General features: G+C 43.5%; 2 protein-coding genes across 5 annotated transcripts in view; both read right to left on the minus strand.

Moving 5' to 3' along the window:
- Positions 1–26,084: 26,084 nt before the first annotated feature.
- ARMC9 (armadillo repeat containing 9) lies at positions 26,085–219,795 on the minus strand. 4 transcript variants are annotated; one of them, XM_040349711.1, is made up of 26 exons: positions 219,728–219,795; positions 198,750–198,839; positions 196,332–196,457; positions 190,423–190,593; positions 175,511–175,666; positions 164,246–164,338; positions 162,654–162,678; positions 161,662–161,813; positions 149,567–149,665; positions 136,749–136,784; positions 121,674–121,708; positions 118,454–118,565; positions 115,910–116,002; positions 111,240–111,330; positions 110,814–110,937; positions 104,285–104,424; positions 100,357–100,433; positions 98,948–99,022; positions 97,545–97,635; positions 82,192–82,250; positions 44,620–44,724; positions 43,369–43,484; positions 41,259–41,395; positions 33,794–33,920; positions 31,503–31,648; positions 26,085–27,065 (listed from the first exon to the last, which is right to left on the minus strand). In XM_040349711.1, exons 2-26 carry the CDS (start codon positions 198,798–198,800, stop codon positions 27,043–27,045), a joined length of 2,460 nt encoding a protein of 819 aa, XP_040205645.1. In that variant the 5' UTR covers positions 198,801–198,839; positions 219,728–219,795; the 3' UTR covers positions 26,085–27,042. The 4 variants fall into 4 exon arrangements, with proteins under 4 accessions (XP_040205645.1, XP_040205644.1, XP_040205643.1 ...); XM_040349710.1 differs by lacking the exon at positions 219,728–219,795 and adding an exon at positions 219,435–219,703; XM_040349709.1 differs by lacking the exon at positions 219,728–219,795 and adding an exon at positions 219,383–219,702.
- Positions 219,796–262,994: 43,199 nt separating this feature from the next.
- The window catches only part of PSMD1 (proteasome 26S subunit, non-ATPase 1), a 102,546-nt gene continuing 77,182 nt past the window's right edge, over positions 262,995–288,358 (minus strand). The window contains exons 17-25 of the mRNA XM_040349713.1: positions 283,953–284,067; positions 283,739–283,855; positions 274,651–274,753; positions 274,090–274,259; positions 272,023–272,115; positions 268,352–268,438; positions 265,853–265,993; positions 263,638–263,786; positions 262,995–263,163 (exon numbers count right to left, since the gene is read on the minus strand). Coding sequence (XP_040205647.1) covers positions 263,640–263,786; positions 265,853–265,993; positions 268,352–268,438; positions 272,023–272,115; positions 274,090–274,259; positions 274,651–274,753; positions 283,739–283,855; positions 283,953–284,067 — 973 coding nt within the window. The 3' untranslated portion in view covers positions 262,995–263,163; positions 263,638–263,639. The remainder of the gene's footprint in view (positions 263,164–263,637; positions 263,787–265,852; positions 265,994–268,351; positions 268,439–272,022; positions 272,116–274,089; positions 274,260–274,650; positions 274,754–283,738; positions 283,856–283,952; positions 284,068–288,358) is intronic.

Genomic DNA, 288,358 nt, shown 5'->3' on the forward strand with positions numbered 1-288,358 from the left:
AAAAGCAGAGGCCCTGTAGAATAAAATGTTGGCTGTTGCAATTTTTATGTTCTACAGCAGGGTTAGACAGCCTCTGCCCACTAGCTGTTTTGAAACAGCAAGTCTCATGAGACATTGCAAGATCCTGACAATCGCAGGCAGGCATGATGGGATTTGTAGTTTCACCACAGCTGGAGGGCCGAAGGTTGCCTACCCCTGCTCTACAATATTAGCACAGCTGTTTATCAAATGCAAATTTTCAGGAAAAAATACACCAAAATGAATTTTAGTACATACAAACACAAAAATATTAACAATTTTTGGGTAGAATAGAAGAGACGATGTTGAGACGATGTTGAGTCAAGTAAATAAATACCAAATATGTTATAACTCTAAATTGCACATGCCTGTGAAATGGCAACAGACTATTGCAACACAAATTTTTCTTGGGTGAAGCTTAAAAGCCTTTATAGGTCATCAATGTAGAGTTAATCATAAATGATAGACCTAGAATTATTGCTCTCACTCACTCTAACCAATAGAGGTCTAGATGTCTGACCAACATATTGAAGTTTGAAGGAACACTCCAACATGTATACCAACACCTCTGAAAAGCAATTTATAAAATCTTTAATTTTATGTGTTCTTCCTGATGCTGTGGCTGTAAATTCACTTTTCTTCTTGACATTACTCCCTTTCGTGTTCCTACACGCCAGACATCTCCCACAAGCGTGAAAAAGCCTGTAAGAAAGGGAGTCAGGGTACCTGTTTGGTTGTTTTTGTTGGGGGGGTCTAACACTCCTGGCGCTAAAATGTCTCTCAGATTAGGTGCTTTTTTGTACACAAATGAAGGACATTAGTACATTCCAGTGTTTTTTAATTATATTCTCAATCTTATTCTTCTGAATATTATAACTTAACACCATCCTATATTCCTCTCCTTCTTTCCTTACTACCTTTTCTTTAGTTTTCAGCAACTCTTTTCTTTACCTCCTCTAGTTGTTTATTAACCCTCTGAGCATCATAGCCTTTTTGTATGAATTTTTCTTCAAACATTACTGCTTGTTCCTCAAATTCTTTATTCCTGGTACAGTTCCTCCTGAGTCGGATGAACTGTCCTTTGGGAATATTTAATAACCATGGCCTATGATGGCAACTGTCTATGGCTATATAGTTTCACCTAATTTGACCCACTCATCTACTGATGAAGGCCAATGAGGGGCCGACACACGTTTAGAAGGGAGGAGTCTTATCTGTGATGTCAAGCGAAGCACCGTGGGTCTAGATCTGCGGTGGATGAGCTGGTGATTTGATACATGCTGTTTTTATTGTTATTTCTTGTTAGTGTAACTTTTTAGGGGGGCTTTTTTAATAAATTCAAAAGCAGAGAACACTATGGTACTTGTGTTTTTTGTTTCATGTCCTTAACCCTTGGATAAGTGGAATTGATTATTAAAAAGCGAATGGAGGAAGGTGGTGTTTGGAGACAATTTATACGTTGATTACCCACACAGGAGGTGCAGTCTGGAGACTGTAGGAATTGCTACCATTGGTAAAGTGGACTGATCGTGGTGGACACGAGGAGTGATCTGTCTATGAGTTTTATACTCATCCTTGAGGTGAGCAGGCATTTCAGCAGGTGGTGGTGTGCACTGAATATTGGATCCATTTAAATAGGATTTTTCACAGCGGTGACAGCTTTGGAAACCTACACATGAACTGTTTTTTATAATTTATTTATTTTCTTTTTTCATAAATTGTTTTAAGGAATGTTTAATTATTTGTTTATATAAGATTTATAGATACGCAGCGCTGCACTATTTTCACAAAATTAATATTGTAGTAGGTGTGGTATATCACTATAAGTGTTCAGCAGCTGTGTAGACACTTAGACCCGGTTCACACTGGGGCGCAGCCGCCTGACAAGTCGCGTCCCATTCTAGGGAATAGAACCGTTCTAATAGGAGCGACGCAAGCATTTTTTTACGTTGTTTGCGTTCGGCTTTTTCCGGCGTATAGTTAAAGGGTCACTAAAGGAATTTTTTTTTTTAGCTAAATAGCTTCCTTTACCTTGCTGCAGTCCTGGTTTCATGTGCTCATTGTTCGTTTTTGCTTTGATGTTGCTGTAAATCCTCTCTGTTCTGGACACTTCCTGGTTGCCTTTTTCCTGATAACCACAGTACTGGGAGATTTCTCACGGTGGTCACTAATCAAGGAGCTGTGTGTAAAACGAAACTGGATTGGTGCTGAGGAGTTTTAGACAAAGTATCACTGCTCTCTATTGGCTGACTGCCCTCTAGTGGCTCTCTGTACATCAGAGAACCAGCAAACAACAGCAAAAACGAAACTACACTGCAGGCACATTATATGATTGTTTTTTTATCTATTTTTAATCATTTTTAAAAGGAATCAGTTAACTATTATGTCTCTATGCCCTGTAAACAGTCATTTCAGCTAAAAAAATGTTTTCCTTTAGTGACCCTTTAAAGCTACTGTTATGAGGCATACTTAATGTTAAGTATGGCCGGCGTTCCCACGTACAATTTTGAATTTTTTACGTCGTTTGCGTAAGTCAGTCGTGAATAGGGATTTGCGTAGAATGACGTCACTGTCGTGAGCATTGGCTTGTTCCGGGTTAATTTTGAGCATGCGCACTGGGATACCCCCACGGACGGCGCATGCGCAGTTAAAAAAAAACGTTGTTTACGTTGGCCCACAATTATCCTTGTTCAATGCAGACAGCAGCATAGATACTTTAATCTATTCTGTTTGTTTTTTTGACAGCAATGGGTTAGGTGCTTTGGCAAGGAACTTGTTAAAGAGGAGTTCCACCCAAAAATGGAACTTCCTCTTAACCCACTCCTCTCCCCCTTGCATGTAATTATTTTTGGGGGGGAGTGTGGGCTTCAGGAGAAGGGGACTTCCTGTCCCACTTCCTCCTTCCGCCGAGGGGCTGCAAAGGCGATAAAGCTTAATCGCCTTTTGGCAGCCCCTCCCTGTAGGTGATCGCCTGTCCAATCAAACAGCGCAGCACCGGGCCGCGCCGCTCGCGCATGCGCAGTGGGTGCCCGGCCGTGAACCCAAAAGCTGTCACGGCCGGGTGCCCACAGTGACAATGAAGACGCCGGCCGGGGAGGGGGGAGAGAAGCGGACCCCCGGCCGGCGCGTCGCTGGAACGCTGGAGCAGGTAAGTGTCAGTTTATTAAAAGCCAGCAGCTACACTTTTTGTAGCTGCTGACTTTTAGTAAACTTAAAAAATGGGTGGAAAACCCCTTTAAGTTGGAAAAAAAATATTTTCACTTGAATTGTATTGCTTTTTCAAAGGTTTAGGTACATTCTGAACATAAAATGTAGAAGTGTACATAGTGAGGTAGAAAGATCTTACAGTATACAAAATAGAAGTAACTAAAGCCTTAAAGTACATTGTTTACAAGTTTTTATATTGTGTATAAAGGCCGTAGGAAAAAAATAAAGTTAATGTTATACCAAGGGTAGGTAAAGTAGGACCAGGAAAGGGTGAAGGGTATCTTTAATCTTGGCTGTACTTGAGCAATATACTCTGAATGCTGATGACCTAGGTTTGAAAGGTTGACCTTGGTTGTGCTATTATGCATGCCACTAACTGTCATGTTTTCTCATTATCATCACCTAAGTGGTCAGAAATGGCCCAATAACCACATGCAGTTCTTGAATTGGGAAAGTTACATGAAATGATCACTATGTTTTGGGCCATCTTAGTAAGTGGTCATCTAGTTGTAAGCATAAATTCTTCTGCCCACATCACAAAAAAATGATTCCTCTTTTTCTTATTGCCGCGTACACACGAACGGATTTTCCATTGGAAAAAAATCTGATGGTTTTTCTGACGGAATTCCGCTCAAGCTTGGCTTGCATACACACGATCACACCAAATTCTGACCATCAAGAACGCGGTGACGTACAACACTACGATGAGCCGAGAAAAATTAAGTTCAATCCTTTGGAAGATGCGTCAAATTGTTTCCGAGCATGCATGTTTGTTTTCCCATCCGAATTCCATACAGACAAACAAATTTTCCGATAGGAATTTTTTCCATTGGAAAAATTGAGAACCTGCTCTCTATCTAAGTCCATCGAAAATTCCGAAGGAAAGAGTCAGATAGGGCATACACAAAATCTCCCATCTGACTTTTTCCATTGGAAATTCTGACCGTGTGTACTCCAAAGAGACAGAAAAGGCTAACAATAGCAACATACAATTCAAAGGTCCCCTAAGCAAGTCTAATGATGAAACGCGTGGGAAGGGAACTTGGAGACATCATCACGTTCACAATATTGCAGTATGTTGTCTCATTGTTATCCAGCCTGCATCTTAAATCTCACTCGAGGTCCCATTTTAAAGATCAGTTATATAACTATGTGTTGCATAATATGTGTGTTTTATATACTAAATAAACCTTTAAAATGATACTTCAGGATTGTAAACCACTTTCTATCTCTTTGGAATGTTATAGTAAATATATAGTAAATACATCAGATGGTGACATCTAACAAAGTAAATAAAAAAGAGAAATAATCCCTTGGTGAAGTGGAAGGGTAAATTCAGGTGCATAAAGTCATGTCTATAATTTGCGGGGTCAATATTATATAGTGAGCAATATTTTATTAGGTTGTGACACACTGGAAGGGGAATGCTCACTAATCAGTGTGGTATTGATTTGAATGAAAAGAAAATGAGTTCTGGACTAATGCCGCGTACACACGATCATTTTTCGGATTCTGAAAAACGTCCAAAAAAAAATTCGAACATGCTCTATTTTTTAACGGCGTTTTTAACGTTGTCGTTTTTCGGGTTTTAAAAAATGGTCGTGTGTGGGCTTTAACGACGTGAAAAATCCACGCATGCTCAGAAGCAAGTTGTGAGACGGGTGTGCTCGTTCTGGTAAAACTACCGTTCGTAATGGAGTAAGCACATTCATCACGCTGTAACAAACAGAAAAGCGTGAATCGTCTTTTACTAACACGAAATCAGCTAAAGCAGCCCAAAGGGTGGCGTCATCTGAATGGAACTTCCCCTTTATGATGCCGTTGTACGTGTTGTACGTCACCGCGCTTTTCTTGAGCATTTTTTTCACGATCGTGTGTAGGCAAGGCCGTTTTAATGATCAAGTTGAAAAAAACTTTGTTTTTTCTAGAGCCTGAAAAACTTTGTTTTTTACAACCCGAAAAATGATTGTGTTTACGCGGCATCAGACCCATGGTTTTAGGAGGATTCTTTTGTGGATACGATGGATTTGTAGAATTTGGAGATCTCTACTCATGCATGCTGGATGCTTATGTGGTCATTGTTACAGTTATGTTTTCACCTTTTATGGCATTTACCTGAACTCTTCCTATCTCCTTCTCAATGCTTGCTCTGGGATCACTGTGTTGGGCTCAGTTTCCACTAGTGCGACTTGTCACTGCAAAATCGCATTACAAGCCATACCCCATGATTTTCAATGATTAACGTTCATATCTGTGTCCATAGACCACAAGAATACACATGCATTGCTCCAAGTTGCATCAAAGTCAGGTCGCAATAGTGGAGACTTAGCGGTTTGCTGTTTTTCATTTCAGTCTGCTGCTTTGCTCTGTTTCTAGCGAAACACTGTCCAATCAGACCACCTATTGCTTTAGGTCTGGGGATTAGGTAAGTAGTGAAGATTTAGAAAAAGAGAGCCAATATCTATAGTCCTGTAAGGACCACAAGATAAAGGGAGCCTTCTGACGGTCAAGACAAGTAACCATCTAAGAACAGACATCCAGGCAATGTTGATTAAGCTCATCAACGCACCCCTCATTATCACTGCTCTTCGTTTACAAACATCACAAATTACCAGCCCTAATAGTTGCTGCATTTGTGGTGGAAAGTCATTGCCTGCCAAGCTACCACTATACAGTCCTGCAAGGATCTCAAGATAAAGAGTCTGCTAAAAGCCAGAACAGTCACCGTTCAAGAGCAGTCATACAGGCAATTGATCAATATCATCATCTCACCTCTGATTATGTTTGCTCCCCGCTTACAAACACCACAGGTTTCCAGCCCTAATAGTTGCTGCATTCGTGGTGGAAAGTTATTGCTTGACAAGCTACAGTGCATGAATTGCCTAGCGCTTCCAACCAGAGCCAGTAGGTGGTGTCCAAATTGGGAAGTTTGCCATGGGAAGAAAGCATTAAAGGGGCCACAAGCTTTGAAGCTTTTTCTGCAAGGGCAGTTAAGGACGCAATTACCTGGGGTGAAGAGGAGTAAACTCTCCACAAGGTTAGAACACTAATTTCCTTCACTGAACAACTGGAGGAGTTAATCCAGGAAGACTTGAAGGGATCAAAGTAAAATGCCCTTATAAACAGGCTGTCAAAACTGTATACCCTGAAAAGGCTAAAGGTCAACCTGCTACAGTCTCCTCCAATGGTGGATGCATTATTAATGTAGCTGGCAAGACATGCTACTTTACTGTCACATTCAAGGAGGCTCTAGTCCAAAGATTTGATCTGGATCTAAAGTGCTTCTACATACTGTAGCATCTGCAGGTGCCGGCACACCAGCAGTAACCAGCCCATGTGCTGAGTGAGTCTAATAGGAATGGTTCATAATTATGAACCAGCTGCTGCACCTGCAGGACTCTGGAAAGTGGCAGGGTCTGCATCCCTTTAGACATGATTCCCTTTTGGGAGTATCTTATCAAAAATAATAATTATCGCTGTATATGACAAAATCTGGCTTTTATCTTGGTGCAGACTTCTGGGAAAATCAGTGAGCCACTCATACAGGTGATGATTCATTATTTTTTGCAGGAAATTGCAGCTCTGCAAAAGTGGAGTAATCCTTTTAATAAGCCCGTCTGGAAGAAGTGAAGAGACAAGGTGGTAACAGCTTTGTAAGAGCTTAAGTTGGCAGCATACTTTGTGGTGGACATGTCAGACGTCAATCGATGTTTTTTTTCAAGAGTGGTGTTCCCCGCGGTCATGGCAAGGAGTGCATTATGGCTGAAGCCATGGTTGGTGGATCCTGTTAAAAAAAAAAAATGGTGCAAGACACCAGAACACCGATCCAATCTATTTGGGAGTAGACAGGATACAGCCATCTCAAGGGTGACCATTAGCAGGTCAGGGCAACTATCATTTGAAAAAAAAAATACTGGAAATTTCAGCATACAGGTGGCGACCCCCAAGTGGATACATGGATGCAAAATCCTACGGACTAGGGAAAAGATTAGTAATGAACTGGAGAAGTACCAAATCTTCATTATTGGTGTAACACTACGCTATGAAGAAGCACTAAGGCATAGTGCGAAACGTCAGCTTTTCTTTTGTTGTGCTGTTTTTTGCTGTGGCATGTATTTTGTGATTTTTAATTAAAGGAGGAGTTTTTTTGGAGTGCGGCTGTCCCACCTTTTTTCCTTCATCCTAACCTGCATTGGTGTAACACTGGTGGAAGTTTAAGGGAGGTTAACCTTTCTAGTACAATAATTTTTATTGGAAAAGTATAACATCATGACAAACTCACCCATGCAGGGGCATATTTCAATGAGCATAACAATCGTATAACTTTGAGAGATGGAAAGTTCACCTTTCAATCTCTTCCAGTCAGCCAGGCTACCAGCGTTGAAGGAAAAGTAAAACATTCTGGTCCAGTTTTAGCTGTTTAAAAAAAAAAACGAGTAATCGCAAAGGTTCTAGTTACCCAGAGGAGATGAGGATTTGGTTCCCATCTGTTCCTAGCAAATAAATGTAATAAATAAAAAAGGTAATCTGTGCCCAGTTTAAAAAAAAAAAAAAACTTGACAAGCAAAGGAAGTTGGAGTCGTGCAAGATGGAAAACCTCCAATCAATTACATTATTCATAAACCTGGGAGACTGGATGCTCTGTAGGTTTATCAGACACCTACTTGTCCCAATTCATCCTCAATTCCTCTACCAGTTTGAGTCCCTCCCTATCCTCTCCCCTCCCCGGGAGGTGATCCCTTCAGACGCCAGCAGGTAGGGCTGGGGAGCACACTACCAACACTTTGCAGTCCAAAGCCGTTGGCCATTCGAGACACAGGAGGTGGTGGTATCGAACATCCTAGAAAAGAAAGCAGCATTCCAAGTCCTCCTGGCCTTCAGTCTTCTTCTGAAGGGGAAAGAAGTCCTGTTGAAGATGGACAACGGGGTGGCAGTCGCCTATATCAACAGGCAAGGTGGCACCAGAAGTCGCTCCATGATGCAGGAAGTTCGCCCAGTCTTCGAGTGGGCGCAGTTGAACCTCTCGTGGCTAAGGGCGATGTATGTCCCAGGAGCCCAGAACCAGCTGGCCGAAATGCTAAGCAGAAGATTTGTTTTCCAACAATGAATGGACTCTGAGCCACCAAGCATTCTCCCTTATTAACCAAACTTGGGGCATGCCGGATCTAGATTTAGCAGCAACACCAGACAACGCGAAGTGCCAGAGGTATCTGACAATAACCCCTTGCCCATTAGCGGAGGGGACGGACTGCCTACAGCACGACTGGAACCTTTGTCTGGGTTTCATGTTTCCCCAGACACCTCTCATACCAAGATTTCTTCTCAGGCTCAAGAGGTCAGCATCTACAATTATAGCAGTCCTACTCTTCTTCAGCTGATTACAGCAATGCCATTACCGCTTCCACCAGCAGCGGATCTACTCTTTCAGGGGTAACTTCTTCATCCATCCCCGGAAAGAATGCACCTGACAGTCTGGAGATTGAAAGGGCTAGATTCCTAGACCAAGGTTGCTCTCAAAAAGTGGTAGAGACTCTTCTTCAAGCCAGAAGGTACACCACCAACAATACCTACAAGAGAATCTGGGAGAAGTTTCTTTCAGTCGCACAGCAACAAGCCTGGAACCTGTCATCTCCAACAGTTGCTCAAATCCTTGAGTTTCTCCAGTTATGCTTAGATAAAGGCCTTGGGTCAAGTACCCTGAAAGTCCACGTATCGGCCTTATCTGCCATGATAGGAGTCAAATGGGCGCAAGAGCCTCTCGTCATTCAGTTCCAGAGGGCCTGTCTAAAGATAAGACCCCCAGAAAGCCTTCCTTCCCGACCTGGGATCTTCTACCCAGACAAAGTAGTCTTAAGACCATCTGATCGCTTCATTCCGAAGGTTTCATCCTCCTTCCACTTCAATCAGGAGATTAACGTTCCTGCTCTCTCCACAGAACAAGAGAAACCACATCCGCTGGATGTGAGAACCAACATCCTGGCATACCTCTCGGCAACCAATGACCTTAGGAAGTCTGAAAACCTCCTGGTTATCCCACACAGCTTTAGGAGAGGGTAAGCAGCAACCTCTCGCACCATGGTTGGTGAAGACTATCAAAAGGCTTACTCACTGAGTCAAATAACCTCCTGGGCGGCCTACTGCAGGGTGTCCTCGGAAACTATTTGCCAAGCAGTGACTTGGTCATCTAGAAACACCTTTTATATCTCATTACAAGGTGGACTCTGCCCGACTGTCCACGCTAGAGTTTGGACAAGCAATTATTCAGTCCAATGCCTCTATTCCATGTAAAAAAAAAAAAAAAATTGACTTTATGTCCAGACCCACCCAGTTTGCGAGTTATTCCCCAAAGGTGTATGCTGCCATGATGCGACAGGAAAACGGAAAATTGTATACTCACCTTTCCGTAATTTTCCTTTCCTGTTGCATCTTCATGGCAGCATACAGATGCCCACCCATCTGAGGTGAGGAATATATATACTGAGAATACCTGGGCGGGGGCCCTCTCTGGGTTTAATAGCTATGCGGTCCTATCAGGTTGTGGAGGCAGAGCCACAACCCAAAGGTGTATGCTGCCATGAAGATGCAACAGGAAAGGAAAATTATGGAAAGGTGAGTATACAATTTTCCGTTATTTCGTTTTTTTTATGTAAAAGCTTATTTTTATTTATACTGTAGTGTTTTTTGCATTATAGTAAATAAGATCTGCCTACGCCAGTTGCTATGCCTGTAACCATTAATGAAATGCCTACATCATGGCAGATTGTGGCTGTATCCATTAGAACATGGGCAACCTCATGTAAATGAATATTTCATCATGACTGTCAAATATGAGCTTACTTCAGGTGACAATCTGGGAAACTCCACATTTCATAAATACTAAAGACACTTAACACCATTGGATGCTGTAAGGTTATTTTGCTCTGCCTGTAACCATTATTGAAATGCCTACATCGTGGTAGATTGTGGCTGTATCCATTAGAACATGGTTGACATCATGTAACCTAATATTTCATTATGAATAACAAAGATCAGCTTATCCTAGGTATCAACCTGGGAAACTCCACATTCCATAAATACTAAAGACACCTAACAGCATTGTATGCAATTCAGGGGTCTGCTCTCTGACCCACCCACACACTGAGCCGCCTGGCCCACCCGCTCTCCCTTTATATAATGCAGATGACATGGATGATTTTGAAAGAGATGACCAATTCAAAATCCTTTGACTACGCCTTCTTGATTTCAAAGAGGTCATTTTGTGGGTGTAACAATCCTGCCTGGATACGTGTGAATTGATTTATTGGATCTCAGCTGCGGAGGTTTCTCAGGTGTAAACCAAATAGTCACTCTAATATTTGATAAGAGTTAATGGTTTATATCATCACAACCTCAATCAAAGTACCAATGAACCAATAAGCTTATTACTCCATAAACTTGTATTCTGTAGTTTTGAGAACAAAGTAACATGTGAAAATGAGTCCTTATTTTATACGATGAGCGATGTTTAAGAAACAATACAAAGTCTCTGAAGTAAGCAGTAATTGTGAATCAGAAGTATGGCAATCTTAGGTATTACAGATACAGTTCAGTCAAGTTCAATCTGAGTAGTATATCTTTAAGAGATAAGCAAAGTTCCAAGTGACTACAACAGATAAATACTGCTATTATAAAGATACTTGCGGTACTGCTGAATTATCAGTTCAAGAAAGAAAGTAAGCCAGCCAGATCTCCTGTGTGTAAGGCTGAGGAATTCCTTCTTGTAATGAGTTGCTATGCTGGAAGTTTGAGGCTGTAAGGTTTGAGCTGGAGACAGGAGAGGTGTGGATGGGTCTTCAGGCTGAAAGGGCTGAGCCTCAGTGTAGTTGGTTCTCTGGGGTCTGTAGAACGGTTCCCGAGGGACGGCAGGGGTCCGACAAAATAGTGGAACACCCTGCCGTCATTTCTAACGGTTTAAATAGCCGCCAGGGCGCGGGAACAGCAGAGGACGCTGGGCGCGCTTCCGCGTTCCAGCATGGAACGCAAACACTGGCGCGGCGGAAGTGACGCGACCAGTGCAGAGAGCGGAGCGCAGCCGATGGAATAGGTAAGGCTGCGCTCGTTTTATATTGGATAACGCCAGTGGCGTTACAGTGGGTTTATCCGCCCCAGGACTACAGGTGAGGGTAAAAAACAATTTTTTTTTCCCCCCCAGGGGAAGCAGAGCATAAAAAGAGGAATCAAATTAAAAGAGGCACCCAAGGAGGGAAGAGGATTAGATATACAAAGAAGGCAAGTATTTTTTTTTATTTGAGCAAGGCAGTTCTTTCTAATGCCCTGTACACACGACCGGGATTCCCGACAGCTAAAGGTCCGTCGGAAATCCCGAGGGGAAAACCAAGAACCTGCTCTCTACTTTTTCCACTGGGAAAAAGTCAGCCGAGAATCCCAATGGGATTCCTGGCCAAATGCTCTCCTCACAGTTTTCCAGTAGAAAAACCCGGTCGTGTGTACGGGGCATAAAGAAGAAAAATGTATATTGAAACATGCCTCATCTCGGATACTTAAAAGTACATTCTTAAATTGAGTGTTAAAATAATAAAAAGTATTCAGCACTGGAAAAATAAATAAAATAACCTAATCTATGTATGCAAGCCAGCACTAAGGACAAATTCATAAAAAATTCCCAATAGAACTATATAAGTTAAACAGTGAAAACAAAAAATAAAATAAATAAATAAATGTATGATCACAAGTTCATAAAAGGACATGTGAAAAAATATAAGGTGGTAATATTGCTGGAAAGTGATCGGATTTGGATCCGTGGTGCTATCTTCAACCATTCGTTTCCTATGGAGGTTTTCAGCTGATCCCTGGTTTAACAGATATGCTTTGTGACCCGGCAGGGTCGAAGCTGTAAGGTGAGAGGCCATCTTGCACTGGTGGTGGATATTGTATGGTGTCATCTCTTCACTTACATTTTTGCATTCTTTTAAGTTGGATTGTTTTGGATATATTTATATATGGACTTTCACTCACATGGACACATTATCCATATTTTTTCACATGTCCTTTTATGAACTTGTGATCATACATTTATTTATTAATTTTATTTTTTGTTTTTACTGTTGTGCTGCACTGTTTATATTATATAAATTGAGTGTTAAACAGTATTTGATCTCTAATCCCACTAGGGGGAATAAGATTGCTATGAAAGGCATTAGGCATTAAAACTTGGCTAATGTCTACTTGTTCAATCCTCCTGAAAGTGTAGTTCCCTCGATCTAGAGGCTTGAAAAGTAAAGTAATAAAGAGACAGTAGTAGGATGTTTAGGAGGTTGAGACCCCTTAAAATTATTTTTAAGCCTTGTTTTTAAACTAAAACAACAAATATCATACTTACCTGCCCTGTGAAATAGTTTTGCACAGAGCAGCCCTGATCCTCCTCTTCTGGGGTCCCCCACAGGCGCTCCAGTCCCCTTCTCTCCCAAGCTGTTCAGTCTCCGTCTATTGTCTGGGCAACTCAGCCCTGCCCCCTCGTTACAGCATTTGAAACGTGTCAGCTTGCTGACATTGCCAGTTTGATCAGTTGTTGCCACACTGGTTGACCAGCGGATTTGTTGTCATGCCTGTTTTTTCTGACCTTTTTGTGAGTATTCATTTGGCTTTTTGGTTTCTTTGATTAATAAATCTCGGGGAATGCCCTAAGCGATTGTGCCCTTGTGTGTGTTTTTGCAGTTTAGGATTTCCCTGTCTGAGGAGGGCAGCAATATTGAAGCATTTTACCAGAGAAATTAGAGACTCCACACAGCAACTTGGTCTGGTGACTTTTGAGCGCTGGAGTAGTTGTTTGTTTGTCTACTGGGGATCTGGATTCCCTAAATGCTTTCATTCACGATTTGAGTGTTAATGATCATGGCATTGTATTGCAGCATGAGACCAGTCAGCATTTACTTGATTCAAGAATTATGATCAAAGAAGGTTCTATCCTTACTGCTACTTATTTTAAGGAAACAGACCATAATGGCTGTATTGGATTGGACAGCTGCCATCATCCACTGTGGCGAAAGTCAGTACCGATTTATTGGATTAAAACCAAAGTGTACCCCTCAAATCAACTACCTGGAGCAAGAGTATCACCTTAGGTCATGGTTTTTGGATAGGGGATATGATGCAGCTAGGTTAGATCAAAATATTGCTGATGTAGGTTCATATGATTTAAAATTCTTTATTTATAGAATAAAGTATCCATCAGAGCAGAACGATACAAACCCATTCACATATTGAGAGCGGTATCTCTCTAAATACAAAGATAACATTGCCTCAGTGAGAGATACAGAATATGCAAAACATCATGCACCCAGAGAAGACAAATGAAAACTCTCATTGAAAATCTGGTGCAAACCCTAACAAATGTTGTGGAAATCACTGATGGACACTCCCATTATCCACATTTTTTTGTTAAAGAAAGGAGGGGAAAAGAGATATGGGAAGGAGAAGGATGCCTAGAAGCACTAGAGAAGTAGGAAATAGATGAGGAAATAGAGTGGTAAATTAATAAAATAAAAAAACCACCCCCCACACCACTAAGACAGGGGAAGTAGGGTGGTGGGACACACATAATTGTCAGCAAGAATAGCGGTAAGACCTCAATCCCCAGAACACTCCTCCAGAAGGGCCCTGCCCTCATTCTAATATACGTACATTAGACATGTGCATTTGTTTTCGTCCGAATGCATTTACGCCCAAATTTCATGGATTTTTCGCGTTCGTTTTGACAAACGATAACGAAGGTGCAGAATCCGAAAGATTCCACATAAAACATGCTTTATTTTCGTTTCATTGCGACAACAGTTCGATATGAATAAAAGACTCGACATGACGATGACAATAGCGATCTGTGTCTATCAAACCTACGGTCGAATGTGCCAAACCTAACTCTTAGGCCGGGTACTAACGAGCAAACATGTACGATGAAACCGGTCTGTCGGACCGTTTTCACCGTACATGGCTGCCAGAGGGCTTCTGTACGATGGCTGTACTAACCATCGTACAGAAGTCCGCGCCTAAACAATACGCGGGGCGTGTCCGCGTCGTCGCCGCGACGATGACGCGGCGATGACGCAGCGACGTGGGCGGGCCTGCCATTTAAAGGCTTCCACGCATGCGTCAAAGTCATTCGACGCATGCGAGGGACGGCGGGCGCTCGGACATGTACGGTAGGTCTGTACTGACGACCGTACATGTCCGAGCGGGCAGGATTCCAGCGGACGGTTTTAAAAAACGTCCAGGAATATTTGTCTGCTGGGAAAAGGCCCGGCGGGCAAATGTTTGCTGGAATTCGGCCCGCTCGCGCCTACACACGACCGAACATGTATGCTGAAACTGGTCCGCGGACCAGTTTCAGCATACATGTTTGGTCGTGTGTACGGGGCCTTAGTCCAAGATTATTCGACATAGAGAGAAAAGATTAGACATTATAGAGACATGAAGATTCAACGAAGCGGCTAAAAACATATGATCGCCACAAACGGACATTTATGGTCAAATGCTCGGCCCATAGGCTATAGAAGAATTCTAATGTTGGTTGTCTAGTAATAATAATTCATAAATATAGTTTTTACTAGTCTTACAACAATAGAGTTCTACTATAGCTTGTGGGCAGAACATTCCACCGGAAATGTACAATTGCGTCATCTTACAGTTTAGCTGCTTCATCGAATCTTCTTAGAACATTTGACGGACACCATAAGCCTTCAATGTCAGATTCGACCTTAAATAATTCGGATTTTCGGACAAATGCATTTTTTAACAAAATGAAATCAATAACAAAATGTATTTTCCAGATGAAAACGAAATTCCAAAACTAAATATTTCAGTGTGGTCTAATGTACATATGACCATGTTTTCGTATAATCATTCTCTCCTGTTTAGGGTGGTAGGTACTAGGTCCTCCAAAGCATTAATACTCCTGACTTTGTTGAGCCATACTGCAATGGAAGGTGGGTTAGGGTCCTTTTTAGCACAATGAGATACAGGCTTTGGAGGCATTAAGCATGTGACAAAGTATTGATCTCTTATATGTCTTAAGGGGAATTTCAGAGCAATGGAGCAAGAAGAAAGCAGGATCCTCCGACATCAGGAAATCCATGCTGGGTGATCTTTTGCACCTCAGACAAATACAGGTTTATTTTGGGACATGTCCAGAATATGTGAAGTAGAGTCCCCTGTCGTGGGTTCATATGATATGAATACATTGTTAATGAGTTAATCTGAAAATACCTATGGTTGTTTTTTTTTTTTACCACTTTTTCAACTTAACGTTATGCCATCAAGAATATTTTTCATAAGCTTTGGGGTGTTATAAAGAATAGGGCCTCTTTTGCCAGATCTGTCTTCAATAATTTATAGAGGGGCTTCTCCTTTGACACACTTTACATTGCCCCTAATGTTAATAATTGTCCTTAGTAAGTCCATGTTCTACAGCAAGGAAAAAATCCTTTCATAGCCTAAACGATGTGCAATATAGAAGTTAAATAAATAAAAGGGTAGAAAGTTTACTATCTTTAAATCTCAAATCACATCTAAAATGTATGATGCTAAATCTTTTATCACTTGTTCATCCAAAAACATGGTATATATGTTACCGTGCGACCTACAATATGTTGTCCTGACTCCGAAATGAATGGAAGCAAGCAAACATTTATTGATGGGCGCTGGTGAGGATGCATTTGATGGGCACTGGTGAGGCTGCATTAAAGGGTACTGGTGAGGCTGCATTTGATGGGCACTTTATTAAAAAGGTGGGGGTATACATGGGCAGGGCAAAGGGAGTGGAGTCAGGGGTGGAGCCAATTAGGTTTCACCTAGGGTGTCAAAAATCGTTGCACCGGCCCTGTCCTGACCTCTACGCTCTCTGTGTTACTTGACCTCTGAGTGTTACTTACGTCTTACAACTGTAAACGGTGTGTTACTTTCTTCTGACCTGACCACAGTCCATTACTTAATCTTGAACCGTGCACTTTGTGCCTTACTTACTCCTTATCTCTGCACTTTAGATATTCCTGACCCCTGCACTCTATGCGTTACTTAATTCTGACCTCTATATTCTGTGCGTTACTTATACCTGACCTCTAGACTCAGTGTCTGCTGCTATGGGTAAAAAGTGCATAACACACAGGTTTCATTTAACCATAAGTCTTTCAGCCCCTTCCAATGTTACTGTAAATTAGCCACATCTACAATTCGCTGTAGCACACTGAGCTCACCACATCATTCCTCTGCTTATAGTGCCCAGGGCACTATGGCCCAGATTCTCGTAGATCGGCGCATCTTTATGCCGGTGTAGCGCATCTCAGATGCGTTATGCCGATGTAACTTAGAGAGGCAAGCTCCGTATTCTCTAATCAAAAGCGTGCATTTTTGCGCCAGCGTATCGTAAAATTGTCGGTGTAATTCAAAGTAGGAAGGAAGTGGGCGTGATCCATTTAAATGAACCGTGACCCCATGCAAATGAATGGCCGAAAGACCGGCGCATGCGCCGTCACGTGATCGTGTGTCCCGCGCCCCTCTGCGCATGCTCACAACTACGCCTGGCGTTAATCCTGAGTTATGCCGGCCCACTGTTTACGCCCAGGGCATAAATACGCCCAGACATGCGCCCGTCGAGTGCAAAAGTACACCTGTTTGGTTTGGTGAATATACTTTTGCGATCTTATTATGGACATGTCTGCCCGGCGTTCTGGGACCAGAAAAAAAGCCTTCTCCCCAGAGGAGAAGGGCATTATCCTTGCTGCCATGGAGAGGTACTACGATTGCCTCTATGGAGCACGTAGCAAGGACACCATTAAGGGCAGAAGGGACGAGATCCTTGAGGATCACCGACCAAGTCAATGCCGTGGGCAATGAGGTGAGGAGGCCCAAACACATCTCAAAGAAGATGAACGATCTTCGCAGGAGGGTGAAGGAGAAGATGGCCCTTATGACGAGGCATGCCAGGGACACTGGTGGTGGACCTGCCTCTAGGGTCCGTCTGACTCCTGACGAGCAGGTGGTTGCCCGCTGCCTTTTTTAGGGTGCAAGTAGAGGGAGTTGAGGGCTACGACTCAGTTGAGCCGCTCTTGAGGACAGCCTGGTAAGTGTGTTTTTTCTACTATCTGGTGTGTAGCATGTTGGGGGGGGGGGGGGAATATGTGCCAAGTGTGTGGGTCCACCAACATGTGAATGTTTTGTGTCATCCGCAGATGTCCAGGAGGGAGCGGGGCCATCTGGTGCCTCTGCCCGTCCCACACCATCCCCTGATGATTCTGCCCCTGACAAGCCAAGAGGCATTGGTGGAGGGGAGTGGTGGCCAGACCTCCAGTGATGAGGTCATTCAGGATGTTGCTGAACATTTGGGTGAGGAGGTGTCCCTCTATCTCGAGGAGTCGTCCATCTCGGCTGGTCCTTCCCGGACGTCAAGCCTCCAATCCTCTAGTCCCTCTGGCTCCATCCCCAACCCACCCACTCCCTCAAGTCCCTCTGGATCCATCCCCAACCCACCCACTCCCTCAAATCCCTCTGGCTCCATCCCCAACCCACCCACTCCCTCAAGTCCCTCCCCCTATGCCAGGCCTGAAGCCTCTCCTGGCCCCAGGAAGGCAACCAGGAAGACCAGGGGGGTTCCGGACTACCTGCCAGTGAACCTGACTACTGCCCAGGACTCACAGACCCGCCATATGGGTGAGATGGCCCAGGACATGAGAAGAGTGGCCGACAGCCTGGACTCCAGGGGACACATCAATGATGGTCTGCATGATGTGGCTGGCAATACAACGGCTACCCTCGTGGCAGAGGTGCGGACCCTGTCGGAGGCCGTCCAGGGCCACACAGCTGCCATTGAGGCGGAGGGGTTACGCTCACGGCAGATGCAGGCAGAGACCAACATCATTCTGACCTTCATAGCCGTGGCGTTAGAGGGTAGGCCTCCATCCATGGTGGATGCTCCTCCACCTGATGTCCCCCCCCCCCCACCGTCAACCAGGCAGTTGCGGAGCCGTGGTCGTGGCAGCAGCCAGGGCAACTAATTTAGTTTCTTTTTTATTTTAATGCTCTGGTTAAGAGTTTCTTTTTTATTTTATTGCTCTGGTTAAGAGTTTCTTTTTTATTTTATTGCTCTGGTTAAGAGTTTCTTTTTTATTTTATTGCTCTGGTTAAGTTTCTTTTTTATTTTATTGCTCTGGTTAAGAGTTTTTTTTTGTAATAATGCACACGGTGAGGCGTGCAAATTAGTGTGACTGGTGTGTGAATGTGGGGGGGGGGGTGACACTCCTTCCGGCAAAGGGGTGTCACCCTCGGCCGTGTGAATGTGGTATGAATGGTCAGCAACATAATTGGAGCCTTGCCGTGGCGTTGCTGCTCCCAAGTCCTGCTTGGTGGACTTGGGCTAATCCAATGTGATGAGGATGTGGGGTGTGTGCGCTAGGGACCACAGTGGTGTGCATGCGTGCATTCTCCTTGTGCCATGATGAATGTGTGTGTTTAACGTGCAAAGATACGTTCCACGAGACAACTTCTGACTGCTGTTCCCTCAGCAGACGGGGTATCCTCGGGCAGGGGGGGGGGAATGTCTGGTTGGGGGGGTCAGGTCATCACGTATGTTAATCTCCAGGCCCTTTCTCTCGGCAAAGTTGTGCAGAATGCAACATGCCCCGATGATCTGGCACACAAAGTTTGGGGAATACAACCGGGTCCCCCCGGACTTATCCAGGCATCGGAAACGGGACTTCAGGATGCCAAAGGTGCATTCCACCACTCCACGGGTACGTATGTGTGCAGCATTGTAGTTTTCCTCTCCTGTGGTTTGGGGATTCCGGAATGGAGTCATGAGATGAGGCCCAAATGCATATGCAGAGTCACCTGGAAGGGAAAAGACAGGAGGATGTTGGTCGTGCATGTGCCCCTCGTGATGTCTGCATCATGGGGTCGGACAGTCATGCCCGACTCCCATGTCACTCACCAACCAGCCAGCTGTTCCCGTACACGTTCTGTTCAAATTCTGTGGGGATGGTGCTTTGACGGTATTTGTAGCTGTCGTGGCTGGACCCTGGGTGTTTGGCACGGACGTGCCATATGATGCCTTGGGCATCGACTATCACCTGTACGTTGATGGAATGCCAATGCTTACAATTGCGGTATATGTGCTCTGTGTCACGGGGGGGCTGTAGTGCCACACGTGTGCAATCAATGGCCCCCACGGTGCGTGGGAATCCTGCAATTCTGACAAAATCCGCCATTGCCTTATTCCGCAGGTGCTCCTGGGTGGGTCTGATGATGTGGTGGGACATGCGTCTGAGGATTGCGGGGACAACCTGGTGCACACATCTGCTCATGCTGGTTTGTGACATCCCAGCCATGACTCCACTTGTACGCTGAAATGATCCACTGGCGAGGAAATGCAGTGTTGCCAGTACCTTGACCAGTGGCTGCACTGCATGTGAGCGGTGTGTCTGGCTGGTGATGTCATCATGCAGGGCTGTGGCTATTACCTGGATGGCATCAGTGTTGAATCTGAAGATGCGATACACCTCCGAATCCCCCATGCCAAAGATGTTTATGCACGTTCGGTATATCCTCTCCCGTGCCCTCCTCCTCCTACGTGCCTGGGCGCACACTAGTAGTGCTATGACCATGGATGCCCCTGGCATGTTGGCATACAGATGTCTTGTCCTGCAAGTGTGGTTGCTCAGCTCGTCCGTAACGGTGCTGCTGAAACTGCTCTCCAGCTGACCTGCACACGTCTGGTGCAAAGTTGCCCCTGCTTTATGAGGGGCAAGTTTAGGCCGGACGTACAGCTTACGCGTACCGCGCGTAGCCTGCGTCAGGTGGACGTACGTTCGGGAATTGGCACATTTCCCTCATTTGCATATTTAAATATGCGCCTACACTACGCCGGCGTAGAAAAGTTACGCCGGTCGGAAGAAGCCTATTTTCAGGCGTATCTGGTTCTGTGGGTACGGCGCATATTTACACTTAAGCCGCGCATCTCGAGATACGCCGGCGTAACTTCTTTGAGAATCTGGGCCTTTGTCTTTATATCTGGAATGCATGTTAATGCCTGGAACGTGTGTTAAAAATTGTAAACTTTTCCTTATACTTCTGCGTACCTAAGGCAGCAGGCCTACAGGTGGTATGTCATTTTAGACCTGAATCCAGTTCAAGGGACTTTTCTCACATACATTTATTGGAATGTCCTACTGGAGAATGATTATATTGCATTTGATAGGGAAACATATGCACAGATATATGGTACTGCTATGGGCAGCTCAGATGACCCCACTCATTAGCAAACTTGTTTGTAGACTTTCAGAAAAAAAACATGACGTTTATCCTTCCTGCTAGATGTGTTATATTGGTGATATCTTCTTGATCTGGGCAGGCAGTTAACTGGAATTCTTTGCTTTTGTTGATTTTCTTAAGAAGATTTTTCCCAAAATAGGGCCAGATTCTCAAAAGAGATACGCCGTCGTATCTCTGAGTCTGGCCGGTCGTATCTATGCACCCGATTCTTAGAATCAGTTACGCATAGATTTCTATTAGATCCGACCGGCGTAAGTCTCTTACGCCGTCGGATCGTAACTGCATATTTATGCTGGCCGCTAGGGGCGTGTACGTTGATTTACGCGTCAAAATATGTAAATCAGCTAGATATGCGACTTCACGAACGTACGCCCGGCTGACGCAGTACAGATACGCCGTTTAGGTTAGGCTTTTCCCGGCGTAAAGTTACCCCTGCTATATGGTGGCGTAAGTGCAGCGTACCAATGTTAAGTATGGCCATCGTTCCCGCGACAAAATTTGAAAATTTTACGTCGTTTGCGCAACTCGTCCGTGAATGGGGCTGGACACGTCACGTCAAAACCAATACGTTCTTGCGGCGTATTAGGAGCAATGCACACTGGGAGATTTCCACAGACGGCACATGCGCCGTTCGTGAAAAACGTCAATCACGTCGGGTCATGGTTATTTTACATAACACACGCTCACAATTTGAATTAGGCGGGCTTAGGCCGGCCTATTTACGCTACGCCGCCGCAACTTTCTTTTGAGAATACGGCACTTGCCTGTAAAAGTTGCGGAGGCGTAACGTAAATAGGATATGTTACGCCCACACAAAGTTACGCCGATCTACGAGAATCTGGCCCATAGTGTTTAATCCAGAAGTTCCACTAGTAGTATTGCTTTACTTGATGTAAAGATCCCCAACATGCAGGATACCTTACCATCAATTTACATTAAACTGACAGATCAGAACACACTGCTACATTATTGTAGTGGGCAAACAGTCTTACCATCTCACAGTCTGCCACAGTAATAAACATATGTTCTGATGAATGATAGATGTAAACAACTAGACAGCATGTAAAATACATTTTTACTTGTGCTGAAATGGTTATTGACCAAATGCTAAGAAACTTGGCCAGTGATATCTGATTCTCTGAGAGCATACCTTAGATGTTTGATAGACCCTTGTTTGTACATACATTTACTTAAGAATCTGAGAATATTAAACATGCTGCAATAGGCAATCTCAACATATTACAAGCGGAGCCTTTGTAACCAACCAATATGAAAGTAGCACTCCATGGGCCAGATTCACGTAGATCAGCGGATCTTTAGATCCGCTCGATCTACCTGATTTAAGATCCGCTCCCGCAAGTTTGTGAGGCAAGTGGGTAATTCACAAACCACTTACCTCCAAACTTGCGGCAGCGGATCGTAAATCCCCCGGCGGAATTCAAATTCCGTGGCTAGGGGGAGTGTACTATTTAAATCAGGCGCGTTCCCGCACCGCTTTAAATGAGCATGCGCGGAATTTCCCTGCGTGCATTGCTCCCACTGACGTCACTAGGACGTCAGTGGTTTCGACGTGAGCGTAACTTGCGACACGCGTCTTTCTGAATCGGCGTACGCAAACGACGTAAGAAATTTTAAAAGCGACGCGGGAACGACGGCTATACTTAACATTGGCTGCGCCTCATAGAAGCAGGGGTAAGTATTTTCCCCCGGGAAAGCCGCTACGGGAACGTCGTAAGAACACTGCGTCGGGTCCGCGTACGTTCGTGAATTTGCGTATCTCGCTGATTTACATATTATCCAACGTAAATCAGCTGGAACGCCCCGGCGCCATTTTTAAATTGAAAATAAGATCCGACGGTGTAACACAGTTACACCTGTCGGATCTTAGCCATATCTATGCGTAACTGATTCTATGAATCAGACGCATAGATAGGAGCAGTGTAAGCCCGAGATACACCGTCGTATCTCTTTGTGAATCTGGCCCCATGTGTATAGACACAATGGAACATGATTCCCTGGTATGGGCTGATCCTGGGCCAAAACACGCAAGGACACCATTAAGATTCTCACATAAAATAGGGTGTTACAAATACCACAGTTGCATTGTAATTAGAGGTCGACAGATATGGGTTTTCCTCTGGCCGATATTTAGAAATCAGGGCGGCCGATCGCCGATATATGATGCCAATTCTCAGGGCCGGTACAAGGCAGGGGTGGATGCCCTGGGCGGTAGCGTTTACTGCAGGGATGGGGGGCGCAGGTGAAGTGGGCTTATAAAAACTGTCTGGCTGTATGTGTGACTGTACACACTAGCCGCTAATAGCTGCAGTTGCAACAATGTGCAGAGTGTGCACCTGCACTTGGCACAAGCCAACATGCCAGTCATCACTTGCTTCTGTCAGTGGAGATATTCAGACTCCCCCCCCCAAACAGGCACTTTGTAGCTCCGGCTGCCCGATGTCACTCACCGAGAGGCCAGCGACGATGGGAGATGGGAGACGGGAGGACTCAGAGGAGCATCAAAGAGTGCTGCTGCAGGAGCTGTGACCAAGAGCAGCCGAGAAGGAGGAACTAAGCACTTCATGACTGCAGTGTGTATCGCACAAGTAAGCAGATGATTGCAGCTTAATTAACTCTTTGGGAGAGGTTGGAGGTGGCTGAGGGGAGGTCAATTACCAATGGTATTTAATTTCTGACTATACAGCATGGAGGGGTGTTAATGTATTGCAATTGGTCACTGAAGTAGTAGTGACCAGTGGCAGTTAATGAATCCCTTTGTGTTGCATTGGTGGCACCAGTGTTGGTGTTAATGCATGTGTGGCCAATGGCAATACATTAACCCCCCTCCCTCCATACTGTATATTACAAATTGGGACACCAGTGATACAAAAAAAAAAGTCCCAATGTGATAAAAAGGTTCTTTGGTAACATCCGCCACTTTATATTGCATGATCCTGTGACAGTCACCTCCACCATAGATAAAATGCTTGCTTACCAGATTGTATGGACCTCCTATCACATGTGATCACATTAGGATCAAAACAAGCCAGCTGGCTAATTGCAGCTACCTGTCGTTCCAGGATTTCGAAAAGAGCAGTGACGTCAGGTGATGGAACGACGTGCTGACGTCACTGCGCTTCTCAGATCCTGGAAGGACAGGTAGCTGCGATTAGCCAGCCTGCTTGTTTTGATCCCAAAGCGATTACACGTTTTTGCTATACCTTAAAGTTTTTAAAGATTTTTACAGTATGGCTAGCAAGCCTTAGTATTTTGGGGACTATCTGTGATATTGTTTCCTGGATGTTGGGTCCACTTACCATAAGGGATTCCTAGGACAGTTAAAGGCCCTGGCTGTGTTTAGAGCCACCGGTGTCACTGACCTTCCATGATAGGAGTTCTGTGCAATCTGGTAAGCAAGCACTTTATCTATGGTGGAGGTGACTGTCACAGGATCACTCAAGTGAAGGTGGCAGATGTTGCCAAAAAACGTTTTTATCACTGGTGCATGACTCAATATTAGTAAGCACAACTGAATTTATGCTTTGAAACTGTGTTTTATCTCCAAGTAGAGTTTGCGGCTGCTTTAGATGTTCATGTTTATTTTAGAATAATTAGCACAGTTTTCTGCTTTATTTGATGCTTATTACAAATACCATTGGTAATTAACCACTTGCCAACCCAATACAGTACATATACTGCTATGAGGTGGCAGCTACAGGCGTATGACGCTTCCTGTTTCAGGGTGTCGGGCGTATGCTCCCACCCACCTACTCACCTGTGGTTTGACAGAGCAGGAGACTGTCAGCAGATCCCAGCCAATGATTCATGGCTGGGACATGCTGACCTGGTGTGTCAAATCACAGCTCAGAGCTCTGTGTTGATAATCAATACAGGGCTCTTTACAGAGGGAATGACCACTTTTTTTCTTTTCCCTGCAAAGCAGACTCTTTGTTTACATGGGGGGGGGGGGGGGTGCGCAGTTTGCCATCTATTCGCCCTGGGCACCAAATGACCATGTCCCAGCACTTTCAATTCTTGCAGATTTTAGACCGTTTTTTTTTCACTGGTTGGCACCGATTACTTCCACACACTTTTTTTTGACACTGCCTTTACACATCCCTCTTCTAATTTTGCCCTTTGCATCCTATGTCCTCTCCAAGATGCTCAGAACCTTTCCTTTTACTTTATCCTGCCTCTGCAGCCTTTGTTTGTGTACAGTAACAGCTGGATCTCACTTTTGGCAATCCATGATCATTAATTACCATAGAGAGGGTGGTCAGGGTACATATGCGCATGCCACAAACCAGTTCTTTGAAGAAGAAAAAACATTTAGAAGGGAAATAGAAGGAAAAGGTACGTGAACCAACAATGCACTAGCTTAAAGGAACCTATTTAGAAAATAAAAAACAAACCTTTACAACCCCTTTTAAATGCTTTCCTCACATGCTTGTTAAGACCGGAGAAAAGACTGGACTGCCGCACTTCCACGAAATTCTTAAAAAGTTGCTTTTAATTGTAAAAAAAATGGAAACAGCACTACAAGTCACAGCAGACAGTGGGGTGGATAGCCGACGCGTTTCGCACTGGGTATCAGCGCTTAGTCATAGCTCATGCTTGTTGTAGGGGTTTTGCATGGCCTTGTGATTGTTGTAAATAAATGTTTGGACCATTAATGATGTGATAATGAAATTTCTCTTGATCTATGCGGATGCCGGTTAACCTGCTGGCAGCTGCTACAACATCCCCCTATTCCAGGTCTTGTCTAGGAAAGTATGCAATGGGAATATATTGAATAATCAGAACACGGATGGCTTTATGTACAATGATTTTAACTTACACAAGATTCTGGCTGGTTTAGAATTTACTGAAAGTTTTAATTAGGGTTGTCCCGATACCACTTTTTTAGGACCGAGTACAAGTACCGATACTTTTTTTTCATGTACTCGCCGATACCGATACTTTTTTTTAAAATGCAGCCTTGTGTCCCCAAATGCAGCCTTGTGTCCCCAAAGAGAAAGCCAAGCCCCCCACACTACCGTCTAGTTGATCAGCGCTCAGGGAACATAACGGCTTTCATTTGAATAGCTGTGTGTTCCCCGCCGTGTCTCTTCATATATAGACACTCCCCCTTGCCCAAGCACTTTGATAGACAGTTCACCCGACTGTCTATCAAAGTGCCCGGACAAGGGGGAGGGGCTATATATGACGACACGCGATAGGGAACACAGCTATTCAAATGAAAGCGGTTATGTTTCCCAAGCGCTAATCAACTAGACGGCAGCGGCCGGGGGGGCTTGGCTTTCTCTTTAGGGACTAGGCGGCGGCAGCAGCTCTCCTCCATACCCGAGGACTGCTCTGCTCCGCTCTCCGCCCCCTCTCCACCCGCTCTCGGGGGGGGGAAAGTATCGGGAGCATTTGCGCGAGTACAAGTACTCGCGCAAATGCTCAGTATCGGTATCGGGACAACCCTAGTTTTAATTGTGTCTTAATGTTATGCCCTTTTATCATTTTCTGAAACATATAGAATAAAGGTTTGGAAAAGATAGTGAAACAATAGATTACCCAAGATTTATTAGTATGAATATTTCTAAGCTGCTATTTAAAATGTATAGATTTTGTATAGTGCAAAGAATACTATAATACAATTTCTGTTGTAGAGCCCTTATAAATAGTCCATATATTTTAGCAATAAAATGAGCCTAGAGGGTCTATATGTCCTTACTGCAGCTAAGCTCGCTCCTGCAGCTGTGACCGAGGAATTTTGAAGCTGGGTGGGCTTTTTGAGATTGACAGCAGGCAGTGGTTGGATCTATAGTCACTACTGGATTTGTTTTTTTCATTGATTTAAAAAATGGTAAATACTGCATTTGGCTGCTAGATGGAGCGAACAATCGTATACCTACAATATATAGCGACATCTAGTGGCTGAATGCATTATTTTCCATTTAAATCAATGAAAAACATTCATCCAGCACAGGAAATGAACCTGCATAAAAAATTGATCAACATCCTCTCCTATTTTTAATCAAGGTGAAACACATCAAAGTACGTTTTAGTACAAAATACAAAGCTGGATTAGAATCAAGTCATTACGACTCAAACAGTTCATATACACAAATAAATAAATAATTAAACCAACAGAAAATCTACAGCAAAAGGCAAACATCCAGAGCATGATCCAACCAAAAGAACAAATGCGGTACTTGTTAAAGTCTGTTATTGGTTGCCACATATTGTTTCTAGTCATACCAAAACCTGCAAGCCTTTTAGGTAATGAATGATAATTGTCAGTCTTCTGTATACGTCACTGTACATCTCTGGGCTACAAAAAGGTTTCTTTCGCAATAAGCACCCAAATTTTGTGTTTATAGGTGTTCTCACTGGCACTCAGGTAGCAGATCCGAAGAGGTTCTTGCCAATAGGGCATAAAGTATGGATAAACATAGTTCTGCTGTCTTTATTACATTAGGGAATCCTTGTTGATAAGCACAATTTTGCCACTTCTCACTTTCTGTAGGACTGGCTGCCTGGAAAAAAAGAGATAAAATAAGTATTGAGGTTATATATTAAAATATACATCATTTATTTATTTTTTATGAAAAAATTTAAGTACTTCACATATTATAATAAAATCATATAAGTGCCTTTGCAGTAAGATATCTGTTATTTTAACCATGCCTGCACCCTTTTGGTGTTCACAAGAATGCATGGTAACAAAGTGCCATGTATTTTGGTGTGGCAAAAAAAAAAAAGAAAAAAAAAAAAGCTTATGGACTTTGGTTATGTAATGTGTATGTGTCGTGTTTTGCCCTAAACCACACACGAAAAAACGCGTGCACACCCTTTTACCTGTATAGATGTGAACAGAGCCTAAAAGTGGGGGATCGCCTTTCAGAGGGTGGTGAAAGGAGGTTAGCAGGCTGTTTTTTTTTAACATTTCTTTTTTTTATAGGTGAAGCAGACATTTTACATTGTGATACTGTGCTGAAACTACGATCCAGCAGTGCTGCCTGGCAGACATGCAAGTAGTGTTAAAATTGCCACACCACAAAGCATCTTGGCAATGTGTACTGCTCTGAGCAGCATCATGTTTGCTAGTAGGTGGGTGGTTGGGGTGGTAAAAACGAGCCTGTGTTTATCACTCCCTGACCACCTGTGTGAAAGGAACCTTAGTGAATACTCAGAATTTTACTGTGCATACTCCAAGCACAGGTTCATCACAGGTTTAAAAATGCACATTTGCCAAGACTATGGACTAGGGCTGCAACTAACGATTATTTTCATAATCGATTAGTTGGCCGATTATTGTTTCGATTAATCGGATAATAGCCTTGGGCCAATTTGTTGTTGGGCAGATTACAAAACACAAATTGCCGCAAAAACACATTACATGCTTTTCTGCAGCTTCTCCATTGAAGTATATTGAACAAAAAAAAATAAAAAATAGCACCGTTTTGCGTAAAAAAAAGCCCTTGCCCCTTCCAAATACGCAGCAGCTGAAAAAAAATCATGGATGTGAACGTGTCCCATAGGAAAACATGTAAATGAACTGTAGTGTGTTTCTGCAAAAAAGCACCAAAAAACAGGTGTGACCCAGGCCTGAGATGTTTAGTAACAGAATTAAAAAAACAAAAATAAGTACAAAAAGAGCAAATAATCGCTACTGTAAGGGGTTCATTTTTTTTTACTGTGGGACAGTGACTGTAATATTTACAGTAGCGATTTGCTTTTTTTGTACTATAAAGGGCTAATTTTAGTTTTTTTTTAACCCCATTATGTTACTGACCGATTAATCGATTATGAAAATTGTAATCGATTAATTTCATAATTGATTAGTTGTCGATTAATCGATTAGTTGTTTCGGCCCTACTATGGACATATTCTTAACAAGCAATAAAGGAGCTTTAGCAGTACAGTAAAGCATGCATTTTACTTTTACCCTACATTAGGTTGCACTTCCACAGAAGGAAAAGGAAAAAGGAGTGGTGACTCAATGTGCTTTTACTGCTTGCACAAAATATGTAAATACTTAAAGTGAACATGTACCCAGACTTTGCACACTTAGTTTTATTGCTACAGCCACATACCATATGCTGTCGGAACACACTTTCAGCTGCCAGAAATTTGTGTAAATCTGACAAGCTGACTGTCAAATATAAGCGATCAGGTAGCTGCTGTACAGCTGGCTGATCACTTCCACACACCTCTAGTACATTCACCCTCCACTCCCCTTGAGCGTCCCCGCCATGTTTCCCGGGGTATGAGCTCCCATCTGTGGACCTGGGTGCCTATGGATAGAGCGGAAGGAGACGAGCCAATGTGTGTTCGCTGATCTCCCCTAACTAGTAAGAACATGGAAGCATTACAACACATCTCAGTTTGTTTGCCACAGGGGCTATGGAAGATACTACTAATGAAGTGCAATATCCCACACATGCCAAAGTGACAGCAAAAAGTTAATTATTTAGGGTTAACTCTAAGTGGATGTTCTGTAAAGGCTTTTCAAGCACCGCCTATGAAAAGTGTAGGGTATCAAAGTTTGTCACCGTTTTATGAGTGCACACAATTTTAAAATTTGACATGTTGGGTATCTATTTACTCAGAGCAACCTCATCTTTTATATTTTGTGCCAACAAAGTTAGGCAATATATTGAGTTTGTGTGCTTTAAAATTATTTTAAAATATTTTTTTACGGGCATTTTGAGCTTTATAAATTGTGGCCCTATTATCAGGTGACATAAAAACTGGAACTACCACCATTTTTCCAGGGTCTCTTCTTTCAAAAAAAATATATAATCTTTTGTGAGTTTTAAGCAATCTTGAGGCTTAAAGTTATTTTGGGCAAAAAATGCAAAAACAGCTTTGGCAGCAAAAGAATTTGATCAGTTCTGCACACTGACATTGCTTTTGACATTATTCTGTGAAACATTTTGTCCATTTGTATTTATTGTTCCTTTTACTAATCTTACTCTTTTCAGATTCTTCCATGCAGTTCATATGAATGCATTTCAAACACATTCCAGATCGAATCATGAATGGATCTTAAAGTGGATGTAAACCCGATTCATGAAATTTGAGCTGGGCACATATCTGCAGTCTTTTCTTATCTCTCTTCAAAAGCCCCAAGTCTCCTGGCTTTCTCCTGCTCTGTTCTTCTGTTATCAGCATGATAACTTTGGACAAGTTCCCATGACAACTGTGATAAAACCAGCCTGAGTTTTGTGTCAGGGTGGGTGCTATGAATAGATTAGCAGAGAGCTGGCCTATTCACAGCACAGTTCTGCAAGTCTCTGCCTATGTGTGTGCCTTTCCTCCAATCAGCTGTCTCACAGTGTATAGCAAGAATCCACACCCACAGGTGAATCAGGAAGAGAAAATTCTAATCTGAATCTGAACAGAGGCTGACTTCTAAATGTTCAGCACCATGCTGAACATTAGATGTCAGCTTCTAAGCTGAATGCTCTCTAATGCCACGTACACACAGCCGTTTTTCACGACGAGAAAAATGCAATTTTTTTAAATTGGTCGTTAAAAACGATCGTGTGTAGGCTCCAGAGCATTTTTCTCAACGAGAAAAATGGGCATTAAAAATTTAGAACCTGCTCTATTTTTTCTCTAGGTTTTTCACATCGTGAAAAATGGTCGTGTGTAGGCTTTAATGACAGGTGAAAAAACATGCATGCTCAGAAGCAAGTTATGAGAATGAAAATTTGCATAATCCCGCCCAAAGGGTGGTGCCATTTGAATTGAACTTGCCCTTATAGTGCCGTCGTACGTCACCACGCTTTGCTCGAGCATTTTGTTTCATGATCGTGTGTATGCAAGGCAGGCTTGACAAGAATCACGTCGAGAAAAACGTTTTTTCCATGACATTAAAAACGGTCATGTGTATGCGGCATCATAAGCAGGTTGTCCAAGTACCCCACAATTGGGATACCTGGGTCCTCAACAATCCTAGAATCAGAGCCAACACGATGGTAAACACTCTGGACAGGCCCACAAACTGGTAGTGGCGATGCTCCATTGCGAATTGCATAATCTGTTGGTGAGCCTGGAACAATCAGAATATGTAGATATGCATTCTTGAGATCAATGCACACCAGGAAGTCCCCCTAATAAAGTAAAACAATCCTCGAACAGATGGATATCGTCCCGATTCTCTGCATAGGCCCATATTCTAATAATACCTTCATGGTTTATACCTGTTCTTTTATGCAGGAAAGCAAATTTTACAGTATCTAAAATGATTCTGCATTTCAAAAGGTTTTGTCTGGAGCTGGGCTTTAAATATCTTTGATGTCTTTGGCAGAATTTATAGTGATCAGCTAAATTGGCAGCTTACACAAAGTTTACAGATAGTAACAGATTGTAAAAGATGTATTACTGGTTTATGTGCTCGATTTGTTTGAGATCAAAGGTAAAAAGGAGATCTGAACTTGCAGTTTTACAATGGAAGAAAGTTTTAAATTACCAATTACTTGCTGGCACCTGCAGTTATTTGTGAACAAAGAACAATCAATTCTAAGAAACATTGTGCAAACTGTTCAATAGCACTTTCAATAACAAAACAAAAAAAAAAGAAAAAAGGATTTAAACATTGTTTGTTGCCACGTCATTGCTTCAGGTGACACCTCATTCCCCAGGGGAAACTTAAGCTTGCTCTGTGGCTACGAACATTGCTTCACCATGTGCAGATTACATCCTGTCTAGCACTGACATTAATATTGGTAACGTGTTCAGGACTTTCCCTATGTAATATCCTACTTATGATTTGCCAAGTGGTACATTCAGTCGGAAACGCGTGTATTAACATAACATCACAGATCAGGAAGCACATGTTACCCTGAAGCTCTGCAGTGCAGTGGATGTGAGCCAACGACAGTCACAACCACTGAACAGGTAAACCTGTCTGCTCACTGTATTGTCACAACAATAAAGCAGTCTCGTATCAGCTCATATCTTACTCTGTCTGCTGCGGGTGGAGGATCCAGCAGAGCTGGGCCGGCTGGTTTGTTGTGGTCCAGCCTGGGAAAACTGAGGAGCAATAGTAGGAGTCTTGGATTTTCGTGGGCTGACACTCTGAACTTCTGGACTGCGTGAGATCCAGGATCTGATTCAAAAGGACCCAAAAGCATAATCGTGTTAGTAGTCAGACAGTAAAGGTGGCCATACATAGTTTTTTTTGTTTGAAAAATACATTCCTCCACCCACACAATTGAGGCCAGGACATTGAATTCTGACAGCTGCACCCCAAGATCGAGAAAGAATTTCCAGCATGTGTTTGGTATTTTTTTTGCGGCAAAAAACACTACTGTCCTGATTGCCCCGGCTCTATATTTTTCCTGCCTGTATATGCCTCTGACTTAAAATGTATGGACACATAGGCCAACATGGTGGGGCATTTAGAGGCAGAAAAAAAACAAATTCAAATACCCTTAACCCCCTGAGCGGTAATCCTGAGTCTGGCTCGGGGTGGAATTTAAGGACCAAAAGTGGTAACCCCGAGCCAGACTCAGGATTGCCTCGCAGTATCCACAGGCATAAGTTACTTACCTTGTCCCTGGATCCTGCGATGCCTCCCCGCTGTGTGATCGAGCGGTGTCCTCCTCGCTCGATTCACAGTGCCGACGAGCTCCGTTCCCTGCGACTTTACGACGCACGGGGGCGGAGATCGCTGCCAAATTTAAAAAAGTAAATAAATACAGTATACTGTAATCTTATAGATTACAGTACTGTATGAAAAAAAACACACACCCCCTTTGTCCCTAGTGGTCTGCCCAGTGTCCTACATGCACTTTTATATAATAAAAACGTTTCTTTCTGCCCGGAAACTGGAGATTGTCTATAGCAACTAAAAAGTGTACCTTTATGTCAAAAGTGGTTTTAGAGCAGCTAAAAAACAGCGATAATAAATTAGAATCACTTGCAGAATTGAGCGATTTGTGGGGAAATTTGTCATCAAAAAATGAAAGGTAATAATTTGTATTATTATATTATTTGCTATATTTATATGTACTGTATTTATTGGCGTACAACACTCACTTTTTATCCTGAAAATAGAGGGTAAACTGTTCCTGCGTGTTATACGCAGGGGGCTGTGGAAATTTTTTTTCCTGAATCTTCCCTCTTAAAGCGGAGGATCACCCAAATAACATCTATATAAGACCAAATTCTTTATACTTCTAACATGTACATACCTTATTATCGCTATTTTCAATCTGGCTTCCGGGGTACTCACTCCCGCAGGAGTAGGCGTCTCTATCCTGAGCCGCAATGTAATCTGGGAGTTCGCCCAGATGAGTGATGTCCTTTAGAAGAAGTTCCCCCCGGCGGATAAGGCCCCCCCCTGTATTGCGTAGGTGCATCACGAGATTCACCGAGTTTCCGAAAGTAGCCGAACATGTACAGCTGCGAGTCAGCTCTATACGGCGCCTGCGCAGTCAACTCTACACAGCTCCTAGTCAATGCGCAGGCGCCGTGTAGAGCTAACTCGTGGCTCTACATGTTCGGCTACTTTCGGAAACTCCGTGACTCTCGTGACGCGCCTACGCAATAGTAAAAGACGATTCTGAAATAATTATACCGCCAGGGAGGTTAAAAGTGACATCCAGTGTGCACGAGGCCTTAAGCTGGCCATACATTATACAATTTTCTCACTCCATTTCCTATAGATTTACCTTCAACTATGTAGTACAAGGGCCTGCCCGATTGCATACAAATTTAAAGCGTCTAGGTCTGACCTCATATTATGTGGTTTCGGTAAATCTAAAAAAAAGAATGGTATAATGTATGGCCAGCCAAAGTCTCACTACAAATCTGACCTGTGCTGGCAAATAAAGCTGGCTTAGCATATGGAAGGTCTCATTAATTTCCATAGCCTGTCAGGTTGTAATTACGGTTTGGATTACTTTTTGTAATGGGTTGTAACAAGGTTTAAATTCATGGAAAATGTGGAATTCATGTTCATTTTCAGTAGACACCCTGGAATTTTCTTTCATTTTCACTTTTGATAATAATGGTCACTATGACAAATAGATTACATCTCCCTAACAGCAGCAGAGGCAGCAATAAAAACCTGACATGGACTCTAATCCCTCTCCCCTCTATCCAAAACAACAACACTTTTTCACCTTTAGTTCTACTTTAATAATACAGAGTACAGAAATGTTGTGCAGGAGCCTACAGCAACCATAGGGTTATTACACATTCAACGACTGCTGTGAAAATCACTATGTATCAGTTGTAAATAATTTACCTATTAATGTGTCCATTATTTTTCTCCATACCCAAATCCAGGATCTGAGGTGAAGGTGGAGATACAGGACCTCTTTGCTCAGACCGACTTGATGGTGAAAAGACCTGTGAGGACTCTATATCTACAGCTATAAGAGGAATATGAAGAAAAATGTGTGCCATTAAAACAATTCTGGAAAAAAATAGGATTTTTTGTACTCACCGTAAAATCCTTTTCTCTGAAGTCCATGGACGGACACAGCTCCTTAAATCTTGACAAGTGGGTTATGTTCCCTGTTTACAGGAGAGGACTAGGCAGAAACATGTTAAATAGTTAAATACATGTTACATTAACAGAGTTGAACAGCCCCGCCCAGGGGGCGGTCCCTCCAGACATAACCCTCCTCACTGCAGCTTGCAGCCTCAGTTCGTAACAAGCAGTACAAACCTAAAAAGGAGGGGTGGGAGCTGTGTCCGTCCATGGACTTCAGAGAAAAGGATTTTACGGTGAGTACAAAAAATCCTATTTTCTCTTATCGTCCATGGACGGACACAGCTCCTTAAATCTTGACAAGTGGGACGTCCCCAAGCAGTGTCAAAAAACGAGGGGTGGGAAATATATCAGTAAAAACAATTTTAACTTCACCCCAAAACAAGCAGAGCTCCTCAACGGAGGAGGTGCAACTTTAAACAGCCGCCGGCAAAAACTAGCGGCTGAAAAAAACATCATAAGATGCACTCACAGCAACCATGTAAATTCTGGAAAAAGCGTGAACGGACGAGCAAATCGCCGCCTCGCACACCTGTGAGACCGACGCATGATGTCGGGAAAAATAAAAAAAAAAACCCAGGAAGCACCAATTGCCCTGGTCGAAAGTGCCGTGACCGGAAAGGGGGGCCCGCCCTTAGGAGCATAGGCCTGTATGACGGCCTGCCCGATCCACCGAGAAATGGTGGTCGACGAGACCGCCAGGCCCTTTTGTGGACCAGACACCGACACAAAAGAGAGTCAGAAGCTCCGAAATGGAGCCGTAGTAGGCTGGTATACCCGCAAAGCGCGTACCACGCCTAAAGTATGAAAGGCCGAAACCTCCTTCGGAAGAAGGGAAGGTCGCGGGCGCACCATCACCTAATCCTTATGGGGGATCAAGCATGGCGGCTTGCAAGACAAGACCGCCAACTCAGAAACCCCTCTAACAGAGGTAAAGGCCACTAAAGGGGCCACCTTCTGAGATAGTGTCAAGAGAAAATCTCTCTGATGTTTCCAAAAGGAAGGTTCCTGAAGAACCGAGAGCACCAGAGTCAAAACTCATGGGGGAAGAGATGGGCCAAGAGGGGAAAGTATATGACAAACCCCTTGCACACAAAAAAAGGGGACCCACCAGGGAACGGGCCGCAAAAAGGCCACTAAAAGAACACAGCCAAGGCTGAAATCTGCCCCCAAACGGTGCTTTAAGCAATTTTTAGATCCAATCCAAGCTTTAAAAACAGCAGGACCCTGGACATTGAAAGTACGCCCGTGGACGTCACTCCATCCCTTCGCACCAAGAGAGGTGCGACGGTAGATCCTCCGGAAGAAGACTACGGTGCCCTGTTGAGATGACCGAGTCAGACAGACCCTGGTCACCTAAAGTCTGGCTTCCAATAACCATGTTAAGCAAGTCAGTGACTGTACAACAGGAGGAAGTATGGGACCTTGAGACAGGAACCTCCTGCCCTGGCAATCGCCAGGGTGCCTCCGCTACCAGGCGCCCGATATCAGCGTACCAAGGACGCCGAGAGTAATCTGGAGCGATTAGAATCATCGGGATCTCCTCAGCATCCACTCTGTGGAGCGGCCGAGGAAGCAACTACCATGGAGGAATGGCAAAAAATCACCGATACAGACCCCACAGGGCCACCAGCGCGACTGACGCGTCTGTACAAGATCACTAGACCTGGCCACTAACTGACACCCTTGCGGCGGAGACAAGCTGCCAGGAGATCCATGCCATGTGAGGCTCACCTCCTGCAAGGGAGCCGAAACACCCCAAGCACAAAGACCAGTCGCCCTGGTCCAGCATCTGGCGACTCCAGTAGTCTGCCTGCCGGCATACCTGATGGTAGACTGAAGCCACGGCCGTGGCGTTGTCCGGCTGAAACCAGATTGGTCGACCACAAGGAGAAGCATAGCCTGATCGCCTAAAATAGTAGGACAATGAACAGTAGACAGCACCTGGTATTCCCAGGCGGTCTTCCACCAGGCACTAGCCAGGCCCGACCCTGGGTAGCTACCGAGACCAGACACATTCAAGGAGGTGTGGTCATAGGTCCACGCAAGTCCAGCGACTCAGGGCCGACTGGACCTTTTTTTTTTTTTTTAAGAAGGGTATGGAAGGCATTGACACTACCACTGAGCTATAAGCTAAATGGATCCCCAGTTTTGTGAACCTCCAGGTTCACAACCCGTGAGCTGGCATTCGTCGTAAACACCGACCACTGGAAGGAAGGAACAACTTCCCGGACCGAAGAGTCGGGAATCTCTGTCACCAACTCAGAGAGACTCTGACTAGGTGGCGCACAGGAATCTAATGATTTCAGAGACAAGAGATTTTTACCACCTGGACAGTAGTTCCACTGGAAAACCAGGGTGTGGAACTGGGAATACTGTACCACCTTGAAGTAGGCTACCCACAGACAATAAAAACTCTGTGGGAATCACAGGTGCTAACACCTGCTGCCACCACCAGCATGTGGGGAAGGACCCAGATACTGACTCCAATATTTACATAGTGTGTATTATAATATGCACACCTGTCCATACAAATAGACAAAAGCTCCTAGAGCCCTATTCAGGGCCCCTCACCCACTTGCTGCGCTGACCAGGGGTAACCAGGGGACTCCCTCAGGAGGAGACTGCCCAGCGCTGCCTGTGAGGAAAAGAACCGTGAGGTAACTTTTGCAGGGACCTGTGTTTAAACAGGAAAAGCCTCCTAGGGCTGTTTTATTTAAGGACAAGTCACAGATACAGCATAAAAAGCAAAACCATTACAGGTGTCACCAATCAGTCAGCGTCTGCTGAAGTATAATCATAAACATCTGTGCTCATCACAAGGCTTTTTACCTCACAGGAAAGCCCAATACAAAAAAGGAAAACACAGGCCAGATAACACAGTCCCCTCAGGAAGGCCCCCTCCCCCCTGACAGCAGCAATGTTAGCAATGCAGCAAGGGAAAGGAGCAGGGAAGTAAGGGGAAGGGACCCCCGAACCCCAGGAATGCCCAGCTGTACCAACCCACCGAAGCAGGAGGGACTGTACTTACCCGTCCGAGCGAGGACTCGCTGACGCATTCCTGACAGACCTACAACCGCAATGGAGGTAGCTGTCGGCCCGGTCCACTGTGATTGAGACAACACCACAGCTCAGTCATATGTGGACCTCGGAGCAAAGCTCACCGGCCACCTCAGGAGTCATGAGGTATGGCGTGGCAGACCAAGCCTCTTTGCAAAGGTGTGCCCACGCTTGCTGGTCGGACTGAGTAGACTACAAGGATCTATAATATCCAGCCTGTCTCTCAGCCAACAGTTGAAAGAAGATTCTTCAAGAAAAAGTAAAGTAAAATAAAATAAAATTTCTCCTCAGGGCGCTGGGCCCAAAGGGAGCCATACGTCCTTCTCCTTTGCTAGGCAGAACGAAACTGAGGCTGCAAGCTGCAGTGAGGAGGGTTATGTCTGGAGGGACCGCCCCCTGGGCGGGGCTGTTCAACTCTGTTAATGTAACATGTATTTAACTATTTAACATGTTTCTGCCTAGTCCTCTCCTGTAAACAGGGAACATAACCCACTTGTCAAGATTTAAGGAGCTGTGTCCGTCCATGGACGATAAGAGAACTCTTGTTGCATTCAGGATGGAAGTTGGATATAGGTATCAAAACTGTAGGAACCCAAAGATGCCTAAGCATTCCTTTAGCAATTGCGCAGAGCAAACCAGGAGCCCTGAAACCCTGGGCAATCCAACAGGCAAGTACGGGATTCAGTTCTTGAAGTCAAAGCACTAGCTCACCCTTCTAGTGGTAAGTGACTTATTACAGTTCTACGCCAATAGGGAAAGATAACTCTAACTTCAGGAACGGAAGTCAGTGTTACATAATAGATGTTTTTTTTCAAGGTGTTCTGCAAGTCTATTGCTAAAATTGTCAGTAACCTATGGATGCCTGCTATCCTGTTGCATATCAGTTTCATAACTTTTGTATCACTACAATAGCAGCCTCATACAGTTGTGCTCATAAGTTTACATACCCTGAGGAGATCTCAAATGTGTAGTTCATGCAAGACCAACCAAGAATTTACAGGAACTGGAGGCTGTTTGCCAAGCGGAATGGGCAGATTTACCATATGAGAAGAGAAAGAGCCTCACCAAACAAATAACACAAAAGACTTCAAGCTGTCATTGATGGTAAAGGGGGCCATGCACGGTATTCAGAACTGGGGTGTGCAAACTTTTGATCGTGTAATTTAGGTAGTTTCTGTTATCATTATGATTTAAAAAGAGTATACACAATTGATTGACAATAAATGGCTTCAGTCAAACACTAACCATGAGTGAAAGAAAAGTTTTTGTGTTTATCGTTCGTATTCTCTGAAAAATGGCCAAGAAACCATAAATTCTGACAGAGTATGTAAACTTATGAGCACAACTATATATAGAATGAAGTATCAATCCTGAAGTGAATGCCCCATTGAAGGTTTGTAAAAAGGATTGGGAGCAGAGCCTCACCATATTGTCACACACACACACACCATTATTGCTTTACAATAAGGAAAACTGGGTACCGCGGTTTCTAATTCTTGAACTGGAAATGAGGTATCTACGTTGGAACAGAGTTTTATGAACTGCAGCTGAGGATGGGGCTGTAGCTCAGTACTGGTATAGTGAACCTAAGAGGTGTATAGCTCATGGAAACAGATCTTAAGGTGTTACTAAACCTAGGACCCTGCATTCACTATATCTGGTCTTCCATAGTACACCGAACATGGAAATGCAATCATTTTAGTAAATATAAACTGCCAAATACCCTTTCTCACCAGCAGTATTTAGCAGTCTTGTGACTTCCATCAGTGTTTGGTTAAAGATTGTAGGGGGAGTTTTCATACTGCACTGGCTGTCCTATCAGGAAGCAGGACCCTGACCCTCTGTTTGGACAGATCCGATTGGCCCTGTGCCAATCACATGCACTCTCCCAAAAAAAGCTCTAGCAATACACACCAAACTGAGCATGTGCAGCCTGACTTCACTAACTCTGTCTTATCCGGACAATACAAGTATAGGAGTATATGTGCTTGCAGTTCCCAACAGCCTTCATACACAATGCAGAGGACTAACCCAAACCTGTCCTTAATTTAGCTAATGCTATATATCAGGGGTCTCCAAACTGTGGCCCAGAGGTTGCCCTTTGCTAGCCTTTATCCAGCCCTTGGGGCACAATTCCTCCCACCGATATTAGGCACTATTCCTCCCACTGACACCAACAATAGGACACTATATCTTTCACCGATACCAATGATGGGATACTATTCCTCCTATTAATAGGGGGAATACGCCTCCAATTTCCCACCAACCCTGAGGCCATATTTATTCTCACTGATGCTTGGCCCGTGACATTTTCTGCCCCTGCTCTCCACAATCCGGCCCACCTAAAGTCTGAGGGACAATAAAGTGGCCCTTTGTTTGAACAGTTTGGAGACCCCAGCTATATATGCTCCAACTTGGAGACTCTTAAAAATATAGAGTTAGGCCCACAATATACAGATGAATCTTGACGTAGGCACTGTGGCGTCCACATATATTTGCAAATGTGTGCAACTAAAACTAAAATCTGTTTTTAATATGAATTGTTAGACAAGGTCAGCTAGCCAAGTGTGCTGGGAATTTTTTGTATGTTTGTGTAATGCATTGCCCTTCAATGTGCACCTTCCTGCGAAGGCTAGTCGGTGGTTGTCATCTCTATGTATAACATGCAGGAAGTACACTCCAGCACAGAATCTCAGGCCGAGTAAATGCATATCTGAGGCGGCTGGGCGCTAAGGCCTACTTTTCCTATAGAATATGTGCTACATAGTTGACAAGCGGTTAATAAAGACTGATGTGTTTTTGTAACTGAAATCACTACGAATTTCTATTCATCTTCTATGCTGGAGCCTCACTACCACCTCGAAAGTGTAGATGGGGGGGAAATGGGGTCAGTTTTGACTCATACCTTACAGTCTACTTTGGCAGCTCAACAGATCTAAATACCTAAAGAGAGCGGTTTCTTTTTGTTTTACAGCAATCTCAAAGAGAATGGGGATTATTTACAAAAGGCAAATACACTTTGCACTTCAAAAGTGCACTGCAGATGCACTTGGAAGTGCAGTCGCTGTAGATCTGAGGGGGACATGCAAGGAAAATAAACATAATTTTAGCTTGCACGTGATGTGATGATAAAATCAGCAGAGCTTCCCCCTCATTTCAGATCTTCCTCTCAGATCTACAGCGACTGCACTTCCAATTGTACCTGCAGTGGCTTTGCCTTTCGTAAATAACCCCCACTGTGTTCCAGGGGAAAAAGGGTGAAGTACCGTAAGTATGCACTGTGAATTTAAGTTTTTAAATCCATACGATGATGTATTATAAATAATATAATGTCCCTTTAGCCATAACAATATTTGGAAAATTCAGACATACTTATTTACTATTAAATCTAATTTCACCTCCATTTATAATATCTTTTTAGTTTATTAGAAATGATCTTGCATACTGTGCCGTCAGAAGATGCTGGTTGTTTGCAATAATAAAAACAGCAAAGTAGGGTATCTATGCACAGCTAGTTTCCTGTGAAAGATACAGGAAAATAGTCTGATTTCCTGGTTGGTCTACAAAAGATTTTGGTCAAAGTAAAGTTCTTTGAACATCTGCACATGTGCTCCACTGGTTCCAGGGTCACACAGCGGACACTGGCAGCGATGTCTGCAATAATGAACAACACAAAAAAGACAACAGGCCTCCAAACAGCTGTTTTACACCGGAATGGTTTTGTCCTTGGTGGAATGGTAAACAGTGACACTAAACATTCACATTTTACCAATTGCTTCTTCTTGCTATGGTGACCAAAGACTAGTGTCGTGTCATTATTGTATGTGGTGTTCCTTCCTCGAAAACATAAAGATGTTAGTGTTTCAGTGAGACTCAGAGTGCACCTGTACAAAGCAGATTTCATGAAATGCAGACTAATCAATACTAAAGAAAGATTAAGTTCCAATTTATTTTTAAAACAGGACAGACTAGTAATCTGATTGGAAACTATAGGCATTTACATTTCCAGTAGCTCTCTTTATAAATGAGCTATTCTTATGTTTTATCAATTCTAAGGGCACACTTGTATTTTGTTGCCTACCAGGGCTGAGTAAAACACAAAAAACTTTTTAGCTGAAGTTAAGTTTCAACATATTTTGTTATCAATTTTACTTACACACTGATGCCACACTGTAATCAGCAGTAGAAGGGCGGCTACCACATCGCGTAGGAGGTCTTACTGCTGAATTTAAAGATTCTTTCAGAATTCTAAAGTTGTTTGATGGAATCAAGGGTGAGGCCACATTCTCTGGCCTAAAAAATGTATAGGGGAAAATGAATGAATAAAAGCAGTAAACAGCTTTCATGAAGAGATGAAAACCCCAAACATAAGATCATAAAGCATTGACTATCATGCTCGCAGCAATGTCAAAGAGAAGACAACATGTCAAATCTGTGTACGTCTTCTAGGCCAGAACTCAGGAAGTTAGATCAGTATGATAGCAAAGCATCTAACAGTTTTACAAGAAGGTTTGCAATGGCAACCTGTACTGTTCTTTTGATAGTTACTTTAAATGAATGCAATACATTCAATATCCATAGTAGCCAACAAGATTAAATTGTCCCAGGAAATTAAACATGATTGTTTGCTACAGCCGTTCTCTCTACCTTTGTTCCCATTTTAGCACCAGAGTGGTTCTATTTGCTATTGTCAGTATTAACATTAGTCACAGGTGTGTTACACATTGCTTGTTGTCTGCAGTGAGTGGTATAGAAATACACTGCACATAATGTATAAGGATATAAAAGTAATATAAATAAAGCAGGACTATATTGGCAAAGTACACCAAATGAGGCTTTTCTAAGAAACAGGATACAGGAGAAAAGGGATGACACTGCTCAAACAAACCTACCATCTAAGACAGGGGTTTCAAACTCAAATTACCTGAGGGCCACAAGGCAAGTTTTCATATCCCATGGGCGGCCGCATGCAAACTTCAAAAACAGTAATGGTGTCAACGGACGCATTATTAACCCCCATCACTGGTGTCAGCGGACGCACTATTAACCCCCAGCACAGAGTGTCATCTCAGAGAGGGGGAGATCAGTTGAGTGCAGCTCGCCACTTCCATAGCCTGCTGAACCTCTCCTCCCTGCTCCGAGCACTGTAGAGGGGGTGTGGGCGGCGAAATCCCCCGCTGACAGCTGGGAGGAGAGTAGCAGGAGATCAGCTGATTGCAGAGTGGCGCTATGCCGGAAGTACTTGACAATTGTATCGCACAGAAACACACAGTCTACACTATACACTACTGCAACAGAGTAGTGAATACACTATACACACAAGCACTCTACACTAGGGCTTATTTTTGGGGTAGGGCTTATATTGCAGCCCTTCCCAAAAATCGCAGTAGGTCTTATTTTTGGGGAAACACAGTAGTATCCATGCCTTGATGGGCCAGGGTTGTTTTGGAGGCAAAAGGGGGACATACTCAATAATTAAGTGGGTAATCAAAGTTACAGCTGATTGTGTATAAAATGGGTGTCATCCCAATACACTATACTGTACATCTGTGTCCTAACTTTTTTTTTCGTTTTGGATTGAGAGGTGGGGAATAGTTTAAAGCATGAGTTCACCTTTACAAAAAAATAATAAATGCACTTTTTTGCAGGTAAAAAAATAAATATATGCATTTATTATTTTTATTTTTTGTTAGGAGTCTGCAAAACATTGCATCCACAATCAGCAGGTGCAATGCCATGGTCCTGCAGACTGTCTGTGTAGCTGTCTGCCTGTACCTCCAATATTGGCAGGCAGTTACTGAATGTCAGGAAGCTCAATGACAGGAGATCAATGCTATCACCCTAATCAAAGTTCCCACTACAGACTGCTGAGGTCTGAGGGCAGCATGACATATACCAAAAAGGACCGAATGTGGCCCTTGGGCTGGAGGTTGGGCTGTAGGGCTTTAAAGGAGAGACACTGCCATCTCACTTATTCAGGGCATGTGACTGTGCTGGGTTCTATCAGTCAATCACTAGGCACCAGAAGCGTCATATGACAAAGAGTGATATCACGACCCTAGCAGCAAACAATAGAGATTTTAGTGCTGGGGAGAGTCAGTAAGGTGAGAATCAATTGGTTGGGGGTTCCTTTGCAAAGTCACAGTCATTTTGATCTGAAAGGGCAAGGAGGCAGTGACTCTTTAATGAAAGTAGCTTACTCAGCAGAGACTGAGACTGATACAGGTAGAAAGGAAAATGATTACACAATGTGTAAGGGTACATACATTGTATACACAGCCCGATGACGGCTGGGGGTGACCGGTCTTTGTAATGGTTCATCAACACTCTGTAGTATACCAGAAAACATTCTCTTTTTTACTTTAAGAGTATGAGTCATGATCTGCAGAGATAAAATGAATTATGAATGCACTTCGATTTGAAAACATATTTACCAGAATATAAATGTCTATTATAACCATTAATAAAAAGTTTTAAATATTGCAAAAATCTGACCAGTTTCTGGAACTCGATATCCACCTTTATTGCCTCTCTCACAGGCAACTTGTTAAAACTATCACCTGCTATGGCCCTTTTAGGGATCAACCATGACACTTTCCCATTTCAATACAGAATATTAGTGGCGAATATTCTTCTAGCGGCTAGACCAGAACGAAAATGAGGAAATCAATTGAGGCCCCTAACCTGTGTGATGCCATTCTTGGCGTCAACACCCAGGCATACTACGAATTACTGTTAGCACTTAAAAATTATAACGTAATTCACTTTAAGAAGCACTGGCATGTATGGATCATGCATCCTAAAGCATCTACAGCACTAAAAGACTTGTACGCTCATTCTTAACTACCACCAGGTAGCCTGTTGGTATCACTTATTCCTTGCAGAGACTTATGCTGATTTCATTTCCTGATTGATTTGGTTTGACTCGCTAGAATACATGGATTTACTTGATGACATCTTATTCTCTCTTTTCTTTATTCATGTTAGAATAGACCTGTTCACAGTTTGCTCCCCTAGGGGTGAATAGGTTTATTCTTGGAGGTTTACTAGCTAGAAACTGAATTTAAAGAAATTAATTTGAAGGATTATTCATGATTATTATACTGACTTAATGTATTTATCAAAAAAGCATTTGCTATACTACTCAACTGTAATGGTGTGAATCCGGTTATACTTTTCTTAATGTCTTTACTTGTTATTTTATGTTCTGATAACTAAATAAAAAATGTAATGTTAAAAAAAAAAAAAGCTTTAAATGGCTGTAGGGCCTTTATGCATTACTTTGTATCTGCAATTTCTGCTTTATTTGCTCAGCTTGTAGTACAAGCAAATAAATAAAAAATAATCTGATGTATGAAAAACAAAACAAAAAAAAAAACACAAAAAGTTGCACATAGCAATCATTTAGGGCTTGTTTACATGCATCAAAGACTGCTGCTCCTCTGAAAATTGATCTGCACTCAGATCACTTTTCAGAGGCATCTGACAGACAGTGAAGAGGAAATATCTTGACTTACTCCCAGATATTCTGTGGTGAGTAGTTTTTCCCCAAACAATTCCCCAACTTGAGGCTGAATGGCTTCATCCTTGTCCAAATTTTCTTCCAGGACATCGTCCTCCTCCTGAACAGAAAGAAAAGAGTTTACAGTAAATTCTACACAGTCATAAATCCCAGGTGACTAATAGGTCAAATAAATGTAGTACTTGGCGTTCAACTGCGTTTTAAGACACTCGTACTCAGTTACAGCAACCAGGGACAACATAAGAATTGAAGAAAGTCCATATAGTGCACAAGTGAAAAATCCAAATAGTGCTCCAATGTAAAGTGATTGAGTGCAGTAAATCAGAAATTCTGTGATCCACAGGTAAAGAATCCTCCACCGATTAACTAAATAGATAGTTGGCCTCTCACCTCAGCCATTCGACCATGGCTAGGTCACAAAGCGTTTTACACCTCCCAGGAGGAGCTACGTGACGTCACCCGCGCTCGCCGTCTCACATGCTGGTGTGTGAACAGATCATAGAATCGGAAGCCTGCAGCTCTGATATACGCTATTGATGCTTCACACTCGGCTTTGAGTGCCACTAATTGTAAGTTGTTACCTGTTTTTCAATAAATATCTAGTTATATCAGACAGAGAGCACTAGTCTGTTTCCTCTCTCATTCACATATACCCTCCTGCTGACCTGGATATTGGCTGAGCTGAGTTGCTGGTAGCTGTCTGCCTATTGGGATTTAAAGGTTTCTTGCTCACACCTGGGAGGTGTAAAACGCTTTGTGACCTAGCCATGGTCGAATGGCTGAGGTGAGAGGCCAACTATCTATTTAGTTAATCGGTGGAGGATTCTTTACCTGTGGATCACAGAATTTCTGATTTACTGCACTCAATCACTTTACATTGGAGCACTATTTGGATTTTTCACTTGTGCACTATATGGACTTTCTTCAATATTTAAATTATTATTATATTGTCTTAGATTTTATTTGCGCTGCACTATTTTTTCACTATTTGACTCTGGGACTTTTTATTTGAATTTATCCTGAGTGCTGGCTTGCAATCTTTTGTTTTTTGTGTTTATTATTCCAGCGCTGAATTTTTCTTTATATCACAACATAAGAATTACCGGAAGTTTGCTTATTACACAGTAAGTGGTTTGATCTTTACTTGACAGTGAGTCAGAAAATTATAAACGTATACTGGCAAAGATCCTGGTCTAACAGAATTGTTTCTACAAATGCCTGTGACAAAGTAACCTGGTTCAGAGACAACCACAAAATAAACACATTTTCTTGTGGGTGGCATTTTCCTTACGATGATTTAATATGCTGCACAAATTAAAATAGACAGTGTTTATTTAGTGCACTGGTGCAAATGGTTACATACAAAATAAATTTTCATGAAGTGCTTTTTATTAACATTATATTGGCATCAATAAACGTCTTAAAATGTAGAAAAGGAGGCTCAGTTTTGCAGGTGTAGTTTTTATTTTGTTTTTTTTAATAGACAATTAGACTTTTTTTCCCCACAGTGTTTGTTTCTATGCACATTGTTTCTCCCTGCGTAGCACCACCTATGTCTTCACCTTATATTTATTATGTTTATCTCATGCCCATTGCATTCAACCACTGGAAAAAATTAAAAACAAAGTCAATCCATAAATAAACTGCATTGTCGGAACTCTTACCAATGCATGAAAGAGTAAAGATGTGCTTTTTCTGAGCTATTGGGTCATACTACCTTTTCAGCCCGATTTCTATCGCAAACAGGAGGAGATGAGGGTCTTTATGTGGCATGATCAGAACCAGCTTGCTCCACATCAAAGCTCCATTCCATACCTAGTGGCATCCAGAAAGTTCCTGTGGCCTCCAGAGAATGTACAGGTTTGAGACATGCAGCAGAGGTACTGTCTTCCCATCAGGCAACCGAACCTGGATACACCACATTATTCACTCTATGCCTACTGAAAGATCAAATCAGCAGGCATTCAACACTCGCCCTCCCTTTTACCCAAGCAAAGCTTGGATGAAAACCACCAGGAATACACACTGCTTTATTCGGGGGGGGGGGGGGGGGGGTTTGCCTTCCTCTGGATCAAATGTGGGTATTGGATAATGTACTGTATAAGGGTGTTTTCTATTTGAGTTTTTTTTTTTTTTTGTTGGTTGAACTAGATGGACGTTTTTTCAACCAAATTAACGATGTAACCATGCTCAGTCCAGAGAAAGGCAGAGTGCCCAGCGCCCCCACAGAATGCAGAGATGACGACTCTCTATCCTATATCTCAATGGCAGCCCTACACTGTTGGGGGACCCACCAGACCAAGTGAACAAGATATGTGCGTTTCTCTAAACCACCTTCTATAAAAGGCAGACTCAAAGTGTAAACTGCCCTTCACACAAAGACAGCTAAATAATATGAAACAAGATAACAATGGTCTAAACAAATTATTTCCCACACTAGAAAGAAAAGGCTGCGCTTGAAAAGTGGAATTGTTAAAATTAGATAAATCAGCGCAAGCTTTGACAAATACATATATTAACTGAGAAAGTCCAAAACTGCATTTTGTTTGCAGAATACTGTCATAACGTTGCTTCTCCGGTCATTTATTAAAATTGCTGCCAAATACTATTCACATGTAGTTTAAAATAATACATTTACTTTACACCCAGTTCATTCCCCCTTTCCCTTGGTGGTGTTGCCGACTGCCTAATATCTCTACCACCCTCTCAGTCCCATGCCTTGCTTTCACCCACATATTCATACCCAGTTCAATCTACTTCACGTCCCAATTCACCTGCCACTTCTATTAATTTGTCTTTCCATCCGTGTCCTTTCCTTTTCTGACACTCTGTCCCATCCTCCCCCCCCCCCATCTACTTCCATACCTAGACCTCTGCATTTACTTAAGCCTTGTACACACGGGCAACATACAACACGTACGAAGGCAGTATAACTGGGAAGTTCGATTCCAATGGCACCACCCCTTGGGCTGCTTTTGTTAATCTTGTGTTACTGCGTGTTAATTAAAGTTTGGTGAGAGACGATTCGCGCTTTTCAGCCTCGTGCTTTTCAGTACGTTACAGCGTGACGAATGTGCCATCTCCATTACTAACACTAGTTTTACCAGAAGGAGCGCTCCCGTCTCATACATGAGAATCCCGACAAGAAAATTGAGAATCCGATGAGAAAATAGAGAGCAGGTTCTCTATTTTTCTCGTTTAGATTCCAGGCAATTTTCTCGACAAAAAAACACACACACAAACGGTTTTCTCAGCAAAAAGCTCTGCCAGCAGTTTTCTTGCCGTTTCTGGCCGAGAAAACCATGCGTGTGTACGAGGCTTGAGGTAGACTACCTCTAACGGTTATTTGCAATGACTTTTATATGCACTTGCTAGTATGTGTGTGGGGCATGTATTCCCCTTCAAAATGGTTCATGTTCCTGCATTAACTCTGGAGAATGCACATTTAGGTGGCCTTCCCTCAACTACAAAATCTTAGCTTTCATATGGTTTATTATGCCTCACGCCAAATTATAAATCCAGAAGGACTAACATACTAAGAGCCAGATTGTCCATCAATTCATAGGGGTTTGGAAAATTATTTATCCCCAAGATGGGGACTATACTTATTACTTCTCAGTCTGTAGAAATTACTCCATAGTTTACTTTTTTGAACAAAGAGAACCCACTTGTTTCCAGATTTCCACTTCAGATATCAGTTCTACAACTTTTTCTGACCACCCACTGGCCTCTCTCTCTCCCTAAGTTCCAAAAAGAAACACTTAAAGTCATGCACATGAAAACTGAACAAAAGCTCATTACAAAACCCATATACCAAACATGGTATATGGGAAAACTGGGAGAATTGTTGCTTGGGGATTTCAACCTCTGGGCCAACTCCTCACTGGACCCCGTCGCCGACGCCTGCATTGACCATCTGGAAGGATTAGGTCTGCAGCAACTAGTAAATGGGCCTACTCATACCTCAGGTCATACGCTCAATCTCATTTTCAAACAAGACTTTGAAATCAACGTCCTGGAAAATGAGCCGCAACCATGGACAGATCACCATGCTATTAAATTCACAATTACCAAAAACGCCCCCTCAAAAAAAACTATAAAACCGGTGACAACTCACTGGACTAGATCTCAGAAGAAGCTCCACTTGGAACTCTTCCAAACTACATTAGGGAACAAAATAAAAAGAATCCAACAACAGCAAACAGCCACAGAAACACTTTACGCCATCAACAAGGCACTACTACAGTCAGCCAACTTAGTAGCACCAAAACGCAAAACATGCATCCGGAAAAACAACTCCAGCTGGTTTAATGACCAGCTGTCGTTGCTAAAGCAAGAGCATAGAAGAGCGGAAGCTGCTTGGAAAATAAGCTTTTCAGAGGAAAACCACACCATTTATAAGTCAATAACCAAGAAATACCACAAAGAAGTCTTTATGGCCCAAAAAAAAATCACTTTTCCAACATCATCGCAAATGCCCTAAACCGCCCCCGCGAACTCTTCAAGCTGGTCACTCAAGACTATGAACCCAGCTTGTTTAGAGGCCCCCAATTCTGATTCACAAGAATTCTGCAACGAATTATCGGATTATTTCATTAATAAAATTGAAAAAATCCTAAAGTATTCAGCAAAATAGAACCTTCATCAATCCCCCCCTAAATCACAAACTGAATACCCACATAAAACCGCCGCAATCAACTAATTTCACTCTAAAACTCATTTCCATCGATGCCACTAAAAATATCATCGGTACTCTGCGAAACAGCACAGCGCCCAATGATATCATCACCACTAAACTGCTGAAAGAATGTGCCGATATATTGGCACCTGCTATCACGCAGCTCATAAACCAATCATTCAAGGAGGGCACGGTGCCCACATTGCTGAAACAAGGTATAATAAAACCAATTCTAAAAAAAAACTACCCTCGACCCCAAAGACCCAAACAACCGTCGACCCATAACAGGCCTAAATGTCTTCTCCAAGGTAATGGAGAAAGACGTTGTACAACAGCTAGAAAATCATTTAGACACCCATAAATTACTCGATCCGTTTCAAATCGGGAATCCGTCCCGTCACGGAACAGAAACAGCGCTGCTCAAAATATGGGATGACGCCCTTAGAGGCGGCAGACGAGGGAGAATCCTGTCTTCTGGTACTGTTGGACCTTAGCGCTGCTTTTAAAACTGTAAACCATGTATTACTACTGACTCGGCTAGCTGAAGTGGCCAGAGTCGCGGAATGTGATTTAGCTTGGTTCTCCACCTTCTTGGAAAACCGATCACAAATGGTGAAACTGGGGCCTTTCACTTCTGAAAAACGCACGGTGTCATGCAGAGTCCCTCAGGGATCCCCTTTGTCATCCGTACTGTTTAATATCCATCTCTGCCCTCTTTTTTAAATCATCAGTAACCAGAAGTTACTTTACCACTCTTATGCAGATGACACACAACTGTATTTTCGCATATGCAACAAAAAGGATCATTATCTCGGACTAGAGAAATGCCTTACGTTGATAGAAAACTGGATGACAAAGAGTTATCTTAAGCTCAACGGTTCGAAAACAGAACTTCTCCTGTTTCACGCCAACCGAAAAAATCATCCCGTGACAACATGGACACCCCCACCCATTCTGGGTAAAACGATCACCCCTAGCACCAAAGTCAAAAGTCTGAGTCATTTTCGACACCGACATGACAATGGATGCACAAATAGGGTCAGTAATCAGCGGATCGCACCATCTGCTGCGCCTACTACGCAGACTCACCCCCTTTATCCTGAAAGAAGACATTCCAGTCGTGGTCGGAACAATTATCAATTCCAGACTTGACTATGCAAATGCCCTCTATTTCGGACTCCCCAAATACCAAATCACTCGTCTGCAAGTCGTTCAAAACACGGCCGCTCGATTAGTGACCGGCAAAAAAACATGGGAATCAATCTCACCTTCACTGAGATCCCTTCATTGGTTGCCAGTAAACGACAGAACCACTTTCAAGGCACTCTGCCTAATGCATAAGTGTATTTAAGGAAACGCCCCCCAATATCTATGCCAAAAAATAAAAGCTCACAACCCCAATCGCGTTCTGCGATCCACCAATCAAAATCTATTAAAGATACCCAAAGCCAGATACAAGTTCAAAGGAGATCGAAGATTTGCAGTCCAGGGACCTCGACTGTGGAACGCTCTACCAACCACCATCCGATTGGAGTTGAACCACTTGGCCTTCAGGTCAAAGGGTTTTTCTCATGGAATGGATACAGCGCCCAGAGGCGATTCAGTTCGCATGTGTTGCGCTATATAAGTTTCTCACTCACTCACCATGAATGCCAGTACAGATGACAAACGACTCAATCTGTGAATGGCTCACAAATGTTATACAAGTGGTATTCTTTTCAAACATGGCCACAGGGCCAAAATAACCAGATAGTAAAGAGTCTTATTTTAGAAAATAAATACACCAATTAGAGACTTGACACAAGCATTTCCAGACAGACAGAACCAAAATCATTAAAATTGTCTTCGGACTTTCATTCCCATATATCCGTCCCCCCTAACCAGTCAGAGACCAATTTCTCTCAATTATATTAAAATATTTTAGAAAGTATTAGCCAACTGGCTATGCTGCATATAACAAATCATCCCCCCCCCCCCGGAGACCAAACTTGCTATATTCCACTGTGAAAAATTTGGGACAATACTTGTGACGGTATCGGTATGATATCCCCGTCAACGTTCCCTTCTTCCCATAAAAGAAATCACAGCAGCACCCATACATGAGCCAAGGCTTAATGCTGGTATAACACAGAGTTTTAATAGTAAGAAACCAGAGTTTATATGTGGTTACAACTGTTACAATGACAAATCTCCGCCCCCCCTCACACAGTGGGGGGTCTTCAATACAGCTCCTTTGAAATAAAGATATTTCTTTGAACTACTCAGTAGCTAGCCGGCTCGGCACCGCATATAGAGAGATAATTATCACAAGGAAGCAATCACCATAATTAACACAAGCCACTTATCTAATCACAGTAACCAGTAAACACAGGGCTAGAACAATTAACATTTGAAACAGGGCTAGCTGCAGAAGAGTAATTACAATTAACAGCCTTAAACAAGCAGGGAGGATTAAACTGAAGCATATAGGTAAAAAGTCCATCACAATGCATTTGAAACAGGGCTGGCTGCAGAAGAGTAATTACAATTAACAGCCTTAAACAAGCAGGGAGGATTAAACTGAAGCATATAGGTAAAAAGTCCATCACAATGCATTTGAAACAGGGCTAGCTGCAGAAGAGTAATTACAATTAACAGCCTTAAACAAGCAGGGAGGATTAAACTGACATATAGGTAAAAAGTCCATCACAATACTCAATACTATCAGGACACCCAAGAGCTTTGTTGGAGGCTGACTTATTGTCAATGGACACATTGAAGGCCTTCAGCCAGGTGAGATGGGACTTCTTGGACATGGCCCATTCACACACTGGTATACTTTATTCTATGCATTCACAAGTATTCCACTCCACAGTCTTTTAAAATAAATGGTTCTCTTTAAAGCTCATCAACTTTCAGGTGTCAGTTTGTAAAAAAAATAAGGTGCAACCTACATACGTGTAATGTTGGTGTATGCCGTTACCGTAGAGTTCCTTTAAATTATTATTTGTAAAACATGTTTGGTAAATGTGCAGGTAATAAAGTCCTCAGTTTAACCACTTCCAGTGGTTTGCCTTATCCAGATTGGACATCCGATGACGTAGCGCGTCTATCGGTGGTGTGTAACTCTGACACATCGCAACTCCGGCCATGGTAAAGAGCCTATGATGTAGGCTCTTTACCATGTGATCAGCTGTAAACAATAGTAGCTGATCACAGCGTGTAACCAGGAAGTGCCAGTAAATGGATTTCCTCTGTTCGCGCTAATAGGGAGGAGTCTGCGCTGATAATCAGCGCAGCCCTCATTAGAGGTGCCCACCACAGCTGCAAATCAGTGTTCATCAGATGCCAGTCAGTACCCTTTAAAAATGCCAGTTAGTGCCCAAGGTGCTTATCAAAGTGCCCATCAGTAACGCCTGTCAGTGCCCTAACCAGATGCCAATCAGTGCCCATCACTAATGACTGTCAGTACCTCATTATCAGTACACTGTATTGAAGTGGTAAACATTTTAAAACTCAAAAAAATTGATTAAATCTGAAAATATTTTGAATTGACCTTCAAGAGCTATTATGGTGCATCTTCCCTAGCCTGCATTAAGTGTCTAAGGCATATCACTGCATAGCAACTCGTGCACATGGGTCATTTGAGGCTTCTGACGTCAACTGTGGGTGTATTTGTGCACTCAGGTGAGACGGCTGCATCATGCAGTCACTCAGAATTACCTATATAATCAAAATATACTATATGATTAGCTATAATAGATATAATCTTGGTGATTTAATATGGAAAGAGAAACTAAACGGTTTTAAACCCAAAAGCAAATAGTTTATTATATTGCAGTTTACCAATTCTTAGATATGACGGCTGAATTCATTATCTCTTTTTAGACTTTTTTTATTTATTTATTTATTTTTACCTGGTGTTTGGGCCAGTAACTCTGTTGTTTTCAGCATAAAAAGCTATCATGCAGATGTAGCAGTTAGAGGTTTAAGACAAACCATTTAACACTAACTGGCGTGCTTATAACAATTAGCTTTTATTTATGCAAAACCTTTATTCCAAAAGGAACAAAAAATTGTTGCGGTAACTGCATATATAGTGTTAGCTGGGGTTTGGCTTCAATTTGTTAGTGAATCTAAATCTGCTAGTACATCTAGAACTACGCTCCCCCTAGACCGACAGTGCTGCTGTCCAAAAGGCATCTCTGTTGCACCTCCATTCAGAATGTAGGTGCTCTAATACAGGAGGAAATTTAACGGCCAGACTACCATGTGAAAACAGAGGGAAATGAAGCCAAATTTTTTAAAAAAAATTCAGCCACCACATCGAATGATTGGTAAACTGCAATAAAAATTATAACGCTTTAAAGGGGTTGTAAACCCTCAAGGTTTTTCACCTTAATGCATTAAGGTGAAAAACTTCCTGTGCTGCAGCTGCCCCCCAGAGCCCCCCTTTTACTTACCTGAACCCGGTCTTTCCAGCGACGGGGACGAGCACACCAGCTCCAGCAGTTGTCTCAGGTACCAATAGGATAGATTGATAGCAACGAAGCCATTGGCTCCTGCTGCCGTCAATCAAATCCAATGACGCAGGAGCTGGGGGGCGGGGCCGAGTCCTGCTGTCTGTGTTAATAGACGCAGGAGCAGGGCACGGGAGCGTGCCCACATGAGTCCCCTGAGGGAGAGCGGCTCTCCAACGGGGGACTCGAGCACAGGAGGAGCCAAGAGCGCCCTGCTGAGGGACCCCGGAGGAGGATCGGGGCCACTCTGTGCAAAACCAACTGCACAGAGGAGGTAAGTATAACATGTTTGTTTTTTAAAAAACAAACCTTTAAGTAACTGAAGTTGTGCATCATACTACTCCCTACAGGTATCTGCAATTGTGAACTTTACATGTTTCTCCTCAGTTTACCAACATTAAAGATTCAAACTGAAAGTGTTACACTATCCATAAAAAGTGCATAAATCCCTAACGGAACATCCTGTCAAGTGAAAAAAAATAATCAGTATACATAATCCATACAGTGAGAGAAAAATGTATTTGAACTACTCCTGATTTTGTACATTTGCCCACTGACAAAGAAATAATCATTCTATAATTTTAATGGTAGGTTTATTTTAACAGTGAGAGACAGAACAAAAGAATCCAGAAAAATGCAGTAGACAATAAAGGATATAAATTGATTTGCATTTTAAATGAGTGAAATAAGTATTTGACTCCTTTGCAAAACATGACTTAGTACTTGGGTGGCAAAACCCTTGTTGGCAATTACAGGAAGTCAGACATTTCTTGTAGTTGGCCACCAGATATTCACACATCTCAGGAGGGATTTTGTCCCACTCCTCTTCAGATACTCTCCAAGTCATTAAGGTTTCGGGGCTGATGTTTGGTAACTCCTTTGTTGCCTTAGCCATGTGTTTTGGATCATTGTCATGCTGGAATACCCATCCACGACCCATGTTCAATGCCTTGGCTGAAGGAAGGAGGTTATCACCCAAGATTTGATGGTATATGGCCCTGTCCATTGTCCCTTTGATGCAGTGAAGTGGTCCTATTCCCCTTAGCAGAAAAACACCCCTAAAGCATCATGTTTCCACCTCCATGTTTGACGGTGGGAATTTTGTTTTTGGAGTCATAGGCATTGCTCCTTCTCCAAACACGGCTATTTGAGTTGATGCCAAAGAGCTAGATTTTGGTCTTAACTGACCACAACACTTTCACCCAGTTCTCCTCTGAATCAGTCAGATGTTCATTAGCAAACTTCAGACGGGCCTGTACATGCGCTTTCTTGGCGGATGCTGCATTTGAGTCCTTCATGGCGTAGTGTGTTAAATCTCACTGTCAGTGTTGGGACCCCCATCTCTCACTTTCAGTGTTGATATTAAAAAATAAGGGTCCCTTTATAAATGATGTTGGTTTTGGGATCAAAAGTAACATTTCTGTCTTTGCAGATGACACCAAGCTATGCAGTTGAATAACGTCTTTACTGGATGTCTCCAATTTACAAGCTGACCTCAATGCTCTGTCTAATTGGGCGACTATGTGGCATATGAGGTTTAATGTTGATAAATGTAGAGTTATGCACTTGGGGGCTAGGAATATGCATACATCATACATACTAGGGGGGGTACAAATGAGGGAATCCATAGTGGAGAAGGATCTGGGGGTTTTGGTAGATCAGAAGCTCAGTAATAGCATGCAATGCCAAGCTGTGGTTTCCAAAGGGAGAAAAGTCCTTTCTTGTCTTAAGAGAGGTATGGACTCCAGAGAGAGAAATCATTTTGCCCCTGTACAAATCATTAGTAAGACCTCATCTGGAATATGCAGTTCAGTTTTGGGCACCAGTTCTCAAAAAGGATATCGGAGAACTGGAGAAAGTGCCGAGAAGGGCAACCAAACTGATAAGAGGCATGAAGGGGCTCAGTTATGAGGAAAGATTAGAGGAACTTAAGTTATTCACTCTTGAAAAGAGGAGAATAAGGGGGTTTTGAGCAACATGTACAAATATATGAGGGGTCCATATAGTGAACTTGGTGTTGAGTTATTCACTTTACGAGGGGCACTCTTTCCATCTAGAGCAGACCTGGGCAAACTACGGCCCGGCGGACCTTTTAATCCGGCCCCCCCCCCCGCCGCCGCCGAAATCGCCGCCGCTGCCACGTTAATCACCGCGGCGGGGAACATTACAGACAGCGTTAGTTTGAACAGCTGTTTTCCCCGCCGCGCATAGACACTCCCCCTTGGACGGATCTGTCCAATCGCGAGCAAGGGGGAGTCACATAGACACTCCCCCTTGCTCGCGATTGGACAGATCCGTCCAAGGGGGAGTGTCTATGCGCAGCGGGGAAAACAGCTGTTCAAACGAACGCTGTCTGTAATGTTCCCCGCCGCGGTGATAACAGTAGGCAGGGCCGGTACAAGGCAGGGGCGAGTGCTCCGGGCGCTACCATTTAGTGCAGGAGGGGGGCGCAATCAGCCAGTGTGTCACTCACTGTCACAGCGCGGGGCCACGGGCAGCGGCACTTTACACATTGTGTGCCGACTGCCTGGCTGCCGAGTGCGCTCCTGGCTCCCTTTCCTCCTGTCACTTTGTGTGCTCGTCGCTCCCCCCCCCTATTCAGTTGGTCGTGCCGGTTCATTTCAGCGGCGTGCGTGTGCCAATCACACGCAGCCACTGTGCAATCAATTGTTGCCACTGTTCCCAAACGCAGCCACTGTGCCAATCACATGCAGCCACTGTGCCAATCACACGCAGCCACTGTGCCAATCACACGCAGCCACTGTGCCAATCACACGCAGCCACTGTGCAATCAATTGTTGCCACTGTTCCCAAACGCAGCCACTGTGCCAATCACATGCAGCCACTGTGCCAATCACACGCAGCCACTGTGCCACACGCAGCCACTGTGCCAATCACACGCAGCCACTGTGCCAATCACACGCAGCCACTGTGCCAATCACACGCAGCCACTGTGCAATCAATTGTCGCCACTGTTCCCAAACGCAGCCACTGTGCCAATCACACGCAGCCACTGTGCCAATCACACGCAGCCACTGTGCCAATCACACGCAGCCACTGTGCCAATCACACGCAGCCACTGTGCCAATCAAATGCAGCCACTGTGCCCATCAAACGCAGCCACTGTGCCAATCACACGCAGCCACTGTGCCCATCAAACGCAGCCACTGTGCCCATCACATGCAGCCACTGTGCCAACACACGCAGTCACTGTGCCATCAATTGTTGCCACTGTGCCCATCACACGCAGCCACTGTGCCATCAATTGTCGCCACTGTGCCCATCAAACGCAACCACTGTGCCATCACACGCAGCCACTGTGCCATCACATGCAGCCACTGTTTAATCAATTGTTATTGATTAAACAGTGGCTGCCTGTCCCCAGCCTCTGTCCCCCTCCTGTGTCATGTCCCCAGCGTCTGTCCCCCTCCTGTGTCATGTCCCCAGCGTCTGTCCCCCGCGTCTGTCCCCCTCCTGTGCCATGTCCCCAGCGTCTGTCCCCCTCTTGTGTCATGTCCCCAGCCTCTGTCCCCCTCCTGTGTCATGTCCCCAGCCTCTGTCCCCCTCCTGTGTCATGTCCCCAGCCTCTGTCCCCCTCCTGTGTCATGTCCCCAGCCTCTGTCCCCCTCCTGTGCCATGTCCCCAGCCTCTGTCCCCCTCCTGTGCCATGTCCCCAGCCTCTGTCCCCCTCCTGTGCCATGTCCCCAGCCTCTGTCCCCCTCCTGTGCCATGTCCCCAGCCTCTGCCCCCCTCCTGTGCCATGTCCCCAGCCTCTGCCCCCCTCCTGTGCCATGTCTATAACAAGTACCAGTTGTCCAACAATGATATTTACTGCTTTTTATAAAGAAATACAATTGATTTTATGCAGTATTGAGTTTAGCCTTTTGGCCCGGCCCTCCAAAATATTTTTATAGTTTCTCATGTGGCCCCATCGAAAAAATAATTGCCCACCCCTGATCTAGAGGAAAAGAGATTTCATCTCGAAATATGGAAAAGTTTCTTCACAGTAAGACCTGTGAAAATGTGGAACAGACTCCCTGCAGAGGTGGTTCTGGCCAGCTCAGTAGATTGCTTTAAGAAAAGCCTGGATTCTTTCCTAAATGTACATAATATAACTGGGTACTAACATTTATAGGTAAAGTTGATCCAGGGAAAATCCGATTGCCTCACGGGGGATCAGAAAGGATTTTTTTCCCCTGCTGTAGCAAGTGGGAGCATGCTCTACTGTTTTTTTGTTGCCTTTTTCTGGATCAACTGTGGGTATAGAATTGGGTATATGGGATTTACTATTTTTTTAATTTTATTTTTTTATGGTTGAACTAGATGGACCTATGTCTTTTTTCAACCCGACTAACTATGTAACTCATTGACAAGATTCTCCTGTGTATTTCTGGGCTGATTCCTCCCCCTTTCTCATGATCATTGAAACTCCACGACCAAGGGCGATTGACAGCCATTTTGTATTTCTTCCATTTGTGAATAATCGCACCAACTGTTGTCACCCTCTCACCAAGCTGCTTGGCGATGGTCTTGTAGCCCATTCCAGCCTTGTGTAGGTCTACAACCCTGTCCCTGACTTCCTTAGACAGTTCTTTGGTCTTGGCCACAGTGGGGAGACTGAAATCGGATTGATTGATTCTGTGGACAGGTGTCTTTTATACAGGTAACAAGCGGAGATTAGGAGCACTCTCTTTAGGCTGGGTTCACACTACTACACTACTTTCATCCTACTTTGCTCTGTGTTCAATGTTTCCCTATGAGAGCGTCTTGTAGCGTCCTACACAAGTCGGTCCGACTTTGAAAATGCTCCCTGTACTACTTTTGGTCCTACATTGATCCTACTTCAGGCCCATTGAATATCATTGAAGTCGGACCAAAGTAGTATCCTGTTCATGAAAGTAGGATGGATGTAGGACCAATGTAGGATAAATGTAGGACCAATGTAGCAGAGCAAAGTAGGATGAAAGTAGTGTAGTAGTGTGAACCCAGCCTTAAGGCTGGGTTCACACTTGTCCGACAACGGTCCTACATTGGGAGCTCATGTAGCATGACGTGTGAAAATCAATGTTTCCCTATGAGAGCTGTCTTAACTGGTCCTACACAAGTCGGTCCGACTTTGAAAATGCTCCCTGTACTACTTTGGTCCTACATTGATCCTACTTCAACCCATTGAATATCATTGAAGTCGGACCAAAATAGGAGCCTTGTCCTAACCATCCGACTTTTGACATCCGACTTGTGATTACAGCAGCAGTAAAAGGAATTTATCTCACTCTGGGATTGTTTTGATTGGTCAAAGAACAAGTCAGACTATCACAAAGTCGGATCAAAGTAGTATCCTGTTCATGAAAGTAGGATGGATGTAGGACCAATGTAGGACCGATGTAGGATCAGTGTAGGACCAATGTAGCAGAGCAAAGTAGGATGAAAGTAGTGTAGTAGTGTGAACCCAGCCTCATAGAGTCCTTCTAATTTCAGCTTGTTGCCTGTATAGAAGACACCTGAGGCAGAAATCTTGCTGATTGATAGTGGAATAAAATCATTTTCACTCAGTGCGCATGTGCGGGACTTCTGGAGCAGACGTGCTCTAGCTGAGCTCCGCTCGCTCCGGCCCTAAATCCGGCTACAAACAGCGCTGACAGAGGGGATCGAGCGCCGCAAGAATCGCGGCAGTGTTCTCGGGAGGGGAATGAACAGAAGGGCTAGAGGACAGCCGAAGAGGGGACAAAATAAACACGCCGGATCGTCCGGCGGCACAGGGCCTTCCCCAAACGCTAGGCCGCAGCCTAAAATGGCGTCGGGACGGAGCGACGCACGAGGCGGTGCTGCTTCCAGGGCCTCTCTGGCACGGACATCCAGCCAGGACAGCTTCCCGGAGCTGGTGGGGGACCCGTTTGCTTCCCAATCCTCGGGAGACTCGGCGGCCTGCAGCAGGAGGGGTGAGTCAACTTTACAACCCCCGTCCCTGGGCCCCTATGTGGCCCAACAGGAGGCAGTGGACTCTCCAGCCTCATCCCTAGGGGGAAACATGATGGATTTGGCTGAGGCCATGTTCAGCCAGGCCAGCCAGGCTAGCCAGCAGGGACAGGACATTGTGATGGCTCAGATCCCACAGTATTCCCCAGATGCTGTGCTGCTGGCACGCTTCTCCACAATGCTGCAGCAGGAACTGTACAAGGCCTGCACCCTCATCACAACAGATCTTAAGAGGGACATTCATAGCTTTGGGGAGCGCTTTGACCGGATAGAGACTAAAGTGGATGGTACGGTCAAAAAAGTCAATCAGAATGCTGGCATGATCACTGACCTTCAAACTAGGTTGGAGGAAGCAAATAATAAAATTGAAGATTTAGAGAACCGCTCTCGCAGGTATAATGTTCGCATACGGGGTCTTCCTGAGACGTGCACGGACCTGGAAGAGGCCATGGGAGAGCTTATGAAGGAATTGATACCTGATATTGCTGACCACCACATGGAGATCGATCGTATCTATAGGGCCCTGACAGCCCCTCGGTCGGACGGTCTGCCGCGCGACGTAATAGCCAAGCCGCATTTCTATCGCATTAAGGAAAAACTGATGTTGACGGCTCGAAACAGACCGGACCTGTCACTGCGGGGGTCCCCGATACAGCTTTACACGGATCTGGCTCCATCAACGGTTATGAAACGCAGGAATTTAAAGCCATTACTGCAGCAAATGATCAACAAGCAGATAAAATACAGATGGTCTTTTCCGTTTAAACTGTCTTTTGCTTATAAAGACCGCTCTCATTCGTTCACAACATTCCAGGCGGGAGAGGATCTGCTCCTGGAATTGGGAATCATCGCTCGGGGCTCGCCGACCCCGTCGCCCCGGCGGGATGAGGATCGTCCCATCTCCCCGCTATGGCAGGATGTCAAGAAGCGCCAGACCAGGCAGTCGCAGCGACAGACCTGAATAAGTACCCGACTGATTTGGTGGCTTTTCACTTGTGGTGGGACACGATTGTCTCGATGCCAAAGGTGAAGCTCGGATGTCTTATTGGAGCTTCCCCTCTATAGCCTCCCTTTCCGCGCCTTTTTGTGCGGAGGGTGGTTGTGTACTTCTGAAATTTTTGAATTTTTATTTTTATACTTTTACTTGCTTTCTTTCCCGTTTTGTATTTTTCTACTCCTCGGGCCCCTCTGGTACCCCCCCCCCCCCCCGGTTTTGGTTGTTGAAACCCGGACAGGTTGGAATCCAGCTCAATTACATATTGTTCTTCATGATTGACTGCCTGGGGTTAGGGGGGGGCGGTCAGTGAGATATGCTGAGAAATGTTTAAGTACGTGTTGCTTGATTGACCTGTTTTTTCCCTCTTAGCAGGAATGTTGTCTGACCATGTAATTTTTTATACCCAGATTGTCAGCACAGGAGTGTTTTATTTTTTGGGTTGGAGTGGTTATATGTGCCACCCGATTGCGAGACTACTCACCCTCCAGGAGGATGGTACCCTTGCACACTTTGTTCCGGGAGTTTTTCCCGGTGGGGGTTTTCCCCCGTTCGGATACTATTTTGATCTGTTATTACAGATATGTTCATTCAGGATCTAGGCCGCTAGGCCTACTGTTATTCCTTTTGTTTCTTGCTTTATTTTCTCTTATTCTTTCTTCTTTTCTCTTGAGGGCACCGTTCCAGCTCCCGGCCCGCCTCACGTCTCCAGCGATTGTCCTGCGATCACCAATCTTCACAGTGACTTCTCCAACCCGCTTGATGTCCCAAGGTAAGAGTGCTCTGCCCTGCTGCGATGGCTAGACCCTATTCAACGGATTATGCAGTCATTACTCATAATATCCACGGATTTAACTCCCCTATCAAGAGAACCAAGGCCTTTCAGTTTTATCATAAGCAGAGGGCTGACGTTCTCCTGCTACAGGAGACCCATTTTGCCAGGTCCTCGGCACCTCGATACCTCAATGCTAGGTATCCACAATATTTCCTCTCGTGTGGCCCGGAAAAGAAAGGGGGAGTAGCTATTTGTTTTTCTAAGAGAGTTCCCTTCACACCTATAACTATAGTCAAAGACAGGGAGGGGAGATACCTGATGGCAGTGGGTCGTCTCCACGATCAGCTAATTTCCTTTATCACGTATTATGCCCCGAACACAGGCCAGCTGGAATTTTTCCGAAATATGCTTCGGATACTATTGCCTAAGGTCCAGGGACAGCTGATAATGGGAGGGGATAGTAATATTCCGCTGGATAGGACTATGGATAAATCGGACCCGACTAAATCAATCATGAGGCGTCCCCCGGCGAGTAGCTGCAAGGTTGCACGTTTGTTTCATTCGTGTGATCTGATTGATATTTGGCGGGAGTGTAATTCCTCAACGAGGGATTTTACTTACTATTCCCAGGTGCATCGATCCTTCTCTAGGATTGACCATCTTTTGGTCCGTACCTCTTTGCTCCCATACGTGACTTCTGCAAAAATTTTAACTACCCCTTGGTCGGATCATTCTCCGATAAAATTATCCACCAGAGGGCTGTGGACTAAAGCCACCCCCTCACTGTGGCGCCTCAACGCTAGCTTACTGAATGACCCTGTCCACTATGGGGAAATTGAGAGGGAAATACAGGCATACCTTGAAGTTAATAAATCAGCGGACACCTCCCCTGCGATAACTTGGGCTGCCCACAAAGCAACGATACGGGGCAAACTGATCCAAATAGCTAGTAGACTAAAGCGGACGCGGGAGCAAACAATTTCTCGGTTAGAGGACGACTTGGAGGCCTTAATGTTGGAACAGCATAGGAACCCCCAGACAGATTTGAGTTTTAAAATTGACGAGGCACGCTTGGCGCTGAATCTTAGTCTGACTACGCAAGCTGAGAAACACGTCAGTTGGTCCAAACATCGGTTTTATACGATGGGGGACAAGCCATCTACGTTGTTAGCGAGGAAATTGGTGCCCCGACCGTACACCCCGACTCTGCCGAAGTTGCGCTTACCGACCGGCCACTTCACTCAAAACCCTGAGCGGATCGTTCGGGAATTTTATAAGTTTTACTCGTCATTGTATCTCCAGCGGGACTGCTTGGACCGGGCTAAGCTCGAAGCATTTTTTCATGACCTTAAATTGCCCAAAATTTCCCGAGACCATGCGGACCTGATGGATGATGCGATTACTGAAGCTGAGTTAGGGGCGGCCATTAAATTTCTGAATCCCACAAAGGCCCCTGGACCGGACGGTTTTTCTTGTCATTATTACCGGAAATATCGAGACGTTCTTACCCCTCATTTATGTAAATATTTTAATGATCTACGCCGGGACGGCAAAATCCCTACACACGATAACGCGGCTTTCATACATGTCATACCGAAACCGGGCAAAGACCATGGTGATTGTGCGAATTATCGCCCAATTTCGTTAATTAATACTGACCTGAAAATATTAACTAAAGTCCTGGCTCTAAGACTGAATACTTTTCTCCCTCATTATATCCATCCGGAGCAGGCGGGTTTCGTTCCCAATAGACAGGCGTCAGACCAAACTCGCAGAATTATCAATTTGATCTCGGCGATTCAATCAAACTGGGATGGGGAGGGTCCTAGAGGAGGTATGTTGCTTTCATTAGACATCCAGAAAGCATTTGATTCCCTTTCCTGGGATTATCTCTTCGACGTGTTACATCGATACGGATTTGGTGAGCGTTTCCTGGCTCTCCTTCGTACGCTTTATGATACACCGACAGCCTCCTTAATGATTAGAGGATACCCCTCTCAATCTCTAAACATCAGAAGGGGCACTAGACAGGGATGCCCGTTGTCCCCGCTCCTGTTTGTCCTGGCTATAGAGCCGTTAGCAATAAAAATCAGGGACTGCCAGGATGTTCGGGGGATCGTTGGTGGTGGCTACGAGCATAAATGTTTATTTTTTGCCGATGATTTGTTGCTGACTATGTCCTCACCAATCACGTCCCTACCCAATCTATATAATATTCTAAAACCATTTTCAGATATCTCGGGTTTGAAAATAAACCATAGTAAATCTAGGGCTCTCAATATCTCTTTGCCTAGTTCCGCCCAGTCAGTGAACACATCGGTTCCATTGGGAATCTGAAATGCTTTCTTATTTGGGAGTCAATCTGACCTCATCTCTCCAAACCTTGTATAAAAAGAATTACCCAGCCCTAATTAAAAAGATGATCGAGGACCTGGCGAATCCACCCTCCATCATGGTTTGGCAGACTCCACTCTATAAAGATGAACATCTTGCCGAGGATATTGTACTTATTTCGTACATTACCGATAGCCTTGGTGCGCAGTGACTTGGAGTTGTTACAAAGAAAAATCCTTGAATTCATCTGGGGAGACAAGAGGCCTAGGGTGAACAAACGCACTATGTATACCTTGAAACAGAAGAGAGGATTGGGCCTACCTAACCTGCAGAAATATTTCTATGCGGCTCAGTTAGCCCAACTCTCCAGGTTCCATTCAAAACGGTCACAGGCGATCTGGATGATCATGGAATCCTACGCTTGTCGCCCGTCTCCTATTTCCCATATATTGTGGCTTCCGCCTAAAGACAGACCCACCATTTTATGCCCATCTTTATCCTTTTCCTTGGATATTTGGGATAGGGTCTCTAGAACACAGGCTTTTAAATCGCCTCATTCCCCATTGGCTCCCCTGTTGAGAAATCGTCTTTTTACCCCGGGTCTCGATCCAGTTGCTTTTCAATGGTGGACGAATAAGGGACTACTGCGCATAGCGGACCTTTGCGACAGAGGGAAGGTTCTCTGAGCAGGTTTTGCGGGAGAAGTATCAAATGCCATTGATAGAATGTTACAGATATGTTCAGATACGTCACTTTATACAAATGTTGGCCCGCCAGGGAGACTTGGAGGTTCATACCCCCATGGAGTATCTTTGCGTTCGCTATGACAGTTTGCGGGGACATATTTCTGAGTTATATGCAATGCTGATGTCGTCTTCCACTAAGCTGAATTACATGCTCCGGTGGGAGGAGGACCTGCAGGAAACCTTTGATCTAAATAAGTGGTGTGAGCTGGCAGAGACTGCTTCTAAGTCACTTATAAACACGTCCATTATAGAAGCCAATTATAAAGTGTTGCTTAGATGGTATATGGTGCCTGCCAGACTCGCTACCTTTGTTCATGGGGCCACCCCCAACTGTTTCCGGGGATGTGGCCAGGTGGGAACTGCCTATCACATCTGGTGGTCTTGTCCAAAGGTCAGAAGATTCTGGATTAGGGTATATAATTTTATCTACTCATTGACCCAGTTGAACATGACTAAATCTGCAAAGCAAAAAGAAAAAAGAAAAGCAAAACCTGCGCGTATGTTAAGTAGGTATAAGGAAGGTAAATGTGAACAACAAACTGCTGCCCCCCCTAAAACATGTTTTCCAAGGAGAACATAAATAATACAAATACAAAAAATGGGGGTAGTGGCGCTGTCTGTGTGTTCCCTGTATGACCAGGGTGTGATCTGGCTAATAAGCCTGTGAGTAGTCCTAACGCTGAATAGCGAGGATCATAAAATGAAATTAGAAGTGGATAACCAAAAATATATATTTTATAAATATGTGGTATAGTAATACTAAGTGTCCACTAGATGGCAATAATATAAATGCCTATAATTTAACTGTGATAACCAAAGTATTAGTGCAAGTGCACTAAAGGTGTGGCCAGCTAACTAATAGCAAGACATGAAAATAATTAATTAAATATATTCACACGCCAATGTGTGAGGTGAAAGATTCTAAGCAGTGAAAAAATACATATATCATCCACAACTAGCAGCATTGGTTGCCACTGGGCAAAATGTGGTATACTTAATAAATGTGAAAAATAAAATAAAAATAAAATGTGAAAAACATCTATAAACAAATGGATCAGAAAAGTCCTTCCAACTTGTGGCAATAAATAAATGACAACAAATAAGTTCATTCGATGAGTGTCATCTTAGTGACTTGCTTGGTGAACAAACATAATACTTCAGGTGCAGTCGCTGTGGCTCCGGTGCTCCCCCTTATGTATCCCCACTCACCAGAGTTGAACACCCCTACAGGGGTAAAAAGCGTAGATAGGATCTCCACCAGGTATTCCACAACTCAGATCTCCAGGCACTGGATTTTCCCGACGTTCCCTTTAAATTCCACAGCGGGGCAAAAATAAACTGCTGTCTTTATATACCTCCGGAAATAAGAAGGACAGAAACTCCCATAGCGTAATATGTTTGAAGTAGCACTAAGCTAGGGTTTATTGGCGGTGCCAGCAAAAAAAGTTTAAAAATACAGATATACAAAAATACAAAAACGACAGGGACTCAAAAATAATAATAATGAAAAATTAAAAAAGGTCCAGGCTGGTGAAATATACCAGCCGTTAAGTGTAAAAACAAAGACTGCTGACCAGCAGTATTCCCACTAGGCACTTAGCGTCCGGTACTCGTGACAGAGCTGCAGAGCGGCGTGCGCTCCAGGTGCGTTCCAGCTCGTCTCCCGGAAGTGCGTGGGGGTATGCGTGTATCCGATTGACGATCGTTTCGTCCAATCACGTCTTCTGAAGCGGGTACACGCCTACCTCTACTTCTGATTTATATAGGAGACGTCAGCGTGTAACCACCCTCCCATTTAGAGGCATTGGCCAATCGGGATTTATGCAGGGCTACCTCCAAATTGATGGATTGGTTAGAAGAAACTTGTAAATAAATACATTCCCTTGGGATATTTAAGGTTACCGCGGACTGAGTGGTATGATACATATAGGGTCATACAACCCCTACATTAATACTCATGCAAGGCATGGCTGTATCACCTCATACAATCGTTTGAAAACAATACATAAATGGTAAAGCATATGGATGAAAAATTATAACGCAGGTGTGCATAAGATAATATGGCTAGAGTTAAATGGATAGTCATCCATCAGGGATAGATGAGCACTAACATATACTTCAAGAGCCCACACCTACAATGGTGCATGAGTTCCACTGTTCCAGTGTTAAAGGGACACTATGGGAGGTGGGATAGCTCAGATATGCCACAATATGGGTGATATAGCTAACATAGCAGGTAGATGTGGGAGTAATAAATAAATAAATAACCACCACAAGGAATATCAATGGAAACTCAGGGAATGTTGAAGGAAGATGAAATTCTAGTCACCAAGAAGTGATAACTATAGGATAGATGGATCCGGAGCCTGGGCTCATGAATGGTGAAAGACATATCTGGTAATGTTACCCAATGGGTATAGTAGTAAGAAAATGTAAGATGAGGGGTAAGCTAGTAGGGCTGGTGTATGGCACTCTCATTAATGAGGCCGGTAGCCTAAATTAAACAAGCATGAAATCATGCCAGATATAAACATATGCCTTGAAAAGGAGGGCATAACATAGGTGACACTGTATGAGAAATAACCCATGTCACATATGTTTCAAGGACTTCTGTGCTCCCAGCAGTGAGTATGGTGCATCCTAACACTCCCTAGTTCAGGTAGCGTGGAGGCTAGGGCCCTTGGTAGAAAACTTTATATAGTAGTATACCCTCATAGATGGAAGTAATATGTAAGACTGAAAAGTTGAAGCATAGGCTAACTATGAGATGTAAACTAATATGTGTAAGTAAACATATAGCCCATAGTCCCCTGTAGGTTTATTAAATAATATGATATAGAATGAGAAATAGGAAAATGTGCTGGTGGTAGAGAACGTATCATTCAATGTCCTAGGTGGATAGGAGCTCTAATACTAGGTAGGCCCCCAGTATCATGGATTGGCCAGGAAACAGTTCAGATCTATATCTTTGTTAAGGCCATGGGGCACTAGAGTCCCTAGTCGATAGATCCAGCTTGTCTCGTTCTGCGAGATCGCAACTGTCTTATTGCCCCCCCTCCAATTGTCCTTAACAAGATCAATGCCATAGAAGATGAGCCCAGATGGGTCTTTCTGATGGTACTCTTCGAAGTGCCGTGACAAATTGTGTTTAGGGTAGGCACTTTTTATTCTGCTGATATGTTCCTGAATCCTGACCTTCAGGGGTCGGGTAGTTCTACCGGCGTATTGCAAATGACACGGACACGTATGTAGTATTGCAAGTTATTAACTCTTTGATTTTGTATTCTTTGAAGTCGAAGCGTGATTTAAAGCTGGTTTTTCTTCTTGGCTGCTTCTTACTAACCCGGCATGCCAGACATTTCTGGCATTTGTAGAAGCCTTTCAGCTCTGGGCATAATCTGACAGGTTTGGGTGGATCAATAACGTTGTGTACCAGATGTTGTCGTAAAGATGGAGCTCGTCTGTAAATGAATGTTGGTTTCTTTCCTAAAATGCTGGTCAAGATTTGATCTTCTTGTAAGATGGGCCAGTATTTTTTAATAATATGTTCAAGATCTCTGTACTGAGAATTGAACCCTGTGATGAAAGCCACATCTGTCGTATTCTGCCTCTTCTTTGTCTTGGGTTCCAGCATTAGGTTCCTATTCATATTCCGAACTTCCTCTTTTTGTCTGGTCAGCTGTTCTTTGTTATATCCTTTTTCTTCAAACCTTTTTATTAGCACGTCCGCTTGGGTTTCGAAGTCTGAGATTAAGTTGCAATTTCTACGGAGTCGCATCATCTGTCCTTTTGGGATGTTTGCTTTCCATCTTGGGTGGTGGCAGCTGGTAGATGGTATATAACCGTTGCGGTCGGTGGATTTGAAGAACGTTTTTGTGTGTAATTTAGAGCCATACTTGAAGATTTGTAAATCTAGGTATTCAATGCAATCTTGGTCACATTTTCCCGTAAATGTAAGTCCATACCTATTGTTGTTGAGGTCTGATAGGAATTTGTTAAAAGTGTCTGGAGTTCCGTCCCACAAGATGATGAGATCATCATGTATCTTTTATACATTTTGATCTGGGGAATGTTTTGTCCATACACATATTCCTCTTCCCAGCAATCCATTAGTAGGTTAGCGACACTGGGGGCATAGCGGGCCCCCATTGCAACCCCTTTTGTTTGCACATAATAGTTCTTCTGATACCAAAAATAATTGCACTCCATTGCCATTTGGAGGCCTTCGATGATAAAGTTGATTTGTTCTTGCTTGAGTGCAGTCTTTTCGTGTAGGGCTTTTTCTACCCCCATCACTCCATCTACTTGTGAGATGCTGGTGTAGAGTGAATTTACATCAATGGTGGCCAATAGTAAACTTTCTGCCCCATCGATATGCTGTAGTTCGTTAATTAGTTGACAGCTATCACGGAGGTATGATTTACCCTTCTTAACAATGGGATTGAGAAAGGTGTCCAAGTACTCCCCTAGTCTAGAGAAAATGGAGTTAATTCCACTAATTATGGGTCTCCCAGGTGGTTTCTCTAGCCTTTTGTGTATTTTTGGGGTGTAGTACAATACCGGTGTTTTTGTCGATTTGGACACTAGATATTCAGCCTCACTCTTATTTAATATCCCTATAGTTGTTCCTTTATTGACAAACTTCTCAAGTCTCTTAGTGAACTGTATTTTGGGGTTGCTTTTGAGTTTTTTATATGTACCCTCAACGTTGAGTAGGTTTTTCATCTCTTCTTCGTAATCGGCTTTGTTAAGGGTTACCAGCCCTCCCCCTTTGTCCGCTGGTCTAATAATCACCTCATTTCTTTCTCCAATGGCTTTGATGTTCTCCCACACTTTTTTGTTTTTAGTTTTAGATTTCTTCTGTAGTTTCCTAAGATCGCTTTCTACCATTTTCTTAAACGATTGGAAAAACAATTACGAGTGTGGTGGGACATTGCAACGCTAGAGACCTACATAAAGGAAAAAATGACACCTAGGAGGTTACGTTGGGATGTACACCCAAATGATAATATAGAAGATGCAACACTCATGAATGAGTGGTATAGCTTCTTTAACACTAGTGAGAATGAGCTCCTGCATAGGATAGTGAAAAGACGGAAATTTAAACTCAAAGGAATAGAGAAATGTATTACAGAAATACAATCATTGTTGACACCATTCTCCAGCCAGCAGGACTATATGGATAAAACAAGAGAATTGCAGGACTTAATTAAGAAATATGATAGTGACATTCAAATTAAGAAACAAAAGAAATACAAAAGAGACGTATTGGACTATAAAAACATGCAAGTGTATAAATAGCAGGCCTCAATGGAAGAACCAATAGAAGGATTAGATGATACCCTTATGGATGAGAGCGAACTAACATTGCTAACTGGTAACGATGGTGCCATATCTAGTTACAACAATGGCCAAGAACCATCCTCCAACATAAGGGAACCGATACAGGCAAGGACACATACCCCAAGAAGACAGCAGGGAAGATCAGATAATCGAAGGGTACGCTACCAGGAAACTGAGAACTATAGAAGCCCCAATCCACCTAGGTGGAGATCACATAGCCGCAATAGAAACTATTCAGGAGACTATTACCCCCATGATGACCACTACACCCAAGGGAGAGGAACAAGGGAAAATAGGGGTTTTCACAGGGGCGGTCCAAACACCAGACCACCGGGACGCTGGAGACCACGAACAGGATATGGGAATCCCAATTGGAGGGGGAGGAATGGCAACCGAGGGGATACCCATGGAAGACCATCAGGAAGAGGAGACCATCAAGCAAACCAAGGCTACCAAGATCATGGAACCTACCCCAATCCATGGAACAGGCCCCATTATCAGGACAGAGAAGCAGAACCAAATCAAAGAGAAGGACTAGGAGAGGCTGCCGAGGGGGGCAGAAGAAAACGCCCAAGACACCAATAGGTAAAGGCATATTCAACCTTAGTGATGTCCAGCTATCTAGGGAAGAAATGCAAATATTGGACTTGGGCCTAAAGTATGCGCCAGAGAAAACGATTGACCAATTTGAAGCCTATATTGACCTGCAAAAATTTCTGAGAAAACTTAATCTACGAAAACACTTCCACAATAGTACTGATGAAGAGAGAGCCATACAATCAGAATATGTCCAGACCAATCTAAGGAATAATTCAACATTCAACCCTATTACACCAGGCAACCAGTGCATAGGGGCGTTTAAGAAAATGGTAGAAAGCGATCTTAGGAAACTACAGAAGAAATCTAAAACTAAAAACAAAAAAGTGTGGGAGAACATCAAAGCCATTGGAGAAAGAAATTAGGTGATTATTAGACCAGCGGACAAAGGGGGAGGGCTGGTCATCCTCAACAAAGCCGATTACGAAGAAGAGATGAAAAACCTACTCAACGTTGAGGGTACATATAAAAAACTCAAAAGAAACCCCAAAATACAGTTCACTAAGAGACTTGAGAAGTTTGTCAATAAAGGAACAACTATAGGGATATTAAATAAGAGTGAGGCTGAATATCTAGTGTCCAAATCGACAAAAACACCGGTATTGTACTACACCCCAAAAATACACAAAAGGCTAGAGAAACCACCTGGGAGACCCATAATTAGTGGAATTAACTCCATTTTCTCTAGACTAGGGGAGTACTTGGACACCTTTCTCAATCCCATTGTTAAGAAGGGTAAATCATACCTCCGTGATAGCTGTCAACTAATTAACGAACTACAGCATATCGATGGGGCAGAAAGTTTACTATTGGCCACCATTGATGTAAATTCACTCTACACCAGCATCTCACAAGTAGATGGAGTGATGGGGGTAGAAAAAGCCCTACACGAAAAGACTGCACTCAAGCAAGAACAAATCAACTTTATCATCGAAGGCCTCCAAATGGCAATGGAGTGCAATTATTTTTGGTATCAGAAGAACTATTATGTGCAAACAAAAGGGGTTGCAATGGGGGCCCGCTATGCCCCCAGTGTCGCTAACCTACTAATGGATTGCTGGGAAGAGGAATATGTGTATGGACAAAACATTCCCCAGATCAAAATGTATAAAAGATACATTGATGATCTCATCATCTTGTGGGACGGAACTCCAGACACTTTTAACAAATTCCTATCAGACCTCAACAACAATAGGTATGGACTTACATTTACGGGAAAATGTGACCAAGATTGCATTGAATACCTAGATTTACAAATCTTCAAGTATGGCTCTAAATTACACACAAAAACGTTCTTCAAATCCACCGACGCAACGGTTATATACCATCTACCAGCTGCCACCACCCAAGATGGAAAGCAAACATCCCAAAAGGACAGATGATGCGACTCCGTAGAAATTGCAACTTAATCTCAGACTTCGAAACCCAAGCGGACGTGATAATAAAAAGGTTTGAAGAAAAAGGATATAACAAAGAACAGCTGACCAGACAAAAAGAGGAAGTTCGGAATATGAATAGGAACCTAATGCTGGAACCCAAGACAAAGAAGAGGCAGAATACGACAGATGTGGCTTTCATACAGGGTTCAATTCTCAGTACAGAGATCTTGAACATATTATTAAAAAATACTGGCCCATCTTACAAGAAGATCAAATCTTGACCAGCATTTTAGGAAAGAAACCAACATTCATTTACAGACGAGCTCCATCTTTACGACAACATCTGGTACACAACGTTATTGATCCACCCAAACCTGTCAGATTATGCCCAGAGCTGAAAGGCTTCTACAAATGCCAGAAATGTCTGGCATGCCGGGTTAGTAAGAAGCAGCCAAGAAGAAAAACCAGCTTTAAATCACGCTTCGACTTCAAAGAATACAAAATCAAAGAGTTAATAACTTGCAATACTACACACGTCACATACGTCATTGAGTGTCCGTGTCATTTGCAATACGCCGGTAGAACTACCCGACCCCTGAAGGTCAGGATTCAGGAACATATCAGCAGAATAAAAAGTGCCTACCCTAAACACAATTTGTCACGGCACTTCGAAGAGTACCATCAGAAAGACCCATCTGGGCTCATCTTCTATGGCATTGATCTTGTTAAGGACAATTGGAGGGGGGGCAATAAGACAGTTGCGATCTCGCAGAACGAGACAAGCTGGATCTATCGACTAGGGACTCTAGTGCCCCATGGCCTTAACAAAGATATAGATCTGAACTGTTTCCTGGCCAATCCATGATACTGGGGGCCTACCTAGTATTAGAGCTCCTATCCACCTAGGACATTGAATGATACGTTCTCTACCACCAGCACGTTTTCCTATTTCTCATTCTATATCATATTATTTAATAAGCCTACAGGGGACTATGGGCTATATGTTTACTTACACATATTAGTTTACATCTCATAGTTAGCCTATGCTTCAACTTTTCAGTCTTACATATTACTTCCATCTATGATGGTATACTACTATATAAAAGTTTTCTACCAAGGGCCCTAGCCTCCACGCTACCTGAACTAGGGAGTGTTAGGATGCACCATACTCACTGCTGGGAGCACAGAAGTCCTTGAAACATATGTGACATGGGTTATTTCTCATACAGTGTCACCTATGTTATGCCCTCCTTTTCAAGGCATATGTTTATATCTGGCATGATTTCATGCTTGTTTAATTTAGGCTACCGGCCTCATTAATGAGAGTGCCATACACCAGCCCTACTAGCTTACCCCTCATCTTACATTTTCTTACTACTATACCCATTGGGTAACATTACCAGATATGTCTTTCACCATTCATGAGCCCAGGCTCCGGATCCATCTATCCTATAGTTATCACTTCTTAGTGACTAGAATTTCATCTTCCTTCAACATTCCCTGAGTTTCCATTGATATTCCTTGTGGTGGTTATTTATTTATTTATTACTCCCACATCTACCTGCTATGTTAGCTATATCACCCATATTGTGGCATATCTGAGCTATCCCACCTCCCATAGTGTCCCTTTAACACTGGAACAGTGGAACTCATGCACCATTGTAGGTGTGGGCTCTTGAAGTATATGTTAGTGCTCATCTATCCCTGATGGATGACTATCCATTTAACTCTAGCCATATTATCTTATGCACACCTGCGTTATAATTTTTCATCCATATGCTTTACCATTTATGTATTGTTTTCAAACGATTGTATGAGGTGATACAGCCATGCCTTGCATGAGTATTAATGTAGGGGTTGTATGACCCTATATGTATCATACCACTCAGTCCGCGGTAACCTTAAATATCCCAAGGGAATGTATTTATTTACAAGTTTCTTCTAACCAATCCATCAATTTGGAGGGAGCCCTGCATAAATCCCGATTGGCCAATGCCTCTAAATGGGAGGGTGGTTACACGCTGACGTCTCCTATATAAATCAGAAGTAGAGGTAGGCGTGTACCCGCTTCAGAAGACGTGATTGGACGAAACGATCGTCAAGCGGATACACGCATACCCCCACGCACTTCCGGGAGACGAGCTGGAACGCACCTGGAGCGCACGCCGCTCTGCAGCTCTGTCACGAGTACCGGACGCTAAGTGCCTAGTGGGAATACTGCTGGTCAGCAGTCTTTGTTTTTACACTTAACGGCTGGTATATTTCACCAGCCTGGACCTTTTTTAATTTTTCATTATTATTATTTTTGAGTCCCTGTCGTTTTTGTATTTTTGTATATCTGTATTTTTAAACTTTTTTTGCTGGCACCGCCAATAAACCCTAGCTTAGTGCTACTTCAAACATATTACGCTATGGGAGTTTCTGTCCTTATTTCCGGAGGTATATAAAGACAGCAGTTTATTTTTGCCCCGCTGTGGAATTTAAAGGGAACGTCGGGAAAATCCAGTGCCTGGAGATCTGAGTTGTGGAATACCTGGTGGAGATCCTATCTACGCTTTTTACCCCTGTAGGGGTGTTCAACTCTGGTGAGTGGGGATACATAAGGGGGAGCACCGGAGCCACAGCGACTGCACCTGAAGTATTATGTTTGTTCACCAAGCAAGTCACTAAGATGACACTCATCGAATGAACTTATTATTTGTTGTCATTTATTTATTGCCACAAGTTGGAAGGACTTTTCTGATCCATTTGTTTATAGATGTTTTTCACATTTTATTTTTATTTTATTTTTCACATTTATTAAGTATACCACATTTGCCCAGTGGCAACCAATGCTGCTAGTTGTGGATGATATATGTATTTTTTCACTGCCTAGAATCTTTCACCTCACACATTGGCGTGTGAATATATTTAATTAATTATTTTCATGTCTTGCTATTAGTTAGCTGGCCACACCTTTAGTGCACTTGCACTAATACTTTGGTTATCACAGTTAAATTATAGGCATTTATATTATTGCCATCTAGTGGACACTTAGTATTACTATACCACATATTTATAAAATATATATTTTTGGTTATCCACTTCTAATTTCATTTTATGATCCTCGCTATTCAGCGTTAGGACTACTCACAGGCTTATTAGCCAGATCACACCCTGGTCATACAGGGAACACACAGACAGCGCCACTACCCCCATTTTTTGTATTTAAATCTGCAAAGCAGGCTCTTTTGGGCGACAGGGTGGTGGAGGCCTCTAAAGCCCAAAGGCGATTGCTTATGTTTATCTTTATATCAGCTAAGATCACGATAGCCAGAAATTGGCGCGCCGCCTCCTTGCCGCTCGAACAGCTTAAACGGAAACTGTCATGGTTAATGCCAAATGAGATTGACGGCACTGATTCAGGACAAGCTGGAGATTTTCCATAAGGTTTGGGACCCGTGGCTGGCTTACTTGGCTAGCGATCTAAGATCGCTGGAGATGTGAGCTACGGTTATGGATCCATTTAATTGATTTCTAGGGGCTGGTCGGTTGCTCTCCTATCTGTTCCCTCTCTTTTCTTCCTTTCCTTTTTTTCTTTTCCATATACGATACTGCTTATTTCTTTACACCTCCAGCTTTCCAACGGAAGTCTTTCAAAGCGGGTCCTCCCGTTCGGATAGTAATAGAGGCAGCAGAATGGATTTGGGGTTTCCAGATCCAGGTCTCTTGACCGGCAGGTCTCGGGCCTACTAAGGTTTGGTCATCGATTAATTGGGGAGAACCACACTCAGTGTTTTACCCTGGAGTATTTTATTATGCTTTTTGTTACGATGATGATGCCGAATAATATATGGTGTTATGTATTGGGATGGAGACCTTAGGTGTTTGTTAACACTTTTAGAATTTGTGGCGATGCTTCTGTGTTGTTGTAATATTCTTTTTCTTTCAATAAAAACTATTGGAAAACAAAATCATTTTCACTCATTAAAATGCAAATCAATTCATAACTTTTTTGAAATTTGTTTTTCTGGATTTTGTTGTTGTTGTGTCTCACTGTTATAATAAACCTACCATTAAAATTATAGACTATTTCTTTGTCAGTGGGCAAATGTACAAAATCAGCAGTAGATCAAATACTTTTTTCCCTACCTCACGGTATACTGATTTTTCACTTGACTGGTTGTTCTGTTATGGATTATTACACTTTTTATGGATAGTGCAATACTTTCAGTTTGAATAGTTTTTGTTATTGTTTATGTGGGCATATTGTGAATGCAGCTATAATTGAGTCCTTTCTGTACTATTGTTATAATTTTATTTTTACAGTGACACTATTTTGCGTGGCTTAATTTTGGGTTTTATGTATAAAGCAAAGCGGTCATGAAAGGAACAAGAAGGCTGCCTCTGCCATTAGTGACATCTCCTTCTGAAAATGGCAGTTGCCTAGCTTTTATGCAGACTTTCTTGCTTTAGGTCTATGAATCACTGACCTGTAAAAATAATGTAAATATAGCGTTCCGTCAGGTCAGTGACCCAGATAGTATTAAAGCTGACGGATTACCAAAGTAAGGCACCTTGCATTATCAGAAGAAAGTCAGCATTACTTTTATGACAGGTTTCACTGTAAGGTCAAAATGTATGCAGGATAAAGCTTTTAAAATAATAGCAGGTTTTCGTGAGGTTCTGTTCACAATATGGTCCTGGAAACTGTAATCCTGTCTGCTCTCCTTGTTGCTCATCTACGCTGTTATCCCAGCTGCCGTATGCTCTCCATCACTACTGCTATGTAGGCCAAACATTTTTTCTGGTCTCTATCATCTTCTCTCCATAATTCAAGTCTTCTTGTGCTCCTTTGTTCTTTAGACCACAGTCCTGAACAGTTTTCACCTGCTGCTTATACAGAGTCCCTGTACAAATCACACTGCGTCCACTATCCCTTCAACTGTCTCCCCACCTTTAACACACAAATCTCTTGTTAGAAACAAGATTTTTTGAATCACCACAGATGAGTAGTAATGTCTTGCGTCCTAATTAGAGTTGATTATTATTTGAAAACATTAAACATGGACTTTGTAGGTACTAAGATATACATAAGAGAGTTTAACATCTTTATTACCAAATTTTTTTTTAAAGGAGCATACACAATTATTGTTAAAAAAAAATGTCAATACAAATATTGTCTAGATGACATAAATCATACCACCATTTACACCAAGGTAAGTATCCTGAATGGTTGCAAGAGCGTCCAAGACATAACGATTAGCAGTATTCCATCAGGTTTGGTGCAGATTGGTGTAGTGCGATGATCCACAGCACGCTACACTGTCACCAACCTGCACCAAACCTGATGGAATACTGCTAGATGTTGCATGTTTATTGTTTAGAAATTTCTGGTAAGTTTTTTCTGAAGTTGTGAGTTGTACTCTGTTATGCACATGGCTATGTGAACCAGCTGGCCAGGGTATGCCCCAATGGCTCTGTTTTGTACTACAGAATCATAAAACTTCTTCAATAAAGAGAATTTATAAAAAAAAAAAAAAAAAAACACAAGTCAAGAGGGTATCCTCCCAAATAATGATAAAATCTAACTGAACAAAAATGTATGCACATTTCTGTGTGGCAAGCTTAATCCAAGGTATCTGTCATGGAAAGAACAGAATTTAAAGCTTTCCCTAAGCAGTTATATTGTGGTTATAATGAAAACAGTGCCCGCTTCCAAAGTTATTCTGTTAACAAATTATAATTAAAGTTACATGCTAAAAAATAATACAAGCAAAACAGTTAGCCGGTAGAGTGCCTTGTGAGCCCAAAACATTTTATTATGCAAATATACAATTTACATCCTAGTTGCACTCTTACCAACTTTCTCTCACACTAGGTCTATACCAGCACTGGGCATCTTTATTGGTGCACGCTGTAGACTTTTTAGTCTTACCTGAGGTTTAAAGCAGAACTAAATTCAGAGATATACTCCCCTACTCATTCCAGGGATACAGTAGTTAAACCCCTCAATGTCCATCGTCATCTTTTCCCCCGGCTATTTCCGGTTGCAGGGTTTTCAGCCTCTTGACTGGCCGGTGGCAAAAATTACGTCATCCCATGCATGTGCACGGGAGTCCACCCATCCGGCACAGCCAGTGTGTGCCGAGAATGCATGCCGAGCTGCCCATTCGCATCACAGTTGTGCACTCAATATGCGAGCAGGCAGGTGAGTGTTTGTTACTGCAAAAGAGACACTGCATGTCTGTTCTGCAGTGAAGAGCGGTTTGCTTGCCATTTTTTGAAGTGGAACTATAAACTTTTGTTGCCATATGTTTTTTTGGGTAATCTAAATTAAAGTAGAGATGTGTGTGTGTGTGTGTGTTATATATATATATATATATATATATATATATATATATATATATATATATATATATATATATATATATATATATATATATATATGGCTGTGTATGTGTATGAATATAAATATATATATTCTAATTATGAATATATTTCTCTGAGTAGGGGCTGAAGACATTTCAGTCAGAGTACAAAGTTTATTGTTCATTTAGCATGCTAATTCATGGCATTTAGTACATAGCCAAGCCTTTGTTTGATACCAGACATTTTGGAGCCAGTGAATTAAACCACCTTATGTGATGGACCCCATGCTGGGATGTTCAATCAAGATAGCCACATCCTGTTTAAGCTTGGGAAAGGTCACTTTAATCTGCTACCGGATATAGAAACTAGAATTTGCATGAAAGGGGGCTGACTTATGTAGTCAGGCCTCCAATCATGATCCTAGCTAGGCCAACCAATGGGACGTCAGCATAGAGATATACTCGACTGCAGAGGCAAAGGAAATGCACTTTTACGGAAGCCTCACTTGATGAAAGGGTGACTTGATGGAGAGATGGCCTAAAGGCATGGGTCTTAAAAGGGTAACTATGGTATAGGCATGTGATAATTGCATGTAGCAACTGCACACACTTTTAATCTAATGTTTTAGAGGAATATACTCTAGATTCCTTCATGTAAATGTATGTATTTTAACCTACGGTCTTGTTTGAGACTATAGATAGGTTCTGTGTGTTAGATTAGACTTTGTATAAGCTCTAATAAATGTGTTATGTTAAAGCTTTCGCTCTGGACAATAGAACTCTCTTATTTTAACCATATATCATATATGTGAGTTATTAAATCTTAAATATAAAGTTACTAAAAGTAACACTTTATTTTACATTTTGGATAGGGAAGGGAGGGTTATATATAACCTGTGAGATATTTGTTTGCCATCTGTGTCCCATTGTGGACATTTCCCCTCACTTCCTGTCCCATAGCCAAACAGGAAATCCCTGAAAATTAAGGGAATTACTTGGGGCCCCCCAGGTCACCAGAACTAGCGTCCCCATTGGGAGATTTCTCTTATACTTCTCTAGGGACAACCCAAAATTTGGGATTTTCTTTTACTTTCACTTTGAGGCTAGGTTCATCCTGTAGCATGGAGCGGCTCATAGCAGAGGTCTGGTGTGTCCCTATTCACCGTTTCAGGTCCAATTCCAGTCTGAATTTCTGGCTAAATTCACAGCTGAAAACAGACCAGAAGACGCACAAGACTCCTGTGCAATCTACTCCGAAGATGTGTGAACTGGCTCCCTTGAGACCCGGTCACAATCTCCTGACATGCAAACTGAACGCGGGATTCGCAACAGTGTGAACCCAGCCTCAAGGTAATAATAAATAGGACAAATGGAGATGATTAATCTCCTTACCAGGACACAGACAGAAATAAAAACTGACAAGCATTCTAATCCCTCTCCACTCTGTCCAAAACAAAAAAAAAGTTATGCCTTCAGTTTTACTTTAAATGTATTAAGTTTAGTTCCACTTTAAGACTTAAAGGACTTGTGTACATTGGCTTTTGTTTGCTTTTCTCTCCTTACAAATCAACAGAAATGCAGAAGCAGCTTAGGGGGTCAAATGAAAGTCAGACGTATCTGTAAATGAACTCCAAAGCATCTCTAATTGATTTCAAAGGCAAGGTGAATGCACTAGAAAGCATGCGACATTTGACCCTCAAATCACAGCAGGCGTTTTACTTTAAAGAACTCTAGGAATTGGACTACTTTAGACAGACACTTACTTTGGGCCACCTTCGCTGGAATTAATTATGCAGATGCCACCTCCATATGGCCAATAGTGAATATGTAAGTTACTGTTGTAGCCTATGCTACATACAGGAAAAGGTGATGTTTTCTGGTGGGTGCACCAGAGATTTCCCCTCCGTGTACTAAAAAAAAAAAATACAAGGCTTCCCCTAATTGGTCTAGGTGAAGAGGCAGGTGGATGACATTATGATATGAATAACAATCAGATAAAGCCATGCCCGCTGAAACAGCAAGCACCCTATACTTTGCTTTGTTTTTCATATGAAAGCTACAACTGGCAGTTTGTGTATGACTTGGTTTTAGTGTTCTATGAAAGGATAAAATACTGTATGCAATAAATGATAAAAGACAGAGTCCCATGATTAAAAGGGTTGTAAAGGTAAAAAAAAAAATCCCTAAATAGGTAAAGACCTTAGTGCACTCCTCCTTCACTTACCTCATCCTTTGATTTTGCTTTTAAATGTCCTTATTTCTTCTGAGAAATCCTCACTTCCTGTTCTTCTGTCTGTAACTACACACAGTAATGCAAGGCTTTCTCCCTTGTGTGGAGAAAGCCTCTTGAGGGGGGAGAGGGCGAGCAGGTGGGTCAGGACGCTCTCTACTTTGCAGATAGAGAAAGGAGCTGTGTGTTAGTGGGCGTCCTGACACTCCTGCTCGCCCCCTCCCCCCTCAAGAGGCTTTCTCCACACCAGGGAGAAAGCTTTGCATTACTGTGTGTAGTTACAGACAGAAGAACAGGACTTTTAAAAGCAAAACGGAAGGATGAGGTAAGTGAAGGAGGGCTTGAAAGGAAGCTATTTAGGGAAAAATATATTTACCTTTACAACCCCTTTAAGTGCACGAGGTCTATGGCCTTGTTCATTCGTGTAGATTATGCAGTTCCTCATTTAAATTAAATATTCATATAATTTATAGCTGGGGTACATTATCCATAATATAATCCCACTCTAACCAACAGGTTTTTGACTGATTTGACTATTTTCCATACTGTCCGCAGGGATAAAAAAGGATGCGTAGTTCAGGGTACATTCATGCAAGTAGGAAGTAAGCGTGCATATTTAAGCAGGGGAATGGATCGTATTTAATGGTCAGACCTACAGAATTCGTCTCCGGGTATAGATAAAAAATCAGAAGCAATTCACCCTAAAAGCAATGCAATGCTTTTGCATATATTTTCTTTTGTTATTTATTGTTTAAGAATATATTGTTTAAAGCGGTGTTCCGCCCAGAATTTTTTTTTAAATTAAAAACCAGCAGCTACACATACTGCAGGTGATGGCTTTTAATAAATGGACACTTACCTGTCCTTGAGTCCAGCGATGTCAGCAACCGCAGCTGATGTTTTTATCAGCTGTCAGATGCGCTGCCATTGCGGGTAAGGGAACCCAGAAGTGTAGCCTTTCGCCTTCACGCCGGGAACCCTACTGTGCATCAACATTTCTGACCAATACATGTGTAAAAACATGTGACTGCAACTTCACCTGCATCTACAGCACCAAGTTTCATCATACAAATGAAACGTGGCACTGCAGTGCATCATTAAGGCCGGGTTCACACCTATGCAAATTGAATGCACATTCAATTCGCATAGCAGGAGAATGTGACTGGCTCTCTATGGAGCCGGTTCACATATCTCCGCAGCGGGTCCGGTGCGGTGTGTCAGAAAACCGCGTCCTTTTTTGGGTGCGTTTTAGGTTCTATTTCAGACCTGAACCGGTGAACCAGCACGCACCGGACCCCTGCTGTGAGCCGCATGCGGGGACAGTGTGAACCCGGCCTTAGGATAACAGTTCATGGACGTTCTATTGTCTGATGAGACAGGCTGGGTATCCAATCCAAAACACAAACGTCATTAAAAACTTTACCTTGCCTGCAGTCATGGAACTGTACCTTCAATCGAGACTTTGAAATATTAATAACCACAGTGATATACTTTTTGTTTTTCCAACCTATTCAGTTCATGAGCAAACCATTACTCTATAAATGTCTCTGTTGCCACAGGAGTGAGTCACAGTTATCTGGACATTTAAAGGTTCCTGATGACACCACACAAATGCAGCTGACTTTTTGACTAGTTTGTATGTGTGATAATGTTCTGGAAAGCTCACCTCCTCATCATCTGCTTCTTCCTCATCATCAGATTCTGCTGCTTCATCAAACTTCTCTTCTAATATAAAAAAAAAGAAAATAAGCAATCCCTTTTTCAGAGAGGTACAGTGTATGCAGACTGATAAGGTTATAAACTATTTTCATTAAAAAGCTCATCAGTCAAAGTTACCAATGACCGATTGATAGCAGTTCTTCTATCAGGTAATGTAATAAGGGAGACTTTTATATGAAATTGTATCTAAAAAAAGAGATTTTTAATACAGCTTACCTGTAAAATCTTTTTCTTGGAGTACATCACGGGACACAGAGCGGCATTCATTACTATATGGGTTATATGGAGTACCTTCAGGTGTAGACACTGGCAATCTTCAAACAGGAAATGCCCCTCCCTATATAACCCCCTCCCATAGGAGGAGTACCTCAGTTTTGTAGCAAGCAGTATGCCTCCCAAAATGGTCCTCAAAAGAGGGGTGGGAGCTCTGTGTCCCGTGATGTACTCCAAGAAAAAGATTTTACAGGTAAGCTGTATTAAAAATCTCTTTTTCTTTATCGTTACATCACGGGACACAGAGCGGCATTCATTACTATATGGGATGTCCCAAAGCAATGCTTACAATGAGGGGAGGGAGAACATCTCCAAGACAAAAGGATTTAATTTAGAGATATACTCAAATCATAATAAATCCAACTTATTTGAGAAAAATAATCTTAAATTTTAAATTTAACTCAAAAAAAGAGGAGCCCCCGGAATCCGAGGGTCTCAAACTGCAGCCTGCAGCACTGCCTGCCCGAAGGCAGTATCAGTATTCCTTCTTACGTCCAACTTGTAGAATTTTGTAAACGTGTGGACAGAAGACCAGGTTGCCGCCTTGCAAACTTGAGCCATAGAGATCTGGTGGTGTGCTGCCCAGGAGGCGCCCATGGCTCTAGTAGAATGAGCCTTTAATGATACTGGAGGAGGCAACCCTTTCAAGCCGTAGGCCTGAGTGATTAATTGCTTAATCCACCTAGAAATGGTGGACTTTGCAGCTGCCTGCCCCTTCTTGGGCCCATCCGGTAGAATGAACAGCACATCTGTCTTCCGGATCTTCTTTGTAGCTTTAAGATAGGCCTTCATGGCCCTGACAATATCCAAGGTATGCAGCAACCCTTCCTTTCTGGAAGTAGGTTTAGGGAAGAAGGATGGTAATACCAAATCCTGGTTCAAATGAAAACTGGATATGACCTTCGGAAGGAAGGAAGGATGAGGGCGGAGAACGACCCTGTCCTTATGAAAAACAAGATATGGTTCCTTACAGGATAAGGCTGCCAGCTCCGAAACTCTTCTTGCGGAAACTATGGCAACCAAAAATACTAACTTCCTTGTCAGTAGAACCAAAGGAATATCAGCCAACGGCTCAAACGGTTGTTTCTGTAAACTTGACAGAACAAGATTTAAATCCCACGGACAAAGCGGGGATTTAACTGGAGGTCTAATACGTAAGACCCCTTGAAGGAAGGTTTTAACCAGCGAGTGGGTGGCCAGCGGCCGCTGAAACCACACTGACAGAGCAGAAATCTGTCCTTTGATTGTGCTTAATGCCAATCCTTTATCCACTCCTAGCTGGAGAAAACGTAATACTCTATCGATGGTAAATTTGCGAGAAAGCCATCGCTTGGACTCACACCAGCCTACATAGGCCTTCCAGACCCTGTAATAAATCACCCTAGAGACCGGTTTCCTGGCTCTGATTAGGGTAGAGATTACTTTCTGAGACAGACCTCTACCCCTGAGAATCAGGGATTCAGCTTCCAGGCCGTCAAATTTAGATGCCGTAAGGCAGGGTGGAGGATCGGACCTTGCGATAGCAGGTCTGGCCGTAGAGGAAGAGTCCAAGGGTCTCCCACTACCATCCTTAAGATTAGTGAGTACCATGCCCTTCTGGGCCATGCTGGAGCTACCAGGATGACTGGTATGTGCTCCACCCGGATCCTGCGCAGCAGGCGGGGTAGTAACTGGAGCGGGGGAAACGCATAAAGAAGTTTGAACTGATGCCAAGGGCAAACCAACGCATCGGTTCCGCAGGCCATCGGATCCCTTGAGCGGGACATGAACCTGTCTAGTTTCTTGTTGAGTCTCGATGCCATGATATCCACGTCCGGCACTCCCCATCTTTGGCAGAGTGCTTGAAAGACTTGTGGATGCAGAGACCATTCCCCCGGCCATAGAGTCTGGCGGCTTAAGAAGTCCGCCTGAAAGTTGTCCACTCCGGGAATGAATATTGCCGATATGCAGGGCACATGAGCCTCTGCCCATAGGAGAATCAAGCTCACTTCTCTCTGAGTGGCCTGACTCCTGGTCCCCCCTTGGTGATTTATGTATGCCACTGCCGTGGCATTGTCTGATTGAATTCTCACCGGGAGCCCCTGCAATTTCGACGTCCAAGCCCTGAGGGCTAGTCGAACAGCTCTGAGCTCCAAGATGTTGATGGGTAAAAGCTTCTCTGGCTTTGTCCAAATACCTTGGCGAGTGGAACCATCCACAATCGCTCCCCAGCCCGTCAGGCTGGCGTCTGTGGTCACTATCTTCCAAGCCACTGGGCTGAAAGACCTCCCCTTCAGTAGATTCTGAGGGTCTAACCACCAACACAGACTTTGTCGGACTCTTGATGAGAGAGGCAACGGGATATCCAAGGCCTGTGGCCTTCTGCTCCATGCTGACAGGATGGCTGCCTGCAGGATGCGAGTGTGGCTCTGGGCGTATGGCACCGCCTCGAAAGTAGCCACCATCTTGCCTAGTAATCTCATACATAGGCGAATAGTCGGTTCTTTCTTGCTTAGAACCAGTAGGATTAATTCCTTGATGGCTTTGACCTTCCTCAGAGGTAGGAACACCCCTTGTTGTTCTGTGTCTAATCTCATGCCGAGATATTCCAACTGCCTTGTGGGCTGGAATGCTGACTTCTCTCGATTTAGGACCCAGCCGAACCTCTCGAGGTATTGGACCGTGAGGGCCACTGCTCGTTCCAAGCCGGGAGACGAGTGGTCTATGACTAGGAGGTCGTCCAGGTATGCTAGGATCGTGACCCCTTGGATCCTTAGCTTGGCTAGGATTGGAGCTAGAACCTTCGTGAACACCCGGGGGGCCGTAGCCAACCCAAAGGGAAGTGTCACGAATTGGAAATGACGCGAAGCCACCATAAAGCGTAGATATCTTTGATGTGGCTGATAAATTGGAACATGAAGGTAGGCATCCTTTATGTCTATGGACGCCATGAAGTCGTCCTTTTGGAGTGTGGCAGCTGCTGACCGCACGGATTCCATCCGAAATGAGCGGATTTTTAAGTATGCATTTACCATCTTTAGGTCCAAAATTGGCCTGACATCTCCATTGGGCTTTGGGATGATGAATAGGTTGGAGTAGAAACCCAGCCCCTGTTCCAGGACTGGTACCTCCACTATCACTTCCTGGGAAAGTAGATGATCTAGAGCCGACTTTAATGCGGCTCCTTTCTCCAGATCGTTTGGAATCCTCGACTCCTGGAAATGAGGAGGAGGAAACCTTAGGAATTCTAGCTTGTAGCCTGTGGCCACGGAAGACCGTACCCACTCGTCGGGAATGCTGGCTTCCCAAATCTCCGAAAAGAGTCGCAGCCTTCCCCCCACCTTCGTGGGTGGGGGCGCCCCTTCATGAGGTAGACTTGGGGGCTGGTTTTGCCGGCTTGCGAAACCACTGCCTCTTGCCCCTAACAGCCTGTCCTCTTGATCTGCTGTTGAAGCCGAAGTTTGTTCTTGCAGGAGGCCGTCGATACTGCTTGGCATTAGAGGGCCCCTGCCCAGGGGAGGACTGTCGTTTAAACGCAGGCCCCTGAACCCTCTTCTTAGTTGGCAAGAGAGTACTCTTGCCGTTTGAAATGGTCTGAATGTATTTATCTAAGTCCTCTCCGAAGAGCCGTCCTCCATGGAAGGGAAACCCTGCCAGGAGCTTCTTGCATGGGGGCTCAGCCTCCCAGCTTTTTAACCATAAGAGTCTTCTCATATGGATAAGGGATAATGATAAACGTGACGCTTGTTGGATAGAATCCTTGATTGCGTCTACCGTAAAACATATGGCTTTAGGGACATCCGAAAATTCTTCTGCCTGCTCGGCAGGAATAAGTTCAAGCATTTGTTTAAATTGATCCGATAAAGCTTGAGCGACTCCAATCGCAGCCACGGCTGGCTGTACTACTGCCCCTGCAGAAGTGAAGGAGTTCTTAAGTAGGGCTTCCAAGCGTCTATCAACTGGATCTTTGAAAACCTGTACGTTTTCTACAGGACATGTTAACGATTTGTTAACACATGAGATGGCTGCGTCTACTGCAGGAGAAGCCCATTTCTTGGAAAACTTTTCTTCCATAGGATATAAGACAGAAAATTTCTTAGGTGGAAAGAAAACCTTGTCTGGTTTGTTCCACTCTTGGAACAAGACTCCCTCTAAGAGAGGATGGATCGGAAACACAGCCCTGCTTTGAGGCGCCCTCAGTGAGCCCAAAGCTGAAACCGTCGATACCTGGAGATCTGGTACAGGCAGGTTGAATGCCTTATGGACCAAGTCCGTCAAGCCCTGAATCCACCAGCTCTCCCTCAGGGAGACTGCCCCAGACTCCTCTGTATCCGGATCTTCGATCCCTGAACCTACTTGGTCTCTGTCCAAGAGGTCGTCCAATTCCCCAGAGGAAAGGACCTCCTCTTCCGAGGGTCCGCGCACGGGTGACGGAGATCTATTCCGCTTACTACCCCGCATGGCTGCGGCTATCATTTCTCCCATGCTTCTCCGCATCTCATTTAAAGAGGCGAGTAACACCTCTTCCGTGACCACCTTAGGGTTGGGTTGACTCGCGTCAGCTCTAGCCCCAGACCCCGATGGCCCAACGGCTCCCTGTGGGGAAAGCAGCGGCATAGCTCTATCCGAGACCTCAGACTCTGCGGGGGAATCCCCACCTTTTGTACCCTCTGATCTTGATGCCATAGTACAATACCGAGGTACACCTGCTACTTATTGGTACCTGGGACTTATAATAGTTAAATGCCCAAACACCTGTTTGGGGAATAAAAAATGTTTCCTCTACCCTAGATGACACCTTTTTTTTTTTTTTTTTTTTTTTTCAATCTAGGCAAGAAAAAACATTCTATCCCCCTGAGTAGTATTGCCAAAGAAAAGACTATGAGATGGAAAAGAAAACCAGCCTATTCCTAGGCTAAACCACAATCTTCTGAAGACTGTAGTATTCTTTCTGGCCACTGTGTGTCCTCAGCGCCCGTGCTTCCCTCCAGTCCTTCCTCCCTTAAGCCAGAGAAATGAATGAGCTGTGGCATCTAAGGAAGGGCCGCCCCTTCCTTTAAACCACTGACCCGCCCTTCCCCCCCAGCTAAAACGGCGCCAAATGCGTCTATAACACGTGCACGCGCACCGCGCGCGCGCCCGCGACGGGGGGTTGGGAGGAAGGGCCTCTCTGTTCCTGCAGCCGCAGGCCTGTGAACACACGAGGAGGTCAGCGTTTTGCCTGCCTTGCAGGCATGAGGGAGAGGACTGGATAGAGCATCGCCTGGAGGCTTGCAGGTAAGCATAGCTCTCTGACACACACATACACTTGTACATAAAAGGCCCCACTCACAGCTTTTACAACACTACCAGGGAGGTCACTTTTTATGGGGAACTATAACATATAGAGCCATCCTATCTTCATGATATGTGACTGGTTTGCCAGATGCAATGCATAACCTTTAGGCATGTCCCCTGTGACCTCCCAGAAAAAACTTGCTAAGAGCCAAGCCCCGCAGGTTTTTCCCCTTACTTACCTGCTCCATGCCGCAGGACTTTGCCAAGCAAGAGGTCCAATCTTCCCCCATCTCCGTGGGGATGTCTAGACCTTCAGGCCCTGGGAACCTTCTTCTTCCATGAAGGATCCACTGTCCTGGGCCCATACAGCACCCTGGCAAACAGAAAACATTAGGCGCCCCAAAGGTTTCTAAGTTCTGGGCCCAGGGTCCAGCTCTCTTAAAAAGAAAGCATTATGGGCTATACCCCAAGGGTTTGGGGTCCGGTTACTGACCACTTTAGCGCGCAGGCTTTTTTGGACAGAACCGGTAGCTCACCTAATCCCAAGGATGCGGAGGCAAGCTAAACCATGACTAACACCTAAGACACTGGCGTAAAAACTGAGGTACTCCTCCTATGGGAGGGGGTTATATAGGGAGGGGCATTTCCTGTTTGAAGATTGCCAGTGTCTACACCTGAAGGTACTCCATATAACCCATATAGTAATGAATGCCGCTCTGTGTCCCGTGATGTAACGATAAAGAAATCTTATTTTAACAGAAATGTAGCCTGGTCATTGCCACAAAGAGGGAAACAGATTAAATACCACAGTTTAGTATTTTTGGGAAAAAATAGCTGTAGGCGGACAAAATGAAAAGCTTCTGAACCAACATGCCCTCCAACAGCTAAATTTGGCATCAAAGCTGAACCCTGGCCCCGAAAACTTTGATTTAAATTAGGGCTGTGGAAATTTAAGATTAATTCCTTGATTAATCGTAAATTTTTCTGATTGCTCAAAATTCTTTTGATCGGTACTAGTGGTGCAACGGATTGTAAATGATCCGTGATCCGAACAGGTCACCATATGCAGATCGGCACACCACGATCCGCAGAGCTCCACTGCTTCGGCCTAGCTCCTGGAGGGGCGGCCATCTTTGTCCACCCGGCGGCGGCCTAGGTGAGTTTAGAGCGGTGCGCTGATGTCATCACTCAACTGCTCATGTTCGCCCGGCTTCTCTGGTAAGACTAAGCAAGCACTCTTCCTATACAGTGGGGGAAATGTGGACCATATTACAGTGGGGGGGAGATGTCTGTGGATATTACAGTGGGGGGGGGGGGGTATGTGGATATTACAGTGGGGGGGGGTCTGTGGATATTACAGTGGGGGCGGAGAGGTCTGTGGATATTACAGTGGGGGGGGGGGAGAGGTCTGTGGATATTACAGTGGGGGGGGGGGGGAGAGGTCTGTGGATATTACAGTGGGGGGGGGGGTCTGTGGATATTACAGTGGGGGCGGAGAGGTCTGTGGATATTACAGTGGGGGGGGGGGGAGAGGTCTGTGGATATTACAGTGGGGGGGGGGGAGATGTCTGTGGATATTACAGTGGGGGGGGAGATGTCTGTGGATATTACAGTGGGGGGAGAGGTCTATGGATATTACAGTGGGGGGAGATGTCTGTGGATATTACAGTGGGGGGAGATGTCTGTGGATATTACAGTGGGGGGAGATGTCTGTGGATATTACAGTGGGGGGAGATGTCTGTGGATATTACAGTGGGGGGAGATGTCTGTGGATATTACAGTGGGGGGAGATGTCTGTGGATATTACAGTGGGGGGAGATGTCTGTGGATATTACAGTGGGGGGAGATGTCTGTGGATATTACAGTGGGGGAGATGTCTGTGGATATTACAGTGGGGACTATATATGGTGGTGATCCGAAAAATGTATGTGTGTTATAATTAATCGAAATTAGTCGATTAATCGATTAAAAAAAACAAATCGATTAATCGAACACGAAAATTTTAATCAGTAACAGCCCTAATTTAAATATATATAGGAGAGGTGACAAGACTAGATCGCCCTGTAAAAGAGCAGCAGTGATCGGTCTTTATTACATGAAGGTCCTGCACAGAGGTACAAGTGTCACAATGGATTACTCACAGATCCACACGAGATTTACAAGGCACATCAAAATTCAATCAAGGATACACAAGCCTCTTCTACAGTATTTAGTCATTACCCGATTACCCCCAAAAAAACACAACTATGGACCGGATTCACAAAACACTTACGCCGACGTAAGTACAAATGTGCGCCGTCGTATCTATGCACCGACTCACATACTAAGATACGCCTAAAAATAGGCTTCCTACGACCAACGTAACTTGCCTACGGCGTCGTATGGTGGGCGCATATTTACGCTGGGCGCATTTGCTGCTCCCATTGATTTTCTATGCACATATGCAAATGAGGGCGATATGCCGATTCACAAACGTACTTGCGCCCGGCGCATAATATACGCGGTTTGCGTAAGTCGTACGTCCGGCGTAAAGTTATTCCCCATATATGAGGCGCAACCCATGCAAAGGTATGGACCAGGGAACACAGCCGTCGCATTTTACGTGAATAGGGCTGGGCGTAGGTTACGTTCACGTCGTATCTTAGGGAGTAGTACCGACGTGATTGTGAGCATGCGCACTGGGATACGTCCACGGGACGGCGCATGCGCCATTCGTTTTAAGTACTTGGATTGCACTCGGCCCATCATTTGCATGGGGTCACGCCTCATTAGCATGGCTCACGCCCACTTCCACTTACAACGGCTTACGCCGAGGGAACCCAGCGCAGTTTGAGAGGCAAGTGCTTTATGAATTCGGTGCTTGCATCTCTGTGCAACGTCGGCGTAGCGTATATTAGATATGCTACGCCGGCATAAATATGCGCCAATGTATGTGAATCCGGGCCTATCTGACCAATTTGCCAAAAATGCATTTTGATTATTTTACACAAAATAGTTTTAATTTGGATGAACTGCAGGGCTTTGATGGCTGGTACTACAGGGGTGCCCAATTCCTTTACCAGTTATTTGACAGTGACCATCTGAATTCATTTCTGGATTTGCAGCACAAATTTGATGTCCCCTCTTGCAGATTCTTCCAGTTCCTCCAACTCTGTCCTGCCCTTTTGACCCAAGCTAAGCGGGCTCCAACACGTTTCAAAATATGGATGAAAATGATTTCTTCCTCAGAGAGCCAAGAATAGAGTATGATAAGCGGTAAAAAAAAAATCCATATTTCTAAACACGTTGGGGACCCCAACCTACGGATAACTATCCACCAAACTCACCATATATGATGAAATCCATATAAGCAAGTAGCTGGGGAATACCACTTTAATGCATCTACAATATATGAAATCATAATGCATACCAATATACCCAATTGTTGAAGATAATTTGTTATATGCTGTAAACATTTTTTTTTTTTGCCATCTTCAAAAGCTGCTTTTTTTTATATTTTGTCTTTTATTGTGCCGAAATAAAAAAATATATTTTTAATAAGGACTGAATTGCCTTAAAAATACCCAAAAATTATAATTTACAAGGGATGATGGCAATTACACCCACAACCACATGAGATCTTTGTTAATCTACTGGCGTTGTGTTATCGCTACTATTAATCAAGCATTCAAGTCTCTCTTGCACAATAATCCATTAATCCATTGACCTGTACATTAGGATTCTTAGATGAAGAAATATATACGCCTGAAGCCCAGACTGCCATCTCTCAGTTATTGTTCCTGGCCCATAAATATATTCTGTTAAAATGGCTTTTGCCACTTCCTCCTACATTTGAGGACTGGCGAACGTAGGTTAATTCTACCTTGTTTAAAGAAAGGCAAATCATGCTGCAATGAGGCACTCCTCACAAGTTCACAAATTATGGGACCCATGGCTGCAGATTCCAGGTTTAGCCCTCTTGGCCTAAGTGCCCTTGCAGATTTTACAACGTGAACTGAATTGGTGTGTAACTAAGCACTGTCTGGTATGTTGTACTGGCGGATATGGATGGCCAAAGCACACAATGGTTAGGCACGTTCTTTAAATTATGTTTTTTTTTTTTTTTCGGATAAGGGCTCAGCAGTGCTACGACTCCCTTGTTTATTATTTGTGATGAATAATGGGTGCAACTTCGTTGCTCCTTCTAATGATACATGGGTATCACACTGAGGCAGTCCAAAACTGTCCATTGTGCTTTTGCAGCGTTTTTGCAGCATTATCGGTGCACTTTTTTTTAAGGTCACGTGAAGCAGTGCTTTTGAAGCACTTCTCAGTCATTTCAATGGTCAGGGGCGTTTTTAAAGTCGCTTTAAACATGCCCCAAAGATTCTGCTTGCAGGATTTTTTCCAGCGCCCTGCCAGCGCACCACCCCAGTGTGAAAGCATCAATTGAAATAAATGGGAAGCAGTTTTCAGGAGCTTTAGTGCAAAAGCACCTAAAAAAAAGGCCTCAGGGTGAATGGGGTCTTAAGGATACCCCCTTCTCGATTTCAATGTATTATTGATCTTACCAACTACAAGCCTTTGTAAAGATGCCTATACTTAATCTTCTTACACTGAGAGAATTTATGACTGCTACTGTACTGAGATCTGTTTAGTTTTTTTATTTCTTTGTAAAACTATAAAAAAAAAAAAAAAAAAAACTAAATTTGAATAAAAAAAAAATTGAAAAAAAAATCTGGAATGGCGATTACATGTTTACAGTAGGCTAGTATAGTCAGTTAAGCAAAACCACTGACATATTGATGAACACTGCATATAGGGTTGCACTGATACCAAGCATTTGCACGAGTATCTGTACTCGTGCAAATGCTCCAATGCTTAATCCGATACCTGTTGTATTGGGCCATGAATCCTCAGTGTAGCGGGGGGAGGGCTGGGCAGCCTCACAGGTGATCGGTGCGGTGGCGCGGGCAGTTACATGCACTGACCCCCTGTATAGCCTTTCAATAAAGCAACTGACAGATGCTTCTCCCCTCTTCCTCCCGTGGCTATCAGCCGCTTTATTGAAAGGCTATACAGGGGGATCAGTGCTTGTAACTACCCCCACACCGATCACCCCTGACTGTCCCCTGTGTGTTCCTCTGACTCCCCGGGTCCTCCCTCTCTCCTGTGTCCTGCTCCGGGTCCCTGTTTGAATTTTTTTTTTTTTTAGACACTGACGTCACTTCCTATTAGTGTTTGTTGCCTCTCACTGAGACTACAGATGCTAACCTGCCCTGGGATATAGAGTCTGCACGGGTGGGGCTGTGGACATGTGCGGGGGCCAGTGCATTTGTAACATGTTTCAAAAGGTGAACTTATCCTTTAATGACATATTTTGGTCATGCTGACTTGTAGCCAATTAATGTAAAAGGACAACTTTATTTTTAACTAAAGTTAAAAGTGAAGTTGCTCTTTACACCCCCCCCCCCCCTTCAAGTTAGAGTAACCCTTAGAGTTATTTCTATCAGTCAGTTACATGGATCTTTTTTGTGTGGTCATGTTTGTCATGCTTGACACAGCCATCAGGTCTCCAGAATGAGGCTGAGGCTGTATTCTGTTAAATAGTTTTTACTAAAGGGAGCTTTAAAGAACTACTTCACTAAAAGTTAAGTTGTCTTTTAGGCATGCATATGCAGTAAATAACAAGTTCACTTTATAGATCAGCTTAGTGAGATTAATGAATATCAAGATGTTTTTATTGTTGCTTCTGCATTTGTTTTATCACAATTTTATCCGTTTCATCACAGCCGAAGACTGAGCAAGTGGTAGCCAAAATTCAACCTCCGATATTTTTACCTGCATCTCTCCTAATAAAAAGAGGACTCAAGAGGATCAAACACAACCATAATGGAATATGATGAATTTCTCATTGTGTCTCAGTGAAACCAGTTAAACATTTTATACCTGCTCAGCAACAATGTTTTAAAAAGTGATTTTAGCATGCAAGCAGACACAGGCTGGATCAGTTATAATTGAAGCAGGCCCGGACTGGGACAAAAAATAGGCCCGGGCATTTTGGATTAAGCAGCCCATGACATGCTAACCGACTCCTCCGGCAGAGAACATGGGGGAGGTGGAGAGCATGCAGGGAGGTGGAGAGCACAGGGAGGGTGGTGGAGAGCACTGGGGGGTGGCAGAGACCATGGGGAGAGGTGGAGAGCACTGGGGGGTGGCAGAGAGTCCTGGGGGGTGGCAGAGAGCACTGGGGGGTGGCAGAGAGCACTGGGGGGTGGCAGAGAGCACTGGGGGGGGGCGTGGCAGAGAGCACTGGGGGGAAGGTTGAGAGCACTGGGGGGGTGGCGTGGCAGAGAGCACTGGGGGAGGTGGAGAGCACTAAGGGAGGTGGAGAGCAGTGGTGGGAAGGTTGAGAGCACTGGGGGGTGGCAGAGAGTACTGGGGTGGTGGCAGAGAGCCCTGGGGGTGACAGAGAGCACTGGGGGTGGCAGAGAGCACTGCGGGGATTGGCAGAGAGCACTGCAGGGGTGGAGAAGAGCACTGCAGGGGTGGAGAAGAGCACTGCGGGGGTGGAGAAGAGCCCTGGTTGGAGGTTGAGAGCACTGAGGGGTGGCAGAGAGCATGGAGGGAGGTGGAGAACACTGGGGGGTGACAGAGAACCCTGAGGGGAGGTTGAGAGCACTGGGGGGTGGTAAAGAGCACTGGGGGGTGGCAGAGAGTACTGGGAGGTGGCGGAGAGCACTGGGGGGGTGGCAGAGAGCACTGGGGGGGTGGCAGAGAGACTGGGGGGGTGGCAGAGAGCACTTGGGGGGGTGGCAGAGAGCACTGGGAGGGGGTGGCAGAGATCACTGGGGGGGTGGCAGAGAGCACTGGGAGGGGGTGGCAGAAATCACTGGGGGGGTGGCAGAGAGCACTGGGAGGGGGTGGCAGAAATCACTGGGGGGGTGGCAGAGAGCACTGGGAGGGGGTGGCAGAGAGCACTGGGAGGGGGTGGCAGAAAACACTGGGGGGGTGGCAGAGAGCACTGGGAGGGGGTGGCAGAAATCACTGGGGGGGGGGGTGGCAGAGAGCACTGGGAGGGGGTGGCAGCAGAAATCACTGGGGGGGGGGTGGCAGAGAGCACTGGGAGGGGGTGGCAGAAATCACTGGGGGGGGTGGCAGAGAGCACTGGGAGGGGGTGGCAGAAATCACTGGGGGGGTGGCAGAGAGCACTGGGAGGGGGTGGCAGAAATCACTGGGGGGGTGGCAGAGAGCACTGGGATGGGGTGGCAGAAATCACTGGGGGGTGGCAGAGAGCACTGGGAGGGGGTGGCAGCAGAAATCACTGGGGGGGTGGCAGAGAGCTCTGCGAGGGGGTGGCAGAAATCACTGGGGGGGGTGGCAGAGAGCACTGGGAGGGGGTGGCAGAAATCACTGGGGGGGGTGGCAGAGAGCACTGGGAGGGGGTGGCAGAAATCACTGGGGGGGGTGGCAGAGAGCACTGCGAGGGGGTGGCAGAAATCACTGGGGGGGGGTGGCAGAGAGCACTGGGAGGGGGTGGCAGAAATCACTGGGGGGGGGGGGTGGCAGAGAGCACTGGGAGGGGGTGGCAGAAATCACTGGGGGGGGTGGCAGAGAGCACTGGGAGGGGGTGGCAGAAATCACTGGGGGGGGTGGCAGAAATCACTGGGGGGGTGGCAGAGAGCACTGGGAGGGGGTGGCAGAAATCACTGGGGGGGGGTGGCAGAGAGCACTGGGAGGGGGTGGCAGAAATCACTGGGGGGTGGCAGAGAGCACTGGGAGGGAGTGGCAGCAGAAATCACTGGGGGGGTGGCAGAGAGCACTGCGAGGGGGTGGCAGAAATCACTGGGGGGGGTGGCAGAGAGCACTGGGAGGGGGTGGTAGAAATCACTGGGGGGGGTGGCAGAGAGCACTGGGGGGGGTGGCAGAAATCACTGGGGGGGGTGGCAGAGAGCACTGCGAGGGGGTGGCAGAAATCACTGGGGGGGGGGGTGGCAGAGAGCACTGGGAGGGGGTGGCAGAAATCACTGGGGGGGGGGGGTGGCAGAGAGCACTGGGAGGGGGTGGCAGAAATCACTGGGGGGGGGGGTGGCAGAGAGCACTGGGAGGGGGTGGCAGAAATCACTGGGGGGGGGTGGGAGAGAGCACTGGGAGGGGGTGGCAGAAATCACTGGGGGGTGGCAGAGAGCACTGGGAGGGGGTGGCAGAAATCACTGGGGGGGGGGGGGGCAGAGAGCACTGGGAGGGGGTGGCAGAAATCACTGGGGGGGGGGGTGGCAGAGAGCACTGGGAGGGGGGTGGCAGAAATCACTGGGGGGGGGGGGGGTGGCAGAGAGCACTGGGAGGGGGTGGCAGAAATTACTGGGGGGGGGGGGGTGGCAGAGAGCACTGGGAGGGGGTGGCAGAAAACACTGGGGGGGTGGCAGAAAACACTGGGGGGGTGGCAGAGAGCACTGGGAGGGGGTGGCAGCAGAAATCACTGGGGGGGGGGGGGAGAGAGCACTGCGAGGGGGTGGCAGAAATCACTGGGGGGGGTGGCAGAGAGCACTGGGAGGGGGTGGCAGAAATCACTGGGGGGGGGGGGTGGCAGAGAGCACTGGGAGGGGGTGGCAGAAATCACTGGGGGGGGCAGAGAGCACTGTGAGGGGGTGGCAGAAATCACTGGGGGGGGGGGGCAGAGAGCACTGGGAGGGGGTGGCAGAAATCACTGGGGGGGGTGGCAGAGAGCACTGGGAGGGGGTGGCAGAAATCACAGGGGGGGGTTGCAGAGAGCACTGGGAGGGGTGGCAGAAATCACTGGGGGGGGGGGTGGTGGCAGAGAGCACTGGGAGGGGGTGGCAGAAATCACTGGGGGGGAGGTGGCAGAGAGCACTGGGAGGGGGTGGCAGAAATCACTGGGGGGGGGGGGGGCAGAGAGCACTGGGGGGGGGGGTGGCAGAGAGCACTGGGAGGGGGTGGCAGAAATCACTGGGGGGGGGTGGCAGAGAGCACTGGGAGGGGGTGGCAGAAATTACTGGGGGGGGGGGTGGCAGAGAGCACTGGGAGGGGGTGGCAGAGAGCACTGGGAGGGGTGGTGGCAGAGAGCACTGGGAGGGGGTGGCAGAAATCACTGGGGGGGGGTGGCAGAGAGCACTGGGAGGGGGTGGCAGAAATTACTGGGGGGGGTGGCAGAGAGCACTGGGAGGGGGTGGCAGAAATCACTGGGGGGGTGGCAGAGAGCACTGGGGAGATCACGAGGAGGCAAAGTGTATGAGAGGTGTAGAAGGAGCAGTGGGGGCGGCTGCATATAAAAAATCATTTTCTCAATCTCCCTTCTGCAATATTGGAATGCCTGCTTCTCCTCTACCTCTCGCAGCCTCAGGCATTCCAATATTGCAGAAGGGAGACAGAGAAAAAGATTTTTTATATGCAGCCGCCCCCACTGCTCCTTCTATTCAGGTTACAGGAGGGGGGGGGCTGCACTCACGTTTTCTGCTATATCCGGGCCGGTGTAAGGAGCAACAGGTGTCCGCTCTGGCTCCTCCCCCTCGCAGTCACGCCCCCCGGCCGTGGAGAGGCCGAAGGCTTCTCATCTAGCTCCTCCCCCCTGTCTTTACGTCCACCCGGGAGGCCGCGGAGAGGCTTGATGAGCGGTGCGGGTTTAAAGAGACTTGTGCCCCGCGACTTGCGGCCTCTCGGTGGCCGCGGCCCACCGGGCGAACGCCCGGTTCGCCCGATGGCCAGTCCGGGCCTGAATTGAAGTATCCAGTTACATCATGTAAATTAGAAAATAGTTTGCATTAGTACACTAACCTGAGTTGAGCTGTTTTATAATAAACTCAATTTGTCGGTTCATATCCGCGTTCCCTTCCTTGATGAAACACCTCAGAATTTCCTGCATTCCCTGTAAGTGAATGAGACAATGAAAGTGTTCCTCTAAGGCATTTAAAGCTAAAAGATTGCACTAAAAGGGGAAAATCCCTTAACCAGCAGTTTGCACACCACTGGATACAAAATAGTAATATCAAATAAACCCTAACTAAAGTGCAATGATCATAGAACAAAAACAAAACTGATAACAGTCCAAAGTGTGTGTGTCTATAATAGAATGTCCATGCAAACAAAAAAAAGTCCACTGTGAATTAAAGATGAAATCATCTTTATTTGGTGTAAAAAAAAAAACAACTCCAAGTGAAAAGAAGAACACACGCCGTGCTGCCACACCAGTGCCCAAATCAAAGGCTTACCGCAAACGGTATGACCCTCATAATGAGACGTCATAGCATTTGAAAATGGTTATATCAGATTCTAGCTATTTGATGTCGTCACTTCAATCCACCATATAGAGCGACAGCCACTCAGGGAAATGTGCATGAAAAAATAGAAATGATCCACATAGTATAAAAAATCAATGATAACCAATATTTATTAAAACAATGCTACTCGCATGCATAAAGACATAGACAGTGTTGTAACAAGTCAAAATCCTCAAGAGACTTTGCAGATAGCTTCCGGATTTCACAATGACGTCACGAGTGTGGGCTTTGCCCTACACGTTTCATCAAAAATGACATCTTCTGAGTGTGGATTAAAGTGGTGACATCAAATATGTCAACCATGTTCAAGTGCTATACGATTTCTCTTTGCCAGGGTCATACAGTTCTGCTAAGCCTTTGATTTGAGTACTGGTGTGGGAGCACAGAATTTCTTTTAACTCCATTTTTTTTTTTCACCATATGAAGATTATTATATCTTTACAGTGATATTAAAAGGCTTTTTTAATTGTATTTTTAATAACAAACATGTTATAGCTGCCTGCTTTGTGAAGTGGTTCTGTACAGGGAACTATGGTAAAGAGGAACTATGTTTTTCAGTATTTTTTAATCTGCCTGCACATTTTTAATCACCTAGTTTTGTGTAATCCCCACTAAAACATTGCTACAGTATATACTGTATATATTGGCATATAACACTCACTTTTTTACCCTAAAAATAGAGGGTAAACTGTGCCTGCGTGTTATATGCAGGGGGCTGTGGAAAGTTTTTTCCTGAAACTTCCCTCTTAAAGTTAGGGTGCGTGTTATACGCTGATAAATACGGTAATTTACCAATATAACATACAGTGCTAAGAAATTAAGGAACATCGTCTAGCACAATGAGCTCAATTATTCAACAACAGGCACAAAAAAAACTAGTCTTTTCTATTGAAATCTTACCATTGCTCTGGCTTCCTCTCGTATAAAGTTAACAGCGAGGACGCTATAGAGTGCTCCATTTACATAGGGACGAATCTGTAGAATCATAGCAGAAATTGCACAAGTTTACAACCTGACATTTATTAGGACTTTTATATGAGACTGACAGAAAGAGCATAGGCAAGCTATTCAAATTCCTCCTGGTCACAAGGTGAATTCTTCCTGGTCACAAGGTGAACTAGATAAGATAACAGTTTTACACAGAAGTCTCAGTTTAAGGCTTCATGTACACGGGACGTAGCTCAACCTCTCCTGAACGATTTAACTTGACAGGTAGAACCCGACCTCTAAAAAACTGCAGGTTAGCCGCGTTTACATGCCGCGTTTGCGTCTAGAAGCGTTTTTTTGTTAAAATTAAAAACGTCTGTAAACAAAAACGCATTTACCGCGTTCGGCACTTGAAATGCCTCTAAACACAGTTTCTGAACGCATTTTTTGGGGTTCCAGAAAAAGCCTCTAAACTCAACTGCCTAGAAAGGACTATAATACGACCCTGTGTACATGTTCTGATAAGATAACAGAGGAGAGTTCAGGATCAGTTGAAAAAAATGCCCAACTGCTCCTAAACATCCGTTCACTAGCAGCAGTGTACCTGAGGCCCAATGCTAGCCATAGACCTGCTAAGGCAGCTAGAAGAACCAATCTAAAAAAAAAAAAAGCCTCTGCACCGCCTCCCAGGACTTTATATTCCTGGCAGGGGGTACAGAAGCATGTGTTTGAAAAGAGGGCTTCTGGGAAATATCTTCGAAGAGCAGATATGTTGGGATTGTTTGCAGCACACAAGCAGCCCTAATTTCTAAACAATGGCTTTTTCTTTCTTTTCTAAAATCTCCTTCTCTCTTACTTAGTTCCGGTGACCTACCAGGAGGAGTTTTGGTTATGTGAGGAATGCCCTGGGTATTCCACGCCATGTGGGGGGGGGGGGAGAAGATAAAATATGTAGGGAAATCAGTTAACGATCTTGTGGCATTTTGGGCCCCATTGGGGTATACCCTGCAACTCCGGTGCTCCTCTAGACAGATTTCCCCTCACTTTATGTCCTGATGACTAGACAGGAAGAGAAAGTGTCTCTCAAGAAGCAACACAGACAAATACAAAGGTTTTTTTGCAGAATAAGAGTGCTATAACCCCTGTCAGATTTTTAATTTGTGTCCCAGTTGCAGATTTTTCCTTACTCCTGTGTCTGGTGAAACCATGCAGCCACTTTGCCCTAGGTCTTGTGAGCTATGAGCATTGGATGGAACTCCAATTGATTATTCTCTAGAATGATCTACATTTTTGTATTCATACAATAGGACAGATATACTGTATATATTCTATATACACACACACACAAATATACACACATACTTTTTTTCTGCGACACATACCTCATGGTTCTCATGACCAAGCAAGTCAGACAGCACTCTGAGAACATGGCTTGCATTTTTGGCACATGCTTTCTTTCCTGTTTATGACAAATATTATTTAAAAAAACACTGAGAAAAACTTGAAGGATTCCCCAATACTCTACAGAAACAATAACTAATATAACACTGAACTTTTTTAAATGTCTATAAACAATCATCATGGGACACATTTATTGTACAGGTCAGTGGCGGCCCGTCCATAGGGGGCGCCGCCCGCCCCCCCCCCCCCCCCCCCCCTCCTGTAGTCACAAAAAAAAAAAAAAAACGGGCCCTTTAAGAATTTTTATTTTTCTTAACCACTTAACCCCCGGACCATATTGCTGCCCAAAGACCAGAGAACTTTAACTGACAATTGCGCGGTCGTGCGACGTGGCTCCCAAACAAAATTGGTGTCCTTTTTTTCACACAAATAGAGCTTTCTTTTGGTGGTATTTGATCACCTCTGCGGTTTTAATTTTTTGCGCTATAAACAAAAATAGAGCGACAATTTTGAAAAAAATGTATATTTTTTTACTTTTTGCTGTAATAAATATCCCCCAAAAATATATAAAAACATTTTTTTTCCTCAGTTTAGGCCGATACGTATTCTTCTACATATTTTTCGTAAAAAAAAAATCGCAATAAGCGTTTATTGATTGGTTTACGCAAAAGTTATAGCGTTTACAAACACAAAATGACACTTGACACATTTTTGGAACCATTGGCATTTTTATAGCGATCAGTGCTATAAAAATGCATTGGATTACTATAAAAATGCCACTGGCAGTGAAGGGGTTAACACTAGGGAGCGGGGAAGGGGTTAAGTATGTCCCTGTGTGTTATTTTACTGTGGGGGGGGGGGGGGTGGCCTCACTAGGGGAAACACTGATCCTCTGTTCATACGTTGTATGAACAGAAGATCAGAAGATCAGCATTTCCCCTGCATTTACACACACAGCTCCCGGTCCCCGCTCTGTAACGAGCAATCGCGGATGCCCGGCGGCGATTGAGCCCGCCGGGCACACGCACGGGAGTCGGGGGCGAGCGCCTCCGGCGCCGCGCACGCGCCCCTAGTGGCCGCTTGAAGAGCAGACGTATAGCTACAGGCTCTCGCCCAGGAGAGCCGACCTGCCGCCGTATAATGACGGTGCGCGGTCGGCTAGTAGTTAAAATGTCGTTTTTACTCTTTACTAACTGCAGTGATGGCAGCCATCTATAGAGGGCGCTGCAGCGCCACCCCCTCTCGCAAACAACATACATTCATGTATTGCATTGCATGAATGTATGTTATTGCCAGCTGCCGCTGGTCTATTCAGATAGCCACATCTTGGGGCGCCGGTTACCTGAATAACGGCAGCTGGATGGCTGAGCGGAAGTGCCTATCAGAGCCAGCGGCTCCGATAGGCTTTCCGAAAACAGCCCTCGTCTCCCGGAAGTCTATCCTCGGAACGCACGGGGTGTGAGTTCCTTGGATAAGACTGACAGGCGTCTCAGCCAATCAGGTAATCTGATTCTGGTAATCAGGTTACCGATTGTCTGAAGCGTCATCGAGGCCGGGACGAGGGACATCAAGGGACGGTAGAAGCACGGCTGGGCTGACCCCAGAAAGGTAAGTGCCAGGGTGTAATCTCCTTTTCCTAACTGCTGTTCATATGTGGAATGAATTGGATACTTGCTAGATGGTATGGACAGCAACCAGCCACGAGACCCTCTGCTCTGCTGGGACTTGTAGTGCTGTGGTATGTTCTGGGTCTGCTGGGACTTGTAGTGCTGTGGTATGTTCTGGATATGCTGGGACTTATAGTGCTGTGGACATTTAGATTCTGGCTCTGCTTGGACTTGTAGTGCTGTGGTCATCTATGTTCTGGCTCTGCTGGGACTTGTAGTGCTGTGGTCATCTATGTTCTGGCTCTGCTAGGACTTGTAGTGCTGTGGTCATCTATGTTCTGGCTCTGCTGGGACTTGTAGTGCTGTGGACATCTATGCTCTGCTGGGACTTGCAGCGCTGTGGACATCTATGTTCTGGGCCTTGTGGTGCTGCCAACATTACATTTTCTGAGTCTGCTGGGCCTTGTAGTGCATTGAACATTTAGGTTCTGCTTACCAAACCCAATAGAAGAGAAGAACTTCCAGGTGTCTGACTGGGGGATGGGCTCCATTCACACCATTCTCCTGGGTTTGCTTTATTTAGGGTACATGCCCACCAGATGGACTGGGGAGTGTTTGTAAACACATTCCCAACACACGGCAATCAGAAAAGAATGAATACAGCTCACACCAGCGTGTTGTGTTGCTTGTGCTATGCTGAAGGAAAAAAAAAAGTACAGCTGGCACCACTCAAAAGACTGATTTTTAAATAAAGTTGTAAGGGTAAGTGGGTGGTGGTCCCATCCTCCATGTTTCCCTCCTCATTGGGTGCCAAGCAAGGATCACATGACAGGCCTACACCAGGGTTGGTTCTGGCTACACTAGGCACCTTGTACTTTTTACTCTTCAAGCTAAATATATTAAGGGGTGGTGGCGCTGCCTGTGAGCTGAGCAAATGTAAATTCCAATATACTAATGGGTGGTTCCCCTGGGGCAATTAAATAGTGTATACAGTGCTATGTGTACAATATCAAATGTCCGATGCCTCTGGTAGGTATGCTCATGTGCAAAGAGAGCCACCTTAATGTTCTCAGGAGGTAATCCCTATTATTGAACCTCAGAATCCTTGTGTGGTGATTCTAATGATGTTCTATTGGTGGTGATGTGTTGCCCAGCGGCGGTCCGTCCATAGAGGGCGCTGGAGCGCCGCCCCGCCACTGAAAATAACATACATTCATGCATTGCATGAATGTATGTTATTAATGCCAGCTACCGCTGGTCTATTCAAGGTGGCCGGACATTGAGCGCCGACCACCTAAATAACGGCAGCTGGTTGGCTGTGCGGAAGTGCCTATCAGAGCCAGCGGCTCTGATGGGCTTTCCGTATACAGCCCTCGTCTCCCGGATGTCTTATCCAGGGAACGTACGGGGTGCGTTCCTTGGATAAGACTAACGGCCGTCTCAGCCAATCAGGTTCGCTAATTCTGGTTATCGGTAACCTGATTGGCTGAAGCGTCACCAAGGCGGGAGAAGATATCGAGGGACGTCAAAGGATTAAGGTAAGTGCATTTTACAGGGCACAACGGCGACAATGGGCACAGAGGCGACAAAGGGCACAGTGGCATCAATTAAAGGGCACAGTGACATGCACAGTGGCATCAATGGGCACAGTGGTGACAATTAAAGGGCACAGTGGTGACAATTGGCACAGTGGCGACAATTGAGGGGCATAGTGGTGACAATTGGCACAGTGGCGACAAGTGAGGGGCACAGTGGCTGCGTTTGATGGCATGGCACAGTGGTGACAATTGATGGCACAGTGGCTGTGTTTGGCATGGCACAGTGACTGCGTTTGATGGCATGGCACAGTGACTGCGTTTGATGGCATGGCACAGTGACTGCGTTTGATGGCATGGCACAGTGACTGTGTTTGATGGCATGGCACACTGGTGCGAATTGATGGCATAGTGACTGCATTTGATGACATGGCACAGTGGTGATAATTGATGGCACAGTGGCTGCGTTTGATGGCATGGCACAGTGGGGACAATTGATGGCACAGTGGGGACAATTGATGGCACAGTGGCTGCGTTTGATGGCATGGCACAATGGTGACAATTGATGCCACAGTGGCTGCGTTTGATTGGATGGCACAGTGACTGCATTTGATGGCATGGCACAGTGGTGACAATTGATGGTACAGTGGCTGCATTTGATGGGCACAGTGAGGCTGCAATTTTTTTTCTTTTTTACGTTTGCGCCCCCCCAAAAATGTTGAGCACCAGCCGCCACTGGTACAGGTATACTATATACAAACACACACCTGCACTACGTAAGCACAGATTCATAAGCAAGGCCGTAGAGTATGTCACTGTGTAGTCGGACAGATGCTCAGTGTCTTCCAGCTCCTGTACAAGCCAATCCATGAGACCATCCTTTATCATTGCTGACTGCATAGGTCGCCTAGAAGAGAAAGCAACATTAGTATAAATGGAATGATGAGCTACAGTATGTGTCAAAAAATACTGTGAATCAGGTGGATTCATGACGGCCAACACTTACTCCCCTGATACCCTCAGGGTTACCATCATGGTTCTCCCCCAAGGAAGAAAAAGACCTGATGCAATGCGCTAGTTATTGCTCTATCCCCCCTCTTAAACCTATCCCAACACTTTTTACTAACATTTTGGCAAATAGGTTTGTTTCCAATAGTTCATAGACAATACAAAAATTGTCACGTAGGTTTTGTCTCAAATAGGGAAGCAAAGGATAACATGGACTAGAAACCTCAACATTATCCATATGGCCCACCCTGCTGATACCCTCACTATACTGCTTTTGACCGATGCTCAGAAGGTGTTTAATTGAGTAGACTGAGGTTTAATGAAGGCAGTGTTGCAATACATCAATGTTGGCAGGAAACTAGGAAATGGGTTGAAGGAATTATATTCCTACCGTTCTGCAACAGTGACAAGACAGGGGTGCCCCTCTATCCCCATCATTTTTATTATTACTTTGAAACCATTACTACATCACATAGAGCCAACGCCAACATTACTGACATTTCCTTTCTGTCTAATCAGCACAAAGTAGTGGGATACACCTATGACTTACACTTTTTCATCCCTCCCCCCGGTTACTGCTCTTACCAACCTTCTTGCCAAGTCTAAACATTACGGTGCAAAATAAACCTCCAAAAACTGGACATTAAAGTCTCATGACGGTTCCAATAAAACATCTTTCACTCCCCCTTCTGTTAGGCCCAACACTAAATCACCTATGCAGGAATTCACCTTACGCATTCCATTAGGGAACTCTTTGCTACTAACTTTCTGCCGATTTACATATTTCGACTTACGCCTGTCGGATCTAAGGGAAATCTATGCGTAACTAATTCTATGAATCAGGCGCATAGATATGACAGGGCGGCGCATAGATACAACGGCGCAACTCAGAGATACGACGTTGTATCTGGAGATACGCCGTCGTATCTCCACTGAGAATCTGGCCCTAAGTTGGCACCGAGGATATTCCTCAAAACAGACGCATAGTGAGTTTAGTCATTTTCTTTGGGCACAGAAATATCACAGAATAAGTCATGCCCTCATGACGCAGCCTAAGGAGAGGGGAGAGTTGGGATTCCGTAACCCCTGAAATGCCACAAGGCTGTTCACATGGCCTTGATAAGCAATGGATTCAGTTGCAGTATGTGACTTGCCTCTCAAGCGCCTACCCTGGCTTGGAGCGGAGATTCCGAGATCAGTCTATTGCCAATCATTAAGGTAACACCATCAAGCTCTTACACTCAGGTAAGAGTTACACTTTGCTTGATCCATCAACTTCACTAGTGGGCTGGGTCATAGTACATCCCAAATATCCTCCAGGAGGCTTTCCAGACCTTTTTTTTTTTTTTTTTAATACGGGGTAGTTTTGCTTAATACACTTCCTAATCACTAACAGGTTCTGTCCACTTAACAAATTTGAAGAATGGTAGATCCTTCCATTCCCCACCGATGAGCTTTTCAACTTCATTCCTTTCCTGACCAAAATTTGGGGAAAGTGTCACCCCTTTTATTCTAGGACCCCTTTTGAAGATCGACACAAACTTTCTATATCGTATACGATGCTCACACACAAGCCAGATAAGTTCTTGTTCTCTAATTGTTTTTACATGGCATGACTTGAAGTGGGTGTTCTTTCTTCTGCTAGGCAGATCTTACAGATGTGGCCAAAACTGTGCTTGTAGAAATCCCATCTGGTGCCATTACCTGAGGTAAAGAAGCTGTATAAGCTAGTATAGGGTCTACTCTTAAAGGGTCATTGCACCCAAAGTGACGATTCAGTTTTTGGTGGATGCTGGAAAATTAAACCACCTGACAGGCTGTGCACTTCAGCTGGATTATCTTTATTTTTTTTAGGTAAGGAGACTGCAATGAACACACAGAGATGGTCAGGAATACCAAACGGAGATGGACAGAAGTATAATATAAATTATTGCTGAGATTTTAGAGTATAAATTAAATACAAAAAGCCAGGATCTAAACTACTATTTAGAACCAATATATATTATTTCAGTGAATTTAACCTTTAATGTATGTTTTCCTCTTGGCAATATATTACACAGAATATTATCTTAAAAAAAAATAACAAAATTAACAAAAATCACCGAAGTTATGATCACCTTTAGTCATATTTGATTTTTCTATACAAACCTTCATTTTATTATGCTACATTTCTTAGTATATTAGCTTGTTATGCACTTATATATTAAAAAAACCTGAGCATAGGATGTCTACTCGAGGTGTGAATGAAGTCTGTTTGATACAAATAACTCTACAAAAGTTGATCTTTGTTAAAATAAAAAAATAAAATAAAAAAAAGGGTACATATTTACCAGTTATTTTAAGCATGATAAAAGAAAGACATTTTTTTTCTTGTCAAAGGACAATAAATCTTTATTAAAATAAATGATCTGTGGTACGATTGTTAAAATCTTGTGTTATTTACACGTTTACTTTTGTAAATTACTGAGAAGACTGTGTACTGTTCTGTCTACTATAGTGAATACACAAAGAGTAAAATAAAGTTTGTGGCATTGAACAAACAGTCATCCAGGTACAGCAATGAACAATTATGCCATCTAAACATATGAAGAACAATAGCTGACAAAACCTGATCCAGCTGCCATCCTGTTAATAGCTTTGTGTTACAACAGATCATTGTTGGCATATTATTTGACTTTCAGTATATAAAAATGGTTACACAAAAGAAGTAAATGTGAAAAGAAAAATAAATCAGGCTAAAGTATAATGAATAGTTTTTAAAGGGACAATATGTACTGGGCCATAATTGCAACACAAATATTTTATAAACCCACAATTATATTCTAAATGCTGGGTGACAGCCAGAGTTACATTGTAAGCCCAACTAAAACCAATAAAAGCCTTAAAAGAAGCAGTAAATATCCTGCTGGTCTCATAATATCCCTCAATTGCAATTCTTGTCCTTGCTGTCTCCTCACTCAACCTGAACTGTCAGGCCTAGTACACACGAGAGGATTTATCCGCGGATACGGTCCACCGGACCGTTTCCGCGGATAAATCCTCTCGAGGATTTGCGAGGATTTGGATCCGATGGAGTGTACTCACCATCGGATCGAAATCTGCGCCGAAATCCCCTCGCGATGACGTGTCGCGCCGTCGCCGCGATGATGACGCGGGAACGTGCGCGACGCTGTCATAAAAGGAATTCCACGCATGCGTCGAATCATTACGACGCATGCGGGGGATCCATTCGGACAAATTGATCCGGTGAGTCTGTACAGACTAGCGGATCAATCCGTTGGGATGGATTCAAGCGGATAGATTTAAAAGCATGTCTTCAAATTTTTATCCGCTTGAAATCCATCCCAGGGGATAAAAATCCGCGGAAACAGATCCGCTGGATTGTACACACCAGGGGATCTATCCGCTGGAGCCGGTCCGCGGATCAATTCCAGCGGATGGATCCTCTCGTGTGTACGGGGCCTAATAGTTGAAAAACAGATGCCAGACCCTAAAGAGCAAATGCACGGTTTTGCATAATGCCAAGCTAAGTTGCAATGATGGGGTGAACAACAGTAGGAAGGAGTGTCATGACATAATATGTACATTTTTTTTTCGGTATGGTATGGAGACACTGTACTGACTATTGTTGATACATTTTAAATATAGGGGAAGGATGCTAAAGACTGTATGTAAAGGCAAAACCATATTTTTTTACATTCGGATAGAGTGGATGAGGGTTATACCCCATGTCAGGCTTTTCCTGCTGTCTTTGTTGCCGTTAGGGGGATTCACCCTTCTGACCGCTGTCTGAGAGACAGAAAGAGATGGGAAATAATTTTAGAGTTGTGACCAGAAAAACATTTGAAGTTAAATTATCGATTCTGGACACCTATTCCAGTGACAACTGTCTAAGGCCCCTTTCACACTGGGGCAGGGGCGGCGTCGACGGTAAAGTGCCGCTATTTTTAGCGGCGATTTACAGCCAATTTCAGCCGCTAGCGGGGAGGTTTTACCCCTGCTAGCCGAGAAAGGATAAAAAACCACTGCAAAGAGCCTCTGCAGAGGCGCTTTGCTGGCGGTATAGCCATAGTGTCCCATTGATTGGGCAGGAGCGGTACACACACCACTCCAAAGTGGAGGCTAACAGGACTTGTTTTTACCGTCCTGCTAGAGCACTGCTTCAGTGTGAAAGCCGAGACACAGCAGCGGCGGTTTCAGGTCGGTATGCAGGTGCTATTTTTAGAACAACCCAGTGTGAAAGGAATCTAAGAGGGGAATAACCCTCACTTTGGAAAGACTTCTTCTCACTTCCTGTTGCGCCTCTATGACTGGAAGTGAAAGGGAATCTCTCTACTAGGATACAGACCGCAAAAAATAACCTGATAGTTTTAACCTCGCCCTACTCTATCCAAAACAGAAAAATAGGAATGTTGACTTGTCTGTAAATTTCTAATCATGGGGTACAGGACAGCAAGACATTTTCTTTTGATAGTTCATGGGTTATATGCAGCTACATTCAGGTGATTGGCCATTGGCAAATAAGCTGCTTGTTTTTTTAGTAAACCATAAGAAGTTATCAAGACACGAGGGGTCTGTCATGTTTTGGGGCAGGACAAAGGGAAGGAAGAACAATGTCCTCACTGATGTGGAAAGAATAGAGCACCTTAGTAAGAAAGAATGCTTTGGTCACAAAAACACTTTGTTGTTGTGTAAAACAAAAAAGGGCTCCTTACAGGAAAGCTCTGCCAATTCAGAAACATGCCTAACAGATGTAGTTGCTACCAACAGAGCAACCTTACAAGTGAGGTCTTCCAACAGAATATCCCTAATTGGTTCAAAGGGAAGTCACTGAAAAAAAACAGCACCAGGTTGAGATCCCAAGGTGAAACAGGATGTCCAATTGGAAGATTTTTCTAAGCAACTCCCCAAAGAAAAGCTTTGAAAAGGGACAAGTAAGAGGTTTCTGGAATAAAATTAGTTTTAAAAAAATTGTCCCTTGAGGGTACTCGACTAAAGTTAAGCCAAAATATGAGCGACAGCATTCCCTGGGACTTCCAGACCATGCAGCAGGCAAACTAAGCATTCCATGTGCAAATGGTAAATCTCACAGGTTTTTGATTATTTTTTTTTGCTCCAAGTAAGTTGGAAATAACAGAGTCTGAAAAAAAACAATCCTTTCAGTCATGGGTTTAAACAGCCATGCCACCAAAATGACTGAAAAGCAGGATGGAATTAGTAGGTCTGGTCTGTTTGGAGGAAGCCAAGGCTCATCCACAAGTCTGACTGCATATCGTGTTCTTCTGGGTCAATTTGAAACAATGATGGTCACCCGAACCCTTTCCTCCTGTATTTAGTGCAGCAGATGGAGGATCTTCTTTAGAGAGCATGCTAGAGAATTCCTTGTCTTGGCTAAAAATTTGTTCAGCTTGTTATTGAACCTGGGAGGACAGGATGTCCACATTTGGTTATGTCCACATTTGGTTATTTCCACATTTGGCAGAGATTCTGAAAGATCTCTGGGTGCAGAGATTACTCCTCTAGGCATTCCCCTTGTTAGTCAATTCCTGGGATGTGATTGACCAAGAGCTGGAATGTGAGGTTCTACCAAGGAGAGTATCAGATTCTTCTTTTAGGGCAGCATAACTTCTGGTGCTCCCCTCCCCCCAAATGGTTTATGTGGGCCACTGCAGTGGCATTCTTGACTATACCCTGACTTGGTGACCTTGCAGAAGGGATGTCCAGTTCTATAAAGACAATCGAATGGCTCTCAGTTCCAGGACGTTGATGGAAAATTTTGACTACTGTGGGGACCTCTTGGACAGTCAGGAACTTGTAAACTCTGCCCAAGCCTAAGGCTGGCATCCATTGTCACCACTTTCTATGGCATGTGAAGGAAAGACTTTCCCAATTCTAGGGCACAACTGGAGATTCACCAAGTCAGGGAGAGCTTTGTTTGGCTGGATAGAAGCACTGGGAGATCTAAAGATAGAACTTGTTCCACATTACAAGTATGTTAAACTGAAGAGGTCCAGAGTGAAACTGGGCAAAAGTAACTGCCTCAAAAGGAGTCTGCCATCAAGCCCAGAAAACTCATGCAAAATCAAACGGAGGGGTGTCATTTTGACCTGAGGCAGGGGTGGGGAACGAGTGAAAGTTTTTTTTAATCTTAGTGCAGGTACATTTTAGAACCACTTTAAGATAACATTTTTGACTACACAAACATTTTACTCTCCACCTAAAAATGAAACAAAAAACTGTGTTTGTTTCGTCTCTTCTTTTGCAGCTACACAGTCGTTTGGCTCTTACCTGAGGCTAAGTTTTTGCAGAGAGCCCAAAACATTTTCCTTAGTAATGTAATCCTTCTCCTCTGTCTTGAGCGCCGACTCCAATGAGCGCAAAAAGTAAGGATTCTGACTTAGATAAGCCCGGCCTACAATACAAAGGATAAAGATTAATCTCTTGTACAGTCATGGTAATTCTCAATATTTTGTTGAAGATGGCATTTTTCTATATGATCATTCTATGGCTGTATAGCTATGGCGCATCGCACTGCATATTCACAAGAACGCGAAAATACAAATGATCATACGGCTTTAAATTTCATCTATATCAGTAAAAAAAAGTTTATGATTATATAAAAGGTAATTTCCAGAAAAATATATGGCGATATATTTGCCACAGATGGCTATACAGAATCAAGCAGTCCATCGAGTATTTAGGTGTTCGTCTTACCATCAGATAATGATGAAAATGCATTGATAAGGCGAGCTGTGTATTGTCTGACTATCTCATTTTTGGAGTGAAGCAATTGTAGGACATTTCTCTATGGAGAAAATAAAAATACAAGAAATTATTTACAGGTCTACATATAGAGATGGAACCCTATGCCGTGATTGACACCCAATATTTTTTTAATGCTGTAAAGGCTAGACTTTTTCTAATAGGCCTAGTTTAAATAAAGCAAGCTATAGACTGCAAATTTCAGCCGATTCCTGATAAACTAGCTGAAATTCGCTACATAGGTTTTGTCTTGTCACCTCTCTCCCATCTGCAGCCAGGTACTCTTAGAGCTGAAGAAACTAATAGGCTGTAAAAAACTATTGGTGTATGGCCAGCTTTAGGTGCCTGTTAGCACTGCCCACACACTAAATCACAGCAGTTAATTGTGCGGGAAGCTCTCCAATCCGACTGCATTGAGGTGGCAGAAGGGGGCAGTGTGATGCACGTTTCAAAGCAGCACACTGTTCCCTTTATTCTTTTGAGTCTACTTTATTTGAAGTTCACTAAACGACAATTTATTCATGTCATTGCGCGGCAGTGTGGCAAGCTGTGCTGCTATCCAGTGACATGTGATTACTTCCTGTATGCTGTGATGAAATGTAGCATGTCGGCATTTTATTGCAGCTCAATGTACTGCACCTCTGGTGTGTTTTGTAGTGTGAAACGGACACAAAAAAAAAAAAAAGTGTATCCTAATGCCCCGTACACACGAACGTAATTTCCAATGGAAAAAGTCAGATTGACTTTTTCCATCGGATTTTCCAATCGTGTGTAGCCCCATCTGAGTTTTTTCATCGAAAATTCCGATGAATTCCATCGGACTTTAGATATAGAACATGTTCTATATTTTTTCTAAGGAATTCCGTTGGAATTCCTATGTGATTTGGCCGGGCAAAAGCCTGATTGTGTGTACGCGGCATAACGGTGACCTGCGTTCAGTAAAAACGCAGGTGACTGTACTATATGTGATCAGGGCCTAAATCAGATATGGGCACAATCATGCTATAAATGCATCGCTGTTGGCCTGCAGTCCAATGCATTTCTGTGCATTTTTCTGCACACTTCTTTTTTTTTTAAAGGCGTTTCCTCTGACCTAATTATTGTGAGTGAAAGGTGGGTTGTGGTGCTTTTATCTGCATTCCTGTGCAATAAAATGCAAACATGTTGCATTTTAGCACTTAACTTTGGAATGCGTATACATTTTAGCGTTCTAGTGTGAACATGAACCATAGAAAACAATTGTTTTCTTTATGTCACCGCAGTTACCTGCAATCATCCAGCGAGTAAAGAAGCAGGTAACTGCACATAGTGTGAATAAGCCCTAATAGAATTAGGCCTGTTTGTGTCATGCTGACATCATACATACAGTACATGTATATACACATTTTCTTTCTTTCCTGGCTTGCTAATAGCAAACTGAGGCGTATTTTAGTAAGTACATTGCTTTAGTTTTTATTCTTGTCCCAGACCTAAACCCACAATGTACCACTAAAGTAGCAACAGTGCTAAAGACATTGTGATATCTGTAATTACCAATGTTACATTTTGATATCAATCCTTGTGTGCCTTTGGTTTACCTCTGGAGCCTAAGCCCAGACTGTGTATGAGACTTTGACCTTTGCCCAAGTTGAAATTAGGACCACCTCTCCAGGTGCTGAATTCTGCCCCAATCATTCGGCTGTCAAATGCCAGAACTTGGGTGGTCAGTAGAAGTAATGGAATTTCACGGCTGAATGACCAGTATCAAGGCTTAGCAACTTGAGGTGGCAGATTTAATATGGACTTGGGAGAAACTAAAAACCCATGTTAAGCCTCTGTGTAAAATCAAAGAGATTCCAAAGCAACTCAATGATCAATATCAGGAACATCATAACGACTTGCAGACACCACAAGGTATCTGTACTAAACACTGTTGGTCACTTAGAAATATTTTAGGCTGCTACAAGATATTTTATTTTCTGACTTAAATGGAAAGATTTGTAAATTAGCTAGAGCGCTATGTTTCACAAGAACAATTTAAAATTGGTTATTAGCACATTAGAAATACAGAAAAACCCACAGTGATTGTTTCTGAATACAAATATATATAATGAGCATATATAGATGCAACAAATGTACAGAAACAAGCTTTGTAAAGCATTAACACACATTAAGTTGATTACCATCATGCAAACCTTCATATATCATATTTTCTTCTACATTTTTACATTCTGTGTCACAACTAGAAGAATAGCAGGCCATAAACAAATCAAATGAATCATTAACTTTCAACACTAGTGGTGTTGCCACACTGATCTTTCAATTACAGCACCTTGTATGGTAAACATGAAACTCCAATGGATTAACTGCTACTAAAAAGGTTAAAGTGTTACCATTTAACTACTTAATTACTATATACTACTCCCCATTCTTCTGCGGGACCACCATAGCCAGCCATGGTAGAGGTAGTCCCCACACTCCAAAGCTGTGTGTTCATGGAACTGCACTCCATAGACTTACACAGCGGGACTTAGGCCAGCCCCCCACTTCCTCTGATTGACAGCAAGAGCCAATGGCTCCTGTTGCTGCTCAAATGCAGTCTAAAAAAGAAAGTGAGAAAAGATGCAGCCCTGCACAGCGCTGATCTCTTCTCCCCTCTCTTCCCCTTTACACAGGAAATGGGGGGGGGGGGGGGCACAGGGACACTGAAAACATTTTTTACCTTAATGCAAGCAATGCATTAAGGTAAAAAAAGTTTTTGGGTTTAGTAACACTAACGTTGTAATTTCCCTTGCCTGTACTCATCCAGTGCTTTTAATGTTTATGCTCCAATAAATACATTCTACTTTACTCTTTGTGGGTGTGCTGCTGATTAGAAGATTCTCTGTTCCATAACTTTGTTACAGTCAGAATCAAAAAAATATATTTTTAAAAATATATTTTTAGTGCTGAATATTTAACATTTCCATATATAGCCAGCAGGTGGAGCTCTAGTCTCCTTTTCACGTGCTTGCCTTTATTGGTGAAGGAAGCTTGTTGTTGACAGAACTCATTAGCTTAAAGGTGATATACAGGCTGTGCAAGTAAGGCTGTAAGTTGTGTCTTTAGCTAATTCACAATGCTCAGGAAATCCTTTGTCATATACTAAAATTGCATAGATATTAGTAAAAAATTGATCATATCATGGCTTTGAAAAGGTTAAAACAAGCTCATGGTGTGCTCCAGAAACAAAATTAGCTTGGCAGCTGTAGAGCCTCCTGATCATTGTTACGGGACTTGAAATGTGTCACCACCTCCCCCCTCCTCCTCCCGGGTCTCCTACTGATCCTTGGAGTCCAAGACCGCAGGGAAAATTACGTTTTGCAAGTAGGAGAAAACGGAAGAACATCTGTTCCCTGAAGTCCTCTGCAGAGCACGAACCTGGAAGCGCTTCACTCTGAACACCTCTGTATTTAAGAGTTGTACAAATCTCAGCTGCAGCCAAGGAAAGAGCAGATCTAGGACTTATTTATGGTTAACTCATAACTGATATGCTGTAAAGACAATTGTTGCTTATTAAAAAATGTGTAGTTTTTCTCTGTCTTGCTGCCACATACAGTTTTGAAGCCAGACATGTTTGTTATCTTTCTACTCAACAAAGTCTCATCCGTTATCTTGAATAAAAATAGGGATTGTATTGTGTTTGTGCACTTAAATTCATTCTAGTGTTAAAAACTAAATATTTCAGAATATAGATTTTTTTTAAATAGTTGCACACATACTGTGCAACAAACTACAACTACCATCTTTTTTATTCTACAGGGTCTCTTCCAGACAAAAATTCTGATTTTATGTGTGTGTGTTTGCACATGTGTGCGAGTATGTATGTGTGCGAGTATGTATGTGTGCGAGTGCGTGCGAGTATGTGTATGTACTTGTGTATGTGTGCGAGTATGTGTATGTACGTACAGATGTGTTTGTACAGTATGTGAGTGTGTACACATGTTTTTATTTGTGTTTTAGTGTGTGCGTACACATGTGTTTGCATGCGTGTGCCTGTGTACACGTGTTTAGGGCTGATATCAGGTCAAATTTAGGTACTTCTACTGCTTGCATTTAAAAAATGCAATGGTGTATTAAAGTGGTAGAAAACTTAGATTTTTGACTTGCACCCACAGGAAAGCCTATAGTAAAAGACGTACAGTGAATATCACCTAAACTTGCACTGTTTAGGAGATATTCACACTGCATGCAGCTGGTGAGGTCATCAGAAAATGAGCTCTGAAGGTCCGGCATACCGTGCCGGACCTTCAGAGCTCGTGCCGTAACTGAAGGCTCCCGAGTACTGTACATGCACAGGAGTGATGCCATCAGGGCCCCCGGCCACCCATGTAGCCAGAGGCTACGAACCCGGAAGGAGTTTTGAAAGGAGGGAGTGCCACACCAGTTTGTATAGCCCTTTAAAGCAAAAAAAACTAGACAGTAGAGAATATAAAACCTTTTAAAAGCTCTAAATGCACAAAAAGTACAAATACAGTGAGGCATTCACCACACACCATTGCTCAAATGACAACAAAAACTAAAAAAACTCATCAAAACAATGCAAAAAAAAAAAAAAAAGAAGAATAGTCATTCTGTAAGACAGATACTGAAGTGTTGCTTACCTGCCCGTTTTGGTAGCAGTCCAATAGGTCATTTGTTATATATGCTTGCAAGACTGTGTCCCTCTGCTCTCCGGGCTGGGATCGAGTAAATCGCTAGGAAAAAAAAAAGCGATATAAAACAACCCAGTTTATGTTAAAATGTTGATTAAGTAATTTTTAGAGAAATATTGGGGTTGCCATTCCAGACATTCTTCTGAAATACTAGTCTTCAATAACTTCCTAGACATGCACTGAGAAAGGCGACTGGCGAGCCTGCACTTCAAAAATTATTTAACAGTTGGCAAACTAAATAGAGCCCATTAAAGACTTCCTTTAAAGTGTCACTAAACCCACATTATAAAAAAATATCAATAAATGGTGTATTACATGGTCACTTAGAGATTCCTTTTCTGTATTCTACAAAAAAAAAAACTGGTTGCTCCTGCTGTTCACGGTATCCACCTTCTGTTTATGTCCCAAATTCAGCTGCGGATTTTGCTGCTGTGGTGGCAACTCTGTACATGCTCAGTTTTCAGTGATTTTGTATGCGGAGCATTTCCTCCCTATCACATTTGAGCAGCCACTATAGTCACACATGTGGGCGTATACACAGTGGTAACTGACAGCCCACTCCCTCCCTCCTCCTCCTCCTCCATGCCTACTAACCAGCTAAACACAATGGGGGCGGTATATGACACGTAGATTCATGGTGGCTTCACCTTCCTCTTATTCCAAGACACAGGCTGGCAGGACGTGACACAGCCTGCGACTGGCAGAAATTTGCCCACACATTTCCACAAAATAAAAAATATTTTATTTCAAATTTATATTTGCATTTTAATTTAAAACAAACAGTTTATTGAAGACTATAAGCTCCCCCTGCTTATGTTTTTCTGGAGACCGATCTGGGTCATGTGACAGCTTTATATTGATAAGGAAAAGGAGTCTGGCTGAATTATACTGACCGAAAACTGACTGCGGACAATCAGCTGCTGTCCAACAGAACACAATAGTTGGCAATGGGAAATTTGTCCAACTACACTGTTAAGCATGGATGTGCGGATTTGATTTTTAACAAGAGAAATCTATACATGTACAGCCAGCTTTAGTGTAGGCCCATGTTACTAAACTATTGAAAAAATGTTTTAGCTTGTCACCATGTTTTGATGACAAGTAGGAAAAAAATTCACACCAATTAGGCACAAATACTCCCCCATGGGGGACAAGATTTCCTCAAGGGAAATATTCAAAGCAGGTCCACAGGGTGGGCTTTTATAAGCCAGACTACCGCTTTAGTTTTGCTTTAAGGCACTATGTACAACATGGGTAGGTATGTTGTTTAAAGTGTATGTAAACTCCAAGAATGAACTTCTATTATTTGATCTGATGAATATACCACTAAGGGTCTACGCACACTGAATTAATAAAACTAAAAAAAGCTACTTCTACAGAAATTTGGGGTTTTGCCTGTAGAAGCAGCTCAATGTTATCCTGGGTTCATGCACAATTAATTTATACCCACATTAATGCATTCAGCATTTAGAGGCCAGAAAACCTTCTAGATTGCATTTTTTAAAGGAGTTTTCTGCTAGAAAAAAAATGCTAAACATGCCCAAACATGCCTAAAAGCACATACAAAAATGCTGTATACGAGTGCTTTTTCTGCCAAGGGACCTGGTGTTTTTTTAAGCCCAGTGTGTATGGACCTGAGGGCTCACGCACACAGTACATTTTTACAGCTGCTGTTAGGGGCGTCTGATGTTTTTTTTTTTTTTAACTGGCTGATGAGCTATAAAAAGTAAAAGCGCCAACAAAAACAATGCTAAACACTGTAACAAAGCTTTAGCCTTGTTTGGCGTTTTTACATTATAGGGAGTATTTTTACTGAACGAATGCCAAAAAAAAACTTGGAAAAACGCCCATAAACGCTATTCAAAAATGCGGCTAAGAGTGCATTTTTAAAACTGCTTCTTCCTGGAAGCAGCGCTGTCGTTTTTTAAACATCCTGTGTGCATGAGGACTGAAAGTGTTTGTTAGATTTGTTTGATAAATGTTGATGATTTTAGAAATTCAAAGCCGCTCTGTGTCCAGTGCTCCCTTCCTGAGTTATTTCAAGAAGAGCAAGTAGCCCTCTCAGTGCTTATCGGGAGCCTAGAGCAAGGTTAGCCTTTACGGCAGGGATCCTCAAACAACGGCCCTCAAGTTGTTGTGGAACTACACATCCCATGAGGCATTGTAAAACTTTGACATTCACAGACATGACTAGGCATGATGGGAATTGTAGTTCCTGAACAACTGGAGGTCCATAGTTTGAAGACCCATGCTTTATGGTTTGCTGTGGAAATGGAAGAATAGGTTGGTCCAAGTAGTTTGGCAAGAGAAAACTAGGCAGGGCTGACAGCATGCAGTCCTCAAAAGATGCTGTGTGGTGCCAGGCCAAAGCAGGCCTTAGTAGCCGAGAACATTTCTGGCAGATCAGCCAGATTTGTTTTGTACTTGCACTGCATCAAGACGGAATACAAACCAATCACCATGTAGGGATAGCTGGTTATATGTGATACTTACCCAGCGCAAAGCTTGCAGTATCAATGCTTTCAGGCGATCATTACCATACACCAAATCTTTCTTCAACTTCTCATAGTCTAAAGAAGGCAACAAGGGCACCTCCAGAGGCTTCCTGCAAACATGTGAAAGTTGTGCATGCGGTTACATTTTAGCTTTAGCTTTATTATTTAATTATGTACTATATCCATAAATATATATATTTACATATACAAACAAACACACACAGTATTCACACCCCTTGAAAATTTCCCACATTTTGTCATAGTACAACCAAAAATGTAAATGTATTTTATTAGATGGATTAAATTCATTATTTTTCTCAAAATTCTACAAACAATACCCCATAATAACAACGTGAAAGAAAAGCCTTTGCATATTTATTTAAAAAATAAATAAAAAATAAATCACATGTACCTAAGTATTCACAGCCTTCGCCTTGCCGTCATTGCAAGTGTGGGCACCTGGCTGTGACAGCTTGTGGCTTCACAGCCGGGTGCACGAGTGTCCCTGAAGATTACAAAGAGAGAGGGGAAGAGGAGAACTGGAAGTGGAACCAGGTACCTGTCAAAACCAAAGTACCTGCTCCCCCTTCCCAAAATTGCCAAATGTGGCAAATTTTGGGGGGGGGGGGGGGGCGGGGGGGGAGAGTGCTTAAAGCGGAAGTTTCCCTTTTGGGTGGAGCTCCGCTTTAAAGCATACATGTGTCAAGGTACCAAGTTGAGTATCTTTTTTTCTGGAAGTATTGTACTGTGAATGAAAGTGACATTTATGATGGTTTGTAATTTTACATTGTTGGGGTAGAACATCTATCGGTGGCACAACGCAGGTTGAATATTAGTTGTTTTGTCCTGTGATGTACTTTTTGTATTGCAGAGATGTAGTGTTTTTTTGTTTGTTTTTTTGTTGCCCACACATAATATTTTTTTAAGTGTAGGTTTAGACCCCTGATATTTCATCAAGGCACACCTATTGAGGCTCCTAAAAAAACTAAATTAAAAAAATTACTAACACACCAACCACTCCCTACTGAAATGTCCACTGTTGTACGGACACCATACACTGTCCTACTTTTAAAATGTTTGTTTACATTTATAAGAGAGTATATATATATATATATATATATATATATATATATATATATATATATATATATATATATATATATATATATATATATATTAGGGCTGTGCAAATTAACTATTAATTAATCGATTAATCTTTAATTTTTTTGATCGATCAAAATCTTTTTGCTCGATTAAAATTCTTTTTAATCGATTAAAATTCTTTTGATTGGTACTCACCTCTCCGCCGGCTTTTGGGCCTTCAGGGAGTTCCGTCAGAGATACGGTGACATCACGGACACCGGCGGGGCTTGCCGTGTCCATCTGAAGGGCTCCTTTGCTGTGCCTTCATATCTGCATGCCGACGGGGCCTTACAATCTGCCACACGCAAGGGCTGTTACACTTCCCTCTATCACTTCCCTCTATCACTTCCCTCTATCACTTCCCTCTATCACTTCCCTCTATCAACCTGGGATTCTACAACCATCCACTAGGAGTTGTGATAGTTCCCTTCACGGGACATCTACATGCCGACGGACTGATATTAACCTCTCCTCATCTGGATTCAGCAGTGGTATCGTTGTACACATTTTTATACCAGTATCATACTTAGCTACATGTTTTTATGACTGCTTTTGGTACCGTTTGGTATTACTCGCACCATTTTTACAGTTTATGTAGCTACATCTATTTTATCTCCAGTGCAATATTTATTTGGTTACCTACTTGAAGACTATAAAAGTTTTAATGCTATTCCCAACGAGCGCTGCCTTTGTGTGTTTTTTGTATCCTGCTATCCATTTTTCTAATGGTGGTGGCTGCACTGGGAATCAGCCTGCAAGGAGATCAGCTAAAAGTAGTTGGATCTGTATGTGCGTTATAATTAATCGAAATTAGTCGATCAATCGATTAAAAAAAAAAAGAAAAAAAAGATTAATCGGACAGAAACATTTTGATCAGTAACAGCCCTAAAATATATATATATATATATTATATATATATACATATATACATATACATATATACATATACACACACACATATTATATATATTTGCTGCACAAAAAATAATTTATTTAAAAAAAAAAAATATTACATCAGGTACCAGGTACCCGATGTACTATATTTTCAAATAAATAATTTTTTTGCACCTCACCCATTGAACATATAAATAAAAAAATATGTGTGTGTGTGTGTGTACACACACACACACACACACACACACACACACACACACTCACACACACACACACACACACACACACACACACGTTTGGGCTTTGGGGCGCACACCCTAATGCAATAGCCTAATCACACCTATGAAACAATGAAGGTGTTAAGGAGACTGGAGGTATAACCCAGGTTTTTTCTATCCTGCCGTTTCCTCGTGGGAGGATAGAGAAACAAAATATTTTTGCTCATTTACATATTACTGTAACTTTTAATCTTGAGGACAATTATTATAAAAATAGCATGGCATCATACAGGTATTTTTGCAGATATAATGCACACTGAGCCATACATAGGCAGTAAACAATTTATCAAAGATGAAAAAAAAATGTTTCCCATTCTTTTAGGCCCCTTATACACGTCCGCTCCGCTCGTCCGCTTATTACAAGTCCGTTTACGGACTTGTAATGGTTCCCTATGGGATCGCGTCCGTTAGCGGATGGAGCATCCGCTAATGTCCGCGACCATCCGCATCCGTCGGGATCCGGTTTTGCGGACGGAAGAAAACCCTATTTTTCTTCCGTCTGGCGGAACGGATCGGATGCAGATGGACAGACGGTCCGTCTGCATCCGATTCCCCATAGGGGAGAGCGGAGGTGAGACAGGGCGGTCTCTGCACTGTGTGCGGGGACCGCCCTATCCGCCGACAGCTCAGCGGGGATGACGGATGATCCCCGCTGAGCTTTTGCGGACACACGGAGCGGACACAAAAACGGTCCGCTCCGTGTGAAAGGACCCTTAATCTCCAGAACAAATAGAATGCGCTGCCATTACAAAGCAAAGTAGCAGTACATGGGTGTGAGAATGTGTATGTATACTTTGTGCGATAATGCAACTGTTGGCTAAAGCCTGCGATATTCTGCTCTTGCTAGATCACTAGGCTGACTCAGCAAATGTAAATACCGTTTTCTTTAAAGCAGCAACGTACATGGGTGCTAATGATGCTCTCAGCATAGAAGATGCCTAAAAGAAAAGAAAAAAAAGAAAAAAATTATGCAAAGACAATTATGGAAATGAGCAGAATAAAAATACATAATGAATGTATGAGAGTGAGAGATATGTACAGCACTTCCGTTTGAAGAAAGCAATAAACAGTTTTCTTGAGTTTGATGAAAGCAATGCAAGATTTTACCAGGAACAGGCAAAACAGACAATGACATCCAAATACGTGGGTCTCATCATGCAATGGTTAATAGCATGTTGCTAAATAGTTAATAAGGATTTCAAATTAGTAGAATTGGAACATGCCAAGCCAAAAACGTGCATCATTCCTGTATCGGGATTCATTTCAATTTTGTCACTGGTGGTTCCATTGAAGGTTCTTAAAGTGCAACTACACCAAGATCTATATTTTCTTTTCTTTTTCGTTTTGGAGTGTGGAAGTATTTAAAAAAAAAAAAAAAAAAAAAAAAAGAAGGAAGAAGTTCTCCTTTTTACTAGCTACAATCCCGTTAGAGAGTCTGCTCTTACTTCCTATTCTGATAAGAGCAATGTCCTCTTGTCTGGAGTTCCACTATACAGTAGTAAAATAATGAATGTATTGCATGTGGGCAAAATACACCCACCTTGCTAAAGGCCACTAAAATTCACATATGGAGAAGCAATTAAAAAAAACTTCCAATACCTAAAACATTATTCCCAATAACTATAGTACTAAACAGAATCGATGGTGTGTTTTCTTGTGCGATGCCCAGGGCTGAAAACCATTAAAAAAAAAATATATATATTCTACAATCCAAAAAGTTGGACGCCATGTAAAATCTACATAAAAACAGAAAGCAGTGATTTGCAAGTCTCAAACCCCTATTTTATTTACAATAGAAAAAAAACATACCACATGTTTTAACTGAGAAAATGTACCATTTTAAGATAAAATAATAAGGCAGAAACATGTCTCAAAAAAGTTGGGACAAGGCAAACTAAGTGGTACTAACAAGGAAGAGGTGGAACATTTTGCAACCAATAAGGTTAATTATAAAAAAAGACAGTAACATGATTGGGTACAAAAAGAACATCTTAGATAGTGAGAGTGTTTCAGAAGAGAGATGGGCAGAGGTTAAACAATCTGTAAAAAGTCTGCAGCTAAAAAGTGTTGAACAATTTCAGAATAATATTTCTTGATCTATATAAAGTCTTTAGAATTTTATATTATCTACAGTACATAATATCAAAAGATTCCAATAATCTGGAGAAATCTTTCCACAAAACACAATATTGTATGCCCGTGATCTTCGGCCCTCAGATGGCACTGCATTAAAAACCGTTAGGATTCTGTGATAAACATCCCTCTATTGGCTCAGGAATACTTCCAAAACTCACTGGGGCAGATCCACGTACCTCTGCGCCGGGCGCAGCGTATCTAAGATAGACTACGCCGCCGTAACTTTGTGCTTTTTTTTCGAATCCTGAAAGAATTTGCGCCGTAAGTTACGGCGGCGTAGTGTATCTTTGGCGGCGTAATGGCGCGCCATTCAAATCTATGTGATGGGGGCGTGTTTTATGTTAATACGTCATGACCCGAAGTAAACAACGTTTTTTTTTAACTGCGCATGCGCCGTCCTTGGGGGTATCCCAGTGCGCATGCTCGAAATTAACCCAGAACAAGCCAATGCTCATGACGGTGACGTCATTCTATGCAAATCCCTATTCGCGAATGACTTACGCAAACGACATAAAAAATTCAAAATTGTACGCGGGAACGACGGCCATACTTAACATTGAGTATGCCGCATAACAGCAGCTTTAACTATACGCCGGAAAAAGCCGAACGCAAACGACGTAAAAAAATGCGCTGGCCGGTCGTACGTTCGTGGAACGCCGTAACTAGCTAATTTGCATACTCAACGCGGAATTCTAAGAAAACGCCACCTAGCGGCCGCCGAAAAATTGCAGCTTAGATCCGACGGCGTACCAAGACGTACGCCTGTCGGATCTAGCCGAGATGCCGTTGTATCTTGTTTTGAGGATACAAAACAAAGATACGACGCGCAAAATTTGAAATTACGCGGCGTATCAAGAGATACGCCGGCGTAATACTTTTGTGGATCTGCCCCACTGTCTGTGAACACAGTTTGCCGTGCCATCCAAAAATGCAAGTTAAAGCTTTGTCATGCAAAGAAGAAGCCTAATCTAAACATAATTTAGAAACGCTGCCATCTGGTTCTGAGCAAAGGCCCATTTAAAATTAATCCAATTACATTAATTGGATTACATATTTGAAAACATTTTATGCCTTTTGCAACCTTTTTCTTAAAGGCCAGTCTTAGATCAGGATGTTTAATAAAGTCACACCTTCCTACAACAGCTTTGTCAAGAACAAAGAAGCCAGTCACGGATGCAATGACGCACATTCACCCAGGAAACAGATAACTATGTAGATTTGAGGATTGCGGATCAAAAAATATATGAAAAAGGTCACAGTTTAATAGAATATATTGACAGAAATGTACTGATTAGAATATATTGACAGAAATGTACTGATAACAACTGGGTTGAATAGTATTTCATAATAATTTTGCTGTAACAACTGGAAAACTTTGATCTCACAACTAAACAGGAAAACGTATACCACATTTATACAGGTAAACTCATTTGTTATACAGTACCCAGTGGTAGCAGGACATAACTGGTTGATATTGAAAGGCAAAGGTAATTAGAATTTGTATTAAATTAAAAATGTCTTATATACAGGACAACCAATAATGTACAAACAAAAGCGGCCGGTTTTGCATGAGGAAACCAATCAATTTCCACTTTGAGCTTCCATTTTGCTCACAGTAATAGCAAAGAAGCCACGAGCAATACAGAGTCTACTAATCCAAGTAATTTCTGGAATTAACTTGCTGTGCCATTCTCAGCCATGCTTTAATGATCTGGAATCCTATCTTTAGGCTGTAAATTTTTCAGCTGTAAAGTGCAAAATATAAATACAATTTAATGGCAATTTTGCTTGCAATCACTACTCCAGACCTTGTAGGTTTGAACAACAGCTTTCACTTACGTGAGCGTTAATCTGTTTTTTTGATCAATGAAAAGGTAGGCATCATTTTCAATCATGCAAAATGGTTAATGTATATGGCAAAAATACTATTCTATACATAGGCAGGCATTATATAGGTATAAGGAAAACCGACGACGAATACTAATGAGTATATTATCTTTTCATAGCTAAAGCTTTTTAAAAAGCCTGTTTTCCCTATAACATTTTTAATTTCGTCTTACATTTAAAAGATTTATATTTTGTACCTTTTATTTCAAGAATATGAAAATCCAACATTTCATTTTCCTGATATGTGCCTACCGTAGCATGCATTTGTATAAAAAGTATCCCGTTATTCTTGCATTACTTCCTCCATGTGAAATCCCTGCTTTTCCTGCCAGGCCCTCTGCCTTCCTAGCTGTGCTGAGAACTCAGCCTGCTCTCCTCCAATGATCAGACTTTCCCTGACATTCCCCTCAAGCAATTCACTGGGAAGATCATTGTACTGCTGTTTCTCCTCCTCCAGTTCAATAAGATCTTTAAGCAGCTGAGAACAGAGATTTTGTGATCACTTATTAAAAAAAAAGGTATTTGTGTTGTGTGTGTGTTTGTTTGTTTGTGTGTAATAAATAATAAAAAAGTGTGTGTGTGTGTGTGTGTGTGTATGTATATATATATATATATATATATATATATACACACACACACACACATACACACACACACACACACATTTTTTTATTATTTATTACACACACACAAACAAACAAAAAGAGGGGGATCTGGGCTGGTATGTGCAAAGCCTCAGAAGTCTGATCACTGTCTTAACTGAAGCAACAATACAGAAAGAGAACATACATTTCTCAGGCAAACCCCTTCCTCCCCCCTCCCTCCCACAGAGCTGATTGTTGTTTGATTGGCCACTGGAAAGCCTTCTGTCCTGGAGGCGACTTGAAGTTGCCTTGTACTGTCCTGGAGGCAACTTCAAGTTGCCTTGTAAGTTGCCTAAAGATTCATACTCAAATCGTGTACAAGTTGCCTCCCAAAGTCATGCTGGAAGTCGTGTTGCCCCAGTGTGAACCGGCTCTTAAGGTGTGCCTGGAAGTTAATCGTTTTGGGAAACATTAAACAGGCAGGATTTTTACTGCAGAAGAGACATTGTATATGTTTCTGAATTTAAAGTTTCTTACCTGCCTGTCCACCCTACAACTTTGACATTACCAAAGTGACATCACCTTGGCCCGGGCAATGAAAACCAAAAGCCAAATATCAGTAGCCAAAAACAGACCAACTGAAGATGTCAGCAGCCAGTCAAGAGCTCTGGGACACCACAGCGCTGGTTTGAAGGAGAGTATAGATTTACATTAAATCGGTTGGTTTAGTTGAACTTTAAGGTGCTCATAGATACTTAAAGGAGTTTCAAAAGGCACAAGGTTTTTTATCTTAAAGAGGAAGTACCGTAAACCCCAGACTTTTTTCCTTTTTTTTTTACATAGTAACATCCAACAATGTATTGATAAGCCTTACACTTTAAAAGGTGGTTTAGAAGTACCTTGTTTATCTTTCATAATTTTCTTCTACCTGGTACTGGCCTCGCCATCTTCACTAATGTTTGCTGGCTCAGGAGCGCACGTCATTTCCGCCCTCCCTATCCCTCATGTCGAAATCCTGCGTATGCACGATCGTTTTTGAAACCAAGCCTCCATCTCAAACAGCTGCATCCTATGAACGTCTCTGGGCTGCTATAGTTCACTCCCCCTGTGTGACGTCTTACAGTCACAAGTGGAGAAACAGGAAGGAGAGGAGGAGGGCACAGTATTGCGTGTCTTCCTCTGTGTCGCTCTCAATGGGAAATAGTGAAGATAGTGTAACGGCACACACAAAGCATGCCGTTAAAGAATCTACAGACTGAGCCGGTGACGTCACTACAATTTACAGGACGGATTATGAAGAAACATGTAAGTAAAATTTCACAGTACTATACAGATTGTAATGAGCTAAAATTGTAGTATAGCGTTTACAACTACTTTAATGCATTTTATGCATTAGGATAAAAAACCTTCTGTGTGTAGTAGCCTCTCCAGCACCCCCTATTTACTTACCTGAGCCCCATCTCTCTCCAGTGACGTTTAAGAGTGTCTTAGCCATTCAGGACACTCCTTCTGATTGGCTGAGAAACCGCAGTGGCGCCGTCAGTCAGCCAATCAGGGGAGAGGGGGCGGGGCCAGTTCGGGGCTTGGTGTCTGAATGGATACACGGAGCTCTGACTCGGCTTGGGTGTCCCTATAGAAAGCTGTTGACTGAGGGGGCACTAGATAGGGAGGGGACATGAGCAGCAAAGAGGGACCCAAGAAGAGGAGGATGCTCTGTGCAAAACCAACTGCATAGCGGAGGCAAGTAAAACATGTTTGTAAAGATTTGTTTAAAAAAAAAAAAAAAACACTTTAAGGGCAGTTGGATGGGCAAGCATGATATGACTGCCCTAAACACAGATACCAGATTTCACCAAAAGTTTCTGTTTAATCTACAGAGAGGGAAGGTGGGTGCAGACATCTGACAGCCCAATCTTATTAGAAAAAAAACTAAATAGATCAAACAAGGCTTTTAAATGTATCCTTTACTTCCCTCCTGACAGTTGACGGTGTCTGCATTTTCTTTACTGCAAATCGATTTATGTAATCTTACAGATAAGACATTTATGGACAGCACGTGTGAAAAATAAATGTTGGATTTTTTTCCAGGTACCTTTGTAACCAGAGTGTCTTCCTAATTTAAACCTGCCCAAGGTCATGCCAAGAGGTGGAGTGCCCTAATTTTATACAATTCTGATGTGCAAGACTATTAGGGGCATGTAGACCCCACAGACTTTTTGAAACTACAATAATGCCAAGTAGAAGTTAGAATGTGGCGTTGGGCCCACTTTTTACCTGATGCTGCCAAGAAAACCTTAAATATCTGCCCTATACTAACCTGTCACCCAGAATGTTCTCCAACTAGGAATGACAAGCTGGTGATTACCTAAAACTTTTACTCCAAGATCCTACATTTTCAGGCCCTCAGCTCCAGTAAAAGCAATTAGAGGGGGACTCACTGGCCTGGCTTTAAAGTCAAACTAAACACTCTCCGTCAACATTGACTATTTTTAATCCTTATGCTGCTAGCATTAGTAAATAGATATACTTTTCTATCATATTTACTTGTTTTAAACATTTTTTTTCCTTTATTTCTTCAGTTACTTCCTGGTTTCCAGCTCTAGGCAAATGATGTCATACCTCCCAGGAGTCTTCATGGGAGGTGGGGTTTTCTCAGCTTAGAACGCCCTCCTGAATCCTCTGGCCTAAGTGCAGATGGATTCCAGGAAAAGCTACATGAATCATCTGCCCTTACTCAAGATGGTTACCGCCTAAAATGCCAATATACCTGTATGCTAAAATATTCTGTGACCAACTACAAAAACCCAGTTTAGTTTTCTCACAGCAGCTCAAAACACAATTGACAAGTACATGACTAATAGAGAGACGTGCTCCCCCTTGCTCTAGTCAGCCTCTGGAAGTACTAAAAATACACAGTATTTCTGGGTGTGGAAAAACATATCACAGTAAAAGGTCCTTGGTGACTGGCCCAAAGCTCTCATCTGAGGGAGTGCAGACAGTTCCCAGTCCTCTTGTGTAAAAATGAAAACAAGAGCAACTGGAGCAACTCACAACTTGCATAAGGCTTGTGGTAGCTGAACAGAGCAGTGGGGGAGCAAAGGAAAGGTAAGTGTGTACCGCCGAGCCAGGGGGCAGCATTAAATAACACTCCTTTGCTTTGCTTCCCACCTATCCTCCAGATTTCCTCATTAGACCATTCACAATAACAACCTGCACTGATCACTTTTTCTAACATAACAAGATTCAATAAAAAAAATTATATTGATACCGCTCACGATCTTTACAGGTCTATAGAAATCAAATTATACCCTAGGGATATTAACTCATTTTACATAAGGTATAGTTATTGTTCATATGCAAAGTTATTAGCAGTGGACCTCGGGTGCCAGATAAACATAAGGCGTCTTTGTGACTGATGTCCTATGGAAAAACATGTCCTGTTAGGCCCCTAACATGGACGGGCCGATTGGGTTCGCCTATAAGTTTTTCAGGTGGATGTGATCCGACCAGCTATTGTTCTTTATGGAGTGGCAAATGTCAATGGACATGGGTTCATTTTCATCCGCCAACATGTGATCCTGTCCATTAAAAACAGATGGATGAGGATCCATTACCCATCCATCTGATGGATAGGCTCGGATGACAGTCGGATGGAAACGGACATGCGGTCCACTTTCATCTCACTGCCCATATAGAAAAGAGGGCTGTGCCATCCACCTGCTCATCGGTCAGAATAAACGCCGAGCAGGCAAACCTGCTGCTGGAGTCCGCCAGTCTGAAAGGGGCATTCCACATAGCAACCTATCAGAATTCTTGTTTCATTTTTAAAACCTGGACTACAGAAATGACAATGTTACTCACATTAATCCCATCAATCTTTACCATATTAATAAAAAGACAAAATAAAAAGCCGATTGGTTGCTATAGGTTTTTGCATTCTTTCCATTTCCTTTGCTAAATTTAAGGCCTATGTTTACTTTAGAATATACCATATGCACTTTAAATATACCACAAGCGCTTAAAGCAGACCTTCAGTAATTTTTCATCTTTTCATCTATTAAATCTTCTGCCCTTGTTGTTTTACCTTTGGATAGTAAAATTTTATTTTTTTCTGCCAGTAAATACCTTATACAGCATTCTTCCTGTTTGGAAAAAAGCCTAGGCTTATGACATCATGCACAGCTCTCACTCTCGTGAGTGTTTGCCAGGAAGAGAGGGGGGTGAGTCATACGAGGGCCAATGAGAGCTGTAGAGGTGTGTGTGTCTGTGTAAATCCAGGAAGTGAACTGGCAATAGCTTCAGCTGCCCACAGTTAAAATGGTTGCAGCCAGACTCAGTAGCACATAAACGAAAAAACTCTGGATAGCCGCACTCCAAGATAACTTAAAATAAAGTTGGTCTTTTTATTTTCAAATGCACATGCAGACACCGCAAACAACAGGTACAGAAATGGCCATTTCTGTACCTGTTGTTTGCGGTGTCTGCATGTGCATTTGAAAATAAAAAGACCAACTTTATTTTAAGTTATCTTGGAGTGCGGCTATCCAGAGTTTTTTCGTTTATGTGCTACAATCAGCATTGCCAGCACCCTGGTGGTTCAACAACCCTTGATGATCTACGAGGCTCACCTGGAGCGGTGAAAGAATTGTCTGTTAGCCAGACTCAGTAGAGGGAGATTTATGCCACATATTTGGCAAGTACAGAATCCCAGTATATATAAAATATGCAAAGTGGTTGGAGGGAAGCTTCAGAATGGCAAAGATGTTTTTATAACAAATTATGTGAGCAGACTGCAGTTCCTCTTTAAAATGTTTTCACAACAAAAAAGAAAAAAGCAACATAAAACCGAAGCACAGGGCTTATTGGTTGTCTCCTGTATTCCGAGAGAAAGGATCATGTGCCTGACACTCATATCCTCTTTGTGCAAGGAATGTCCTGCCCGCAGGCATTAGACCCACTGACAAGTACTGAATCCCATATGGGATGCAGGGACATGGCACACAGACAGTTTAAAATGAGGACTCAAGATTGTTTTAATAAGAAACTAGGTTAAAAAATTAACTACTTTGTTCCCAAGATAATATACTTGAGTATCAATATTAAGGCTATCATTCTTCTAAATTTGGTATTTACGCTTACATACTTTACCAGAAGCATAGATGTTGGACACCATCAAATTAAAATGAAATATCTAAAAATACAGAAATGTTAAAATGTTTATATATATATATATATATATATATATATATATATATATATATATATATATATATATATATATATATATATATACACACACACACACACACACACACACACACATATATACACACATATACATACACACAGCTCAGAAAAAATTAAAGGAACACTTTTGAATCAGAACTCCTGGGATATTGATCTGGTCGGTTAAGTAGCAGAGGGGGAAAGGTGTAAAACAGGAATGTGTTTTCAGGTGGAGGTGTCTGACATTTTTTTCCCTACTCATCTTTTCCGACTGTTTTTCACTAGTTTTGCATTTTTCTAGGGTCCGTGTCTCTACTGGTAGCACAAGGCGATACTTGGACCCTATAAAGGTTGCACAGGCAGTCCAACTCCAGGATGGCACATCAAAACGTGTCATTGCCAGAAGGTTTGCTGTGTCTCCCAGCACAGTCTCAAGAGCATGGAGGAGATTCCAGGAGACATACAGTTACTCTAGGAGAGCTGGACAGAGCCATAGAAAGTCCTTAACCCATCAGCAGGACCGGTATCTGCTCCTTTGTGGAACAGGATGAGCACTGCCAGAGCCCTACAAAATGACCTCCAGCAGGTCACTGTGAATGTCTCTGACCAAACAATCAGACTACATGGGGGTGGCCTGAGGGCCCGACATCCTCTAGTGTGCTCTGTCCTCACTGCCGGACACTGTGGAGCTCGATTGGCATTTTCCATTGAACACCAGAATTGGCAGTGCTAGGTCATTTAAATGTGCAACATTTGCAGCATATGAACATTACAGTCATTTCGAATTTACTAAAACAATCCCCTGATCAAAGAAAGCCTGTGAAAATTCAGCCAAAGTTTCCAGCTTAAAATCTTTCTTTATCAGGGAAGAACAGATGTATCAACCGGTTATCATCTGGACTGCATTTAAACATTACAGCTTTCAGTACTTGAGATCATTACTCTGGGTATTGATACAAAAGTATTGGGACACCTGCCTTTACACACACACACATGAACTTTAATGGCATCCCAGTCTTATGCTGGCCATACAAGGGTCGAATTTCGAAAGAACTTTCTTTCGAAAATCCTATGCAAGTATTTTCGTTCGTATTTCATACCATTAGTGGGCTGCAGCAACAGCCGATTTTCAGGCGTCCATCGAATTTTAATAATCCAACATGTCGGATATTTTTTTAAAAAAACTAACGATTTTCTAATCAATGATGGGAAAATCGTGCGAGAAATGTAATAAAAAAAAAAAATGCGCATGTGCAAGAAAAGAAAATTCCTGGAAGGAAAAGAAGATTCCCATACACGAAAATTCTTTTCTGCAGGAACAAGAGGTGAAATTTAAGGTTTGGTCGTTCTTTTGAATGGCATGAACGCAGTGATGTCATCGACTACGACGAGCATGCGCTCGTCACGTTCAAAGCCGTCACCACCATCTTGCTTCACCCTACCTATGCCTTGGAAGCTACCGCGCATGTGTCAAAGTCATTTCGAGCATGCGCGAGTTTCCATGGAGAGGTAAGTATACACACGCTCGGGTTTCTCAGCAGGAAAACACTGCCGAGAATCTCACAACGAAAAAATAGAGAGCAGGTTCTCTATTTTTCTCGTCGAGATTCTGGGCAGTTTTCTTGACGAGAAACCTCAAAGCCTCATGCACACGCACGGATTACTCGGCAAGAAAGCTCTGCCAGCAGTTTTCTTGCTGGTTCTTGCTGAGAAAACCGTGCGTGTGTACGAGGTTTAACAGCTTCAACTCTTCTGGGAAGGCTGTCCACAAGGTTTAGGACAGTGTCTATGGGAATGTTTAACCATTCTTCCAGAAGCCTATTTGTGAGGTCAGGCACTGATGTGGATGAGAAGGCCTGGATCGCAGTCTTCGCTCCAATTCATCCCAAAGGTGTTCTATAGGATTGAGGTCAGGACTCTGTGCAGGCCAGTCAAGTTCCTCCACCCCAAACTCGCTTATCCATGTCTTTATGGATCTTGCTTTGTGCACTGGTGAGCAGTCATGTTGGAACATAAAGGGGCCATCCCCAAACTGTTCCCACAAAGTTGGGAGCATGAAATTGTCCAAAATGTCTTGGTATGCCGACTCCTTAAGAGTTCCTTTCACTGGAACTAAGGGGCCAAGCCCAATCACTGAAATATAACCCCACACCATAATCCCCCCTCCACCAATTGATTTGGACCAGTACACAAATCAAGACCTATAAAGACATGGATGAGCGAGTTTGAGGTGGAGGAATATGACTGGCCTGCACAGAGGTCTGACCTCAACTCGATAGAACACTTTTGGGATGAATTTGTGGATTCTGCGAACCAGGCTTTCTCATCCAACATCAGTGCCTGACCTCACTTCTGGAAGACTGGCCAAACATTCCCATAGACACACTCCTAAACCTTGTGGACAGCCTCCCCAGAAGAGTTGAAACTGTAATGGGCCAACGCAATATTGAACCCTACAGACTAAGACGGGGATGCCATCAATGTGCTTGTAAAGGCAGGTGTTTTGGTAATATAGTGTAAATGCCTATTGTATCAATATATTAAAGCAGAGTTCCACCCAAAAGTGGAACTTCCGCTTTAAGCACTCCTCGCTCCCTGACATGCCACATTTGGCATGCAATTTTTTGGGGGGGTGCTTCATTTTGAAGGGGACTTTCTGTCCCACTCCCTCCTTCCCTTTAAGGAATACATGATACTTAAAAGCTAAACTCTGAGCAGGTAAAACAGCTAAAATGTGAATTGTTTTTACCTGCCAAATGATACCTCCAGTTTCTGAGATTGACACAGCCCTGTCAGGATGGTGACTTGACGTTTCTCTACAACAGTTAAACAGTACACAAGGGATGTCTTTCTGCCCCCAGCCTGTGACTGGGAAAATGAAGGGATAGAAGCAGACTGATTAAGTCATCTCTGTCCTCTCAGCATGCTGTCTGTTAGCACGTGCAGCTGAGCTTGAATGGATCCTTGTGCTTGCTCTCCCTAAGCTTGCCTGAGTACTGTTGGGGATTGCAATAGGGTAAACTAATTTCAAGAGATTCAGAAGCTTACATGTGTTGCATTAAACATGCATTTCATGATTTCTAATGAATACACAAGCGTATCAAATTGTGCTTTTTAATATCTGCCTGGAGTAATGTAGCTTTAAGCACACAGATGAGCAACCCTATGCCATCTCCAGAGTCCTTCCAAAATGTCCAAGTTGTGTCATTCCAAACCTATAATGCCAACAGTTTTTAAATATTGTGGAAATCTAAAAAAGCCACTAGTCAATGTTGGTGCAGATAAACTGCATACATGAACCCAGCCAGCCCCTCAATATTGTAACAAAATAATAACCACCACTATTTCCCCTGCTTTCACCCAAAGTTCTGTTCATATCTGTCAGGTTAGGCTATGCATGTATAAAACGATCTGTAGAGGGTGGTGCTGATCAGTTGACCGATTTTGTAAAGCCGACATTGAAATCTGTTTGGACAACTTAATTTTCTACCAACTATGTGGTGCTAAAGCCGGCCATGGATGGATTGAATCTCAGCTGGTTCAGTAGCGACTGGCCCGAGATACAATAAATCTATGAACAGGCCGATTGTACTGAAGTTGATCCAATCACTGCCGGAGGCTATAGCGGCCAGCAGTGATCATTGTGTTAAGACAGCCAGGAAGGCTTTCCACCGGCAGGACAAAATATCTCCTCGGTGTTGATGGGGGGAAATCAAGCAATTTTCTTTCCTTCCAAGAAAATTGTATTATCTGCTTAAGGCCTAACTAGATACAAACTGATTTCAAAGGTCACATTATGTAATCTCTGTGCCGCCTTCTTTAGATTTACTAAATTTATATAATCAGATGGGGATGTGTAATGTACTTTAAAGCTAAACTCTGGGACAAGCAAATATTGTCTAAATACAAGTGATGTCTTGAAGCTCTGCTAGCTGCACAGGATATGCACACAATGATTGGGGGTTATTTACTAAAGGCAAATCCACTTTGCACTAAAAGTTCAAAGTGCACTTGAAAGTGCAGTCGTTGTAGATCTGAGGGGGACATGCAAGGAAAATAAACAGCATTTTAGCTTGCACATGATTGGAAAATAAAATCAGCAGAGCTTCCCCTCATTTCAGATCTACCCCTCAGGATTTACAGCGACTGCCCTTCCAAGTGCAATTTCAAGTGCACTTAGTGCAAACTGGATTTGCCTTTGGTAAATAACCCCCATTATGTCACTGATATTTTTACAAGGCACTGTCTGGGTTTGCAAAGGCATTTGGTGTATACAAAGAGGATTTATGCCCTTTTCAGATATTGAGGAATATTGGAAAATGAAAGTTTGTGCGTGGAGTTCAGCTTTAAGCTTATGTTTAAATACCACACACGACATGTTTTATATTATTAAAAGGGGTTGTAAACCCTCCTGTTATTTCCCCTAATGCATCCTATGCATTAAGGTGAAAAAAACTTGTCAGTTACCGGCCCCCCAGCCCCCCATTTTACTTACCTGAGCCCTGGAATGTCCCACGCCGAGGACACGCCGTCTCTCTGCCCGGGGTTCTCAGTTTTTGATTGGATAGATTAATAGCAGCGCAGCCATTGGCTCCCGCTGCTGTCAATCAAATCCAACGACGCGGTGCCGGGGGCCGAATCCTGCATTCCGCGGCTATGGATGCCGAATGATGGACATGGGAGTGCGCTGCAAGGTAACCCCCCTGGGAGAGCGTGTTATCTGATGCGGGGGAGGAGCAGAGGGAACCCAGAAGAGGACGTTCAGGGCCACTCAAACTGCACAGTGGAGGCAAGTATATGTTTGTTATTAAAAAAAAAAAATCCATCCTTTAGTATTCCTTTTAAAGATTTTTTATGGAGTAAAGCAGTGGTCATCAACCCTGTCCTCAGGGCCCACTAAGGCCCCTTTCACATGTCCGTTCCGCTCATCCGTTATTACAAGTCCGTTAACGGACTTGTAATACATCCCTATGGGATCGCGTCCGTTAGCGGATGGAGCATCCGCTAGCGTCCGCGTCCGTCGGGATCCGCTTTTCCGAACGGAAGAAACCCTATTTTTCTTCCGTTCGGCGGAGCGGAACTGATGCAGACGGACAGACGGTCTGTCTGCATCAGGTTCCCCATAGGGGACAGCGGAGCAGAGACAGGGAGCGGTCCCTGCACTGTGTGCGGGGACCGCCCTATCCGCCGACAGCTGAGCGGGGATCCCCGCTGAGCTTTGGCGGACACACGGAGCGGACCGAAAAACGGTCCGCTCCGTGTGAAAGAGCCCTAACAGGCCAGGTTTTCAAGATAACTGGAATATATCACAGGTGATATCATTTGCTGCTCAGTGATTGCAGTATTCTAGTCTGCATCTCCCTAAGGTAATACATAAAACCTGGCCTGTTAGTGGGCCCTGAGGACAGGGTTTATTATTATTATACATGATTTATATAGCGCCAACAGTTTACGCAGCGCTTTACAATGTAGAGGGGGACAGCACAATTACAGTACAGTTCAATACAAAAGGTACAGGAGGGCACTGCTCATAGAGCTTACATTCTAAAAGGGGAGGGGGGGTGGTGGTTCAAAAGGTAATAGCTGCAGGGGGGGATGAGGGTTGATGATCGCTGGAGTAAAGCACACAAAGGTTATCAAATTAATAGGAATATTAGATAGTTCCTGCTCCCAAAGGAGCTTACAGAGGCGACTCATTCCTAGTTCTCCACAAACTACTCTGGGTCTCTATATAACCAAGTCAAATAAACAAATGAGAATTAAATGAAAATCAAAATTGTTGCATATGTATTACGTTGGTGATGTCAACCACATCCAAGTGAGGTCATTTCAAGGAAAGGTTGCCTGTATTGAAAACACACTTCATAAATGTTTTCAAAACTTGAATTTAGGGAATAATTACATGGGTTGTTTTTATATTAGCACCCGACAGCAGGCATGCATACACATTTAATTATACTCATATTAGATTGGCTGGCAGACATGTTTTTATACAAGCAACGTAATAGAAAGACATTCTGAGTCATACATAGCATGAAGTATATTGTATACACAGATACACTTCATGCCATTCTGACTACCCTGTGCATGTTAGGGGGTAGCAGGCAAGGATGATGCAGTAAGCAGAGGAAGTGCTACAACTTACGTCCTCGTCATGACACAGGACTGCATAGTTATACTCCTGCTTGGAACACAGTAAGAACATGAAAAAAGAGAACAGCAGTGTAAAACACAAAATATAAATATATAAAAGTGTTTATAGAGTGTCCTACTGTCTATTAATACGATAATGCTAGGAGAAACAGATCATAAACATAATCAGTTGGAAAACTTCCCAGAAAAGGGAGTAGAAATCAGTAATTAAGAAAAGATTTGTTGATGACAGATATACTGTAATTATGACTGATCAAAGCAGAAATATACACCAATAAACAAACATAAAATTATCTACGCCAATATGATTAGCGTTGGCGCTTTAGCCAGATTATAGTACAGGTACAGAATCCTTAAAACCTGGGGTTTTGTGGCCGAAGTTCCCATTTTCACACTTAGCACAAGTTTTTTTTTTTGTAACAATATACCTGCAAGTAAATTAATCAATAGACGTTTTTAATTGTGGGTCGGAGATACAAATCATCTCTTTATGGTCGTATGGTTTCCCGATATACACATATACTTAACCTTCCAAGATCTCATACCGGTTTATGCAAACCCAAACATCAGATCTGCCCAGTCGTCACCCTAAGGCCTCTCATGCATACTGGGAGTTTTTACAACTGCTGTTCTGGGCATCAGAAGTTTTTTTTTTTTTTAACTGCCTATAAACTCCCCAGCATGTTATCCTATGTGTTCATGTACACATAGGCTTTTATCAGCGTTTTTTTGGCAGGAGAGTTTAGCGGCAGAATAAAAACCCTCTGCCAGTGCATTCTGGAGCAGCAGCGTTTTGGCAGAAAAAACGCTCACAGCTGCTAAACTCTGCTAAAGGCCGGTGACCAGCGTTTAGCAGAGTTTCTTTTTTTTTTTTTGTTAAGTGGAAGCCACAGGTGTCCTTAACAACCAGCAATAAGCTGGTTGTTAAGGAGCAGGCCAGGAAGCTGACCGCTGCATCCCCCAACAATGGATGAGTTGTTGTTAAAAAAAAAAAAACAACAACAAACACACTGGCGGCAATAAAAGAAATTTGGGGGAAAATCCATACCACCCCCCCAATCCATATCAGACCCTTTGCAAGCAAACGCTCCCCCCCCCCAAACCATACCAGGCGATATATGCCCTCAACATGGGGGGGGGCACATGGCCCCCCAAAGCACCTTGTCCCCCTGGCCGGTAGTTGTGGAGGTCTGTGTGCAGGGGTCTTATAGGAATCTGGAACCCCCCAATGTGAATAAGTAGGGGGCACATAGTACCCCTAGTCATTCACCAAAAAAATGTCAAAAGGTAAATACAACAAACAAAAGTTTTTGACAAGTTCTTTATTAAAAAAATAAATGTGTCATGGTGGCGATCCTCTGTCAATCACATGTTAGACCCTTATCCGAGCATGCAGGAAGGGGGGGGGGGGGGAGTAAGTACCCTCATCAGCCCCCCTGATCCCCTTACAAAACTATGCAAAACACGGCTATACGCTGGCAAAAAAAAAAGTTTAGGCATTTTTTTGTCCAGCATTCCTAAAGCAGTTTTTAGCTTTCTAGCGTGTCATGAAACCCAATTGTAGCCAAGCCTGCCAAAACCACTAATTTTGCTACTATATATATATATATATATATATATATATATATATATATATATATATATATATATATATATATATATATATATATATATATATATATATATATATATATATATATATATATATATATAAAAAGAAGACTTTTTTATTCAATTCATACACCTCGACTTATCTGTGAAATCATTTTCTCAAACAGCTCTTTATCAAGAAAGACTATTTACTGAGGCTGCATGAAAAGAGCCACGGGATAACTGTGAATATGTAGATAACAATGCATTATTTTTAGCCCATGAAAAGCACATGCTTTAGAATGAAATATATATTTTTCTGTGAAATGTGTCATTTGAGCTAAACAAGTTTAACCCGTTAGATTATGTTAAAAGTTTTCTCCCCAGATCAAGTTTTCATAAAATGAAATATATGGTCATTATGAAAAAGCACAGAGAGGATATAGAAAATTATAGTAATTAACTCTCTAGTCATTAATAACTTTTCATAACAGCCACAGGGAAAGGAAGTAGTTAATAAAATGTATTTATAGCAGCATATCCAATTTATTTATTATATCTGATAATGCAATTGCAGTAAATAAAAATTAATTAATTTGAGATAACTATTAATTCACTCGGGATATAAATTAGTTTATTCCAATGACGAAAATAAAAAAGAATGTTAGAGCTCCCTGCCTAAACGAGCACATCTTTCATTGCAATTGTCTTCTTTACAAAATCAGTTGAAATAAAAAAGGGAATTCTGCTGCACCTACTCCCTTGAAAGCTTTGAGTACCCCATGCTGCCTAAGCCTTAATACATATTACGTAATGTATAAAAAGTGTGTTAAGGATTGCATTGTTTGCGGCCTATAGCAACCACTCAGCTTCCAACTGTCATCTTAGGAGTGCATGCTTTAAAATAAATGAAGGAAGCAGATTAATTGTCAAAGGAAAAAACAGAAATTGAAGCACACTCTTCACTCAACAGACCTCCAAAATCATACGTTCACGTTATGTGTGTGCAAAAAACATCCTAAGGCTCGGTTCACACTGAAACGACATAGGATCCGACTTGTGAGAGCCCAAGTCAGATGACATGTGAAATTCAATGTTTGCCTATGAGAGCCATCTTAAGTGATACTACACAAGCCTGTCTGACTTTAGAAAAGGTTCCCGGCCAGTGCATCGCCTTAGTGTGAAAGCCCTCGGGCTTTCACATTGAGAATGCTGGGCAGGAGTTTTTCAGGCGGTATTTAGGTGCTATTTTTAGCGCTAAACCGCCTGAAAAACTCCTCAGTGTGAAAAAAAGGGGCCTAAGTGTAGCAATATGGTCACATTTAATGAAGGTACAACATTTAGCAACTTATTGCTACGCTTAGAGGTGCCTCTCTTCTCTTTTATAACCTGTAAAAAAAATGCTTTGATATACAAGTGCTTTGGATTACAAGCATGTTTCTGGAACGAATTATGCTCGCAAACCAAGGTTTTACTGTACTTCAGTAATGAACACTGTAAATCAGGGCTGTGGAGTCGGTAGATAAATGTTCCGACTCCGACTCCTCAGTTTTATGTACTTCCGACTCCGACTCCCCGACTCCGACTCCTCTGTATTAATATGCAAATGTATTTTATACATTCCTTGAGGGAAAGAAACGCAACCTACCACAGGACTACTGGCTGGGAAGCCAACAGTCTACTGTATTGCACAGTTTAAGCAAAAGACAAACACAATGAAAACAAAGTTTTTTCTTCTAAAACATGATTTTCCTAGGAGAATCCCATAGTCATGTTTAAAGTTTAAGCTAACAATCGGAGTTTACAAGTTTTTATAGCCTTAGCTAAATGACAGCAGTTTTTCCAATGGTTTACAGCTTCAGTCTTGAACTATTGGCCCTCCATTCCCTTCACTTATACAAGTGTCTCACTCTCTAGTCCTGCAAAAAACATATTTATTTAATCCCTTATCAGTGAGAGGCTAGGTTACACATGGACGCTGCGTTCCCTGTAAAAGCAGAACACAACACTATGGAAAGTATAAGTATTGCAGCTCCTAATTGTGCGTTGCGTGCCATATAGTGAAGCACATGAAAAGCATGCTTCTTCACGGTCACTTAACGTGTTCGTTTTGCGGTTACGTGAGGCACTGCATGCATTGGTCTTTATTCTTACAGTAGAGAAGTCATTAATTATAACTTTTTGTGAATTGGGACATTTAAACTTGCTTTTTTTTTTTTGTTTTCCGACTCCGACTCCAGGTACCCAAAATTTCCCCCGACTCCGACTCCTCGACTCCGACTCCACAGCCCTGCTGTAAATCACTAATATTGTAGCAATGAACTCAATTTAGACAGTCCTGGGTATGAATCGCACTTCAAGTGAGCAGATTTTGTCCCCGAGTATGATGCAATATAAATTTTATTAGCTTATTTAAAAGCATTGCAATACAAACTAGTGCCTTTGTTCTACCAGCCAAGTTTAACTACCATGTTACTCAAAGAAGTAATGCATTCCTTTTTTCTGTATCCTTGGGTGTAAATATTACACATTTTGTATTGAAAAAAATATGAAACTACTTAGGGGAAAAACCTTGTTAGAGATATTAGTTGTTCAGCAAGTAAGAAAACTGAAAAGGTTAAAAAGAGAAGTTTGGGATTTAAAGAAAACAAACAATATTATATCCGCCTAGGTGGCTGCATCCGTCTCCTGCCACCTCTGTAGTGGGTACTGGGCAGTCAAACACCCCTGATCGCAAGTTTTTCCCCTCTGTGACTGTCGGTCAGCAGCTCTCTGCTCTCCCCTCCAGTGATGGGTTGCGGAGGGGGCAGGAGGAGCTGGATGAGGCCCTCAGTAGATCGCTGAGGAGCTAAGCCAGGTGCCAGTCTAGGCTTATGGGCCAATCATGATCATATGGTCAGGATATTTTCAGAGCCTGGACCAGCTTTGTAACGTCAGCCGACAGAGTGCTTTAGCCCGCTGTCAGCTGAAAACAGATCATAGGAGTGCAGAACGAACAAAAAAGCTTTGGCCATACTTCTCCATTAAAGTAGTAGTAGTCTGGTCTAAACTTATTAAAGCCTAAACCTGCTCCCACCCCCTTTTAAGCCCTATACTAACTAGCCTGTAAAGGAAAAATAAGTACACTTACCTAATCTAAGGGCGTATCCGGCTTCAGGGGAGAGGAGAGAGCAGCGACAATATCTGCAGTGCCTGGGCAGTGGCATCACCCAAAGACCTACTATGGGGCATCCATTGCCCCCCTGTCTCCCCCTCCCCTGAAGCTGGCATTGGGAGTCGATCACATGACTGGACCAGAACGCCCCTAGATTAGGCAAGTATACATACACATCTTTCCCTTACAGGCTAGTTAGTATAGGACTTAGAATATAGAATAGGGGTGGGAGCAGGTTTAAGCTTAGACTGGGTTTCTGCTCGAATGGCTTTTTTACAGCAACACACGGTTACTGGTGGTGTGCTGGAAGGAGACAGTACTGATGCACTGGTCCCTGCACTTTGCACTTTTACTTAAATTATATTTTTTTCAGTAGAACTTTATTGAAAATGTCACAAGTTTAATTTCATTCAGTTCTCCTGCTTGCAGCTTTATGCAATGCCATAGATTGTGCCACACCACACTGCGCTTAAAAAAATGCACTGCAACACAGTGGTGTGACCTGGCAGCATAGGGTACAAGGCTTAAAACAGTAATCCCAAATCCAAAACTGTAATATACTGCAGTTAACCCATCCTTTGATGGGTTGGCTGCATTCGTTTTAGGCTTCACCCCCTCCCCCCCCCCCCCCCCCCCCCCGGTTTTTATCTGGTGATTCGGCTATGAACACACCTGTATTAGAGTGCTTACATTCTTAATAAAAGGAGAAACTACCGTAATACTTTTTCAAGCAGTTCCAGCAACACTTTTTTCCTTTTGGTATAAACAATTTATATAAATAAATAAATAAATAAATAAATAAATAAATAGGTGATCTTTGTAGGTACCCCCGTCAGTGGCAAATGGTTTGTCTCAAGCCTCCAATTGTTACATCTGCAGAACAGATTGTTCTGATGAAAAACAACAAACTCAATAGCCAGATCACGAATGCCACCATATGTAAGGATTGGTAAGCTGCATTATAATAAAGGTTTGCTTTAAGGTTGAATATCTCTTTAATGCTTTGTCTTGCATTAGGACTGTGCTGGGCAAGTTGTCCGAGTCCTTAAAGCATTTTTTATCCCAAATCCTTCACATTCTCGATATGTACCTGCTGTACTATGTACTTGTATGAAAAAATAGCCTAATCTCTTTGTATTGCTTTCTTTATGTGAAATCCCTGGTGTTCCTGCCAGTCCCTCTGCTTTCCTATTAAAAGCTAACCACACTAAGCAGGAAAGCACACCATTGTGAGTTCTCTAGCTATGCTGGGTGTACTCTCCTCCAATAATCAGACTTGTCCTGACACACCCCCTGCACATCCATTGACTGAGAAGCTCAGTCTACAGCAGCTTCTCCTCCCCCCAGCTCTTATGCAGCTGAGAACAGAGGGAATGTGATCACTTATAAAAAAGGGGGAAATTTATGTATTTTTAACTCTATACACAAATGTTTTGTCTTTCATGTCTATTTTAAACTGAATGGGTTGCTTTACAATGTGATCATTGAGAATCACTTTAATGCATTTTTTTTCAAAGGGTGGCACTAAATAGCTGAAAAACAACGTAGTTTCGTGTAGGTTGGCTGAAAAAGTTCTTCCGTCTGTATACAGAACAAGTTCACGGCCAACGCCATTCGGACAAAATTCCACAAATTTGTCCAATGGAAGTCCGATCGTGTGTATGAGGCTTAAGAATGTCCAAATAAATATTTCGTGTTGCGTGGAGTTTCTATGTATGGTGCATAACGCCCCCTATTTAGCAAGCCTTCTTACATAAAACGTCTTCCGTAATACCCAATGTATTCTTCCCAGTTAGATATTAAGTAGTATTATAAAACAGAATTTGCATGTTATCAGATGTAACAGCAAATCCATCTTGATAAACACTTGTAAAAGGATTGTTAAACACTTGTAAAAAGGACTGTGGCCAAGTTATAGCATGCTTTACCCATTATGTCATTCATATTTCATGTAAAAGATGTGTAAATATGTAAAAAATTATCAGGCATATTGACAGCTGTTAAAACTTGTAGGCAGTTGTGAAAACTTTTTTCCTTCATCATGAGGCAAATGATTACATCAGTGAAGGATGACAACGCATGCTTTTGTACCACTGGTTTATTGTCTTCTTGAGATTATATTTCTGCATGGATACTCATCTCATTGTATTATATGTATGAGAATGTATGTACTCACTGCTATTGTTATTATTGTTCTATGTTTTTCCATTGCCTGGTGACTGTTCTTTGTTTTACATAAATGAAAAACTTTTTGTTAAAAAAAAAAAAAAAAGAAGGATGACAACTCTATATGAAAGTGATCACAGCCCAAAATGTATTATTTTAACCTTTAGAGTTCAGCAGGAGCAGAAAATATTTGGGAATAAAAAAAAAAGCCTCTGCTGCCCCCTTCTTTACAATATAGTGATGTTCCTATAGCCCAATGTTGGCTGAGCAGCCTTTAGCACTGCCGTATGTGTTAAGCCCACCGGTTGAAGGCCAGTATGGAAAGTAGAAGCGTTGGTAAAAGAGCCACCCAGTAATGAGATTAACTCCAAGATATTTTTGAAAAACAAGGTGAAGATGTTACTTTTGTAGCCTACTTAAACACTTTCTATAGGCCTAAACACATGTTTACCTGTATAACATTTGCCATGTACTGTATATACTCGAGGATAAGCCAACCCGAGTATAAGTCGAGGCACATAATTTTACCACAAAAAAATGGGAAAACGTATTGACTCGCGTATAAGCCTAGGGTGAGAAATGCAGCAGCTACTGGTACGGTAAATTTCTTTGGTGTTCTAAGCAACCAGCATCCAGTATTAGACCTGGTCAGACATCCCCTCTATTCCTCTGCAATATAAGTCTGTATACAGAGACTTTTGACAGTGGTGGTTACTCAGCTATTTCAGCACAGAGCACTGCAGTTGATGTGTAAGAAGTGTAATTTTTATTTGTCATAAATCCATGCAATTCCAAGCTGCCCCAGGGACCATATCTTTGCAACTAAACCCCTCAGACCTTTTTCAGGCTCGTCATTCTAGTGTTCAGTGCTGGCAGCATTAGGGAGAGGGGGTTCAGTGCTTTCTCAGAGAAAACTGGTGTCACAGAGTGTAGTCACCAGCAGGCGGCAGAAGACTTAAATCACTTACTCTTCCGGGGCCACTCCGGTGTGTGCGGGTGTGAGTAACTTGTATAGCGCTACAAATGCGAACTAAATCGCCTCAAGGCGCTGTATCCAATGTCGTCCAGCCACGCTTCAGAATAGATGCGTCTTAGGCTTTTTCCTGAAGGCCCGATGGTTCACTTCCATCCGAATGTCTGTAGGTAGAGCGTTCCATAGCCACGGTCCTTGGACTGCGATTCTTCATTCTCCTTTAGATTTGTAGCGGGACTTGGGGATGTGGAGGAGGTTCTGATTAGTTGATCGTAGGGCCCGATTTGGGGTGTAGTGTTTTATTTACTGGCATAAGTATGGCGGCGACTCGTAAACAATGCAGGCTGCTGTTAGACCTCTAGAGGCTGCTATGCCTCATATTCTTTCTAGCATGATGATCCGCCTCTACAAGTCGTCACCATTTTGTTGTAGCCGCGGCTCACATCAGTCGCAGTAAAAGCACACAGCGGCCCCGGAGAGACAGAAAAACATCCGCACACACCGGAGCGGCCCCGAGCACACCGGAGCGGCCCCGGAACAGTAAATGGGGACACTGACTCGAGTATAAGCCGAGGGGGGCATTTTCAGCCTAAAAAAAGGGTTTAAAAACTCGGCTTAAACTCAAGTATATACGTTTTTTTTTTGTTTTGTTTTTTTCAACTATATTCTAAGAGGATTTGATGAATAAAAAAAAAAAAAATCTTCACTTCAACTTTCCTCCATTGCCGATTGGTAGAGGTTTCTCATCAAGAACTATTGTGAATCAGCTATTTAAACAGCACAACAGTAGTTGGCTTTCTTTGGATGGCACAATCCGTGTTCACGAACCCACCGAGGGTTGTAGGTGCATTTCACTTTCACAAAACCAAATGGAAAAACGAAGTGGCAGTGTTCTAAATTAGGGATCCTTTTTAAACACAGCAAGACTGTAAGGCTTTGGCTTTTTTTTGCCAAAGCTCCTAAACTCAACTCCATAAAAGCCTATGTGGCCACGTACACATAGGCATTTAGAAGCTTCTGCTGTTAGGAGAGGTGCAACCTCCCTCAACCTCCCTCTTGAACACAGAACAATCACGTTTAGGATAGTAAAGTTTTGGCCGACAGCCATGGCCGGCGGTCATAACAGGCTATGTGTACATGAAGCCTAAGGGAGGAGAACAGAGGTTTTCTATTTTTTACATAAAGAAGGAAACCAAGGTTTAGCTTACAAGAGCAGCCAAGGGGGTGGCAGTTGTCACCACCAAGAAGACAAATTAAAAAAAAAAATGGTATTACTGGCTAGACTTCTGTTCTACTCCTAAATACAGCTACCTCCTTATGTCATAACTCGCTTGAGACTTAGCCTTCCCCCTCTATCTCGACACTACTGGCTCCCCACAGTACATTACCATTCCTGGTTTCTGCCCCTCCTTCCCCCAATCAAATCCTCTGCTGTACGCTTCCCCTAATTACTTCCATTATCCAATTTCCCCTGCCCCACTCCCTTCCCCCTATTCAATACAAACCGGCCGACATTCGGCCCGTGTGTATTGAATAGGCATGACCAAAAAAGGTCTGACGATCGGCATCTGATCAGCGCTGACAGCCAATGACAGAGCGTTGACCGGCGTGTTATGGCGGAGGGGGCCACACCCATGTCACAACACAATAGCTCACTGGGGAAATTGTTGTACCAACATTGGATTGTTAGTACAGTGATCTCTTCACAAGCTCTTCAGTTTTGTTTTTCGTTCAGCCTGCTGGGTTTAACCCCCCCCCCCCCCAAAAAAAAACTGATAGTATATTCATGTTATAGTGCAACCCATTTTTATTCCCTAAAACGCAACTACTACACAACACCCCCTTTCCACTCAACTATTTTCATAATTCTCTAAACTTCCTTCATTTAAACAAGGATCCTTAGAAGTCAGAGAGACCTATGCTTATTTCCACCAAAGTTTCTATATGTCATACTGTCATAAACCAGGCCCATAATCCTTCCCACCTTCCAGATTTCACCACATACTCAAAATTACTTCTTGTACTATGGACTCTTTGAATTATAGTTCTTTTTGTGGCTTCATTTACGATTTTATTTTTTATGACTTGGTAACTGACTTTTTATTGCCTTTACATTAGATTTATACCTCTGTAGATCTCTACAAAAAAAAAAAAAGATGATAAAAGATGATAATAAAAAAAAAACACAGGTATTTCAGCCGCAGTTTTAATACCCACCTGACCACCAAGCTGCAAGTTAACGCGACCAGCAGTAGTGGTAAAATACATCACCGCCGTTGCGTCACAGTGAAAATTATATAACCTGTCATGTTTGGTAGGCTGTTGCCAAATGCATCCCCTTTAAGGTGCATGGGAAAATGCTGCAAGCCCCAGGGCTGTGTAATGTACATGCTTGCAGGGTGGTTCACTAGTTAAAACAGACGTTCAGGAGACAACATATTGCCTCTGAGCTGCCTGTCAATTACCTCTGCAAAGATATTCAACATGGATCACTTTTCAAAAAGGAAGTTACACCATTGCATATGTAAACGAGGCCTCAGGTGTTTTTGAAAGCTGGTCCTTCAAAATTAAATTCAATAAGCCACATGAAAGGTGTTGTGTACATTTTTACTCTCCTACTACTACCTACTACTATGGCTAAAACAGTACAATGCTCTACTGCCATTTTCTCACCTTGTGAACTACATGCATTTTCCCTTCCATAGTACCTCACTGTGCTGTTCCTTTCCAGGCTCAGTTGTTTTTTAAATTACACTGCCGCTTTGAGTGAGCTGTACATAAACAGCTCCTAGATGTACAGAACAAAAATGGCCACTGGGTTTACATTAAGCTGATGGTAGAAGTACAGTTCAGCTTCCTGGAATACCAGAATCAAAGTAAACAGAGAAATCACGAAACCAGGAATTTCTCTGATAAAAGTCTGAGATAATTGTAAAAGCCCATTTCTACTTAATAACTTGTGTTTATGATGTGCATTACTACATGAGGTTTTATATCTGCATGCAGAAATACAATTAATACTGCTTTTAATCTTTTTTTTTTTTTTTGGTAAGGGCTGGACAAATTTCAGTTCTTAAAGCATAACTGAACTAAAAAAAAAAAAAATGCTGACAGTTACTGTTTTTTTTATGACAGACGAGACACTTTTGATCTCTTCTATCATAAATGCCTGTCAGCAGTAAACTGAGAAAGCGAGTAGAGCTTGCGAAACGCGTCAAGTTTACAGATTTGTATGCATACTTTGTATTTCCATCATTGTATTCCATCATGTCTATGGTTGTAAGGCCCCGTACACACGACCGCATCGATCCGTTAAAACTGGTCCGCCGGACCAGTTCCAGCGGACAGATCCGGTCTGTGTAGGCCCAAGCGGACAGTTGTCCAGCGGATAAAAATTTCTTAGCATGCTAAGAAATCTGTCCGCTGGAAACCTGTCCGTCGGACGTATTCCATCGTCTGTACAGACTCACCGGACACGTCCGACCGACCGCCATCCCTCGCATGCGTCGTACTGATTCGACGCATGCGTGGAAGCATTGAACTTCCAGGCCACGCCCCGCGTATTGTTTACGCGTGGATTTCTGTCTGATGGTGTGTACAACCATCAGACAGAAATCTCCGGGCGGACATGTCCGGCGGACCGTTTTAGAGCGGATTATCTGTCCGTGTGTACGAGGCCTTAGCCATCTGCTTCATGTTGTTTTTATGCCCATGCTTATTTATGATTATGTTTTTGCAATTCCAAATAAACCCGAGATTAGTTTACTCTCTCTACTCATTATGACCTCTATGATAACCTCATTTAAAGGGGTTGTAAAGTTTAGTGTTTTTTTTCTAAATAGGTTCCTTTAAGCTAGTGCATTGTTAGTTCACTTACCTTTTTCTTCGATTTCCCTTCTAAATGTTTATTTTCTTTGTCTGAATTTCTCACTTCCTGTTTCTCCTCAGTAAACTTCACACCATCATCCGAGCGGTGGAAAGTCAGCCAGAACAGCTTACTGAGGAGGAACAGGAAGTGAGAAATTCAGACAAAGAAAAATAAACATTTAGAAGGGAAATCGAAGGAAAGGGTAAGTGAACCAACAATGCACTAGCTTAAAGGAACCAATTTAGAAAATAAAAAATGAACCTTTACAACCCCTTTAAAGTCCCATGGGCTAAGCTTGTTTTATTGTATGCCTGTCAGCAGTAATGTACACCGAGCCATACATATGCAGTTTGTGCTGTGATGATATGACTCATGTGCATGAGCAGGTGTGATGTCAACGTGGCCTGGCCATTCAAACCCAGAAGGAAGACCGGGAGAAGATGGAGCACCTGTGACCAACACACACAATGCGGCACTGGAGGGCAGCGTTTCACATGTAAATTTGCCATAACGTGCCAATATACTGTGCAAAGTTCAATACTGCTTTTGGGGCCACATACTGGCCCAATGTTTTAGGACAGGCAGAATAGTTTGGGGTTTGCAAAATGAATTGTCTGTTAAATCTACTCTACCATAAACTATGTAGGGAACTTGGCCATCACAACTGTGTTGGAATGCATTGCTTCTAGCAACTTAAAACGGGCCCTGTGATGAAACTTGGCCAAGTAACAAATTCCTGTATGCTATCTCATGTCAGAAGTACTCCACCTATAGAAAATATTAATGTAAATAGCTAGAATTAGAAGACAAATATTATATGTGAATATTTCAGGACTACGTAAGCAGAACTGAGTGTTAAAAAAAAAAAAAGGAAGGGGGTTTAAAAAGGTCATTAGTAAACATTTGCCATTAGATATGGCTTTTTCACTGGAAAAGTATAAATATATTTAAAATACACATTAGTCATTACTTTCAATGTAAGAAAGAGGCCTTTGGAAACAAAGGTATAAGGAAAAAAAGTAGAAGTAGGTCAGCGCAATTTATTTACATAGTACTTACAGTGCCAGGTCGGGTAAAGTCAATACTCTGTGCAGCACTTTCTCTCATCTGGCTGTTAAAAAGTCGCACGCACACATTCTGCAGGTACTCTGGCGTTATCTAAAATGTAGATGAATTAAACAAAAACAGGATGTAAAACAATTGTAAAACAGGTCGCTAAAGTAATGCAACACAAGTCAATTCAAATATTTATCCCTTTCTTATAAGTGTTCAGTTGGGCACAACCGCCTCCCTCTTTTTTCCTTCCATGAAGGTTGGGACTTTGGTCCTGAAAGGGTTAACCCATCTGCAGGGCACAAAAAAGGTACAGGCAATAGCCAGCATGTGTGTGTAAAGTCCAATATGAAGCAGAACATACCTAAGGGCCCCTTTCACACTTCTCTGTAGCAAAATGGCGGTAAAAACATATTGCTGTGTTTCAGGTGCATCTCCTGGTAATTTTTTGGTTGCCTGCGCATGTAAAACATGAACAGGTGACTCAAATGCAAGTCGTAGTGCATTTTTACTGCGATTTTGCAGTGATTTCCATTCATTTCAATGGGAAGCTGCTTTTTTGGTTCAGTTTTCAAAACCGCACAAAAGATGCAGCACTTTGAAAAAAAAAAAAACACACCACACCCACAATGCAGTGGTGTGAAAATTCCCATAGGATTTAAAAAAAGGGAAACATTTTTCTTGCAAGGTAAAAAACGCACATTTGCGATGTCATTACTTCTAATAGCACCCCAATCCTGCATGATTGTCACGCTGTAAATCATGGCAAATAGCAAATGTTTCTTTTTGAGTGACAAGCGTTGCACGTTGCGATTGCAGCGTGATTTGCGGCGTGATTGGGGTGCCATTAGAAGTAATGGCATTGCAAACATATCCTGCAGTTTTGCAGCAATTTTAAATCGCTGGGGCGAAATCGTAGGGTGGAGTCGCAGCAATTTTGCCTGCGATCATGTGTGAATGCAGCCCAACTTATTTTAATTTGTCATTTAAAGCTGAACTTTTTTTTCCCCCATGCACTGGGGCTGTGCCCGCACTGCATGGGTTAACCGCTTATTTATGTCTAGGGGATTGGAGAGCCGAGATATAATCACTTAATCCTCCGATCTGTCCAGCGCAAGACTGGTCCCTTGGGCTCCTGTCCTCCTGCGGTGGACTGTTCCTGATGTCATCACGCCCACAGACAACATGAACAATCCACCGCTGGACAAGAGATGTCAGATCCCCACCCCCTGCTGCTAAAGCGGAGAAAAATCATTTGATGTGTGTGTTTTTTAGCACTATCTACAAGACAGATAGCTGCAGATAAACAGGTGCAACTTATGCAGGAAGATTTGTTTCATCTCTGTGGATCACCTGAGGCTTGTCACTTCGGTGGGTATATGTGAGGGTTTACATCCACTTTAAAAAGGGTATTATGCTGCTGTACAGTGCCATGCAATCCTGTTGTGTGCTGCAATAAAATGCAGCAGATCTTCATTTTATAGCAGCTCACTCCACCTCTGGGGTGCATTGCAGTATGAATAGGACACATAAAACAGTTTTCTGTGGGGAGGATTTACTTAAACTGGAGCATACAAAATCTGGTGCAGCTCTGCATAGTAACCAATTAGCTTCCAGGTTTATCGAAGCTTATTTGAACAAGCTTTAGACCCCATTCACAGCTGAGTGTTTGGTAGCTTGAAGCCTGAATCTACAAAACGCTGGAGGGGAAAAAATCTATTATTCTCTATGGAGATGGTTCACATCTCCACTCCAAAACACCTGAAGCCAGAAGCTCCAAAACGCCTGAAGCTCAAACAAGTTCTGGGACTTTTTTTTTTTAGGCAGATTTGTGCGTTTTTCTGTTTTTTACATTGGGGACCTTTTGACCTGTACAAAAATTGCGGCAAACGCAGTAAAAAACGCCGCAAAAATCGCAGTAAAATTGCGCAACTTTCTGCCTGAAAACGCTATGCTCAGGTGTGAATGGGGCCTAAGTTAGAAGCCGATCAGCTGCAGCAGATTCTGTGTGCTCCAATTTTAGTAAATCTCCTAGCAGCGACCTGCTTTGTTCCAGCGCAGTAACATGCAGGTCACTGTATTATATGTAAAACGGGACCTAAAACGTTTAATAAAAATATATTTGAACAAAAACAAAAATGTGGTTGCTGTTATAAATGGTGATTTATTTATATAAGGATTACATTATATCTCAACTTTATGTTGTAGTAATTGAATAGTCATTTCTAAATATGCAGCATTGTCATATAGGCCTCTTCCACACAGGAGGACTCTGTCGCTACGGAGTCCGCCTGCTCAGCAGGAGATCTCTCCGTTGAGCCGGCGGATGACAAGTCCCTCTCTGCTCACTGAGCATGGAGGGGCTTGTGCAGCGCCGCCGTCTCCTATGGGGAGATCTGATGAAAATGGACAGCATGCCCGTACATCCTGTATGTGTAAGCCGATACACCCTGTCAGGAAGACTCCATGAACTTCCACAGCGCCATGGTAGTTCATTGACAACTACAAGCCGACAGCCGCAAAGGATTTCAGGGTTTATAGTTCACTCAGACACACAAAGATATGTAAAAGAATGACCCAGCCGTGTGGGCTGAGCCCCGCACGGCCACACTGTTTTCAAGCGGTGACAGCTTGTATGGGGAACTTCTCCCCATACTCCTACCACAGGGAACATGTTACATGTTTCACCCTGAAATCGGGTGTGGACAGATCCGCTATGGACAGATGGGGACGTATCGCCATCCATCCGATTTTGGCGGATCGGATGTCAGCCGTTGACATCCGACGCTCCATAGGACTGCATGGAGCGGCCGTTCAGGTCTGCTGTCAAAACTCGGACAGGTCCACTGTCAAAGGTCCGATCGTGTGAAAGGGGCCTTAAAAAAAAAAAGAAAAAAAGAAAAAGATGGTTAGCACTTTTATCTTAACAAGAGTTTTATTCCTGGTCTAATAGCTTAAAGGATAAGTTCACTTTGTGAACATGTTGCATTTTCCACCTGATTTCAGGTTGGAACATGTAACAAATGTTCCCTGTGGTAGGAGTATGGGGAGAAGTTCCCCATACAAGCTGTCACCGCTTGAAAACAGTGCGGCCGTGCGGGGCTCCGCCCACACGGCTGGGTCATTCTTTTACGTATCTTTGTGAACTGAGTGAACTATAAGCCCTGAAATCCTTTGCGGCTTTCGGATTGTAGTTCTCAATGAACCACCATGGCGCTGTGGAAGTGCATGGATCGAGTCTTCCTGTCAGGGTGTATCGGCTTACACATACAGGATGTACGGGCATGCAGATACACTGACAGTGTGCAGGAGACCTGCATGGCATCAGCGATCTGCTGCTTGCTGGTGCAATGCTTTACAGGCTCCTACTACACAAAAATAAACGTATGCATTTATTATTATTATTTTTAAAGTGAATATATCCTTTAACAGAGAAATATCTCAATACAATAAGTTCTGGATGCATGTTTGGCCACTGGGACACTAACAAAATGATTTGCATGGCTGTGCCCACCAACCTTAAAGTGTATGTGTAATCTATTTTTTTTTTGTTTATAGTCATGGACAGAGTGAGCAAGGGCTAGAACTTTGTGTCACTGCTTTCCATTCGATAGATTTCCCATCTCTTCCTGTTTCACTGACAAGGGTTAACCCACACAGGAAGCCTTTTTTGTCTACCACTAAATGACTGTCTGCTTAAACCTTTGTCAGCAGAGCAGGAAGTAAGAGAACATCTCTATAACAGAGGTCTCAGATAGCAGTAAAAACCCTCACAAGGGTTCTAAACTTGCTCAAAGCTGAAAATGTTTTAAAAAGTTTTGGACTGAATAATAAACCTGTATGGCCCTGCTTATCAAATGACCAAATATACATACATAGCCTTTGAACTGCTTGCCAAAATCTTGGTTATATTGTAGATAATGAATCAGAAATTAAAGCAGGAGAGAACCAACCTTGATTTAGGCTACAGAAATTATTTACTCTCCTAGTAGTGAGAGTTTAGCTACTTTTTGTCAAATCACATTAGAATCAAATTGATTTCAGTGTCCTGCATATTGGGGGTGGGGGGAATGGGCTGCATATGGTTACATCTCTCAGTAGAGACTAGCATAGACCTAGCCTTATTCATAACAATTTCCTAGCTAATGACAGTATCTGCTGTTTTACAAACATACGCCATCTGCTGGATATTCAGTCATTTTAGTCCCTAAAATATAAATTTTAAAAAGCAGCTTCAGTATGCCATCTGCTGGATGAACTAGAATAAAACAGTGTGATTGCTACAAACCATGGTTAGAGAGTGCCCAAATTCAAGAAAATAAAAATTCTAAATACTGCAATTTTACCAATTCAGTCAGAGTAGAGTCAGTTTATTATGCATGTTTTCAAGGACATTAGGACTATTCAGCTTGCTGAACACCAAGAGGAAAATGTTATATTATACATAGAATACCAATATCTACAAGGAAGGAGAGGAGAGTCCCCTCCATTTAGACAGATGTGCAATAAGAGGTGTGGAATTCTATAGTCACTGCATAGACTTAGATTTTTTTTTTTAACATGAGCACTCTTATAGCAATACAGTTATTTTTCACAATACAAGTCTACTTAAAAAAAAAAAAAAATACTTTCAGGTTATAAATGCTGCCAGTCTGCTGCCCATCTCTTTCCACAATTTCTTGTATTCCTTGAACGCTTTACAGCTTCTCACTTTAAATTTCTATGGACTACATATCCCATGGTACCTCACTACCTGCACGCAGTGATTCATGTACCGACACCGCCTCCGGAAACCCCTCAGCATCTCTGTAGTTCAGAAGGCAGACTCTGAAATATGCGACAGCAGCACCTACTCACAGGTCATATTAAATGCATGTCACAGAATTCCAGGAAGTCAATGCGTGGGGAGGTACATTTACAAACTTTAAGATTGTTCAAATTATTAGGCGTTGACTGGAAATAATCGAAACAGTGTGGAAATTAATAAAGTATTTTACATTTTGACAACTTATACACTTTATGGAGGAGTTATTTGCTTAAGTGTAAGGTACCTCAATGTGTGTGTCATTTAAATGACAGATCTGTCATTTTTAAGTTGGTAATTAAAGATATACCCATGTGTGTGTGTTTTTAATTACAAATCAGTGGCGGCCCGTCCATTAGGGTGCACAGGCGCCGGCCCCATGATGGTGGACTCGGAGCGCAGAGCACTGCGCTCGAAGCCCACCCAGATGTGTTAGAAAAGCAAATTAATATTTTATTTTCGAACACTGAACCGCCTCTCCGCCAATCAGGGAGAGCGGGTCTAATACCCGTCACCTGATTGGCTAAAGTCACAGGCGCCCCTATTTGACCCATAGCAGAACGGAAGAGACGCACGGGAAGCATGGAGGACACAGGAGCCGTCCCACAGCCTGCCGCCATAACCCGCTGCCTGACCAAGATGGGGCAAGTGTTGGGCAGAGAGCTGGAAGGGGGGGTACACAGTGGCTGCATTTGATGGGCACAAGTGGCTGCACAAGATGGGGCACAGTGGCTGCATTTGATGGGCGCAGTGAGGCTGCAATTAATGTTTTTTTTCCAGTATTTTTCAGTTTGTTTGCACCCCCAAACATTTTGAGCACCAGCCGCCACCAATTACAATTATGTTCAGGATTGCACTGTTGCCCCACATTTCAGCCTTTTTTCATGAAGTAGTGTAAAATTTAATTTTGAGTAATGCACCATGCCATCAGTGGTTTACAAGCTGAGTGCCGAACCAATAAAGAATTTTTACTGCAAAACATTTTTCTTAACGTTCATTAAGGGATACAGGGTCAGAGTAAATCGAAAACAAACAGTGTTGAACTACTTTCCACAGCAGAAACGGGCGCTGGCAAACAGAAAAGCTGTTGGTCAGCCAGGTATAACCATTCCCACTCCCACAATGCATCAGTTTTGTGTAAAAGCAGTAGCAGAAGAACTCCAAGACAAGGGTTATACGGCACGTCAAAAATCCTGTTTTGCCAATAAATTTATTGCGCTTGTGCTGGAGACCGCTCTGGACTGACTGGATCAGTCGCTGATCGTGGGTGGCTATGTGGGTAGGTAGGAATGGATTCCTCCAGCAGGTTTTGCTGAGTATTCGTTTTTTTCCACATGCAGGACTTTAAAAAGTAGAAAGGAAGGAGCGCCATGCTGCACCTGCCACCACAGCTGCCAGTCTATTAATAGCATGCAGCAAAAGCCCTAAAGAAGGAGAGTCCTTTCTCCCCAAAACATGTTGGCTTGATGTACTTATCGCTACTTTCAGTAAACGCCTTTAAAACTACCTTCCAATTTGCATTTTGGACACCAGCGCTCCTTTCTTCCTACTTTTCCTAATCATTTATTAAGGGACAAAGGCTCAGAAATTGAGACGACTACGATGTCCAAAAGCAGTCCAACTGGTTAGGGGGCAACACAGAAATTGAATTACGATGGTTAAGGTTAAATGAGGAAACCATCTTAGGGAGAAAAGAGGCTCTAAGCCTCAAGACAACTAACTAACAAGAACAAAACCCCCTAACTCAGAAACTTGTCTTGCATCTGTGATGGTAGACAAAAATATCTTGTTTAAAAAAATAAAATTAAAAACACCCTTTGAATCTAACAGAGCCAGGTTGAGATCCCACATAGGTGTACATACAGGTGGAACTATATGGACAACACCCTTCACAAATTCCTTGCCTTTACCAAGTAATAAGAGCAAGCAGTCTTTGCAAGACAAATAGCTAGAGCCAAAATCTGTTCTTTTAATAGTACTTAAAGTGTGACTAAACCCACATCATAAAAAAAAACTACCAATATATTCTGTATTACGTGCTATTCATAACTGACTAGGTCACTATAAGATCTGTTTTCTGTATTTTGCAAAAACCTAGTTGATCCTGCTGCACTCTCTCCACCTTCAATCCATGTCTCCAATACAGCTGGGGATTTTGAAACTGTGGTGGCAACTCTGCACATGTTCAGTTTTCAGCGAGTTTCTATGCTAAGAAATTCCTCTCAATCACATCCGAGCAGCCCATGTGACTTTAGCGTCACACATCTGGGTATATACACAGTGGTAAATGACTGCCCATTCCCGCTCTCCTCTTCCATGCCCACTAACCAGTTAAAACACAATGGGGGTGGGCTATTACATGTAGATTAATGGAGGCTTCACCTCTCCCTTATTCTAAGACACAGTCTGGAGGAGCGTGACAGCCTGAGACTGGCAGAAATCCGCCCACACCCGGCTATTGCCAAAAAATAATAAAGCTTTGATTCCAAATATTTTTAGGTTTCAAAAATTTTTATTGAAGTTTAACAATACAAAGTATAAAGATCTCAGTTTTCCAATATACCGTATACAACCTAGTCAGAGAGTCATACATTGAATAATCCAAAAAGCTGAAGGGATCCTCCACATATAGCATAACTGGACCATTCTCACTTTCTGACGTGAGCCTAAACAAATATTTTTATAACAAACAGTTTATTTATATTATTTATTTTAACTGTATTTTAAAAGGTTTTTTTCTTTTGTTTTTTTTTTGTCACCAGCAGCAGAGGACTGGGAAAGACTGCTTCTGCTACAGTTTCCCTGCAGACAGGCTGGGAAAGATCTGGGTCATGTGACAGTTGTATATCGATTAGGAAAAAAAGATAATATTTTTGTTTATTAAAATAATTACAGGTCCATCAATCATATACAGAAAGAGAAGTGACAATGTAAATTAAAAACGGTGTGTGTTTAGTATTGCTTTAAGGTCGAATGTTGATCATGACCAGGCTGGAGAAAGGTCAAGATGAGTCCACAGATTCTTTCCTGGGAGGAAATTCCCTTGTTTCACACCATTTGTAGAACTCTTTTCAAGTACGAAAGCAGACCTTGTGAGAAATTTCCTAGACTTTAAGAGAGTTTATGAATAGCTGAATCAGACAGGCCTCTATCTCTTAGCAATCATTAAGCACTTTGTGTGAAAGGCGTCTGCTGAACAGTGTGGATCCCTCATGTGTCATGTTTTTTAAACTCTACAATAAACCAAGAAATTTTTCTTTATGACGCTTTTTTTCTCGTTGTTACATGGATTTTCCAGGTTGCGGACCTCGGCAGGCACCCAGTCTTGTTGCAACAGTAGTATCAAGAGATCTTTAATTTGCAGACAGCCTTGGAGTGGTGTACACTCTACTTCCCTTTTCTCCTATCTCTTAGGAACCAGGCTTTAAAACAGCCAAGCTATCAAAGCCAGTAACCATGAAATAGGATGGTAAACCACATGACAGAAGATCCTGGCAATCTGAGAATCTATCAATGAGAATCACCAGGATGCCCTCCATCTTGATGCTGCAGATTAGATAAGGAAGAAAGAAGTTATACTGATCCCAAGGAGCAACCAGAGCATACAGTACCGAGTTAGAGGATACCTGGACCTGGAGACAAACTTGACAGTAAGTTGTTGAGTCTAGAAGCCAGGAGGTTCACATCCAGTGACAGACCTGAAAAACCTCCAGGTGAAAAGACCATTTCCCAAAAACCAGACAGTGTTAAGAGAGGAAGCCCTCTTGACAATTTTCCATTCCTGGAATGTGCATGGTGAACAGGGCTGGAATTTGAAGTTCTGTCAAGAGGTAGTCTGTTCGACCTACAAGACATCCGACTCCTCCCTTTTGCTTAATGTATGGCACTGTCAGACTAAATCAGAAATGCAAGATCTTGCTGTCTAAAGAGTCAGCTCCAATATGTTAATTGGGAGACAAGTTTCCTCTGACAACCAAGTCCACAGCACTGATAGGGTGGCCAGGACTCCTTCGCAGGAGGCCGACATCAGTCATGAGAATTTTTCCGGACTGATGGAAGGAAAGTTCTCCTCAAGTTAAGGAATAGTCTCATGGGCCACCAGGATATTCAAAGCAGTGAATCAGTTCTAACTTTGATTTCTAAAGGTTGGGGGTTCAACATAGTCAAATAAAAAGTCTGAACTGTCCCCTTTGGACATTGTCTGACATGGTGTGAGCAGACAGTGCTCTCAGCAGAGGTCATCTAAATATCCCATGATGAGGACCCAATTTGAGCATAATAAAGAAATCACAGGGGTTAGAACAGAACTTTGGTGAATACTTGAGGTGCAGTGGACAGACCAAATGGAATGACAATGAATTGGTGATATTGTGTATCCACAGCAAAACAAAGGTAGTGTTGATATGCTAGAAAGATGGAGTCATGCAAGTGAGCATCCTTTATGTCCACGAAGCTCTTAAAAGGAGGGAAACAATTACTGACCTGGTTCATTCTATGCAGAATTTTTGCCACCAAATAAAGACTTTGGGTGCATTGAATCAGAGTGGAACCTATGCCCTCTTTTGCTTTGAAATCTGTCAAAAGGTTTGACTAGAAACCCTGAAACCTTTCCTTTTCTGGCAATAACTCAATGTAAGAGGAGTTGTGTCAGAGCAGCATGGAGGTCTAGACATCAAAAGGCTGGACAATATGAAATGAGACTGAGGAGATTAAAATTCTGGCTTGTAGCCCTTTGACACCTTTACCTAGGCATCCAAGATGCTTTCTGTCCAAGCAATCACAAAGGTTAACAGACACCCCCGCCCCAATTTGAAGTGGGAGGTACTCTCATTGTGCGGACTTGCTTTCAGCCTTAGAAGACTTAGGAGTCCAAAGCTTTTAACAGAACTCAGTCCTAGACTTGAACATGGAAGACTGTAAGAAATGAAAGGAACTCTTTTTAGCTTCGGAGGAGGGAGGTTTTCCAACCACAGATTTAGATTTCTTTATCTGGAGCAAAGGAGAGTTATTTTCTCCAGTGATATCTTTAATAAGCATGTCCAAGGAGGCACCAAAGAAGCATTCTCAATCTAAAGGCATTCGCAGTAAGCGTTTTTCTGTAATATTGTGCAGTGAAAGGCAATAGGCATGAGTTTAAATTGTTTCATAACTGATCAATTAGAATCGATTCAGGTGCTTTAGTCATATCCCTGGCTCATACCTTCAAGGTTTTGCATAATGACATGATAGCAAGCTGCAATATAATAAATGTTTTCATTTGGGTTCAATAGCACTTTAAACACTAAACATCCTCAACGGGAATGATCAGCGTTTACCCAAGGCAAGAAATGGCTAAATCAATGATGGGAATGGCCCACTATCTAAAGCAGACTTTTACCCTAAACCTCATGGAATGCGTTAAAGTAGTAGTAAATTCTACAGGACAACTTACAGCAATGTATATCAGTACAACATAACTTACTAGTAGGAACCTTTGAAAGTTTTTCAAGGTGAGCCGTTTAGGAGATATTGCCCGCTCCTTTGGTCTACTGGGTCACTCCCACATGCGCATTGGAATTCCTACTGAGTGTGCCATTAATCTGTAGAGCAATGTGCCGTGTTTACATCTGCATTACTCTTCTGCATTACAGTAGAATCCCATGAGAGTGCAGACAGTTATTAGTTCCTGAAACCCCACATGACCACACAATGACATATAGCAACAGCACAGAATTTTTCAGGCAGGGTAAAGCACTATGGAAAGGTTAAGCAAAACGGAAGCTTGGTTTACTCTTATTAGGCACACATTGAGGTATGAGAAAGAGCGTAAGTACAGGTTGGAAAGGTAGCAGGAAGTTCCCTGCAAAGATGGCGCAGGCTTTGGACAGGACGGACAAAATTACAAATAAGCTACAGAAATAGTAAGAACACTTATAAGACGCTATAGCTATCCTGTTTGGTTGAAAGTGCATTATGAATGAATGAATAAGTAACTTGTATAGTGCTACAAACATGAACCAAATCGCCTCAAGGCGCTTTTGCAGCCAGTGTCTGCCTGTGTCTTCAGAAGAGATGGGTCTTAAGCTTCTTCCTGAAGGCCAGATGGTTTTCTTCCAAGCGGATGTCTGCGGGTAGAGTGTTCCATAGCCGGGGTCCTTTGACTGTGAATCTTCGTTCACCTTTTGATTTGTAGCGGGTCTTGGGAATGCGGAGGAGGTTCTGGTTAGTTGACCGGAGGGGGCGACTTGGGGGTAGTGCTTTATTTTTTCCGCAGAGGTAGGGCTTTTCCTTGTGTACACTTGTGAGTGAGGCAAAGGGTCTTAAATGTAACCTGATCCTTTGCGGCTAGCCAATGGAGGGTCCTCAGTGACGGGGGGGGGGGCATTATGTTTTTCCTGAATTAGCTGTATTGAGTTTACCACCGCTTTAAGGTACAAAAAAAACCTTGAGCTTTTAGAACCTTGGTTATGGTTTGACTGTAGAGAAAATGCCTCTACACAGATGTAAAAATTAGAACAACTTTGATTAAATTCTTATGCTAGGTTGACATTAACTGTGTCGGAAATGTGGGCAAAAATCACAAGTGTTCCCGACACGTAAACGGGCTAAACTATAGCAGACATGTGGGGGAGGCACCCTAACAAAAATCAGCAAACGGTGTGCGTTTTCATCCACCAAACCGCATGGTGCTGTGGTACCATGCGATTCGCTGTGATTTAAAAAAAATCTGCGTATCTGTAAATAGGGTAGCCTACTGAAATTAATTGGCAGCCTACATACAATAAACAGCCGCAGAGATGTGAGCCAAGCCTGAAACAAAAATAGTAATGGACAAAATTTGCAGATATTTACACCTATAGTCCTCATAGAACACCAAACAATAGGCATATACGTTCGGTGAAAAAAATGTTTTGATGTTCAGATTCTTCATAAGCAATTTAATTAAACCGACTATGAGCAGCAGTCCTGTATTTATGTCAATCCCCCACATGATATTCTTAGGATGACCAAAAGGGAAAGGCAGAACTGATGAAGTTGGATTTTCCCAGTCAGTTGCTAGTGTTATGGATTAGGCGGATGTTAGCGGCCTAACAGGACATACACTTGCATATTAAGCCGATGCAATTATGTATGCTTGTGTTACAATTTTTCCACAAAATGATTATGCAAAGGGTCATATTTTCTAATCACCTTCCCATGTCTATGAATGCATGAATCCACCTTATCCTACACTCTCCTACCCTTGTGGTAAATGTCACACCACATTTGCTACTTCAGTGCAGTAATCCACACAATGTTACAAAGTACTTTTTCTTACCAGCTTTCCATTGATGGTTGCCTCCAATGAATCAACAAGCTCCGCTGTGACCCCAATCAGATTATGGTAGTCAGACTGCATCTTATTAAAACGTTTCATGTAGGTGATAGCCCTGTGCTCAGCTTCCATTAAATTCTGCTGCAATTGCACATCTGTACCAAAAAGACAACAGTTAAGCATTGTTTTGTTCCTGAAACAGGATCATAAAAAGTGCATTATAGCATATATGAGCTAAAAGAATAAGCCCACCCAAAACTCATAAGGCAGGAGATACTGTACTTCAAAGTCCTTACATTAGGGTTTATGTTTCACAAATGCCTGTGGCAACAATAATATTATAAATGGCTATATTCACAAGACAAAACTGGACATAAATGGTAGTTTATTCATACAGCCAGTGGATGCCTTCATCCTTACAAATGAGGGGAATAAAGAAATCCCCCGCCCCCCCACAAGGACATTGCAGCTGCAGCCACTGATTGACAAAAGTTTTCCCAACATGTTTGTTCGATCTAACTACCGATTGTTCAACAGGTATGGCTACAAACAGCTCAAAATTTGGATGACCCCTGCCGAACAAAATGAAATTCAATCCATTTATGCCCAGCTTTATTGACCCAAGTGTTATCTCTTACAATACAGTTGTGACTAAGGTGCAAGAAAAGTACAGGTCAAAATATTCCATTTACTCATACTATACTTCTTTTCCAACACTGTCCATTGGCTATTGATTTAATGTTCCAAAAATGTGTTTTACTCAAACTATGGTCCACTTCCAACAAACTTCCTTCAAAAAACAAAATGTCAAAATTAACCCACTGTGCTCTTCATTTTCAAAAGAAGAAGCACCCTTTCTTAATTCTTTAAAATTTTAAGTCAATCATTTTTAAATGTTGTGGAAATGAAGCCATAAACATACTTGATGATAATACGTATGTTCTCATAATCAAAAAGGACAATGCCTAAATAAATGACAATGCATTCATAATTACCTCTGTTGTACTGGTTACTCTCTTTCTGAATTACAAATGTGTTAAGGTAAACTACACAATTCAGGTTACTTATCTTCACGTCTCTGTATTAAACATGCTCTGGGAGTTTTGTGTATATATTGGACCAGAACATGATTTTTAATCTTTGTTAACATCTCACAAGTTCAGCCAAAAAGAGTGGATGTAATTCTTTCATTACTACATATGGTATATTTTAGGATAAAAAGACAAAAGCATCACAGCAGTTACATGATGAATAGAAGTTTGAAATAAATCATACCTAGAATGGGATATTTTTAAATCCCATCCAAGTGTGCTTTTAAAAATACCCTGCCAAAAACCTAATTGCAGATGAAAGCATAGAAAAATCAAGTATATTAAACACTGCATTTGTTTTTCTTTTCTATGAATGTTTTTTAGTTCATTTGTAATGTGCAAAGTTCAAAGCTGTTTTAGTTGGAAGAGATATAGGTGGCGCTGTTCCTCTGGGATTTATAGAGTTAACCGCGTGGTTATAAGTTGCCAGAAAGCTTTCCGGAAAATTAGGGGACAAGTGTTTATAATGCAAAGACCATAAGTTGTATGTGCTGTTCATAAAAGTTTTTAAAATGGTGTATGTGTGTTACACCCTCTGTGGTTTGTCTCACTGAAAGTGAGTATTAAAACGATACGTGCTTTAGGTCTGTGTACAATATATTCCCCTGAAAATAACTATTTTTAAAGTGACAAGTGCTTCTAGTGTATGTGGGTTACACCCCTGCTTTTTAAAGGGGTTGTAAAGGTTTGTTTTTTATTTTCTAAATAGGTTCCTTTAAGCTAGTGCAATGTTGGTTCACTTACCTTTTCCTTCGATTTCCCTTCTAAATGTTTATTTTCTTTGTCTGAATTTCTCACTTCACACCATCATCGGAGCGGTGGAAAGTCAGCCAGAACAGCTTACTGAGGAGGAACAGGAAGTGAGAAATTCAAACAAAGAAAAAAAACATTTAGAAGGGAAATCGAAGGAAGAGGTAAGTGAACCAACAATGCACCAGCTTAAAGGAACCTATTTAGAAAATAAAAAATTAACCTTTACAACCCCTTTAAAGTCCCATGGGCTAAGCTTGTTTTATTGTATGCCTGTCAGCAGTAATGTACACTGACCTTTTCCTTCGATTTCCCTTCTAAATGTTTTTTTCCTTTGTCTGAATTTCTCACTTCCTGTTCCTCCTCAGTAAGCTTGCCCTCATCATCCGAGCCGTTCTGGCTGGGGATTAGTCAGCGTGCTTACCCCCTCTCTTGGGACTACAATGTTCACATCGTCTCCCCGCAGGGATGTAGTCCCAAGGGAGGGGGTAAGCACGCTGACTAACCCCCAGCCAGAACGGTTCAGATAATGGGGGCAAGCTTACTGAGGAGGAACAGGAAGTGAGAAATTCAGACAAAGAAAAAACATTTAGAAAGAAAATCAAAGGAAAAGGCAAGTTAACCAACAATGCACTAGCTTAAAGGAACCTATTTGGAAAATAAAAAACAAACCTTTCCAACCCCTTTAAACAAAACTGGAATTGAATCGCCCCATCACACAGCTTACACAAACAATTAAAAGATACATATAATGTAAGGAGTCGAGGCGCAGTTCCAGCTTTAACAGTCACCGACAAGAACTTCTCCAATCGTGATTTCAGCTCAGGAGCCCAGGAATCCTGACAATGTAACAGTATACACATTTTAATCACATCACGCTTGTAAACTCATATCATACAGTGTAATGTCAACCGTGCTGATGCAATGGGAATTATATAGGACCACATGGACATTCTCAGACAGTGACAAGCAGTAGGATATTATATGCTTAGAATTCACCACAAACTTTCATTTACCCCATCACAAAGTCCTCCCCCAGTTGAGCTGTATCTGTGAGCTCTCAGATAGTGAATTTGATGACTCAATCAATGGGAATGCTAAACTTTCTAAGGGGTTTTCTCTGTGTTTATTATGGTAACACTTTGACATCCAGCAAACATCTTCTTATTTTCTTTTGTAATTCCATGTACTGAATGAAAAGCAGTTTCTTCAAGCCAGGTAGATTTGCAAAATTAAGGATCAAAATACAATCAGCATAACAATCGTCTGTATCCATGACTAAAAAAAATGAAGACCAGAATAAGAACTGATATGGTAATCGGAATCCGACAGATTAGGCAATTACAATTTGAGGAATCAGTACATTTTGCCCAGTGTGTGGCAGAATTCACCACAGAAGAATGAGGGGAAAGGAATCCCCTTATGACGCCGTCGTCTCCCCACAGGGATGTAGTGCCAAGGAAGGTGGCGAGCACGCTGACTAACCCCCAGCCAGAAAGGTCGGATGGTGGGGGCAAGCTTATAGAGGAGAAACAGGAAGTGAGAAATTCAGACAAAGAAAAAAAAAGGATTTTTGTACTCACCGTAAAATCCATTTCTCTGAGTTCATAGACGGACACAGCCTTCATTGACCTTAGGGTTATGCTTCTTCCTACCAGGAGATTTAGGCAGAATTCTACAGCACTTAAGGTGTTAAAAACTTTCCTTCATGCTGCTCCTCCCAGGGGGCGTGGCTCCCCCAGGCATAACCCACACCCTGCTTTAGCAGCCTCAGTTCGTAACAAGCAGTACAAACAAAGGAGGGGTGGGTGCTGTGTCCGTCTATGAACTCAGAGAAATGGATTTTACGGTGAGTACAAAAATCCTTTTTTCTCTTTCGTTCATAGACGGACACAGCCTTCATTGACCTTAGGGACGTCCCCAAGCAGTGTCAAAAAAATTCGAGGGGTGGGAAAAATAACAGCAAAAACAGGTTACACCCCAAACAAAAACCGGAGTTACTCAACGGAGGAACTCCAACCTCAAACTGCCGCCTGTAACACCCTGCGGCCAATGGAGGCATCCGAAGATGCACTCACATCCACCATATAAAACTTTGAAAAAGCGTGGACCGACGACCAGGTCGCAGCCTTACACACCAGTAACACAGAGGCTTGGTGTCGGAAGCCCAAGAGGCCCCGATCGCCCTGGTCGAATGCGCCGTGACCCGAAAGGGAGGCGCCCGCCCCTTCAGGGCGTAGGCCTGAAGCACAATCCGTCGGATCCACCTGGAAATGGTGGCCGACGAAACTGCCAGGCCCTTACTGGGACCGGACACAGACACGAACAGCGAGTCCGACATCCGGAACGGAGCTGTCGCCGACAAGTAAACTCGAAGGGCCCGAACCACATCCAAAGAATGTAAAGTGGCCTCCTTCGGGTTCTTCGGCTGAGGACACAAGGATGGAAGAACAATGTCCACATCCAAGTGAAAAGCCGAAACGACCTTAGGGAGAAAAACGGCTGCGGCCGCAGCACCACCTCATCCTTACGGATGACCAAGCAGGGAGCCTTGCAAGACAAGGCCACCAGAACAGATAGACACCCGTCTGATCGAGGTAATTGCTACCAGAAATAAAATCACCTTTTGTGACAATAAAACAAAAAACCTCCCGAATGTCCTCAAAGGGAGCATCCCGAAGCACTGAAAGGACTAAATTCAAGTCCCATGGGGGTAATGGAGGGCGCACCGGAGGGGCCACCTGCCAGACCCCCTGACCCAACGCACGCACCCAGGAGTGCTATGCCAAGGGTCGCTGCAAGTAAAAAACAGCCAGAGCAGAAATCTGGCTCCTAACCGTACGTAAGGCGAGAGCCTGAACCACTCCCTGCTGCAAAGACAGCAGAATCCTGTACACAACGCATGTACGAGAGTGCCAGTTCATCTCCCCACACACAGAGAAGTAGGCCTTCCATGTATGAGGAAAAAACCTACGTGAGGTAGACCTCCGTGCAGGCAGCACGGTAGAGACCACCGAGCCCAATAGGCCTCGGTCCTTAAGCCCCTGGCTCTCAACAGCCACGCCGCTAAGTCCGGTGGCTGTGAAACAGGGTGGAAGATTGGACCCTGTAACAGAAAATCAATTCCCAGGGGAAGACGCTAGGGGGCGACTGCCAGCAGACGCACCTGGTCCGCGTACCAGAAGCGACGCGGCCAATCTGGGGCAATCAGGACCGATAGAATCCCTACAGCTTCTACTCTGCGCAGCAGGCGAGGAAGAAGCTTCCGAGGAGGGAAGGTGTAAAGTAGGCGACAGCGACCCCAAGGAGCCACCAACGCGCCTGACGCGTCCGCCCACGGGTCCTTAAACCTGGCCACGAACCGTGGCACCTACCGATATAGAGACGGGACGCTAGAAGGTCCACGTCCGGAGTGCCCCACTTTCGGCACAGACCCCGAAACACCTGCGGGTGGAGAGACCACTCTCCTTGGCCCAGTGCAGTGCGACTTAGGTAGTCGGCTAGCCAATTCCGTATTTCCGGAATGTACCCGGCCGATAGAGCCGGAACGGACCCTTCGGCCCACCGAAAGGATGCGCGCGACCCCCGTCGCTGCAACAGAACTCCGTGTGCCTCCCTGATGATCAACCTACGCCACGGACGTGGTGTTATCGGACAGGATCCTGACCGGTCGGCCCTGTAGATCCAGGGACCACCTGGTAAGGCAAAGCTTGATTGCTCGGAGCTCCAGAACGTTGATCAGTAGGCAGGATTCCACCTGAGTCCAGTGCCCCTGGGCTGACTGGGTGCCCCAAGCGCCCCTCCCCAACCGGAGAGGCTGGCATCCGTCGTGACCACTGTCCAGTGGCCTGCAGAAAAATGACTTTCCGGCCCGAAGCACCATACCAGGGGAGACATGATCAGATGACTCAACTGAATCTGGTAATCCAGAGATGACGGAAGCTAGTCCCATCGTGACAGCAGTTCCCTCCGTAGTACCCTGGCGTGGAATTGGGCATACGGAACCGCCTCGAAAGAGGCCACCAACTGACCCAGAACCTTCCTGCAGAATCGCAGAGATGACCGCTTCTGGGTCGGCAACTGCTGCACAGCAGATAGCAGAGTCTGAAGTTTTTCCGCTAGGAGAAAAACACTCCCGCCCCGGAGGAATCCAGGACCAGTCTCAGGTATCCCTGAGACGGAATCAACCCTGATTTCAGGACAATCCAGAAACCAGCCGAACACTCGGAGAGCCTGACACGTGATAGACACGGCTCCACCAATGCAGAGCTCGAAGAAGCTCGTAGGAGAATGTCGTCCAGACATCCCATGATAACAAACCCCCGCTGTCACAGCCGGGCCAGTATCGGTACGAGCACCTTGGCGAAAACCCGCCGAATGGGAAGGACACCATTGAAAATGGTCCCCCCCGACCGCAAAGCACAGAATCTCTGGTGGTTTGAGGATATGCAGGTACACGTTCATGACATCCAAGGATGCCAGAAAAACCTGACAAAACAAAACGAGGGACTTGAGGCCCAGGATCGACCGGGCCCCATCCTCCATGGGGACACAAACAGAATGGAGTAAAAACCCCGAGACCGTTCCAACGAGGGAACTGGCACAATCACTCCCCTGACCAGAAGATCCTGGACAGCCCCTGACGGAGTCAACCGGCGAACCGGAGGAGGCCAGAAGCCGGAGGGAAAAAACCTGTTTGGCAGACAAGAGAGAAACTCAATCTTGTACCCCAAGGAAAACACTTCGCAATGCGAAGCCAGTCTCCCACCCGAGACACGGGCGGGAGCAGACCTTCAGGCGGAAGCAGGTATGTCCGCAGACTTGTTAGGCATGCGGTATCCGATGCGCTGCTACCCCGCAGCGGGGATTCAAGCACCATGTAGACCTACCCCCACCGCACAGGGCGAGCGAAAAAACGCTCGGAGGTAGGCAAGGAGGGTCCTTGCACAGGGCGAGGTCCCTAGCCCTTCCCAAACCGTGGGAACAGCATGCGCTTACCACCTGTGGCATCCTCAATGATGCCAGTCAGGGAAGACCCAAAAGGACCGTTCACCCTTAACGGTGATCACCAAGGCCACCTTAGAGGTCCTTCTTCCAGCTCCTGCAGCAGGAGCTTCGCCCTTTTAGTCGGGGCCTGCCAGGGCCCCGGCCAGAGCCGGCCTCACCGCCGAACCCACCACCGTGAATAGGGAGCGGGCCACGGCCTCCACTCTCCTATCAGCGGGATCCTGAAATGCAGGAGCCCCTTCCACAGGCAATGTGGTGGCCTTGCGCAGTCTGGACACAGGGGGGTCCACTGGCGGAGGAGAGACCTACTTTTTTTTTTTTTTTTTTTTAAAGCCCCCCTCAAGGGGGTAACGGGTTGCAAAGTTTTTTGACAAACTTTTTGCGGTGCATCCCATTCCTTGTATAACATATAGTCCAAATAAGGAACACAAGGAAACACTTCAGCGATGCGTGGTAGTCTGCTGGTACTGACACGGAGGTGTCTCCGCCACATCCTCAATTTTTAGAGCCTCACGCACCGCAGAAACAAGAGCTCCAACAAATTCTTGCCAGCAACTGACTGCAGCAGAGTCATCCTCACTATCCATAAGGGTTAAAACCCGCAGCCTCTGACATAACAGAACCAGAAAAAAACAGCGATTCTGTGTCATCCCCAGAAGCAGGCTTCAGGGAGGGGGCGTTTTTTTACCCCCCATCCGGGCACTAGCTGCTTCAAACCTGGCAAGAAACCCAGGACAGCCAACATAACAGATGTGGCAGGGGGAGGGGCGGTAAGGGTTAACTCAGGCATAGCTAGAGTTCCATAGTGTCAGCGCTGAGTCACCCACCCTGCAAGGCAGGACAAAAAAACCCACCGGTCACCTCCTTGCTGCTATTGCAGAGCATGGGGGCCCCCGGTATTCACCACCCCACCCAGCTGCAGAGGGAGCTGAAAAACCTCAGGTGTGCTCTGATGTGCTGACTGTGATGTGTATTCACCTCATGGAAGATTCACAGCACTAAAACTGTAACAGCACTAAAACTGACCAGAGGCTGTGCCGAGTCATCTCAGGGAAGAATCACATCGTTACCAAGGAGATTTCCAAGACGGCCGCTGTCTGAGGTAAAAATTACCTCATAGAACACAGCAGCACTGACTGCTTTGTCTGTTACCTCAGAAAAGAATCACAGCGTTACCAAGGAGATTTCCAAGACGGCCGCTGTCTGAGGTAAAAATTACCTCATAGAACACAGCAGCCCTGACTGCTTTGTCTGTTACCTCAGAAAAGAATCACAGTGTTACCAAGGAGATTTCCAAGACGGCCGCTGTCTGAGGTAAAAATTACCTCATAGAACACAGCAGCACACAGCAGCACCCCCCAGAGTAACAACACAGTCCCCCTAACAACACACGGCCCCGGTGGTAACAAAGAAAACCCAGGAGGCCCCCCTTCACAGCCACTACCCAGTCAGGGGAAGGAGGGAGAGGAAGGGGAGAGAGGAAAGCAGGGCGGACCCTCAGTCGACCTCCCCAGGGAAACCACCAGCCAGACCACTTACCTGAGTAAGGGGCCACTACTTACCTGTCCTGCGACTACCCGGCTGGAGGTATCCCAGACAGAACCAACGTCCGTAAACGGCATGGCTGTCGGCCAGACACACTGTGACAAAGCCATAGAGACCGGTCATATGTGTGCCCTAGAACCAAAGTTCCCCGGCCGCCCCTGGAGCAATGGGGCCTGTCGTGGACGTCCCAAAGCTGAGCTGAGGGCCGGCACACGCTCGAAGGCCGAACATGGGGGGACTACAAGAGTCGAGGACCCAGCCTGTCACCCAGTCGGCTGTTGATAGAAGAATCGCAGGATTCAAAAATGCAGGAACAAAATAATAAAAAAAAAGAGAGAAAAAACGCCAGAAAAAAACTCCAGAGTCCAGGAACTCCAGAGATAGCCTTGACCTCCTGTCGTTAGGCAGAAAACAAACTGAGGCTGCTAAAGCAGGGTGTGGGTTATGCCTGGGGGAGCCACGCCCCCTGGGAGGAGCAGCATGAAGGAAAGTTTTTAACACCTTAAGTGCTGTAGAATTCTGCCTAAATCTCCTGGTAGGAAGAAGCATAACCCTAAGGTCAATGAAGGCTGTGTCCGTCTATGAACGAAAGAGAAAAAACATTTAGAAGGAAAAAGGTAAGTGAACCAACAATGCACTAGCTTAAAGAAACCCATTTATAAAATAAAAAACAAACCTTTACAACCCCTTTAAGGTGAAGGAAAATACTGTACAGTCCCCATTTTGAGCTGAAATCAGCAATATTAGCAAGAGGTCCAAGTAAATATTGTATGCTGAAGAACCTGTTGTCAGCTATGTAGGCAAGTAGAGGAACGAGTTCCTGCCTATGTAGGTGGGCACAAAATGCCTACAGAGCGGGATAGGGCCTAAAGAAGGTCAAACATGGAAGGATCAAGATCTAATATTTAAAAGCAAACTCCAAAACAGAGCGGAATGTGGGAGTAGAGGGGGAAAATCGCACATAAGAAAGTGTTTCCAATAGGGTAGAAATCGTATATCTCAGGGTATAGAAAAATACCCAGTCACTGCTGAAAAAGAAACAAAAAAAAAAAAAAATCACATGCAAGACTGCCAAAAGAGGACGGTAAAGAACAATGCTTGATCTTAAAGCGGAGGTTCACCCAAATAACATGTACTGTATATAAGATCATATTCTTTATACTTCCAACATGTACAGTGTGCCCTTTTTTTTGGGGGCTGTACATACCTTATTATGGCTATTTTCCACCCGGCTCCCGGGTACTCACTCCCGCGGGAGTAGGCGTTTCTATGCAGGGACTTTTCCCAGATGATTGACGTCCTTGAGAAAAAGTTCCTGCGCCCCCTATTGCGTAGGCACGTCACGAGAGTCACGGAGTTTCCGAAAGTAGCCGAACTGCGATTCAGCTCTACACGGCGCCTGTGCACCGACTAGGAGCTGTGTAGAACTGACTGCGCAGGAGCCGTATAGAGCTGACTCGCAGTTCGGCTACTTTCGAAAACTCTGACTCCCGTGACGCGCCTACGCAATAGGGGGGCGCGGGGGGACTTTTTCTCAAGGACGTCAATCATCTGGGCGAAGTCCCAGATGACATTGCGCCTCTGCATAGAAACGCCTACTCCCGCTGGAGTGAGTACCCGGAAGCCGGGTGGAAAAAAGCCATTAAAAAAAAAAAGGGCATACTGTATATGTTGGAAGTATAAAGAATATGATCTTATATACATGTTATATGGGTGAAACTCCGCTTTAAATTTTAGAATACAGCTACAGGGAAAAAGAAGAATAAAAAGATACACAATTACATTATCTAGCAGAGAAATAGACAGCCTCCCACATGGAAAAGTGAGGGTATACTTTATGCAGAGGATTGAGCAAATTAAATCACGTATTTGTGATCACAAAATCTGCCACTTGAATGGGATAAAGACTGCAAAAACCTACAAGGTACTGCTGTAGTAGAAGAGGGTTGTCACAGCCGTGGCCAAAAAAGTTTCAAAGTCTGCTGCTTCAGTGTTTTTAGATCTTTTTGTTAGATGTTACTAAGGTTTACTTCAAGTATAATTACAAGCTCACCTTTTCTTCTCTGGACAAGGTTTTCTCCAGATGCCCTAAACAATCGGAAAGGGGATCCATCAGAGAAAATGTCTTTACCCCAGTCCTCAGCCGTCCAATCCCTGTACCTTTTGCAGAATATCAGTCTGTCTCTGATGTTTTTCCTGGAGAGAAGTGGTTTCTATGCTGCCCTTCTTGATACCAGCCACCCTCCAAAAGGCTTTGTCTCACTGTGCGTGCAGATACACTTACACCTTCCAACCATTCCTGAGCAAGCTCTGCACTGGTGGGGACCACATCCCACAGCTGAATGAACTGTAGGAAATGGTTTCTGGTGCTTGCTGGACTTTCTTGGTTGCTCTGAAGCCTTCTTTACAAATGCAGTGTAAATGTTTTTTTATGGGATTAAGTTCATTTCATGGCAAAGAGGGACTTTGCAATTAATTGCAATTCATCGGATTGCTCTTCATAACATTCTGGAGTATTTGCAAATTGCCATAACAGACTTTGTGAAAATTAATGTTTGTGTCATTCTCAAAACTTTTGGCCATGGCTGTACACTTCATCTACAAACCTTCTGTGCTGTAGCAGTTGTATACTCCTAACACCAGAGGTATCTGGAATAACTTGGACATGTACAGAACCTAAAAAATATCTACCCTTAAAACACTGAGTAAATTAAATGCTCCTTAAAGTGGATGTAAACCCTCACATATACCCAGTGAAGTGAACAGCCTCAGATGATACACAGAGATGAAACAAATTCTCATACATACGTTTTACATGTATATCTGCTGTATTCAGCTTTATACACCGTTTAGTAAATTCACGTCCTGTTAGAATTTTCTCTTCCTGATTCACCTGTGGGTGTGGATTCTTGCCACAAACTGTGAGACAGCTGATTGGAGAAAAGGCATACACCCCCCCCCCCCCACCACATAGGCAGGGATTTGCAGAGCTGTGCTGTGAATAGACCAGCTCTCTACTAATCTACTTATAGCACACACCCTGACACAAAATTCAGCCTAGTTTTATCACAGTTGTTGGAGAACTTGTCAGAAGTTATCCTGCAGATAACAGAAGAACGGAGCAGGAGACAGCTATGGGACTTAGTGATTTGAAGAGAGATAAGAAAAGACTAGAGAGATTCATGTGCCCAGCTCAAATTTCATGAATCAGGTTATCATCCACTTGAGGGCATTCTCTGAACTCCAGGCACAAAGCCAAAAACGTCCTACTTATGTTAACCATTAACCCCATGCAAGAGACAATCTTAAAGTGATATTGAAGGCTTTTTTTTAAATAACAAACATGTTATACTTGCCTGCTCTCTGAGTGATGTTTTTCACAGAGCAGCCCTGATCCTCCTCTTCTAGGGTCCCCCGTTGACGCTCCTGGCCTCTCCCGCCTGCTTAGCTGCTGCTCTGTGTGTCAAATTCTCACACACACACACACACACACACACAGCCCTGGCTCGACCCTTTCCCCCGTCCCTCTCCTCATTGGCTCACAGGCTGTGACAGCAGCGGGAATTAATGGCTCACAATGCTCTCTCAGCCAATGAGGAGGTAGAATCCACGGAGAGGCGAAACTCTTGTGCACATCGCTGGATCGAGAAGGGACTCAGGTAAGTATTAGTAGTGGCTGCCAGCACAGAGAAGCATAGAGTGCATAAGGGTAAAAAACCTTGAGCCTTTACAACCACTTTATTTGCTTATACCAGACCTTCACAGCTGCAACACAACAATATCTGAGACATTTGTTCTAGCTACACATTATAAGGATTCAGACAGACAGATAAGTGACACCCTATTATAGAATCCAAGTAAATGTCGGTGAAATCCCTAAAAAGGTAAGAACAATGTGAATCTGTTTGGTGGTATGGCCATTAAGGCAAATGAAAGGAAAGTCCACAAAGGGCACAGATCATTTCCTGGAAAAGCGAAAATGCTCTTCCACAATGTCAGCGAAGAGCCACAACTTGCTTCCAGTCCTTGTAAAGGACAGTTTTTCAAATGGGATGGAAAAAAATCTTGTAGCCACAGCTCTGCAAGACGAAATGCCTGAAACCCCAAGCTAATCCCCTAAATGAATTTAGAACGCACTGCACTGCATCAGAGAATCAATAATTTCTTGTAAAGCTGAGTCACATGGGCCTTGCTGAGAAACAGGCTCTTTCAGAGAAGGTAGTGAAGTATCCGATTCTAAAACAGAGATAATAGAATAAATTATAGGATTACTTAGGGGTAGAGGTACAAAAGTGGGTTCAGTGGTAGAATACACTAGAGTGTGCTTAGAACCCTTCCTAGGTTTTTTGCATCAATTGTGTCCACAGCAATAAAAAGAAACAAAAATCCATAGAGTGGGGGGTTAGCAACGCATCGATTGTGATCTACCCGTCGACTGCAGACAAGTAATGGGTAGATTGCATTCGCTTCCCTGCCTTCCTTGCCAACTCTCAAGTGGTCCTCCCCCAGAGCAGCGCAGGGAAGTGATAATGTTTGTCAACTGAGCTCTCCAATCAGGAAGCTATCAAAGCCAAACCTAGGGAATGGAGGCATACCTCACGCCCACAGCCGCACGTATGCAAAGGGTGTGCTGCGGGGCGGGAAATATGTCTGAGGCCTAAGACTCGTTGTTGGCTCTGACAGCATACGGCTTTCCTGCGTCACTCTGCATCAGGAAACCGGTTCTGTGCCCATCTGATGCCACTGTAGTATGCCCCCCCGACCCCCCCCCCCCCCAATACCATGCCCTCCTAAACCCCTCAGTAGCGTGCCCTTTTATTCACAAAGTGAGGCAACAGACACTGAATCACACCAGTGGCTGTGCCATTGCTCTGGATTCAGCTAGGTCCAGGTGCAGTCTCCAAAGGTTTTGCTGAGGATAGGTCGATCCGGATAACTGCTGGGAAGAGGCTAGTTCAAGCAGCTTATTTTAAGTCTTGCTTCAATTAATTCAAGAGAAAGATTTATGGTCTAATAAATATGTTGATAGCAGAAAAAAAAAAAAATCACAATAAAAAAATATAAATTTGAGTTTTCCACAGCAGAGCTGAGGAAACAGGCACTCAACATCTAAAAAAAAAACAAGGCATTACAGTTGGAAGCAGCGTGCCTTAACTTTGATCTTCCAGTGTCCAGCCCTCTGATAAGTAGCAGTAGAACCCACATATGCAATACCTACCACAGTCCTAGGTCTCTCAATCGATTACAAAGAAATAAGGCATTTAGCAATTAAATATCCATACATATGAAAAAATTATCTTTAGTGGGAACTGAAATGATCATGAGCTATAGCAATTTAAGGATTTAAGTTAACTCATCCATTATAGCCAAATTAGCCGAATCTTACAAATGAGTCCTGTCACCAGTGCTTTTGTAATCTCAGTATGCAGACATACATTTTTTAAAATAAAAATAAATACCTGGAAAAGCTCTTTAAAGGATGGGTGAACAGTTGGGTTAGGAACAAATGGGAGGGCATAAAATGGAAGGAATTCTGTAGTCTGACTTAAAGCAGCACCACTGGTCTCCAGGTATGTTTTAAGGTGAGAAATTCGCTCTTCACAGTCTACCCGATCCTAAAAATAAATAGCGAAAATATTAAACATTTAAAAAGGGAATTCATTGACATTAAGTGTTTTTTTTATATACTGCACAATACATGAAATGTATTATCTTACTGGAAACCTGAACAAATGCCTGGTACATACTAAAAGTTTTGATCAACCCAGCGATCTGAACAAAAAAGAAACCTCAGAGATCGCCATACTAACACAAGCAATACTAGTGCGACGATCAAGCTCCCCCACCCCCCGCTATTGTTTTCTTACAAGAGGAATCCCACCTCCCCATCATAACACACCGATCAGTGCTTGCAGCCACTGACTGTTGGTTTTCCAACAAGCCTGTTCGACAGAAGCCAGTCGTGAGACTGGATTCTGTAGAACAAGCGGCTGTACACAAGGGCCGAACCAGCAGATTTTTGGCAATTGTGTTAGGTCAGTGACTGAGAAAGCACTAAAGCCAGACACAACCAGGTGAGAAATCGGGACAACAAATTTTCTTCTTATACAGTTTAAAAAAATGTATATATATATTTATTTATATTAGTGCTGTCAAGCGATTAAAATTTCTAATCGCGATTAATCGCATTAATGTCATAGTTAACTCACGATTAATCGCGCGATTAAGGAGGTTCACCCTTTAAAACATTTTTTTTTTGTTTTCTTATTTATTTTTTATTTTTTTATAATATTAAATTGTGTTTTTTTTTTTTTACATTTTGATCACTTTTATTGCTGTCACAAGGAATGTAAACATCCCTTGTGACAGTAATAGGTGGGGACAGGTACTCTTTATGGAGGGATCGGGGGTCTAAAAGACCTCCGAGCCCTCCTTTGCACTTTCAAAGTATTCAGATCGCCGAAAACGGCGATTCTGAATACTGTGTACTTTTTTAAATCCGGCGCCATTGGCAGCCGAGAAACCCGGAAGTGACGTCATGACGCCGCTTCCGTGGTTTCAATGCGGAGACTGAATCAAAGCCGTTTACGGCTTAGTGTCAGTCTCCGCCTGGACACAGAAGGCGCCGGATGGAGGATCGGGTCTCCCGGTGGGACGGGAGGCCCGGTCAGAGCGGCGAAAGGCGGCGGGAGGGGGGGGGGGGGGGTCCCCTCCTGCTCCTCCGGCATAACAACCGAGCGGCTTTTAGCCGCATCGGTTGTTATGTTTGGATAGCCGATCTCCCGCTCTAAACAACGGTACCGGGATGATGCCTGCGGCTGCAGGCATCATCCCGGTATAACCCCCGAACGCCGCCTCGTTAATCGCGCGATAAAAAAATTGACGGCGTTAAAATGGGTCTGCGTTAACGCCGTCAATAACGCGTTTAATTGACAGCACTAATTATATATATATATATATTATATATATATATATATATATATATATATATATATATATATATATATATATATATACACACACACACACACACACACACACACACACACACACACTGGGCCAGATTCACGTAGCTCAGCGGATCTATAGATCCGCTCGATCTACGTGAATTAAGATCCGCTCCCGCAAGTTTAGGAGGCAAGTGGCTATTTCACAAACCACTTACCTCCAAACTTGCGACGGCGGATCCTAAATCCCCCAGCGGAATTCAAATTCCGCGGCTAGGGGAGTGTCATATTTAAATCAGGCGCGTTCCCGCGCCGATTTAAATGCGCAGGCGCCGTCCGCGAAATTTCCCGGCGTGCATTGCTCCCACTGACGTCGCTAGGACGTCAGTGGTTGCGACGCTTACATAAACGACGTCCGTCCGTATTCGAGAACAACTTACGCAAACGACGTTAAAAAAATTTAAATTCGACGCGGGAACGTCGGCTATACTTAACATTGGCTGCGCCTGATAAAAGAAAGGGTAAGTATACGACGGAAAACCGCTACGGAAACGACGTAAGAACACTGCGACAGGTCCGCGTACGTTCGTGAATTTGCGTATCTCGCTGATTTACATATTTTTCGTAAATCAGCGGGAACGCCCCTGGCGCCATTTTTAAATTGAAAAAAATCCTACAGTGTAACACATTGTAACACTGTCGGATCTAGCCCTATCTATGCGTATCTGATTCTATGAATCAGGCGCATAGATAGGACCAGTTTACGTCCGAGATACGATGGTGTATCTGTAGATACGTAAGGTCTATCCATAGATTTTCAATTATGTTGAGGTCAGGAGATTGTGAAGGCCATGGCAAAACCTTCAGTTTACGCCTCTTGATGTACAGTCCCTGACAAAAGTCTTGTCGCTTGTGTACAAATTGACCTGAAGTGTCGCTAAAATATATTTCTAATCAAGATTTTGTTACAAGAAATGGGTCATTTTAATCCCAACAGCTTTTGTAATAAGGTTTCAGTGCAAAACGAAACTGACAAAAAGTATTCTAATATTTACAGCTTGGTAAAGCCCATTGAGTCAATTTTTGCCAAGACATAAGTGTTGTCGCCTTGTTATATGAGCTTCACCTGTGACTAATAATTAGGGTTGTCCCGATACCAGTATCGGGACCGATACCGAGTATTTGCAGGAGTACTTGTACTCCCGCAAATGCCCCTGATGCCTCATCCGATACTCGACCCCCCCCCCCGCCGCAACGAATGCCGCCGCCGTCGCATACCGCAACAACGCCGCCACCGCATGGTTAAAAAGTGTGCGGGGAATATCACAGCTTTCATTTGAAAAGCTGTAGTGTTTCCCACCGCGCATAGACACTCCCCCTTGCTCGGGATTGGACGGATCTGTCCAATCCCGAGCAAGGGGGGAGTGTCTATACGTGGCGCAGCGGGGGAACACTACAGCTATTCAAATGAAAGCTGTGATGTTCCCCGCACGCTGATTAACCATGCGGCGGCATCTAGGTATGGGGGGGGACATGGCTGGATATAGGGGGGACATGGCTGCATATGTGGGGGGACATGGCTACATATGTGGGGGGACACGGCTACATATGTGGGGGGACACGGCTGCATTTGGGGACACATTTAAAAAAAGTATCGGTATTCGGTATCGGCGAGTACTTGAAAAAAAGTATCGGTACTTGTACTCGGTCCTAAAAAAGTGGTATCGGGACAACCCTACTAATAATGGATCAATTAGGTCTCAGGTGTGTATAAAAAGAACATCAGTACACTAGACCTTCTCAACTGCAACTAGACCTCTGAAAACATGCCTAAGATTCACCTGGAGGCTAAAGTGTTGATTATCAAGAGGCTGAAGACCAGATCCACTGCTGATGTGGCAGACACCTTCAATGTGTCTCAGCGTCAAGTTCAGAGGATAAAAAAAAAGATTTGAAGAGACTGGAGACGTTTTGGACAAGGCCAGGTCAGGCCGACACCGTAAGACAACTGCTCGAGAGGACCGTTTGTTGGCTCGAAAATCCAAGGCCAGCCCATTTTCCACTGCAGCAGAGCTCCACGAGACCTGGTCACCTGAAGTCCCTGTGTCAACCAAAACAGTTTGTCGGATTCTGTCTCGAAATGGCCTCCATAGTCGAATCAGTGCCCATAAGCCAGCACTAAACAAAAGACAATTGAAAAACCGCGTGGCATTTGCCAAGGTGGATTTTTCAGATGAATCTTCTGTTGAATTACACTACAGTCGCCGCAAATATTGCAGGAGACCTACTGGAACCCGCATGGAGCCGAGATTTACCCAGAAAACAGTGAAGTTTGGTGGAGGCAAAATCATGGTCTGGGGTTACATCCAGTATGGGGGTGTGCGAGGGATCTGCAGGGTGGAAGGCAACATCAATAGTCTAAAATACCAAGAAATCTTAGCTACCTCTTATATTCCCAACCCTAAAAAAGGCCAAATTTTGCAGCAGGATGGTGCTCCATCGCATACTTCCATCTCCACATCAAAGTTCCTTAAGGCGAAGAAGATCAAGATGCTCCAGAGTTTGGCGAGCCCAGTCACCAGACATGAACATCATTGAGCATATGTGGTGTAGGATGAAAGACGAAACCAAAGAATATTGATGAACTCTGGGAGGCATGCAAGACTGTTTTCTTTGCTATTTGATGACTTCATCAATAAATTGTATGAATCCTTGCCAAACCGCATGGGTGCTGTCCTAAAAGCTCATGGAAGTCATACAAGATATTACATTTGGATCTCACAGCACCACTAATTAATTTGCTGACATATTTTTGGAATTTCAGTAAAGTTGTTCAATTTCTGTATAGGCGACAAAACTTTTGTCTTGCCAAAATTTGACCTGTCTTGATTAAATGATAAATCTTTTTTCAGTGAAACTAATTTATTTCAGTGCATTAAACATCATTTGGGAGGGCTTTAGCTTTTCATATGAGCTATTTCTAACACCAATTGATTAATTAAAAGTCAGGTTAATAGCAGGAGTTTCTACAAAATAGAGAAGCGACAAGACTTTTGTCAGGGACTGTAATCCTCCGTGGATTTTGAGGTGTGTTTAGGATCATTATCCATTTGTAGAAGAAGCCATCCTCTCTTTAACTTCAGCTTTTTCACAGATGGCATCAAGTTACCATCCAAAATTTGCTGAAATTTTATTGAATCCATTTTTCCTTCTACTCGTGAAATGTTCCCTGTGCCACTGGCTGCAATACAACCCCAAAGCATGATTGATCCACCCCCATGCTTAACAGTTGGACAGAGGTTATTTTCATTAAATTCTGTGCCCTTTCTTCTCCAAACGTACCTTTGCTCATTCCGGCCAAAAAGTCATATTTTAACCTCATCGGTCCACAGAACTTGTTTCCAAAATGCATCAGGCTTGTCTATATGTTCATTTGCAAAGTTCAAACGCTGATTTTTGTGGTGAGGACGTAGAAGAGGTTTTCTTCTGATGACTCTTCCATGAAGACCATATTTGTACAAGTATCTCTTTAAAGTGAAATAGTGTACCACAACTCCAGTGTCTGCCAGATCTTTCTGGAGGGATTGTGCAGTCAAACATGGGTTTTGAATTGCTTTTCTCACAATCCTGCAAGCTGTTCTGTCTGATAATTTTTTTGGTCTTCCAGATCTTGCTTTAACTTCCACTGTTCCTGATGACTGCCATTTCTTAATTGCATTCCGAACAGAGGATATTGACATCTGACACGCTTTGCTATCTTCTTATAGCCTTCTCCAGCTTTGTGAGCGTCAACTATTTTCACTTTCAGTTTTCTAGACAACTGCTTAGAAGAACCCATGGTGCTGATTGTTGGGGCAAGGTCAGATGAGTCTGGGCATTTAAAACCTTTGAGATTGACATCACCTGGTCTTCCCAGACGATGATTGAGAACAATCCATGGCAGGTCTCAGCTTTGCAAAGGGGGCAGTGCATGCTATAAATTCTGCAGGGTGCCCAAACTTTTGCAGACGCCATTTTTTTGTTTTTTGTAATTTTGAAAGTGTATATGATGGAAATAAAATCGAACTTTTTATGACATATTATAAAAGAATATATAATGTGTAATTTGATGCCTTTTGGAGATTTTTCCCATCTTTCCTTGGCTTAGTTATGCACATTAATACAAATTTTTACCTGGGGTGCCCAAACTTTTGATCCCCACTATATATATTATATATTTATATATTACAAAATGTAAAGCTTGTTTTTTTATCATTTGTGGTCTGATGACTTGTCTATAACTAGCCATACACGACAGGTCTCATGTAATTTCAACAAGCTTTTCCTCACAAAAACGATCAGTGCAATCTACGATTTATAGTTTTAATAGGAATTGTGGGTAGTAGGCTGCCTTGATCCAAGATCATAAGCTTCCTAATGTGGTTAAATTGCTTAAAAAAGCGCTGTGTGTATATATAAATAAGGTTGGATCTCCATGCCAGCAATTATACTGGTGCCCTCCATGCCAGCAATTATTCTGGTCCCCCCCCCCCCCCCCCAAGAAGAAATAATTATGCAGTGCAGTCCTTCCCTAGCTGCCAAAAACAAGTAATTTCGGCTGTGAGAAGGCTTGGGTACAACCAGCCTGTTGGCCAAGTGCATGATTTTGAAACATGGAGTTCCAGCACAGCAAGATACAGAATTCAGTGAGATCCCATATAATTACAAATGTGATGCAGATTACTCCTAGGAAATGAACCCAGGATACGATTGCTGCAAGGCAAAAATGTTGACCCATTTAGCCAGTGTGACACCTTTAATTTTTCAGGTCTGAAACTGACTGGTTACTGCAAAGTAACACAGTTTTAGTGTAAAACACTTTGATAAATCAGGAACCAGTGTACATATAACAAATTGAGGTCCACTTTCAGTGATGACTAGTGGCTGTACTCCCAGACCTCTGCAATTTCACTAGATCAAACTAGGTCATTAATAGTGATAAAAGGATTGTTTTTCTTCCATCATTGGTATGTTGCTGGCTTTTGACACTGCTAAAGAGAACGGCCTGCCGAGTACTTGGAGCTCTGGGATGCCTGAGCAAAGTTCAATGGCCACAAACATAAGTGAACACAGACATAGCAGCTCTTTGTGCTGATCCAGTGACATGGTGACTAAACAATTTAACCCAACATAAGCACAAGGCTGGTGAATATATATATATATATATATATATATATATATATATATATATATATATATATATATATATATATATTAGGTAAAAAAAAAAGGCCATTTAAAAAAAAAATAAAAGGAGAGTTTCCAGGATCCAGTGTGAGTGAGCATTTATTATAGGCAATATGAACTTTAACTAATTTTCACCCGCAACTTTAATCACGCATCTTGTATATCGTTTGAGCAGAAATGATTAAACTTGAAAACGTGACAGGAAGCTTCAGGGAAAGGAGAATAAGATCACAAATGGGAGGCTAGGACATCAATAATCACACACAATAGACCATTAATAAATCATTACATGTGGTCAAGACAAGGATGTGAGTAGTTATCTCTAGTGGGCCAAGAAAAGCAAACCACTCCTGAAGCTGTGATAACATTTACTTATTTTAGCTTAATTAATGTATCACAGTAACTATATATTGTGCCGACACCCTAGAGAAGGCCAATAATGCTTAGTCAACACCTGTCGACTTGCCAACTCATCTACTGTATGCATATAGGGATACCGGTATATGCCTCCAGAAAGAAAGTACCGCAAGTGTTATTTACACCAGCAGCTCAAATTATTTGGACAGTATTTCTATTTTATGATCAGATACTATTCTATAAAAGTAAACCTGACCAGGCCTAAAAACAATAACAAAAATGTTTTTTTTTTAATTTTTATATATACATTAAATTCTGTATTTTTTGGGGGGGGGGGATAATTACTTAGAACCCCCAAACATATATTTTCTGATGGCAGAGGCCCATGAAAACAAAATGGTGGCTGTTGCAATTTTTTATGTCACACAATATTCTCCTAGTGGTTTATAAAATAAATAAATAATAAAAAAAAAACAAGTGAATCAAAATTTTTAAATTGTACACAAGCCTAATGTGTACGATTATCAGTTTAGAGTTAAACATGAGCTCTTGCGCTAGAATTATTGCACTCAATCCGATTTCAGTGCACACAAACACAATATAGTACCCAATTTTGGGTAAAATATAAGGTTGTCAAATATATAGCATCTACTGTACTTTCCACAGGTAATGTTGTACTGTTTTGTATATATTTTTTTCTTTTTTATTTATGACTGCACGCCTTTGTTTTACAAAATGCATACAGTCACGGTTTTGCATTTTGTACATTCTTGCAAAATAAAAAAAATAAAAAAGGCATCCCAAACATCTGTGAAGTGGTGAGAAACTATGGTAATTGTACATAGACCTATAGTAAGGCTTAATTTCCCTGGATTATCTCTCTGATACCCTCGACCTTCGCTAAGGTTAGGAACACTCTCTGCTGTGTAGCATGCCAAGGTATTCCAACCGCTTTGTGGGTTGCAAAGCCGATTTTTCTCGGTTTAGAACACAGCCGAATACCTCGAGGTACTGAACCGTGAGGGCTACTGCTCGATCCAGGCCAGAGGCTGAGTGATCTATGATAAGGAGGTCGTCTAAGTAAGCTAGAATCGAAATTCCTTGGGTCCTTAGATTGGCTAAGATGGGAGCCAGGACCTTCGTAAACACCCGGGGGGCTGTTGCTAGCCCGAAGGGGAGAGCTACAAAACTGGTAGTGGCGTTCTGCGACTGCAAAGTGCAAGAACCTTTGATGTGTCCGAAAAATCGGTACATGTAGGTATGCGTCCTTTATGTCTATTGAGGCCAAATAATCGTCCTGCTGCAAGGCAGCGGCTGCTGACCGTACGGATTCCATCCGAAAGGAGCGAACCTTCAGGTAAGAATTTAGACCCTTTAGATCCAGAATCGGTCTGACATCGCCGTTGGGCTTTGGTATGATAAATAGATTGGAGTAAAAGCCTAGCCCGCACTCTTGGGCTGGCACCTCTATGATTACCCCCTGGCACAAAAGGCGATCCAAAGCTGCCAGCAGAGAAGCTTTCTTTACCGGATCGTTTGGAACTTTTGACTCCTGAAAACGAGGAAGGGGAAACTCCAAAAATCCTATTTTGTAGCCCGCGGCCACTGAGGAAAGGACCCACTTGTCGGGGACATTGGCTTCCCAAACTTCTGCAAAGAATCGAAGCCTTCCCCCCCACCCGATTGAGTGGGGGCGCCCCTTCATAAAGCTGAGTTGGGAGCTGGTTTTGCTGGCTTGCGAGACCATGGTCTCTTGCCACGTGAGGCCTGACCTTGCGACTTATTACCAAAGTTTGATCGTGCAGGAGGCCGTCGATACTGCCTCGAGGCCGAGGGCCCTGGGGATGGAGACAGCTGCCGCTTAAACGTGGGACCCCGTGATCTCTTTTTGACCGTCAAAAGAGTACTCTTTCCACTTGATATTGTCTGTATGTATTTAGCCAGATCCTCTCCAAAAAGTCTTCCTCCGTGAAAGGGGAAGCCCGCTAAGAGTTTTTTACATGGAGTCTCGGCCGATCAATTCTTTAGCCACAAGAGCCTTCGCATATGCACCAAGAACAGTGACAAACGGGAAGCCTGCTGGATGGAATCTTTTATAGCATCCACCGTAAAACACAGGGCTCTGGGGAGGTCGGCTAATTCTCGTGCCTGCTGAGCCGGAATGTCCTTTAACATCTGTTTTGTCTGGTCCTTTAACGCTTGACAAACGCTAATAGCAGCTACTGCCGGCTGCACAACTGCTCCTGCCGTAGTAAAGGAAGCTTTCAAAAGAGTTTCTAATGGTTTATCGACCGGGTCTTTGAACATTTGTATGTTCTCTACCGGGCAAGTCAAGGATTTATTCACGCAGGAGATGGCTGCGTCCACAGCCGGGAATGCCTATTTCTTTGAAAATTTCTCTTCCATAGGGTAGAGGACAGAAAACCTCTTAGGAGGTAGGTCGTACCCAATCCTGAAAGATCAGATCCTCCAATAGAGGATGGACCGGAAACAGCGCATTACTTAGTGGCGCTTTAAAGGAGCCTAAAGAAGACACCGCAGGGACCTGAGGCACTGGTAAAGGCAGCTTAAATGCTGAACGGACCATGTCTGTTAAGGACTGGATCCACAGACTCTCCGCTTGGGAGGCTGAGAACGGTTCTTCTATGGTGGATTCCTCAATCTCTGAACCCTCTAGGTTCTGTTCCATTTGATCCTCCTGAGATTCATATTCCTCAGGGGAGAGAATCTCAGCATCCGAGGATACGAGTTTAGGCGATGGGGATCTAGTCCGCTTCCTGCCTGGAAAATAATTTGCAATCAAAGTTGTCAATCTTTGTTCTAGCCCACTCAGAGTGGTAGCTAGCATTTCCTCTGTGACAAACACAGGGTTGGGATGATTAGGGCCAGCCAAAGCACCAAACATACCCAATGGCTCATCCAAGGCGACCTCCTCTGTTTTTTTAGGTGAGGATAGAACTGGCATAGCCTGACTAAAATCCTCAGAATCAGAGGGGGAGCCCTTCTGTTTTTTAGCATTTTTTGCACCTTTAGTTCCTGAGCCTTCGGGAGCCATGTTACAACACCGAGGCACTCCGCAGACAACAACCAACTGTTGTAGCAAGGAGTAAATAATGTGGCTAGGGTAAATAGGTCCTACCTAATGCTCCTAAGCTTCTGGGAAGACAGTGCGCTAGATTCACATAGATTAGCGGATCTTTAAATCCGCGTAATCTATGTGATTTACGATCCGCCGGCGCAATTTTGCGAGGCTAGTGCAGTATTCACAAAGCACTTACCTCCAAACTTGCGCCGGCGGATCATAACTCCCCCGGAGGAATTCAAATTCCGCGGCTAGGGGGGAGTGTACAATTTAAATCAGGCGCGTCCCCGCGCCGATTTAACTGCGCATGCGCCGCCGGCGAAATTTCCCAGTGCGCATGCTCCAAATGACGTCACATTGTTAACGTAAATTACGGCCATCCGTATTCGCGTCCGACTTACGCAAACGACGTAAAAATTCAAAACTCGGAGCGGGAACGACAGCCATACTTAACATTAGCTACCCCTCATATAGCAGGGGTAACTATCCGCCGGAAAAAGCCGAACGCAAACGACGTAAAAAAAAAGCGACGGGCGGGCGTTCGTTTCTGAATCGGCATATCTCCTCATTTGCATATTCGTCGCGAGTAAAACACGAAACGCCACCTAGCGGACAATTGCAGCCTAAGATCCGACGGTGTAAGTCACTTACGCATAGATCTCCCTTAGATCCGACTGGTGTAACTGATTCTTATCTCCTGATACGTCGGCGTATCAGGAGATACGCCGTCGTATCTCTTTGTGAATCTGGCCTCCGGGTGTCACTGTGTCTCCTCGGAGCGCCACCGCTCTGTGTCCGTCCTTCAGCCCTTCAGCGTGGTTCTGAGCTGAAGATAACAGTGAGGAGGGGACGCCCCCTTCCTCCTGACGCTCATCGCCCCCCGCGCATAACCACGTGCAGGCGCGCGCGTACCTGCCGGGGGGGGGGGGGAGCTGTGTCAGGCGCTGGAGGACACCTGCCTTTTAGAGCATAGGAGCGGCTTAATCTCTGGCCAGGTAAGACAACCTAGGCCCCGCAGGGTCCTTTTGTCATGGGGTAGGCTGCACTCTGATCCCCTATCCCCACCATGCAGAGCTGCAGCAGCAGAAAAATACAACACAGTCAGGGGGACCAGCAACTGAGGGTAAAAGTATGACCATCCTGTCTTAAGCAGACATAGTAAAAAGTTTTGCCAATGCAGAGCATATCCAGGCTAACCCCCCCAATATCTCCCCCGGGTCATATGACTACAGGTGCCCTGAGTCAGTTGGCCGCTTAATCTAACATACACTTAAAAGCGTGCCACAGGTACATAGGTATTCTTCACTGGATATGGCCCAATTACACACAGGTTTCCCCATCTTCCAACCATCTGTCCCAAATCTTGGAATATTTTTGTGTAGACCCTCTGTGTGTATACAGTAAATCAATTTCTTATAGGGCAATGTATCATTAAGTGCTTTTTTCCATAACTGTACTGTGGGGGGCACATTTTGCATCCATCTCTGAGCGATCACTTTACGGGCTAGGAATAATGTCTCAAAAATTAAGATTGTGTGATATTTGTCCACCTCTACGCCTGGTAGTAGCCCCAAAATACATAGCCTGGGGTCCAGCACCACCTGGGACCCCATGTTATCATGAAGGAAGTGGACAACCTGTGTGCAATACGCCTGGACATATGGGCAGTTCCATGTGAGATGATAAAACGAGCCTGGGTCAGCTCTACATAAGTGACACATCGGGTCTGGCGTGTGTTGGAATTTTGTCAATCTTATCGGTGTCAGGTAGGCTTTGTGTATAATATATAGTTGGGTCACCCCATCTGATATCTTGGGAAAAATCTTGGTTCCCTCTAGAATCTCATCCCAGTCAGCAGTATCTATGGGGCCCAAGTCCAGCTCCCACACAGTTTTGGCCCTGTGGGTGATAGCAACCGCCCCTCGTTGTCCGATTGTTTAATACAGGTGTGATATAAGTTTAGAGGGGTCGTCTCCCAGAACTATATCCAGTACTGGGGGGGGGGGGGGGGTTCCATCCCTATATCTAGGTTTGGTAGCTGGGTTCTGAGTGCGTGCCGGAGCTGCAGGTATTTAAAAGCTAAGTGGGGTGGCAGGGAGAACTCCTCTTTAAGGGCCTGAAACAGCTTGAGCCCAGAACCAGACAAAACCTGATGCAGATACAGTATTCCATACCTTTCTCCAGACTACCGAGTCTGGAATTGTTTCCAGTTCCTGCATATGTTTGTTAAGCCAAAGTGGGGTGTGGGAGTGAAATGTATCCACATTTTGTTTTTAAGAGATATTTCCCACATCCCTTGGTGGTGTGTCAGCATACCAGAGTTATACCGTTCGGTGGAACCGGGTGTGCTTTTATAGAATCTATATTGCTGCATTTCTGACGTGTGGAAGTGATACATGTGGGATAGTTTTGAGGCTAGATAGTAGTCCTGAAGGTCCGGGAGCGAAGCACCCCCCATATCAATGGGTTTTTTTTAAGATTTGCAATGCTAATTTGTGTCTACCATTACCCCAGACAAATGAATTTAAGATGGCTTTCATCTGCTTAAAGAGTTTTAAGGGAATGTATAAAAGGGGCATGCAACACCATGTATAGAATCTTGGGTAGTATGATCATTTTTATTAAATTAATGAGTCCCATCACCCCTAAGGGTAATCTGGACCATGTCTGCGTTTTGCCTTTAAGCAAGTCAAACAGAGGGGTTACATTCAAGAGTGTATAGTCAACCAGATCCCTAGTTACTTCCACTCCCAGGTACTTAATCTTAGATACTCCAGCTAATGGCAGGGGGGGGGGTTGTGAAAGGTGTGGGGGGACACATCGATTGGAAGAATTTGGGACTTGTCCCAGTTTATAAGCAGACCCGAGTATCCCCCCCATTTGTTCTATGAGTTGTAACGCAGTTTGAAGTGATGGTCCCTGGTCCGCTAGGTATAATATGGTGTCATTGGCATACATTTCTATTTTGTCAACCGTGGGGCCTCGGCACAAACCCTGAATATCAGGGTGTGCTCTGATGGCAATGGCCAACAGCTGCTTAAAACTAATTTAATTTAAACAAATACTTCCCTTATCAGACATTTGAAGCATCAGCACCATTATGAAACCCACCAGCAAGTTCTTGATGATGACATTTCATAAGTACTGTGCAGATAGCGCAAGTTATCTAAATGCACAATACTTATCAAAACAAAGCATTATTCCCTGTGTGACACTACAACATGTTAAAGCAGAACTGAACTCAAAAAGTAAAGATTTGCAATGTTATAAGGAACATATAGGGAAAGTATATCCAAAGCCATATATACTGAACATAGTAGAGGATCATTAAACCCGCTGTCATTTTTGTCAGGATGTGATCAGGGAGATTTCATCAAAATCTAAAAAAGTTAGTTATTCTTTAACCACTTCCTTACTGGGCACTTAAACCCCCTTCCTGACCAGAGGACTTTTTGCGATTCGGCACTGCGTCGCTTTAACTGACAATTGCACGGTCGTGCGACGTGGCTCCCAAACAAAATTAACGTCCTTTTTTTCTCACAAATAGAGCTTTCTTTTGGTGGTATTTGATCACCTCTGCGGTTTTTATTTTTTGCGCTATAAACAAAAATAGAGCGACAATTTTGAAAAAAAAAAAACATTTTTACTTGTTGCTATAATAAATAGCTCAATTTTTTTTTACGTTTTTTTTTTATCCTCAGTCTAGGCCGATACGTATTCTACATATTTTTAGTTAAAAAAAAAAAAAAAAAAAAAAAATCGCAATAAGCGACTGGTTTGCGCAAAAGTTATAGCACCTACAAAATAAGGGACAGAATTCTTTTTTTTTATTATTTTTTTTTTTACTAGTAATTGCGGCGATCTGCGATTTTTATTGCGACTGCGACATTATATCGGACACTTTTGACACATTTTTGGCGCCATTCATATTTATACTGCAATCAGTGCTATAAATATGCACTAATTACTGTATAAATGTGACTGGCAGGGAAGGGGTTAACACTAGGGGGTGAGGAAGGGGTTGAATGTGTACCCCAATATTAGTGTTCTAACTGTGGGGGAAGGGGGGTGACCGATCTGTGTCTCTATGTACAAGAGACACAGATCCGTCTCCTCTCTCCCCTGACAGCACCGCTGTCTGCGAGAGCCGGGAATGAGAAATGATCTCATACGTAAACATATGAGATCATCTCTCATTGGCCGCACAGATCGCCTAGGAAACGGCCACTCCGATTGGCCGTTCACGGCAATCTGTGATTGGCTGTGTCCAAGGGACACGGCCAGCACAGCAGTTCCCCGCTGCGCGCTCGGGAGTGCGCGCGGGGAACGTACAAAGTACAAAGTCGTACGGCCGTCAGCTAGTGGTTAAACTTGCCCAGGCTGTGCCCTGAAAATGTACTTTTTGTCTTAAAATTGAGAAAATAGCAGAGCCCTTCCTGGTATGTTATGGGGCAGCAGCACTCCTGTGCCTATTGCTTGATAGCTGTAAATCTACAGAGTGTGATATAAGGCACTGCTGCCTCTGACTGATAACTGAGACTTTCAGTGAGATTTTGTAATGTCACTACTGTGATACTTACAGATGGCCTCCTCTACACAGGGGCTCACTGCAGAATGCAATTTGGCAAGTCAGTAGGGACAGAAGTGGGGAGATCAGCTGCAGGGAGACTACAGACAATATTGATGAACAGTCCTTCATGAGATCAGTTCCTCTTTGAATGTTATTATCATCACTATTATTATAAAAAAGGACACCTACAATTCGTCCGCTGTTGTTCTTTAGTGGGAAAATGGCAAAGTAGATGTGCAAATAGAATTCTAGCTTCTGAGCCAAGGGGTCATTGCTGCGAGTTTCTGTAGGTACATGCTCTTCCCACTTCTCAAAAAATGTTTTCCTGTCTCCATCTTCAAAAGCACTGAGGAGATCTTTCTGCAAGATGTGAAAAAATAAATAAAAATCAGGTCAGGTGAATAAAGGTAATTTTAGATACCAGACATCACATCATGGATCAACACCTTGTTCATTCATTCACAAACATAGCATCCACAGTTTTAAGGAGACTGAAAATTACAGTATACTCTGTGACCAAAAAAAAAAAATAGAAATAACTATTCAGCACTGCATTGGACCAACTTTGGCCCTAGTTATAGCTGCCACCCATCCCAGAAGTATCGTTCTGTTTAAGCCAACCATAAAGACATCAGCACTTAATACAACTGCCCATGGCTGACAAGGGTAGGCTCCCTAGAATAGATGTACATTATACCACACTCAGAACTTACCTTTTTGGCAATGCAGCAGGAACTGGAATGTCAGACTTGACAACACGTTTTTAATCCAATGTTGATGTTCCTTGACCAACTACAAATACTTTTGATGGTTTACCATAACAGCAGAGGACCCTTGTTTGGCCATACACCATTTTATACCATAAAGCCAGGCAACACATTGTGCATTTTAGTGTTGGTCACTATATCCCAAATCTTGTTTCTAATAACTTTTAGCCTTTTTTGCTTATGTCTAAATGATTTGTTGTACTAAATCAAGGCCTTGTAATGTTCAGTCAATCAGTGTTCGTCATGTTCGTCCACCAAGGGCTGCCTCTTACCCTAGTAGATGTGTCTGTAAAGTGTCAGGTTATCTGATCCATCCTTTGGAAAATGCTCATTCGGACCCCCTTGTTATAATATTTAAGGCTGGGTTCACACTAGGACAAGCAGCGTCTCACAGCAGGAGTCTGGTGTGCGTCTCCGTTTACCGTTTCAGGTCCAATTTCTGCCCGAATGTTGGGCTGAATTTGGACCTGAGATGGACCAAAAGACGCACAGGGCTTCTGTGCTATTCGCACCATAGCCACTGCAGAGATGTGTGAACCGGCTCCATAGAGAGCGGCTCCATAAAAATGCGGGGAAACCCACATCCAATTTGCATAAGTGTGAACCCAGCCTGAGGCTGGATACACACTATTGTGAATTAGATGTGGGTTTTCCTGCATCCAATTGGCATGTCAGGAGAATGTGACCGACTCTATGGAGCCGATTCACACATCTCTGCAGCGGCTCCGGTGCGAATGGCATAGGAGTCCTGGGCGTCTTCTGGTCCAATGCAGGTCAGAATTCAGCCAAAAATTCAGGCTGAAAATGGTGAACAAGGACACACCGGACACCTGTTGTGAGCCGCTCCATGCTGTGGTATGAACCCAGCCTAAATTAGACTTAGAAACTCACAGGGGTTTATTTACTTAAGCTGGAGACTGAAAATTTAGGGTCACCTCTGTATGGAAACCAATCTGCATCCAGGTTTTATTGGCAAAGCATAATTGAATAAACTGAAGTTAGAAGCGGATTAGTTTCTATGCAGAAGTGAGCCAGATTTTGCTCTCTCCAGTTTTAGTAAATAAATCCCATAAAACCTGTGCAGAAAATAAATTGTCACTTTTTGCCATAATTTTTTTGACCTGCATACTTTATTACAAGTTTTTAAACAAAGTATTAAAGCTACTGAGCCAGTCAACTAGAACTTCCACAAGGGGCAATGGTAGCCCCCTATATTTGTATTAGATTTGAATCCCACAGTTCCACAGTCTTGCAGATTACGGGACTAAGCAGGAACAGGGGCACTAATGAAATGAGAATGACATGTCAAAACTCATATTAAAATGGAAAGTTGGAAAAACATAAAACATTTAATGTGTCATTAATACTCAACATGTCCATTGTGTAAGAGTACAGGAAAATTAGATGAGGTCAAGTACACTTCCAAGACGTCTAAAAGGGTTAAGTGATTCCTCATTAGTCACAGTAAAATTAGATGCAATGTGCTATTATCATATCCTGTAGCTGCACCCACACACGCACCAGTACCAATCCACTCACCTCCACCACAGGATGGATGACCTTATCCTAAATTTACCCTCTCTGGCCTAAATGGAGAATAATTAAGCAATATATTCTGACAGACAAGACATTTCCTAGCATTCACCGCCCTGTCTGTGGAAGCTCCCACCAAAAGGCGACGATCAGCTCAGACAGGGTGTTGTACGTTAGCCGAACAGCATCCCCCAGTGTTAACATTCCACGCATTGCAAGTATATCTGCTCCAGGATAATTATTCACAACAGCTTTCATTTCAAACTACAATAAATATCCAGTGATAGTCTCAGGGGAAACTGTTAACGTCTTAAAGGCACAGTAAACATATACATATTTGACATTCCCCAATGTATAGTCTTACTGGTGATCCACAAACTATAGAATATGTGGCATAAACATACATTTTGAGCCAGTTATACAAAGACAAATAATCTTGCCCTAAACAACGGCATCTCATTAAAGTGAGACAAATGCTCTGTAAAATTCAAAGTGAATTTTTACTTAGGCCCCTTTCACACGGGGTGGGACCACCCTGTCTTTTCTCCGATCTCCCCTATGGGGGGGATCGGATGAACACGGACCGTCTGTCCGTGTTCACCCGATCCGATCCGCCAGACGGATGGAAAAGTAGGTTTTTCCTCCGTCACACTTTGGCAGATCGGAGCGGGTCGGATGTCAGCGGGCATGTCACCGCTGACATCCGTGGCTCCATAGAGGATCACGGAGCGCCCGTTCAGGTCCACCTAAAAAACTGGCAGGCGGACCTGAACGGGCCACCCGTGTGAAAGAGCCCTTAGGCCCCCCATTCACACTTGAGCGTTTTTTTAGCTTGTAGCTCAAAGCTCAAAAACGCTCAATTAGTAAATACCTACTGCAGCTTCCTCCTGGTGTAACAACACTGCTGCTTTTGCTCTTGAATTCAGAGTAGTTCCCCATATGTAAGCTGCACCCGCTTGCTCTACAGTGGGATAGGAAGATGTAGCAGGGCCTGTGGATATCTGAATGGCCAATATTTATTCACCCGATTCAAGCCTTGCCAATCTGTAGCGGCATATCTAGGCTTGACCACTGCTTTCTGGATTAACAGCACTGCCTATGCTGCTGAAATCCTCCCACTGTGAGCTGTAGTGCCTGGGCGTGGGAGCATGCCAGGCACAAATGGAGGTGGCTTTGGCTCACTCTGGGAGGTTTAGAAGTATTTTTTTTTTACTTTATAGGGCTTGTTTATCACAAAGTTACTGAATTTGTGTTTTGTTTAAATTGTTACACAGGCATTTTTAGAAGGACTTTAAAGTAGTTGGAAAGGCATTAGAAACAACAACCTAGAGCTCCTGCTATCAGTGCTCTTGCGTTCCCTGTACAAGTAATTGCTAAAATGCTTGCTATAAATACAATATTTGCTGTGGTTTTTTTCTGTGGCTACGTGACTGCCACCCATTACTACTGTCAATTAATAAAGAGAGTGGCGGGAGGAGTCTTGCTCCAGCAGTTTTGTCAAAACCAGAATTACATGCTGTTCAGTTTGATGTTGTCAACATATGCAGTCTATGAAGGAATCACCAAGAATTTTTTTTATTTTGCACAGAGAATGACACAGTGCACTTCCAGGTTCAGACAATGATGGAGGAAGATGCCATTTGTATTGTGGCTGTACAATGATATCAGGACAAAGGCAGAAACAGTGACAGAAGGGAAAAAACCTAAGGCAATCTTGTTTTGTTAAAACAAAGGCGTTAGGATCACCTTGCAAAAACAGAAGTTTTATTTTTGCTTGGAGCATCACAGCGGGGGTTCACACAAAAAAAAAAATATATATTTTAACATTACATTCAGCCGAGTTGTCAGAATGACATTAGGCTGTTTTTTTTTTTATTTCATTGCCGTACATACCGTATTTTCACCGCCGCTTCTGGGTATGTAATCTGCGGGACTGGGCGTTCCTAATTGATTGACATCCTTCCGACCGGCGCATACAGCACGTCACGAGTTGCCGAAAGAAGCCGAACGTCGGTGTGCAGGCGCCGTATAGAGACGACTCGCAGTCCGGCTTCTTTCGGCAACTCGTGACGCGCTGTATGCACCGGTCGGAAGAATGTCAATCAATTAGGAACGCCCAGTCCCGCAGATTACATACCCGGAAGCGGCGGTGAAAATATGGTATGTACGGCAATGAAATAAAAAAAAAAACAGCCTAATGTCATTCTGACAACTCGGCTGAATGTAATGTTAAAAAAACATTTTTTGGGTGAACCCCCGCTTTAACTTTTGTTTTCAGTAACTGCATAATTGTGTATGTGCAGGAAATAAACACAGCATAAATAAATCATAAGCTTTGGCATAAAAGAAAAAAATCTAAAAAAAAAAAAAAAAAGTCAGTACTTTGACAACTTCAATAGGTATATTTTCTCCTTCACCGATATGCGCTGATGAGGCTGCACTGACAAGGTGGCACCAATATTCGGCACTGATATGTAGCACCAACAGGCATCACTGATGAGGAGAAACTGATGAGCATCACTGGTGGGCATCGCTGATGGGGCTGTGCTGATAATCATTGCAAATCCTCCCTGTGAGGAAAACCGCTCATCAGCTCTCCACTACTCATGCACGGTCAGCGTGAGTAGAGGAATGTGGATAACTGGCACTTCCTATTTACACCGTGATCAACTGTGATTGGACACAGCTTATCACATGGTAAAGAGCCTACGTCATAGGCTCTTTACCATAATCAGAGATGCGGTGTGTCCGAACGAAACACCACCCCCTTGTTCGCCACGCTACACGCCCCCGGGGGCACACAAGCAACTTGTTCTGAAGGACATCATATGATGTCTATTGAGAACAATTAAGCCACCATCCGGCCATCATTTTGCTATAAGCTGGGCAAGAAGTGGTTAAAGTTAAAGTAGAACTATAAATAAATCTTTTTTTTTTTTTACATTTTGTATAGAGCAAGGAAGGGTTATAATCCCCGTCATGTTTTTTTTGTTTTTTTCGCCATCTGTATCCCATTGTGGAGATTTCTCTTTACTTTCTGTCTCAAAGCCAAACAGGAAGTGTGAGAACATCCCTTCAAATTAAGGGAAGCCCTTAGGGACCCCCAGGTCATCATGTCCCTGTTGAACGATTTGCCCTCCATTACTTTTCTGGGGACAACCCAAAATTTGGGATTTTCTTTTACTTTCGATGATAATGGTAAGCATTACAAATAGAGAGGGGGAGTCTCACTAATAGTGGCATGGACAGCAATAAAAACTCTCAAGGGTTCCAATCCCTCTTCACACTCCACAAAAAAAAAAAAAAAGGTTTTGCCTTTAGTTATACTAAAGAAATGATTATAGAACCATTTTCAAGCAAACGTGCGAGTGGTACAAGTGTGTTAAGCTGTCTTTTTTTTCTGTGCTTCAGCTTCTTATAGGTTCCTGCCAAATCAGCATAGTTGTGTCTGAAATCCTGTAGTGCTCTACAGGAAAATGCTTGTATGGATGCCATGTGCCTTCACAAATTCTTAACACCTTCATACTGGCCAGGGATATGATAAATAGATTGAAAGGCCCATTAGAAAAGAGATGGAGTTGGGAAGGTAAGGGGCTCTATGGTGACCAGGCAAACTCCGGGTTGCAATTATCTTTAAAATGGAACTCCAGAATTTCAGACTTCTGGGATAATTTCTTATGAAGCTGAAAATATGTGCAGGAGCCAACTCAAAAGGTCTAAATCACACACACACACACACACACACACCACAAAATATTTTTGTGACTGACAAACCATTACGACGGGGAATGCACCAACCTGTATTAGTAAAGTCTTAGAGTCTCTTGTAGCAGAGCCATCACTTTTTGGGAGCGGTTTTCCTTTAACGTTACACTCTTTTGAAAAGCTTTTCAAGGTATCATTGAACTCCCCGAAGCTTAGGAACTAATAAACAATACACAAAACATAATTCAGTAGAGTTATACAAAAGAATGCATCAAAATAATAAAAATATAATTATTTTTGCTGTACGGGTGGTATAACGTTTTTTCCCCCCAAACTTTGTAATTTTTAAACTGTGGTTAGCTTGTATTTAAGTTAATTGCTTAAGGAAACTGGGATCAATTAGTGTTGCTTTAGGATCTATGCATATGAGGAAAGCCACGTAGGCTGGATTCAGGCACATTTAGTAAAACGGAAGCTTGAGCGCAATGTGATTGTTTGATGAGGGGCCCAATGCAGGTCATGGGAAGACTAACATTGGTTCTGCACATTGCACAAATAATATTTATGTTGTACAGACTCATATGCACCCTCTTCAATCACCACATATGTATATATGGCCATTTGGAGAGGACCCAAAGGGAATGGGAACTACATGTGCACAATACAGTTTAACGCCATCACATTTAGAAAGGAATAATTACAGCCTTTTGGCATTTCCAAGCAGAGTTTACCAATTTGTTTGGATTTAGATCCACAGTTAGCTGGTATAGTAAGTATATACAGTAAATAATTAAAAGAATACAATAGCCAAGTCTAGTACTTGAATTTTACCTATAAACATATACTGGTAGGTAAAAATCAGGACAAAAAGCCAATATTATCAAAATGGTACACACATTTTATCAGCATCTTATTTAATGTTTTTTTTTCTATTACATACAATGTGGATGCAAGAGAAAATATATTATTTCTTCTTTTTTGCACTAAAAAGTGTCACTAGTGTGATAATTTGTCACTGCTGAAAGAACCGATACTGCTGTAGTAAGTTCAAATTGAATGTATTTGACAGAAATAAGCATATTCTATATACAGTAAAACCTTGGATTGCGAGAATAATTTGTTCCAGAAAATGCTTGTAATCCAAAAGCACTTGTATATCAAAGCAAATTTTCCCATAAGAAATAATGGAAACTCATATGATTCGTTCCACAACCATTTATTCATAGGTCATTCAGTCTATAGTCCATATAAAAAGATGTGATGGGCTGTGTAACCATAAAATGTCCATCCACAAATGGAAGCCTCCACAAATCAAAATCCAGCAGGAGCTACGGAATATAAAAGAGGAAAGAGGCATCTGGAGTAAAGCTGTCCACATGACCGGGAAGACTACCCTGCAGTAGAGCAATCTGAAAGCAAGGCTTGAAGTGCTCGTAGAGCGAAGCGTGGAAGGGATGACGTTGATGGTGGTGTGGAGAATGGTCCATGTGGACAGCTTTACCCCGGATGCCTGCATACGTAGATGTGCCTCTTTTAATCATCAACCATGCGAGTTGCCTAATGTTGTACTTTCATTAATGAAACCATATTGCTACACTTAGAGGCACCTCTCGTCTCTTTTATACTCAGCTGTGACATGATGCTACTCTTATATCAAGACATCACTTGTATATCAAGTCAAAATTTATTAAAAAATGTTGCTTGTCTTGCAAAGCTCTCAAACCAAGGTTTTACTGTACTTAAATTGTAGCCTGTTTTTTGGAACCTTCAATTCACAAAACCAAATGTTAAAAGTAAACAAGATGTTCAAAAGATTTTTCCATTTCAGGTAAGAATATTAAAACAACTATCCCCACACCCCCATCGACCCTTAGCCAGTTCTGCCATTTCGCCTCCGTTCACTTTGCTTTGTTTCTGATACTCGGCTTTCCCAGTCATACAAAAAAGAAAAATAAGCATGCAGCACAATAGTTTCCCATCATACCATGATCATGTGTCTTTTTCTTTTCTGACAAAAAGCAGCAAAATATATTCAGTGACCATAATAGGAGGGCTTACCATCACCTACGAGTTAGGGCCCTTTCACACGAGGGACTGACCGGATCAGCCTGTCAGCTTTTCAGGTGGACCCTTCAGTCGCCTCTCTGGAGCGGCAGGTGTCAATGGACACATGTCCATTAACACCTGCCAACATCCAATCTGATCCTGTCCACTAAAAATAGAGGGATGGTCCTCATTCATCTGGCAGATCGGATGGAAGTTGGGTGTAATGTAAACGGGCAGGCAATCTGTTTTTGACTGCCCATAAAGGAGAGCAGGTTGTGTCTATGTCCTCCCTGTATAAGTGGAGTGGACACAGACCAGTCATCTGCCTGCTCAGTGGGGAACAGTTGACAGATTCCTCGCTGAGCAGGTGGACTCCAATGGAGCCTGCCCTGTGTGGACAGGGCCTTAGCCATATGATGGAAGGGAAGCTATAAAAAAACAAAAAGTAAAATAAATGATACATACCTCTTTCACTAATCCAAGCAAATCTGCTTCATATGCCAAAATATCACCCATTTTATGATATTCCTCTTACCTTCCACATAGCAAGAAAGTCTGCAAAATGAAAAAAAATAAAAAATACCCTCATAAGATCTTGATTGTAATTGATACTACAAAACAAATCTATTCAAGTATTGAGTGGACAGATATAGTTAGTTTAAAAAAAAAAAAAAAAAACAATAAATAATAAAAAAAGGGAAGAAGGAAGGTGTATATTAAAACAAACAGTTCACTTAACATTGGCAATTACATTTCAGAGAATTTCCCTAATCCTGCTCTCAAACTCCTTCGTCTTCTCCCATGCTCACCTCCAGGACTTCTCCAGAGCCTCTCCCATCCTCTGAAATCTCTACCTCAGTCCATTTCCTTATTTCCTACTCTCACATTTAGGCGGTCCCCAAAAACGAATTTCTTCCAGGAAATCTGTCCTGCCCCTGCCTAAAACTGTACTTATACTATACCCAGGCTTCCTCTTGTCCCTCACATTTATTACCTTATACATCGTAAGCTCTCATAAGCAGTGCCCCCTAACCCTCTTGCATTGAATTTTATTGTAGCAATGTACCCTTTATATTGTAAAGCCCTGGGCAAACTGCTGTCACTATATAAAATCAACGTCATTGTTTTTATTTTGTTTTTTGTGGTTGAACTGGATGGACTTGTGTCTTTTTTCAACCTGACTAACTATGTAACTATGTTATCTTCATATCAGAGGGAAATCCCAGAAAACAAACTGGCAATGGAAGTCAATATTGCTGACCTCAGAGGGCTTGTTCATATGGGTGGCTGTAGGGGGGTTCTGGTATGGCGGCAAAAGCAGGCAGCCAAGCCATGATTTTACTGCCTCCCATCCCCCACCTAAGACAAAGACACACAGCCACTCAGGGCTGTACACAGTAATAATGCTTTGCGGCCACAGCAAAAGTGAAACCTCATCTCGTTTGGTGGCCAATATGTCTGTCGCATGCAACCCATTCAAGTCAATAAGACCACGCCGCAAATAGCATGCAGTGCACATGGTTGTGGCACAGTGGTTTAGCCTTTTAGGCTTCATTTCCATGGACGTTTTTACAGCCACTTTTTTTAGCCTTTTTTACAGCTTAAAAACGCCTGTCCATGTTTTTTTTTTTTTACATTTTTTTTTTTGAGCTGGAGCTCAAAAACGCTGCAGTAGCGTTTTTGCGCGTTTGAGCATTTAACGTCTGGCGTTTTTACAGCTCTAACGCTGGAGCTTCAGAACGCACTGGTCCTGTTTTTTTTTGCAGCTTAAAAACGGCTCAGCCATCTACAGCTCAAAAACGTCATGGTGGGCATGAGGCCATAGACTAACATGGAGAGCTGTTTTTAAGCTGCAAAAAATGCTCAGAAAAGTGGCTGTAAAAACGTTCAAAAACATCCATGGAAATTAAGCCTTAAGGTTAAAAGCAGGCATTACTGCAGAGGGGCAGAAAGTGAACAAGGTCTAAATCTAAATTGAACAAGGTCTAAATCATATCACAGTAGCAGAAGTTAAAAAAATTGCCAAAAAAAAAAAAAAACAACACACACTAAAAATTGTCAAATTAAGCTATTTTCATAACCCTAACATTTTTATCTGCTAGGTGAAATAGAAAGATGCTGCACTCAATCCTCCAGATGCAAGTTTTACAAAAGATATTTAATATGTAAAAAAAAAAAAAAAAAAGGGGGGAGGGGGAGAAGAAGGTGAGCAAACTCCTATATTACTATACCCACAATTACAAAAGATGATATCTCATCACCTATTTATATATGAAAACATATCTAAAGTGATATTTCACCTTGAAAATGTATAAACTACACAGTATGAGCAAAAATTCATAAACAATATCACATAAGAATAAAAATGAAAGGTAATAAAAATAAAACATAAAAGTCTGCACCCATTGTCCAATTACAGTCCAAAATTCCACTTAAAATATGAATGTGCTATGACTTCCGCTTACAGTGCTCCCAAGGTCACCAAATAACCAGAAGTGCCACCCCCTCACCAGATTACCAGGATCTCTAAGCAACTGCATGCAGAGATCATAACACACAGAATTCATATTTGAAGTGGATCGCTCTTTTTGGACTTTTTAGGTTTATTAATTTTCTTTCATTTTTATGCAATATTCTTTATGTATTTTTGTGTAGTTTATTCATTGTTTTTTGTCAAACAATATGTTTTCACATACTGTGACAGGAAGTCAGGTAAATCTGTGGGTGTTGTCACAGACGGGACATACATTTCTGCCTTGTTTAGACAATACACCAATTGTTAATAGGCGTTGGCTGCAGAAGTAGCCAGAAAAGGTTTAAGGGCGTTGGAAAACTTCAGCTGTTCAGAATGAGGCAATTAAGGCCTCTATAAGTAATCCAGAGGATTACCACTAATTTGCTGCATCCTGAGGCTTTGTGAGTAAGGAGAGCAGTAGCTGAAAGTCTTCTGAGGAGGTGATTGATTTTTCTGTGTGATAAAAATCAAAAGACAGGAGGTTTTTGGTCGTGCAAACCCTTATCTAGTGGCCTCCATGGCTCCATACTCTGATCCTATTTCACTGCCTTGCCATTTATGCCTTCCTACAGTGTATTGTTGGAGTATTGCTGTGTTTATCTTGACTGACGACCCCTCTCATTCATACACTTTTCTTTTTTGTATGATCGTTTCTGTTTACCGATGCTATATGTATGCTGTACTGTTTGTCAGTTATATATTTTTTTGAAAATAAAAGAATTACAAAAAAAAAAAAAAAATGAAAAGACTATTGTTTTTCTGCTGTATGACCAGCAGTGTCTGCCAAGCACTAATCTGTGCCAGACTCCATAGATAGGTTCCTGTGTGGTGAAGGTAGACGCCCCAAGTGGCCAGGGTTTATTTTATGTTTGATTTTGTTTATGCTGTTTGGATGCTTGCACTTGTTTCCAGCAAGATGGAAGAATAAACCAAAATCTTTGTTTTCAACCGTCTTCGACTGCCTGTCTGTATAAATTCAGTGTGTAGTGAACCCATCCAGGGGGGGTCACACACCCCACTACCGAGCTAACCCCTTACAATACATAGATTGTGGTTATAGGAATATAGATGTTTGCGCACCTTTTAGATCTTCGATATAGCAATCATGCCACATGGCTTATGTGGAAAAGCTTATACCCTCCCTTAATGCAATGTCTGGGTCTTGTCAGAAAATGTTCTGCTCTACGGGTCAGCTGACAGTCTCCAAACACACAAAGTCCTACTTTTACCACTTTATTCTCCAACTGTCATCACCTAAAACAGAGTGGTGCTTACCTTTAAGCTCTACAATTTGAATACTGCTAGTATGAGAACATTTATAAAAAGACATTTCCAGATACCCCAGTACATGGATAAACCAAGTAACGGAAAGTAAACTTCTGGACTAGCGGTTACCGATGGGCAGTGTTTAAACAAGCATAATGTTACTCCTGGAATTCTTGCCCCCAGTCCCAAAAGGTGTCATTTTACTTTAGGTGGCTTTATTGGATTAGAACTTCTTGTACTGTACAGTGTTCTGTTCCGTTGGTTTGTGATACAGACTTCAAACTATACAATTTGATTACATCTCATAGTAAAACTTTGTTATGCTTTGTCTGCCACTTCTCATATAATTATATAGCTATTGGGACTACAGTGACCCTTAAAAACAACCAAATCATAAACATGTACCATGCCAGCAGCCAATATATTTATGTCAGGAACTAGATGTACAGAAAAAAAAAAGAAAATAAACCTCTGAAAATCATTATGAAATAAATTGTTTAATTAAAATGTTGTACCCAATGTCAGACACATGAATAAACAGAAGTAGATACATTGCATCCAGAAAGTATTCACAGCGCTTCACTTTTTCTCTATGTTATGTTACAGTCTTATTCCAAAATTGATTAAATGTAGGGGTGCAACGGATCAAAAAACTCACGGTTCGGATCGTTCCTCGGATCAGGAGTCAAGGATCGGATCATTTTTCGGATCAGCAAAAAAAAAAAAAAAAAATCTCCCCCACTGTAATATCCACATGTCCCCCCCCCCCACCAACTATAGTACCCCCTCGGTGCAGACACCCCCCCTCCTCTCAGTACAGTGACCCCCCCCTCCTCTCAGGACAGTGACCCCCCCTCCTCTCAGGACAGTGACCCCCCCCCCCCCCAGCTAGTACCGACAGACACTCCCCGAGCGGTGTGTCCCACGAGTGCGGGCTCCTCCTCTGTGGGTGTAAACAGAGGAGGGCAGCCGCCGGGTGTACCAAGATGGCCGCGGCTCCGGAGCTAGGCCAAAGCCGCGGCCTTTCCTAATGTTACGGTGGCGGCTCCGGAGCTAGGCCGAAGCCGCGGCCATAACATTAGGAAAGGCTGCGGCTTCATCCTAGCTCCGGAGCCGCCGCCGTAACATTAGGAAAGGCCGCGGCTTCGGCCTAGCTCCAGAGCCGTGGCAATCCGCGGATCACAGTGTGTTCCGATCCGAAGGGGGTGACCCGTTCGGATCTCGGATCAACTGTGATCCGTTGCACCCCTAATTAAATGCATACATTTTCCTCAAAATTGTACAAACGCTACCCCATAATGACAACGTGAAAGAAGTGCGTTTGAAATCATTGCAAATGTATTAAAAAAAAAAAATCATTACAGCCTTTGTCATGACACTCTAATTGAGTCCCACACTTAACAGTGCATGTCAGAGCACAAACCAAGCCATTAAAGCGGATGTGCCATGAATTTTTTTTTTTAAAAGCCAGCAGCTACAAATACTGCAGCTGCTGACTTTTAATATTAGGACACTTACCTGTCCTGGAGTCCAGCGCCGTCCGCAGCAGAGGACGAGCGATCGCTCGTCACTCTGCTGCCCCACCACCACCCTCGGTGAGGGAACCAGGAAGTGAAGCACTCCGGCTTCACTACCCAGTTCCCTACGGCGCATGCGCGAGTTGCGCTTCGCCGATGATCGTCTCCCGCTGTGCTCTGGGAGCCGAGTGTTCCCAGAGCACAACGGGGGGAGGACGGGAGGTGACGTTCTGCCCGCAGTTTACCCGAAACTGTGTGGCCGGAAGTGGGTGCAAATACCTGTCTTTAGACAGGTATCTGCACCCCCCTCCCCCCTGAAAGGTGTCAAATGTGACACTGGAGGGGGGAGGGTTCAGATCAGCGCGAGTTCCACTTTAGGGTGGAGCTCCGCTTTAAGTCCAAGGAATTGTCTGTAGACAAGATTGTATTGAGTCACAGATTTGGAGAAGGGTACAGAAAAATGTCTGCAGCATTAAAGGTCCCAATGAGCACAGTGGCCTCCATCATTCGTAAATGGAAGAGGTTTGGAACCACCAGGACTCTTCCTAGAGCAGACTGCCTGGCCAAACTGAGCGACTGGAGAGAAGGGCCTTAGTTTGAGAGGTAACCAAAAACCTGATGGTCACTCTGACAGAGCTCCAGTGTTTCTCTGGAGAGAGGAGAACCTTCCTGAAGAACCACCACTCCACCAATCAGGCCTGTGTGGAAGAGAGACCAGACGGAAGCCACTCCTCAGTAAAAGGCACATGACAGCCCACCTAGAGTTTGCCAAAAAGCACCTGAAGGTCTCTCAGACCATGAGAAAGAAAATACTCTGTTCTGATGGAACAAAGATTGAACTCTTTGGCCTGAGTGGCAAGCGTAAAGTCTGGAGGAAACGAGGCACTGCTCATCACCTGGCCAATACCTTCCCTACAGTGAAGCATTGTGGTGGCAGCATCATGGTGTGGGGATTCTTTTTTCAGCAGCAGGAACTGGGAGACCTGTCAGGATCGAGGGAAAGATGAATACACCAATGTACAGAGACATCCTTGGTGAAAACCTTCTCCATAGCGCTCTGGTACTCAGAGTGGGGTGAAGGTTCATCTTCCAACAGGACAATGACCCTAAGCACACAACCAAGATAATAAAGGAGTTGCTACAGGACAACTCTGTGAATGATATTTAGTGGCCCAGCCAGAGCCCAGAATTGAACCCGATTGAACATCTCTGGAGAGATCTGAAAATGGCTGTGCACCAACGCTCCCCATCGAACCCGATGGCGCTTCAAAGGTCCTGCAAAGAAGAATGGGAGAAACTGTCCAAAAATAGGTGTGCCAAGCTTGTAACATCATACTCCAAATGACTTCAGGCTGTAATTGGTGCCAAATGAGCTTCAACGAAGTATTGAGCCTGTGAATACTTTGTACATGCGATTTATTTATTTTTTATAAATTTGCAAAGACTTCAAACAAACTTTTTTTCAAGTTGTCATTATGGGGTATTGTTTGCAGAATATTGAGGAATATAATTATATTTAATCCATTTTGGAATAAGGCTGTAACATAATAAAATGTGGAAAGAGTGAAGTACTGTAATTACTTTTCGAATGCACTGTAATGCCGTGTACACACGATCGGAATTTACGACAAGAAAAGTCCGATGCAAGCTTTTGGTTGGAAATTTTGACTGCGTGTAGGCCCCATCGGACATTTTCTGTCGGAATGTCCGACAGCAAAATTTTTAGAGCTGGTTCTCAAATTTTCAGATGGGAAAATTTCTTGTCGGAAATTCTGATCGTCTGTATGCAATTCCGATGCACAAAAATCCTACGCATGCACGGAATCATTGAACTTCATTTTTCTCAGCTCGTCGTAGTGTTGTACGTCACCGCGTTCTTGACGTCCTGAATTTCTGACAACATTTGTGTGACCGTGTGTATGCAACACAAGTTTGAGCCAAAATTCCGTCTGAAGAAAAATTCACAGTTTTCTTGGCGGAAATTCCGATAGTGTGTACGCGGCATTAGTACATAAGGGAATTTGCTCACCAACATTAAAAGCAACAACACCACAAATAGCACAGAAATCCATGAAAACCATATAAATATAACTAAATAAAAATGAATTGCAAACAGTAAAAGCATTAAGGTTCCTTCCACACGAGGTGGCAGATCAGTCAGCTGGCGGATGACAAGCTCCTCTCTGCTCACTAAACGGGGAGGGGCTTGTCGGGTGCCGCAGTCTCCTATGGAGAGATCGGACCCGATCCGCCATGGACGGATGGGGACGTATCCCCATACGTCTGTTTTTAGCGGATCGGATGTCAGCGGACATGTCTCCGCTGACATCCGACGCTCCATAGAGATGCATGGAGCGGCCGTTCAGGTCCGCCGTCAAAACTGACAGGCGGACCTGAACGGTCCGTCCATGTGAAAGGGGACTAAAATAAATAAACAGCCAACCGGCACAAATTTATTACATGATAATATTAAAATGTATTTACATTTTAGAGCCCAACTCCAAGCAAAATGTATATCAAAATAAAATGGTCATTGGTCTCCCAGACTAGACTGAATGTCCCCATGTCATTCAACTCAGAAAACTAAGAGCATACTGTAATTGTGGGACGTCACTGACCCAGCACAACACCCTGCAGAGTGGTACCTCCATATAAGGATTGCCAGGAGAATCCCAAAGAGAAAGGGGACCCAGCATATGATGTGATTTGTGTTAAGACTTCCAAGTATTTGAGAGAAAAAAAAAAAAAAAAAAAAAAGGTGAATAATTATGAGCCTGCAAATCGTTGCCACCAAGAAAAAGGAACTATTAGTGACTGGCAGGATCAATAGGTCATTTTTAGAACAGGAACGTTTAAGTAGGAAAACAAAGGGCACAGACAGTTCATAAAAATGATTAGGAAGGTTTTAGAGATTTTTCGGTGTTTTACGTATCTGGCGAAATTTTCTTTACTAATAAAAATCTCAACCAAATAAATGTTTCCTGTAGCTGCTGATAATACCCGCTTAGTGTTTAGCGGGAATTTCAGCTCTTGCATAATGTAGAAATCTCTTACTGGACATTCTGTTACCAATGAATTTGAGATAACAGGTAGACACCCTAATATTCTGCTACGGAATAGCATGATCCAAATTGGAATTTATTTATCTTACACAAACCATCCTGTCCATGATGATATGGCAGAACAGCTCACCACCATTCTTACCAAGCAGGATGAGCTTTTGTTTGATTTAAAAGGCAAATAGGCTGGTTACTTTGCAAGGTAATTTTTCATTTTTTTAAATGTTGTAAAAAAAAAAAAAAAAAAAAAAAAACACTTTGCAAAGAATACCCAATTATGTGTAAAAACAGTGGGCTAGATTCAGCAATCATTTACGGCGGCGTATCTCCAGATACGCCGCAATTTCAAATCTGCGTCGGCGTATCGTTACGCTGATACGTCCAAAAAATAGGCTTCCTCCTCCAACGTAACTTGAATGCGGCGGCGTATAATTGTGTGCATTCTCAAGCTGGCCGCTAGGGGCGCTTCCATTGTTTTCGACGTAGAGTATGCAAATTACCTAGTTACGTTGATTCACAAACGTACGTGCGCCCGGTGGTAGTTTTTTACGTCGCTTGCGTAAGGCGTTTTCGGCGTAACGTTGCTCCTGCTATTAGGTGGCGCAGCCAATGTTAAGTATGGACGTCGTTCCCGGTTCGAAATTTGAATTTTTTACGTCGTTTGCGTGAGTAGTTCGCGAATAGGGCTGGACGTAATTTACGTTCACGTCGAAACCAATACGTAGCTGCGGCGTACTTGGGAGCAATGCACACTGGGATATGTACACGGACGGCGCATGCGCCGTTCGCAAAACACGTCAATCACACCAGGTCATCACACACTAGCATAAAACACGCCCCCCCTTCCACATTTGAATTACACGGGCTTACGCCGGCCCCATTTACGCTACGCCGCCGCAACTTACGGAGCAAGTGCTTTGTGAATACTGCACTTGCTCCTGTAAGTTGCGGCGCCGTAGCGTAAATACGATACGCTGCGCCGCCGTACGAATGGGCGCAGCTACATGAATCTAGCCCAGTATTTTTGCTTGCAAATGATTGGATGGTGGAAGAAATAGGAGCTTCACATCGTTCACTAAGCTTAGGCAGCCCATACACTGAATTTTTTTACTGCTGCCACTAGTTGCAGGAAAGAAATTTGCACAATTCCCCCATCAACACAGACAGTGCTGACATGGGAATCTTTCCTGCTGAGCAATTGTCTGGGGGGGGGCATCCGCCCAGGGAGAAGGCAGGGAATTATCGCTCGTGGCTATAGCAGTCATTAGCGATAATCGTATGAGAATCCGGCAGGCTGGTTGTACCCAAGTTGATCGATGGATCAACTTGTTACATTTAGCCTACACAATGCTGCTTCGAATCTTGGGCAGTTGCTGCTAAACTGGTCAAGATTCGAACCGTGTACAGCCGGCCTATAGAAAATTCCCTTGCACAGTGAACAGACTATTTGCCTTTATGTTTCAATAGTATTTATTAGTTTTCTTCACAGACAAAAAGTAGTACATATCAACGTCACTTCCTTCTCTAGACAATGATTTGACAATCTGTTCACCATCACATCGTGCCATTGCCTACGAGGGTTACGACCACCCAAAACATATGTAATTCCACATCATTCAATTGGCAATTTAGGCGATGGTAAACAACACTCCAGATTTGTGAAAAGGAGGCAGTAAAGCAGAAAAAGGCGGGATTCAATCCCGTCGGAGAACAATAGGAAAGGAGACAGTGGGATGAGAAAGAAGAGGGGGGAATTGGGAGAGTTGAGGCTCCGCGCACCGTAAAATAATCCACAAGATATACCTAAGTACCACTCGACCCAGGATCACCAGTTAAGTAGCAGATCCAAGGATCCCAGACTTTATGGAACTGCTTCATCTTGTCCTGCGTGAGTGCCGTTAGCCTCTCATTCAACATAAGCCAGGACAATTTGTATTTAAGTTGATCAAATGGCAAGGCCGCGGACTTCCAGTTTCTCGCTATGGTTATTTTTGCTGAGGTGAATATGAATGCCACCAGTCTCCTCTGGGGTCCTGAAGCGTCAGGTATCTTACCCCCCAGGAGCGCATGTTTAGCAGCTTTAACTAAATTGATCTGGGTCAGGGAGTAGATGAAATTGTACACCCTGATCCAGAATCTCCGGACCCTAGGACAGGTCCACCACATATGGAATGTGGACCCCGTCTGTCCGCATCCTCTGAAACAGTCCCGAGAGGCACCTGGCACGAAAGCGGCCAGTCTAGCCGGGACCATATACCACCTCAGCAGGACCTTGTAGTTAGCTTCTATAATGGAAGTATTCATGATCGATCGAGACGCCGATTCCGACAGCCTGTGCCATTCGTCAATCTCAAACGTTTCCTGCAAATCCTCCTCCCATTGGAGCATATAGCCCAACTTTTTCAAGGAGTATGACAGGATAGAATAAATAGCAGAAATATGGCCCCTGACTTTATCGTATTGCCTACATAAATACTCCATAGAAGTCATAGTAGTTAGATCGCCTTTGCGGGCGACAGTTTGCAAAAAGTGGTACAGTTGCGTATATCTAAAGCGTTCAGTCACTGGCAGTTGGTATTTTTCAACTAACGTAGACTATTTGCCTTTAGTAAATCAACCCCAATGCCTCTATCAGACTCTATATTAAAAACCTAGAAAAAAAAAAAAAGGAAACATTTCCTTTGTTGTCTCCGCTCTCAGATAAGCTCATGCAAGTACGGAACTATATGTAGGAATAGGCTTATGAATGCACAAAGCAGGATTTATCCTTCATGGTCCTGTCCTTAACTGAACTGATATGATGTGCCATGACCTGAAGTAAGTTATTCAAAGCTGCCCAAAATATCAGCAAGGTAAAACAGTTCTGTGTGGAGGAATGTGCCAAGATACCCCCAAGCCAATGTACTAGATTGCTCAGCAGATACAGGAGATGTTTTCATGAAGGTGCCCGCTTTTACTATACCTAAGGTTTTGTGTACTTCTCATCACATGCAAGCTTTTTCCCAGGGCGTTTGATAGCGACCAACAAATTAGGAATATCCTTTATTTATGAAATTGACACTCCAAATTAATAACAGAGATAAAAGCCATTTCAGACTCCACTGCATTGATCACACTAAACCATTTTCGTCCCAATCTAACCTTATGACAAATTCAGTATTGTAAGACAGGGCAGCATAATAACTAGTTGTATGTACATAGGGGTAATTGATCAAAACCGGAACAGACAGAATCTGGAGCAGCTGTGCAAGGCAACCAATCAGCTTCCAATTTTCAATTTGTTTATTTAGCCTGAGTTCACACTTGAAAAGTGTAGACTTCCTGTGCGAATCACATGCAGTATCTGCGTGGTGCGATTTCAGCCATACAATTTGTATGGCTGAAATCGCATCCGCTCCAAAAAAATGGTGCAGAGGCCTTTCCCCGGCACCTGAATCGCATTGTATGGATGTTTTTTTTTGCTATTCAGCACTGCGCTACTTTAACCACTTTCCGACCACCGCGCGCATATTCACGTCGACAGAATGGCACGGGCAGGTAGATTGGTGTACAGGTACATCCATTTGAATTTGACGCCCAGCGGGTGCGCGCCCTGCCGCGTGCCTCTCAAGTGATCGGGAACGGTCATCAGTGACTTGTCACGTGTAGCCACGCCCCCCAACAGTAAGAATCACTTCCTAGGGAACACTTAAGCCCTGCAGCGCCACATAGTGGTTAACCCCTTTCACTGCCAGTGTAATTTTTACAGTAAGCAGTGCATTTTTATAGCACTGATCGCTGTAAAAATGACAATGGTCCCAAAATGGTGTCAAAAGTGTCCGCCATAATGTCGCAGTCACGATAAAAAATAAATAAATAAAACCTGATCGCCGCCATAACTAGTAAAAAAATTAAAATTATTAATAAAAAATGCCATTAAACAGTCCCCTATTTTGTAGAAGCTATAACTTTTGTGCAAACCAATCAATACACGCTTATTGCGATTTTTTTAACCAAACATATGTAGAAGAATACGTATCGGCCTAAACTGTGGAAAATAATTTTTTTGGGGATATTCATTTTAGCAAAAAGTTAAAATATTGAATTTTTTTCAAAATTGTCACTCTTTTTTTGTTTATAGCGCAAAAAATAAAAATAGCAGAGGTGATCAAATACCACCAAAAGAAATCTCTATTTGTGGGGGGAAAAAAAAGAAGGAAATTTTGTTTGGGAGCCACGTCGCACAACCGCACAATTGTCAGTTAAAGCAACGCAGTGCCGAATCGCAAAAAGTGGCCTGGTCATTAACCACCAAAATGGTCCAGGGCTTAAGCGGTTAACTGACAATTGCCCAGTCATGCAACACTATACACAAATTTAATTTATAAATACATTTTTTTTTTTTTTTTTTTTTTTTTTTTACACAAATAGAGCTTTGATTTGGTGATATTTAATCACCACTGGATTTTTTGCTATATTAATGGAAAAAATAGGACTTTTTTTGTATTTTTTTTAAACATGCTTTCCCTTGTTTCTGTTACAATTTACAAGTTACAATTTTGCAAATAAATAATCTTTCTTCATAAAATTTAGGCCAAAATTTATTCTGCTACATTTCTTTTGTAAATATACCGCAAATCGGTGTATATTATTCACCATATTTTTCAGCGTATAAGACAAACTTTTGGGCTTAAAAACTTGCCTCAAAACCCAGGGGTCGTCTTATACGCTGGTAACCACCGCGGGGATCCATTATTCAAAAGCCACGCCTCCTCCTTGTGGTGTTCTGTAATAGGCGGAACACTTGGTTTCCCAGCAGAGCCGCTGTTCGGTGTTTCGCTTATCACGGATGTCTTCTCATCCTCAGTGAGGCATGTTGACGGCACAGTGAGATTTGAAAAAGCTGAATAAAGCCTGATCCTGTCAGCGTTTTTTCTTGTCAGCGGTTGTTCCGGCTACCCCTCAGCTTCCAGACAGACTAGTAGGGTCGTCTTATACGGCGAGTATATCCTAAAACCAACAACATTTTAGCTGGAAAATTAAGGGGTCGTCTTATACGCCGGCAAATACGGTAGTCTATAAACTTTCACACAAAGTCCACAAACTATAGTGTATATAAATTGCAACCATAAAAGCGAAGGCGCACCAGCCTAGTGCATCACCCTTAGATATCCTTTATTGATAATGTCATGTTATAGGTTATATACTCGCAAACCAACATATGTACAAGCTCAGCAGAACAAATCCAGCTACAGACCATTAGCACATTGCACAGAGGAACAATGCAAGTCCATAAAGCCAACGTGTTTTGAGGGACTTACCCTCTGCCTCAGACTCCCTTGAAACACGTTAGTCTTTTGGGTCTTGCATTGTTCCTCTGTGCTATGTGCTAATGGTCTGTAGCTGGATTTGTTCTGCTGAGCTTGTACATATGTTGGTTTGCGAGTATATAACCTATAACATGACATTATCAATAAAGGATATCTGAGGGAAATGCACTAGGTTGATGCTCCTTCGCTTTTATGGTTGCAAATTATATATATATATATATATATATATATATATATATATATATATATATATATATATATATATATATATATATATATACATACATATATACATACATACACACACACACACACACACACACACACACACATACATATATTTGAAAATTGATCAATGTACTGACGGCCCATCTCATTTCTTGAGACCCTAAAATGCCAGGACAGTACCTTTTTGAAAAGTAGACAGTCCAAAGTATTTAGTAAGAGACTATAGGCAGTGCCTCGGAAACAGACCCAATGGAATGCCATAGGTGGGTTTTGGCGTGGAGGGACGGGGTGAGCAAGGTCTCCGTCAGAACACAATAGCACAGCCAGGAGATTGATGTAATAACACTAAATAGTTAGTACAGAGACCTCCTCACAAGCTGCTCAGTTTTTGGGGCTGAATAAAGAAAGAAAAAAAAAACACACACACACACACACACACACACACACACACACACACACACACACACACACACACACCAACTTACTGTGTGTGCCAGGCTTTAAAAATTTAAAGCAAAACAGCAGAGGAGAAGCTGAAAAGCATACAGGAATCCAGGAAGTTGTGGAAAGAGATGACCAGCAGACGGGCAGAACTAACAACATGAAATTAGATTTTTCAAGTAATCTTATATTGGATTGTGAAAGATAACTTTTGCCTGTGTTGATATTACAATGCTGATGTTAGAAAATTAAGGGACCGTTGATTTCTTGCAAATATTGATCAAAATAAAACATTTTGCGAGATCTCGGGGGAAGACTTTTTTTTTAACAGATGAATGTAATGTTGTATAGGGCATGAGTGAGATGAGCATCATGATGTCATGTGCTCCATCTAGTGTGTGTGCAGTATGAGAATACTGTGGGATAATACAGGTTAGGTGCAAGAACTCCCTGAAGGCACTGGGTAATTTGCCTTCCCAGGGGGCATTGGTGCTGCTGGGATTACGTTATCAGTGCCTTCAGGGAAACCAGGAAGTGTAAAAAGAAAAGGCAATAAATAAGTGCCTATGCTGTTTAAAATCCAGTGAGGCAAGGTCTTATCCTGCTGTGTGCAGCCTCAGTTGTCCTGTATTCTCGGCATGGTGCCGAAAATCAGAGAAATGAGCGAGTCACATAGTGACCGTTGGGCTGACAGGCTCAAGATTTACTGCTATTGAGGTGGGGAGGAAGCAACAGGAATGACACAGACTGTGCCAAGGCAACACAGATTAGAGAGAGAAAGAAAAGCAGGAGAGGTGCAGGACAAACTCTGCTGCCAGGGGAGTAGAGTTGCTACCTTTTCTTCTCTAAATGTTTTGGATTTGGCTTGGTGTACAGCAATTTGAGTGGACTCTTGTGTAAGGGGAAACTCTGAAGTAAGGGGATTTCTGCTCACCAAAGCCCCCCACTAAATCAGAGTTTCCAGCATTCCTTTTAAATTAGGGTTCCCAAAGCCCCCTTATATCTGAGTCCTCCTTACCTTTGAGTACTCACTTGCTCAAAGGCAGGAGAGAGAAAGAAGGGAGGGGGGTGACTTCAGTCTCAGACAATGGATGGTGAGCTCACTCACCCGGGGATGGAGGCTCAGGTATCGGCACCTTTCATCCACCATGTATCCTCCAGCTGTTGGGCTTCAAAATTTCCCACCCATACAACCCTTTTCTGAGGCACAGAATGCCGGGGAAAGGAGTGTTGGAGGGCAGACACTGAGGGGTAGGGGTGGGAGGAGGAGGAGGAGCAAATGGAGCCCTCTCTCCTTGAGTGTGTAGGGTGGACGGTGCTGGCTCTGAGCACTGTGAGAGAGAGAGTCTCTCTCCAGATAGTTGGACACCAGGCTTGTGTGCACACACCTATGTATATGTACGCGGCAGTTGCAGAACTTGTTTCCTCTTCTCCACAGGTCTCGTACCGGCACTCCTGGCTCGGCTTCTTCTTTGTGTGCCCCCACAGCAAGCCACTTGCTATGGGGGCACACCTGCGGGCTTGATCCCAAACCACACTGCTTGCATCCACAGACACAACCAGTGCAGCTCAGTCCCGCCCCCCATTCCCTTGTCACAGGATTTGACTAACAGCAGCGGGAGCCAATGGCTACTGCTGCCTCAAAGCCAGTGACAACAGCTAGAAGAGGAGAGAGCCGCTACAGATGGCACAGTGCTGAATCAAGTGAGGATTCATGTAACTATATGGGGGGGGGGGGGGGGGGCGATAGCTTTACCTAAACATTTTTTTACCTTAATCCTTAAGGTAATGCCTGTCAGTTTTTCACAGAACGGTCTATAGCTGTCAACACTGATCATTGTATCCTGATGGTTCTCCAATGTCAGAATACAATACCACAGGGTATTTTTTACTTAACATGCGGGCAGAAACAAAAAAAAAAGCACCAAGTATGGCCTGCTTTAGTCAAATCCATCTAAATCTCCTGGTGCATCTAAAGACACATACACACGATCAGACTTTTTGACAACAAATGTCCGACGAACCCGTTTGATCGGACAATCCGACCGTGTGTACGCTCCATCGGAGAAACTTTTTGTGTTTTTCAGCAGACAAATGTTTGCTGTGCAGAGACAAACTTTCTGGCAACAAATGTCCGATGGAGCCTAATCCAATCGTGTGTACGCAAGTCCATAGCACAAACACACATGCTCAGAACCAATGCTAAAGATCAAAAACATTAGCAGAAGTTGTCCACAGGGTGGCGGTAAAGTGCTGAAAAACCACGTGATTGGGTGAAAGTTGGCTGAAAAAGTCCTGTCGCGTGAATGCAGAACAAGTTCACGGCCAAAGCCCTTCGAACAAAAATCCACGGAAAAGTCCGATGGAAGTCCGATTGTGTGTATGAGGCTTAACACTACCCTCTTGCCAGACTGACAATGCTGATGCCTAAAAGGTATCGTTACCTAGAGTGGAGATATCAGAAGACAGTAAGTGTGTTACTAACCTGGTAACCAGGTAGGAGTAAAGGGGAAAAAAATAAAAAATGTGGGGGGGGATTCGGAGAAAGAAGAAAACGAATGCAGCCAACACATTTCAGGATTGGTAAGGTGTAATTATATTTTATATTTGTTTTTTTATTTGTGATTTTCATACTATTCCCCGATACTCACAATGCTTTAAAACAGAAAGAAAATCAGACGGGTCATATACTGGGCAGCTCAGTGGTTAAATGGTTAGCACTTCTGCTTGGCAATACTAGTTGATGGTTTGAAGCCCAACCATGGCACTACTTGCCTGGACTTTGCATGTTCTCCCTGTATCTGTGGGTTTCCTCCTGGAACTCTGGTTTACTACCAAACTCACACAAGACATGCTGGTAGGTTAATTTGCCTTATATATGTATAAATGCAAGTTAGGGATCTCAGATTGTAAGCGCCTTGAGGACAGGGACTCATTTGAATGTATAATGTACATTCACCGGATACTTTATAAGGTACACCTTGCTAGTATCAGGTTGGACCCATAACTGCCTTAATTATTCATGGCATAGATCCAACAAGGTGTTGGAAACATTCCTCAGGATTTTGGTCCATAATGACATGACAGCATCACACAGTTTCTGCAGATTTGTCGGCTGCACATCCATGATGCAAATCTTCCGTTCCACCACATCACAAAGGTGCCCTATTGGCTTGAGATCTGGTGACTGTGGAGGCCATTGGAGTACAGTGACCTCATTGTCATGTTCAAGAAACCAGTGGTGAGATGATTTGATCTTTGTGACATGGTGCATTATCCTGCTGGAAAGAAGCCATCAGAAGATGGGAACACTGTAGTCATAAAGGGATGGACATGGCCAGCAACAATACTCAGGTAGGCCGTGGTGTTTAACCACTTGATTACTGGGCACTTAAACCCCCTTTCTGCAAAGGCCAAATTTCAGCGCCGTCGCACCTCAAATGACAAATGGGGCAGTCATGCAAAATTGTACCCCTATGACATTTTTTCCCACACAAATAGTGCTTTCTTTTGGTAGTATTTAATCACTACTTGGGTTTTTATTTTTTTTCTAAAGAAACAAAAAAAAGATCGTAATTAAAAAAAAAAAAATACAAAATGTTGTAGTTTGTTATAAAATTTTGCAAATAGATAATTTTTCTCCTTCACTGATGAGGCTGCACTGACGGGTACTGATAGGTGGCACTAATGGCCACTGAGAGGTGGCATTGATGGGCAGCACTGACAGGTGACACTGGTGGGCACTGAGGCAAGGCCCGATGTCCCTGTAACAGGAGACAGTTACCGGTGATCTGACATGCTGGTTCCAGCTATCGTGGAAGTTCCAGCGCATGCGCGAACTGATGCGCTCAGATGGTTCCAGCCATCGGGAAAGTTCCTTCAAGCACTGCGCAGGTGCAAACTTGCTGACGGAAATCCCCGAACGGCGGCCGGCATCCAGGGCGACGTGGATAGTGAGGTAAGTGGCCAGTCGGCCTCACGTCCTCGCTGCGCTCGGACGGCTCGCTTCGCTCGCTCGGCCTCCTGGCTCTTTTTTTAACATCCTCCAATCCACGGGGATGTTAAAGAATGAGCCTGGATGCCGGGCGAGGTTCGGGGATTTCCGTCGGGAAGTTTGCGCCTGCGCAGTCAGTGGAGGAACTTCCCCCATAGGGGAACATTCAGGACAAGTCACCGGCTTTCTATTACTCTCCTCATGCTGATCATGAGGAGAGAAAAGGACAATAACTGGCTTGTTTACTTTCATGATCAGCTGTCATTGGCTGACAGCTGATCACGTGCTACAGGGCCTGCTGTGATTACCCTGCTCTGTGATCAGCCGAGCAAGCAGCGCGATTATGGGAGGATGTATATTGGCGCCCTCCCAGCACTGGAAGCCTGTGCTGTCCTAGTCATTTGGCTATAGCACAGATAGAAAGTGGTTAAACAATGCTCAATTTATACCAAGGGGCCCAAAGTGTGCAGAGTAAACATCCCCCACACCATTACACCACCAGCCTGAACCATTAATACAAGGCAGGATGGATCCATGCTTTCATTTTTTTTACTCCAAATTCTGACCCTACCATCTGAATGTCCCAGCTGAAATTGAGACTAATTATAACAGGCAACGTTTTCCCAATATTCTACTGTCCAATTTTGGGGAGCCTTTGCAAATTGTAGCCTCAGTTTTCTGTTCTTAGCTGATAAGAGTGGCACCCGGTGTGGTCTTCTACTGCTGTAGCCCATATTCTTCCAGGTTTGATGTGTTGTGCATTCAGAGATGGTATTCTGCATACCTTGGTTGTAATGTGTGGTTATTTGAATTACCGTTGCCTTCCTATCATCTTGAACCAGTCTGCCCATTCTTCTCTGACATCAACAAGGTATTTTCCTCCACACAACTGCCGCTCACTGGATATTTTCTCTGTAATTCCTAGAGATGGTTGTGCGTAACAATCCCAGTAGATCAGCAGTTTTTGAACTACTCAGACCAGCCCGTCTGGCACCAACAACCATGCCATGTTCAAAGTCACTTAAATCCCCTTTCTTTCCCATTCTGATGCTCGGTTTGAACTTCAGAAAGTCATCTTCACCACGTCTAGATGCCTGAATGCATTAAAGGGGTTGTAAACCCTCATTTTTTTTTCACCTTAAAGGGGAGTTCCAGACAATATTTATGTTTATTAAAAGTCAGCAGCTACAAAAAGTGTAGCTGCTGGCTTTTAATAAACAGACACTTACCTGCTCCAGCGACGCGCCGGCCGGGGCTCCGCTCCTCTCCTACCCTCCCCGGCCGGCGTCTTCATTATCACTGTGGGCACCCAGCCGTGACAGCTTTCGGCTTCACGGCCGGGCACCCACTGCGCATGTGCGCTGTCCGATTGGACAGGCGCTCGCCTACAGGGAGGGGCTGTGAAAAGGCGATTAAGCTAATCGCCTTTCCAGTCCCTCGGCGGAAGGAGGAAGTGGGACAGGAAGTCCCCTTCTCCTGAAGCCCCCACTCCCCCCCCCCAAAAAAATTACATGCCAAATGTGGCATGCAAGAGGGTGAGGAGTGGGATAAGCGGAAGTTCCATTTTTGGGTGGAACTCCGCTTTAATGCATCAAGGTGAAAAAACTTCTGTCACTGACCGGCCCCCCAGCCCCCCGTTTTACTCACCAGAGTCCTGCAATTCCCATGCTGGAGACGCACACTTCCCCTCTGCCTGTTGTCTCATCTCTTGATTGGATAGATTGATAGCAGCGCAGCCATTGGCTCTCGCTGTTGTCAATCAAATCCAATGACACGGGCGCCGGGGCCAAGTCTGGCATTCTGCGTCTATGGACACAAATGCTGGACTCAGGAGCACGCCTGCAAGGTAACCCCCCCAGGAGAGCACTTCTCCTAGGGGGTTATACAATTGGTAGGGGGGGGGAGCTACTAGCACCACCAGGGGACCCCAGAAGAGGAGGATCGGGGCCACTCTGTGCAAAACTAACTGCACATTGGAGGTAAGTATGACATTTTTTTTTTTTTTTTTTTTAAACGAACCTTCAGAGACGGTTCACACTTCCGCGGCACGACTTCGGGGGCGACTCTGCAAGTCATACTAAAGACGACTTCAGAGGCGACCCGCAAAACGACTTCTGTATAGAAGTCAATGCAAGTCGCCCCGAGCCGCCCCCGAAGTCGCACAAGAACCTTTTTCTAAGTCGGAGTGACTTGCGTCGCTCCTATTAGAACGGTTCCATTACATTGAATGGGACGCGACTCGTCAGGAGGCTGAGCCGTCTGACGAGTCGCCCCAGTGTGAACCGGCTCTTACCGTCACTAAGTTTCTGCCATGTGATTGGCTGATTAGCAATTTGTGTTATCTAGCAATTGAACAGGTGTAATAAAGTGTATATGTAAAGAGCTGTGTAAATTGATGACGCTATATAAGTACCTGGTATTGCGCTGCCAAATAGAACATAATTGGTTACCATGTGCACACACGTTCGAGTGTTTTACAGTGAAGAACCCTAAAACCTTTCATTCAATAGGAGATTTACTAAGACTGGAGCACACAGAATCTGGTGCACAGTAACCAATCAGCTTCTAACTTTAGTTTGTTAAATTAAGCTTTAACGATACAACTTGGAAGCTGATTGGTTACTATGCACAACTGCACCCGTTTAGGTAAATCTCCTCCAATGTGTATGGAAAAATCCCTGGCCTTCTAGAACTGTCAGCAAATCCTAGTAGGGGGGACACTTTCTGTAGTCCTGAGATGCCCATTACAAGAAGACACAAGAATCTTACCATGATTCATGCAATGAGAACGAATATCTTCCCCCCCGTAGTTTGCAGTCACCTTCTGCTATAGAGAAATTCCACACGAGCTCCGCTCAGGCTCCAGACAGGCCTCAAGCATCCACCTCAGCCACAACAGACGGTTACAACGTAACCAGGGTAACACTCCACTTCCGGACGCCTCATCCAATCACACGGCGCCTGAGGGGAGCTACTGCCACGCTCCTCGCAATGGAGAAAAGTCAGCGCTGTGACTGGCTGCAGACTCCTAAGGAAGACATACAGCTCCAGACATGCCGTTTTCTTATTTTCTTACAGCCGACATAAAGACACTATGTGAAAGCAAACTGTTACCTGTTAAGAGAACAATAAAGTTTTGTTAAACTCGAGACAACGGGTCGTTATGGCGACCGCCACCTGACTTTAACAGCCGGAAGTGTGGGCGTGTCGTTATAGCTCATGGCTGCTCGGAATGTTGTGGAGATGGGTTCAGAGGCTGCAGTCCTGGCATATTTTATATGGGTGCTGAATGGAAGTTTTGTTTTACTAATACGTCTCAGCTGACAACACCCTGTTATACAAAGTTTTAAACTTACCTTTATGGTGTGTTAAAGCAAAACAACTTTTTGTTTTACTTCATCCATTACCCAGCTTGCTTTGGCAGCAGTACTCACCTTCCACCCAGAGCTGTGACCTGCAGACTCACAGTCCTGGCTACCCCCCTATTATAATTAGCATTATCAGACCACATTGGCGCCTGCAAATGGGCCTGACACTGATTACTTGCAAGAACCCCAGCCGTGGTTCCTGGCGATTAGCTGCACAAGACAGCTACTTGCATGTAATTGGTAATGCAAATAATCAACCCTGGACAAAGACAGTCTGCATCCAGGGCCAATCACTTGCAGGTGATCGCTGAATGAGTGATCACATGTGAGCGGCTGCGATTAGTTACACACTTGCCAACCACCTGACATATGTGTAAGTACGTGATCCAGCACTTCCGGGTAAGGGGTGCGCTGCTTGTAATGTGATTAGTCACAGAACAAGCTGATCAGCGGGTGCCGACCAATGGGATGACTGCCGGTGTTTCGTCAGATTAGGGGACCTGTCTGATTTTGTAACAAAAGTGACGTTCCATCGCCGCCATCTTGCTACACCCCACACTTGTCCACAGTAAGGATACAATGAGAAGGCGGCAAGCAGACATCTTGTTACACCCACTGAGTGTCCAGCATTGGTGCTCTGGAAGCTGTCTTCCTGGGGACAATAAACTTGTCAGATGTAAATTAAAGAGATAAGTCCAGGGGATGGTAGGCACTTCTTTGGACTACTTACAAAGTTGCTGAATTCCTGGAGTTCAACTTTAAACATTTTTTTAAATTATTATTAAATGGGCCCCCGGGAATGTTAGCCATAATGTGCTAGTATGCAACTCATATTAGCACATTATGGCAGACTTAGGCCCTTTTCACACTACAAAATAAATCCGTTTTAATAATCCGTATTAAAATCCGTCAGATAATGTTAAAAAACGGAAGTTATACGTCCTTTATAACATATCATTAAAGTCTATGGGATTTTTTTATGTTCCGTAAAGATCCGTAATAGTCCGTTATAACGTACGGACGTTAGTTATTACGGAATATGTGACGGGTCTTGCACTAATTTTTTTTCCGTTGCAAGTAACGGATATATTAACGTCCGTTATATTTTAACATTGAAGTCTATGGCGCACGGACGTTAGTAAATGTCTCCGTAAATGTCCGTTATGTTAACGGACGTTAATTTTACTGAGCATGCTCAGTAAAGACTTCTGGAGCTGGACTTCAAGAAAGGGTGAAATGTTTTTTATTGACGGACGTTAGAAAGGAATGATATAACGGATGTATACGGATATATACGGATAAACATTATCCGTTTTCAATAAAGGAAGAATGGTAAAATATTTATCCGTATGTATCCGTTAATAAACGTCCGTTAATAGGTGTAATAACAGTAGTAACGGATATTATAAAACAGACATACAATCCATAGTGTGAAAGAAGCCTTACCTGACAAATGATGCTCTGACAGCACTGCTACTGGTCACGGGCACTTTCATCTTCTCCCAGACTTCCTTTCAGATTTGCCTTGTTCAGCCACTTGAATGGTCAGGCGTGATAATGTCATCCCTGCGCAGGTGCACAGGGATGACATAATCATGGAACAGAAGGTGCTGTAAATGTATGTGGTGCCTTCCTGTAAGCCCTTTCAAATATTTTAGATTCAACTACCTTAGAGCAGAACTTTATTCTCTCAAACAACATAATCAGCAAAGTACAGTATATGATATTTAATTGTTTTAAAATATATATTTTTACATTTCTTCAGTTACTTCTTGCTTTATGATAAACAAATAAATAATAAAATACTGCGCGCCTCCTATCAAATCTGCTACCGAACTCCTTGCTTCCTGACAGGATGGAAATCCTTTTGCAATGAAAGGCTTGACGTGATGGAACAAAAGCATGCCCCAGTGGAAGTCTAAGTAGACGAAACCGGTCGGGTACATATATTGGCCCTAGCCACTTCAACTCTGCACAACTTTTTAATTTGTGGGTGTTTTGTTCTATTGGAGTCATATTTTTTATGGAATACATTTTTATACTTTTTTACACTATGAGGAGGTGTTTTTCCTTTTTTTCTCCTGTGCCTTGAGTTCATTGTGTTCAGTCAAGGTTGAAGATTGCTTTTGTTCCATCACGTCAAGCCTTTCATTGCAAAAGGATTTCCATCCTGTCAGGAAGCAAAGAGTTCGGTAGCAGATTTGATACGATCAATTGGTTTGATGGTGTATGCTCGCTAGATCCACCGCTGTACTACAGTGAGTTGGGTCCAACAGATGCGGTAAGACTACCTACTTTTTTCTGTTGATCTGTTGGTGAATATCCCCCTGGGCGTGAATAATCTGCAGTGATGTTGAAGGAACCATTCCCTACTCTCCATGAAAAAATCTGATGTTTTCCATATCATCACTTTTATGGACAGTTTGTTTTGTTTTATGGACACTTGCACTATTTAATTTTCTAATGAGATTAATACGTCATATCTCGATATATTGAGTTTGATCCATTGAGTTTGTGATCACACGTAATTTTTTAGTGACATTGATTCACTTCACCACGAACTCCCATCACATTGGGATTTCTCTTATTTTGCCTATGGTGGCGCTGCACTTCTTGCTTTATGGCCTAGGCAATTGATGTCATGCATTCCAGGAGTCTTCAGGATGGGAGGAGGATTTTTCGCAGCTAAGCACATTTTCCTGCCTGCATGCCTGAGCTAAGGGCCAAAGGATTCCAGGAACTAAATGCTGCTAATCTACCCTTACTTAGAATTGGCTGTGGCTTAAACATGCTATGGAATGTTTTCAAAGCGATTTCTCAGTAGAAAAACAAAATATAGAGTCAACAAGATTGATAGTGTGTATGTCATAGGAAAAAAAGTAGGGTAGACAGAAAGAGGTGTTATCAAGGAGGCATGACAACAAGTCAGGAGGTCAACAAATCACAACAATACTCGGAGAAACTGGAGAAAAAAAAGATGAATACAGTGACCCTCAAAAGAGGAGAGGGATATGAAGGAGTGCCCAGTGGAGTAGAAGGACACCAACTCGCCTCCTTTTTTGTCCGCTTGATCTGGTTGAGTAAATCTGGTGGAAACCACCATGGTCAAGGGCAGCAGGAGAGGCAGAGTCAGATTCTTGAAGCCATGTTTCATTAAAGTGGAGTTCCACCCATAAATATAACATTATATCAGTAGTTTTAAAAAAATGTCATTAGTCCTTTACGAAAATTTTTTTTTTTTTTAGATGCCTTCAAAGTGTTGTTGCTAGGCAGAATAGTTAAAGCGGTGGTTCACCCACAATAACAACATTCTAGCATTAAATGAAGCATAGTAGCGCAAGCTACAGTATGCCTTTATTTTATTTTTTTGCCCCGTACTCACTGTGTAATCCTATAGTGAAGATTCCGACTCCCCGCGGGTAATGGGCGTTCCTATCCAGAGGGAAGATGATTGACGGCCGGCTATGGCACGTCACGCTCCCCGAAGATAGCCGGAGTAGGTCTCGGCTCTTCACGGCGCTATACGCCGCCTGCGCACAGACTATGCGCAGGCGCCGTGAAGAGCCAAGTCCTATTTCGGCTATTTCCGGAGAAGCGTGACGCGCCAGAGCCGGCCGTCAATCATCTTCCCTCTGTATAGGAACGCCCATTCCCCGCGGGGAGTCGGAATCTTCACTATAGGATTACACAGTGAGTACAGGGCAAAAAAAATAAATAAAGGCATACTGTAGCTCGCGCTACTATGCTTAATTTAACCACTTCCCGCCCGGTCAATAGGAAATATACGTCCGGGAAGTGGTTACCAAATCCTGACAGGACGTTCACGAACGTCCTGCAGGATAATGCCTAGCGCGCGCCCGCGGGGGCGTGCAGCGCGGTGATCGGGGACGGCGTGTGTCCCTCGGACACAGCGCTTCCCCGATCACGGTAAACAGCCAATTTCATTGGCTGTTTACCACGTGATCAGCTGTGTCAAAGACACAGCCGATCACATGTCAAAACAAACTCGGCGGCGCGCTCCGTGCGCGCCGCCAGAGGCTTGCAGAGCGGGGATCGGGGAAGGCGCGTGTCCCATGGACACAGCGCTTCCCCGATCAGGGTAAACAGCCAATGAAATTGGCTGTTTACCACGTGACCGGCTGTGTCCAATCACAGACGGTCACAAATGTAAACAAACAGGGCAGTTAGTACCTGATCTCTGATCTCTCCTCACACACCGATTTGTGAGGAGAGAGCAGGAATCAGTAAGTGAGATCAGTGTAGTTTGTTACTGTAGTTTGTGCACAACACAGCCCCCCTCCCCCCACCAATAAAGAGGACCTGACACAGCCCACCTGTCAATCAGCCCACCTGTCAATCAGCCCACCTGTCAATCAGCCAATCTGTCAATCAGCGGTACCACCACCACCCGTACCGCCATCGGTACCGCCGCCACCCATACTGCCACCACCCGTACCGCTGCCACCCTTACCGCCATCTGTACCGCTGCCACCCGTACCGCCATCGGTACCGCCGCCACCTGTACCGCCGCCACCCGTACCACCACCACCCGTACCACCACCACCACCCCTACCACCGCCATCGGTACCACCACCCGTACCACCGCCATCGGTACCACCACCACCCGTACCACCACCATCGGTACCACCACACATTCCTGCCACTAATACCTCCATTGATACCGCCACACAGGCTACCAGTACTGCCATCTGTACCACCACCACCCGTACCAACACCACCACCCGTACCACCGACATCGGTACCACCACCCATACCGCCATCGGTACCACCACCCGTGCCACCACCCATACCGCCAACGGTACCACCACCACCACCACCCAAACCGCCATCGGTACCACGACCACCCGTACCGCCATCGGTACCACCACCACCCGTACCGCCATCGGTACCACCACCACCACCCATACCCGCCACTAATACCTTTATCGGTACCACCACACAGGCCACCAGCAGTACTATTACGCAGGCCCAACAATAAGTACTGCCATAATGTCCAAAAGGCATTACACAACCGAGGAGGCATTTGTCATTATTTCCACCATGTCGGATAACAGCGAGGAGCTCCCATTATCCGATTCTGATTCGGAATACGAGCCAGTGGAGGATAGTGGCTCAGAGTCAGAGTATGAGTCCCCGGAGGAAACCGTCCCTCCCAAAAGAATGCGATCGGGACCAAGTTCAGGACCAAGTTCAGGACCAAGTTCAGGACCAAGATCAGGACCAAGATCAGGACCAAGATCCGCAGATCTGCCCAGCACCAGCAGCGCCATACCCCAGGAAGAGGAGCCCAGTACAAATAATGGAAATACACGCCCAACTCGAAGAATCCTGCCCCAGTCCTACCTTCCCGATGCCCTGGCAAACCCCTTATGGTTGCCTGCCAACTCAGGATCCGCTATCATCCCCCCTTTCACCGCACAGCCAGGTGTGCAGCCCGACACTACGGATTTTTCTCAATTTGATTATTTTTGTTTATTTTTCCCAGAAGATTTTATGCAGAATATAGTGGATCAAACCAATATATATGCATCCCAATTTATTGCCGCCAACCCCAATTCTTCCTACGCCCGCATGTTCCAGTGGCGGCGTCTAACATTGGAAGAATTTAAAATGTTTTTGGGCCTTATGTTCAATATGGGGCTTACAAAGAAGAATGAAGGCCATTCATATTGGTCTACACGCCCCATTGAACACATGCCTATATTTTCCGCTGTCATGTCCAGGACAAGATACGACATGATAATGCGTTTTCTCCACTTTAATGACAATTCACAATGCCCTCCCCGAGATCATCCCCACTACGATAAATTATACAAAATACGCCCCCTAATCAATGCCTTTTCCCAGAGATTTGCAGAAGTTTTCATCCCAGACCAAAACATTTGTGTGGACGAGTCCCTCATCCATTTCACTGGCCGACTGCACTTCAAGCAGTACATCCCAAACAAGAGAGCCAGGTATGGGTTAAAATTAAATAAATTATGCGATCGAGCCACTGGATATGTGTTCACATTCAGGATCTACGAAGGCAAAGACTCCCAGCTCCAGCCCCGTGATTGCCCCACATATATTGGAACCAGTGGGAAAATTGTCTGGGAGTTGGCATACCCCCTGTTCGGAAAAGGCTATAATTTATATGTTGATAATTATTATACCAGCCTGCCCCTTTTTCGTCACCTTTACAGCAAGCAAACCCCGGCCTGCGGTACCTTAAAAAAAAAACGGAAGGGATTCCCACAAAATTTGTTGACCAAAAATTTGAAAACTGGAGAATCGTCATTCATGAGGAACGAGGAGGTGTTGGCCATGAAGTGGAGGGACAAGAAAGATGTCCACATCCTCTCTACCATCCACAATGACACCATGGTGGAGATCCAAAGACGACACGGCCCTATTACAAAGCCCGAATGTGTTCACGATTACAATTTGTACATGGGTGGGGTGGATTTAAATGACCAGATGCTACAGCCCTACTTATCAACAAGAAAGTCCTATTTTTGGCACAAAAAAGTTGCGTTTCACTTGTTTCACATGGCCCTTTATAATTCGTTTGTCTGCTACCAAAAAGCCAATCAGCCAACTCAAAACCCACAAATCTCCTACCTCAGATATATCAAGGATATCATTGAAGCTCTCATTTATCAACAAGATCCCATCCCAGGAAGCATTCGCTCTGATTGTGTGAGTCGTCTTCACGAGCGACACTTTCCCTTTAGCATCCCCCCCACAGAATCTGGAAGAAAACCCCCAAAAAAATGCTGTGTATGCAGCAGAGCAGGAGTAAGAAGAGACACCACCTATTACTGTCCCGATTGTCCCTCCCAACCTGGCCTGTGCCTGGGACAGTGCTTCAAAAAGTATCATACATCCATCCAATATTAGTTCCCCTTATTATTAACAGACTGCCATTTCCCCATTTGCCTGCTACCATGTAACTACCTTCCATGTTAATTAACTGACCCTGGCCTGTTTACCGACGATGTCTTTGCTTGCCGATTTAAACCACGTTTCTGACCTCCACGTGTACCAACCTCAGCCTGTTTACCGACAATGTCTTTGCTTGCCGATTTCAACCACGTTTCTGACCTCCATGTGTACCAACCTCAGCCTGTTTACCGACGATGCCTCTGCCTGCCGATTTAAACCACGTTTCTGACTTCCACGTGCACCGACCTTGGCCTGTTAATCTACCACGTTTTTGCCTGCCACTTGGACTGATCTTTTGGCCATTTACTTTTAGTACACAGGGGTCTCACATATGTGACGGGCTTCAGAAAAGCGTTCTGAGTAGAGAAAACCAGTTTTTAGTTTTCTGTGCTCCCAGAACAGGGTCTGGTTGCCCGGAGGCTTCAAAGCGATTTGGGTGGGAGAAGCCTCTACCCCTGTCCCCCTGGCCCTAAGCTTGACGGTCCTTCCTGCTGCCTGGACCAATACTTTGGCTGTGCTGACCATATTACTGCCTGTAATGACCCATGACATTATGGACCATGTTTCTTCCTGCTGCTTGGACTAATACTTTGGCTGTGTTGATCATATATCTGCCTGCTGCCTTTACTGACTTTGCACAGTATTTCTGCTGGGACGCTGACAGTTTCTCTGCCTGTATGAACTATGGACAGTATTCCTGCCTGCTGCCTGAATGATTGCTTTTGTTGTCACTGACCTCATCCCTGTCTGCTGCCTGGACTGATGCTCTCCTCTGTGGACCACTGCACTTCTAAAACCACAGGTAATCTTTTGTTATTTGGTATGTACCTGCTATGTGTTAGATATATGAAGGGCCTTCAAAAATGTGATCGGTAGTCAGAAAATGATATGTGCAATTAATGCTGCTAGAATGCCTTGAAGTGCTACTTAGATGTTGGGCCTCTGTATGTGGTCAGGCTGTGTAAAAGTCCCACACATTTGGTATCGCCATACTCAGGAGGAGTAGCGGAATGCATTTTGGGGTGTCATGTTTGCTATGTATATGCTATGTGTTAGAAATATCTTATAAATGGACAACTTTGTGTAAAAAAAAAGCATTTTCATTTTTTTTCCACATTTTCCAAAAAATTCTGGAAAAAAATGAACCGTTTAAAAGACTCATAATGCTTCATAGATTATACGTTGGGGTGTGTGCTTTCCAAAATGGGGTCATTTTGTGGACAATTCCATTGTCCTGGTGCTCCAGGGCCTTCAAAAGTGTAATAGGTGGTTGAGAAAGGATATGTGCAATTTATGCTTGTAGAACGCCTGAAAGTGCTACTTCAATGATGGGCCTCTGTATGTGGCCAGGCTGTGTAAAAGTCCCACACATTTGGTATCGCCATACTCAGGAGGAGTAGCGGAATGCATTTTGGGGTGTCATGTTTGCTATGTATATGCTATGTGTTAGAAATATCTTATAAATGGACAACTTTGTGTAAAAAAAAAAGCATTTTCATTTTTTTTCCACATTTTCCAAAACCTTCTGGAAAAAAATGAACCGTTTAAAAGACTCATAATGCTTCATAGATTATACGTTGGGGTGTGTGCTTTCCAAAATGGGGTCATTTTGTGGACAATTCCATTGTCCTGGTGCTCCAGGGCCTTCAAAAGTGTATAAGGTGGTTGAGAAAGGATATGTGCAATTTATGCTTGTAGAACGCCTGAAAGTGCTACTTCAATGATGGGCCTCTGTATGTGGCCAGGCTGTGTAAAAGTCCCACACATTTGATATCGCCATACTCAGGAGGAGTAGCGGAATGCATTTTGGGGTGTCATGTTTGCTATGTATATGCTATGTGTTAGAAATATCTTATAAATGGACAACTTTGTGTAAAAAAAAAAAGCATTTTCATTTTTTTTCCATATTTTCCAAAACCTTCTGGAAAAAAATGAACCGTTTAAAAGACTCATAATGCTTCATAGATTATACGTTGGGGTGTGTGCTTTCCAAAATGGGGTTATTTTGTGGACAATTCCATTGTCCTGGTGCTCCAGGGCCTTCAAAAGTGTAATAGGTGGTTGAGAAAGGATATGTGCGATTTATGCTTGTAGAACGCCTGAAAGTGCTACTTCAATGTTGGGCCTCTGTATGTGGCCAGGCTGTGTAAAAGTCCCACACATTTGGTATTGCCATACTCAGGAGGAGTGGCAGAATGTATTTTGGGGTGTAGTTGCAATTATGCATATGCTGTGTGAGAGAAATAACCTGTTAATATGACCAGTTTATGTAAAAAAAAATAAAAAAAAAAACTTAATTTTCCTAAGAATTGTGGGAAAAAAATACAACTTAAAAAAACTCACCATGCCTCTTAGTAAATACATTGGACTGTCTACTTTCCAAAAAGGGGTAATGTGGGGGGTATTTGTACTTTCCTGGCTTGTTATTGTCTCAAGAAATGAGATCGGCCTTCAGTACATTAGGTGTGATCAGATGTGATCAATTTTCAGTGATTGGCACCATAGTTTGTAGACTCTATAACTTTCACAAAGACCAAATAATATACACTAATTTGAGTTATTTTTACCAAAGATATGTAGCAGTATTAATTTTGGCACAAATTTATGAAGAAAAATTACTTATTTGCAAAATTTCACAATATAAACTAAAAAAAAACGTTGTTTTTTTCGCTGTTTTTTTGCTTATAGCGCAAAAAATAAAAAACCCAGTGGCGATTAAATACCACCAAAAGAAAGCTCTATTTGTGAGAATAAAATGATAAAAATTTGGTTTGGATACAGTGTAGCATGACTGAATAATTGTCATTCAAAGTGTGAGAGTGCTGAAAGTTGAAAATTGGTCTGGGCAGGAAGGTAAAGAAGTGCCTGGTATGGAAGTGGTTAATGCTAGAAAAAAAAATGATAGGGTGAACCCCCTCTTTAATCTTCCCACTTCCTGCACCTAGGTGCTTAATGCTTCCTAACCTACACCGCACAGACTCCTGGGAATGTAGTGGGTGTAACTTTCCAGGAGTCTGTGCACTCCCCAGTCTCAAAGAATCATGTGAATTGGACAGCACAGGTGCTGAAACCTGATCTGACACTGCTTGTGCAGCACTGAGCATGTGCGAGATCTGCAAGGCTGAAATCCAGGAAGTCATACAGTCTGGCTTCATGATGCCCACACTTAAGATGGCCCCAGTCAATTTCTATTTTATAAAGTGTCTAAATGCTGTAACAACCTAACAAAACAGACCTTAGTTTACAGACTAACTTTACTAGAATACATTAAGCTTGTGTATTACAGGGGTATTTATATTTAAAAAGTGAAATTGTGGCCGGAACTCCGCTTTAACAGCAAATAGGTTAAAACTTAAAAGGAATTGTAGATAAGCTAAAATCCTGAGCTATCCAACCAAAAAGCTGTCAATGCAGACAGCCAATCATAAGCAGTGGAGGCCTCGCCTTGCAGCAGCACATATACACACTTCAGGGAATGCTTCCATCGCTGCTGACTGAATATCCGCTGTAACAGCTTCTCGGTGGGATATCTCTTTGGGAGCCACAAGGAAGAGGACATTTTAACGTGTAAGCGAAGAACCCACATGACAATGGCTTGGATGTGCAATGATGAAAGCTGAACAATGCTCATGCTTTACAGCTACTTCTGTTTTGACACTGCTTTTTGAAAAAAACGATAAGTAAACTTGATCTATTGGAATTGTTTTATACTTTAACTTTCTATATTAAAACGTTCATTCTTGATTCACTATGCCAACTTGCTCAGGTGCATTTTAAGCTTTACACGCCCACAGATTAGGATCATTTTTTTGGTCTGATTGGTTGTAAAGGGACAGAGAAATCATTGTATATTTGTGGGCAACTTCCTATCTTTGCAGAAATCCCTTGCCCGGAAGAAGCCAGATTGGGTTTGTTTGGATTTCCCCAGCTCATTACCATAGTACAATCCAGACATTAAAGCAGAACTTTAGTCAAAAGGGGAAGTTACACTTTTCCTCCTCCCCCTTTACATTTGGCACTTGTTTTTTGGTGGGGATGTAATTATACAGAGTAAAAATTAAATCAAACACCAATTAACCTAGCACTAAGATTATTAGACAAGCCAGATTGCAAATAAATAAATACAATTTAACCAATTTGTCCTTATTTTGCATAAAGTGTGTAATGACTTGAACTACTGTAAAAAAAAAAAAAAAAAAAATTATATTATCTGCGTCCTGGTGGGCAGATTCCATACTTAGGCCTAGATTCAAGTAGGGCAGCGTAAGTGTGGGCGGGCGTAGCGCAACATATTTATGCTACGCCGCCGCAACTTAGAGAGGCAAGTGCTGTATTCACAAAGCACTTGCGTCCTAAGTTATGGCGGCGTATCGTAAATGTGCCGGCGTAAGCGCGCCTAATTCAAATTGTGAAGAGGTGGGCGTGTTTTATGCTAATGAATCATGACCCGACGTGATTGGCGTCCGTGGACGTATCCCAGTGCGCATGCGTCGGATAGAATGCCTAAGATACGTCGAACACTGCCTACGACGTGAACGTAACTTACGCACAGCCCTATTCGCGTACGACTTACGCAAACGACGTAAAAAGATACGCTTGTTCCGACGTCCATACTTTGCATGGGCTGTGCCACCTAGAGACCTGCTTTATTTTTACGCTGGCGTATGTCTTACGTAAACGGCGTAACTAAATGCGACGGGCGCACGTACGTTTGTGAATCGGCGTATCTAGCTCATTTGCATATTCAACGCGAAAATCAACGGAAGCGCCACCTAGCGGCCAGCGTAAATATGCACCCAAGATACGACGGCGTAGGAGACTTACGCCGCTCGTATCTTGGCTAAATTTAAGCGTATCTGGTTTCCAGAATACGCTTAAATATACGCCGGCGCAAATTCGGACTTACGACAGGGTATCTACTGATACGCCGTCGTAAATCTTTAAGAATCTGGCCCTAGGTTCCTGGTTTTGAAGACACAGCAGAAAGTGAGTAGACAGCAGTAACCTGAACATGTGTCCCCTTTGAAAGTTTCACTCTCAGTTCCTGTTCCATAGAATAGTTTTGGCTAGAGACACACTTTAATATTTTTACACCTTCCCTTAGACACTGGGCAAATTACTTTCTATTTATTTGTATACGATGTAAATCATTTGAAGCAAATCTTGGTGTTACACAGTGGCACCAAGTTTATAGTTTGTAAATCAAATGTTGTTATTCTACCAAATCTGGGATCTAAATTATTTTGTCCCATTAGAACAGTGGTTCTCAACCTGGGGGTTGTATGATGATTTGCCAGGGGTCATCGAATCCTGGGCTGTTCCTAAGGCTGCATTCACACCTAGGCGTATTTACGCCCGACGCCGGAGGGGCGAATTTACATTGATGTATATGAGATGGTTCACATCTCACGCCGAACGCCGAAACGCCGTACGCCTGCCGCCTGAAAACAAGTCCCGGACCCTTTTTTTTCAGGCGGCTTTCGGCGTTCGGCATAGACATCAATGTAAATGTTTTGTAACAAAAAAAAAAAAAAAAAGTTTACAAATCGCGGCAAAATACGCCGCATACGCCGCGTTATAGTGTGAATGCAGCCTAAAGCTCCCAGCCTCTTCGCGGCTGTCCCAGCAGGGCTGTCCCTGGGACCTGTAACAACCCAGCTGGGCTGTTCCTGCAGCCTGTGGCCCCCCACTAAGCCTCTTCGCAGCCGCCCAGAGATTAGAGGTCAGCTAAATGGTGAGGAATGTGAAGTGGGAGAGCTGAAGGAGACCCTATCTCTTGATTTCAGCATAGGTGTCACTTCTGCAAGACACCACAGAGCTGGAGACACAGTGACTAATACTATCTGTGATTATATTTGCCATTAAAAGTCCCCACTACAATTCTCAGATCAGCAGATGACCTTGATCAAGAGCACCTAAGTTGGCTGATCAGAACTCCCCCCAGAACTGCTACTGATCGCACCCCCCACCAGCACTGCCACTCATCCCAACTCACCGCCAGCACGGCCACTCATCCCATTCCCCCCACCTCCCCACCAAGGAGTAAGAGAAGGAATAAAAAATAGAGAATACACGGAAGGGAGAGGAAAAGAGGGAGGAACAAAGAAAAAGAGAGAGAAAGAATTAGAGAAAGAAGACTAGAGAGAGGGATGGGGGGAAAAAACAGGATATTAGGATAGGGAGAGATAAAAGGGAAAGAAAGAAAGGAGAACAAAGACAGAGTAGTACATCCTAAAATGTACCATAAGAGGTTTTTATTACTGTACAAGTGGAAGGGACTCAGGGAGTGCTAAATTTCCGTGGGTTAGGGGCGCAAATGACTTGTCTTGATATTGGGTGCTGACAACCCATGCTATGAAAATTTTACTATCAGGCCTCGTACACACCAGCGGATCTGTCCGCTGCCGGATTTCTGTCTGATGGTTGTACACACCATCAGACAGAAATCCGCGCGGACACAATACGCGGTGATGTGGCCGCGCCGTCGCCGCGATGATGACGTGGCGACGTGCGCAGCCCTGGAAGGTCAATGCTTCCACGCATGCGTCAAATCACTTTGACGCATGCGAGGGCTTTCAGCCGATCAGACATGTCCGGTGAGTCTGTACAGACGACCGAACATGTCCGACGGACAGGCTTCCAGCGGACATGTTTCTTAGCATGCTAAGAAACATTTGTCCGCTGGAAACTGTCCGATCTGCCGGACAATTGTCCGGTCGGCCGTACACACGACCGAACATGTCTGCTGAAACTGGTCCGTCGGACCAGTTTCAGCGGACATGTTCGGTCGTGTGTACGGGGCCTTAGGGGTCCCCACAACTTGGGATTTTTTTTTTAGGGGCCATGGCACTAGAAGGTTGAGAACCACTGATTTTTTTCTAAATAGCTTTCTTTACCTAGTCCAAGGGAGGGGGCGAGTACGACACTCTACACCAGGGAGAAAGCCTTGAATTACTGTGTGGAGTTACAGACAGAAGAACAGGAAGTGAGCATTTCTCAGAAGAAATAAGGACATTTAAAAGCAAAATGGAAGGATGAGGTAAGTGAAGGAGGACTGCACTAAGGTAAAGGAAGCTATTTAGGGGGAAATTTTTTTACCTTTACAATCCCTTTAAATTAGCAGGAACCATACTGTGCGTTGAGCTGTCAGACCATCATGGCCTATGGTCACCATTTTTGAGGATTATATTCTCTTTACACAGTTGCAATGTAAAATATAAAAATTATTTTCCTAAGATATTTAATGCTTACTAAGAAGAAAAGAGTGTATTGGCAGCCTTTGATTGTGCTATTCTTTATTCTGAGTCTGATGGTTTTCCATCTGAACAGTGAACCAAAACAATTATATTGCAGATAAACTACTGCCATCTGCAAAACCCATTTTAGCTTATTTAGAAAGTGCACTAGAAGCCCTTTGTAAGTCCTTATTGTGGTATATGAGTATGACAGGCAAGACGTGCTTTTAATTTGCTGATGTGAAATCCTTTTTTAATGAGATGCTGTGTGCTATCACCCACACATCTGCTTCAGCTCGGTTTGCACTGACTCCAAATATCAGTGCTTTTGAATTTTCCCTTTTAGAATTATTAGACTCTTCTACTGAAAGCAAAACTGGAAAACAGATGTAATTTCCAAACTATGCTGTCTCACAGAGATTTAAATAATTCTGTGGAAGGCGGCAGATAACATCAAATGGACTGCTTGCATGATATTGCCCGTTTTAATTATGATCGTAGATTTCATATTGACAATTGTTTTTGTCATCAAATATCTGTGGTCCTTCTCCTTGGAACACACAGCTGTGAAAGTCTTAACTTTGTAAGGTTTGGCTAGCCTAAAACAATACAGATGATATAATGTACATAGGCATGCGCACAGGGTGTGCCGGAGGTGCCAGAGCGCACCTTAATCACCCCATACACAATAGTATTATCGTTCTGTGTGGCAGCAGGAAGATGGGAAAGATCTCCCTCTTGCCGGCTATGTCATAAGAGAAGTGTTTACACTCTTTTCTTTCACTGTGCCAGAAGGGAGATCAATGTGCTGGGGTAATATATATGTAGACACACGTGTTTGATCTTTAGGCTGCACACACCTATGGTACTGTATATGTAAATGAAGTGGAATTTAACCTATAAAGTAAAACATTGCTTACAGGAAGGATTTTTATGACAGAAGACCCAATTCGTCTAAAATCATTCTCCCTGCATTTGCGTACACTGAGCAACGCATGCACGGCTCAGCGTATATTTATGGCACGAATTGTGCAGACACAATGGGCCAGATCCACGAAGCAGTTACGCTGGCGTATCTATTTTTTTTTAAAGTGTATTTTGTGCGTGTACTCGAGAGAGGAGCCGGACTGCAGGAGTTGGGAGTAGGCAGGCCTCCCCAGAGGCAATCTGCCACCTTTCTCCATGCCCCGGGTGGCAATGGCGGGTGTGTGAGGGGGTCCTCCCACACAGCCCGCCCTACCTGCTCCGCTTTGAAGCCCAACGGGGCAGAGGGACTTCCTATAAGGGAGTGAGAGGATTTGCCCGCTCAACCAGCCCCGTTAGTCCTTCGCCTCTCTTTTTAGAGACCGCGTGGTCAAAGTGCGTGCATGTTAACCCAATTTCGAGTGCGTGTAAGTGTGGTGGTTTTTGTGGGAGGGGGGGTGGGCGTACTAAGCGCAGGCTTACCTCGCATAGCACACCCACCGGGAGCCGGGCTGAGACCACCAAACTCAATTCACTTGTAGCCGAGACCGGGATCCGAACCCCTAGCTGCAGAGGTGAATGGCTTGTCAGCGCAGTGCCAATCGCGTTGAGCCACCGCAGCTCCTGCGCTGGCGTATCTATTGATATGCCGCGTAACTGCTAGGTTGCTCCGGCGTATCTTTGTTTTGTATCCACAAAACAAGATACGCCTGAAGCTGGGCTAGATCCGACTGGCGTATGTCTTAGTACGCCGTCGGATCTAAGGTGCATATTTACGCTGGCCGATAGGTGGCGCTTCCGTCAATTTCCGCGTCGAGTATGCAAATTAGCTAGATACGCGAATCCACAAACGTACGTCCGGCCGGCGCATTTTTTACGTAGTTTCCGTAAGGCTTTTTTCGGCGTAACGTTACCCCTGCTATATGAGGAGTAGCCAACGTTATGTATGGACGTCGGGCCAGCGTTGAATTTTCCGTTGTGTACGTCGTTTGCGTAAAACGTTCGCGAATAGGGCTTTGCGTAGAATGAGGTTCACATCGAAAGTATTGGTTTGTTGCAGGTTAATTTGGAGCACGCGCACTGGGATACCCCCACGGACGGCGCATGCGCCGTTCATAAAAAACATCAATTACGTCGGGTCAAGACGTATTAACATAAAACACGCCCCCATCTCATCCATTTGAATTGCGCGCCCTTACGCCGACACAGTTACACTACGCCGCCGTAACTTACGGCGCAAATTCTTTGTGGATACGGGAAATACGCTGTAAGTCACGGCGGCGTAGTGTATTCGAGATACACTACGCCGGACGTAAAGAAGCGCTGCGCTACGTGGATCTGGCCCGTTACGTCGGGTCAAGACGTATTAACGTATTAACAAAAAACACGCCTCCATCTCATCCATTTTAATTGCGCGCCCTTACGCCGACACAGTTACACTACGCCGCCGTAACTTACGGCGCAAATTCTTTGTGGATACGGGAAATACGCTGTAAGTCACGGCGGCGTAGTGTATTCGAGATACACTACGCCGGACGTAAAGAAGCGCTGCGCTACGTGGATCTGGCCCGTTACGTCGGGTCAAGACGTATTAACGTATTAACATAAAACACGCCCCCATCTCATCCATTTTAATTGCGCGCCCTTACGCCGACACAGTTACACTACGCCGCCGTAACTTACGGTGCAAATTCTTTGTGGATACGGGAAATACGCTGTAAGTTACGGCGGCGTAGTGTATCTGAGATACACTACGCCGGACGTAAAGAAGCGCCGCGCTACGTTGATCTGGCCCAATGAGTCTACCAGATGCATGATAAGGAATGATGTCATCCTGGCCTGTCCAATCAAGCAGCCAAAAAAGGCTACATCCGGAAGAGATAGAAGTGCCTGTAACAGAGTGGAGCGCTGACACCACTGGAGGGCATCACTTGCCAGGTAAGCCTGCAATAATATGCTGTGCATTCTACCACCTTATGGCTAAAAGCTCCTGGGGCTCATTTTTTCTTTTAGAGACTTTAAATATTTACTTCAGCTTCAATGGTCCCATGTTCATGAGGTCCCTTCGCTAGGATCTTCAGGGTGCTGGCCTTCAGCCATCTTGGTTCACCAGTGAGGGATGATGTCACTCCCACATATGCACAGAAATGCAGTCATCCCAGCACACAGGCACTGTGCCAAATGTACACTGAACTGCGCATGTTTATTTTGTTTCATTGCAGAAAATACATTACACTTCTGTTATCATAAAGCTGTGCTGATGAACCCCTCTGTACTTTATATTTCGTGCTCAGTTGTAGGCACAGCACTGGGGCTGGGAAAATCATTTAAAGTGGAACTATGCACACTCCCACTCCAGCGTTGCAGTGTCCAGGAGCTCTGCGCCAGCTGCCGACATGTTCCGCCTTATTACCTCCTGGTACCAAACTTTACTTGTTTTGATTGCCTGTCCAAGATGACGTTACTCCTTTGCATGTGCAGGCGACCATTTATCTCGGAATTGCCCAAATTGTACACCGAGCTCTAAGTGTGCAGCTCAGTGTAGAGGGCGGACAGGCAAGAAAACTAATTTAATCACAATCATATTAGTAATAGCTAGTAAAACCAATCATATATTAAAGTGATATATCCCCTTCACATACAAGTGCAGTGTAATAATCCAATTAATATAACATACTGTAACATAAATGCTAGCGATACTGTGCTTCCTGCCCCATTTGCCAATTAACTGCTTACACTTCCGTAACCCCTTTGGGCCAGCTAGGTCCAAACAAACTAAACTTTCTTAAAAGCCTCTGATCGATGAGACACTACAGTAAGTCCCCTACTTACCAACGAGTTCTGTTCTGGGAGCTCGTTCGTAAGTCCAGCAATGATCAGCGCTTGCATACAAAGGGTCAGAACACAATAGCACATCAGAGGAAATCTCTGCACCAACATTGCTTGTGTTGGTACAGAGATGTGTCAGTTTTTTTTTTTTTTTCGTTCAGCCTGCTGAAAAAAAAAAAAAAACAACCTTGCATCTTTGAAAGTTCTTAAGTTGAACGCTAGTATGTAGGGGAATAAATCCTAGTACACATGGGCTGAATGTCAAGTGACACTTTCAGTTCGGACGAGCATGCTGGAAAGCCAGCAGCCGACCAGCTCCCAATCAGTGCTCTCAACCAATGGCCGCCCCCCCTGCCAGAACATAATAGCACAGCAGGGGAGATTGCTGTATTAACATTGGATTGTTAGTACAGCAGCTCCGACCACAGTGCTAGGTAGCTAGTTCTAGGCTTTACTGTATCTTGTTTTATTTGTGCTGAAGAAAAGCTGACCTGCTGTTATACTGAAGAAATTACATTTTCCTTTTTTGGCTGCTGGAAGCATTATGGAAAATAAAACCTTTTTTTTCTGTTGGTAGTGCTTTTTTTCTGCTGCAGTGGTGATCTCCAAACTTGCTATGGTAAAGACCAAACATATCAAGCCAGTTATGCCAATCTGTGTTGGCATTTTAATTTGTAATTTACAAATTTTCGATATAGAATAGTCTTCTTATTTTTTTCAATTACATTTTTAAATCTGGTAAGTCTTTATTAAAACATACATAGAAAATACACCTGCAAGATACCTTGCAGTATACAGAATGGTAAAGAATGACAAGGAACCAGGGGGAGCTCACAGAGTTCTACACAGAGCAAGAACATCTTATAGTAATTACCGTATTAAATCTTCATGGTTCAAATCTCCATGCTAAACTAGAAGGAAAAGCAGGAAACGTGTCCATCATGCACTTGTGACAAAATCCAGCACTACTATGACACTCAAACAGTATATAAAACACTATATTTCCCACTGTCCACCAAAGAAGTAAGACCGATTTAGAATAAATTGTGAAGTTGTAGAGCCCCCCTTCAAAAAAGACCAACAGTGTTTAAATCACAGAAATAAAACCATCTACTACTAGACGAGACATGGTTCTCTAGAACTCCTCCTCCTCACAATCTACTTTTGCCCATTTATTGGGCCGTAAATATCTCCATTAGACTTGATAGATGAGATGCTGGCATATGACATACCCAGAAGCGTTGAATGTTGACAATCCCAGCGGTGATTCTTGCTGTGCAAAAGCGCAAAGTTTGGGGTCACTGGCAGCAGGACTAGTAAGAATTGGACATGTATTTTTCTGTTTCAAGAAGTTCAAAATTACAGAATTGTAGAAGCATGTATCAAACCATACAACCTAAACAGTACATCACCAAAATATTAGAATATATAACTGTGGACTTTGTCATACTCATCAAAATACAGGTTCCAAAAGATATTGGTTCAGAGACGTATAACCCTAACCAAGTTTAGCAATGCTTATAGAATGGTGGCCCTTTTTTGCTGCTAGTATGATACAGGGCTAGGTTTTAGGTTTCATTTAACCTTAGTGATAGACCAATGAGTATGAACAATGAGTGTGGATCATGCTTGGCAATGTAGGATAGCAAAGAGTTCTTCTCTCAAAGAGTTAAAAGAACTAAAAATGGTTAGGAGGGGAGGGAGCAAACAAAAGTACACTGTACATTAGTACGAAAATCTACTAGTGTACAGTGTATAGCCAGCTTTAGAGGAGTGCCGTGTCTTTGCCAATACTTGTTTGTCTGCCATGAAGAGGAAAAAGCCAAAAGGTGTGGAGACACATGACAGCGGGGGATGTTTAAGGAGGGGCTGACTGCTTATCATAATCCCTTTGTGTGTTTCAACTGTAGTTTGGTTTAAATGAACAAGTGTCGAGTTCCCATTGGTTCTTCCTTGTCCCCTACCCCCTCTATGACAAGGCTAAGGGGAGTGTCCCTAACTTTGTTTAAACATGTAGGTTTTGTACTTAATGAAAAATGTATGCTCTGCATGTTTAACCCTCAACGCCTGTGTGGTTTGCCTTGTGATTGGGGGGGGGGGGGCGGGGTAGGGCTGGTTATGGCGAGTCTGTTGGCGCATTTGGAAAACAGGAGACAGGTCTGGCGGAGGTGCCCAGGTCGGGGTATCCGAGATCCATTACAGAAAAAAGTTTTTATGGTGCATACAAAAACCTTATTTTCTCTACTGTCCACTGAACCATGATAGTTGCTTGATAGTAAGAAACTCAAGGGCATCAAATAGCACTCCAAGCAGAGGGATGGGTACACCTATAAAACACAGGAGACCTGCCCAACAGGAAAAAAATCTAACAAAAAAGGAAACCAATGGCTATATATATATATATATATATATATATATATATATATATATACAGTACAGACCAAAAGTTTGGACACACCTTCTCATTCAAAGAGTTTTCTTTATTTTCATGACTATGAAAATTGGAGATTCACACTGAAGGCATCAAAACTATGAATTAACACATGTGGAATTATAACAAAAAAGTAACAACTGAAAATATATTTCATATTCTAGGTTCTTCAAAGTAGCCACCTTTTGCAGCAGACACATTTCTAGAACTGTTAAGAGGAGACTGTGTGAATCAGGCCTTCATGGTAGAATATCTGCTAGGAAACCACTGCTAAAGAAAGGCAACAAGCAGAAGAGACTTGTTTGGGCTAAAGAACACAAGGAATGGACATTAGACCTGTGTAAATCTGTGCTTTGGTCTGATGAGTCCAAACTTGCGATCTTTGGTTCCAACCCCCGTGTCCTTGTGTGACGTAGAAAAGGTGAACGGATGGACTCTACATGCCTGGTTCCCACCGTGAAGCATGGAGAAGGAGGTGTGATGGTGTGGGGGTGCTTTGCTGGTGACACTGTTGGGGATTTATTCAAAATTGAAGGCATACTGAACCAGCATCTTGCAGCAGGATGCTATTCTATCCGGTTTGCGTTAAGTTGGACCATCATTTATTTTTCAACAGGACAATGACCCCAAACACACCTCCAGGCTGTGTAAGGGCTATTTGACCAAGAAGGAGAGTGATGGGTTGCTGCGCCAGGTGACTACCTCTTGAAGCTCATCAAGAGAATGCCAAGAGTGTGCCATGCAGTAATCAAAGCAAAAGGTGGCTACTTTGAAGAACCTAGAATATGAAATATATTTTCAGTTGTTTCACACTTTTTTGTTATGTATAATTCCACATGTGTTAATTCATAGTTTTGATGCCTTCAGTGTGAATCTACAATTTTCATAGTCATAAAAAAATAAAGAAAACTCTTTGAATGAGAAGGTGTGTCCAAACTATTGGTCTGTATATATATATATATATATATATATATATATATATATATATATATATATATATATATATATATACACACACACATACACACACACACACAGTAGACACTTGCAGAACATTGAATGTAATTCAATGGGACATTCAATAGCAAGGAACCCGCAGCAGCCAACAGCATATCTAAGTGGTGAAATCTACAAGTATTGGAATCAACTAAAGTTGAAAGTGCCTGGAGCAACATGCAATATTTTGTATTGAACCTGGGAGAGGTAACCCCTTATCAAATCATTACAGGTATTGGTATATCCTCAATATATCTATGAGTAAGGTGGGAACAAATGAACTGTCATACATAGATGAGAAGTGCAACCACATATAGATAATCAGTATTTAGAAAGTGAATTGCCTATGGACTTATGCAACTAAAATGACTAACAAGCAGGAGATGCTGAGGGATGGGGCTGTACATGGCTTTAACTGCTTCATACTACTAGCTGTTTATATCCCTGTTGTGATGACGACAGTTTATGACTGGATGCATATCTGAAATATGTCTATTCAGTATGTCCTCCCATCGTATGAATGTACAAAGGATTATAGACTGCCATGTATGCTTGAGGCTTCGATTTAAACTTGTGCAAATACAAACATGTGAATATCATATCAGAAAATATACAAAACAATCATCAAAAGTTAAGTCCATAAAACATTTTAGGTCCACAATTAGACATCCAAGACGCACATGAAAATCCTCCTACCACTCTTGTGCTAATAAAATGGATATCAAAAACACCCAGAGATTAATCCCAAAGGAGAGCAGCTCATTGTCACAATTGACCCCCAAAATTAATCTGAATACACATTTGTATAATACATTCTGGTCTGCTCTCCTCATACAAATCTGGATACATCAAGATGAAAAAAGAGGCCAACAATGGTGACACGCCACTTAAAAATGTTTTTATTCCAAATTTTAAAAAAAAGAAGGGAGGTTACACTCACACATGCAGAAAAAGTGTCAGGTTTTCATTAATCCCCCAAAAACTCACTCCCTTAGCTAAAAAAGCGTCCAAATGTGATGATGACACTAGAAACCCACCCCACGTGTGCAAGTTTAGTCTGAATGACTTCCTCGGGGGCAAGGACCTAATTTATGTGATTTGTATTCATTGTCAGCTACTAGTCTTTGACTAGTCGGAGCCGCTGTACTAACAATCCAATGTTAATACAGCAATCTCCCCTGCTGTGCTATTGTGTTCTGGCAGGGGGGCGGCCAGTTGTTGAGAGCACTGATCAGGAGCTGGTCGGCTGCTGGCTTTACAGCATGCTCGTTCGACTGAATCTGTCACTTGACATTCAGCCCGTGTGTACTAGGATTTATTCCCCTACACATAAGTTTTTCTTTTTTTTTTTTTTCATTCAACCCAGCAGGTTGAACGAGTGGAACAATATGTGTAACCCCTTGTATAAAAGTACGAACAAGCAAATACAGTGCAACCACCTGATCTTTAAAGTGTAAATATTGTTCTATCAGTGCACCAACACCTTTGCAGCCATTGTGCTACATGCTGGGTGCTTGGTGTGCTCTTGTACCTTAAAGGAGGGGTGGCTTCCCTTCAGTTCACCTGCCCCTGTCTATCCATTTAAATTGCATGTGCATCCACTGTGGGGACGCTCATTGTTTAGTGTTAGAACCACAGATTACAGGGTGCCTTGGCGTGGCTCTGTGGCTCACGCATGCGTTTGCAAATGCGTGCGGACCAAACCCGTTTTTAACGCATACTGTAGACAGGTTAATTGGTTTTCTGCAAGCTGGTCGGTAAGTAGGCTTGGTTTTTCCCTGGGCATTCCCCAGGTTTTTGTTAAATATTGTTCTACCCCACCTAGAGAAAAAGAGAACAAATCTGAAAGCGCACAGGGAAGCTCCCAGACTCGCATCACTGAAAAATTTGTCTTCCATGTTCAATGACAAATCTTACCGGAAGTAGATTTGTGAGCTTTAAGCATGGTCCAGATTGCCAAATCTGAAATGCCCCCCCATCTCTCGGAACCTGGAGTTTAATAGCCAGACCAGTGAACAAGAAACAGGGCGGTATAGAACATCGTATGCAAGTGGCTTTGATTGAAATGAGCGAGTGCAAAAGGGTACAATCTTTTCATGAGCTAAGCTCAACCTTGCAAATTAGGTCTGATGAAAGAGCTGCCCACTGCTACAGGGTGACCACTGTTCCGTTTGGTACTAGACATGTTACTTACAACCAAAGCCTCTGTACATTTAAGAAAGGAGCCATCCAAACCCCCCAGGAACCATGTGCTAAATCAGAAGCAATGGCTTCTGAGACCCTTTGTCACTTCAGGTGGCACTAGATGAACAGTATGTGTCTGCTGCCCAGAAGCTGTCAGTACAGAGAACACTGTCCAGAAACTCCACTCCTGCGTGTGGCGTAAAACTGCTTTACAGAATCCCTACAGGGAAGAAATGCCAGCTGTGGAAAGAGAATACATAGGCAACAAAGACAAAAGAAAATAATATTTAGCTACTGTAGAAAGTTGTCACTGTCAATTGCAGAGAGACTATACTTTCATAACTAGAGAAACATGCACTTGTTCGCTAACTGGAGAGACTTAAGAATTCGAATACCCAGCCTGAATTAATAGTGGAAAAATCTTCCAAAAATGAAAATATATATATATATATATATATATATATATCAGAAGGGAAAGAACATCCATTCTTCCAAGAGCACTAAATGAAACTGAACAGATGTAGTGTGGGAGGGGTTATAACTGCAAGAAGCTGGTTTTAGGTTTTCAATTTGCCTAGTTTCCATTTCTCCTTTATGCAGCAGTAAACCCTACTCTTCTTACCAAGTTGTGACCTTCAATTCTGGATGGAGAATAAAGCAAAAAGGTGTTCAACGTCTTACAGATGGTTTTCTTTCTATAGTAGCCACAGAATAGAAAAGCCTAACCCCTAAAAGTGTGCTGCAGAGGGGGACACTTGTTCTCTGGGGAAAACTGTGATCACTTTGCAGAGGTCTGACATGTCCCCTGCTAAGCCAGATTACTTCAATCGGGGAGGAGCACGAGTTTTGCTGATTGTGGAGCTATAGTTCTTACTAAATAGGTGTCTTTCCCACAGAGGGTACACACAGTCGTTCTATCCGATGGGAACGGTCCGAAGGACCGTTGTCATCGGTTAACCGATGAAGCTGACTGATGGTCTGATGTGCCTACACACCATCAGTTTAAAAAAAACGATCGAGTCCAACGCAGAGAAGAATGAAGTTCAATGCTTCCAAGCATGCGTCGACTTGATTCTGAGCATGTGCGGGTTTTTAACCGATACTTTTGCATACTAACCATCGGTTTTGACCTATCGGTTAGTCGTCCATCGGTTCAAGTTTAAAGCAAGTTCTAAAATTTTTGACCGAAGGATAACTGACCGATGGGGCCCACACATGATCGGTTTGGACCGATGAAAGGGTCCTTCAGTTCGTTTTCATCGGTTTGGACCGACCGTGTGTACGCGGCCTCAGAGTCTAAAGCCCCGTACACACGATCGGATATCTGATGGAATCTAATCCGATGGATCTTTTCGTCGGATATCCGATGAAGCTGACTTTCATCAGTCTTGCCTACACAGAATCAGTCAAAAATCCAAATCGTGCCAAAATCCGGTGACTTACAACACTACGACAAGCCGGAAAAAAATGAAGTTTAATGCTTCCGAGCATGCGTCAATTCTGAGCATGCGTGGATTTTAGTCCGATGGAGTTCCACACAGACGATCAGATTTTTCTATAGGTTTTTAATTCATAGGAAAAATTTAAAACATGTTCTATTTCTTTTCACCGATGGAAAAAAATCCAGATGGGTCCCACACACGATCGGTTTGTCCAATGAAAACAGTCCATCGGTCTGTTTTCATCAGACAAACCGATCGTGTGTACACGGTTTAACTTTGCAGCTACAAGCAGGGGTCATATTTTTCTACACAACCTGTAGTTGCTATAGAAAAAAAAACGAAGGCATCAAACACCTTTTGCTTTGATGCACATGGAATGTATTTAGCTTAAACTGAAGGCTCAATGGGACTTTAAACCTAAACTATGAAAAACTAATTACATGTTACATAACAGTACTGACATTTGTTTTGTGTAGCGTGAAATATACCCGATTGATCCTGCCTTTAGCTGCCCCTCCCACCTGCTAGTGTCAAGCATCTCTGTCCATACCAAACAAATCCACAAAAATACAGTTTTGACAATCAAATTTATAGGGAGCTGTTAAACAGTTGATATTTATAATCCAATTTAAAACATTAGGCAAATATCAAGTTTGGAAGAGCGCGATCATCGCAGGTCCTCAGTCTGGGCTTAAATTTTTGTCCAGACCAGGCTATGGATACATTTGAGGTCATCAAGGATCTGTACCCTCTTCACCCGAAGACTTCCTTTTAAATACCTATATGACAAGGACCACTCTTGTAAACATGAGGGCCAGATTGATATGAAGGAATTTAAAAATTATACTATGTCTGATTTTAGGGTCCTTAGGAAAATCATCCAACTATTAAATGAAAATGAACAGATAGAAGGTGGTATTTAAGAAGGATCTACGTAATAACAGGATGAGATTGATGCAGAATGACTCCAAACGGCTTAGGCCCAAGTCTGACAAAATTCCCCCCTCCTAGGTCATCTCTGGGAATATGGGCACTTCTGACACAATCTGTGAAAGTAATTGAAGGCATAGACCCAAGATGGTGGACACAAATTTAAGAAAACAGCAGGAAGCCTTAGTGAAACTACAGAACAATGCAGCAATAATTATAAAATCTGCTGATAAAGGCAGAAATATTGTATTGATGAATTTGATGCCTTAACCCCCGTACACACGATCCGAAAATCGTACGAAAAATGCCGCTTCGGAAACGATTGTACGATAATCGGATCGTTAGTACAGAGCTTCCGAGAGCCGATCAGGACAGTTCATCCCATTTTAATTTTATCGGACATGCACGGAATTTTTTTTCGTACGATGCCAGATCGTACGATTTTCATTTAATCAGTACAGCTGTCGTTCTTAAATGCAATACAAATGCATTACAACACATAACATCACTTCCGATTTTTTATTCTGCCGTACGAGATTTTGTGACTTTAGTAAACTCATCAGATTCTAAGTGAGATTAGCATACAAAAAAAAAAACGGATGATCATCGGTTCGTGTGTACCGGGCATAACTTGCAACAGCCTATAATGAGGCCGTGATTGATAAAGAAACAAATACCTCCGAGTGTAACATCTACCTTTGGCAGCTTTCTACTCATTGCCTAAAATACATCAAGTGTGTTAAAAAGACTCCATGTCCCCCAAATCATTTTGGGCATCTGGGCACAGATAGAACAAGCAAGTAGATTTATTTATTTCTGCTACCTCAAGTTACACGTTTACCATCTTTTATTACAAATATTTCTGACTTGCTTCAAACATTAGAGGATGTGATAGCACCTAAGGGGGCACTGCTGTTTGCAATCGATATGGAAGCGCTTTATTCTAGCATTCTGCAGGATTGTGGCATCCTTCTCCGAGATGGGCAAGGTCCAATGGCCTCTAAATGTATTTATTTTGAAAATGTTGAAAACACATCTTGTATTGTACTATCTTTCCATATGTAGGCTGCCATTTCCTCCAGGTGAAGGACATTGCGATGGGGGGGATAAAAGCCAGGTTTCAGAGGCAGCAGCTTTGGAGGGACTGTGCACTTTTGCAAGGGTACACCATGAGATCCCTCAAGAAAGCGAACCAAAAAGGCATGTGGTAGACCACGTTCCTCTATAGGCATCCTCACAGTAGGGGAGAATCGGCTGCGATTACGTTTATTACGAGGTACACCTATCATTACCTGCCAAGTACAGATTAGGTGGTGAACAAATGCATAAAATCTTACCCTGGGGTGGTAAATAAAAGAAGCATTCCCCCCCCAATGGATAGATTAGCAAGGAGCCACAGCTTTGAGAAAACAAAACAAAATGAAGGCCATTAGAGCAATAAGTGTGGCAATGCAAATTTATTGAAGCAAGAACAAGACGAGTACTCCCAAACAGCAAATGGTTGTTCAGGAGGTACCTGCTGGGCCTCTAGTATATTGGTCCCCTCTTGGGTGTACAAGAATGCGGATATATATATTTTAGGGCAATTTTGTTGTACATGTGCCATGTATGCATCTATGTATGTGCTCTTTACATTCTGTTTAGAAAAGTTTCATTCACTCTTATTGGCTTCTGAGAAAGTGGATCATATCCCGGAAATGTGGCCAGCCTAGCGTTATCAATAGCTTGTATGTTTAAATGAGGTGGTGTTCTCCATCAGCTGTGTAAAGAATGCCTCCAGATAGCCAAATTGCATTTTTACAGAAACTTGCAGCATTGCAGATTAAAAGGGAAAGGAATTTTTAACAACACTTAATTACAACATGACTTATGTCACAATTGTATAATTTATATATTCATTTATTTTTTTTCTCCACGAAAGTGAAGTTTCCCTTTAAGTTTTGTGCAAGTTGCACCTCAAAAATCTCACGGTTGTTTTTGTTCCTTTTAAATTGTAATGGGGTGCAGCTTTAGAAAGGGCGTGGCTAAAATCAGGATACATGTTGACGCAGAGTGTATCCGCACACAAGTTTGTAGTCCATCCACGGAGTGGGCAAGAAAGAGTGGCTATGTTGCAAGGCCTAGTGGGACCATGGAGAAGAAACCATCCTAACAAAGTCAGAGGGGGGGAAAAAAAAAAAAACACATGAATCAGGAATTTGGATGAAGTTGCAAGCAATAAAAAAAAAAAAGCATGTTTTTAACCACTTAAGGACCGCCTCCTGCACATTTACGTCAGCAGAATGGCACAGCTGGGCACAGGCATTTAAGTGCCTGCGACCCGGTTCGAAGCTCCGTGACCGCGGTACCTGATAGCCGCTGGTGTCCCGCGATCGATCACAGGAGCTGAAGAATGGGAGGAGGTGTGTGTAAACACACCTTCCCCATCCTTCACAGTGGCAATGTCACTGATCGTCTGTTCCCTGATATAGGGAAAGGCGATCAGTGACGTCACACGTTCAGCCCCGCCCTACAGTTAGAAACACATATGAGGTCACACATAACCACTAGGGGGGGGGGCAATTGTCATTTTCACAGTAAACAATGAATTTTTTTTGCTGTAAAAATGACAATGGTCCCAAAAATGTGTTCAAATTGTCCGATGTGCCCTCCAAAACGTCACAAAAAAATAAATAAAAAAATCGCTGATCACTGCCATTAGTAGTAAAAAAAAAAAAGATTATATATATATATATATATATATATATATATATATATATATATATATATATATATATATATATATATATATATTATATATATATATATATATAAAAAAAATGCCATAAAACTATCCCCTATTTTGTAAACGCTATAAATTTTGTGCAAACCAGTCGTTAAACGCTTATTGTGATTTTATTTAACAATATGTAGAAGAATACGTATCGGCCTAAACTGAGAAAAAATAAAAAGTCTTTTTATATATTTTTTGGGGGTATTTATTATAGCAAAAAATATAAAAAAAAAAAAATCAAAATTGTCGCTCTATTTTTGTTTATACTGCAAAAAAAAAAAAAAAAAAAAAAAAAAAACACTGCAGAAGTGATCAAATACCACCAAAAGAAAGATCCATTTGTGGGAAAAAAAAAGGACCCCAATTTTGTTTGGGAGCCACATCGCACGACCGCGCAATTGTCAGTTAAAGCGACGCAGTGCCGAATCGCAAAAACTGGCCAGGTCCTTTACCTGCATAATGGTCCAGGTCTTAAGTGGTTAAGATACGTAGACTTTTTTTAAATTGTGAGTTTAATTTCGTTATAAATATTTTCTCCATTTATCAAAGTCTTTCAACGTGGAGACAAAGTTTAGCACAGCTGGTTGGCATGTTAGATTTACTGCACACAAACGTCAATACATAATTACTGTATAGGATTTCCCTCATAAAACCATGGTGAGAATTCCCCCCCCCCCCCCCCCCCAATTTCATAAATGGCAATATTTACCATAGTCCGTGATGGCTATGGCTTTTTTCCAATGTCAACAACATGTAAAATCCCACAAGTAATATCATTTACTGGCTTTTATCAAGGTTTCTCTTGACAACTAGAGTTCATAGACCATCTGATGGTCACAGAATACAAGAACAATTTTGTGCTTGTCATGCATTATGTACAAGCTGTTCCTGCCACCCTTTGCTTCACAAAGTGTTAGATCTTAGTCTTTTTGACCAATTATGAACCTCTTATCTGAGGAGTTTCCTGTGTATTGGACTTGTTCAAGTAACCCTTTCAGATAACTCTGTAAAATGCAGGAAACAGTGTACACATTCTGTCCTTGTATTTCTTCACCAGCAAACCATTATACAGTAAAAATTGAGATTTTCCTAGCTGGTGAAGGAAAATATTAGTTATATGAAGACAGGAGGCGAGTATCTTATGCAATTCTTTCTTTACTAAAGCTCATAGCAGAAAGACATAAAAAACTTTATGGTAATTTACAATAAAAAAACTCAAAAGGACTACCAATCCCAGCAGTCCCTGGGCCAACGTGGCCCCTCCCAGGCCTTAGCCTATATATGGGACTGTCTGAGGTAACCACATCCTCTTTCTTTGTGTAACAACCGTGTAGTCAGAATGTAAGTCCGATCCTCTCTCCTTGTGATGATCAGGGGCTTCCTCGTCGGAACACGATCTCCGCGTCTTGCAGGGAGCGAAAAGGGGAAAAACCAACTGGACCGCTTCAACCGAACTGACTTCATCCCAACGGGGATCAAGGGAAACCGAAGCATACCGGGTCGACCGGGCCGTCGCCTTCAGGAGAAAAACAGACCAACTGCAATCCAACAGGGATTGTGAGCCATTTAAATCATCCGCATTTCCGGGTCAGGATTGTGAGGTTCAATAGCCTGAAAGGAGAAGAGAGATAATCGTAATAGGGATGGGAAGGGAGGGAAGATACTCGCCTCCTGTCTTCATATAACTAATATTTTCCTTCACCAGCTAGGAAAATCTCAATTTATATATCAGACAGGAGGCTTCGTATCTTATGCAAGTTTAAAGCAAACAATAACATCATCATGCACAATCATAAAAAATCAAATTCATAAAATTGACATGGATACATGTGCCTCCGGTCTGAAATAGAAGTTACGAAAGGTGGATTCTGATGACCAATCAGCTGCCCTGAGTAGGTCGTGAAGAGAGCCTCCAGAGGAGACGATTTTCGTAGCCATAGCACCCCTAGTAGAATGTGCTCCAAATAAGGAGACGTCTATGCCCGCCATTTCCATGGTGGAACGTACCCACCGAGCCAAAGTGGCGGAAGAGACTGGGTGATGGGGTTTGACGTACGAGACCAAGAGTTGGGACAGATTAGATGGTCGAAGCATCGACGTGTGTGCTTCATAAGTTTGTAGACAGCGAACCACGCAAAGCCGCGGGTGAGTGGGAAAGAAGGGGTAGAAGACAGATTGGATACTCGTTTTTGTCCTACGGACCACAGAAAAATTGACTCCCTGAGGCGAAAATTGTCGCCTGGAGATGTCTAACGCTCTTACGTCTGAGACGCGCTTGATTGAGACCAAACAGAGTAGGACTGTGAGTTTGAAAGATAACAGCCGTAAGGGCAATTCCTCATTGTCCCCCCATGAAGCAAACATGTCCAATAGTTTGGAGACGTCCCAAGTTGACTGATATCTGGGCCTAGGGGGACGTTGGAATCTAATACCCCGCAGTAATCTACAGACCAATGGATGTTTTCCTATAGCTAACGAATTAACTGGACAGTGGTATGCTGATATGGCCGAACGGTATATATTGATGGAGCTGTAAGATTTGCCAGAATCAAAAGACTCCGCCAAATAATTTACCACTACGGACTCAGGAGCATGTATGGGATCAACCTGTCGTTGACCACACCAACGAACCCAGAGTCGCCAGGCATATTGATAGGTTGATCTGGTCCCAGGGGCCCAGGCCACAGCGAGGAGATCCCTAGCTGATCCTGAAAGGTTGAGATCCGATTCTGAGATCCTGAAATCAGCCACGCCAGGAGGTGTAGGTTGCCCTCCATGATTAGTGGATGGGGTTCCCCGGACGGGTTGGTCAACAGCATTGGGGACAGGGGAATCAGTCTGGGGTAGTCCACGACCATCCCCAAGAGGAGGGGGAACCAGGGCTGTGTCGGCCACCAGGGTGTTATCAGTACAACTGTCGCATGTTGGTTCGAGGCATGAAGGAGAACTCTGGGAATCATCTGAAATGGGGGGAACGCATAGTGCGTTCCTTCTGGCCAAATGTGGCGGAACGCGTCCACCGCGGATGCTTCTGGGTCGGGCCTCCAGCTGAAGAAGTGGGGCAGCTGGTGATTGAGGCGAGAAGCGAACAAGTCCATGTTCAATGGGCCCCAAAGGCGTTCCAGACGGCGGAATACCGGGCGATCCAGCTGCCAGTCGCTGGAGTCGGTAAGGTGTCGTGAGTACCAGTCGGCTACCGTGTTGGAGATTCCTGGGATATATTCCGCGATGGGGATAATGTTGCGGGCCAAGCAAAAATGCCAAAATTCCTTCGCCAGATCTGCAAGGACTCTGGATCTGGTGCCACCCAAGCGGTTGACATACTGAACCGCGGCCACATTGTCCATGCGGAACAGTACACAGCAATTGGAAGCTTGTGGGACGAAGCTCTTGACGGCAAAGAATGCCGCCAACAGTTCCAAGGCATTGATGTGTAATTCCGACTCGGAGGTAGACCAAGTCCCTCCTGTGGAATTTGTCCCGCAGCGAGCGCCCCAGCCGTGGCGACTCGCGTCCGACTCTATGATGATGTCGGGCCCGGAATTGAAAATGGTCTTGCCGTTCCACTCGATCGCGTGACGGAGCCACCACTGCAATTCTTCTATTGCCTCTGGACAGAGGGGAATCTCGTCCGCATACCTGAGCCCCTGGCGAATATGTAAAATTTTGAGTCTCTGAAGAGCCCTGTAGTGAAGCGGGGCCGGGAAGATGGCCTGGATGGATGCAGCTAAGAGTCCCACTAGACGAGCCAGAACCCGTAAGGACAAGAAGCCTTTGCGGAGAACTGCCCTGATTTCCTTTCGAATTAGGGCTAATTTTGTTTTTGGGAGGCGGAGGACCGCTTGTTTGGTGTCCACTAGGAAACCCAAGAATTCCATCCCTTGGGCTGGGTCTAGGACCGACTTTTCGCGGTTGATTAGGAAACCCAGTGTCTGAAGGAGAGACACCGTCCAGGACATGTGAAGGGACACTAGGGCCTTTGTGTGGGCCATGATAAGGATATCGTCCAAATAGATAATTAGACGCACTCCTCTGCTGCGCAGTGATGCTACCACTGGTTTCATTAACTTCGTGAAACACCATGGTGCTGACGATAGCCCGAACGGGAGGCAGGTGAACTGCCACATCTGAGTCTTCCAACGGAATCGTAGCAGGTGTTGCGACTCCGTGTGAATAGGGACAGTGAGATAGGCGTCTTTCAGATCTATTTTCCCCAGCCAGTCTCCTGTTTGTAGGAGGTCTCGGAGACAGTGGATGCCCTCCATTTTGAAGTGTCTGTAGCAGACATGTTGGTTCAGATTTCTTAGATTTATTACGGGACGAAACCCGCCCCCTTTTTTCTTGACAAGGAAAAGATTGCTTATGAACCCCGGGGAACAATTTTGTACTTTTAAAATTGCTTGTTTGGACCAGAGGTCCTGAATTTCGCTCTCGATGAGAGCAATGCTGTGGCTCGTGAAATTGATGGGGTGAGGGGCCACATTTAAGATTGGTGAGGATAGAAGTTCTACTCGGAAACCCACGACCGTCTGCAATATCCACGGGTCTGCCGTAATCGCAGACCAGGCGTGGATAAAATATTTCAGGCGTCCCCCCACTGGTATGTGTGGTTGTGGAGTGTAAGGAATACTCACCGAATGGAGGCCGTGATCGTGTGTAACCACGTCCGCCGCGTCCGCGCCATGGTCTGCCTCTGGGTGGAAAAAACGGTGCTGGCTGCGCCACTGGAACGGGGTAGGTGGGAGGAGCCTGCTGGTACTGGTAATGGGGGTTTCTGTTTTGTGGCCTGTATGAGGAACCGCGGCCGGCAGATCGGCCTCTGCTTCTGCCGGCCCTGTTAAAAACTCTTGCGGTTCCTGACTTCCTTAGTGAAGTCTGGGCCTTGTCAAGGCCCGAAAATAATCCCACGAATTTATTAATGTCTTTGAGGAGGTTGTCCCCAAAGAGCATACCGCCCGCTGAAGGGCCGGGTTCTGTTTCTGCCAGGTGGGATAGCTGGGGGTCTAGCCGCATTAATATGGAACGGCGTCTCTCGATTGAGCAGGAGGTGTTAGCCGTACCTGCTAGGCAAATGGCTCTCTGGGCCCAGCCGCGGAGTTGTATTAGGTCTACTGGTTGGCCCGAAGCGGCTGCTTGTTCTGACAAGTTCAAAATTTTAGTCAGGGGCCCTATTAAATCAAGGATGCGTTCCTGGATAGCCTTAAAGGACCGCTCGATCCCTTTCTTGGGAAGTTTCCCTGTTTTTGCTAGATATTTAGCTAGCATGGGGTCCACCTCTGGTGTGGCCACCACCTTGTTGGGGATGGTTGGTCTAGGGCATTCGGCCCTTAATTTGTTGCGGGCAGGTCTGTCCAGGGATTTCCTGGCCCACTGTTCTACGTATTGAGATACGTGAGGCAGTGGGGACCAATCGCCAGATCGCGGGTGAGCGATGGCATCTGGGTGGAAGAATGGTTCCCCCAGTGCATCCAAAATAATTTCTCCCTGTGTATCAGGGGTGGCATTGGAGTGAAATGCCGTATCCTCAATATCCTGTCTGTCTTCATCCGACCCGTAGTCATCAGACTCGCTTTTCCCTGAAGCACCTGGCGAATCCTCGTCCGAGGAAACGACGTAGGAGTCAGGTTTGGTCCTTCGCGAGGACCGTTGCCTCTTAGTGTCTAACTCCCTGAGGCCCAGGGGTCGGTCAGGGTCTGTTGGATATTGAGGTTGGCAGGCCGGGGAGGGTACTGCCTGGAACAAATTGTTTACTTCCCCTGTCGGGGAGTCAGGTGCTGCTAGAATGTGTTTCTGCTTAAAAGAAACCTTGCCTTTCTTATTTGGCGGTTCGCCATTTAGAGGCGGAGTAGTCATAGCAGTCTTAGAGGTGTATGGTCCCTTGGACGGGATGGCCGAGGCCAGAGCCGTCTGGACAGAGATGTTAATCAGATCCTGGATCTGAGCAGCCGTCATGAACTGTGTGGTATCAAGGGTGAAAGCCTCCCCTGCAAGGGGGGCAGTAAAATTGTCCTCAGACATGGTTAATATATATATATATAGCCCGTATGTGTTAAAACACTGATCACCTCTTAATGTATATATCTGCACTTGTATATATATCTATACCTCAAGGTATTTACACTGCAGTATTTTCTTTTAAGGATCTTCTTATCCTGGTATTAAAGTGCAGAAGGTACTTTCTATTTAAAATCTAACTATCCTTACAGGCTGCTGTAAGCATAGAGGAATGAGGGAAATGTCTGGAGGTAGCAAGTATCTCCGGATGACAGAAGGGGAAAGAAAAGGCTGGGAGCAGCACAGCAGCAGGCTTCCTCACCTCTACACCGACGATCTGCACTGGCAGCGGTGTGAGGGAGAAAACCTGCGTTCTATCGCGCTCTGGGGGCGAAGTCTCGCGAGACTATGCCTCCAGCGCGCTGATTGGACGGCGCCGAGTACCGCCCCCCCCTCCGCGCGCGAAACGTGAGAGGAGAAGGGGGGAAAGATGGCGCCGACTGCGCAGGGATATCGCCTGTCAGGCGAAAGGCAACGGGCGGGCGGGGAGCGGAGAGTGAGCCGCGGATGTGCAGAAGAGAAGCGCGGCTGCACCGCGCGCTCGGCAAGTGTGGGTGGAATCGCAGGGGGAGTCCTGTCACCTCACATCACCAGGATACAAATAATATGCATGGAAGAATGCATAAAAAGACATACATGTGAATAAAATAATGCATAAAACAAAGTAGTGCACAGCTGAGAGAAAAAGGCAGGCGCTGGGGGGGGGGGGGGGTTTTCCCCACAGCCCAGTGCCCAAATATCAGCTGTATTATAAAATCAATAAATATGACATCTATACTTATCTGAAAGCTGCGATGAGCAGAAAGAAAGAGGATGTGGTTACCTCAGACAGTCCCATATATAGGCTAAGGCCTGGGAGGGGCCACGTTGGCCCAGGGACTGCTGGGATTGGTAGTCCTTTTGAGTTTTTTTATTGTAAATTACCATAAAGTTTTTTATGTCTTTCTGCTATGAGCTTTAGTAAAGAAAGAATTGCATAAGATACGAAGCCTCCTGTCTGATATATAACTTTGGATTGCAAGCATAATTCGTTTCAGAAACATGCTTGTAATCCAAAGCACTTGTATATCAAAGCAAATATCCCCATAAGAAATAATGGAAACGCAAAGTATTCGTCCGACAACCAATTATTCATAGGTCCTGGTACTGTATAAACAGTTCACCTATTATTTTTGGTGGTTTTTTTTAATGCAGCCATAGTTTGTTATTCCATAGGAAACCATTTAAATGAAGATGGAGTGGTGCAGTTTGTATACTGGGTTTCATTCCTTAATTTAAAGATGCTGCACTGAGAAGCATGGTTTTATCACAAACTATGAAAGCAAAGTTTTCAGCTACTTGACTCATGTGCCACACTGGAAGTTATTACATTAATAGTGTATATCAGCCCTCAAAATTTCCACTCGCCTACTAGCATTTGGCGAGTGGATTTAAGCTGGGGGCGAGTGATGACAGGGCTGCATGACCAATCTCCCTCCAATCTGTGCCTACACCTAGAGTCCCGATGAGATTGGCGGCCAAAGAGGAAAGGTGCATGCTCGGGAAAAGTAGTCTGGTGAGCCGCGCACAGGCAGAGCAGTACACAGGTGCTCTACTTACAATTCTCATTAAGCCATGGGACCCAACAGTATGACCTCTCTGAGCCTGCCCCCCTCCCCCGGGCCCCGACCAATGTAGCTGGAGAGCAGAAAGTAATGAGTGAGGTGGTGGATTGCAAAAATTACCACTCCGGTGCAGCGCTCACTGAAAGTTGCCCTGACATGAGAGCGGCAGCCTTCTAGTTTGTGCAGTTTTCTTCTCCTTGTGCTCTATGTAAGTGCCCAACAGTTTAGCCTGAGCACTGTGAACAGACTGGTCTCAATGTGTGCTGTGTGCTGTCAGTGTGCGCTGTGCTATGGTGTCAATGGCTGTGCAGTTGTGTGGATCTCAGCGCTGGATTGTACTCCCTCCCGCTGTGCTGCAGCTCCTCTCCTCTCTGCCAGCCTGAATAAAAGGGGGAAGTGGGGACATGTAAGCGTGGAGACGCACACACAGGCTCCTGATGATGAGATGAATGGGAGAGAGAGAGGATGGATGGGAGTTGCAGAGGAGACAACAAGAGAATGGGGAAGAGATCCAGTTCTAGTGCCCTGTCCCTCTGGTCTGCCCCCAGTGCCCTGTCCCTCTGGTCTGCCCCCAGTGCCCTGTCCCATTTTGTTAAAGTTGTTCTTGGTAATATTTAATTTTGTAACTTGATTCTGCATAAAACATTGTCATTCCATGAGATAATCTACGAGGGCGTGTTTACGGGTGCAATTAGGCGCAGGGCAGTGTATGAAATAGGTGGGGCAACTGGTAACTCTTGAGGCCTGGCTAGTAGCTCAGGACTTGAAATTTTGAGCCCTGGTATATATATATATATATATATATATATAATTTTAGGGGTGCACCGAAATGGAAATTTCAGAACCGAAACGAAACCCCGAAAAAAATTAATCCGAAACTGAAAATGACTTTTCTTCTTTTCATTTCAATTTTTTTGAATGGGCACAGTGGCTGTGTGTGTTGGCACAGTGAGGCTGCAATTGATGTTTTTTTTGGTAGTCAGAGAAGGCAAGCATGGCTCAATAACACACAAAAGTTTAAAAAAAAAAAGTTTGTGTGTTGAGCCATGCTTGCCTTCTCTGACTACCAAAAAAAACATCAATTTCAGCCTCACTGTGCCACTGAGAAAAAATGTCAGCTAACTTTTTTTTATCTGTCATTTTTTCATTAAGAAAGTGCTGGTCAGTCACCTCAGTCAGTATTAACCATGCCCCCCCCCCCCCCCCCAATCCAGCGATTTTGTTTGTTCCATGATCTAATTTATAACTTATTTTCTAACAGGTTCTGTAGTTCTGCTAGTGCTTACTTTTTTTGGAGCACACTGCTCGATTCCTCCTAAGCAGGCAGTGCGACTATTCTGTGTCACAGGCAGCTCCGAGTCCTCCCTCGCCTCCGGCCGTGACGTCACGCTGGACTGTACCAAGAGACTCCCCCATAGGGGGAGTTAAAAAAAAAAAAATCAGGAAATGGAGCTAGGAGGACTCTGGTGGAGCGCAATCGGCACACAATTTGTACAGTGCCACTGCCCGCACTCTGTAATGGTCTGGCGGCCGCAAATACATCTGTACAAGAACAGCGCCCCCTCCTAGATGAAATGGTACCACCCACGGAGGGCGGTCATTATCGGCGATTTTAAATGCATTTCGGCTTGTCTCTAAAATTGCTATTTTCGGCCGATATGTATCGGCCACCGATATATCTGTGCATCCCTAATTATATATCACACACACACACACACAATATATATATATATATATATAAATATATATATATATATATATATATATATATATATATACATACATACATACATACACACACACTAACTCATGCAGGTATGTGTTCATTTAAAGAGGACCCTGCAACAGGACTATGAGGTTTACCCATTTATTGTGCTCCCCTAAACAACTCCCCCCTCTAAAAAAAAAACAAGAAGTAGCACAAATCTCACAAGAACACGCTCCTGCAGTGTGTTTAGGCATCATCTTGCTATCCCACATTTCCCAGGTTCTTGTCAGAAGGAGCACAACATCACCCCCTAAGGTATGAGGGAAATGCAAGTTTTTTTTTATTTTTTTATAATTCTTTTTTTCCCCTAAAGTTTTTCTTTTAAATTTAGTGCAGCATTTTGGCATGGGGGGAGGCAAAGTTAAAATTTACATTTTAGGCCTGAAGATTAAACTCCTCAGTATTTTCTGAAAGCAAGGACCCTGGAGGATAAAATTGTGGTAGTTGAAATTACTGAATTTCAATATAAAAACACATAGCACAATTGATGCTTTTGTACATAGGTGCCCCCAAAGCTTGTCATAAAAAGTGTTTGGGGACCTGCCCCAGGGGACATGTATCAATGCAAAAAAAAAAAAAGTTTTAAAACTGACTTTTTTGGAAGCAGTGATTTGAATAATGATTAAAGTGAAACAATAAAAGTGAAATATTCCTTTAAATTTCGTACTTAGGGGGTGTCTATAGTATGCCTGTGAAGTAGCGCATTTTTCCTGTGTTTATAACAGTCCCTGCACAAAATTACATTTCTAAAAGGTAAAAAGTAATTTAAAACTCGAGGCTATAATGAATTGTCAGGTCCCGGCAATAAAGAGAACAGTAATTTAAAAAAATGGCATGGGTTCCCCCATTAGTCCATTACCAGGCCCTTTGGGGTCTTGTATGAATATTAAGGGGAACCCCCGAACAAAAAAAAAAAAAAGGCGTGGGAGTTCCCCCCAAAAATCAATACCAGGCCCTTATCCGAGCATGTAACCTGGCAGGCAGCAGGAAAAGGGGGCACGAGAGATCGCCCCCCTCCTGAACCGTACCAGGCCACATTCCCTAAACATGGAGAGGGTGTCCACATGTTGATGGGGACAACCCTTGCCACAAAAGCCTCCTTAACAAAGGGGACCTGCAGATCCCGCCCCCCCCTATGTGAATTGGTAACGGGGTACATTGTACCCCTACAATTTCACCCAAAAAAGTGAAGTGGAATTTTAAAAAAAGGACTTGTCCCAACTTTGTGTGCGTTTTATTTTTCCTTTATTCTGACTTTCTTGGGTGAAATGGCAGGGGTACAATGTACCCCGTTACCAATTCACATAGGGGGGGCAGGATCTTAGGATCCCCTTTGTTAAAGGGGGCTTCCAGATTCCGATAGCCCCCCGCCCACAGAACCCCAAAACCACCGGACAAGGGTTGTGTTGTGGGGATGAGGCCCTTGTCCCCATCAATATGGGGACATCCGTCCCATGTTGACGGCATGTGGCCTGGTACAGTTCAGGAGGGGGGGCGCTCTCTCGTCCCCCCTCTTTTCCTGCATCCTGCCAGGTTGCATGCTCGGATAAGGGTCTGGTATTGATTTTTGGGAGGAACCCCACACCATTTTTATTTTTTTTAAATTTGGCGCGGAATTCCCCTTAAAAAGGGCCTGGTAAAGGAATTTGGGGGGACCCCCACCAATTTTTATTTTTTTTTGGTTCAGGGTTTCCCTTAATATTCATACCAGACCCAAAGGGCCTGGTAATGGACTGGGGGAGGGGAACCCGTGTCATTTTTTTCAATGACTTATCTGTATTGCCGGGACCCGACAATTGCCGTATTGCCGGGCCGCGAGTAGTTTTAAATTACTTTTTTTCTCTTTAGAAATGTCATTTTGTGCAGGGACTGTAATAAACATGGGAAACGTGCGCTACTTTACAGGCATACTATAGACACCCCCCAGGTACGAAATTTAAAGGAATATTTCACTTTTATTGTTTCACTTTAAGCATTATTAAAATTTGCTCCCGAAAAAACAAGTGTAACCCCTTGGGGGGGGGGCCCTCACGTGGTGAAAATTGGAAGTTCGGTGGAAGGTGCACACTGACAACCATTTAGGATCACCTACTACTGTTTTGAACTGTTCTTATTGTCCTCACTTTATATAAAGACTTTGGTGTGGAGTTGGGCCTAATGGCATCCACCCAGGGATTCTAAAAGAATTGAGCTCTGTCATTTCAAAGCCACTGGGTCTAATTTTTAGGGACTCAATGACAGGAATAGTACCACTGGATTGGCTCAGGGCCAATGTAGTGCCCATATTTAAAAAGGGAACAAAGTCTTTACCAAGTAACTATAGACCTGTTAGTTTAACCTCTATAGCTTGGAAGATACTAGAGAGATTAATAAAAGACCACATAGGAGTTCTTGCTGGAAATAAACTATTTAACCACTTAAGACCCGGACCTTTATGCAGGTAAAGGATCTGGCCAGTTTTTGCGATTCGGCACTGCGTCGCTTTAACGGACAATTGCGCGGTCGTGCGACGTGGCTCCCAAACAAAATTGGCGTAATTTTCCACAAATAGAGCTTTTTGGTGGTATTTGATCACCTCTGCGTTTTTTATTTTTTGAACAAAAATAGAGCGAAATTTGAAAAATTTTCAATATTTTTTACTTTTTGGTAGAATAAATATCCCCCAAAAATATATAAAAAAACGTTTTTTTCCCAAACAGTTTAGGCCGATACGTATTCTTCTACATATTTTTGGTAAAAAAAACCAAAAAAAAACGCTATAAGCGTTTATCGATTGGTTTGCGCAAAATTTATATATACAAAATAGGGGATAGTTTTATTGCATTTTTATAAAAAATGTTTTACTACTAATGGCGCCGATCAGCAATTTTTTTCGTGACTGCGATATTATGGCGGACAGACAATTTTGACACATTTTTGGGACCACGCGCTATAAAAATGCATTGTTTACTCTGAAAATGACAATTGCAGTTTGGGAGTTAACCACTAGGGGGCGCTGAAGGGGTCAAGTGTGACCTCATACGAGTTTCTAACTCTAGGGGGGCGGGGCTGGACGTGTGACGTCATTGAGCGTGTTTGCCTATATCAGGGAACACGCGATCAATGACACTGCCACTGTGAAGAACGGGGAAGGTGTGTTTACATACACCTCTCCCCGTTCTTCAGCTCCGGAGGACCGATCGTGGGACACCGGCGGCGATCGGGGGTGCAGTCACGGAGCTTCGGTCCGGGTTGTGTGCGCGCAACCCCACGTTCTGGCGTGAAGGGGTCCTTAAGTGGTTAAGCAACAGACAGCATGGATTCAAGACAGAAATTTTCAGACAAACCTGATTTCTTTTTATGAAGAGGCAAGTATAACCTTGGACAGAGGACGTTATATACCTGGATTTTGCAAAAGCGTTCGATAGTTTCCCACACAAGGCTCATGTATAAGGTAAAGTCTACAGGATTGGAAATATCAGTTTGTAAATGGATAGAAAACTGGCTAAAAGACAGAATTCAGAGAGTAGTGGTTAATGATTCTTACTCTGAATGGTCTAAGGTTATCAGTGGTGTACCCCAAGGTTCAGTGTTGGAATCCTTACTTTTTAATATCTTTATAAATAATATTGGGTCCGAGATCAAAAGTAAAAATTTCTGTCTTTGCAGATGACACCAAGCTATGCAGTGGAATAACGTCTTTACAGGATGTCACCAATTTACAAGCCGACCTCGATGCTTTGTCTAATTGGGCGACTAAGTGGCAGATGAGGTTTAATGTTGATAAATGTAAAGTTATGCACTTGGGAGCTAAGAATATGCATGCGTCATACATACTAGGGGGGAGTACAACTGGAGGGATCCATAGTGGAGAAGGATCTGGGGGTTTTTGGTAGATCATAAGCTCAATAATGGCATGCAATGCCAAGCTGCGGTTGCCAAAGCGAGCAAAGTCCTTTCTTGTATTGAGAGGTATGTACTCCAGAGAGGGAGAGAGATATAATTTTGCCCCTGTACAAATCATTAAGACCTCATCTGGAATATGCAGTTCAGTTTTGGGCTTCAGTTCTCAAAAAGGATACCGGGGAACTGGAGAAAGTGCAGAGAAGGGCAACCAAACTGATAAGAGGCATGGAGGAGCTCCGCTATGAGGAAAGATTAGAGGAATTAAATGTATTCACTCTTGAGAAGAGGAGAATAAGGGGGGATATAATCAACATGTAAAAATATATATAGGCTCCATATAGTAAACTTGGTGTTGTTATTCACTTTACAGTCAACACGGAGGACAAGGGGACACTCTTTACGTCTAGAGGAAAAAGATTTCACCTCCAAATACGGAAAGGTTTGTTGTGAAAATGTGGAATAGACACCCTGCAGACGTGGTTCTGGCCAGCTCAGTAAAGTGCTGTAAGAAAGGCCTGGATACTTTCCTAAATGTACATAATACGGGAATACCCGATTGCCTTATAGGGGGATCAGGAAGGATTTTTTTCCCCTGCTGTAGCAAATTGAATCATGCTTTGCTGGGGTTTTTTGCCTTCCTCTGGATCAACTGTGGGTATAGAATTGGGTATATGTGATTGCACGATATTATTGTTTTATTTCTTATGGTTTAACTTGATGGACTTGTCTTATTTCAACCTGACTATAACTTTGTTATTAATTTCTAAACATTTTTTTTTATGAATTTTAAATGTTTTAAACACTCATTGAAAAGTAACCAAGAGAACTTATTATATTATCTTGCGGAATCATTAAGGTGATTTAAGGACAGTGAGGCTTATTTGGCACAGAGTGGTGTATTGTAGGCTGTAAATTTACACTTTTTTTGATAGCTGTATATATGTTCTGAAAATGAAACACTCAAAACAGCATAGTTTTCTGAATTTTATTTGAAAACCGAGCACTCCAGACAGTAACATTGGATCCACGGCTCCTCTATATTAGGAGTAGAACAGAACAGCATGACAGTCAACATGCAGCCCTGAAGGTGTTCCTGGTGGTGGCACTTATTCTATCACCATACATTAATCCACAAGAAGCCTACAAAAAAAAAAAAAAGGATATGGTATTACAGTAATGTCAGTGAAATATTACAATGGTAAATAAAGTATGATCATATAAATTACTTATAGTGCATATATGAAATAAAACATTGCATTTTTACTTCAACTCTTGACTCTTACTTCAGAAGAGCTTTTCATTCACACATTCCTATTTTAAAGAAAGGCAAATAAATGGGTTTACTTGGATTTCTTTTAAAAAGTAATGCATAAGAACAAACTTCTCTGAAAAATCGGCCAGGATTCCCAAACCAGCCCAGAACACTATTAGTTCAACCCCTGAAAGCAGCGCTAGTTATGGTAGCAAAAGGTTTGAAACACACGCACTGCCATGTGCCACAACGAACACTGGTTCCAGGTGTTTGCCAATTGTAGGCTCTAGATGCAATATCTATATCTATAGATACAAATTATAGCATTAGTAATTTGTAGTAGAATTTTAGACATCACTTACTTTTAGTCATCAATGTATTCAAATGGTTCTGGAGGCTCTGGTTCCTGCTCTTCCTCTTCGATTTTAGGACCATGAGCAGCAACAGGTTCCACCAACTGTTCTTCCTCCTCACTAGTGTCTCTAAGGATTATTATACCGCCATTCGATAGCTGTTAAAAGAGAAGATGTTCAGCAAAGCAGGTGCATTGGGGTGCCCTTTAGAAAATAAATCACTGCAGCATTCATGTGAATAGGCCCATAGCGGAAGATTCTGTAGGCACTTTTACAAGACTACTCATTTGCACACTAATGTGATAGGCAGATGCAGATATAAATGTGATTAACCACAAAACACACCACAGATTATTCATGACTGTTTAAAAAAAAAAAAGGCAACAGGCATAACAATACTATGCCTTAGTGTTACAAGTTGATAAAATAAACCAACAGCTGAAAAATCATGACATGTCAGCAAAAATACAGCTAAAGCTCTGTTTGCAGCATTTTTATCTTAGTTGAAGCACAAGATACCTACATCACCACTAACACATGGATAAAAAAACTGGCTTATAAATTAAACATACAATCCACTCATGTATTAACCACACCAAACCCTACACATTTGCCACAAAATTAATGGAACACCGTTACATTAGAGCTGTGGAATACACAGATGATCTTCAGCAAACCCAAGTAGAGCATCAGATAAAAAAAAAAAAAAAAAAAAAAAAAACATCTGAACAGCAACTGTGTGCCTTGACCGTTATTCTCCTTATGTGATTTGCTTACAGTAGCACTATGTACATAGGCGCAATCAAGGGCCAGAGATACCAGCGGATCCTTACCTGTCACCTCTATTTTTCCACAATGTATTTGCAACAATATTTGTAGGAGGCCTACAACCAAGAAAAATAGCAACTCCACTTATTTTTTTCCAAACCAATTATGGACTTGCAGGTCTTCTGAAATCTAGTTTCATAATGCAATTTCCATCACTCTGCATGGGCGGGACTTTGTGACATTGGCACGCACCATACATGCAACATACCTGCTCTCAGTGGAATGGGAAAGCTGGGTGTATAGAAGCAGTAGAGGGTTGGTGCTGTTCATAGCAGCACCATATATGAGTTCTTTTTTCCAAAAAGCATTTTGTACACCATGCAGTCTCCCAATGCGTGCATCAATGAACTTCTTTAAAGTGGTTGTAAATCCTTAGAGCCCACTTTGACCTACAGGTAAGATTAGATTAAGGCTTACCTGTAGGTGCAAGAAATATCTCCTTAACCTACAAGGAGATATTTCCAGGAAAGACTGCACCGATGTCAACTGGGCGCAGGCGCACTGAGCGTGCCGCTACTAATGGCATCGCTGCGGTTCTATTTACACACGATTTTCTAATACTGAAGCCATTGGAAAAGCATAACAACGGAGCATTGCATTTTCCTTTGGTGGATAACAATGGCAGCTTAAGGCGGAGGTCCGCTGATTTTTTTTAAAGTCAGCAGCTACAAATACTGTAGCTGCTGACCCTTAAAATAAGGACACTTACCTGTCCAGCACACCTGCGATGTCGGCACCCGAAGCCGATCTACCACTTGGCTCTCAGATGCTGCCGCCATCTTCGGTAAGGGGGATCAGGAAGTGAAGCCTGGCGGCTTCACTTCCTGGTTCATTACTGCACATGTCGCACTGCACGATTTTAATGGTCCCTGCTATCTTCTGGGACCTGTTTTCCAGAAGTCAGACAGTGGGGAATGATGCCTGTAGCTGCAGGCAGTCAGATATCACCACTTCCCGCCCAAAGACGTCATATGACGTCTTTGGGCGGGAAGTGGTTAATAGAAGTCAATGCAAGCCGCTCCAAAGTTGCCACAAAGCAGTACAGGAACCTTTTTTTTAAGGCGGAGCGACTTAGAACGGTTTCATTGTACTGAATAGAGCGAGACTTGTCAGGCTGACAAGTTGCCTGACTGGTCTCCTCCTGTGTGAACCTGCACTTAAGGAAAAAAATAAATGAAAATATTGAACAATCAATCAAAAACGTGCATTTGTTATTTTCACCCATTCAGGAGCCTGCAAAGTATTGTATCATGGGGTGCAGTGTCAGGCTCCTGCACACTCTCCCTACAGCTTTCTGCCAGTACCTCCCTACAGCTTTCTGCCAGTACCTCCATTCAATGGCATCAATCTCTCATCAGCGTATATGGATTACGCAAAATAATTTGGTTGTACTTACAGGCTTAAAAGGTTGGTAACGGGAGCTCTCTGGCATAGTAAGAACTTTGAGCTGAGCTGGCATTACCCGAGCTGGGTTTTCCAGTAACTGAAAGTTTGGCTCTGGCTCCTTCTTTTTCTCTTCTTTTTTCTCGGTTTCATCCTGGAACATATAGGAACATGTACAATTGGATAAAATGTACCTATATTGAGATAAGTGGCAGTGTCACATACATTAGCACTAATAATAATGCTTTGGTGTCCATAACAGACCAACAGCAGGGCCACCTATCTAGGCACTTTGGGTCTGGTATGATTTGGGGGGGGGGGGGGTTCTCACAGAAAAAAAAATAAAAAAATAAACGAAGGGGAAGGGTCACCTGACGAGAGACAAGCAATGGAGAGGCCTTTTTGCAGGATTTTTCTTTTGCTTGCATGTCAGTAAGCGCCATTCCTCGTGATGGACAACAGATTTAAGTCAGGGACATTTATTTCATTAATTTTTTTTAAATAAAAGGACTAGTAAAAAACTGTGTGGCGTTTTTAATTACACCAGGTGCAATATTTTAACAGGCACTTGCTCTTGTTCACCGCCCGAAGCAAAAATAACCGGCAGTCGATGCTCTGTTGGCAGAGGGCTACACAGAAGCTGTTTGCAGGGAGCCATTCCCTTCCAACCCAAAGAGGCCGATATGGGAGGGCTGCTTGTAATCACCGCCCCCCCCCCCCCCCCCCCATCAACAGCCCTGTTCATGGGTACAAGAAAAATTCCCTCGACCTATAACCACTGCCATCATGTTAGAAATGTCTACCAATTCCATAAAGTTCAAGCTATGTGAAAATCCTACCGGTTCAAAAATTTTATTATGAAACCCTATGTGAATGTATATACAGTCCCTGACAAAAGTCTTGTCGCTTGTGTACAAATTGACCTGAAGTGCAGCTAAAATATATTTCTAATCAAGATTTTGTTACAAGAAATGGGTAATTTTAATCCCAACAGCTTTGTAATAATGTTTCAGTGCAAAACGAAACTGACAAAAAGTATTCTAATATTCACAGCTTGGTAAAGCCCATTGAGTCAATTTTTGCCAAGACATAAGTGTTGTCGCTTTGTTATATGAGCTTCACCTGTGACTAATAATGGATAAATTAGGTCTCAGGTGTGTATAAAAAGAACACCAGTACACTAGACCTCTGCAAACATGCCTAAGATTCACCCGGAGACTAAAGTGTTAATTATCAAGAGGTTGAAGACCAGATCCACTGCTGATGTGGCAGACACCTTCAATGTGTCTCAGCGTCAAGTTCAGAGGATAAAAAAAAAAAAGAATGGAGACGTTTTGGACAAGGCCAGGTCAGGCCGACCCCGCAAGACAACTGCTCGAGAGGACCGTGTGTTGGCTTGAAAATCCAAGGCCAGCCCATTTTCCACTGCAGCAGAGCTCCACGAGACCTGGTCACCTGAAGTCCCTGTGTCAACCAGAACAGTTTGTCGGATTCTGTCTCGAAATGCCCTCCATGGTCGAATCAGTGCCCATAAGCCAGCACTAAACAAAAGACAATTGAAAAACCATGTGTCATTTGCCAAGGGCCACAGCCTGCTAAAAGGATGGACTCTGGAAAAGTGTCAGAAGGTGGATTATTCAGATGAATCTTCTGTTGAATTACACCACAGTCGTCGCAAATATTGCAGGAGACCTACTGGAACCCGCATGGAGCTGAGATTTACCCAGAAAACAGTGAAGTTTGGTGGAGGCAAAATCATGGTCTGGGGTTACATCCAGTATGGGGGTGTGCAAGGGATTTTGCAGCAGGATGGTGCTCCATCGCATACTTCCATCTCCACATCAAAGTTCCTTAAGGCAAAGAAGATCAAGATGCTCCAGGATTGGCCAGCCCAGTCACCAGACATGAACATCATTGAGCATATGTGGTGTAGGATGAAAGAGGAAGCATGGAACACAAAACCAAAACATATTGATGAACTCTGGGAGGCATGCAAAACTGTTTTCTTTGCTATTCCTGATGACTTCATCAATAAATTGTATGAATCCTTGCCAAACCACATGGATGCTGTCCTTCAAGCTCATGGAAGTCATACAAGATATTACATTTGGATCTCACAGCACCACTACTTAATTTGCTGACAGATTTTTGGATTTTCAGTAAAGTTGTTCAATTTCTGTATAGGCGACAAAACTTTTGTCTTGCCAATATTTGACCTTTCTGTCTTGATTAAATGATAAATCTTTTTTAAGTGAAACTAATTTCAGTGCATTAAACATCATTTGGGAGGGCTTTAGCTTTTCATATGAGCCATTTCTAATACCAATTGATTAATTAAAAGTCAGGTTAATAGCAGAAGTTTCTACAAAAGAGAAGCGACAAGACTTGTCACGGACTGTATGTACACAGATTAGGCTTCTGAGGGCACTGTGACCAGCATAACGCAGTCAAGATGCATAGGAGACTTAGTTTGCCCTGTAGTTCATTAGGATACACTGCTGAAGAAACATACCACTTCCATTTTTTCCTCCTCTTTCTTTTCCTTTTCTTTCTCCTTCTTCTTTGCTTTAGCTGTTATGGACAGGACGGCAGTGGATACCTAAGGGTAGATAGGAAAATGGTATTAAATGGCACGCTAACCTCACAATGTTGCTCCGCTTTTACTACCGAATATACATTCAATACAGGGTCATATCTTCCTATTAAAGGGGTTTTCCACCCATTTTTTAAGTTTATTAAAAGTCAGCAGCTACAAAAAGTGTAGCTGCTGGCTTTTAATAAACAGACACTTACCTGCTCCAGCGACGCGACGGCCGGGGCTCCGCTCCTCTCCCCCCCTCCCCGGCCGGCGTCTTCATTTCAACTGTGGGCACCCGGCCGTGACAGCTTTCGGCTTCACGGCCGGGCACCCACTGCGCATGCGTGAGCGGCACTACGCATGCGGCGCTGCGCCGTCTGATTGGACAGGAGATCGCCTAGGACCTGTGACGTGTCCTAGGCGATCGCCTACAGCAGCCCCTTCCTGTAGGCGATTAAGCTTAATCGCCTACCCGTAAGGAGGAAGTGGGACAGGAAGTCCCACTCCCCCCCAAAAAAAATTACATGCCAAATGTGGCATGTAAGGGGGTGAGGAGTGGGATAAGCGGAAGTTCCAATTTTGGGTGGAACTCCGCTTTAAATTACCTTAAGAAGAAAAAATGTTTTTCTATAATCCCATTTGATGTGAATTATGACATATTTGCCAGCCTATAATGAACTCTAAAACAACCTTAATGCTTTATATAGGAGATATAGAGCATGGGTCATCAACACACCTCTACATCTATCAATTTAGAACAGTTTGAGGATATACATTAAATCAAGAAAAAAAGGTTTGCACACTTAAGACCAAAATTTCATTGTAAAGGAAATTTGCACCGAAAATCTATCCAAACAAATAGACTTGGTATCAGCCAGTATCAGCCTCATTTCATAAGGCCAGGGGTAAACCATGCTCCAGCCATGCCAACACAGTTTCTGTGGTGGGGCAAGGTTAATAGGGTGCAATACTATGCACATGCTCATCTGAGCCACGGACTATAATAGGCTTCCTATACAGTACATTCACTTATGTACAGTGGGTATAGAAAATAATCACCCCCCTTTAAAATACACACATTTTGTTGCTTTGCAGCCTGAAATGAAGACAGAGAAAGTTTGTTTCATCCAGCTGTATTTACTAGTGCAACATATAACAGAGTGAAAGATAACACACCGACATGTCAGAAAAAAGATAAAATAAAGATCAAGATCAGTAATTCGTTGAAACATCTTTTGCTTTAGTTACAGCCTGTTAGGTTATGTCTTTACTAACTTTGCAGTATTTGCCCACTCTTTGCAGAACTGCTCAAGCCGAGTTAAAATTTGACGGTGATCGTTTGTTGACTGCAGTCTTCAAGTCATTCCACAGATTTTCAATGGGATTTAAGTCTGGGCTCTGACTAAGCCATCAAGGACATTCACATTTTTCTTGGCAGCCTCCCTGACCATTTTTTTTTCTTTTATATTCATAAATTTTGGGGTGACATCCAGTTATTGGTAATGTCACAGTTGTGCCATATTTTCTTATGACCGTTTTAATTTTTTTTTATAATTTTTTTTATTTGATGACTATTTTCACGGTGTTCAATGGCATATCCAATTGCCTTGGAAATTCTTTTGTACCCTTCGCCTGACGGATATCTTTAAAACAATGAGATCCCTCTGATGCTTTGGAAGCTCTCTGCGTACAATGGCTTTTTCTGTACGATGTGACTAACAAAATGTCAAAAAAGACCTACTAGAACAGCAGAACTTTGTTTGGGGTTAATCAGAGGTACTTTAAATGATAACAGGTGTTTACAGACTCCCATTTAACATGAGTTTCAATGTGATTGCTTAACCAGTTCCTTACCGAGCCATAGTAAAATGACGTCGGCAGGAACCTTCTCCCCCTCCGGGTGGACGTCATTTGACGTCCTGGGCTTCCTGATCATTTAGGGGGCGCGCACGCCCACCGCATCACTCGAGACCAGGTGGCCGCGATTGCCTGTGATCACAGCAGGACCGTGGATCTGTGTGTGTAAACACACAGATCCACGTTCTGTCAGAGGAGAAGAGACCGATGTGTGTTCCCAGTACAGAGGAACACAGATGGTCTCCTCCCCTTGCGAGTCACCTCCCCCTACAGTTAGAATCACTCCCTAGGGAACATATTTAACATTTTGATCGCCCCCTAGTGTTAACCACTTCCCTGCCAGTCACATTTACACAGTAATCAGTGGGGTTTTATAGCACTAATCGCTGAATAAATGTGAATGGTCCCAAAAATTTGGCAAAAATGTCTGTCGCTAAGTCGCAATCACAATAAAAATCACAGATCACCACCATTACTAGTAAAAAAAAAAAAAATAATGCCATAAATCTTTACCCTATAACTTTTGCTCACACCAATCAATATACTCTTATTGCGATTTTTTTTTACCAAAAATATGTAGAAGAATACATATCGACCTAAACTGAGGAAATACGTTTTTTGGGGGGGAAAAAATTGTGATATTTATTAAATCAAATAAAAAAATTGTGTTTTTTTCAAAATTGTCGCTCTTCTTTTGTTTATAAAAAAACAGTGGGTACAGTGTTGCATGACCGTGCAACACTGTCAAAGTGTGATAGCACTGAAAACTAAAAATTGGTCTGGGCAGGAAGGGGTTGAAGATGCCCTGTATTGAAGTGGTTAATTCTGTACACAGCTACATTCCCAGCTTTAAGAGGGTGTGCACACTTATGCAACCACATTATTTTATTAATTTAATTTTAACTAAAAGATTTGGGAGAGGCTTTCTTTTTGAAGGACGTTTCTACAACACAAGATCAGCAGAACCTCTATTTCAACCACTGGCTTAAAGATTTTTATAGAGCACTTTCTCCTCTCTCTCTCTTCATATCATCCCTTACACTTCTACTTTCTGAAGGTTTTATAGTGCAATTGTATTGCTTGTGAAATCCATGTAAATAATATTAGGACATTAAAGACTACAACAAAATTAAAAGGGTACCTCCAGCCAAACATTTTTTTCTCTACTGTATTAGCAAGTACTATAACAAGGACAATTTCATTAAGGGAAAAATGGACAACAGGAACACAGACAGCAATCATAAGGTGACAAGGGGTCTTCCCTTACTAATTAAAAATAGTTTTTCATCTACCAAGTATTCCCTTTAGGATTTTTACGTGGGTACCAAGTTTTGACAGGCACCCTGCTCTCAACGCCAGAAGGAAGTTCACCTCTCCTCCACCTCCCCTGCAATCTTCTGGGACACGTCACAGGTCCCAAAAGATTGCCCGGCCATTCACAATGTACAGCGTGGCTGGTGCATGAGCAGTGCGTGCCCGAGGGAGAGGAGCAAGGCTTTGTGCGCCCGCATCGCTAGACCCTGGGACAGGCGAGTGTCTGTTTATTAAAAGTTAGCTACACTTTTTGTAGCTGCTGACTTTTAAATGGGTGGAACTCAACTTTAAGTACACTATGAAAGATATGCCAAACTATTCAAGTTTTTCAACTAGAAGTACTGAGTACAAACATTTTTGCACAAAATTCATCTAAAAAATTAAATTTACAAATACATTAAAGAGTAATAGAATACATTTAGGTCAGTACCTACCTTCTCCTTTTCTTTTTCTTTGGGTACCTCAAGAGGAGCTGGGTAGGCAAATGTCGAGGGCTTGCAATTTGACCTGTACTGAACTTTAGGCATCTGTAAAAAAAAAAAAAAAAAAAAACAGAACTGAAGATCTGTGACAAAAAAAACCCCCAAAAAACACAAGGAACCAATAAACTCTTTGCTATAGCTTGTATGATCAACTGGTTGTGGTGGTTAACATGTTTATTCTGCAAACATGCATAGACATAAGCAAGAGTCCAGGCATAGGTCCGTATTATCAAATTGTCAATTTAGTCACCAGAGGGAGGCAAGTAATGATCAAACAATTATCAGTCTATTAATTATGTCTCTGGAAAATATGGAAAGCCAGAAATACATTCAAGCATTTTATTATGTATCTAAAAAAAGAACCATCGCTGCCTACTGATGAAGAGGTATTCAGCAGCTGAATGCCACTTTCCAGATGTCAAGGCCATTAACACTCTGTAAAGTAGTGTCAACCCAGCAACATTCTCAAAGCCTCAGATATTTAATCAGTAACATTACAGCTTTAACATAATGAACTACATTAAAGGAACACTAAAGGCAAACTTTTTTTTTTTTTTTTATAAAAACAAACATGTTATACTTACCTCCACTGTGCAGCTCGTTTTGCACAGAGTGTCCCCTAACCCTGTCTTCTGGGGTCCCTCGCAGGGGCGTAACTAGAAATCACAGGGCCCCATAGCAAAATGTTGTATGGGGCCCCCCAGAGCCGCCCTAGTGTCAATGCAGCGTGACCTGTTCCCCCATACAGCGTGACCTGTTCCCCCATACAGCGTGACCTGTGCCCAATACAGCCTGGCCTGCCTGTGCCCAATACAGCCTGGCCTGCCTGTGCCCAATACAGCCTGGCCTGCCTGTGCCCAATACAGCCTGGCCTGCCTGTGCCCAATACAGCCTGGCCTGCCTGTGCCCAATACAGCCTGGCCTGCCTGTGCCCAATACAGCATTGCCTGTGCAGAGGAAGAGGCAAGCCGGCCGGATCAGCAGAGAGCGGGATTGCCCGCTGTAATAGGTTTCATTTGAATTTCCCGTCTTCCTGGGGCTCATCGTCACATAGCCCCACCTCTTAGCCCAGCGCCTTTGATGACGTCACATGTCCGACGTTCTGTCGATCAAAGGTGCCGGACCAAGAGGTGGAGCTATGTGACATGAGCCCCGGGAACACTGGAAGTTCTAATGAAAGCTATTACAGCGGGCAATTCCGCTCTCTGCTGATACGGACAGCTCGCCTCTTCCTTTCCTCTCCTCTCTCTTCCCCTGGCTGTGAGACCATGCCGGCGATGCTCTTATCCTCGCCGGGCCCCCCTGATCCTCACTCAGCTGCGGGCCCTATAACGCCCGCGTGGGTCGCTATGGCGGTAGTTCCGCCACTGGTCCCTCGGCGGCTGTCTCGTCTCGGGCAAGCTCGCATGGTGGGAAAGCTTTTGCGAGCACGCTCCCGTGATACAGCGGTGGGCATAGCTGCTGACTATCACTCGGCCCCGCCCCCGCTGTGATCAACAGCAGTGCCAGCCAATGGCTGCGCTGCTATCAATCCGTCCAGCCTAGCCAATCAACGGCCAGGCTGGGAACCCGAAGAGGATCAGGTGGATGCGCGCGGGACTTTCGAGGGGTCAGGTAAGTAAAACTGGGTACCGTCGGATGTTTTTTCACCTTAATGCATAGGATGCATTAAGGTGAAAAAACATTTACCTTTACAACCCCTTTAAACACATATCGCAACAGACCGAACACCTTTCTGAAAGGAGTACAAAGCAGGAAAGAGTTAATAAATCTCATTAACAGTGCTGTCTGTCATTACAACGATTTGCTAATGAGTGGTGAGTGATCCGGCATCATAAGGTCTGTAAGAGGATTATGCGTTTCTCTTTTAAGTTTAGGGGGACTTGTGATGCTACATTTACTGTAACTCATTCGCTGCTACAATTAATGACACTGGAACCCAATCATTTGAAACTGAGAAATGCAATAAACAAAACAATCTACTATACATATATAGGTCATGGGGCTGAAGGCACTCACCTTTAGGTCTTTATTCAGGCCGATGACAGAGGTTGGAGTAAAAGATAAAGAAAGGAAGTGCGAAAGGGGGAACCAAAACCAGAACTGAGTGAACACCAAAACTCCTACCACTGATGGCATGTGAGTGTGGCCAGTGCGAGACTGCAGTGAAATGGTAACATTGTGTCCACCTGCACAAAACAAAAAAGGAAAAGTACATTTATTTAGCTTCAAAATAGGAGTAGTTCTTGGTTCACTGCAAGAAAAAATAAAAATGTATGGCAGGGGAAAGGTTAAATCAGCATTTGAAGGCCAGTCAATTCTTTCATCAGAGCAGGGTGAAGAGGGCAGCAGGCAAGGCCATTACCGCCATGGGGCCAGGTGCAGTCATCTAATATCATTATAAAGCCATTATGTGCTGGCTTCTAGAGCAAAGTAATGTATACAAGTGACATCCCCGCAATGACAATAACCCCTTGGGCACTGGATGGCTTCCAGTAAAATAGGCTGAAAAGCAAAAGTCTATGAATTAGAGACAAACTATGGATGATCATATCTGCAGACTAAACACTTTCCAAATACCTGCATCAAGGATTCCTTGAGCCAGTATAGCGCCAAACTTTGCCATGACATCATCGTGCTTGTCATTAATCACTTTGGAATACAACTGTCGAAACTGGCTAACCTGAAAAACAAAATTTAGGGGGAGAAAATTTAAAATCAAGAAGCAAAGCCTGCAAAAGCGGTAGGCAAAAACCTGTATGCAAAGTGCAACAATAAAGTGTGAAATGCATTTATCCAAAGCTACCAACCCCAAAGCTTCCTATAGTCAAAAAAGGGACTAGCGAGCGTACATACTTTATACATTCTTCTTTACCTTACAAAATGAGACTGTTAAAAGCTTATACCTGCAATAAATGGTTATGGCACTTTTCAGCAGTGAATGAAGATTTTGTTTAGTAATTCATCACATCAGCCAGCAGATTATATGTTTTGATCATAAGTCCTGCTAATTAACATATGTACCTTTATTCTTTAATGCAGACAAATACATTTCACTTATGGGATGCTACTATAGGTGCACGTAGTGATAGTGACAAGTACATCTCCTAGCACATTCAGCATTCTGAACTATAATCATATCTTCAGGAAGCAGGAATAAAATGAGGCAGATGCACACCAGACCTAATGCTCCGGTGGCGCCTGCCTGCTTGAAGGACCATGTTCAGGATGCCGGACATGAGTATTGTCATTCCTACAGCTTGTAACAGCACATTGACAAGTAAAGGCGTGATGAGGTCTTTAGATTTACTAGTCAAATTACCATAATTCTTTTCCAGAGGGTGTCTTTCGGACAAGGTTTGCCTCGCTCAACCTCCATTTGTTTCATTACGCAATGATCATCCAAGAGAAGGCTGTGGGGCAAGGATTTAGCTCACTATAAAGATTCTGTTCTGTACTAAATCTACCTCTGGACACACAGACTTTATTATCTTTTATAGACTGTTTATTTAATTTTGGCATGAAGTTCTCCCAGACTGCTGCATACCAAGGTGGGAAAACAATCTGTGTCCAGGAAAAAAACATAGGGAGTTAGGCAAAGAGCTATTTAGAATAAGTGTAATAGACTACCAGCCAGAACAGGCATGGAAAGCTGATGTAATATTTATGAAGGGGAAAAATTCTTAAGTACACAAGCAGTGTCAAGACCATGTTGTAGTGGATCCACAAGTTGTGGTCCACGTGCTTCCCTTGTTACAGCTCATTGAAGTCTGCAAACCTCACTGAGCTGCTTCACTTTGTGCGTCAGTAAAATACAGACAAGCTTGAATTGTAAAAGTCTCCAGAACTAAAATCTGAGAATCAAAGAAGTATCCAACCTACAAATATAGGTAAAAAAAAAAAAAAAAGTAGTGAATTGTTTTTCTTTTTAAAGGGGAACTGAAGGGTGGCATATGAACAGTGCAGATATAAATGGTTAGGGCAGTCAGTGTGGGATGAAATGAAAGTCTGGTTGGGGGTGGCATGTTAATTGGAGTTAGAGCAAGCCTTATTGAGAAAATATGTAAACCTGAAAAATTTACTTTTCTTTGCTCTCACTTCCTTTCCAACTGTTAAATATACCATTGAAAGCATCTCATGTCTAGTCGATAAGTCAAGTGAAAGATACCTGTTGATCCTGCCAGAAACCGAGTACTTCTCTGTGTCCTGGGCACTCTATAATGCTATCTCAAGAACCCCCAAGGTTATGAAGAATGTTCTGTAGTCCTAACATTCTTTCGGTCCTAGGATGACGACACGGCTATTCAATAGATACAATACAGTAAGGCAGCACTATCATCCTAGGATAGGAAGTGTGCTACTGGCATACATCTAATGACTGGTATATTCTGATTTTGTATTCCAATTTTGTTTTTTGCTTGTTATTGAGCTGGTTCATATGTGTTCATTCTGGGGTGCCTGCCTCTCTGTTTGGACAGCTTTTGGACTTTCCTAGGTTGCTTAATACCAATCAAGCTGTCCCTCTCAATTGACAATAGAAACAATCTTTTTCTAAGAGTTTACTGAGGGCCACAGCATAATGAATAATAAGCAAATGGGTTTTATTGTCACCTACAGGAGAAATGGGCACTAGGCAGATAGAAAATTAAAGGCAAACCACCCTGAGGCTACAACACCACCTACCTCACACATTATCAGTGCAGTCCAACCAAAGCATATATGAGGGGAAATGGCTGTGTTCCTAAATGAAGTCTGAGAAAAAGATTTTCTCAGAGGAAAAGGGTGGCAACAACTAAGAAACAGATGCCTAAATGCTGAAAAGCCCACAAACCACTAACTGATCTGATAGTGTGTCTTACTAGGGGGGTAGGAACACTATTCTTCAAATCATAAGCTCAAACGGCAGCTTGTCTAATCCACCTAGCAATGGCAGAGCAATAAGCATGTCAAGACGTGGTGATATAAAGGAGGGAAGGGTGAATGAATAGTATTCATATAAAAAATGTATGGCTCCCTGCTGATTGCACACTGTGGTGAGGAACCCCCCATGAGGAAGGGAAAGAGGGTGTAATGGGGTGAGGGGTTAATGGAAAGAAAAAAAGCTCAAGTCAGCAGGTGAGAAGCGAAAGTAGTAATGGGGATTGGGCCCCCAACACTGCCAGAGTCAGAACCTAAAATAAGAGAGGAGGAAGATCAAAGCATGCCTTCTAAACAGAAGTTTATGTAATTTATACTTTGGGAAGGATACAAATTCCATCCATTAAAACCATGTCTGAAGGCTTCTGCATTTCTCTTCAACATGGAGGCAAGATCTTCCATATTTAGCCAAGCCCAAGATGTGTCCTTTGGTCTGGACCAACATTTGGCTTTGAGTATCACCAGACTGAAGGTGCAATGGTGGACCTTGCGAGAAGTGATTTCCTAGCCTTTAGGAGTGTAGAGATGACCAAGTCCAACAGACCATTAATGCCCAATACCATGGCTTGAGACAGACATACTATTAAAGCCACAAAATAAGAAGCAGCATAGAACACTGGCCCTCAAGACAGAAGATCCAGACAAACCAACTAAATGTCTTCCATCAAGGTTCTGTGGCGCAGATGAGGGAGAGCGTTTAGAGGAGCAAAAAGTCATAGAGCAGGCTCTGTGGCTTAGGCATGTATTTGCAAATGTGTGCAGACTAAATCCGTTTTAACGCATACTGTTAGATAGGTTGATTCGGGTTGTCAGCAGGCTGGCCGGTGAGTAAAGCTTGGATCTATCCTTGGTCTTGTTTATATTAGAGTAAACTAAACTGACCCCATTGGGTCACCATTTTGTCTACTACGAACGGACCCTGGACCTAGCAAAAAATGTGTCCACTATAAGATCCATGCCCAATGTCCCACACCTGTAACAAAGGGCTTGAAACCCCACTGGATGAAGTTCACCTGCCAATTTTTCACACCAGGGATGTGGATGGCAGACAGGGCCAAAACATGCCATTATACCCAAGAAAGGATCAAGTTTGCTTCCTTTTAAGTGGCATTACTTATGGTGTTTCCATGATGGCTGATGTCAGCCACGGCCATCTCATGCTCCGAACAGATTCTGGCAATAGAGTAGTCCGGTGTTGAAGGGACACCTGAACTGCTCTGTGCCCCATAGCATGTTAATGGGAAGGTGGGCCATCAAAAGACCAATGCCCCTGTTCGAGAGAGCATCTACAACTGCTCTCCAGTCCAACAGGCTGGGCTTCAATCCATCTTAGGCAAGCCCTTTCCTCCTAAAACTTGGAAAATTCCTAACTCCAGTATAGGGCTGGAAATCCACGGATCGAGGTCTGTTTGGGCATGAGAACAGAAGGCAGCAACTGTCTGGCAGACTGTCATTAAAGCAACTACAGGTTCCATGGTGGTGCCCACCAAAGATAAAAGGAGCTTCTAACTTTGTCCATCAGACCCTTAATCACAGGATTATCCATTATCCTCCACTCTGTAAGGGCCTTGACACAAGAAATAACAGTATCTACCACAGGAATGGCCTACTTTCGTAGTAAACTTTCCTCAATGCTGAATACTGTCCACAGACAGGACTTGCTCTACCAATGATTGGACCATAAAAGTCACAAAGGTGTGTACAACAAGGGGAAGCTATTGTATCCTTGGATGAAATCTTAGCTACAAGCATTTCATCCTGATCCAATTCCTTAAAAGGGAGGTAGCATCCTTAGCCATCACCCACTCTTTGAGATCAAAGGCAAAGTGAAAGACTGATTCAGGAGGTGAGGTTGAAGGGGAACAGCTGTGACCTTTGCCATCTATGGCCTTGATATGGCCAGAAATTCCGCCCACAACTTCTGACTTTGTGGCAGACAATTCCTCTATGAACAGGAAAAAGGAAGCTTGTATGACAGACAAGCCAGCAGAATTTCCAGAGGAAGGCAGGGAGTCAGATTGGAGGCAACCATCAAAGTAAAAGGGTACTAGGGCCCTAACTGGTCCACCACCATTTGAGCTAGACCCTAAGCTATTGATCTACCATGCTTGTGAAATCTGTAAAGGGAAGGCTTCAGTGCCAAGCACATGTGGAGAAACTGCTATACTGTGAAAATTTAGGAGCCTGGAGCGATTACCAGTCAAAAATCACATCCAGAAAGAGGCAAGGTGCACAGGATAGAGGTGGCACTAGGTTCCATTATGGAAAAGGTTTGCAGGTGCAGTAGCGCTGTGCACAGGCACACCAATAAAAGACATGACGCCAACATTTCAAGTCAAACCGGTGCTCCGGACTATTAGGTGTGACCACCAGAAGGGGAGTTGCTGGCCCCCCCCACACCCCAAAAGAGGTTTAGGAGATAAAAAGGGACCTAGGGCAGGAATGTTTAAAGGGCTTCCATCCTGTATTCACCACTGTAGTTTTTGCAGGCAGACTTAACAGGGGATCTGCTGCAGTCAGGCCATGGACTTGGATCAGTAAAGCACCCTGCAACTAACGCCATGCATTGCACCAAGTGCCAAGGGGAGTACCTAAAGTGAGATTCAGTATGTCAGCAACATTGCAGGCCAGCACCCCTTCATTCTGGTGGGGTCTTGATACACTCCAAGGCTCTGGTGAGGAGACAACCGATCCAGAAACTGCAATGGCTATGGTGCAGCAGGAATATTGATAGAGGAATCGTCCCCAGAGAGAGATAAACCTCCATAGGAGGAAGGCAAGCTTCTCTCAGAAGAGGTCCATTATGTAAGGACACAAGCAAAAACAGGCTATCTGGGAGTGGTAAAAAAAAGGGGGATGTCTCAGCAGTCTTTTTTTCCTAGTGTACAATCACCTAAATGCAGTTGAATATAACCCAGTGATAAGGACTACAGATTCTGTGTCCCGTAAAAGTTTTCCATGGTCAAATATAAACTTGCAGGAAGATTTACTAGCTTTAAGCATGTCACGATTACAGAATATGAAATGCCCCCTCTCTCATAACCTGGGATTCAACAGCCAGGCTGCCAAAGCCATAAACCGAGATGCAGGGTGGAAAATCTGTCCTTGAGATAAGAGATGTGGCTGAACTGGTGGAGGTCACAGGGTGTTGGCTAACAAACAAGAGGTACCACAGTCTTCCAGCCCAATCTAGAGATATGAGAATGTATGGAATGCTTTTGGCCATGATCCTTTTAAGCAGAAGAGGTAAACATTTTAGCTGCGAAAAAGCATAGATAAGGGAATACTGATCATATAGCACCACATTCACCGTCAGGTTCCATGTTCTTGAAACAAATCTTCCAGGCTTTTTTCCGAACCAAGAGGTCTGTAAATCTGCATATGGCACCAACCCCCACACCGCAGACATATGTCCCTGAACATCCCCGAATGGAGAAACTATTACCCACCAAGTTCAGATATGGTATGTTGAGAAAAACTGCCTACCAGTTTTCCAACCAGGAAATGTGCGAGACCGAAACTGCTGCCCACCCAGATCAAAATAGATTGTACTTCAATCAATGCAGCATTCCAACTGAACCAAGATCGGTTGACCATTTAGAAGTCCAGTGAAATAATGAAGTATCGACAGACCAATTGCTGATTAACTGAAAAATACTGGATTAGAAGTGTTAATTCCTACGGAGACCAACAACCCTGAATAGTCAGGAGGTGCAAAATCCTGTCACATTCAATAAGACTATGTTCCATCGTGACAATCTTCCATTTTAAGGGAAGAAAAAAACCTGCCTGCTGACAACAGGAATTGTAGCCAACCTGTCAGAGGTATCTTGGTTCGTTTGTATAACTGAATCACCTTGTCTAAAGACAGACTAGATTTATACAATGCAGAAGTACTCCAAGCAATGAGCCGTAATTAAAGAGTACTTTTGCCATGTTAAGGATCCATCTGAAACCCTCCAAAGTCAACATCGTGAAAGAAACCTTGATGCAAGGCCAGGGATGTCTGCTCTTACAAGCAGATGTTCCAGAATTGTCCAGTTATCTGTGAGGGAGGACCATTATATGGAGGTGAATTTACCCCATATGTTAAGATCACTTGATTTTCCTACGATGTTTAAAACCCAGTGAGGCCAAGGGGAAGACCTGCGAGTCTGGGAACTTGGACCTGACTTGGAGACATTTTTATGCGCCTAGGATATGTAATCATTCACCCATCACATCTTTAATAATTTTTTTCCAGTGAGTAGCAAAAATACTGTTTTCCTGAACGGGAAGCCATAACAAAAAACATTCTTTTGTAGATCTGGACATAAAAAGGCTTTCCCAAGACATAACCAGGCTAACATCCAGGTCTCCATTGAACATAAAAGCACAATCAATAAGAAGCTGCCTAGTTCCTGGTTAGAGATTTTTTTTAAGCAGTCAGCAAAGGTCTGGGAAAGAAGTGCAGATCATGGATTGAAAGACAGATCCAACCAAAAAGTAGATAAATTAGGAAACTGCTTCAAACTTCTTGCCAGTGGGGTCCTTAAAATGACAGAGCGTCTTTTATATAAATGGTTAGAGAGTTTTACACATGGAATAAGGGTCGATGAGGAAATACTTTTATAGAAATTTTGCGTATACGAGAACGCAGCCCAGGCACTATACTTGGCTCCAATTTAGGAAGAAAAATGCTTAAATTAAAAATAAAAGTTTCCTTTGATTGATGAAACAGTTGCCGACTGAAATTCATCTTGCAGAATCTTCTCCTCCAAAAGAAGGGATGCGAGAGGAATCCATGTCCAACAAAGAATCCTATAGGATGCCAGATATCACATAGCTCTATGTCGTATTAGCCTGGTAAAGTGGAGGTGGACATTTTAAAACCTCTGATCAGGAGGAGCAACAAGTTGCTAATAACTAAGAAATAAATCTTTGCATAACAGAAGACACCTATACTGATAAATCACTTGAACATGAAGGGTATGGGGAATGTAAGAAATTACCTCCAGCACAGGTGATGTACACACTCCACCAGGACCAATGCGGATGAAACACGTTTAACCCTCGACATGCCTAATTATCTCTACTCATATGTGTGTGTTTTAATTCCCTTTATATTAAAGATGTTTTAAATATGCTGCACTTGGAGGGCGCCGTTCTCTTCTTGTTTGTTCTCAGAGCCTCTTCTAGCTTTTTGGACTGGCAGCCATCTACTAACTCAGCAACTTTTCTTTTATACCTCCTTACATGGACTATATACCATATATGGACTCAGTGATTTTAACCCCTTCCCTGCCCATCCACTTTCCATTTATATATTTTATTGCTGTTCTTAGACAGCTATATCCAGAGTGCGCCATATCAACCCACTGTTTTTTTGTTTTTGCACAGGTGAATCTGACTGGGATTTGTGTGGAATGCAGAACACACAATCCTTTCATGTGCCAAGCATAATTTCACACAGTGCAAATTAGGTCCTGAATAGGTGGCTTACCCACTGTAGCGAACGTGACCTTAGAAAGTACCGGGAAGAATACCAGGCTATGGAAAGTGACCACTGTCACTACAGGCAGAGCACCAGGTGCACATGGCCCGTGTCTGCCGTTTAATTTGTGGTGTTCCTGATAACATGGCTGTCTGAAGTTCTAGAGCAGGGGTAGTGAATTAAAATTCAAGGAGGTCCGATGACAAAAAAAAAATTCCGGCCGAGGTTCGAATCACAAGTCTGTGCCATGAAGGATTGTACACGCATTTGTTTGTGGCACTTTTCTTACTGTTTCCGCCACACATTGGTAATACTCTGTAAATACTGATCCCCCTTATATCAGGTTCCCCTACCAGAGTAATCGATTACATTGGGTGCCCCCATCAGGCTACTCCCATAAATCAGTTGCCACCATCAGAGTGCCTCTTTACATCATATGTCCTCCCAATCAGAGTGCCCCCTTACACCAAGTTTCCTCCCCATCAGAGTGCCCCTCAACATTAAGTAGCATGTTGATGGGCACATTTTATGTTAGGGGCAATCTGATGTGGGCCCCTTAAAACATGCTCATCAGCGATCACCTTGGAAAAAAATGTGCCCCACATACCTTGCAGGAGTCGGCACAATTGGCAAGCTACAGGGGACAAAAGCTGTGCGATATACCTTGCAAGGAGTGAGTTTGGAGCTGTGAGCAGCAGGGCGCGCTCGCGTAATGTCACGCACCCCAACCCACGGCCCGGCGCGAGAGCCACCATCAGGAGCAGGGGGCGGGGCACACACACCCAACGCTACCGCCGTCCTAGCAAACCAGTGAAGGTTGACACTCAGCACTCTGATTGCCATTTAATAACGGCTGCTCTAGAGGATCCCACTACAGACTCCAGTCTTATGCCGGCCATAGACAGTTTAAATTGTGGCCAGTGCAACAGGAGACCGGCCGAGATTCGAACCATCTATGGGTAGGCGGATTGTACCCAAATTGATCAATCAACTTGGGTACAACCAGCATGCACACGCACTAATCCTAGAAGCGCGGTCTCATCAAAACCAAAAAGATGTGTACACTCCTACCCCTCAACCAACAAATACCTATGGAAATTGTATAACCCAGTACAGAGAAAGGAAGAGATCCTAATATCCCTCACAAGTTCTTAGCCAGAAATGTAAAACAGAAGTTTGCACTACTCCAGTCAGCTTGTGAGTGAATAAAAAGAAAAGTTGCCCATTCACAAAAATAAACCTACATAAAACGTACAAGTACAGCAATGGGGGACATACCTTTGGACAAGTAACTTCTGTCTGCTGAATCATGATCAAAGCAGAGGAGATCAGCGCACCTTGACGCACATAATTCACTGGGTCATTTGTCATTGGTTCAAGTAGGTTAATGGCTTCCTGCAATAATGAGACAGAAATTTTAGTTTAAAAGGTCACATTTTATTCAATGTAAGTGAGGCTTCAGGTTAGAGTAAAAAAAAAAAAAAATTCTTACCTTATTGCCAGTACCAGAGCAGCAGATACCCAAAGCCATGGCTGCTCCATACCGCACATGAGGATTGTAGCTTTCAGACAGCAATGATACTACACTTGGGCATTGTTCAGGTGTTCTGTAGAAGGAATAGAAACTCTGGGTTAGAATAAGTTATGAAAAAATTATGAAAGACGACGACGTTTCAACAACAACAATCCTATAGTCTGTCTTCTGCATAGAGTGCAACGCAAGAAATATGACTACATGACACACTGTACTCCAACGGTAACAGAACAGAAAAGCCTTAGCTACAAGTTAAGATGTATGCTGAAATTTGTAGTTCTACACAAATATGAATTCAGAGGTTATCCAGTTTTACAATATTTTAAAATGGAACTTTACTTTCTCAATCAATATTATTCCTTACTATAGCTAGCGAGAGTAAATGGATACAAAAATTCAAACTCAAGTGCAGCGCTCATAAAACAAAAAAACACAATATCAGTCCAGTATGTGTGTCTACAGAAGAATGTCCATGCACACAAAGCAACTCCATTGTGAATTGTAAATTAAATAATCTTTATATACTGTAGTGTAAAATAACTCAAGGTGAGAGAAAAAAAAAAAAAAAACACCTGTTCTCCCACACCAGTGCCCAGGTATCCAATGGTGCGCTATCGGGCTGGTTTAGGGATTTTACCCTCTAGTGCAATTTTTATATTTTAAAGTTAGTAAACAAGTAAAAAGTTAAATTTACTTGTTTTAAACTTTGTCAGTGAGCACAGAAAAGGGATCACTGGTACGAATGCCAATATTTCACCCCTAATAGAACCTAGGATTACTGGTTGACAGGGACGGGAGAAAACGGGACAGCAGACTCCCTAAAAAGAGGGTACCATCAGCCCTGTAACTCTCATGCAAAGAAGAATCAATTGGATTGCCTGAAAAGTCTGGATGCTGGTAGCAGTGTGTTTGATGTTTTTCGGATTTGAGAATTAAACCCAGATACCCCAAGTGAATAATCAGCTCCAAAACAGACCTTTGCGGGTTCAGGAACCAACCATATCTTTTCAGGGTCTGAACACAGTGTTTGGTTAGGATTTGTACCAACTGTTCCTTCAATAGGAGCTTGTCCAGATATCCCACAATTGAGATGCCCTGGGAGTATAGCAATTCAAACACAGGCGCCAGAACCATGGTGAAGACAGGGAGTACAAAAGGTAGTCATTGGCAATAGCTGATGTGCTGGAAACTGGGACACATCCTTGATGACTATGAAGGCCAGAAAGGGTCCCCAATAAAAGGGAGACTATGAAAGGCCACGTGGAATCCATGTTGAACTTTTAGAACTGAATAAAGACATTCAGGGCCTCAAGATCCAAAAGGTGGCAACATAACCCCTTTCGGTTATAAATCTGAAAACTAGTGGCATAAAATCTTTGAAACCTTTCTGAAAACAGGAACTGGGAAGATAATCCCATCTTCTAGAAGACCTATGGGAGCTGCATGAAGGTCTTCTAATAATAGCAGTGACACCAAAGGAACACATGAAGCACAGAGAGTTGGGAATATTACCTTCCATACCCAGGACACAAAGTTTAATGGACCCCCCCAGACTCTGAAAAGTGGGGGGCATCCCTTTCATGCGGAAGTGTACATTTCTGCAGGTGTGAAGGATTTAGGGGCACGGGGTTTGCAGTTGAAACTGCTCCTGAATTGGCAGGTCTATGCATAAACCAGATGCCATACGATTATACATTTTGGTTGTAAAATGGTCCACTCAGGAGATAATTCTCACCTGACATTCCATCTAGACTCTCAGCGGCAGCAGACAGGATGGAGAGCAGGGGAAGGAAATAGCAGTAGAACGGGTGACGAGGAAGCTTATATCACAGCTGTGTGCGGCTGCCGTGAGTCCTCCTTCCGGATCGTATGAGCTTCTCAGTGCCGACTCCCGAGGAACGTCATTCAGTCGTGCTGCTTAACTAAGCACGAGAGAGGTGAGCGCTAGGGGGGGGGGGGACCAGGGAGCATGTGAGGGGGGGGAGAGCGGAGGGGACCAGAGCAGCATGGGGGGGGGGGACAGAGCAGCATGGGGGGGGAGGAGAAGAGAGAAGCAGAGGGGACCAGAGCAGCATGGGGGGGGGGGAACAGAGGAGCAGAGGGGACCAGAGCAGCATGGGGGGGGGGGGACAGAGCAGCATGGGGGGGGGAGGAGAAGAGAGAAGCGGAGGGGACCAGAGCAGCATTGGGGGGGGGGGGGGGAACAGAGGAGCAGAGGGGACCAGAGCAGCATGGGGGGGGGGAACAGAGGAGCAGAGGGGACCAGAGCAGCATGGGGGGGGGGGGGAGAACAGACGAGCAGAGCAGCATGGGGGGGGGGGGGGAGCGGAGGGGACCAGAGCAGCATATGAGGGGGGGGGAGGACAGAGGAACGGAGGGGACCAGAGCAGCATGGGGGGAGAACAGAGGAGAGGAGGGGACCAGAGCAGCATGGGGGGGGGGGGAGAACAGAGGAGCGGAGGGGACCAGAGCAGCATAGGGCAAAGAACAGAGGAGAGGAGGGGACCAGAGCAGCATGGGGGGGGGGGGGGGGGAGAAGGAGAGGAGGGGACCAGAGCAGCATGGGGGGGGGGAGAGAACAGAGGAGAGGAGGGGACCAGAGCAGCATGGGGGGGAGGGGGGGACAGAGGAGCGGAGGGGACCAGAGCTGCATGGGGGGGGGGGGGGGGGAGCTGAGCAGCCGATTTAAAAAACTGGCTCCTAACTCTTTCAGTTGGCTCCTAGATTCTAAGCAAATTTGTCAAGCCCTGGAGTAACCGGATGGAAAAGGACCCCCTGTCGGTTTCCTTTTCATCTGCCGGACGCATGGGGAATGAGACCACCCACCATCCATCTGTTTTTGTCCGACAGGATTGGATTGGATGGTGGTGAGTGACCGCTGACATTCGCCACTCCACAGAAGAGACCGGAGTGTTCGATCAGGTTCACCTGAAAAACTGATAGGTGGACCTGAATCGGACAGCCCATGTGAAAGGGGCCCAAGAGATAAATTAGTTGAAGCAGAACTAAAAGGCCCACATACATACCTACCTTTGTTCCAACAGTCCAACAAGATCCCTTGATGGCATCTTCTCCCTGGGTTCTTGAGGGTGCTTGTCTTTGGTCATTTTGATTGGCTGGTCATCCCAGCACATTGGCAGCGTAGTGTGCCAGAATGTTAACAGTAAAAATTCCATAGAGGGTTGCAAATAGGTGTACTTTATTGCAGAAGAGACACCTAAAAAGCCTGCCTTTTTACATTTAGTCCTGCTTGAAGTCCAACTAACATTTTTAAAGCGCAACAACACTTTTTATAAGCTTTAGACCATAATAAAAGTGAAGTGTTGTAAGGTCACTTTTGCTGGACAGCTTTGTCTGTTGTGGTGGTATTGGGGCTCCTTCATTATTTAAAGAATGGCAATCAGATATTTCTGCCTCCAATGATGAAAGATCTGCCTGTGCATGACTTGTTTTAGGCAGCCAAATAATTTTGGCATTGGAAAAAATAAAATTACAAAACCGCTGGAAAGCTAGAACAAAATACAGATTAATAAGCTACCAAAAACCTCAGTACACCAAACACTGACTGTTGTAGGAGAGGCCATAAAATATGTAAATAAAACGTCACTGTAATTTCAGAAGCGGAGAAAAATCAACCAGGTGAGCATTCCAAAGCTCTGTAATAAACATGTTTTTTTTTTATGAATGGTGAAAAAAAAGAACAAAATCAGTTTTGCAATCCCAGCTGCAAACTACAAAAACATGTATGCATGTGCACTAGTGAATGTGTACAAGTATAATGTGAGAAAAGGGGCATGCACTGTGGAATGTTTATCAGTTTACTTAAAAACCGCCAACATGGTACCATTCTCAGAGGGTGTATAAATATACATATAAATAGATGATATGCATACATTCCATCCCAAGTATATAGGAGTTAACTTCTGTAACAGACTACACTTTGAGTCTCTCAAGAAGCATTTCAACACTTTCTAACCAATTCCCTTGGATTCCTGGGCACGTTACGCCCCTCTCGTTACCACTCGAGGTCTGACAGATTGCTATAATGTCACACGTTATTAGAGCACTGATTGTGTTTGTGTTCAGAACTGTACAACAAAAATATACAGTATCAGCGCCGCACTCGTCAAGGGATAAAAGGAAAAATCCTCCGTTGGGTCTCTACTAGCCGTATAAAAACATACTCAGTAGAAACACAATGATTTGAAAGATGCCTCTGTTATTGCCCCAAATTGAATCCATGCCTATTTAAAAAAAAAGGGACAAAAAGCTGAAAATTCCCTTTAATTTGAGTTTAATACACAATTTATTTTGGGGGTGGGTAAGGAGCCAAGTAACTTATAGCAGAGCTCCAGTCAAAAAAA

This window comes from Rana temporaria, chromosome 4 (genome assembly GCF_905171775.1).
Source record: "Rana temporaria chromosome 4, aRanTem1.1, whole genome shotgun sequence".
In the NCBI taxonomy this organism is placed as follows: domain Eukaryota; kingdom Metazoa; phylum Chordata; class Amphibia; order Anura; family Ranidae; genus Rana; species Rana temporaria.

Bases quoted from the DNA above. Each gene is read 5' to 3' on its own strand.
- ARMC9 (XM_040349711.1), bottom strand. From the start codon at position 198,800: ATGGGTGATATTTTGGCATATGAAGCAGATTTGCTTGGATTAGTGAAA. The intron at 100,434-104,284 runs GTGTGTGTTTGT...TGTCATAAACAG, and splicing joins TCTGTGCTTACGTAGTGCAG to GAAAGAAAGCATGTGCCAAA. The intron at 44,725-82,191 runs GTGAGCTTTCCA...CTTTCTGTTCAG, and splicing joins AAGAAGCAGATGATGAGGAG to GAGGAGGACGATGTCCTGGA.